The following is a 243,793-nucleotide window of genomic DNA, read 5'->3' as shown; positions in this document are numbered from 1 at the left end:
AATGAGAAACTCCGAGCGGGACCTTTAACTTTAAGTTTGGTGCCGGTTTGCATTAAATTTATACAGACATTTTCTTGATTGCTCATAACTGCATTCTTAACGATGCTCCAAAAGTTACCCAGCCACGGGCCCGAGTGCCCCCCCCCCGGCAATTAAATCAGCAACATCCCAGACAAAAACAGCTGGGAGTGCAGAGGAAGTCGATTACATGGTAATAGCATTCAGACTCTTAAGTTCAGGCTGTAAAACTCCTTTTAGCGTCTCTGAGCCTAAACTCTCCCATGGGTCATTTGAAGCTCCAAAACCGGTCCTCTCCTCTCACTTAAAACAGACTCTGCGTGTTAAAGATTCTCAGCTTGGTCACGAAATTGAAGTAGAAGAAGGCCAGGGAGAGCAGCAGGTTCTTCAGCAGGTATAAGAGTGGCGTCACAAAGCCAAATATGGCGACCAAACCGATGCGGATAAAGAGGAAAGGGATGTCCTGCAGTGCAATCCCCAGTGTGGCCAGCAGGGTGCTCCCAGGCATGACAACAACCCTGAGTATCGACAGGTAGCTGGATATGTAGATGGGGAACACCCAACGTGAATAGAAGACGACGGGGTGCATCGCAGCCCGTACCATCTCCACTGTGTCCAGCCAGAACAGGAAGCCATCCACGAAGACTTCGGCCCGGGAATCGCTTGCAGACAGGAAGCGGAGAGGCCCCGAGACTACGTACTGCGGGGGGTAGTAGACTGGCAAGATGGGCAACTGGGCCACCGGGGCTGAGCTATACTGTCTGCCCTGGTTCCCAGACAGAGAGAGGCCAGGAATGGTGCCATTAGGATCGGACCTGAAGTTCAAGCCTGTGCTGTGTACCAGCCGAGATCCGGGAGTCTGTCTGCCGTTGGCCATGTTCTGCTCGCGACTGCCATCCACCTGACCTAGCATGACAACCCCTGGGGCCACAGCAGGCTGGGGGGACCGGGGTGACAGGGGGCCCACACCAGTCAGCAGAGAGGAAGGAATGTCGGCGTCCCTCTGTGGAGGATGAACTGCCGGAGAAAAAGGAGGGAAAAGAGACACCGGTATCTACAGGCCAGCACAGAAAGTGCACTTGAAGATTCAGCACTGCCTTTGTCGGAGTTACAGAACCCAGTCTGCGTGCATCTTGGTATTCTTGAAGCACATTGATGGTCCCCAAGAATCCTGGGAAACCCAAATGGATGTATTCTCCTTACAAGTAAACTGGCATCTTGATCAACAGCAAAGTCAGCTGAATATTACACACTGAAACATTTTACAAATGCCAGACTCCAAGCCGGAGGAGATGTGTTTGAGGATAAATGGTGGCTCATTTGGTTAACGGGCTTCATGTGAACTTTACACTTGATACTAAACCACCAGCCTTGATGAGAAGTGTCTGAAGTTGACCCAAAATGCTAGCGATTTTTGAAACCACTCTTGACATTTGCTTTGGATTTCTTGTGTTTGTATCCAGCTGTGCAAACATTTTTTTTTCCAAAAAAGAATTTTGAACACACACTTTTTTCTGCTAAAAAAGACTATCAAAGATAACAATGAAATGAGCATGATGGTGTTAAAAGACAGTAGAATAAATAACATTAAAATAAGGTTACAATTGTTTAAGGTGAACAATTCACATATACTGTCACAACATTTAATGTTTGTTTGAGATCATTGAAGTAACCTTTCAGTGAAAGGCATCGTTATGGAGACCATTAAAGAAGAGAAAGACACAGAGCAAAGGACAGAGAAGGGGATGAATGGAGAGAGAAAGAGAGTGCCCTCTTACCCTGGCCCGTGAGACGGCACTGGCGAATCCGCTCTGTGATGTCAATGCAAATGAGGGAGAGCAGGACCAATGAGACGGGGAGCTCTGTGAAGGCGTCATGGCGTAAGCCACTGCTGATCTGTACCTGTGAGAGCATCGGGGTTGGAGGAGAGTAAAGGAAAATGACTTTGATTACCCAGTGAAGGGGGGGGGAGGTCATTGAGGTTGAAGCAACAGGTGCATCCTAAACGAGTCAACGGGCAGACGCTGAACGAGGCAAGGGGCAGACGCCGAACGAGGCAAGGGGCAGACGCCGAACGAGGCAAGGGGCAGACGCCGAACGAGGCAAGGGGCAGACGCTGAACGAGGCAAGGGGCAGACGCTGAACGAGGCAAGGGGCAGACGCCGAACGAGGCAAGGGGCAGACGCCGAACGAGGCAAGGGGCAGACGCCGAACGAGGCAAGGGGCAGACGCCGAACGAGTCAACGGGCAGACGCCGAACGAGTCAACGGGCAGACGCCGAACGAGGCAAGGGGCAGACGCCGAACGAGGCAAGGGGCAGACGCCGAACGAGGCAAGGGGCAGACGCCGAACGAGGCAAGGGGCAGACGCCGAACGAGGCAAGGGGCAGACGCCGAACGAGGCAACGGGCAGACGCCGAACGAGGCAAGGGGCAGACGCCGAACGAGGCAACGGGCAGACGCCGAACGAGGCAACGGGCAGACGCCGAACGAGGCAAGGGGCAGACGCCGAACGAGGCAAGGGGCAGACGCCGAACGAGGCAAGGGGCAGACGCCGAACGAGGCAACGGGTAGACACTGAACGAGGCAAGGGGCAGACGCTGAACGAGGCAAGGGGCAGACGCCGAACGAGGCAAGGGGCAGACGCTGAACGAGGCAACGGGTAGACACTGAACGAGGCAAGGGGCAGACGCCGAACGAGGCAACGGGCAGACGCCGAACGAGGCAAGGGGCAGACGCCGAACGAGGCAAGGGGCAGACGCCGAACGAGGCAAGGGGCAGACGCCGAACGAGTCAATGGGCAGACGCCGAACGAGGCAAGGGGCAGACGCCGAACGAGGGTAACGGGTAACACATGGGGACTGTAAACCAGGTCAGCCCTGACTGATCAGGTCTAGCCGTGAAGAGATGTTTGGGCCAGTATTGATGCTGGATGCATTTTTCATAGTATTGTAGTTGAGGTCACTACATACTATCACTTTATTACTATGTTCATAAACTAGCCTGTTACCTGAAATGTGTGAATAACTTAATGGTATACAAGGGTGGGCTTATGGTTTCTGGGGCCGTGATCAAAATGATATATATATATATATATTCACTATAACCCAGAATAAGTGGTTATGGAAGATGGATGGATGGATGGATGGATGGATGGATGGATGGATGGATGGATGGATGGATGGATGAACCTCTTCTGCGTTGCAGTTAAGCACACCTAAAATTTTCCCCATTTTCAGTTTTTTGATTGACAGGACTTCACAACATTGAGAGACAGGATCCTCGTCAGCTTGAATGTTGCCCCGTGGGGGGCGTGCGCAGTGTAATTCAAAAGAAGACTGGAAATTCCTTCCAACAAACATGCACAAAATAGCTGAAAGACAAAAATCCAACCTATGTAGCAAAAAGAAGCAGCTGCTTGTATTTGTTTAGTCAGCCCCCAGCTGGTTTCCTCAGAGGAAAGCGCCCCCCCCCCCCCCCCGGGTGGGGGTCATCAGCGGTGGCCCCTTGTCATCCTCTTAGGGGGAGATAAAAGGCCATCTGTCTCAAGCTTTCTAACATATGAAACTTGTCAGTCTCGGGACAACAAAGGGGGGCGACAACAGGCTGGCTTGTGAATCACATTGTCCTTGGAATGCTGCTCTAGACTGGTGCGGGGGGGGCAGGAGGCATACCGGGGCTCACATGATCGGCATTGTCCTCTCTACCCTGTGCTTAGCCATTTCCTGAGCTACGCTCAGCAAATTTTTGTGTCTGAAGAGTTCCAGCACTAAAAGTGCCAGATTATCCATGACCCCTTAAGCGCCAATACAGAGTCTCCCCACACTGGCCAACAGCAAAGGTCCAAAGGTGGGCAACCCCTTGAGAGCCAATGGTGAGTGACCCCTTGAGGACCAATGGTGAGTGACCCCTTGAAAGCCAACATGTACTGTACTATAAGAGATCAAGTGACTGTCCTGTCCAGTAAAAAAAAACAATATGATAATGCAACCGAATAATGAAGATTTGGGTTGGGGCTTTAATTCCAAGCTCCTGGCGCTGTGCATGCATATTCTCTTTGTACAATTCTGACTTTCATTTGATAATCTGACTCCCTCCCTCGGCCCAAAAACATGAGGCTGGGTGAATCTGCCTCTTGGTGCTTTTCTTAGGGTCAGAAGGTCCCTGAAGGGATTAGAGGTTAGGGGCCTTGCTCAAGGGCCAAAGAAACCACTCTGCCGACCCTTGGATTTGAATTTTTCCATCACAGGGGCATCATCGTAACCAACTGAACCACACAGATCTCTTTCTAGCAATGCAACATAGTATTGGAAAAGAGGCTAGGAAAGATGAATGGAGGGATGATTAGGAGAATATTCAAACTGCACAGACAGAGTGGGGTAGGGGGCCACATGTACAGACAGAATGTACAGTAAAATAAACGGTGAGGGGCGACAATGAGGCGCACTGTATCCCGATGTAACATGAGATAATAGTAAGGCGTTAACACAAATTAACCAAGGCTTCATTCGAGAAGGTAAAGAAGGCCACTGGTGAGAGTGTGGAGCCAGGATGGCAGTCACGGACAACAGCTTTTAGACAGGAGAAGACAGACGCAAAGAGGCCCAATCTGCTACCTCGGCGCTCGCGATGAGGAAGGCAAAGCATGGGAGCGTGGACAAGACCACGTAGGCCAGGGCCACCGGTCTCCTGAAAGACAAGAGTCAAGGGTCAGCACATATGGCGGACGGCAATGGGGCACCCCAACTAACGCAAGGGCGGCAGAAAAAAAGACAAAAACATTAAACAAAAACTCTGTGGTCTGGCTTTGAATTGTGCTTCTACAATTGGAAATTAAAACTCATACCTAAAAGTTCTACTAGCATGAAAAAGCGAAGCAAAGAGAATTGGTGGCATAGAAATGAAACCAGACGATTGCCTATTCAAAATATATCTCTTCACACATCTCCTCCATCCTATTACCATCTACACCCACAGTTTTCTTTGCCTGTGAAGAGACCGTGAGGTCTGACTATCGTAATTATGGTTAAGTGGCGCTCTCTCGTTATTTATTAAAGCCAACCCAGCGCTAATCTAGTCTGACATCTCCCAAGGTTATGATGATACATGTCAAGGCATGTTAAGGTTGTCACCATCCAAAATGACATCACTTGAAGCTGAATCTCATTTCTTGGCTTTTCCTGTTGAGAGTCCTGAAGTGACTGAAGTTGCCGTCTTGCCTTCTCGGCCTTTCAAAAACAATGCCAATCTCCCTACATGCCCTTTCTGCCACTCCTGCCATCACACGACACACAGCTTTTCATTGAATCTTATCACACCTTGTATTTTTTTCCAGTTGAGTTTGAGTAAGGAACATGTAAAACTCCCAAAACACCTTGATATTAGCCTGTTAGTGCTAAGGACATCCACCCACACAACTGAGCTAAAATAAAACGTCAGCACCCCCTAAAGCCAAAAATCATAACTGTCATGTTATGCACTGCCTTCCAAAGCAGCTTAAACTGTCAAGTGGGTCCTTGCCGGGAGTTTCCACAGAGCACAGGTTGACAGAACCGACTCCCCCCAGAACACACCTCCACTTTCAACCTAGACTATTTCATTCAGCTCTGCATGGGACCACTGGAAATTTCTGCTCAAAGAGCTCAGCAGAACCGGCACATTTAACAGCCTCTCTCTGACTACAGGTTATTGTGTGGCCAAAGGCATTTTTCCTTTGAGTACATATAAAATGTACTACACCCGCATACACAGCTGGATATTTACAGCAGAAATGTAGCTTGACTACCACTGTAAAAACTACACGACTTATCTGTAAGTTCCTCCAGCATATAAGCTGGAAACACTTTGGCTGAGAGACTGATCACATAACATTCTGAGGTGACAATAGCATATATTTTTGTATGGAACGCACAACTAAACTTGTCTTAAGTGAAAGAAATGCATGTTTGAAATCATAATCTTAGGTTGTGCTACAGCATGTTAAGCTTCTCGGTCAATAGTGTCTCACGTTAATCTATTTTGGTCAGCAATGAGTGTCACATACCCCGGAAAGACCCACGTACCGTAACCTTTGGAACATCACAGAGCTCACTCACCACTTCTTCCTGCCAATCAAGAACCTCCTCTTCTTGAAGACCAGGTACTTCATGGGCACCCAGACCAGCAGCGCCACGGTGGTAACGTAAGCCACGGAGACAGCCACGATGAGCCAGTAGGGGGTGCTAGCATCCCCTGAGAGCATGGCACTGCTGCGGACGTGCCACACGACGGCCGCAAACTTCTGCATCACCACCAAGAGCGGCACGACCAGTGCGTTGAACTGCAGCACCTCACACAGGGCCAATTTGACCACCTTCCTGGAGCCCATCCTTCCATCCAAACCCCCCAGTGCAGGAGGAAAACCCAGGGGGGTGGGGAGAAGTTAAAAATGAGGTGTTGTGGTGCTGTTACTCTACGCCAATCCCTGTCCCCTCATAGAATGGCGCCCAAATCATTGTTTCTACCTTCCAGCACTTTCCACACACTGGACTCAGGCCCAGAGGCTGCATGCTCGGCCGCTTATGTGGCAGCAAGCATTGTGTCCATGCTGGTGTGTCTGGCAACGGACGTAGCTATGCCGTCATACTGCGAGGTGTGGCAAGATCCCAATTCAACGGTCACTAAATGCAAATGTCAATATAATTGAGAAAACAGGGTCAGCTAATGCCTGGATCAATTGGGGTTAAGGGCCGTGCTCAGGGGCCCAATGCTGGAATCACTTTGCCGACCCTGGGATTTAAACCAGCAACCCCCTGACCACAGGACCAGCATCCAAACACCTCCCTATTTATCAACATTAAATCCCTCTACTTGCATATTTGCATATTCTTGCAGAAAGCCTGATGAGCGATCCTTGCCAAGCAGACAGAATTAACATGATTGAGGTTTCAGGTTAGGGTTTCCAGACTAGTGATACTTCCACGCAGGCAGACTAAGCAAGGGGCAGATATAAATGTCACCCTACATCAAAACAAAACATGCATTATTTTATTTTCTAAGCATAGAAGTGACAAGGTGTGAAATACAACTAATCCCTGATGGCCACCCCAATCAAGATTTTCTGCTGGTGCCAAAGACAAAAAGGGGGAAAAAAAGGAAGAAATGGGAGAACCTTAAGACCACAGACTCAGAATGACTGGACAGCAACACACCCACGTCTTTAAGATGACCAATGAACACGTTTCCCACATACAACCACAACATAAAATATACAATATGAAATATATGTATATAACTTTACCAAGAAGATGGAACACTGTCTCTCGCAGCTTGTTTGGCTTGACTATCAAAAGTAGGTTCACCAGATAATCAGGGACGACACTGAGCTTGGGTAGGATCTGCAAACTACCATTTCAGTTAAAATGACCGTCATTTCTCTTAAGCACCGAGTTTTTGCCGTGCGCTGAATGGTCAGTCTGCTATAATCATGCATGTTTAATGAATGTTAATGTGAAACAGTTGGATGAATCTGTCAATCAAGGAAACAAACCAGTCAAGGCACAGGAACCACCAAACTTTTTAGCCAAGCGCAGGAGCTTTTCAGTTTTGGTAGTCTGCAAAACCGGAAGTAGCTCAAAGTCTCCTCCCTGACATGGATTATCTGGTCACCCTAATCAACAAGACATCCTTAAAACTCTATTTCTGGTTTTGCTGTAATCTCATTTTGGTTGTGATCTTCGAAGTGAGAATATTATGCAGCAACAGCACAAAACTAGCACAGAGTATTAGAAGAAAGAAGAATTCAAGAAACATTTCATAATTTTTCATTTTTAATCTTGGGAGGAAAAACACAGGCGTTTGAAGTCTTAATGCATTCATAACCCGATAACAACAGCTCCGTATTCACAGGGATGGACTCATTCGAGGTCTATAGCAGAAAGTTGTTGGTGCTTCTCCTTAAATTTGCTCGCTCGTCTACAATATTACGACACAGGTAATGCTAAAGATGGCACACGGCTGCCTCGTGGACCATTACTAAACACTGCCATCCAGTGGCAGTACGGGGCACGTGCATTTACGTATAACACAGTGACAGCTCCCACCCCCCCCCCAAAAAAAAATAAACAAAACAAAAACATCACTCCATAAAGCTGAGGAGTACATGGGGCGGGGGGGATACTGGACATTAATATACATAAATACAGTATGTCAATGACAGCCTGGACCAGTTCTACAGGCATCTGGCACCATCCACAGCCCCCCCACCCAAAAGCTTCCAGTACACACAGACAGCTATACACAGTCCAGCTGATGTCCTCATTAAAATGAATTATTTACATTGTATCTCATACATTTAAACATTCCATCCTACCACCCTATCCAGAATTAGCTGCATTGGGGAATTTCTTATTCTAAAGGGAGCAGGAGCCATTCTCCATTCTGAACACGAGATCTTCACCATTGTTTAACCACTGCGCCCCCATTGGATAATAAATCAGACGATATTCGGTTCGGCACTAATGCTCCTCAGGCCACTGAAGACATAAATAGATGAGATTCCTAGGAAGAAAGTCTGCTTGGGATAGCAGACCACACACCACACTATTGAGAATATCACTCCAAATCAAAACAAACAAACCAACCAACATTCACTATCATTTTTGTTAAAAAAAAAAAAGAAGAAAAATGAACAGAAAGGCAAAGAGCACAAGCCTCATTTAATCCTCATTACCATCAGGTGCACAGTGGCAAACAATCAGCAGATCATTAGGAGAGCAGCCCGAAGGCCACAGGACTTCCCAAGACCAGGTCTGACATCTCCCATGGATTTTACATTTTTACTCTTTGTCAATGAAGAAAAAGCATAAATAAAATATTAGTGTGGTGGGGGGGGGAGACATAACTGTAACCGAATTCGACAGGTCGCTAAAAGTTCAAAGCATGCCAAATACGCAAAAACAATATTTTAAAAATGTTAATTTAACATCACTGGTCCTAATGCTGGACTCTTCACAGTTTGGTCGAAAAAATAAACAGTTAGGAACAAAAAAAAAACGAATTAATTAATGCGCACCTTATTCCTTACAGTCCATTAAATGCTTCAGGCAAACCATAGCTACAAAAGCATATCTACTGAAATGTATGTTTCCTGCTGCTTTTAACTAGAGGAACACAGTGCAAGATCATCAGCCTTCTAATCAACATGTTACTTCAGTCTGTAGACAGATCTTCATACAAAATAAAAAAAAAAAAAAAAAAAAAAAAACAAAATCAACAAAACAAAATCTGGACTCTTCCGGACAGCATAGATGACAAAACGAACCGAAAGCAGCACGGCACAATGTGGACACTGCTTTCCTGCGTTCCCCCGCGATATATTTCAACTAGCAGCCACAACCTGACACGCTTCAAAAGAAAAAAGTTACACATGCAGAAAGTCCGTAACAAGACCGGCTTTGCACGGGCTGTTTAGTGCAATCATTTGTTTCCCAATCCGCAGCGATTCTGCGGATAAGACGAAGCTTGATCAGATGATCAGCTAGCAGTGAAGGATCCCCATTACCAGAAAGGCTGCACGCTGCACCTCATACAACGCACCGTGAAAACTGTACATTTTCAATGACTGCATCCCAAACTACACAGACACAGCCAAGTCACCCCAGACGAGTCCCACTCGTCCAAACCCCTGTACCGCTAGTTGGCAGCATTCCCCATGATAACGATTCATCATTCCTCAACCAGAAACAGCGTCAGTCACTTAAGTCAATGTTTTCCACAGTGAGACTTTGAATAATTAAATATTAAAAGCCGAAAGCTCCTCTGGTCGTTGGGAGAGTATGGGTAATAGCTTAACGAGGAACAAACTACAATCACTGCCAGTCTCTGAAACAGTAATAACATAATACTGTGATGGATGCATGCGGACAGCTATTTGAGTAACACCTCAAATATTAATGACCATCAACTGTTACCCACGAGGTGTCCCCCATTCTTTAGTTTGATGTGTTGCAGTCCAGATCAGCTGTGGTTACCCGATTCTGGCTACAGTCGATAAGTGGATAATGAAGTTTAGTTCACGCTCGAGAGATGAGAGATTAAAGAGCTGTCCAGAAATGCAAACTGGAGACGTGATGCTGAATTTCACAGTATGTCTATCTCCAGGACATAGGCTGAGACAAGGGAGTATCACTCTCGTCGTTCCCATAAAGGACAAACGGACACCAACTCATAGGTGCTCAACAAATCCTGGTCCCTTGTTGCTCAAACTTCAAAGTGCTAATGAACCAGCACAGTCGGAATTCATTAATGGCCCATGCAATAGTGTTTATCACGTTCTTCCCACAAGCAGACAGGAAGTGATGTATTGGTTCACCAAAGAATACAGTTACAAGTCCGAGAAATCTGACTACGGGCATTATGGGGGACTCTAGTCGTTTCTTCACATTAGAATATTTCCCATAATGTTGTGCATTAAAAGAATTTCATAACAGTAAAAAGAATCAAATATAAATTAAAATACACTACAAAAACAAGACAGCTATTTCTCATACAAAGTCACCGTTATGTAAAATCAACAGAACACTGTTTAAAGCCATTAATGCCATACCTGGTTTGGTACCTGGGTCAGGCCAATCAAAGACCAAAACCAGAAGTAGACCCCCAATGCTCTCACATGTACGGCATGTGCATACAGCTTTATTTTTATCTGTACTACGTTGCTGCCTTGATGTCAAGTCTTTAGTAAAATCTCCTAAGATCTTGTGACAGTTACGATATGACACCCTAGTGTTATTAGATTTCTTTGACTAATTAGTGTTCCTTACTAGGAGTGGGGGGAGGGGAAACAAGAACAGAAACAAATCCTTTATGCCTTTTCCAGTTTGAACCAGTCGGGCAGCACTCGATTCCAGTTGTACAGTACCAAAATCTACAGACAGCACTGCCCTGACCCCCCCTCCCCACTCTGAACACCCTTAAGATCTCAGCTCCTTCAACATTCAAACGCAGAGAAGCCGGAGATCCAGTCCGGGGAGGGAGACATTGAGGGGCCCTACAGCAAGGCCTTCTGGGTATACACTTGCTGTTGGCCATCGGCAGACTGTGGGACACCCTGGGGCACTGCCGCTGCCCCGTTCAGGGAGGCCTCGTATGGTTGTAGGTCACTGGGGGCCATCCCAGCAGGGCAGTGGCTGTAGGCAGCGGACGCAGCCATGTAACCACTGGCTGGAGTGGAATTCATCATGATGCTGTAAAGGGGAGAGACCAGGAGGTCATGATGATTCGTCATCTTGTAAAAAGGGCATGTAACCAAAGCACCCTCAGATGAACGCGCACGGACGACACCATTCACCTGGAAGCCGGCTGGCCAGCAGGGGGCAGAGAGGGTAGCTGCTCTGGAGGCAAGGAGTACCCCGGTGCCCCCCCCACTGCGTACGTGCTGCTCTGGGGCTGAACTGGATATACCTGAGAAAGAAGAATGGGGGAAGATATCGAATCATAAGCCTGGGAGACCGGTGGCACAGCAGTTAACCAGATTAACCAAGCCACAGTGGGCGAACAAATAACATCACAATGGCTGACTAGTGCTGCCACAAGACTCGAAGGTCAAGCACCATGAGAGGCAGCATGTCTGAGCCAGACTTCACAGTGGCTCGATTTGTTAGAGTCTCCCAGGAGTCAGGATGCCACGTCGATGATCTCGGTTAAAGGGACAAAGGGTTCACAAGATAAGGAAGCCTTTGAGAAGCCAATATTCGAACCCCTCTGTCCCTTAGTTTCCTACGTGATCACACATTAGTTACACAGACATCAAACTATGTACGTAAACTGTTGTGTCCAGCCCCCCCCCCCACCCTTTTGCATTGTTCTGTGTTTTTACACCTTAAATACTGTGAAAACCCTTCTCTTGTCACTTGCTGTTTGTATGCTACCCCGTGGTTCTGGAGGATCCAATTTCGTGCCACCGTAACCAAGTACATTAACGGCACGACTATACAGCCCACTTGACTTGGTAGGGAGTTTATGGCCACTAGTTTAAGAAATATTTACCCTGCACTAGAGTAAATCAGTGTAAATACCTGGCACCCACCTGTGGAGACCCTGTGGGTACATAGTACTGTTGGGCCTGTGGCTTTCCATACATGCTGTATACAGGGTCTTCATTCATCAGCTTGGCATACAATGAGAGAGCCTCCATCACCTTCACGTTGAGATCTGACAACTCGGAGTGCTTCCTGGGGGGAGAGGTCACAGATTCATCTTACCAAAGACCTCCACAAGCAGAAAAAAAATCCTTTATCAAATGTGCACCAAACCATCTCTTCCCTATATTTAAGAACGTGCAAACTACTTTAAAAAAAAAAAAGGTTCAATTTTCCAGAATTTCTTACCTGTCGATATCTTCCAGCTTCAGGTCAATGAGAGGGCCCATCTGGTTACACGCAGCTTGAGGAAAACATTCATGGATGAATGACACAGTAAAGGAGGAGTTTTGTTAAACCAGACTGGCAAGCAAAAGGTCAAGCCCCTAAGATGAAAACTAGGGAACGGAAGGGCATCCCCAGGCTAACGGATAACAAATAAACAAAGCATGTGCCTGTCTGTTAATGGTAAGCTCTTGGGAGGACCTCCTAGCTGGTAGGACTTACCTTCCAGGTGCAGAAGATCTGGAGGATCAGGTTGGTTATCTGAGGGGTCAGCACTCTGGATCATCTGTAACAACTGATCCATTTTTTCCTGCAAGAGACACCCGCAAGAAAGTACATTAGACCAAATTGTTGACGTTTGCCAAGGTTCCCAAGGGGTCTCTAAATCGTCACCCAAAGAACCCAATGTGTGTGTGTATGTGTGTGTATGTACACCAGGAGCTGGACAATGTAACTGGGGTGTAGGCTTAATTTAAAGAACATGGTGGATGTGAACAGGAATGCATTTGCACTGATGCACCTTGTAACAGAGCCACTGAGAATTTAATTAGGCTGTAGGAACAAAACTGGGAAAATCCAACTAAATCTCCAATAAGGAGGTTCTGGGATACAGATATTAGTACATGTGCAGTTGATTCAAATAATGCCATATTATTCCTCAAATATATTGAGAATGAAAGATGTGTCGTCACCCATACAAGCACTGCTCAGGTTTGCAATGGTATGAAACCAAAAAGCTGATTTTGTGGTCATATTACAGAGACATCCTGAAACGGCCTGGACAACATTACTGGTACCATTAAGAAGTAATGGAGAAAAAAAACGTATTGTGGAGATTTTCAAGTAGACCTTCTCTCCCTTAATTAGTATCACATTTTCAGTTATATAATCACTCATTCAGCTAGTTTAAATGTTTAATGGCATTGTGTGTATCACAGAAAAAAAGATTAAAGTGCTGCCTGAGGAGTTGAGAACTGAGGTAACAGCCAAGCATGATTAAAACAAAGACTATAAAACAAAGTTTAAGGCTTATGGCAGTGTAGCCAACCGCACTGGCCACTTGACCTAAGGATGTTGAAGGGTGGAGAAAGAGCCAAGACATTCCTCTAAACAAATCCATGGTGGGCTTCAAGCTCAGGGTACAAACGTTTCAAGTTGCACCATCAGGAGAAATCTGAATGAAAACGGGCTTCATGGCAAGAGACCAAGGACGACCCCTCTTCTCAAACTGAGAAAGTTAATTTGGAGTTTGCCAATTTGCACGGGAACAAGCCACAGTCCTTCTGGGAGAATGTCCTTTGGACTGACAAAACGTAACTGGAGCTTTGTGGTAGATCACAGCAACTGTATGCTCACAGGAAAAAGCAGAGACGTACAAGGAGAACATCACCATAGCCATCACCATAGAAACATGGAGAGTTTTGGGGATGTTTTGCTGCCTTTCGAACAGAATGTCTTGAACCAGTGAATGGCAGAATGGGATTAGAGGAATATCAAGTCATTTTGGAAGGTAATGTACTGCCCAGTGTCAAGAAGTCTGTGTCTCCGTTACAGGTCACGAGTCCTCCAGCAGGATGACACCTGAGGAAGCACCCAAGTATGGAGGGCAGGCAACAATTAGACAGTCTTGAAGAGGTCTGCCATGAATCCTGATCCGAATCTATTTAAACATCTGTGGAAAGAGCTGAAATGGGCAGTTTGCAATAAGCACCCATCAGACCTGTGAGAAGTGGAGCAGCTCACTTAGAGAGTGGGCCAAACTACCCACCAAGAAGTGCAGAAATCTCACTGAGGGCTACAGAAAGCACTTGAGAGCAGAAATTGTTTCCAAAAGGTGTGCTGCGAATTAAAAGTTATGGGTACCAATATTTATGTCCAGGTCATTTTTATTTTTAACTTGATTTTTTTGTGTCGTAAATCAAATATTAGGACTTTGTTCTAATAAATGAGAAAATGACTAATAAAGAATGTATTTCAGTTTCAACTTTGTTCGGTGGCATTAGTTTTGTCAGGAAGGAAGTGAGGTACCAATATATATCGGCCACATGAGTACATCATGTAAGGTCTTCAAGGTACACAGGTATCAAATCAAACCAGGGGTTGAAAATAGGCATCTCCGAGGAGGATGAAAATGACAATCTAAATTGAATCTAGCACATTAATTGGTAGTGTAGACAAAAACTACAGTATATGATGATTCATGTTCATAAGCTACCATCTTCATTTAAAGATTACTACCAGGCAAAATTATTTTTTTGTCCATCTCTCACCTCGTCGATATATACTGACTCAGGCTCAGGTTCGATGGTCTCCACCTGGACCTCATCACTGAACTGCACAGTCTTCTTGTCTGTTTTTACTATATGGCGAAAGGAAGGTGCAGAACATTACTGGCAGCCAATCAAAAAACAAGATTTGTATGAGGGCTTGAGCTGATACTCACTCATCTCAGGCTCGGCGGTGAGGTCTGCCGTTACAAAGTTTGAGGGGAATAGACCCACCCCTTGGTATGTTTCCCCCTTCCACCAGTTGGGGTCACTGTGATAAGATGATGGGAAAAACAGCATTCTTCCATTCAAGAAAATACAGAACAGTGTAAGATACCTCCATTCTGTCTGTTGCCTCATTTCCACCAACATGGAACCGATGCTGGGCTGGTTCTCACTTGGTGCCTTTTGAGAAATTGCCCGGGTTTCCAACGGTTTACAAAGAATGGAATAGAAATGTTACATAGACAGAAGTGAAAGTAAAGGTTAGTCAGTGTTTTGTTTATTTTTGATCTGTTTTGCATTTTAAAAGTTTTTTTATAAGCTGCCAAACCAAAAAAAAAAAAAATGTTTTCAGAATATGACTGGCTGCACCCTGACAAAAATGCCTGTATCTACTTTTGTGTCCGTAAAGGCTCCCCGATGTGTTAGTGAACCAAGAGTGGTATGGAAAGTGAAGAAAGCCCCTCCCCCAAAAAAAAATATCATTAAAAAAAAAAGTTGATGCCCAAAATGTGAAGATATATCATCAAATATATATGCTAAAGGCCAGGAATTTGGATCCACCCTCCAATGAAAAATTATTTTTTTTCCAAAAACTTTTATTACAAGTAAATATTTGAAATACTTAAACCAAAAGTAACAGACTGGCTTTCAGTATTTTGCTTGTAGTAACAAATTTAACCACAAATGCTGAAGCTATAAATAATAAATGTTCATCTGAGGTGGCTTTTCTGGTTAGTCATACAAGCAATACTTTGCAATTTCTGCCTCCATTACATTTTTTTTAGAGTATCAGAAACGTAGGAAGTGATGATTAGTTCTTTTATATCGTCTAACTTGTGGAAATCCAACTCCATGTGGATGTACAAGGCATGGATCTCGGGGGGATAAAAAATGCTCGGTATAATTTACATAATATCCATTAATGGAAACGTACCCTATTTACAATTTTGCTTTGTTGACTTATTGAATCCTTGAATGGGTTTAATGGAAACACAGCTAATCGATCACTGAGCTTCTGAAAGGATGTGCAAGGGTTTCTACCTGTCATCCAGGACGGTGATAATCTCCCCGGATTTGAACGTCAACTCGTTGTCTTCTGCAGCCTCAAAATCATAGATGGCCCTCACTTTGCGGCCCTCGACCTTGTGGTTGGTCACCAGGCTGGTGGTGCTGGGGTACAGGCCCGTGATGGGGGTCTGAGGCTGCCGTTGTTCCTTCAGGGACAACTCAATGGCTGAGGCGAAGGATGGGAGGAGTGACAGTAGTATTGTGGTTTGGGAATGGGGTAAGCGGAGCCAAGACTCTCTCGTCTCTCTACATCCCAGCAACCAAAGTATTATTTAGGAATGAATTCTTCTAACTTAACGTGTGGGCCAGGGTATTTCTTTGGACTTCAAAAATAGAGACCTTGTATTTACCTTTGGCCAAATCTTCCTCCTCCTTTTTGTTGACAGTGGTAGTGGGGTCTTTAGCTACTAAAGCCGGACTCGCTTTGGCTTGCTCTGCTGCCTGAAAGAAGAAAGTCAAGAAGTTCAAGTGTTTGACACAAGCCAAACAGGAGGTCCACAAACAAGCACAATGTGCCCTGTACTGAAAACACCTGAAGCCCCCAAACCTGTGAGCCGGCTGTGGGGAAGGATACCCCTTGGTCCTTTAGGTTCTTAATCATGGCAGAGATCAGGCTGAGCTGCGGGTCGTTCCGGAACTCCTCCGCCCACTCCACCATAAGGGCTTTCAGTTTCTCGCATACCTTTGGATGACCCTTGGGACAGCGAGAGGGTGCTCATGTCAGTGATGTAAGCAGCTCCTCTCAAAAACAGACGTGCTCGAAAAGCTTCTGGGAAATTATTTCCAGTACTGGATAAGTGGTTGGAAAATACATGTATTAAACCCAGCCACGCTCCCCAAACACACACGCGCAATAAAACCATACCTTATTCAAAACATTGCTGACTTCACTTGCAAAGTCTCGGGAACAAACTTCTAGGTGGAAGATTTTACCGCAGTTTGATACACATGCCCCAAGGAGCTACAGAAGACAAGGACAAAATGTTGAGTCATTTAAAAAGACAAAAGAATATATTCATAATTTATATTTTCGCCTAGGACACTACCAGTCATTTGTTGCTTGTCCAGGAATTTCTGACCTGTCCTTAACTTGATCCTCTTATTTCAAGCTGAGTAAGAGTTCTACCCTAATCAGGATCTTCAACTCACCGTCAGCGCCTGCATGGCAACGTGGGGGTCTTTGTGGTTCAATCTCCTGATAACTGCCCGAAGGCACTCTTTCGGCCTAGGAACACACAGAAGGAACAAGCAATAAACTGCATGTTAAACCCTCTTAACCAATGACTGTTGCATGTCAAAAGCCAGCAGAGGGGTCAGGGATATCTGGGTTATTTCAGATCACTTCCCTCCCCGTACCCCACATGGAACAAGTCAAAGTTTCTCTGCTTTATTTTATTTTTCTGCGAGCATCGCAAAGGGTGGTGTGGTAGGATAACATCAGTGTAAAACCATCAAAGAACCTTACCGACCCACAAGGGACTAGACAGTTCTCATCTTGAAGCCTGAGAAAGTCACTTCCCCCCCCGCAACAGAACAGAAGTGCTGACACACGAGAGACCACAGAGGCCGATTAGCATCATGATCGCCCTTAATGGAATGACTGCAGTCTCGGAGCACCAGAACCCATCAGCGCCGGAAATGCTGCCATTATTGCTCTGGCGAGTCACCTGACCTGGTCATAGATTGCTGCCATACAAGATCCATAAGGCTGAATTATGAATAATGAGCCAACTTCAGGCCAACATTAACATTCACGTTGAAATTCAATGTTAATGTTCGTAAAACAGCCATCTTTGGGGCTGTAGCTCCTGCTAATCACTATCCCAAGGGCTTCCTTTGAAGCCAGGCTGGTCATACTTATTTCCAACTAAACCTGTCCCATGTTTACGTCTGTCAACCAAGCACGAGTAGGTAAGTGTGGCCTCACATACATATCTAGGGTTGAGGGTTTGATACCTGCTTCCAGCTCTCAGTGCAGAGTTTACATGTTCTCCTTTTGTTTACACAAGTTGTTTCCTGTCAAAAACATTTGATCTGGTGGAGTTGGTGTCTTCAATTTGCCTATGGAACTGAACTGTTAGTGCTGTCACTCTAGCTTCACAATCCCTTGTGGAATTGGAGTGCTGACATTTCAGGGACTCCCCATGCCTGCATTCCCACTTGCCTCTCGTTCCTATTTATGCTGCTATAGCCATATCGGCCGGATCTTGCACTTCGCACTTCATATTGCACTCACCTAACTGTTAGCACGGCCTATAGTCTCCTCTACTTTGACTAATTGTACATTTTATTTCCCCTACTCCTCCTGGGGGGTGCTGCCTGGAGACCTCAATCTACCAAGATGTCCAGCACACCCTGCTACATGTGACTTCGCCACTACCAATGACGTCCCTGCATCCAGCTTGTCGTTATGCCTGTGCCATCTTCCATGTATGACCCGCTGTCTTACCTCTGGTTGCCTGGCGATTGGAGGGAGAGCCGGCACCCTGCTCCCTGGTTGTGTCTCAAATCTTATGATTTGGGCAGTGTGACTCGGCACTTAACCATCTCTCCTATTTGACTCTCCCTGCCGGCCCCTGGAGGTTGGGCTCCCCCTTTGAGTCTGGTCCCTCCCAAGGTTTCTTCCTTCTTGGGAGTTTTCCCTTGCCACTGTCGCCTATGGCTTACTCACTGGGGGCTTTAGGTGGGGATGCTGTACAGCGCTTTGAGACGATATAATGTTGTGATAATGCGCTATACAAAAATAAATTTGTTGCTGTTTGTATGTTGAGCTCAACTGGAAAAGTGGTCCTAGAAGACAGATGAATGGATTGTAATCCATTGTGCATATCCCAGCAAGCATGAGACACAAAACAGAGGAACACCATGGATGAGCCAGATTAGTTCATCACCAGTATGTTTACAATCAAGGGTAAATTACCCCAGCACTTATTACAACAAAATCACAATGAGATATCTGGAGATTTTACAGTACCGTGCCGTCCTAATACATTATACAAAATACTTTATTTCTTGCCATTCCATACTGATCTCACTGGATCTGTTCTTCAAACCAGATCACAGTTAAAGCTAGGATCTCTTCATTTGTTGAGCATCCATTATTATTACTTTTTTTCCTATTTTATTTATTGTTGTTTTCTCGAGTTCATAACTTTTTCTCAAGACGGCAACTGTATTTTGTTCAGAGGCAGGCTATTTGCATAACCAAGTCCACAAAGAAATCATTTCAAGTCCCACCCCAAAGTATCAAAGTACCTAAAAAGTACCCCAGCTGGTTTGGTACTTTAAGTACTGGAACTTTTGGTACTGATCCTCAACTAGAAGTCAGCGGAAAAGGGAAAGTACCAAAAGTCCCACATCAGAAATACCGTACGGACTTGATGCGATGCAAAAGTGCCCAAAATTGCGAAGCTTGCAATGTTTTTTTTTTTCTACAACCAAGAAAAATGTACCGTACTGCATGTAGTTACTTTCATTACTGTACAATTATTATTGTCATGTACTCTAAGTTTCTGTTTTACCTTCTTATTCAACTTAAAAACAAACTTAGGGAATGGAACTTGCTCGTAACCTAGGGACTACCTAATAAAAAATCCTATTCTGCCATTAAAGTTTGGTTTCTTATGACGGAGTAAAATTGGTTTAGTGATACTTAAACCCTTCATGCTATAAATGCCCCGTGCTATAATGTCCAGACAGCATGAAAGAAAATCACTGATCTCAACACAGCTATCGTGATTCCTGCAATTGCATGTGCATTCCATCCATCCATGTTCTGTAACTGCTTGTCCTATTCAGGATCGTAGGGGATCCAGAGCCTCTCCCAGAGGTTATAGGTGCAAGGCAGGGAACAACCCAGGATGGGGCCCCAACCATCACAGGGCACACTCACACACCAGTCACACACACACACACGTGCATAACATGTGACATCCATATTAATATCATAGATAGCCCAGTCATAGTTTGAACCCTGCAGACTATCGCGGTTCTTGCGTTGTGACAACTGCATGTGCATGAAATGCCACGTCCATAACAACACTGCACATTGTGCAAGCCTACTAGCTGGTACAGTAGCACAGTGGGCAATGTTGTTGCTGCACAACGCCGCTTTGAATGTGTGGAGTTTGCATGTTCACCTTGTGCGTGTGACTTTTCGATGGATCTTCCTTTTTTTTTTCTACTGTCCAAAAACATGCAAGTTAAGTGAAATGGAGTGCCTGAATTAACTGAGACTGGGTGAGCGCCCTGCAATGGCTGGAGTGCAATGTATATAATACATTAAATATACAATTTATGCGTTGAATCGGCCGATTACAGTTGCTAGATAACTCGACTATTGATATTAAATTGATAGTGACACCCTTAGTATGATGTCATACATGGTGATTCCCAGAAAGTCAGAAACCGCTTGGAACTTCCACACACCTTATTCAGCTTATTAGCAGCTTACCAGATTTAATAAGTGTGTCTGAGCACGGAAGTCTGTTCTACAAATTCTGTTGTAGACTGGTCTTCCAGGACCAGAAGTGGGGAACTCTGCACTACAGTGTCTGGAGCAGTGGTCTCTATTTTTACAGTGAGAGCTACTTTTACAAAGAAAATAACCTGGAGAGCTACGCTCAGCCATTGCCAAACATCCCACCTCAGGCATATTGATTTCAGGGAGGCAGATGAGGGCCAATTAGCGGCAAATTTTGGGAAACGCTGGAACACCACTGCTTTTATAAAATACTGTCAAAATACTGTATACCACGGTACAATGTCTGGAAGGTAATAAAAATTAAATGCCTACTGTTGGCCGGGGTTGTAGTGGCAAAACTTCTTTCTGGCTAATTTTGAATAACGGAACTACAGATTTCCAGGACATTGACAGCAGCTCCCTGATACCCACAAATTATATGCGGGAATCAATTTTGACTCCTGAAACTTCCAGGAGGGGTGAGATGTCTGCATTGTTTTTCAGTATCTAATACAGCTCAAGGAAAAATAAAATAATGCAAGTTAAAGACCTGATGATGGGGACTGAAGTGTGTTAATGATGTGGCATCGTGAAGGGGATGATCTGATTGCCGCAATCTAATAGGAATGCCTGAAAGTTCGATTGGTCTAGAGTTTACAGACAACGGTGAGATAAACCAGAAAACATCCAGGCGGTGGTATTTTTGTGGTCGAACGAGAAAAGTTAATCAGAGATGTCAGGGGTGAATGCCCAGACTTGTTAAAGCTAACCAGAAGGCCACAAATGCAAAAGCAGCCAAGTACAACAGCATGTGCAGAAGTTGCTAACCTTGTGAAGTGGTTTGGAAAGCAAAAGAAGGTCTCACCTGCTACTAGCTGGGTGTACCCAATAAAGTGGCCACTTACACATGAATGGGGTTTTAAAATAAAAAGGTAAAATTATTAAAATACCATATTAATAAAACACAACAACAAAGCTGACAGATGTCAGAATGTTTGCAATCACTGGAGGATACAGGAAGATTTTTTTTTTTACCTGGATTCAAGAGGCCTCAACTCTTAGCCGCCAACTAAAATTAAGCCTCCTTAACAGTATGACATTTAACATGCATTAAACTCATTGCAGCGTTCTTACGCTCATTATGGTAACAGCTACAGATCTGCAGAGCAAGCGCAGTCAGACAGCAATAAACTATAATTAACACGTTCAGCTTAAAATGAATCTGAAGGCATCTAGTTTTTGTGACTGAGAGAAGAAATTATGTACTAAAAAAATAAAACTAGCCCAGACAGACAACCATCAGGCAGAGAGTGTGAATTGATCACTCCCAGGGCAGAACCTTAACGGGGTGTAACCGGATCAGGAGTAGGCGGCTTGCTCTATATTTGGGGGGGGGCCTGTCTGTGTCCTTGCTTTACACTACTTCTCGCATGCAGCCTCAGGGGGCGGTGCTAATTTTAGAAGGTGCCTCGGTGCAGTTTCCCCAACCCATCCCACCACGTGGGACCCAGCTTCTGGGCCTCCCACCCGGCCATGACCACCGCTATGGTGACTTGCTGCCAAGTCAGGTGACCGCCTCAGCCAGTCATATTCCCAGGGGATTCTCACGTTTTTATTTTTTTGACGGCTCGGCTAGGAAAAAGTGTTAGAGCAATTACTACCTACGAGGTCACTGACATGAGGTGTTGGCTACCCCATCACAACACAACGACAGAACCTCCCAGAGCACTCCGAACCAAACAAAAACACAGACCCAAAATCAGCACATCTGTTTTAATAGTTTAAACCTGGAAAAACGTTTAGTTTGAAACATTATACTTCTCAGCTGCGTTGGCAAATCGCCTTTTCTGGAGTATGTTCAACAGGCATATTTCAACTTTTGTCGAGGGTAGTGAGTGAATCTTCCATACTAGAAGAGAAAGGCAGGAATATTTTACAAAATTACTTCCCTCCACAGCTGCCTGAACCACAAAAACCTGATGTCAATGCCTTTTGATTTGTGATATCAAGACCATGCATCATACAAGAAAGGCACATATTTAATTAGATAATAATGTGAGAGACAACTGAAAAAGCAGGGTCAGTCCCTAGAGCAACTTGGGGTTAAGGGCCGTGCTCAAGGACCCAGCGGTGACATCACACTGTTGACTATGGGATTTGAACCAGTAACCTTCTGACCACAAGCATAGAGGCCTAACCCACTGAGCCACACACCATCAACTCCAGACAGTCGAGACAGGCTTTCCGTCAGACTTACGGTTTAAAAAGAAAGATCAGCTTGTTTTCATCGCTTTTTCATGCCCCAGAAAACCCAGAGAAAAGACATTTCAGGGGACTTCACAACCCGGCTTGTGACCTGTCAATCACAGACCACCAGCACTATACCTCACATAGCAGTGCGAGTACCTTTTATTTACAATCCAAACCTCATCTGATAAAACAAACCGGTTTTGGATACCACTCCACACCGTATTACTGCATGACCTTGGCAGCTGCACAGGGCACCTGTGATGCGCCCCACCTAATTTCCCCCCCCCCACCCCAAATGCCCTGTGTGTTGTAGGCGGTCATTGTGGCGTTTGTCTACCATAGATAGAACAACGCACTGCATTTTACGTAGCTGGTTATAATATCTCTATGAACTTTTCCTGTCTTTGCCACAGTTCATATCCCATACAGACAAAAGTATTGTGACATCTGGCCCTTACACCGACAGGTGACATGCCATTCTATATCCATAGGCATCAATACGGAGTTGGGTCCCGCCCCTTTGCAGCTATAACAATTGCCACTCTTCTGGGCAGGGTATCCACAAGATTTTGGAGCGTGTCTGAGGATTTGTTGCCCATCCATTCAGAAGAGCATTTGTGAGGAGAGGCACTGATGTTTACAAGCCAGGCCTTCACGTCAATCTCCCGTCTAGTTCAATGCAAAGGTGTTTCATGGGGTTGAGGTCAGGGCTTTGTGAGTCAGCCAAGGTCTTCCACACCAAACTCATCCAACCATGTCTCTATAGACCTTGATTTGAGCACCAGGGCACAGTCATGCTGGAAACAAACTAGTGCCACAAACTTGGAAGCATAGAATTGTCCAAAATGCTATGCTTGGTATACTGAAACATTAAGAGCTCCCTATACTGGAACTAAGGGGCCTAGCTGATTTGCCAAACCCAAACTCATCTATCAGACTGCCAGACAGGGAAATGCGATTGGCCACTCCACGGAACATGTTTCCACTGATGGCGTGCTTTACACCACTCCATCCGATGTATGGCATTGCGCTTGCGTGCAGCTACTCGACCATGGAAGCCGATTACATGAAAGTCCCTGCGCAGTTTTTGTGGTGAGCTTAATGGCAGAGGAAGTTTGGAACTCTGCAGTTCTTGCGTCAACAGAGTGCTGGCGACTTTTGCACGCCCTGTGCCCTAGCGCATGGCGACCCTGCTCTGTTACTTTGCATGGCATGCCACTTTGTTTCCTTACACTTTGCAACAGATGCATTTACACAAAAGTTCCGGAAGTCGGTCCCGGTTTACAAGTTCCTGGGCTGTCTCAACCTGGAACTTTTGTAGCTGCTAGCCACTTTCATGTGTTGCTTTCACACCGCACAACAGGAACTGGAACAATCAGGATAAATAAGCATGGGAGACACAAGATTTTGTAGGTTAAACTTCACACAATTTCATACAAAACTACACCAACCATGCCAAAACCAATGGATAAATGAATGGATGGATGGATTAATGGATGACCCACAACATATTCATGAAAAAAATCGAGCAGAACTCCGGCGGTGTAAATACGACAAAAGTCATGGGTTCAGGATAAAGGTTCTGGCTCCAAAAGAAAAAAGTTCCAACAGTGTGCAAGAGCCTGTTAATACCACTTACAGTTAACTGTGAAATACCTAGCAGGGACGAAATTTCACCAACTGATTTATTGCAAAGGTGGCATCCTGTGACAAGACCACGCTCGAATTCCTCAGAACAACCCATTCATGTTTGAAAACCTGACTGCATGTCTAGGTGCTGGATTTTATACTCCTGTACAATGGGTCTGAAGGCAACAACATCATTCAGTGATTAAGAGGCATTTCCCAATACCTTGGTCCATATCACATTTCTATCTGTATTAAATAATGCTTCCTTCATTACGACCTGTTCATACAGGACAGGAGCCACATCCAGAGAGCTGGAAACCTGCAGCCCAACACAATCCTGGGATCGACGACGGCCGGGGGGGGGGGGGGGGCTTCAGGCTACCCAGGAAGGCATCCCCACCTCCCCTACTGGGGCACCTCCACTCAGCCCAAGAAACACTGCAGTAGCCAGCAGGACCCAAGTCAGACTTACCCAGTGCGCGATTGTCCCACCTTATCACAGATGTCGAGAATGAGGCCCCAGTCCTCTGCTGTGTTCATCTCACTGGTGGCCTTTTCTGCAGAGGAGAGACACGGGGAGGCCATACAGTTCAAAAAGCACCATCACAGCACCATTATGCACCAGATTAAGGGGTAGCTGCTCGTCGGCCATTAGGCTCAAATTTCACCCGGTTAAACAGAAGCCTGGTTACTTTGTTTATTCGTATTAAAGCTCATAATTGAAGGATGCGCCTCCGGTCTTGATGGCAACCGCGGCGACGGGAGGGAGGGATGTGGGGGTTTTATGGGCGGGAGAAAGGAATGAAAACAAGAGATAGCAAAAGCACAGACAGGTGGATTTGTGCATGTGGTAAGGCCAGCGTTATACCCTTTAATGCTAGGAAAAGGACACAAGTGAATTTTGGGAGCAGGATTATCACACCCCCACCCAATCTTACACCGTCACTGCATATTTTTAAATGGAAAAAAAAAACAAATATAAGAGGAATTACTCACACAACTACTACTACTAATAGTAATAATCATCATTGTAACAGAGCTGCACTGAAAGACTTACAATCATACCTATTTCTGTAGCTGGTTACTTATCTTGCTAAACTATATGACAGGGTCCCCCTGGGACTCGAACCAGTGTCCACATCACTGCTACCCGCCAAACTTTCTGTGGGTGAATCAGTTACACTTTCACTAATGCCGATAAAATGTACCAATAATCCAGGCCTGATATCGCCTGCTCTGTTTGGGACTGAAAATATACAGGGGCCCAAACATTAAACCGCTTTTAAATAAGTATAGCTTTTTAAGTAAAATGCATAAAGTATATCTTGGGCTCTTAGGAGTGACATGCAGTTCCCACCCAGAAGTACCAATACAACAGACAAGCACATGCATAGCAGCACAAAAACAAGTTCATCCCAGAGAAATCTTCCCAATGTGTAAACAGAACAGCATCATGAATAACCCAGATTACGATGAGCTCTCGGCACTGCATCTACAGTCTCAAGCAGCCCATTACAGAGCCGCGACGTGCAAGATAGGGAGATAGTACGGTCAGTTTGGGGTGGGGTGGGATGAAGCGCCGACCCCCCCCCCCATCCTTCTCCGTCTGCCCACCTGACTCTCAACAGCTCTCCAGCCCCCCTAATCTGACACACCCATCTATACTCCCCCATGCTGCGTAGTTCCACATTCATATGCCTAAATAGCTATTTTTTGGTTTAATTACCTCTTCTTTAAAAATCCAATCCTGTCCCTAAACAAACTCCTTAACCATTTTCCTCTTCCTCTCAACCCCATGTACACGGGGTCTAGTGACGGGGCCCAGCCAGAGAAAGGCTTATGAGGAGGAGTCCATGTGTCCTGAACCATTTTGCCCCCTGCTGTCCTGCTGGATGCTTGTCCAAACTACAGACAGCATACAGCTTCAGTAGGGATAGATGAAGGTGACACCAACTCAGGTGCAGGGAGATGGTTTGAAACCTGCCGTTTCCAGCAACCACACAATGACAACATTATGGAAAATTTAGGGGGGGGGGGGGCGCACTTGTGTTTAAACCAACATCAATGCCACCATTTGTCGGTATTATACACAAGGCAAGCAGTCAGCAGGCAAAGTTTAAATCTCATTAAAGGGTACAACTGTTGTAGCTTTACACAACCAATTTAATAATGTTTAACCACAGCCGGGTCCCAGACACTATGGGTTGCATATACATCCTCCGCATCTTTAGCATAACTTACTGAAACCGTGTCATATAAACCCCACATTCACCACACAGAACTAGTCCAGTGAGTGCAAAACTCAGGGCAGTTCTACTTGGTTTGGGACTGAAAGTGCCACACCACCCTAATGAGAGGGGTGGTTGGTTATAGTGGAGAAATGGTAAAAGCCACCACCTACATATACCCCCCAAGCCAAAAGGTCTCTGAGAAACAAAGACTATATATAAAGACCAATAAATGCCACACACTATATTATTCTTGAAGCATTCATCTTACTTATATTTTATCTTAATTTATTAGTTAGGCAATGGAGTTGCTGTGATCGAAAATAGCAAATGATGGGGGGAGGGAGACACAAAACACACACACACACACACACACACACACACACACACAAAACGTGTATGGCGAGATGGGGGGTTGGGGGAGCAAGGTGCAGACGCCTGTTGTGTTTTAATGAGATTAACAGCATTTCTTGATTTTCTACCCAATATGCGCAGCGTCACCGTGCACCCGTGTACTCACCTACCTGGGCCGGCCGGGGGTGACGTTTCTAGCCCAGTCCAGGGTGCGTTACCGGTACAGCCCGTTAACCGGGCGGCTCATTACGTACATCCTAGCCTTATTAACGGGACAGACAAGCCATATAACAAAATATATTATCAAAACGCCCGGCTCTTGAGCTAACGACCCCGTCCATAAAGACCCTCAATTCGGACCGGGGATAAAGACCCCCGATTCAGGCCGGGACAGGCGTGAAGAAAAACAAAACAAAAGCCGGGCACCACTCACCCACATCGTGGTCAAACGGGTTGGACGTGAAGAGAGGCATCGCGGAAAGCCTCGACGGGGGCTCCCCTCTCCGTGTGAGCGAAGCTAGCGCACAAACAAACGCGAAAATCACCACATAAATGAAGGAATATTGGAAATAAGAAGCGGACAAGCGGGGCTCCTCAGACTCTCCTGCGGCGGCGGCGGCGGCGGCAAAGCATTCTGGGAAATGGGGTGTCTCTGGTTGCGCCTGGACTGCGCGGTGCGGCTGTGTGCCGCTCCCTGTGCTATGACACCCGTTCCTCTAGTGTGATTTAAAAATATGTATTTCTGTGCAATTTTGAGTAATAGAGTGTCGGTTTTCTGTGAGGTGCCTACCGGTCCCCAGGCCCCCCAGGACTGATCCAACCCAGGGTCTGCTGACAACATCACATGACCGCGCAGCAATTAAAACTCCCGGGGCAAATATTTACCTTTTTTATGCATGGCTTTTACGCAAACGTTGATGCTAGAATTGTAGGTGTCAAATTATTTGATGAATTTCTTTCCTGTGTAATTACTCCAAACACAATTTTCTTTAAGAGAAGATAAATATACGAAGGCATGGTAACTTTTGAAGGTATTTAATAATTATTGAAAAAGCTAAACAGGTGTGAAAGGCTACATAGTGTCCTTAAAATTATCAGCCAAGCAATACATTATAAATTGTATAATTCATTAACAGTGTGAGAAAAATAATTCGATAATTATATATATATATATATATATATATATATATATATATATATATATATATATATATATATTTATTTATTTTATTTTTTTTTCCTTTCAAAAAATGTAAATTATAACGGGAATGTAAGCCAGGAACTTTGCTGTTGTAGATAATGAAAGTGTTACATTTTACTAGTTTGAGTAAGCAGTTTGCTTACATCATGTTCCTGCCTTGCCAAATAAATAAATGTAAATGTAATTTAAATGTCTTTCAAAGTTAATAGCAAAGACAACATAGCATTTACATCAAATAATGATTGCATTACATTCCAGAAAAATAAATATAAAGTGCAGCTTGTTATCAAGTTCAGATCATAAAACCCCAAAGATGGGAATGGAATTTTATTTGTGGCATTACAAAGAAATTATAAAATCCTATTAGTATATTACTCTTCATGAGCCTGTGAGTTAAGCAATAAAAGCGAAAAGTTAAGCAGAAAGTCATAATAAACCCATTATATAATTCTTTTACATTTCCTTATTTGGTGCATTTGTTTGAATGCCAACTCATAGAAAGGCTAAATGATTATAACAAAACTGCTCACTACATCACTAAGTGCAAAAAAAGTGGAAGACACTCTGGGTCAGGGTTGGCATCATGGGGGGGGGGGCATTTGGGGTCCATCAACACCCCACCCCCCACCCTCAAAATCAGCCAATGTGTCACGCCAAACGCCACCCACCAAGGACACTGCATTATATTTTATTTCAATTTTATTTTTTTAATGAAGCCGTTCATCCTAAGAGAAATAAGTCACAACAATAGAGTCACAGGAATGCCATAAAAGTGGTAAATCTGCGAAAGAATAAGGAAATAAATGTCGAGTGAGAAATTGGAATAAAAATAAAGACATAAGAAAATTAATTACTTTCTGTATTGCTTTTCCCCTCATCACAATATACCTAAGATGACCACTTGTCTTCATTTAGGCAAAGAATCATCAGTGTAAATACATAAAAATACTAAATAATTCAATCCAATGAACAATTAATTTTCAATTACGTAATTAATACAAATACATGCTGCATGTGTTGGCACACTCATTGTACGCTGAATATTTAAATTCGTCATGCCATGAAGGTGGCTCCTGAGTGGGCAGCATTGTCTACTGGCATCTCCACAAGGTTGTGGGGTCGAATCCTTTTCTCCTAGTGTCATTGTGGGGTTTACTACAATTTCCTCTGGCAGTACTAATATATACAGATAGGCTAACTGGCATCTGTAAATTTTCTACTGTATGTGTACATGTCCAACCTACTCCAGGTGCAGCCTATCCAGCTGTCTCCAGGCCCCCCAGCAGGACTTTCCTAGATAACTAGCTGGAATATGGATGGATACCGACTCAGGCAAAGTGGGAGTTTGGCCATTTGAACAATATATCTGATGTTATGGCAATAATGTCCTACATTGTCACAGGTTATATAGGATCATTGTCCAGTCCACAAATTCGCTTATCCTGCATTAAAGATTTTTAACGGAGCATTAGGGAACTGCTAACATGTATTAATAATTATAGTCATTAATAATTTCCTTCTGTAAACAACAAAGATTCATTTTTAAAATTCACCAAGTATAAAGCATTTAGTAAATCAACTATATAAACAGGTGGATGGATGTGTGTTTTGATTGATTTGAATGAACATACATTTTGGAACAGATTTATTGTCTTACAAAACAAAATTAAAAGTTTTATGTTTAATACTATAAATACAATTACAATATTGACGTTATTAATATTATTTTATAATAATTTGAGTTCAAGTTTCTTACCTGCCTTGGATATCTTCAAAGGACTGACATCCCAAATGTGCACATCAACCTTGCTTATGTCTAAAGGGCTGAATGCTTATTTTGTTCAAGATATTTTTCATCTATGCTTTAATTAGTTAGTGGCATCTGCTTTACGTAACTGGATATATAACTTTCACAGCAAATTCTCCGTAGAACTTGAATCTCCAACCTCAGGGAAAGTCCTGCAGAAACACTGGAAAAATAAAATAAATATTAAGCTCTTTTTATTTTTCCACATATTTTCCATATAAACGCCATCAACTCAAATTCTTCAAAAGAAAAACTTTTTTATCCAACATTTACCTTATCGCGTAGCTAGGGGGCAGTAAAGCACATCCATTCATGTAAACTACTCAATCCTGTATTAAAATGCTCCAAAAAGCACCGTGTACATCTTATTTAGATTTCAAATCTGTACTTACCAAACGTAACCTATCAACCCACCTTTCGAAAGCCTTAAATCATAATTATAACGAATTATGACGAATTACCAATAACTTGTGCAAAACTCCAAAAGATTGGTGACTTGCCTTTCTGCATTTATTTCATTCTTGGTGTTCACAGAACTCACATTAAAGTGCGACCATGCACCCACCGATGCACCCACCAAATGCAACATGCCGGTATGGCTTTAAAGCCCAAGGCTTCCTCCCGTACCCACTTCTCTAATAAGCTTTCTCAGCCCATTCCGATTCAGGCGCCTGGTGCCGGGCCAGTAGTCCCGCGAGAAGGGCTCCGTGGCCACATGGACGCATGACCCCGCCGACCCCAAGCTCCAGCTGTCAGCTGCGCTCCGGCACCCCTCCCTACTGTCCCCGGTACCATGGCGTCCAGCGAGGAGGACGGTTCGGTGGAAGAGAAGGAGAACAACAACAAAAAGCGCAGCAAAAGCGCCATCGCTACCGCATGGCTCACGTTTTATAACATTACCATGACGGCCGGGTATGTCAGTCGTCTTTTTTTATTAGATCACTCTCTGCGTGTTCACCATAGCTGTGCGTATCGAAAGCATGCGTTGCTGTTTATAGGACCCGTATCTCCGAAGCCGCTATCGTTCGTTTTTCCGGAGCGCCCCATGAACAAGACCGGCTTATTGATCAATAAATCCGGCGGGATCCAAAGCATCCACCTTGTCCCATTCCGGAACGGCGTGATCCACAAGAACATGCAGGGGGCTCTGCATGCACGGCCCCACCTGCGGGTTCTGCCTTTTCCAAATACGGTCGATTATAGGATCTAAGCGTCATGCCCAGCGTCTATCCGGTCAGTGATAAGTATAGACAGCGCCCTGGACACTGGAGCTTCGGGCTGAGACTGCGATCTGCTCGATTGGCAGAATTTCCCAGCTCCCTCTTAAAATACGAATCGCGCCGGACTGTCAAAGTTTTACCCCTGACAGTTTTTTTAACTAAAAACTGAACGTTGCATGTATGAATTATGAATTTCAGATATAGGTTATAGCCTAATAATTTTATTAATTGTTAAATGGCTCGGAGTTAATAACCACGACTAACAACATTTGGGCTGGATCCGTAGCCTAGGTCGTAAAATTTATATCTTAAAGTTCCAAACAATACAACACAATTACACCAGCAATGGAATATTTGAAACGTTTAAAACTTATACTTTATTTGGAATAATCGGAATAGTTTTAATATTGCTTTAATAAAATGAAATCATTATAGGAACTTCAAAAATGTAAGATAATGTAGGCAAATATCAATGTTCCCCATATGTCCGACAAATCATCGTTTTATTTTAATTTTTGCACGTACGTTAAACACACAAATAGTAGGCCCTATGTATGATCAAATGTGAATAAATATTAGGCTAAACTAAGCAACTTTTTATTTAGTTCTTTTCTTTGTACCTACCCATATTCTTGGATAAACAAATTATTAAATACAATAGTCGGGATTAGGAACGGACATTACGGTGTCAATATTTAAATCAACACGGGTATCAGGTCAGCGTGAAATAGGGTACGTGACCCACCAAAATGCTTCTCTATATGGTTTATGTTCCGTATGTATGTGAAATGCTGACCGGGATTAAAAGGGAAGTGTATATAAACAAATAAATAGCAAATGAATATGTTACTTTTAAAGCCAGCCTGTTAATTAAATTTTTTCATTTAGTCGTAGACCTACTTGGTTGCAGACGCCACGGTGCTATAATGCATAACCATTAATCTACGCTTTCAAGATTTTTAATGCAGTTATATATTTGAATGTGGTGCAATGCTTTTGCTTATTTAAAACGTTTAAAGCACTAGACTGATTCTTTTCAATCAACTACAGTTTTGAGGGTAGGATTTTCAGTCATTAAGTCGTTAAATTAAAAAACAATTGGCACGATATGCACTCAGTTATTAAACTGAGGAACTCAATAACAAATTCTAATTTCGTAATAAAAAATAATCAGTTGTGACCTGCAAACTATCTACTTGAGAAAGACGAACATCTTTCTTTAATTAGGCCTATATTGCGAGTTCAGGCTCTAGTATTGAAGGTGCTTATACTAAATCTGTGTACCCCCTTCTGCCCTTAAAAACATGTTGATAACTGCCTATGTAATGAAAGGCTTGATGTTAGAGCAGTATAGCAGGATACGCCAGGTAGGCGAAGTTATTACTGGCCGATTTGGGCGCTGCTGCGTCACGCCGATATCGCTGGGACTGCTTAAATGCGAGGATGTCGGCTGCAAGGCAAAAATGGCAGACAGCAAGAGTGCCCTTCTTTGGCTGATGAATTAAAGAAATATGCAGCAATTGGCCAAAATCTAAGGCATTACAGGCTCCAGCAGCTCACCTAAAACATACCTAACACTCATTATTCATATTTGAAAATGCAAAGTTGTATATGCATCAAAAGTAAGTTAGTTGTTTAGCACTACACATAAACACATTCAATCTTGGACAAGCTGATGTCCCAGCCCAGAATCAATGCCATTAGCTCTTAAAGCAACATCCATGAAGGGATCCCCAATTTATTCATCCCATGTGGAATAAAACCGGTACTGATTATGATTCTCTTGCTCAGGATAACAAAATGGCTGCCTGCAGTGCATCTTATACCGGCTTAAAGATAACTGCAGAGGAACAGTGCTCCTAGCTGCCTGATAATTTTCATTCGCCTCTCTGAAGACGTCGCCCAGTGCTTGTAACAGACATCCAGGGTCTGATGTTGTTGGTAGAAACATAACTGCTGTCCATTGACTGCGAACATGACACTTGGTATAGATCAGAATGCATTTGATTTCTGTCCACATCATTTGCTGTCTGACTTACGCTTGGGAGATCGATGTTTTTTCCATCGAAGGGCATCACTCCTGTTGTATCTGGGGGTGGGGTGGGGGTGAATGCAAAACACGGGGTACAGATGTGCAGGACAAACAAACATGGATGAGAGCATTCAGCAAGTTTACCCCCTGCATATCCAGTTGTATACACAGGTGGCAGCCATGTTGGTCAGACCCTTGACCTATAGACTTTGGAGGGAAATTTGGATTGGATGCATTTTTAGCCTGGAAAAGGGGTTTGGTGAGAATGAATCTTGTTTTGCATGGATTCTGGCATGATGGGTTTTTGACAGGAGTGGTTTTTTTCAGTTGAATTACATGTTAATGGGTGCTAATTTTGGAAATGTTGTTTTCCAGCTTTGGCCAGGGGTTTGTTGCTTTCCGTATTCCAGTTTTCCTCTGCATTCCGACAATGAGCTCTTCAGAATGACTGATGACTCTTCATTTTTCTGCTGCCTGCGGAAACCGGGTCGTACTTGACCCATACCCATGCTGACACGGCCCTGCTTACTGGCAGGGCCAAAAGCATGCATAACCCAAGCTGATTGTATCACCACCATCTGATTGGTCGAAGTGCGAGGCGGTACCAGTGATCTGCATCAATCTGCATGGATTACCTGTTGGAAAAAGGGCATATTCAATGTATTACTCCGTATTAGTAGTATTGCACATGGCTATGTATTGATGCAATTCCCGATAACTTTGCATTTGAAAATTTCCAACCTCCCACTTAAACAAGTATTACAGAATAGCATGGATTCATAATGCAAATTTACACAAGTGAATGTTAATTCAGCTAACATAGACATGTTAGCAGAAATTAGCACACAGTGAAAAACAAACAAAAAAATATTTGCACATAGTAAATCATGATGTACACTTTGCGGACAGTATACATGCATTTCTTTGGTTTTATGTCACTGTTGCTCTCCAAACCGGGCGACGCCTTTACCGGGCCGGCCGTTCTGCAGTGGAAAAGTTCATAACTACAAACGATGGAGGGCAAAGGGAGTTAAATTTTGTTAGTGCCTTCCCTTTAAAATGGCATGCTGGCTCATTGGATAGTTCCATGACCACAGTCCTCCAGGGTTTTGGGATGAATTTCGCCCCCAGCTGTCAGGATTGGTCCCTACCTTGTTTTGCTCTGTTTGTTGTTTGGCCAGTAAGTGTCGCTGGCCATCCTGTTCTTTTCTCCGTGTTTCCTTAGGTCTAGCTCATTTCACAGTCCCTATTGTTTTCTTCTGCTCCCCATGTAGCTGAATGGGCATCCATAGTTCCATACCCAATTCTACACTCTTGACCTTAGGCTAGACAATGGTCTTCTGAGCCGTGCATGACACATGAACGAGGGTGTTCCCTCTGTTGTGTTCCTCTGATAGGTGGCTGGTGCTGGCAGTAGCGATGGCCAGGTTTTATATCCAGAAGGGAAATCACCGAGGGCTCTATAAAAGCATATCCAGGACACTGAAGTTCTTCCAGACGTTTGCGCTGCTTGAGGTAAGAGCCTCGTTTCTGCGGTGAGACTCCCCAGGAGTTGTGACTCGGTAGAGATGTTGCATTGCTTGAGTAGAGATGGGCATGTAAGAGTGTCAACACACAGGCAGAGAAAAATGTGCAGGGAATCCACGGGCTATTCTAGAATGTGTTTCAGATGGGAGGCATAAGAGGGACCGTAGTTCATAGAGAGCGGCCAGCCTTATCATTAGCCAATGATATGCTTTGACTCTGTGAATGATAGGGGAGGGGGCACTTTAGGGTCCAATCAGCTTTCAGCTCTGGTAGGTGCCCCTGTGGCCCTACCCTTGTATACACCTCTGAGGGAATCATGGGAGCTGAAACAGGAAGTGACTGAGACTGCCTGCCACTTACTGCATTGATGGAGATGGTGCTCTGTTCACCTTCATGGTTTGGTCATTTCAGCCCCCCCTCTGGCCGGGGATTTTGGTAGGTTCCCATTTCAGACTTGATGGAAGGAGCTTTGATTCCCATCCAGACCTGCTGTGTCCCCAGGGGTGACCAGCTCTGCAATTTAAAAATCACGAGATGCTCACATTCACTACACCCTTTACTTGTTTAGCGGCTACCTCCATTAGCAAATATACAGTGGTGGAAAAAAATAATTTCCAGCCAAATTTCATGCACCTGATAAAAACTGGAGGGAAACTTACACTGGTGTACCTGTATGAGAACTTTATCTGATTGAGATGGCAGTAACCAGTTGTTTAGGTGGAGTAATAATTTTCCTAGCAAGATGGTGATACTGAGGAGATAATCACATTGAATCTCATGGAAGGCCAAGATTCTTGTGCTGCAGATCCCAGTATGAGGGCTTTGGCCAGTTATGCCGTCAGTAGGTGTGGATGGAAATTCACCGAATGAGGGGTGAATGAATGGGTGGATTCAAACTCTGTTGGTTCAGAGATGGGAGTAACTGCAGAGGGTGTCTGTCTAACCGAGGGACACTAGACAAGAATGGGAACCTTTGGTAACTTACTGATCTACCTCATATGGCTCCAGCTGTAGTGGGTGCTTGTCAATATCAAGAACACAAAGGTCGTACTTGTGTTCTTGGCAGACTTGGGACGCAAGGAATCATGGGATCCTTCTCGTTAGTAAAGATACACCCAATGCATCCTTGATATTTGGGACAAGAACGACATTTTTACTGTCCTCTGTACTTCTGTTCTTAGTATTAGAACTGTACTTCAGGCAAAGGAAGATGACATCACATGGGTACGCATATTAATAAACACGCCATATTTAGTCATTTGTCTTTGGATGCTGATATGAAAAAATGAAAAACTTGTAATTGAACAATAAACAGGATTTTAGATAGCAAAGTCATTCAGTTATTTTGAAAGAAAAATGATTAGCTTGGTATAACTTGAGCAAAGCATCTGGGCATCGCGTGGGTGATAATTTTCATGAGGCGATTTTCAATTAAAATTAACACTCGTGTGAATTTTGAGTGACTATTTTAATGCTGTATCGTCTTTTTCAGGTCATTCATTGTGCCGTTGGTATGTAACCTGAACACCGTTCACACCCACATTCCTGTTTATATTTCATGTATCTATTTAATGGTATATTATACATATTTATGTATTTGTGACCTTTTTGGCGTGTTTTGTTTCGTTAAGGGATTGTGCGTACCTCTGTGATTGTGACTGGGGTCCAAGTTTGTTCCAGAATATTCATGGTTTGGTTCATCACTAACAGCATTAAACAGGTGATTTAATAAAAGTTTTACAAACTTTTAAACACTGTAGTCACCATATTCATAATAAAACTTTCCTTTTCTAGAGTATACTTCCTATGGGGGGGGGTCGTTAATGACAAACTGATCAACTGATAAACAGTAGTTTAATGTTACAGAATATTACTTCTAAACATGATCTGCAAGATGAAATAAGTTGATCCTGGCAGTTGATCCTGTCTTGTACAAGTAGCAAAGTCAGTAATTTGCTAAACTAAAGCTGCTATACTAAATGTTTCATGCTCCGTTAATGTGACACATTTGTACTCCTGCCCAGAACTGTTAATATGTTTTTGGTAGCATTATGAAATCTGAAAAGAATATTTTTTTCCCCTAAAATTTTAAATTTAAAACATGAATAGATGGTGAGTATATGATGATTTGTCGTAGGTAATTTCCCCATTCAATCTGGAAACTGGTGATTGGATCTGCATATAAATTAGTATGCTGCGCTGGCCAATGGCAGGAGGCCTCCCCTTCATTCCTGCAGACCTGTTGGCTAATGTACACATGTGTCGTTTATTTTATTCCAACCACTTTCCCCATTTTCCCTCTATCCGCTGACTGTTATCGGAAGATCCAGAACGAAGAGAGTGTTATCCTTTTCCTGGTCGTGTGGACGGTGACAGAAATTACCAGATATTCCTTCTATACATTCAGCTTGCTCAACCACCTGCCATACTTCATCAAATGGGCCAGGTGCAGAGGAGATGTGGATGAATGGGCTCACCTGATTGGCCGTTTGTCTTACTTTTGCTGGCTGGCCAGTTGGAGTGATTGGAGAACTGAGGCTTTGATACCGAAGTGAGGGAGAGAATCCCATGTACTGTCAACAAATACTTGGTTTTTAACCAAGGGAAGCCAAAAAGGTTAAAAGGGTTAAAACAATTAGTGGTTTAGTGCACATTAATCTCACCCATGGTGGGTTTCTGAAGCCTCAATTGCTCTCATTACTATTGGTTATCCTATTTGCACGCTTTATAATTTTCTTTGCATTTGCATGGGCTGCTAAGAAAAGTACTTATGGGCTGGTTTGCAAGTTAGCATTATGTGACCAAAATGACAACGCTGAAGCTACTATACTTGCCACAATGATTGTCTGCACAAATCTCTTACTTTTCTGCATCATTTGAAATGCTACAGGCTTCTGGAAGAAGTTGTGTTTTTATTATAATGGAGGCTTTGACTTGGTTCATGCTGGATGGGGCAGAGGAGTTCATCCTGCACTCATGATACTAATTTTCAGGTGCAGAGTTTGATTTGCTCAGCACTTTTCCTGGGAGCGCAGGGACTATCCCCCTCCCCTAGCCAACACGAATTGAGTCAAAGCATGCATGCCTTAAAAAGTCACTGCAGGGCTCCCTGCAGCCCCCACATGTTTCAAAAACGAAATAAATAGCTAGTGAGTACAGTCAGAATGTCGTAGTTAGTTGTTTAGTAGAACATGCTGCTTCGGCATCTCCTTAATAAGGAACACCTTTGTTTAATGTTTAGCATAGTGACTGTTTGTGGTCGTCAGGGGGCCTCGAACCTAAATGTGTTGTTTGAGTGGTGGTAAATGACCCAGGAAAGAAAGGAAAAGCAGAAGCATTTCCTTGTGTTTACACAGATCACTCAGCTCTGACATGGATCTCCGACTGCTTTAGGACTTACTCTCATTTATTAGTTTCTGCGGTTTCAGTGGGGAATCGGGATCGCTCTGCAGACGCTACCCCTGATGACTCAGCGTGTCCCACAGGCTTTTAGCCAGAAGGAGGATGGCCTAGAGAGAATGTCCGTATGATGTTCTAGAACGGGATGAACTATGAGATCCTTTGGGATTCCCAGCAAATTGACCAGCATCCTGCAAACTTCTGAAGATTCATAAATTTAAGTTCCTCTCCAACTTCTATGACACCTCTTTAGGTTGGTTATCTGGGGTGGATGAAGAATCCTGAGGATACTGGAGGTCTGCTGGTGGCGTCCTGTCAGATGTGATGATGAGGAAGCCTGCTGGGAAGTCCAAGTCAGGGCTGGGACTAGAAGTGAATAGGAAGACATGGGGTTGTTGGTAGTGGTCAGTTATTTTACTGGATGATCAAAGTTATTACACCTCAGAGACAATAAATCTCACCATCTATGCAGGGTCCTGATTCCTGAGATTGTTCTATATAGTTTCTGCCAACTCACCAGTCTGCTCTTGACTGACCCCTACTGGAAGTGTGTGTGGGGGGTATACATGAATCAACCACCAATCTATATCAAATATTTCACCATTAAAGGGATCATGTTTATACTCTGTGGGGGAGCGGCACCAGGATTGCATCAAGGGCTTACCAGAGTTTCAGAATGTCATAAAAGCATCTACCCATGTTCAGTTCAGTGCAAGCGGTGACCTTTAACAATGACATGACTGGAGATAACACAATACTGACGTCACAGGGACACCTCTTTGTGCTGGAACCTCAGGCTGGCTTCCTGACCATTCTGTGATATTATTGGCCACTCCTGCTCCTCAGTGAGTCTATCTTCAAGTTGGGAAGATGTGGCTTGTCCCCGCGAGGGTTTCATGTTCTGTCAATCCCTTTTTTAAAGCCGGTCCATTTTTGGCATGGAATTCTCCATCCAGAATATCTTCCGCATCCACCATGAGTCTCATTCCCTAGTAAAGACTAGATTCTCCATCTCCCTAAATATAGCACGGTAACTAATCATGTGATGCTCACAAATGGTGTTTATTAATTTTATGTTTAACTTTCGCTGATGTTTGAGAATACAGATTCGCATCCATAACCTGTATGTCTAGAACAGGGGTCTCCAACTCCGGTCCTGGAGAGCTACTATCCAGTAGGTTTTCTATCCTACCTGGCTTCTGATGAGCCACACCTGTTCCTGGTATTTACCTGAGAACAGGTGTGGCTCATCAGAAACCAGGTAGGATAGAAAACCTACTGGACGGTAGCTCTCCAGGACCGGAGTTGGAGACCCCTGGTCTAGAATGCTCTAATGAGGATGGTTATGCAGCCATGCTTTTGAAAGTGTTAAAAAACCCTACCACTAACAAACATACCCCGAAATGGCAGTTATATTAAATAACCAACAGTTATTTGAGTTATCTGACCTGGCAGTTTATTGTGGTTTAATGTTTAGTGGCCCAACTGTAGAGCTTCTCCTGGGATGTTGGTTACCAGTCCAGTTCCGTAGTTCTTCTGGAACCCACTGCTGGAAATATTTCTGCCTCTGGTGGTGTGTTAAAAGAAGCCAAAAGTGGGCTGAATTTGGTACCATGGATGGCCCCAGAGCTGGGGGGCCGTTGGGCCGTTGGGAGCAAAGGCAGGTTTGCTGTGTCTGGGACTCCACTCAGTGGACCATTTTTGGGGACCCCCAGCACCCCAAGTGCAACGACTGTTTCTGGTCAACAGGGGGCATAAATGCGTGGTTTGAGTGACTAGTACTCAAAACACTGGTAGGAGATTTTAGGGCCCAAGTTCTAGGCCCCAGGAGAAGAAGCTACTGTTGGCCTTCCAGGATGGCACTGGATCCTAGCTAGTTCTGTCAGATAAATGAAATGAACACTGCATGAATGGTTTATCCATGAGCTGCCACATGGGATAATTCCAGGAATGAGCTGATCCTCCAGTCTCTCCCCATCTGTCAGGTACAACATGTTCATCGTGATGTACCCGCTGGGCGTGGCCGGAGAGCTCATGACCATTTACACGGCACTGCCATACGTGCGCAAGTCCGGGATGTTCTCTATGCGGCTGCCCAACAAATATAACGTCTCTTTTGACTACTACATCTTCCTCATCATCGTCATGCTCTCATACATCCCACGTAAGTGTTAATATTTTGTGTTAAAATGAATGAATTTGACATCAGGAAATGTGAACAGCTAGCAGTTACAAATAAAATTCTCAAAGTCTCACTTTAGTCTTAAATTGCGCGGTGTAAAGATAACGTTAGCGTTAAAATTATATAACAATAACAAAAATAACAATGGTAGTAGCAATAAAACGACAATAATGTCATGCAATATAATCTATAATCATATATATAATATATAATATGATATGCACATAATTAACATGAACCATAATAAAATTTCTAAATATATAAATGATAATAATAATAATGATAATGCATTTGAAGGTAACAGTTGTACCTTGCATCTATGGGTTAGTATTAAATACTAAATGATAAATTAAGATTATCACCATCCCCCCCCCCCTTCAGTGTTCCCCCAGCTGTATTTTCACATGCTCCGTCAAAGGAGAAAGGTACTTCACGGGGAGGTGATCGTGGAGAAGGACGACTAGAGCGGTCTGGTAAGCGCGCCCAGCTTCCTACAGCGGGAGCAGCACTGTGCGACGGAGGAGGGCAACCCACCATCACCAGTACCGCCACCAGTACCAGCAGCATCTCTGTCGCCAGCCAATCAGCAAGCGCGCTTCGATAATAAACATCTGTGCATGAAAACATACGGATTCTTTAAATTATTTTTAACGTTCCACTGAACACCGAAACATCCTGTGGCTCTTCTGTAAAGTCAAAGCAAGGGAAAAGGCAGAGATGGTAGATTTTGTGCCTCGGTCCAGCTGAAGCTAACCTTTCTCGTATTTTAAGGAGACCTGACACTAAGGTGAATATTGCTGGATTTTTCATAAACTTGCTAAACGTCCATCAACCAGTCAGAAATGGTTGTCATGGTTACAGACAGGAGTCGGAGACAAATAACTGTTAATGGGTACACGGTTTACTTACTGCCTTCTAGTGCTTTCTCTTTACTTTGCCCATTTGCTTCGCTTATTGTAATGTTTACAAATCTCAACCAAAACTAACCAAATAGTAGAGCACCCCTATTGTGAAGTCATGAGTATATGGATTTGAAACAGCAGCAGCAAATCAACCTGAATGCATACTTGTGTTCTTTGGAAGTCAGTGATGCTATTGCCCTCCTGACCCATAGGGGGTGATGTGTACTCACTAAAAGGTTGGTCAATTGCTGCCCAAAAGACACGGGAGTCTAATGGGTGTTTAGCAAACATTTACAGACATATAGAGAAGAAAATGACAAAATATTGGGAATGAATCTATCTATCTATCTAGCTATCTGTGTGAATGATCTATCTATCTATCTGTCTGTCATCCCTTTTCTATCATATCCATCTCAAAGACATTTCGTTCCAGATGCTAATTAAACTGACGCCTGTCTAAAATCTTAGATTTTTTTTTCTTTTTTGTAAATCTCTGTTCATATATTTAATGAGAACTTACTCTGTCATTGTTCTGTTTACTATACAAGCCTTCTGTTTTCCATAATTTGGTGTTCAGCTAGACAGGCTGATCTAAGGTATTCTGTAAGGTGCTAACGTGAGATCACTGCAGCTACTAGCGGGCGTGTATCTCAGGCTTGACTGGGAGTGGCAGGGCATGTTTTTGCGGTGTGCATTGAGCATGTGTCAGTGTGGCGGTCGACATCTTGATCCTGCAGTGCATCTGGTAACAGCTATGCAGAAGAAGGGCTAGAATGTTACAATAAAGTTAAACAAAATAAATAAATAAAGCCTCTCTCGTAATTCATGTAAATTCTGCTGAAAAGAAAAACTGCCAAAATAAAAATGCAGCAAAACATACATTTTTGTTTGTAGTCTCCTATGTTCATTTCACGACCCTCACAAGTAGATGTCTGAGGCTCCATTCTAGGTTCCTGAGGTCAATCAGGTTAGTCACTCGTTATCTCAGTTCTGGGACCAACGGGTTTCCAGCCCACATACGAAGACATACGAGAGATTTTTTTTTCATACTTTTCTGAGCACTGAGGTAGATTATAAAATGAGTATGATCAAGGTCTAACTCCCAGAAAAGGGATTCTGGTAACCCGAATCATCTAACTGAACATTTTTTTACACAGTAAACCAGAGGTGAAGATTTCAGGTCCAGAGAGTACAAATCCAGACCAGGATTTTGTTTCAACCGACCAGCTGTGACTGTGACTCTTTATATTCAACTGGTTGACTGAAACAAAATCTTGGTCTGGATTTGTTCTCTCTGGACCTGAAACCTCTGTCTCTGCATTAAACACGTGAAGACATTTTGCATAAGGTGCCAACTGCACACATATATAAAACTGTCAAATGGAGAAAGGCATTTCATTTTAGTTTGCATATCTGTTTCACGGTATGATGAGGACAAAAAAATTCATAACAGAAGGTCTTGGAAGTGTAAGCTTATATGTGTTTATTTGTTTAGGTAACAGCATTGTGGGTGACTGCAGCGACTTACAATTTCACAGCCATCAGCAGAAGTAAATGACGGGAAAGGAGGCCAATTATGAATGCAGCTGAGCAGGAAATAAACATTTCCCTGAGTGTAAGAGAAGGAAAGGCTTGATTTGGTCTTCCAAGTAGAGGTCAACTGTGCTTGCCTGTACACCTTTTAAAATACATCTGATAAAACTAGACTTTTCCACAATCATACACATCATTAAAAAAATCTTTGAAGTACAAAAATATTGTAGAAAATGTAAACTTACAACTTTGTTTCTTAAAATCAAACAAATGCCTTTACTGTATAGTGTCTGCGTTTCAATGAATTCATTAATATACTGTAGCTAAATACAGCAAGATGTTAATTAAAAGGCAACCCTCAGTGGCACAAAAGCTCAATACTGCTGCATCAATCAAATTCCCTAAACTGTCAAGGTTACAAAGGAAATCAATGAATCTTTTAGGGGAAAAAAGTTTATTTTATTTAGCTTCTGTATAAAAGCATATATTTTGGAAACTGGTTAAAGTGTGGACTATAATGATGGGTGGAATGTCATTTTAATAAAACGGACACACACAGTTATACACGCACGCACGCACGCACTCACGCACACAAAAAAACTACATGGTTCTTTAAATTTCATTTATAACTAAGTAATGCTATGAGTTTGATTTTGCCTCTTTGGTATCAAGGCAGGAGAATGTCTCTTGAAATAATGTTGGCAGGACCAAGAGTCTTTTGGGCAAAGGAGCCAAACGGCCAACGGTAAAGGTCCCAGTCCGCAGAATGGAGGCTTGCCAGCGACAATAACTTCGCAGTGATGTCTCCTCTCCCGGGGTCTCTTTAGCTATAGCGACCATCCAGGGCCTGTGGATCTCACGGGGAAAATGACTCGGACCTCGTGCCAGCTGACGCTGCTCGTCGGCTCCCTCTGTCCCGCCTTGACGGATGCTATGATGCTGGTGGCGTTGCTGCAGAAACACGGGGGCATTAAAAAGGACGGTTGTGACTGTAACAACAGAATATCGTGTTTGATTGGCAGGTTTGCTTGGAAATACAACTCTTACTGTGAAACTGGTGGTAAACCGACGGTGATTATTAATTCGTGGTCAAACGGAGTGAGTTAGTTGTTCCATTGGACGTATTCTAAAAGACCCTAACAAAGCAGGCAAGTACTGCGATCCTTGCGAGGTGGAAGTATAACATTTAAAGGTAAACAACAGCAGTTGTCCCTGTCGACAGTGGCGCACCGTGCTCATGGCTGTCAGTGCTCTTCTCGCAGATGTACTGGTGGGGAGTGACACAGTCGGCGTCATTCCAGAGCCCTTCGCTGATGAGCATTGCGCAGTCCTCCCCCTCCTCATGGTTATGGCTCCAATTGTCTGGCTGGCCAGGCTTCCAGTTCCTACAAGTTTCCAGCAGGTGGCACCCATTCACACACATTGAACGTGTACATAAAATACACGACACCATCAAGGACATTTGTGGGAAGAGCTGAAACTGATCTTCCGCTATGCCAAGGCACCGTGATAAAGTGCATTCTGACAGAGTCTGGTCATTAATTCATAATGAAGACCCCAAATTGGTACTGCAGAACCAGCCATCAATTTCAAGTAGCATCTTAAACTAATTTGTATGGGGTTTGTATGCAGTAAGATGATACATGATGACATTCTAATGACAGGAATTTAGCTAAAATTTGGTGTATCCCCTCATCACTCACGTGAAAGTCGGTAGCATTCCATCCAGCCACTGCCAAACATCCTCCTTCTCTCTATCAGTCAAGCCCAGCCAGAAGTAGCCCTTGCCTGCGATCTGTTTCTTCAACCATTGCTGGAGGAGAAGAGCAAAAGACAAAATGATCACAGGACTTTGTGCTGTTTTACTGGCAACACACACCCCTACAGCTGGGGCAGTACATGAATAAAAAGCCTGGATGAACGTGAGAAGCGTCAAGGGTCTGTAAGACCCACAAGCAGTCTTGATAAGACCCAATGGGTATCAATATGTTTTATGAATATAGTCATAACATAGACTTCAACCAGTTTACCTGCTCCTCCATACTGTTAATAATAACCAACGTGGCAGAAGTCTCAGCACATCTCTTGTTTGCCTCATCAAATGGAAGCGCATCATTGGATAAAAAGTAGCATTTGCCTTTGAACGGGATCCATGGTATGGCACATTCTCCTGAAAGATCAGAACATCACCATGTTTCCATCAGTTGGTTGCTTTATTGGTGGTTCTTGTTTTCATATACTTTTGTGATGCCTTTCATATATGCCAGAGACATTACCAAGAGTATGATGCCCCCCCAGACTCCTTACCTTCAGCAGTGAGGGCAACAAGCTCTCCTTGCAGGGATACAGGACCCACATTGGTGCCGGGGATTCCTGGTATTCCCGGTGGTCCTGGTAATCCCGGTGGTCCTGTCTGTCCAACTGGTCCCCGAGGACCCTGGTCACCAGGGATTCCGGGTGGCCCTCTAACACCCAATGGACCTGGTGGACCTACGGGGCCTGGCTGCCCATCCCTACCAGGCAGCCCAGGTGGACCAGGCTCACCCTTAGCCCCTGGGGGGCCTGCCCTTCCCCCTGAACCCCTGGAGCCCTTGGGACCAGGACTTCCCCGAGAGCCAGGCTGACCCTTGAAGCCTGGCACCCCTGGAAGTCCTGGTGAGCCCTTCTCACCTCTAGAACCTTGAATACCTGGGCTACCCTTATCTCCCCTCTCCCCTTTTTGGCCAGTCGGTCCCGCTGCTCCTGGGGAACCTCTGTCCCCCCGTGAGCCCCGTGGACCTGGAGGACCTGAAAGAGACACAACTCTGAATAAATACAGAGGTTACAGAAAAGGATACATTCTCAGAGTAGCTATTTAACCTGAAGGCATCATTTTAACTGCTTTCCCTTGACCATTTCACCAAAGTCAACCACACAAAATCATGAGATATCGTGCTATTTAGGAAACACCCTCCACACCCACCTTGCAGGATTGTGAAGTTTGTTATCAGTTGTGAGTGCTTGCTGTCCACCACCTTCATCTCCTCCATGACGATGGACAGGCTGGTCACCTCCTTGTCCAGCCGTGCAGCCAGCTCATCCTGCTGGGAGCGCAGGGCAGAGGTGTCGGATCGTACTTCGGATACTGTGCTATTGAGGCCCAGCAGATAGTCGGAGTGCCGTCCCACTGTCTCAGAGCAGGAGCGCAGGTCATTGAGGTTGGTGCTGATGGCGCCCAGTAGCTGGGTGGCAAAGCTGACATTGCCTGTGACACGGTCGATGCTGAGCTCAGCGGCGTCCAAGCGCACCTCAAAGCTGTCAAACTTGCTGGCTGTCACATTGATGTGCTCTCGCTGCTGCTCCACCAGCTCCCTTAGGCTCTGATCGTGGGCCTCCATCAGTGCCGAGGCATTCTGTACCTGGCCGGTAAGGGTGGTCAACTGGGCACCCATGTCTTCTAGGGACTCGTTGTTTGCCTTAGCTAGGGCCGAGTTGTTGGAAGCCAATGACTGTAGGTTCTGCACCTTCTCCTTCAGCCAGTCAGTATCTGCTCGAGTCTGCTGGGCGCTCTGCTGGAGCCCCTGAAAGTCGATCTTGATCTTCTGGATGGCTTGGCTGGCATCACCCATGGATCTCTGCAGGGCGGTGATGGCAGCCTGCTGCTGTGCCTGGGTCAGATTGAGACCACTGATGTTCACCAGCATCTGGCTGCGGTCCCTGGCCTGCGCATGCAGCTCAGTTTGCAGTCGTGCGGTGTCATCCTGCAGGCCTGAGATGTAACCACTGTAGGCAAGCAGGGTCTGGTTGACGTTGCGGATCATGTCTGAGTTGCTGTCCAGCAGCCCCTGCAGGGAGCTGTGGCTGCTCTGCATATCCTCTCCGGCATCCTGCAGCTTGTCCAGGGCTGCCTTGTTATTGACCGCCCGTGCAGCGATCTCCCGCAGCTGTTGCTGCAGTTTCTGCACGTGAAACTGGAAGGCTAGGATCTCCCCAGTGGTGTTGTCTGATTTGGTCTGATCGTCTTCGGTCAGCAGGGGAGAGCGCAAAGGGAGAACAGAGAACAATATGAGGTTTCACTACAGCAACAAAAGCAGAACAAAAAGGTTTAGACGGTTAAGTTATCCAATCCTTGTACCCTTAAGAAGATAGTCAACCTAAATTACTTCAGTAAATATTTATCTGTCGCATGATCCTGACTAGGATGAGTAGTCAGATGGTTGGAACATTTTTCTGCACAAACACCAAAAACTCTCAGTAGTCTTATATACATACATGAAATACAGAACAGGTTAGAAAAACAAGGTTATAACCTCAAATCTCATTCCCAGATTTCATCAAATTTGGCCATTTATCCTTGATGCTAATTCTCTCTTTGAAAACCTGATATCCCAATCCGAAGGGAAAACATGACAGCAAATTAAAATGTCAGCTGAACATTGTATATCTAATGAATTGGATTTACATATTCTTCTCCACAGTATAATTTAGTGCATGAGCCTAAAACATAATTATATAGTTGGAAAAAGTGAATTATATTGTTTGAGCTGAAGCAATAATGTATGTTTATTTATACAACCCCCACTTAGACTGGATGATTTATGCATTCCTTTATAACTGTGAGCGTAGTGATGTCACAGAGGTCTTGGGCCAATGGCCACTTACCAAGCTTCTGTAGGTCCTTCTCCACGGCGGTAATCTTCCCTCCATAGTTTTCCATTCCCTCGGTCACAGTGTCCACCTTCTGCACCACTGGAATATGAGGCAGTAAGTGTCAGGGTACAAATAAATACCCTGTAACACGAGTGAAGGCTAACTAGCCTGTCATTGGCTGTGGAGACAGGTCAGGTCAGTCAGGTTGGGGAGCATGTGCTGGTACAGAGTGTTGCCGCACCCACCACATAACGATATACCTAAACAGGATCACAGCTGGTGACCCCCCCCCCCAGGCAGACACACGGTCCAGTCCCACCCTCTGGAAGTAACCATCCATCTGCCGCAATCAGATGTTACGTCGGTGTCCCCACGGCCCGGTCCAGCCTCTTGGGTCCTCAGCAATGAGGATCCTGCGAGCCGGATCACCCTCAAGGAAATGTGTCACATGGCCATAGTGCCATAACTAACGCTCCCTCACAATGCAGGTAATGTGCCTCGTTCAATCATTCAAGCTCCTCTAGTAACCGCTCCTTCAACACAAAGTCAAACCAGCGGTACCCAAGGATTCTCAGAAGAGACACAGTACCGAACGAATAAATCGGACCATACACTGAGGCAACAGACAAGAGACCCAGGCAGCGCTTTAGCCTTAGCCTCGTAATACTCTTGTTGAAAGGAGTGTCATCTGACAGCATCGCGAGGAGCTGACCCACCACAGCAACAGCTACTCCCTGTGGATGGCAGCCATCAGAGAGACCAGACCAAAAGTAGGTGTCCCCACCTGCAGAGATCTGGCCACTCCCCAGTCTGCGTACCTCAGAGAGTGCTGCCACCGAAATGAGATTATGAAGCTCTCCGGACAGCAGAGGAAGATGGTCATCTTGCCGGAAAGACAAGAAGTTCCCGCTAATACCTGGATGGGTCGCCTCAAACTGGGATCCGAGTTCCACTATGCATCGGGCGAGGCCTCAGCATAACTAAAGTTCCAGTCCCCATCAGACCTGATCCTATTAGCTCTCCGACAGTTTCGACTCTTCTGGGGATGAGGCTCCTGAAGGCTTTCCCCCATGCCCTTCCTGTGGGCGGCTGCAGCAGGGCCGAAGGGTGTTGTGCCTGTTGGGACCTAGCTGCTGTTAAGTGTTTTACAGTGGCTGGAGTGTCAATCCTACCACTAACCTCCAAAATTTTTTCCTTGCGATTTGGAGGACCTCATGCAGGACCGGATGCAGTTTAAAGTCACATCCAGGCCATGGGGACATCTGAGGCGATATTGCTTAAAATGATCTTGAGTTTTGAATCGGACTCAGCAGGGCTGTCTGGCTTTGAAGATAGCTAAACAGCTTTCTAGTCTTTAGGCTCTGGTGATGGCTAAGCAGGGTCCTGGTTTTCAGACATCGGAGGAAGCAAAACAGGGTCCTTGCCTTTAGGCTCTGGGGATAGCTAAGCAGGTTACTGGTTTTCAGGCACTGGAGATAGCTAAACTGGTTCGTGGTCTTCAGGCTCTAGAGATTGCAAAGCCGGGTCCTGGTCTTCAGGCACTGAAGAAAGCAAAACAGAGTCCTGCTCTTCAGGCTCTGAAGATAGCTAAGCAGGTTATTGGTCTTCAGGCACTGGATATAGCTAAGCAGGGTCCTGGTCTTCAAGCACTGGAGATAGCTAAACTGGTTTGTGGTCTTCAGGCTCTAGAGATTGCTAAGCAGGGTCCTGGTCTTCAGGCACTGAAGAAAGCAAAACAGAGTCCTGGTCTTCAGGCTCTGAAGATAGCTAAGCAGGTTATTGGTCTTCAGGCACTGGATATAGCTAAGAGGGGTCCAGGTCTTCAGGCACTGGAGATGGCTAAGAGGGGTCCTGGTCTTCAGGCAGTGGAGATGGCTAAGCAAGTCACTAAGCAAGTTTGTGCCCAAACACTCAAGTTTTCTAGAATGGGGGTTATATATACGGGTAAACATACACAGGGTGGGGGGCCAGGGCACAGAGGAAGTTGAGGCAGGAAGTGGAGTAGGCCTGGGGTGAAATTGGGGGTTGAGAGTCTTCTGTAAACAGAGATGAAAGGGACGGCAGCACGAGGCAGACACTATGTCCAAGGAGGCCTTCGACCCCCGCCCACAGGGGACGGAGGTATTCATTTCCTTTGGAATGTGCGTGGGGGCTGCGGGGGTCCGCCAGCCAGCTGTTTTAGGTGTGTGCGGGGTGGGGGGAGCAGCATCCCCACTGCCATCTGCAGTGATGGCTGACGAGGTACCACACATTGCTCTCCCAGACCAACTCTACTGGCGCTAAGAAGAGGGAGCAATGATACATCCCGTCAGTTCAAAGATTGATTGCGAAGGAACTCCAAATGTGTGTTTTGATAGGAAGACACATTGTTTTCATTGTTTGCACTCCTCTGATCTCATCTGTTTACAAACTCTGTCTGGCCTGTTCTTCATGCGTGTATTATTTTCAGTAGCTTAAATTTATAGCTTTTGGCGGGCTTACGCTGCTTGTAGACCACACGATTATATTAAGTCTATAAAACAACATTAAAAAAACAATCAAAGTCTTACCAATATGATAAGCAATATTTACTCCCTACTTTCAAGGGAGGGTTAATGGTTTCCTGATTAGAGAAAAATAAAAACATGCAAAGTTATTGCAACTTCCCAAAAGCAGCATAATTTTGCACAGACAAACCTGTTTTGTCGCCCCCCACTTATATCAACAATGAGTCATTCCAGAAGCACTCAGTAGGTTTACATGCACAATAAGAAAATCTAATTATTTTGTTAGTCAGACTAAAACCGTACTTTTCAAGTACATGTAACCATGCTAGTCTGACTGAAATTGTACTAACTCAAAAGGTGGACTAAAACACCTAGATAATACAACTGGGAGTCGATTTACTCCTGCATGTATACGTTCAGTTGAACTCAAACTGGTCTAGGCGCTCTGAGCATGTTTCACAATCCCCCTGACTCCTCCCGACCCCCGGCTGGGTTTAGACCCGGAAGTAACGGAAGAAGCATGCAGCATATCAGAGAACATACAGCTCTGTAAAGGTGTCCAATTCACTGCTCAACTAAAGGGCGCTTTTTCATACCAGGTACCGTATTTTTTGGACTTAATGTGTCACTTCATCCATCCACGAATCCACTATTACTAATGTTGTTGTTTTTTAATGTCTCTGGTGTGATGGATCAACCGGAAAAAGCCCAATACTAACAAGCTGAAAGGAGCCACATCGCCACTGGTGGAGTCAGACATATTTCATTAAATCAATCAATACATTGATTCCCCTCCCATACATGATTTCTGTGACAAGTACAGTAATCTGATTAAATGGCGTAGTCAAGCTATAACCGTAGCTCAACTTAGCTGTGCATGTACTGACTGAGTGGACCAGTCCAATCACTGTTAAATTACGGGCAAACGTGTAATTGCATGGAGCGCCCATGAGAGTAGATGTGGGTTTCAAACAAGGTCCATCTTCGGTTCTGTCTGTAACACTCCAGAAGATCCATTGAAACCAAAAATTCCTGCAAAAGACTCATTTGACATAGTTTACATGTATTTAAAGCTCATATAATCTTCACTCATTACCTATGTAAAAGGCCTAAAGACAGACAGAATCGCCCATCATGGGTCTCTCCTGAAGCTTCATCCAATTATCGCTGTCCCTCAAATTCTGGATAATGCTCATTTGCTGTTTGGCCAATGAATACATTCTTCTTAGGGACAGTCTGAGATTAGTAGCATCGACCATGCCGTGAAGGAGGATGTGTCCCAATTCTGCTGCTTTAAAGGATTCGGGCTCAGGCTCTGGCAGGAAAAACTGAGGTGGGTGGGCTACTGGGTTCCAAGCCATTGCTTAAGTCAGTAGGAGTCCTGGGGCGGGGGGGGGGGGGCTGGCAGAGCTTGACTCTGGCCACGTGCCTCACCAGATGGCCTGGGATCCTGATGAGATGGAGCCAGAGCTCTTGGTCTTATATAGACTTCCAAGCTATGGGGTTCGTTTACAACAAAAGGTCAAAAAGCAAATGGCCGTTAAGATGCAAGTTTGAGCAAAACGGTCTCAGGAATTACAGCCGTACAGATTACGGGAACGGACTGGCTGGGTGTATGAGCGCCTCTATGGACAATAAGAGCACTGTGAGACTTAACCCACATCAAAAACTCAGTGATGGAGCCTAAATATACATTATCCACCTACATTAAAGGGGAAAAGCTTGACAGTAAAATTAATAAAGGAAAAAGAATGAATTATACTGTAACATCAATGAAAAAATTAGTACCACAAGCTCGTTAAGTGTAGAAAAATGACACTAGTGTCCCCTACACACATCACACAGAGAACATTCTGGAATGTGAGTCTCCAGGGCACATTCTTTAGTACTTTAGTTTGGTTGAGGGGGGGGGACGCTCATAATACAGGGGTAGGGGGTCACTTCCTGAACTTTCATTTCCACCAGGCCCCCTCTCATTCCTGTCAGGCAAGGAAAATAAAAAAACCTGAGAACATCTGCAGAACGTCCAGAAGTATTTTTAGCTCCAGTTTCTTGAAATGAAGCGAACTGGCATGAAAGCCCGTACTGTAAAATTTGGATTTGATGAACACATCATTCTATGTAGGTCACACGTATGGCTACGCAACATGCAAACTCTAGCATGCATAAATACCTGGCCCTAGGACCCACACATGCTCTGCTGCCAGCCTTACCCATTTGCAAACCCCCATGGGGCCCTATGCCCCCCAGCAACTGGCCTCAAGCGGCACTCACGCTGTTTATTTTCACTTTGGGCCGTGTTTATGTTCTAGAACCTGACAGAGAATCCCCAGTAAACAGCTAGAGCAAAGTCGGTGGGGGGAGGGACTAATATGGACTGATCCCTGATTGGTGACAGCTTGAGGTCAAGGGGTCAGCGGCATGACGACCAACCTCGAATACTTCTGCTAAACATCCAGGACCAGTTGGTGGAAACTCCCTAGGAAGGCTTTGCCTCCCTGCCCAGCCTCCAGGTGACTCTTCAACAGCAATGTTTCGCTTCAGTGAAAAATCACATTTAACATAAATCCATCCAAAGAGGTTGGTGGAACTAAAGACCAGCGTTGGAAGGTTCTGATCTTCAGGTCTTCAAAAAGCAAACTAGATGTTCTTTTCCAATCAAAGAACATTAAGTGTGTGATCATCTATTCACAGATCCTCTCAGACAAGAACACCTTCACTGAACCAATAACATAAACCACCAACGGAACCATGACTGAATTTTTGACAGAATCATTCAGTGAACAATTCTGCTTATCAGGGTCTTGCAAAATTCAGAATTTCATGAAACGGAATTTGAATTGAATAGGCCACACGCCTCAGGATGTGAATTGGAATTTGAAATGGAATGACAAGAAGAATTAAATTAATTTCAATTCAAAGAAAGTCAAGGTAATGTCAACAGCCACACCACCTGAAGCTCAGCTTGTATTTGTATGAGTGGGTAAAGTCTACTTTATATTTGCATGACTGCAATAGAAAAATTGTGTCTAACTTTTAGTCTGCTCTATCAACAAACATTTTGTCTATATTGGGCCTCTACCGTGGACAATTATTTATTGTTTGCAAATTTAGCTGTTAAGGTGTATGAGCATTTTTGGGAAATATGCCGTAACTATTTTGTGAATGTCCATCGGCCGTCAGACGGACAGGGTGATGAAGCTACTTGTATAACTGTAACCCCGCACATCTGTGGCACGTGTAAAATATATAATCTTGTGTTCTTTGCTTGCTTATATTTTAATATCAAAAAGCAAATGAGAGTATATTTGGCAAAAAGAATTGCATTTCATGCAGTCGCTCCTATTTAATTTCCTATGTGTACAACAATAAGTTTTGTCTTTCAGTTCAAGCATAGCCCTACAACAAAAAACTAAACGTCACGGCAAATCTAAATATGCTTTATTCCAGTACATATATTGTTTAATATTCAATATTATTACATTTGATCAGCAAAAAAAAAAATTAAAGTCGTATCATTTAGATTACAATGGTCTTGCCTGAAACTTTTTCCTGCTACACTGAAGATTCTCTGAGAAAGCTGGTAGAGCAAGGTACTTACAGACAAGTTGAGCGAGCTCTTTCCTGACCGGCTCAGCAGGCTAAAGGGTATTGTGACATTGTGGTACATTATGTGAACCCTTGGCGCAAGGTGAGGGACTGATTTGACTTTCCGTGTACAGAAAGCGTTTGGGACGTTTCCTTGGTTGGGCACTGCAGTCGTTAAAGCTGGTCAGTTTTAGGGGGAGACTTTCAATATTTCCTATAAAAGGATCCTTTATGGCGTTAAGCTCTTCACTAATACATCATCTAGTTTGAATCTTGGGTCAAGAGTAGAAAGCCTCTGGAAGCATTACATGTCTTCAAATTTTGCAAGATGCTTTTCAGTGGAGTTTTGGAGAATGGATTCCGGTATGTTGTTGCCAGTCGTCTGTTTTTTTTTTTTTGCTGCATGCCTTAAACCTCGAACACAAGGAGATACCAAGCTGGAGGTACCACTTCTTCTGCCTGACACCTGTCTGTTGCCTCCTCTGAGAGCTCCAGTACCACACATAGTTCTTGTATGTGTTCTGAGCCTGAGTCTGTATGATTTTATATTCAACGGATGGCTCTGAACAGGGCACTGGAGCTGCGCAAGGACAGTAGTGGGAATGTTAAGTACCGACATCAGCATCTTTAACTGGCTATTCCAAGAGGGTGGCGTTACCATGTTGCAGTCTGTGATCTCCTAGAACCGAAGTAGTCACTAGCCAGTGTAGACTTATGGGGAGAACGATACAGGCTTTTGAATTTTGCCGAGAGTGAATCTGCTTTCAGATTGTTTGGCTCCATTTTGTAAGGCAGGGCATTCTGGGAAATGCAGTGCTCATCTGTCATGGTATACAAATTTGATTAATTTTTTCTATGGAATAAATGTGCTTCAATAATTTATTCTATAAGTGGCACTTTATATCATAACATTTTATATGCTTTGTATCTTAACATTTATATGCTATATAATTTGTATATTTCCGTACGAATCACATTAATATGTGATTCATACTGAAATATTAAACTGAATTGTTGAACACTGCGTCTATACTATGTATATTAGAGCTGTATATCGTCAGGCATTGAGCAACGCAAACCACATCATGATACAATACAGTAACACACAAATTGGTTTGCGAAACAAAAAATATAAAAACGCGTATGTAATAATCATCTCTATTATTTGTACATTTTCAGAATTACCAACTGTTAAAATAACAGAATGCAGAATGTCTTTTTTCTACAATGTTTTAATTCAGAAATGTAAATTTACTTATCAACAGTTTACAGTTGCATTCGCACACTGCTAATGTCCTTATCATGATTAACATTCTTTAGATTTAGTCTTTAGATTTAGTCTGTTTAGTCAAGTTTGTGGTTCTTCCACTACATTTAAACCCCGCAATGCAGGTTTTACAAATAATATGGGACTCACCTTTTGTGTAATCCCCAAAATTTTTCCACAGATTGGACATAGCAGGGGAATTTTGGAAAGATTTTTCCTAGACTTTGTGATTTACAGACAACAACTGTGCACCAGAAGTGTATTATGCACATAATGGTCTAGTCCCGAAACAGTAGTTGTTTAGAATAATACTATTACTCTTCATTTTTAAGATTTGGTGACTGAAGTTCAAATAATGACGTGTTCCATATCGTTACATGTGTTTCACAGTAGAAATGCTTGTCACAATTCAAATTCAATGCAAATTCACTAACTGAACTGAAATTTCAGGGCCGTTCTCAATTCAATCCTGGATGGTGTACAACATCAGCAGAAACAGCACAGGACGACTCGAACACATCTGTGCAGGGGTTTGACGTGCCGTTGCCTGGGCAGCAAATTACTCCCTGGCCATAAAATCTGCATGAGTGGATCCTGCTGGAGCTACACTGGGTTCACAACTCATCTGGTCCGCATTAGGACTGCATGAAAACCATCAACAGTGTGACAAACAGGCTTCAGAGCTTCCAACAACCTGGGCAGCGTCGCCGAAATATTTACGAACTGCAATATCAAACACATACCGGCGAGAGTCGAGGCACGGAAAAATGCAAACAAATAACGAAAGAATCAAGACGGGGGGGGAAGCATGGGGATATCAACTTAACTGCCTCAAGAGCATATGGGAACCATTTAAAACAATATTACTAGAATGTTCTGTCCCCTCCAGACAGTCACAGGCCGAGTCTATGAGCTGGAAACAATCAGAACACATGGTTCAGTCCAAACGAGTCCAATTCAGCTCACAAGACTTTTGGAGTGGGTGGGGGCTATTTTTGGAAACCTGAGGATGGACGAAAGAGATTATGGTGAATCCGGTTAAGAAGGATAACCATGGAGTCGGGTGGGGGGGGAGGGCATGATACTAGTCGTTTAAAATAATTATATTGAGGGGTTGAGCTGCTGGGGGGGTAGCAAAAATCAGACTCGTGTTTTTGGAGGGAGGGGGCATGTCGGAAGTTTTTGTTTTTCATGTGTGGGAAACGAGCCACGTGATTGGTTAGAATTTCCAAGAATATTTGTTCTGACTTTAATTGGTTCAGGCTCTATTTGTGAGGCAATCATGTGATCCCATAGGGCCAATGTTAAATCCACAAAGGGAAACATTAGAGCTGACTGCCAACCCAGAGCCTACTCTACAAACAATGGTACATACTCATGGAGTAGTTAGGACCACTTCAACTTTAGGTGTCCAAAAAATGCCAGCTTTACATGAACACAAACACGGAGTATTTCTGTCTACTATCTGTTCAGCAGACATTAAAAAGAACAATGGTACAAATTTCTGAATCCAAATGTGTGTCACCAAGTAAGAAAGTCTTCTTAATGCAAAATAAACACGACTATTTAAATCTTGCGAGACTGATTTTTATTTTTATCATAACTTTTCTGAGTAGGGTAAAGGTCTATAACTGCACGAGCTGAGGCCAGCAGTTGTGAGACTGGTTTAAGCATAACTTCTAAGAAACCAGTCACACATAATCAGGGACAAAATTAAACAATCATGAATCATCTGCCTGGTCGGAGCAGGGAGGGAAGCAGATTCTATAAAAAAAGAACACTGAAAATCACACATAATGAACATGGCTTTAAAATGATACATCCTGATAACCATTTTTGATAAAGCACAGGAATGCAGAGGTAATGGACAGCAGGCCAGCAGCATTAATGTGATTGTGCTCATGTGGGTGATTTATAGGAGTCTGCAGAGTTTCATCCCGAAAACAGGCTTGTCCTTGGAGCTGGGCTCTGGCACTGTAACTTTCCGTCGCCTTTGGCAAATGGCTTCTACTTTTCAGTTCTTGTATTAACATCAGGTGAGTAAGGAATGCTCTCCTGGTACAGTCCAGCGGGACTTGATGATGGGTGAAATCTCACAACCCGCGGTCAGTCACTAACTGGTTTAACCAATTCATCTTTGTATCTTTTGTGTTAACCAGCCACTTTAACCACCTGTGACTCGGCTTGACTCGCTGCCGGTTTGACCGTATAACAGACACAAAGTTATACACACCTTCTGGTACTAACACGCCCTTGTCAAAAAACTTTCGACTTACATTAAAGCAAGTTATGCAAAAAATATCTGAGATACATGGAGTTTACTAACGCAAAGCACAAACGCAAAAAGGCAAGAAAAAGCTGTAAGTAAATTTATACTTTACCTTTTCATTTATTTAATACTTATTCTTTAGTACATACTACTAGTATATTTCTATGTTTTTTGCTATAAGAATGGTATAGGAAGCTCTATCCGCCTCTGAAAATTTTGCCTTATGTTAAAGTTTGTGGAATGGATTGCTTACGTCAGTTGAGAACTGCCTGTATGTAGATTTCAACAAATAATTTCACATAAGTGATTTAGGTCATTTTGTTGTTTTAGTCGGGTTTATCGCAAAAGGAGAACATCCATTATTTTCAGACTGATGTCACAAGCGGTTAAATGAGGACCATCATATTTCCAGTAACCGAATATTTATGTTGAATTATGCATCGGTTGCTTATGTTGGACATTTCTGCTGCCAGTGATCCGTTACTGCGGCCCGTTACTGTTTTCAGAGTCAGTCGTGGTGTATTTAAACCGGCGATATTTGTAAGAAGAAAATAATATCACATTTCTACCAGACATACTTAATGCACCATGTTCATATGCTGCTCCCAGGGAAATATATAGGGGCGGAACCACATGCGCACTGACCCCAGCTGAAATCTGATTGGCTGCTGGAGTTCCCTCTCCCTTGCCATTCACTGGTTCCAAATATATCACTGGCTAATGATGAGGTCGGCCTCTCTGTATGAATTTTATGATCCCTCTTATGCCCCCCGCACCTAAAATCACGGCATGGTTGCCTAATGGGCACAAACATGTAGCAGACATCATGAACATACATGGCATCTCAGTTTTCATGGCCGGGGCAGGAGGACGTGTACCTCACCTTTGTATCCGAGGATGGCCACAGCGATGGTCAGAAGGGCACACAGGACATAGAGCAGAACAATGGCCGTCTTCAGTGCCCACTCATTTCGGCATTTCGTGCACTGGGTCCCCTCCTGGATCCCTGCAATGTGAAACGTGGAGGAGTCGGCATGGCGTGTCCAAAACCTCACAGCAGAAATAATGCGATCACCTTTAAGGTCAAAGGTCACCCCACCTTTAAGGTCAAAGGTCGATGCCACACTACAGTGTTACAACAAGCTTTCACATGTTGTATTTATGATTAAATTTTGGATACTTAAAGAAGCTTATTCAGTTGCTGAAATGAAGCTCTATTTGCCATTTATACAACAGGTACATTAGAAATGGTTCCTAACATAGAGGTGGGAGTAAAGCTTGCGGTCTGAGCACAGGGCCAGCCACTGAAGTGTTTTTCAGGAGTTATGGGCATTGCTCAAGTGCCTAAAGGAGATCTGGTTACTCTGCCGAGCACAGGCTTTGAACCAGCAACCTTCCAATCTGCCAACCTGAGACCTAACCTGCCAAGCCTTACATCACCACCACAACGCAATTGACCAACCGACTCAAAGGTACAACTGAAGCTTCCATCCAGGTATTTAAACTGCAAATATTTTGATCACAGGTTGACCTTCAAACAACCTTACAATGGACCCCATGCACTGCTATGCTTGAGACCGACATAGGAAGCCATTCAAACAGGAGGTTATGACCAAGAAACGATGATCGTTCCTCCCGCGGTCATAAACAAACAAACGAAAAAAACAGGCAACTCAGATCTCTCTCGTTTCTTGGTGAGAGCACAAATCACTAATTCCCCTCGAGACAAAAGCACGTCTTTATCGCTCTCAAACCACCCACTTAGACAGGAACTCTTAATGGGCGATTTACTGAGGCCTACCAAACATACTGCTTAAAGGTTAACCAAAAACAGAAGAAAAAGCAACAATAAAACATTAAAAAAAACATGCAGGATGGAAGGAGACAATAACCACCGAGGAAGCTGCGATTTCCAACACACAGAAGTGCTTTTACAGTGAAACTGGCTTCTCTCTGAAAAGCAATTTGGTCTGAATTATTTTAAGTCCAGCAAAGGCAAACGGGCCATGAGAACCGTGCTTTTATAGACAGCTGTGTCAAATAAGATCAAACAATTACGGGAAAACAGTTCATAAGGCCCAAAACCGCAGATTGAACCTTGGGTTGATCTGAAGGACAGCAGGTGGCATAGAGATCAGGGACGCGGCACAGAGGATTGTGGGATTGGCCTCATCCTGAAGTTTAACTCTCACAGTATACATCCAGGCACGACAATAAAGAGTGACGGGAATCACAATAAAACAAATTTTTGAGGATATAATCTGCTAAGAAGGTGAAAAGCCCAGTAATGATTTCATTGTTTTTTTTTTATGAGTTTCAGAAACTCATTCACGGACATCTTGGCAGGAAGTAGGACACCAGGCCCTATATTCCCCAGACGACAGCACTCTTCCGGAACAGTCCAGAGATGCTCAGAGCAGGGACTGAGCTTTTCCAAGAGACATTGAAACCCGGAAAGGTCTGTGACTCTCTTCTCCAGTTCTGAGCCCTAATTCACAGCAGACAGCCCAGGTGTTGGAATTAATTAGACAGCTGAGATCTTGTTTGAGCAGGAAGGTGCTGGAAACCCCTCGGACCAACGACCCCAACCCACACCTGCAACTCAGCCCCGTGTGCATAGGGTTCTGTACATGACGAAATGTGGATGGGGGCCTCATTCAGACCTGGTCCTGTTGACGCCGGCACAGTGGGGGGGGGGGGCACACACCAGAATGCAACAACAGGAATGTGTGTGTGTGTGTGGGGGGGGGGGTTTGATTAATTTATGATTCTGCAATCTCATGTGGATCTCTCATGGACTGAGCACAGTAGCACTATATGGCGCTGAGAGCCTGGCCAATGAAACATGAGCTTAGAGCTGAAGATCGCCCCCTAGAGTTAAAGCATGGTACTGAAGATCGCCCCCTAGAGTTAAAGCATGGTACTGAAGATCACCGCCTAGATTTAAAGCATGGTACTGAAGATCGCCCCCTAGATTTAAAGCATGGTACTGAAGATCACCGCCTAGATTTAAAGCATGGTACTGAAGATCACCGCCTAGATTTAAAGCATGGTACTGAAGATCGCCCCCTAGATTTAAAGCATGGTACTGAAGATCGCCCCCTAGATTTAAAGCATGGTACTGAAGATCGAGTCAAGTGCATTGATCGATGTTTTTTTTTAATTGTTTTTTATTTTTTTATTTGTAAGTTCTGCAAGTGTTTTTCAGTCAGATGGAATCTGAGAAGTAAGATGTTTGGAAAAGACGTTGCACACGTCCGGCATGTTTCAGACGTCTGGTGTCAGGGGAAGGGGGGGATGTCAGGCTCCCTGGGGTCAGTTTGAATTAAAAAAGCAATTGCACTCCCTCATCTCCGAGGCCAGAAACCCTAAAACATAACAACAGTGGCTCCAGCACCTGTGGCCAGAGAGGTTGGGCAGATTGTTATTACCTCCCATCTACAGCCACAGAACGGATTCCGATTCTCCTTCCCTAACCCCAACCCCATAAACCAGATGAACATTTACAGACCAAGTGTCTGACCCATAATCCTCAGGTGTCGGCATAGCAACGGTGGTCGAGCCACTCACAGCCTAACCGTCCAGACTCAAGCACAATACTTAACCTTAGAGTTTTACTCCATATCTGGCTGCATGCATGTCATACAGATAATGAAAAAAAAGTGGATGTGTGAGTCTGCAAATGCAATACATGCTGTGCTGTAATGAAAATCTAGCAGACACCCCCCCCCCCCACTGAGGCTCTCCCACTGACTGCAGGGTTTAAACTCTAAATGAAAACAAGAGGCGCATGACTGAACTCACCCCACCTCCAGGTCTGTTACATCAGCGCTTCGCTGTGTGTGGCTCACTGCTATGAAAGGATAGATTTATTGAACCTCCCCTGCAGGTCCGTGAAGATTTCTCCTTAGCACGATGGGCCTTTCTCAGTACCACTCAAACCAAGCATTTGCACAGGGCCCCCCAGGGTTTGAAGTAGCTTCCTGTTGCCCACAGTCACTACACCAAATATTAAACAAATGTGTTCATTACTGAGGAGACGTCGAGGCAGCATGTTCTGCTAACCGGGTAGCTAGCTACGGTCTTCCGATTCTACTCACTAGCCATTTTTTTTTTAAATCATGTGACACATTTACAAGGGGTCCCTGATGTTTGGTCCCTTGTTGACCACCAGCAGTCTCTACATTAGGGGGGAAACCCAAAGTGGCTTTCTGAGTGGGGGCCCCCAAACAAACCAACAGCTAGCGTGAAGGCCAGGACCGCTGATCCTCCTATTATTGACTAATTATTGTCAGAAAAACCCTGTTAGATTTGACCAGAATGGTATTCTTGCACGTTCCGTGCTAGATCTGCAAAGGCCGCTGGGAGGGCAGCTGGATTTTACGTGGTCTTTGAAAAATTGGACACGTCTCCTGCCTTGCACCTGAAATAAACTCCTGCACTCATGGAGATCTTTTTTTGGGATTTTTACTACACCAGGAAATAACGCCAGCTTTCCTGTAAGCGAACTACAGTGACACGGGCCAGCTATAACGGCCAGATCTACTGGGAAGAGGCCCGACATTGGTGCATGGACTGCTTCAGGCCACAATGATTAGTGTGCACTGTTCTGGGATCAGAATCAGATTACTGCTGATCGAGTACTATACAACGACGGGGCCACAGAAGCACTGGCCCCAGCTGAAAGCTGACTGGCCCTCTCCCCTGTCACTCACCGATTCAAAGCATATCATTGGCTAAAAATAAGGTTCACCCCTTCATATAAATTATGCCCCTTCTCATGTCCTCCACATTGAAAAAATCCAAGAATCTCTCCTGCCACTGGCAGAATCACACCTGCACCCATAGGTACCTTATACCCACATCTGCCTCCCTCCACAATCATCTTCCAATACCGAAGACCAGTTCCAATATTCAAGAACAGAAGTACAGAGGACAGTAAAAATCTGTGGATAATGTTCTTGCCCCGCGCCCAAATTTCAAGGATACATTGCATCCTCACCAAACGAGACCAATCCCATGATTCATTGCGCCCAAGTTCATTCTTAGGAGACAAGTTACTAAGACCGGTCTTGTCAAGACCACAAGTACAATTTTTGTGTTCTTGGTATTGAGAAACACCCCAAATCTGAGTCTTCTGTCAAATCTGAAGCATGTGTTAAGATACCACCATTATCCATCAATTTAAAAGACGTGGGTGGTCTGGCGATATAGCTAATGAGCTACGGGCTGCCAAGAGCCACCCTTTAAAAATCGAAAAATGGTCTCTCTCACTATGCTAGTTTTTCCACAGCTTTTAACTTAGGAGGACCAGAGGACATTTTTTTTCTCTCTGATGATATGTAAACAGGCTTGTTTTATGACGTGACGTGAAGCCAGGTCAGTGAAGCGAGGAACAGAAAGTCGGGAGGATTGTTTTGAGGTCCACAGCAGCTGATGAGCACATGATCCACGATCATGTTTGGTGGATTGCGAAGATGTAGGTAGATGCAGCTAAGAGAGATCAGCACTGCGCTGGTTCCAGGAGAGACAATGACTGAAGGATCAAGGTTTGCGTTCAACTTTGGTAGCTAGTTGGCTGGTTAGCAGAAAAGGCCACTTCAGCATCTCCAAAATTGGAAGCGTATTTCTTACGCTGTTAAGTACACGGTCATAGAAACCACTGCATTGGTCCCCATCAAATGACTTTCATTCACCCCCCTCCCCCCCCCCCCCCCCAAATACGTAAATCAGCTGTACCTGCCTGGCCCTATTTTTTTTTTAAGAAAAGGTCACACATTCCAGCAAGCCAAGAGCCTACAAACACGGACCTAACATCCTAATGGAGCCCATCCTGAAGCGGTGGGCCAAGGGCGTTGTGGGGTTGTAGGTGGCAGGGGAACGGTGTCAGAAAAGGCTGGATTCCAGGCCCGTCAGGGGGAGCAGGTGGCTGAGAGACCCCACATCTGCAGTCGAATGGTCCATGCATTCATGACGTGGATATTCAGATCAGCTACACCCCTGCTTATTCTCTTATTGCACTCCTGTCTGTCCTACTGTCTCCCCACGCACCAGTCCCCCTCCACAACTGTGGCACAAGTGTTTCACCGTGTTCCTCCCACACATTTGACAATAAACCTTGAAAGTAGCTTCATAAGCATATCCCAGTTTGATCCACACATTTTTATGGGTGTTAACACAGTCAATGAAGATACATGCATTATATGCACAGGGAAGATGCTGTATGAAACTCAGTCTGTTCTGTGCCCGGGACCCTGAAGAGTGGCGTGGGACACTTTCTGGAGAAAGGTCTGGGTCTGTCCATTTGGCTCCAGCTTTGGGGGGGATGGGGGCATCACCATGGACACTCGCTAATATGAACCTACTAAGTCACCCACATAAATCCCCCTCAGGGCACAGCTAGTACATGCCAGACAATCCCTGACCTACAAAATACATCTTATAGCTTCCCTAGGAATCAGCCTGTTCAGCTTCATCTGTCTGGAACCCCCAGCCGACACAAACCCACATGCTAATTTAAGACATCCTAACCCCACAGAGCTTGATACAGAACATTGGTGTGCAGCCCCTGGACACGAGTTATGGCGAAGACTTGGGTTTTGTGTACAACATGAAAATTGGCTGGATTGAGACCCCCCCCCCCCCCACCCAACAACATGAAGATGGAACCACAGACCTAGAGGACTATCAAAAAGAGCCACCCCTACTCAAACGTCGCTTTTGTAATCCCAGAGCTGTCCCACAGTGTTGGCATAGCACCAAAGACATCGCGGCCCCACCCATCTTATGACTGATTGCCCACGTTGACGAATCGCATAGCGACACCTGACACGGTTGACCGCAGTCATTCGCCAACTCCTGATAAGTCCCAGAAGGCAGGGGAATTCACTGCATTGCTATTTGCTGGCAGCATGCTTGGTTCTGTGAGTCTGTGGAACTCCCAGAATGCAATGGGGGTGCAGGTCCAGCCAACAGTCAAAGATGGGCAACGGGAAGTCCAATTCATCTAACTGAAACCGCAAAACAACCCACATCTGGGGTACTGATACTGCAGGAATATGAAATCTGCAAAACACCGACTGCTTACAATTAGAGCCGAACACAACAGAAACTCCAAAATAACAAAGACTCCATATTTCGTAACCACCCTCACAGCCATAGGCAACCTCAAACTTTCAACCTCAGACCTTATTTTCATATCCTTGCTTTCCAGATAATATCTTGAAGAAGAAAAAAAATAAACCGGACTGTGCTCTGTTTTTCCAAATGACGTCACGCCCAGAAATGATTAACGGATAAATTAACATTCGGACACCTTCATGGACAGCGGTTTACACGACTTGCAGTTAAAAGCCCGTTCACAGCTGCATCTTTGCGCAATGCATCAGAAGAGCTTTCTCAGGGGTGCAACGGAATCCATCTCCTAGTACGTGAACTTACCACCGTTTCCTGCTAGCCCGCACGCTGGAATGGGGAATGGGGCTAGCCAGCGCTGCTAAGAGTTACACCTCAGCGGGAATTTCAACCTTAATTAAAAATACTTCTTGCATAATGCGAGAGCGCCAGTGGTGCGGAAATTTCCAGAAGCATGCGAAGCATGCGCTCGGAGCGTGCAGAGGCAAACGCGATTTGGAATGCCGTTTGGCCGAACCCTTTTGCGTTTTCCTGGCCCTCATCAGAGGTGATGGAGCCAGCCGTGGTCAGCCCGGGCGTGAATCCATGTGACACGTACGTGATCAGAGCTGGCACGAGAGGCAAGCTGTCCCTGCCGGTGGGGGGGGGGGGGGGGGGGGGGGCAGCTGTTTTGTGTACATAGCAACCGATGACATCTCACCCCACCCCCCGTCAAAGGGGATGAAAATAACCTTTCCTGTAAATTACTTTTCTCCAGGGGTGATACTAGGATTGTTTTAAGGTTGGGCGGGGGGGGCGGGAGGGGGTAGAAGAAGGGTTATAATTCATACAGAGGGGTCAATCTTGTCGTCAGCCAATGATATGTTTCAAATCAATGAGTGACGGGGAACGGACCAATCAGCTTTCACCTAGGGGCAATGCCCCGGTGTCCCGACCCTGTATATGCCCCTGATGTTTACACCATGTGGAAAATGAAGGTCGGGGACAATTAGCACAAAGCACTGAGAAGTTTACCACACTTTGTGCGAGGACCTTCTCACTTGGGCAGACTCCCCGTCGCAGAACCACAGAGAAGGACATTCCGAGGGCTCCAAAGACTGACTGACGGGACAAAGTTACACAACTGGAGAAAAGAAAGTGGATGTGAATGTTCCTGAATGTGTCCCGCGGTTTCAGCACTCGGCATGCCTAGTGTTCCTCACCCCCCAGGTCTCCGCAACTCCTCCCAACAGACCTACTTAGCTGCAAAGAGACGGGCTGATATAATATAACCTGGGGGGGGGTGTAACATTTATAGACTATTTCCCAGGATTCTTATGCAACTACCGTCCTCTCCAGGGGTTAGGGAAAATTTCAACCCCCCCCCCCTCCACCACCACCAATTCCCATACAAAATATTTACTTTAAAAGCACAAGCTTTCTGACACCTCTGTGAAAATTAAATATACTAAAAAAACTGGACTGAACAGACCAGGTGACTATATACAGTATCCGTGCTCTCAGCTGTGCATGAATGTCTTCATGGCCACCCCTCCCCATTAGAAACATGGAGGCCCTTTCCAGAGCTGCTTCAAAGGTAGGCGGGTAAAACAACGAAAAATGGAAAAAGCACAGATGCAAGGAGAAGTCCCCACAAAAATCTCCAGCATTGCATTATGGGTAATTTTTGACGTCAGGTAACTACATTTCGTGTGTCTCACAAATGGGCTAAAGGTGCAGTAAAAATCAGACACCCATCGGTGATTTGCCTGTGGCGGTGAGGGTGGTTACAAAGGGTAAACATCCCATCAGCATCTTTATAGCAACATCGTTAAAAAAAATATTTCCAAAATATTTCCAAGGCAACGGGCACGAGGCAGGGAACAACCCAGGATGGGGGGGCCAGCCCATCGCAGGGCACACTCACACACCATTCACTCTCACATGCACACCTACGGGCAATTTAACAACTCCAATTAGCCTCAGCATGTCTTTGGACTGTGGGGGGGAAACCGGAGTACCTGGAGGAAACCCCACGATGACATGGGGAGAACATGCAAACTCCACACTCATGTAACCCAGGCGGAGACTCGAACCCGGGTCCCAGAGGTGTGAGGCAACAGTGCTAACCACTGCACCACCATGCTGCCCCATACAGTGCTAACCACTGCACCACCATGCCACCCCCGTATTTAAACAGATTTTGCAAATAAAAAAATGTAGAATTTATTTCTATTTAAGCTGCTGGGAGACCGATGTCAGGCTGACCTGGCTTCCTTTGGTGTTGTTCAGGCACCAGGACAGTGTCTGTTATCTTCGTACTGTAAGATAAGGATCATAGGAGATACTCCTGGCTGCTCACTGCGAGGGGCAGGAGGGTATCTTACAGTAGGAACAGCACCCATCTACAGTTCTGGCTTTGACGGCCTCCCCCAGCCCACATAACAACCTCCATAAAGACACATCGCAACCTGACACCCCCCTGCCCCCGTTTGCTCCATCGCCAAACTAAATAAATGTTCCTGAGCGTTTTTTAATGTGGGCTGATGCTAATCAAAGTGCAGTGTTCCCTCCCCCCGACCCCTATGAGAGCCTACTTATCTAGCCCCCCCACCTACATGGCGCCACCTCCAAAGGAGTCCTCCTTTCATGAGTGGAAATGGTTCCGCTTTCATAGTAGTTAAGCAAACAAGCCATCTTCTGGAAAGAATAAAACCTACGACAACAAAACTGCGGGGGAGCTAAGAACGCTTTAATACTGACGCTTTAATACCCCCCCATCGATAAACTACTAGGACAGCGGTGGTGCATGAAAACAATGGTGCAGGGATCCATTGTGGGGGTGTGTGGCTCAGCAGGTTTAGGTGCTCTGCCTGTGTTTGGAAGGTTGCTGGTTCAAATCCCTTGGTTACTTTTCATTGTTGGGCCCTGAACCCCAATCACTCCACAGACTGTCTGACCCAGCTTTCTCAAAGATACGTCTCCTAAGTTTATATAATAAACACAACAATTACAAATACTATAACATGACATGAATTTGTGTGGAGGACACAGAAAAGGCCAGGAGTGTGTTGAGGGACATGCCAACTGCAACATCCACCATCTAAACAGCCCCTTATGATTATCGCTCAGATTGGAGCTCTTGGCTCCATGGAGGATGGGCCTCCTCTCAGTGCTCCCAGGGTTTCCTTCGGACACTAGGCATTCCTCCCAAAACTGGAGAAAGAGCACATGGAGGGACATCGTTCCATAAGAATTCCAGTTGTTCACCCACACCCTATGGTACAACAGCGGCTCCCTAATTGCCAGGAGACCTGCCGCTGATGACAGACCACAACGAGGGGAAAACCAACCGCTGTCCATTTATCTCAAAAGCTGATTTTAGAGAGACTCCATGACTTGCCCCCCCCATTAATGCTAAAGCTAATGTGATAAAATAAGCACTGTTACGTCACTGGAGAAAAGAAAGTGTTTGAGAACTATGTACAAATACAAACACAACAGAATACCAAATATTCTTCTCAGATCTTGAAGGTGTATGTTGGAAAATAATTGCAAGGCACAAAATATTACATATCCAATTATTTTAGCTCCTAAAGGACTTTATAAAATAATAATAAAAAAAAACCTTTCACTTATAGCCCAAGCGTAGCTGTTTAAAGTTGTAATATTTCCCCCATTTCGCCGCCTTTGCTCATCGTGGCAGAGAGTGTATTTCGGCAACAGGATGTGTAGTTATGGAAACGCTCGTCACTCCAGAGCGGCTCATTTCGGGGGAGTAAATTTGTGACACGTATCAGCGGGGTTCTGTTCACTTGAAACATTTATAGGAAAAGCTAATACATGCTTTATGACTGATGATGTCATCGTTCTGGGGGGTGCAGGGAGCATAATCAAAAGGAGTCACGCTCCTGAAAGAATCCACCACCCCCCACCCCCCACCAACCCCCGTCATGGTGAAGGCCAGAGAAATAAAACACCGCTTAGAAGCAAAACATACAAACATGCCGCCTGACCCTCTTCAAAGCACAATAATGTGTAGCTGAGAATAAAAACAAGCGTTAGTTTGGCATCTGGACAGTCAGAGCTCCTGGGGCTGAGAACCGGGCCATTTCATCACGCCTGTGCACAATGCAGCATGCATGCTCCACACTTTTATTAATAAATAAAGCCATCTCAGTAATAAAGGGATGTGGAATGACATCCCTATATCTTTTAAATACTTATTCTGGTCAGAATCAAGGGGGTTGGGGGTTATTCCAAGCAGCACAGGGCATGAGACAGGGGTGCATCTCAGATGGGGTGCGTTTGGAAATATATGCACTTCATACTCATACATTATACATTGTTATACATCATACGTGTTCACCTTGCCATCTCTAGACTTAAGAATGAGGTCTTGCTGTCGGTTTTTGCTAATCTGGACCCCAAATCCGATGGCCCCACAACCAGCTGTGAGCCAACATGCTTTCATTTTGCAGCATGCCCCCCCCCCCCCCCCCCACATAAAGTCCCTGACTGATTACTCACCAAGTGATGTGGTCCCATTTGCCACCCCTGCGATACATGCAAGAGCCATGCATAGTCATAAAGAGAAACTGCGACATTCATCAAAAATGATAAATGTCATGAAATATCCAGTAAACCCAAATTAATAGGCCATTTGCGGCTGTAATGTAACACATTGGAAAATGACAATATTTTGGAACATGCTGGAACACGGCAGAATATGCTGAAACATAACATAGTGGAAATGAGGGAAATGCCGACTGGTTCTAGGCTGGGCGATGACAGAGATCAGCCAGACCCACCTCTGTTCAAGCCGGAATCAGTCAAAGCTGTCAAATAAACTCACGTGAGCAGCCATCTGCCTGTAATCGCTTTTTTTTTGCTCTTTCTTCAGCAGGTTGACCTGCTCCTACTTAGCCGGACAGGAATCATACCTGAGGGACCGAGCCCAGAGCCGCTACACCAGGACCAGAGCTCAGATAGCAGGGGTCGTAAACCCTTTTTTTTTTACGGCACTCAAGAAATTAACTCCCCCGTGCGTCATATGACGGTATATGCAATGAGGTCACACCTTGTAAAACGGGAACACGTCACCATCGTTTTCTAGATTGTGTCAGAGGTTACATGTTTCAGCAGTTGTCCATATGGGGACACCCAAGAAGATCATCACCAATGGGATCACCTGGTTCTGTTCCATTCTTTCTCCCATCGCTTATATCCTCATAAGGCAGCAGTGTAGCCTTGGGCCATGAGGGCTGACAGCTAACAGACCCCCATGACTCTACCCCCTGCGATGCGTTCTCCCTCTGAAGAAAAAATATGTATCTACTTAGAAGGTCTCCAGGGGGTTCTGCGTCCATGGAAACGCCTTTCATTGAACTTGAAAGACCACGGAATGCTAAGGGGCCTGGCTTGTGGCGTCCACAGAAGGCCAAAATAAGAGTCGCTACCCCGAGAATGAACATGGCATCTACACAATAGATGCTGCAGAGACTAGTAAGATTGGTGTAGGCTCTGTGTATGCTATTATAAACACTCAGCTTGTCCCAGATGCCTCTTTCTACAGGAAACAATAGGAAGCGTAAGAGGCCCTTACAACAGCTCTAGATAGGAACAGCCTATTCTTTACGCTGATGTATCGCAATTTCCGTGAAAAATCCTACAGTAAAACAGCCAGGCTTCATCACACGCCTTTCAAACAGGCTAGTCGGGTCAGAGATACTTTAACGCAAATTCTTGGCACAGGAGCCACCACTCTGTTCGTGAATCATGGTGAAAACGGCGTGAGTTTTTTTGCACAAAACACACCCGCACAGCTGCAGAGCAGCTGGACAGTAAGACGCCAAACTGTAAAAAAAAAAAAAGATAAAAAATGGCGCTTTTGACGTGAAACTTTCAGGTTCCGGCTCTTGAAATGACATCTGTTGTCATACCCTCGTCAGTAGAACACTTTGTTATACTAACAGCTCATTCGGTTAAAGGGACCTGGTTACCAACTGAATATTCAAAATAAATTTTATTTATTGATCTTATTGCCCCATGCAAATTATGTCCTGATTTGATGCTCTGTGACTGCATGCTGCAGTCATTAACCACTATGCGTGGTGTTGCACATTTATGCTAAGACTAGACCCATTTGGGAAAAGTTATGACTCTTCAACAGCCCATAATAAAGACACAACATGACAAAAATCAGGAAAAGACTTTCAGCTGTAGGGTTTGTGTCCTAAGTCTTAACGGAAGCCATGTATTGACTCGCCCTTTTCTTGCCCTGCTAAGACATTTGAAATCATTTAAATTTAATAATCTTAGTCTGACAAGAGCCCCAACTGTTCCTTAAGCACCTAAAACCCACATCTTCACCATCAGAGTACAGTATCCAAGAGGAAAGGCTTGGGGGAGAGAAAGCAGATTAGGTAACCCCATGAAGTAGCAATTCTGCCCTACTTGACACCAAAATTCTGTGGGATACGACCACCCAGCCTTTAATAGTCAGCTGTGATCAAAGTTGTTCATGTTTCCAATTACCAGACGATGATTCTTTTTTATGTGAAAGTGGTACCCATGTAGCCAGAGTCTGTCAAACGGAACATCGTGCCAAGGTAGCTTTCACGCCAGTCTTCCAATACGAATACGGACAAATTAGTGAATCTATGAGGCGAAATTTGTTTGTACATTAAGCTTTTTAATATTCTGTAACATTAAAAAGCCTCCTGCATTAAATTATAAATTCCGGCCACTCAAACGAGCAATAATGTCAAAAGTTCTGCATGGAAAAGCTAAAGAACCTGTGACTAGGAATTTATAATGTGTAAGCACATGCTAGTGAAGTTTCCAGCAATAACTGAGAAACATGCAAGGGGATATTGGGATTGTCTGGGAAGATGCCTAAAGGCCTATTATCCTCCTGTCACTTTGGATGGACCATCGTGAGAAGGGCTTGGATGATTGAGTGTCTGGTAGTGGTGGGGGACTGCAAAGTGAGTTCAGATGCAAGCCAGACCAGAAAGAGTCATGACCTCATAGATCTCACCATGATTTGGTGAATAAGAGATGGAGAAACCCTGGATAGTTAATGTAATATCAAACACCTGGAACAACCCATCTCAGAAGCTAGGGACATAGAACATAATGGGTTTGACGAGTTGGTGCGTAAGGTCAGCATGCTTCAGACCACCGTTTTAAGCTACCTAACCAAAATAATGATTCAAATCACAACCCTCCGGGAAATGGAAAATTTTGGACATCTTCAAAAAGCATAATACCGCAAGTTGAACTTTCCAGACATATATGAGAACTCCCCTCCCTCCTAGGGCAGCGGGGCTGAAATGCACCAAGTTCATTTCTTACATCCAACAAGGAGCCATGTCTATGTGAGGTCCAGATGTCTGCTCACCGCAGAGCTCAGGCGGGCCTAGCAGGCTGATATGGGCCAACAAGTTTGAACGGGGGGGGTGGGGGGGGTTGGAGACATCGATGCCTCCTGTCGACATTCAACCCAAGGACAACATCCCCAAGTTCAGTGCTACACATTCCGGCACACTGCCTATACCACAGAACACTCCACCTACACAAAAAAGCAGGTTCTAGCACCAGGGAGTACCCAAGAAAGTAGGCAACTCCAATTTCTTCTGGACAACATATCGATAAGTAAACATTCAGAATTTAAAATGAACTGAGCTGCCATAGTCTGCCGTGGAACTGAAAAACATACTTGGCATCCGGTTTGCGCTAGCTGTGACCATCTTGGAGCTAGCATTACAAGGGCCAGAATGTAATGGTGTTGGAACAAACAATCAAACTATTACCCAGAGAACATCTGCAGAGATGAACTACCTCAGATTAAAGGCTCTTGACAACCTATGCTGTTGATGGAATTCAGATAATGATTTCCAGACCTTGATCACAATTGATCATGTAATTTAAGCAAACAGTCTATCAAACGAATTAAGGGCAAGGTGTCTTTCGGTGCTGGGGAAATGGAAACAGGGGAAATCTAAATGATAGACACCAATACAAAGTGCCTTCGACTTGGCATCACATGAAAACGATTAAGGCTTTCACTGGGACTTGGATGAAATAAATGGCCCTTTTCCGCTCTTTCTTTCACAGTCCAGGAAGCGTTGGGCTGTTTTTGGCTGGCTCAGAGGTAAGCCTCTCTCAATCGTGTTTCGACTCAGAAAGATGGAGGTTTAAGTTTTTTTTTTTTTTTCCGGGAGGCAACAGAAGCCAAAACCTCTTAGTTCATCATTAACATGTGTGTGATCTTCAGGCCAGAGTCAGCTTGAAGTTGAGGCTTGTTGTGGTTACTTCACTGGATGCACTTCACACCCTTCCATTGTTATGAGATGAACATTAAGGTTTCATGGCTTCATCCCTCACCCCTGAATGCCCTTAGTATCCTCGTCTGCACAGTGACTGGGAACTCAAAAGGGCCCATCTGTTTTTGTCAGTTGTACAGGGTCCAAGAGCATGCATTGGAAAACCGAATACGATAGATCCTTCGAAACCTGTCAACTGCTTTTTTTTTTCCGAACACAAAATAGTTTAGCCTCCATCTGCACCAACTCAGCCACAGGCCATGTGAAATTCAAAGGGCCGCGGTAACACAGATGCCCCCCCCCCCCAACTCCTGCCACCCCTTCTTGCCTTAGGAAAAACAATCACCTGCTGTGGAATTCAGAGAGGAGCCTGATCAGGACCAGAACATAGTTGTCTACTGGAGCAGTCAGAAACAATATCATCTGCAAAAATGAGTATGAGCAGTACAAGGTCATGTAGGAAGACAGACCAGAAGCAATACAATACCATATACATACATGAAAAGGACCAGGACAAAGCCAAAGGAAGAGTGCAAATATGAACATCTTGGGTCGGCAGATAGCTAGAGGGAAAAAAGTAAGTCAATTCTCTGCTTGAATGTTCCCAAGCCTTATTTAAGATCAAGTTTTCTCCACTCGCATTTAGTACAGACACCCAGACTGTGATGGCTGATCCAGCCCTCAGGACCTTGATCCAACACACCTTTTTGTGGATCTGATTACCATACTGGCTTAGAGTAGAATCACTGGCTTTCGTTTCCCTCCTTCCCTGCCAGTTTTGTCCACACCTCCCTTATCCTGGCCCCAAAAAAAGCTCCTTCTCCTGCTCCCAGGTCCCATTCCCATGTCCTGCAGATTTGGGCATGACGGCATTCTACTCAGTAATGTCTTACGGTGTCCTACAATGGGGCTCCCCAACCTTTTGATATCTGTGGATCAGTCTAGGCCGGTGCCAGGGGATCGACTGGTGAATGTAAGGGGCTCATAAAAAACTGAAAACATATAGATTATTTTAGGAAATTAACCAACCCCTCCACAAGCCCCCCCAGCGAGGGCTACGACCCAGCAGAATCCAAGCTAATCTACAAGACCCAATAGAGTGCGTATAGTTTCATCAGGAGGGGAGTGTCTTCAGAATTTTCTTCTCCAACCAGGAGGCCTCAGGGTCCAGATCTCGAAGGGATGTCAAGGACACCCAGACAACTTAGAAAAAACCCTGACAAAGAATCTTTCTAAACTGATGATACATCCTGAGCATGGACAGATGCTTTGTTTTGGTGGGGCTGTTGAGAAATACCCCATGCTGGTCAACAACTACCACAACAACATGAATTAGCTTTCGGAATCCCATGTTCAGAGTGAAATAAGGAAACAGGGGTAGTGACTGATTCTGGGGATGGGCTAGGTTGTGGCTGCCAAACCCCTGATTGCACAGAACTCAAAATTAATCCCTTAGAAAAGTCTGAATGTAAACACCTCATTTACATACATTATGTTGCAACTGGTTTCCTTGTTACAGTGATTAGGCGTCGTTAAGCATTTTCTCACACACAATAAAGAGTGGAGATTTATTTCTGAAGTATGTTCAGCAAAACTGTAAATTAATATGTGTTTCCCTGTTATCCTTAATTACATAGATATTGTCTTGTTCTTTACATTTATTTGCTAAACAGGCACTTTTCTTTTGTCCCATTGAAAAAGCAGAGTCAGCCGGTGCCTGGAGCAACTACGGGTTAAGGGCCTTGTTCAAGGGCCCGACGGTGACATAATTCTGCTGACCACTGGATTTGAACCTGTGACCTTCTGATCATAGCATCGAAGCCCACTGAGCCACACACCACTCTGGGCACTTTTCCACCACACCAGGTACTGTACTTTCAGTACTTTCGGCACTTCCATAAAGTACTAAAAATATGGTACTACTTTTGTGTCGGTTTTCCACTGGCGTAAAAACTGGTACCGGTGCCAAATGACATCATCACAAAGCGCAGCGCGGTATTTATTTCGCTGTATTTAAACATGTTATTCTGATCCTTCACTTTCCTGTAGTCCTGCTTTTCCTGTAGTCCTGTTTTTTTATGTTCGAGCGGCATTGTTCGGTGTTCGATCGCGTCTGCCCCATTTCTTCCAAGCGGCTTGCTATTACAGCAAATACTTTTTAATTTCGAGTCGTGCCATCTAAATCTCGCTGGATCTGTTCATCTGACGATATGGCGATTAAAGCCTGTGTTTGTCCATCCTTCCATTTTACTTTTTTTATATTATTGTTTCTACAGCTTTTTATTTTGTTTGTCAGTGCCCGCTGTGTGTTTCAAAAGATGCTGGTTGTATTTTGTGTTTCAGCGGCAGGCTATTTGCATAACCAATCAACAGCAAATACGTTTGCCAGTCCCGCCCCAAAGTGCCGAAGTACCAAAGAAGTACCCCAGCTGGTTTGGCACTTTCGGTACTCGACCGGAAGTCAATGGAAAAGTGAAAGTACCTAAAGTACCGTACTTTGTGTAGTATAAAAGCGCCCTCTGAAACACGTTGGGGTGATCGACCGTGTGATCTAGATTACATTATGGAGTCTTCCATTTGAGTAACCATGTCATAGAGGACATTGCACATTGGCAGACCATATGTCATGTGACACACCTGGGGGAACACATTGTGCATTGGTAGATCACATGTCATGTGACTTGGAGGTTCAGGCATTATGTGGTACACGGGACTTCTTGGCTTCTTGCATTTGGTCCAGCAGCTAAGCTTTTCCCTGTCAGAGCCAGTCCTTTCAAGGCCTGCCAAGATGAAATCAAGTAATGGGTTCAGGCTCACTGCCCCGAAATCTTAATATATTTTTTTTTTAAAACTCTCCAGAAAGTTGAAAACAAAGCCTTCTATAATCTCAAGCCATATCGTACTTTTGTGTTAATAGTTCTTTGCATGTCACCCTGTCATGTCGATGAAATAACGCGTTTGGGATGAGTCCCATGACCGAGTTCCCTCATCCAGGGCAGATTGTGAAACTCATTAATCAATAACTGCAAAATAATTAAGCTATCAAGTTCTAAAGGCAGGGTCCGGCATTAAGTGCTTGATGAAACTGGCTTTGAAACTACCTTATTTAGTTTTGCTCCTAATGTACTCTTAGCAGCCCAACAAGCCCAGGCATCTCTGAAAATGGATACTGGAGCATAATTTGGGTGTGTGGTAAAAGACTGCGACACAACTCGGTAAAACCCATTCCCACACACCTGTATCATATTAAGGAATCGGTCATTTATGCCGAGAGAAAGGCTGGCCTTAATCTTCCTCAGTCAGGAACAGGAACAGGACATTCAGGACGGCGTGTGCAATGTGACAGGTGAGGGGTTTCCTCTCCAGGGCCCATTGACAGGAGCTGGATTCACTCTAACTAGACATGTCTGTATGGTTTAGCGAAGCGCTAATGCTAATAACGGCTTCCACAGTCTCTTGTGGTCTCGTTAGCTTTCCACCAAACATATCCCTTCCTCAGGAATCGTAACCTTTTCCACCAAAATAGCACTTCCTGTCCCACATCCACCTCTCGGCCTCGCTTCCTTCAATGCTGTGGTTCCTCTTTCATTCCCCACCCTTCGCCTAACCCAGCCGGGGTCACTTCTGACCCCTGTATCGCCACCCTCGTTTCATCCATCCCCTCTCCTCACTCCCAACACACGCGCGCCCTAGATCTTCACAATCTCCAATGCCAAACAGGAAACCATTGTATATCATCTTTCTGGCCACACTGGGGTCTTGTCCTTTTTATTATCCATTGCGGATACGTCTGGTCCCTGGGAAAATGAGACGCGAGGTAAGCGACGTGAAACACACAATGCGTTCCTTCATTTTTAACTGGAAGTACAGTAACGAGAGAACCTCGGCCCAGTCCTTTTTACGACAGCTTTCGGTTTGCTGTTTCAAATGAAATGTTTATAGGAGGCTTTAAACATGTAGCACAGGTCTGTTACTTCAGGCCTGTGGTGCTTGATGTTTACCACTCTGTACTCGCGTCTGATGGGAAGGATACTGATGCAAATTACTTATTAGTTATTTATTGCTATATTACAGCATTTCAGAATGATGTGCTGCTCAAGGGGGTGGAGTGCTACACTGCAGGGAAAACTGTTGAGTTTTTTTACTTTTTCCGGCAAACATATGAAGACGTGAATGTAGATGGAGGAAAAGAAAATGGAGATACAAAATGCTAAACTAAACGCTAACTGTTTCGAGTTTTTCAACTCGGTTGACAGGTTGGTCAATAGTAATAATAAAATAACATGGTACAAGCTGCCAGAAATATCAACTGCCACCCAGGCATTCTCTGTGAGGTCCTGGGCTCGAGGCTGATTGCCTTCACAAGTGGCTTGCAATGCCTACATCTGCAAATTTCCCAAGAGTCACAGGCAAAAATTTTGGCTTCCTCTTTAGTGAAATATCTTGGCAGATAGATCCTCGTTGTTTTCCCCATTTCTTTTACTTATTAATTAATCGAAACCTTGTGACAAGGAGAACTGACCGAAGTATTCAGTCATAATCGCTTTTCAATCGGGCAAGCAGCAGGACGCTGATAGGTGGAGGACCCCCACGGGGTTATCTCAGGTCGCCCGTAGACGGCACCCATGCTGGGTCTCCCGCACACCACATTCCTCGATTCCCACAGTGCCTTCAACGGAACCGGGCCGAGCTTGGAGGGATTCTGTATGGTTAACGAGCTTAACACATCAGCCCCCCCTCTCCCCCCACCACATCTGCCCAACCACAGTCAGCTCCCAGCCAGATACATCCTGCTCGAACTTCGAGGCACGTACCTTGGTCTGGGTCAGCTGTGATAGAGACTCGCCCCAGAATCTGGCCAGAAGGTACCTGGCTGGTGTGTTCATGGGGCCAGAAGCAGCCAATCAGAACAAAGGAAGACTTTTTGACAGCTTGAAGACTAGATTTCTAAAATATTCTTATTTTATTACTTATCCATGTGAGCATGGAAAACACGGAGCTCTCTGGGAAGGATGCCAGTCCGTCGGCAATTTGGAGACCCTAATTCACCTAACCTTGTGTTTTTGGATGACAGGCTGAAACTGGAGTATCTGGGGCAAACCCACACAAACACGGGGAAAAAATGCAAACTCAACACATAGGGCTGAAGGGGAAATTCGAACCCACAGCCTCAGAGGTACAAGGCCACGATGCTACTCAGTTCACCACTGACTTTATTAAACAGGTATATTTATCCAAGCGGGTCCATAACGGACTGCATGCCATAGACAGCCTGGGAATAGTGTTTAGAAAATGGGAATAAATGTACAGGGAAGATCGACAGATCCTAGCACAAAATGCAAATGGCACTGAAAAGTAACTGGTCGATGAGGAGTGTGCCTTGCATTCCCGTCCTATCAGAGCCAATAACGAAACCTTAAGCTCTGGCGAAGCAGGAGTAACAGGTAACCTAAGGCATTCTACAGCAGGATGAGGCATACAAACTGTCACAGAAAACAGTGCTCTTGGAGGGGGGGTGGCTGCTGGTTAGGGACACAGGAAAGTTCCTCACAGAGTGCAAAAGTTCCGGTTCCATGGATGCATACATTACATGGATGTATACAGGGGCAGGGACACAATCCCACACCGGAATTCTGATTGGGCATTGAAGTGCCCCCTTCCCTGTCATTCACAGATTCAAAGCATATAATTGGCTGATGATTAGGTCAGCCCTGCTGTATGAATTATGCTCCCTCTTATGCCACCCACCTGCCAGAATGGAGTAAAAATTACTCTACAACCTGATGAACGACTTTGATGGAGATGCTTTAAAAAAAGAAACTCACTCCACCATTTACCCCCTCGATCCATCTAGAGCCTCCTATCCCACCATGTTCAGTAACGACATACCCAGTACTGGGTGCTGGAGAGCCTGCAGCTCTCTCCCGGAATCACAGAAAGCCCATGTTTCCATACCTCAGGAAGAGAATCAAGGCCACCATAAAGGTGACGCCCAATCAGTCTCATCAGCCAATCAATATTAAGCATCAGGGCAATGATGCTATTCAGCCCTCCCACTCCCCTACTCTCACACCTCAAGTACTGTGTTCAGAGCACCAGAGGAAGAAAAAGGTCATTGGCACCATCTTGGAGGGAAGGAATTGAAAACGAAACACAAGCACTGGCGAGGGGGGATGGGATGAGGGTGCCCAGTCAGGATCGGGGCAGCATTAGACCTGCCCCTTCTCGCATTTCACTGACTATCACCGGGCCGCCAGTGTGCCATGCTGGCTGATCCGAGAGGGCCACTGGATCTGTCTCCGGGTTCTGCTGACACAGCTGGGCCCGAGCGCAGAACCAGGGTGGAGAAAGCATAACAGGGCCAGGAAACAGACCAGCTTACTCAGGCTTTCACGCCAATGCGAGAAGCTGGGCTTTCTCTGACCCAGATGTTGCAAGAACAACAAAAAAAAAAAAAAAGAAAACTGAAAACCTCAGTCCTTGAGAAACGTAAACCACACTGAGATGTAAGGAATATTCCATTACAGCTTTATATAAAGAAATAGATCCATAATACCTTTACTGCCACGATGGCACACAGGCGATATAAAACTAATTAAAAACATAGGCAAAGTAATCTGAGTAAACGATCTCACAGGAACGAATGGCAGTGCCTAAATATTTCAGCATCCAATCACAGCTGAGTGCTTTTCCACCCATTTTCCACATGTTGTAAGGTATTACTGTCCTGGCTGCGAGGAAGCTGTACTAGTAAAACGCAGGATATGGGGTTGATGACCTGGCCCCTATGAGTCAGAGGTGAAAGGGCAAGGGGCAGACTGGCAGTGTGAGCCTTTGCCCCCACCGAAGACCCATATCCATCCCGGGCGGCCTCATACTCCAGGGCTGCTGTACAAGCAGGAAGATGTTTCATTTTCCTTTATAAATGAGAAGCACTCTGTCAGAAAAAGACAAATATGTAAAAAAAGGGGGGGGGGGGATGCCGGTGGTGAAGGTGTGGGCTTTGCTAGCTGTCCTCTGGCAGCAAAGATGATGAGAAAACCATACAACCACCCCCACCCCCCACCAGCTTCGCACGTCAGCCTCGGAGACTATTGTGCTTATACTAAACCACTGGATTTGAAATGCCTCACCCCCCCCTACACACACACATTCCTGGAGTGTGCCCCCCCCCCCCCCAACCCACCACGTGTGCTAGGGATCACAGCTGGTTTCTCTTCAGGATGTGATGCAGGAGGTTGTTTTCTGTAGCACAGTCATGGTATCATGGGACATTTGTCACCGTTTTGTTTTTGCCTATATTTGGATTGCAGGCCAAGCTTAAAAGTGTGAGGTGACGTCTAGTTCAACCAGAACCGAACAGAGACACCTTCTCCTGGTGTGAGTCCACCCCGAGGGCCTCTGGACCAACAGAATACTGGTTGTTGATCGGGGCAGAGAAGCGGTCACAGTGAGGTCAGACAGCAGCGCGGTTCAGATTCATTGATAATGAGGTCGACAGCCCTCTTGCTTCAGCTAGCTAGGGATAGCACTGCACGATATTGGGGGGGAAATCATATCGCGATATTTATTATTTCCGCAATATATATTGCGATATTAGGATTTTTAAAAATCTAATTAGTTCGATAGCTCTATTGGTATAATTAATCATTCTAGAAAGATTGGGCTGATTTTGCCCAAATATTATGGAAATGATGTTAATAAGTACTAAACAGAGCATGAGCATTAAACTAAGGAAGCTTATCACACATGGTAGGTAACATGAGTGACAAAATAGCGATGGGTTAAATGGTTAGCGCTGGGATCAAGAATGTTTGTGATTGGTGGTTCGGTCTGTGGTCGACACGTTTGTTAGCTGCGTTTGCAAAGCTGCGTGTCGGCTCCGTATCCAGATTGTTTAAGAATAAGAACAGTGTGAGATTTGTTAGTGTAGCGAAAACACCAAAAGCGTTGTCCACACCGCTTAATTTAACTTGCATTACTTGACATCACACGTCCTGCGATGTGACTATTGCACGTGCGTACATCGCGATGACGATGCCGAAACGATATATCGTGCAGCCCTAGCCAGATATCAGATCTTTCTTTAGGTTGTCTTCTCTAACTTTTTACCCGACTTTCACCTTCCTTCACAGTAACACAACACCTTGCCCTCCATCCTTCCGGGTTAAGTTAAGCAGGGCAGACTAAATGATGTAGCTGCAATTATAGCACCCCAGGTCTACTAATCAGGCTTGGGGCCATTTCAGAATGGATTTATGAATTCCAATCCAAATCAGGAAATGGAACTGGAGTTGGGATTGGAAAAAGAAACTATGGCGAACAGAATTGGAATTGATTTCGAATTTCAGGGAGATTTCAATTCCACTCCAGTTCCATTTCCTGATTTGGACTCGAATTGATGAATGTATTCCGGAATGGACCCAACCTTGCTCTTCATCCAGCATATCACACCCCCCACCTCAAATATAGAAAACGCTACTGTTCCCACACATTTAATCACGACCCCCACTGCAGAGTGAGACAGAATTCATAAGTTATGGACACACAAAGGGTTTAAGACCTCACTGATGGTAACGGTGAAGTGGGCTGTACTAAGATTGGTGGGGGTCTGTGTTTTTAGCAGAGGGGGGACGACAGTTTCTGCATTCTAGCAGGACTTAGATCTAACTACAGAAACACCACGGACAGCAGACATTGGAAAAGACTGAGCTCAAGCTTACCGTCAGCTGACTGTGTTAACCTCCGAGCCCCCACACTCAATTCACCGTGGTATGTTCGGGGCCTTTGGGGTTACAGGGTAAACAAATTGAACTGTTTTAAAGAAAAAAGATCAACAGAAATTAAATCTGGCATAGCGGGTGGTCTCGGCTTGTGCCTCAGCAGTTGAGTTTGACTTCAACTTTTTCCCTAAATTAACATTTTGTGTCCTGCTAACTGATTGGCTAATGAGATGTCTGTGATAATAAACCCATCAGAAAAGAACGCATCTGTTGTCTGGATGTCAGGGAGCATCCCCGACTACTCCAGCAGTCTGTAATTAGCGTTGGTTGCCTGTACTGTTGGAAAATATGTTTCAGGCTGTCTGTCTCTGAGAGCTTGGTTTATCCAGATGACTAAAGTAACATGGGCCGGCTTCTATCATGTGAAATATATGTTTAAAAACATTTCTAAGCAGTTTACAAGAAGCTCGATTTACAAACATAGCAGGCTGCTGACTTTGGTTTCTGTTTAGGACGTTATTGTATAATTGATAATAGACGACTCACGCAAAGCTGTGTCAACGCGGATGTGAGGGTCAAATTGGTGACGGCTTAAGATACAGAAAAACTTCCTATTCTATTCATAGAAACGACATATTTTACTCAACACTCCTTCAAGAACATCCATGCTGTCATCATCCTTGAGTGATGCCTGCTTGCCCATAATCTCAGACTCTGACATAACTTGTCCCTTCATACAGGTCTGGAGAAGAACATATTTAACTAAAACCACACACCGCTTTCAGCCGTTCTGGACGGCTGCCCTTCCCAGTTAGTCCGTCATCAGTGGAAGGGAGTGGTAGAATTCAATGTTTTCTCCCGTAGGAGAAAAAGAAACGCAGAACCTCAGCCACTTGGCCAAGGCTTCACCCCTCATCCTCGATTCGCGTCAAAAGAATCAAAGAGCGGGGGCTGCCTCGACTCTGTGGATGTCTCGTGGCTTGAGATCCAGTCGCGGCTCAAAACAATAAACAGGATGCAGCTCCATTCCTACCCCTCGATGAACCAGATTAGGTTTTAGCACATTTGGGGGACTAAACAGTTTTAGATCAATCAGTCTTCAATACAAACTGCAAACAACAAAACCTGCTGCTGTTCTACAAATCCTTCCCGTCTCCTGGCTCCTCAATAACACCCTCACCAGACCCCATGCTTGATGGCTAATCGCAGAACTTTTTAGAGACCACCAGAGGGGGTTCTGCACATAATGTTCCACAACAACACTGGTATAATGGACCTCCCCTTTCCCAATGGGCCACCCTTGCCTTGGATCGCGTGCCACCAATCTCAAGCATTCCAAAGCCAGAGACGCCACACCATACAAAGACGAAAGACCAACAAACGATAACGGGAGCAGAACCAAGGGGGGGGGGGGGGGTGTCTCTGACAGCCCAAAAGAGCAGCTCTCAGACAGGCTGACTACAAATTCAGCTTGTTTACCTTTCCCTAGAACATCAACCGTCTCTCACCTGTAGTTGTGGATCCTGTATTGCGAATTCACCCTCAACCCCTACTTCTAGGAGCACACGGTAATGTTCAGAAGATACTGCCTGACCATCACCTCTTCAAATCCCATAATGACAGTACTGGGAAAACCCCCCCCCCTGCTATTTGCTGTTTGTATGATGCGCCATGGTACCAGGGAATGTTATCTCATGCCACTTTACCTGCATATGGACAGTAAGACCATAAAGCCCACATGACTTGACTTGAATGGACCAGGACTCCCTTTACTGGGCATGGGATGTCCTACAGGGTACACTTATCTTGTAATCTGTCACCCAGGTCTCAAACCTGCAGCAAAATGACTGTACAGCCATCAGTAGTGGATGGTGGTGGTACGACAGTGGGGATTGGGTGCTACTCACCAAACCTCTTGTATCCGAAGGACTGCACCTCCTCGTCATCAGTGAAGTCGTCTGTGGGCACAAGCCGAAGAGAGATTATTACTCTTTGTAGAAAATAGGACATTAATCATTCAGATGTGCATGTCCCAAAAGATTCCATTAACAACTTACACAGTTGGACCTATTCAGATGCATGGTTCCAACTAGATAAGTTGCTAAGGTAGTTAGCAACTATGGCTTTTGAAAACACACCTTTGGATAGCTGGGGTGATATCACTACATTTGCTGAAGGAAGTTAAGTTTGATTGTTGCCACGTAATGATTTTGAAAAACAAAGCTTCCAAGAAGTGACCCAAAAACTAAGATAAAAGAAATAGTCATCCACTGACTTACGTCCTGTTGAGTAATGTCCAATCATATTTACATCCAGGGTCCCATAAAAGCCTTCCTGTTATTTACCGAGATGTCTGAAGAAGAATTAGTGAATGTTAGTGCACGTATTTTACGAGGCATGTGGCAAGAGCCAAAACAAACCGCGTGTGTTGCCAGATATGTAATGGTGAGCAGTATGTATCTAACTTATATCACGGTGAGTATATACAGTGGCAAGAAAAATTATGTGAACCTTTCGGAATTTCGTGGTTTTCTGCATTAATTTCTCATAAAATGTGATCTGATCTTCATCTAAGTCAAAGGTATTAGCAAATATAAGTCGAGCATAATGATAATACAAAAAATTCTGATCTTTCAGAACAACCATAAAAAACTGATACTGCTACTGGGAAAAATAAGCGAAACCTTGGAATTAATGACCCCTCCAACCAGGCACTTCCTGTAGCTGTGGATCAGACCTGCACATCGTTCAGGAGGAATTTTGGCCCATTCTTCCTGGCAGAACTGCTTTAGCTCTGTCATATTCTTTGGTCGTCTACCTGTGTACGGCTCTCTTCAACTCATTCCACAGCATCTCTGTTGGGTTGAGGTCTGGGCTCTGACTTGGCCACTCCAAAAGGCACATTTAGTTTTCCGAAGCCGTTCTGTTGTGGACTTCATCCGGCGTTTTAGGTCATTATCTTGTCGCATCACCCAACTTCTTCAGAGTTCCAGCTGACGTATAGACATTCTCACATTATGCTGCCCCACAATGATTGCAAGCTGGCCAGGCCCCGATGCAGCAAAGCAGGCCCAAATCATGATGTTTCCTCCACCATACTTTACGGTTGGGATGATGTTCTCATGGTGATATGCAGTGCCCATTTTACACCAGATGTAGTGCTGCGTGTTCATTCCAAATAGTTCCGTCTTAGTTTCATCAGTCCACCAAATATTTTGCCAATACTGCTATGGAATATCAGTGTGCTCTTTCGCAAACAAGCGCGCAGCAATGTTCTTATTAGTAAGTAGTGACTTCCTTTATGGTGTCCTGCCATAAACACCCTTCTTGTTCAATGTTTTACGTACTATAGACTCATGAACAAAGATGTTAGCCAGTTCCAATAACGCCTTCAAATCTTTGGCTGTCACTCTGGGTTGTTTCTTTACCTCATTAATGAGTCTTCACTGTGCTCTTGGGGTCATTTTGACTGGGTGCCCACTTCTTGGTAGAATAGCCACAGTCCCAAAGTCTCTCCGTTTGCAGTTCGTTTGCCTAACTGTAGACTGGTGAATTTCTAAAGTCTTTGAAATCACTTTGTAACCCTTTCCAGTTTCATGTAATTCAACAATTCTTGATCGTAGATCCTCCGAAAGCTCTTTTTCATGAGGCATGGCTCACGTAAGCACATTCTTCTTCTGCGGAGCAAACTCAAAAAGTCTGAGTGATTTTTATCAATCAAAGTAGCTCTAGTTCACACATACAAACTTACCGAGACTCCAGGTTCGCTCACACCTGACTCCAGTTCGCTTTTTTGAGGTCATTAACACAAGGTTCACTTACTTTTCCCAGCAGCACTATGAGTTTTTATGGTTGTTCTCGATAAAGACATGAAAGATCTGATTTTTTGTGTTATTATACCCGCATTATATTTATCGATACCCTTGACTTAGATGAAGATCAGATCACATTTTATGGCAAATTAATACAGTAAACCATGAAATTCGAAATGGTTCACATACTTTTTCTTGCCACTGTACATAAGAACATAAGAAATTTACAAACGAGAGGAGGCCATTCGGCCCATCAAGCTCGTTTGGGGAGAATTTGACTAATAGCTCAGAATTGTTAAAATCTTATCCAGCTCTGATTTAAAGGAATCCAGGGTTTTAGCTTGTGCTACACTAACAGGAAGACTATTCCATACTCTAACTACACGCTGTGTAAAGAAGTGCTTCCTCAAATTCGTTTTAAAATGCTCTCCCGTTATGGCCACCAGTTCTAGTATTTAAACTAATATTCTTCAGGATATTGACAGCAACTATAAAATAGGTACTTTTTATTTTCATGTGCATTTTTTCTATTTACTGTAACTAAGAAAAAAAACACAAAGTACTACATCAAATCTTATGTTATGTCTTATATTGTACAGTATATTTGACATCTCCACTTATAGAGCGCGAGATATGTCCACGCAGAACGTAACTCGGATCTAAGCCTGTATACCAAAGGGAGCAAAATCATCAAATTAAAGCTTTCAATCAAATAATACTATTATAAAAGTAGACTAAAACCAACTAAATTACAAATGACAATTTAATAATTGGTTCTAGCTTGTTTTGGTACACATAACGACAAATGATGGTAAAATCTAGATGATGGTGACCTTTTGAATGATAGTTTGTGGTCTGGCATCAGACCAGACGATAGCGAGACCTTCAGCCATAGATATATGTAGGTCAGGGTTGTGTAATGCTCTGCTGATGGACCTGAATGTGCATGTAAACACAAAGTGCACATTCACTGCACTTAACGCTCAAAATATCCCCCAGCTCTCTCTCTGGACCCCTTTCCAGAAAAGCCCGCCGGGTCATTGAAAGGCGGTCACATGACCCACCGGCACTCCAAAGGCGGCTCTTTTATGTGGTCCTGGGGGCTCATGGGAAAGGACGAGCATTGACTTCAGATGGCGAAGGCATCGGCATCGGCCACGACCGGGCTAAACAAATCAATGGTGTCTACCACTTTCCCAGGGTGGATGGGGCAGCCTTCGCCACCAGAGCAGAAGAGGACACGAGGGAGACGAGCCAGAAGAACGAAAAAAAGTGGAAACGCTGGTATGGGAAAGACGGCTCTGGGAACTTAAAGACGCAAAAGGACAGGGAAAGTAACTGAAAAGAAAACAACCTTTTGTGAGTTTATTTTTTTCCCCCAAGACCATTATACCAGCACAACAATGGAAGGGAAAACAAGATGCAATATCTGGGGGTTGTTTTTATTATTGGGGATTGTTTTCATTATTTTTGGCTGTCCAGCATCTATGTTTCAAACCCTTGAGAGACTCTAGTGCGGAAATGGCCTGTCCTTTGCTGGAACCTTCCAGAATCGAAGGCACTGCAGACACCCAACAGATCACCCAGCTTTATAACTGAGGATGTTCACAGTGGCAGATATCACTGCCCTCCTGCCCCCCAATAAAGTAACAAACACATACCCGGCAAGCACAGGGAGGTTTCTGCTACAGAAAAATCCATTCCTGAATAAAACCTTCTCAGCAGAGCATGTAGGACCTCTAGCTGAAGTTACGGCACCTGTTTCGAAGTGGTGTTTCCATCACAGTGTCCCCTAATGCAACGCTGTCATCTTCAGAAGGTTCCCTCGCACCATCTTCCTGTGTCCTCAGTTCCATGTTTTTATTGGTCACAGTGTCATTCCTTAGGTTAATTTTCTGCGGTACCTGATCACTCTCCGGCATCATCCACCCTGCAGAGACGCAGGCAGACTGCAGGCCAACATTTGCATCCCCGCCGAGAAACATCTGCTTCCACGATGGCCTTCTCGCCTCTCCAGACTGGCACTGCAAGTGTGCTGGAGCATTCATGCAACACTGGCAGTGTCGCACTGAAACTGCATGACACCACTGCTCTTTGGGATTCATTCTGGCACCATAAAACTTTTAAGAATGTCTGATTCGATCGACCATTCTGGCACAACCTGAGAGCATAAAGAAAAAATATCTCACCAGAGACTGTAAATTATTGCCAGATATAACTCCCTCCCCATCACTCAAAGGCAGATTTTTTTTTTGCTGCTAAGTCAAAAAAGGGGGGATTATGTAAGCATGAACCCCCATCTGAAACTGATTTCCAAAGCCAACTCCATGACCAATAGCGGGGAGACCGAGATGGCTGCAAGACCATTATTTTCACTCGAGGCAACAAAAAAACAAATAACTACAGCCACGATGATCTCACTTAGTTTGCAAACCAAAAATAAAATCAGTAAATCAATGGCAACTTGAGCAAAGCTTCAGGCAGAGAAACTTTAACAAGCCAGGCTCTGTGAGTTAGACTCCTTGCACGTGATCAGGATGTTGCTGGTTCAGATCCAGTGGTTGGCAGAGTGATGTCACTGTTGGGTCCCTGAGCAAGGTCCTTAACCCCAATTACTCCACAGGCTAGTTGCCCCTGCTTTCTCAATTGCACGTTGCTTTCGGTAAAGGCATCTGCTAAATAAATACATGTAAATGCATTTCTGTGGGGAAGACCGGCAAACATCAGGGTCAATTTCACCTTGAGATCAAGAGCACATAAAGTCAATACGCTGGGCAGGATATAAACTGCATTTTAGAAGTTTGTTTATCTTGCAGTTCATTCCGTCATTGTGTACATTTTAGAAAGTAGTAACTTGTGAGTGAATAGTTTGCCACAGATCTCCACAACATTCCCTCTTTGAAAAACAAACTTAAATTGTCTCCCTGGCATAGAGACATCATTATTAAACTTCTTCAAAAATAAAAATTGCTTTACTTTATTACCCTTTAGCTAAAAGATGAGTAGATATTGTTCACATCACAGGAGTGGCTCTGTGGTAGCCCTTTTAAACATGTGAATTTGGATAAAATTGAGATATAAAACATAAAACTCTATGGATAACGATTTGTGCATGTAACCAAAATAGTATTGATCCAGATTCTCAAAATTTCATCTGTTGGTTTGGTACACAAATATTGGGTCACCTTGGGGCTCAGTGGGCAATACTGTTGCCTGACACCTCCAGGGTTGGGGTGTGAGTCCCATCTCTGATGGAGGGGGGGCTATTAACACCACAGCGTTGAAGAATAGACATTCCCATGCTATCTTCAAAGAGCACCTTCAGATCTTCACTCTTCCGTCCACACTTCAGGAAGCGGACAACCAGAAACAGACAATAGCTTAAGTAGCAACTTTATCTTATCTCAACAAAAAGCCGGTGTCCCTTCCAACTGACTATAGGTGTGTCGATTATCTGTAGTCTACATGACTGACTGCACACCTCAAAGCAATTCCTTGTGCAAATAAAAGGATTTGGATTGTGATGGCAGTCTAGAATAGAGGGGGCACACCATCACACACACAAAATTAAATTCCACAATTGTGTGTGTGTGTTGTGGGCGGGGGGGGGGGGGGGGGGGTAATTCTCCCTGTAATTTTCAAGTGTTCCCTGACTACTCCGGCTTCATCCCAAAGCAGACAGGCTGTATGTTTGTTGTACCCCAGAATCATGACCTATACTGCTTGGGATAAACTCCAGCCCTCCCACCTCCTATGCAGCTACTCAGATAAGCAGTTCGAATACAGGCAGGTCATTATTTGGATTATATTCAAAAGTAGTAATTTAAACAGCAAACTCTATCTTCCTATACGCCATTATTAAGTGCATGGGAAAAATAAATATCTCTTATGTGGAAAAACACGTTATAGAAACACAATCCCCTCCCCCCCAACCCCAATGCACAGCAAGACAGAACCAGGGGATACTTCACAGTGCAAAACAAACATTTATTATATTTCAGAAGCATAAATTCCCAGATGTACTCATCTCCTGTGGCCTTGGGCCAATCGAACCTAACAGGAGAGCTTTCAGACTACAGACGTCAGTTACGCTTAAATCAATTCTGCGCTAAAGGTGCTTTTTTTTGCCTCCACCTGAACACCTGTGCAATGCCTACATCATTTTTAATTTTTCCTTTAAACCAGCAGACCCCGATACATCCCCCTGGGGTTCAACCTCCCCTACAAGGCCTTAAAAAGCTTTGTTGGGGTGGGCGGGCATCTTCTAATCTAAGATTCTAACCTGCAAGAAGTGCCTGAAAAAAGACAGCATAGGCCTCTGTGAGGAATGGTTCGTAAACCCTAATTACACAGCTCTGGGGAGATGGCAGACCGACAGGGATAGCATCACTGATAATGGCTTGCAGATGTGTCACGGGAGGTGTGTTTGTAGAGAGCGGGGGCAGGATTGTGGTGCAAGTGAGCCACGACGGTCACCTGATCCTTCATTAACCTACCTTAATATACCCCCCGAGTTCAATTCAAATAATCACCGCAGACCTCACGGGGGACGACGAGAACCGCTTAGGATCAAGCGCCGCTGGGGGGTAACTAAACGTACAGTAAAGTCGAATGAGCCAAGACGTTTTAGCGAATAAAATAAGAGAGAAAGAAAAACACCCGCAACCCACGCGAGATAGAATAACAAAGACGAACGAAGACGTAAATACTTCTTTTTTAGTATGGCAGATATATAAATAAAGCAGTAACTGCAAGAAAAAGTGGCTACATCTGAACTGAATTAGCGTGCATTTATCATTATAACTGAGCCTGTTTTAATGCTGGGCTGAGAAAAAAGCTTACGCCAGCAAATAATATGCCTTAGTTACAGCAGTAAAATTCCCAAAACTTTGAACGGAGATATTAGCCTAAATAACTCATAAATAGCTGTATTTAATGATAAACAGCCGTTGCGGCGCAATCGTGATAAAGGACTGCAAAAAAAAAGTACAACTTTTGGCATTTTCCCTATAACGCTGATTGGGTGCTTACTGTCCGTTTCTATTTATCGACATGATCAAAAAAAAAACGTGGAGACGTAACAAGCATCGGGCTACTTAAAAGCAAGACTAGATGGTGACCATAGTGCAATGGTCACAGTGAAACGGTTCACGAGCTGATCATTCTTCTTATCCCACAAAAAAAGCGAATCATCGGGTTACCTGGCTCAAGCCTGCAATACAGCCATCATATTGGTCAGTATTACCAAAACAAACTGGGGGTCCGCTGCGTGCTGGGCAGAGCGGACCTTCCCACCAGGGAGAGCTTCGGCGCAGGTACGGAACAGCAGGGTGCTCTGGAGACTTTGGCACGCAGCTGCATAAGTATACTACCACGGATGGATTAAACACCATTTACAGGTGTGGGATTACTTTGAGAAATAATCCCCAGTTCCAAGCACATTGCAAGCGGTATGGTGATGCATAATAAAGAAAACGCATAGCACTTTTTCTAAATACATATAGGGGACAGCGGATGGGAATATCAATGATCTGCTATATCTAATGATCAAAAATAAGCCGTACTTGTACCCTATATATACACATATAAAAATAAGTAATGCTTTTAAAAATAACGGAAATATGATCAAATCTCTGTTTGTGTTATTACAACCAGAATCGTACTGGACCCACGTACGCAGCTTCGGAGATATGTCCAAAAGTTTAACACGGCAGTTTCACTTCCACCGGATAGTAATAGCATCCAGATGCATTTCTACGCAAACAAAAATCGACTAACTGGGATCTGCAAATGCATTTTATCTTCTTCATAAAGGTGATTTCCTTGCATATTCCCTTTAATGGGCTTTCGGTGGGACGTACCTTTCATCGTGTTTGGTGAAGTTTCTCACAGCTGCTAAAGACCCGATTTGATGCCGATTCGTTTACCATTTGCCCAGAAAACCCTTCTGGAGCAAATGGATGATGAAGGTGCACAGATCAAACAGGTCAGAAGAACTTCAGTCGTCCAAGTTCTGGAGAGAGAGATGTAGCGCCTTGTCAGATCTTCATCTGCAGCATCCTCTTAAAGAAATCCCATAGTTTCGAAACTTCTACAGCAATGAACTTGCAGAATTCCCGAAAATGTGGATAACCATATCCCGGTTTGTCCTGCTCCAACAAGCCAATGGAAAAAAGAAACGTGTTGATGTTTCTCCTTGCCTGCAAAAAACCACAAAAAAGTCAAAGGAGAAAGGAAGTCCCGAGTCTGGAGGTTTTTCTGCTGAACCACGTGTTTTCTACATCTGTCCGATTCTCCTCTCCGTTGCTTCTTAAAGGGGGGGAAAAGGTGAGGAATCCAAAGAGCGCAAACCCCGGGACGCCAAGGAAAAGAGAGGCCGGAGATGAGATTAGATTACTGGCTTTGGACCCCTCCTACTTTGGGCATAAAAATCTGGGATTCATCAAAAACTTCATTTACGGGTTGTTGGGGAATTAGTGATCCGCACTCATTAAAATGAAAAATGAAACTGAAAAAAATCTTAAATAAAACACACGAGACACAATAGATTAGTTTGTAATAAAAAAAAGTAAAAACATCGTCGCTCTAAGTGTCCTTGACATTTTCAAACGACAATTTTATTTCTCATATTAAGCATTACCCCATGTTTACTTGTTAAAATTAACTAGTAAAACTAAACGATTCCTCTTCCTATTAAATACAAGCGCACTTCGAGATTCTTATTCTTCATACTTAAAATCCTTATTCATCATTACCCATGTGCAAAACTGTGTTTTTTATTCAGTTTTCAAAGTTTAGAAAAATGCTGCTCCTTCCAAATAAAGGGTCTATTGGATATTCTAACCTTTAACTTGATTTCGAAAGTCAATTTTAAAATACCCTGATGTGCGAGAGTACCGGCCTGATTATTCCCTGCTGCGCAGCCGTAGCTTCCGGAACAGGCTATGCTCTAGGCCCCACAAGCCAGCGGGGCCCATCAGCCATCCTCACACAACTGCAGGTGGCCGGACCCTAAGTAAATAACAATTAACTTATGCGCGTCCCTCGTAGCTATCCTCGGGCGCGAAACTGCGAGGAAGCACAGAAATTGATGGCTGTCATTGTAATGTGTTTTGAATACACCCATCGAAACATTAAACCGAATAAGAACGCGATTTTTAAAATCCGTCTTAATAGCAAAAATTTAGATTTTAACAGATTTTTTTTAGCTACTTAAAGTGTGATATGGGGTCAGAACCCTTAATGGACAAAAGAGAAGAATCGTAGAAATAAACAGGCCCAGTGTATATTTCTTTGTATAAATTAGATTATAGCGCATGCATTCCATAGCACCTTCGTTTATTATCTCTTTGTGGGTGTATAAGTTCTACGGCATGTGTGAGGCTGTTTTCAGAGTCTCCGGGTCCAGTCCCACCCACCGAGCGCCCCCTCTCTCTGTTGTCCATTGTAACTGAATCCGCAGCATCAGTATTAAAGAGCCAGCGAGGACGATGGGGCCGGAGCTGCAGCAAACAGCTGGACGTGCGGCAATCACCTGCACGGAGCGGCCCCTGGTTCTCATTAATAGGTTAAGGCCCCATTTGCCGGGTCAGAGCTTTCAGCGGAGGCTGTGTATTAAGGCGGCCAGTGTTACAAATTAGAAACTCAAGGCGGATTTTCCAACCAAAAAGGAAAAAAAAACCAAAAGGTTAAAAAACAACATTAGCAATTTATGTGGCTGGTGTAATATAAAACAAATGCAGGTCCTCTCTCAGTTCAGTCCCACAGTTACTCTGGTTGTCTTAACTACGTTGTGGGACTGCCACTTTTTATGCCCATCGTAAAGGAATGCTGGCCGCTCACTAGGATTTCTGGAAGACACTGGAAAACTGCACCTTGCACCTCACATCAGGCATGAACTGCCAGGCATGGAAATGTGCCAAGACAGAGCAGCGGGTCAGGTTCCCAGTTGTCTATTTTACTAACTTTGTTATCTAACCACAAAGCCTTACATATCTAATTTGTTGGGACACAATGTATCTTGAGTCGGATTCCAGTAAGTACACGTTCAATCAACTACCAAGTGCATTTACAGCATGATGGGGGAAGGCAGATCTTTAACGCCTTAACTGTCATCCAGCACCCAGATAGCAACCAAAAGGAGACCATTTGGACAAGCAAGACTGGGTGTTTCATTAATGTCAGGCCAGAGAAGTGGGCTGGCAGTCTGGCCTGACAAGGCAATGATTCTATTGCAAATGGAGGTAGATCTGTCTACGTTATCCCCTTCGTATCCTGGGAATTTTCACTGAATGGGCCAACTGAGGTCAAGGTCTGACTCACGATAATCTTTGGACTGCCATCTTGGGATCTTGCCACGGGGATGGCTTAATTAACGCAACACGGATGGCCGGTTAAGTCATAAAGCTTCCAAATGACTCCCAAGAGGATCAACAGGTACCTCCCTTCGGATTCTGCCAGTACCGCTGGGAGCCGCAGGTAATCATTATTCCGAAGGGAAGCTGGGTGCAAGCAATGAACATTTGGCCAGTTTTGACTGAAGTTCTGCTCATCGGATTAGTGTCTGTCATAATGCTAATAGGATCTCAGCTGACTGCCCACATGTATAAATAGGAAGTTAAGCATTGTCTTCACTGTATATCAGCAGTGAAGGCTCACGTTTGAACATCTCCTGGTAAAACAAAGAATATTCCTCATCTTGTGTAGACAGACAGATAGATAGATAGATAGAGATAGATAGATAGATAGATAGATAGATAGATTTTTTTAAACCTAAACTAAATCATGTAGCATTGTTGTCAATTGATTTCTTCAGTTTTCTGCTTTTAAATGCAACTTAGATTTATGTTCAGATTTCAGTGTAAAGTCAGAAACTGGTGAAAAATTCCTTATGAAATTCTGTTCTCTGATTTCATGTAATATGTTAATTAGAACACAGAAAAGGTTAAAAGCGACCATGGTCAAACCTAAATTAACATGGCTGTCTATCCTTCAAATCACTTAAACTAAAATTACTTCACTAAAAGTAGATGGAGGACCAACGGAGATCAAAACATCTTTAGTTTCTGCTCTGGATCGCTGACCAGCAAGGAGCTCACGAGGGATACTGTTTGGTTTGGGCACCAAAAAAACAAACATCAGACAGACAGATTGTCTATTGAGGAGTTTTGAGCAATGCTAAAGGGCTGGAAGAGAGAGCATGAAGAGGTGAGAACTGAGAGAGGTTCTCATACTCTGTGTGGGTGGTGTGCAGGTCAGTCGTTTCGGATGCTAGGTCTTGGTTGTGCCCTTAAGTATGCATACTCAAAAAAATAAAAGTATGCTACTTTGAATAAAAAAAAATGTAATATAAATGTATCAGACCCGTAGCATAAGATTCACCTGTGTGCTGGAAGATCCCCTGGAGGATCAGGCTCTGAGTTGGGTTAAGGCAGGTGGGTCTGAGGTGCCTTGGCTCCTCGGCCCACTTTCGGACGTAAGCTAGCCACTGGAATAGCCTGGAATGGACAGGGCGATTTCCAAATTCGGCTCCATGCTTGAATTGAAAACATTCTGTTTCTTTTATTTCTTTGGGGGGGAGGGGGGGATTTTAATACACGTGAGGGGAAAATAAACAAAGCTTATTTGATTAGCGGTGATTTTTAGTTGTAGCGATTTGTAGAGCCTACGGTATTATTTTTATGATACCCGTTAGTCTCCAGCACTTTCAGTCTAGCTCTGGAACACAAAAGTAAGTCTACTTTCAGGGGCCCAAATCCCCGTAGCCTAAAAGTCCAGTATTTCACCCCCCCCCCCCCCCCCCCCCCGTTTGACCACAGAAATACATCCGTATGAATAAGAATTACAAGTTCAGCTCATGCTTTCTGACTGTATACACTGCTGATAAAGATAAGACGTGGTTTGGGAAATATATCAAGCATTTCCTCTCCTAGTTTAACTCCATATAGGCCAACATAGAAATTGCTTTAAAGCAATTTTTTGTTAAACTTTGACCCATTGCTGCAAACAAGCAGCCTCTTAGCGTTAGCAAGTGTACAATAAAACTAAACTAGCAGACTTTAGTTATTTGCGTGTGCTATTTTTATCTTGAATTTAACGAGGGTGGACTTTGTGTGAGTAAACAAGAACGTCTTTAAAAGTTCGGCACGAAGGTGGCGGTATTCGCGCGGAAGACGAAAACACAGGCGAGTTCCAGTGTTTCCATTTTTCCCTGCATTCACTTCCAATGTAAACTGGAACAGAAACGTCTCCTGGTGAAGGCGGTGTAATGTTTTTGGAAAGTGGCCCTTCACTGTTCGCTGTGCTTGTAACACGGTCTCATTTGGACACATGAGACACGTTTCTGTCTTTTAGGTACAACTCCGCTATGCTTTTAATTGCACGGGTCGATGGCGCGCCCCCTAGTGGTGAGCACTCAGAATGCCGACGTCTTTGATCGTTAAAACAAGTTCAAATCTTCTTAGCGCTGGCTGTTCTTACCGGGACAGCACGTAAAGCTAAACTGCTTAACGACATTAGTTACACCCACAGTAAACTGCTCTTACAGACTATATCATGGCCATTTTGGACATGTGGAAGAAACCCAGCGTTAAGAATTTACAATCAAAAACAAAAAATACATCTATAAAAATAACGTGCATGCTGAAACAGTTAATCCACGCACGATATTAATAGCTATATAATTAATAGTTATATTGATTTATACTACTATATTAGCATAACTAAAAATTATCTACACATGCTAAAACCACCAGTTGTAGATCTGTAAAGGTGCCTTTAAGTTGTATTTGACAATATATGTTATATATCATCAACAACATGAATACTATACAGGGCTGGACTTGGATTAAAAATCGGCCTGGGGTGCCATAAAGGAGGGGAATTTAAAGCGGGCCTGAAATATATGGAACATAATTGGATTGGTCTGGGTTGGGGGCCCAGTACTATATGCTTTCATGTGGCTTGAACTCGCTAGCGGCGCTCCTGTCCGCATGCTAAAGTTTGACAGGAAAGTGCCTGATATGCTGCATGGCCAGTCCAGCCTTGCTATCATATAACATACAAACAACTCGCAATAGAAATCTAGTATTTCAATTTCTATGTATTTTCTGTCTGCATTGTCGACTGCCTTGTCCATCCATCCACTTTCTGTTCCCGCTTGTTCTATTCAGGGTCACAGGGGTCAGAGCCTATCCCAGAAGCTAAACATTGCCTTTAATTAAAAACCTAATTATCACACTGATGTCAAGATATACTCTAATTATTATGAAGAGTTGGAATTATTAGGTAGATATTTAAGGTATATGACAACTACAGTGGGGTCACCATGTCTACAGAAAGACCTTGAGACTGGATCCAGGAGAAAGTGGAACAGAAAATGGTACCAAAAGGGGATAGTTTTCATGTGCTCCTGTGGATCCTTTCAGATCTTTTCAGATCTTTCCGTGTCTGAGGTCCGGCCACAATGAGGGTCCTGTTGCTCTTCGCTGCTTGCATCTTCTCTCTGGCCCCCCCACTTGATGTGAGGGCCACGGGGCTTCCTGGTGACGCTCTCAGAAGTGAGTTTGGCTTGCTAATGTAACACAGACCACCGCTTTTAAGAACCGACCCCTTCCCCAGACATGCGGACACACTCACACCTCAGGCCTGCATACCCCCTGGTACAGCAGCCTCCATGAAAACAACCCACGGATTTCCCCCCCATATCAGCACCTCAGTCAAACCTCAAAAGCCCGTTTTGATTAATCCAGACCCAAAACCAACATGAATATTATTCTTTCATTTCTGAAAGAGTGTCAGAATTCCACCACCTCCTACTCATGTTAGACCTGTCCGGAGGCCGGTGTGTGATGTTTGAACACCAAAGAGGGAGTTCAGGAATAACTGTGAAAGGGACCTTATTGCGCACTTCATGGGCGCCAACCGATCCCGCTTCAGGGCTGTCGCAGATCGGCGAGAAATACGTGGGCGAGGAGATGAAGAGGGCACTGTTCGGTGTGAAGAACATGAAGGAGGTCATGGAGAACAACTACGATAAACACAGGCATCTCATGAAGTCCCTGAGGCATAGCATTGATAAGAAGAAGGTTGGAACTTCAATCTGTAGTATCTCACACAAAATGCACCTCGCACACTCATTAATGAAGCTTCGCAAGCCAATTGGCTCCTCCATGCTAATGCTGTTTCCCTCGCAGAATGACATCACTTCCTGTCGATAGCTGAGGTCGTAGGATCAAGGTTTGAGATGCTCCCAACCTTTGCATTCCCACTCCTGAATGTCTCTCCCACCGTAACCAGGAGGTGGATCAGCTTGCCAAGGAGGCGGAGCAGAAGCTGAGGGAGGCAGAGCAGCAGTGTCAGAAGTCCTCGAAGACCTCCTGGGAGAAGTGCCAGCCTTGCCTGGAGGACACTTGCAAGACCTTCTACACATCCACCTGCCGTCGGGGATTCTCCTCCTTCTCATTCAAGGTACAAATCAGGAATTATCCCACAGCTACACGTAGATCCATGAGGAATCTACATATGTTTATATAAGTATCCGTTGATGTTAAAGACACGTTGATCTGGTCATCACAATAAAGCCCACTTGACTCGACTTGATTTGACCAACCCTAATTTCAGGTCGAGGAGTTCTTCCGCAGGATGTCCTCCCAGTTTCTGTCCTTTGACAGCCAAGATGAGCTAGGTCAGCAGAGCTCAGAGAGCCCAGACGGGGACCTACAGTGGGTGGAGGACTCTTTCACAAGCCTGCAAAACAAGGTCTATGACCTCTACGACAAGGCTGCCATACTGGTCTCCAGCATGAGCAAGGAGCTTGATACTGCCTTCCAGACCACCTTTGCTGCCAACTCCACTTCCAGACTCCTCTCTCCAGACCAGGCCGTCCTAGAACCTGGGTTCTTCCATGGCATCAGGCTGGATGACGTGCTGGAATCCATCTTCGACTTCAGCAGGAGTGTCATCGAGGAGTTCAGCTCCGTGATCACCGACATCTTTGACCAGACGCCACGAGACTCTGAGAGGGACTCGGAGCAGCAGACAGGTGCCGTCGATGTGTTGCTATAGAAACTAGCGCCAATAAAAACAAACCCGACATTTTCAAGGCCACGTGTAACAACATGCTAATACACTAACAACGTACCCACCAGGAACAGAGATGCTCCCAAGCCGGGCTCCTTCTCAGAGTAGACAGCTCTGCAGGGATCTGCGCAGACAGAGCTCCGAATGCTGGCAGCTGCAGGACCACTGTGAGTCCTGCCAGGGGGCACTGTCTCATGGTATGTGCATGAAATGATGGTGAAATAAAGTTTGCAACAATAGACAATAGATTATTCCCTGCATTAGCATATCAACAACTAAATATTTTCTATTCTTCAGTAACCTATACAAAATTCTACATTGTATATAAATATATCTGGATATATATTATACAGTACCAGCCAAAAGTTTGGAAACTCCAGACCGCCGACAAAGGATCGTGATTGTGTTGCATCACATGACCTGGCCACCTGACCTAAATGCATTAGAAATGGTTTTGGTGGAGTTTGACCAGAGTGAAGGAAAAGTGATCAATGAGAGCTCCATGTGTGGGATCTTCTTCAGGACAACTGGCAAAGCATCCAAGGAGGCCACCTCATGAATCTGGCATAGAGGGGAAAGTAGGGTAAGCTAGTCCTTGGAGCAATTGGAGTTAAGGACCTTGCTCAGGGGCCCAGTGGCGGGACCAAGGGATTTGAACTGGCAACCTTCTGGTTCCAAAATCACAGAGCTGCCCCATCCCCTCCAACAAATTATATATTTTTTCTTTAATACCTTTTTGGTCAGTGCATAATCCATACATGTTATTTTATAGTTCTGATGTCTTTAGAATTATTCTAAAATGTACATACTGTATAAACCTTTCTATGGGTAGGTGTTTCCAAACTTTTAACTGATACTGCAAATGCATGCACTCGCATCAGCTTTGTCTCATTTCATACCCAGTATAGGCTACTTAAACAGCACAAATTTTGCATAAATTCTACAATATCTGGCTTTTCATGGCAAACATGGCCAGGTATAAAACTACTTATTAATAACTGCACAGGTGTAAAGAAAGTAGCTGCTAGGTTAGACGTACTAGCGGGTGGTTAGTGTTTTGGAAAAGCTCTTGGTCTTTGTTCTTTAATTTTTAAGATAATGGCGACTCAAAAGATTCTGAATTTCTTAAAAATAAGACGTGCGGTAAATTTGCATTATGGATGAAAGCGATAGTAGCACAACACTGCCATCTACTGGTCCACCACAGAGTGCCCGAGCGTGAGGCAACTGTCCGCGGAACTGAACGAGATATCCCGGCTGCTCAGCGAGTCCCGGCAGCAGTACGAGGAGGTGCTGCAGGTGGTGCAGCGGCACGCGGACGACACCCTCACCTGGCTCACCCACATGGCTGCCAGGTTCGGCTGGGTGGCCGAGCTAGTCAACGGAACCAACGCCGACCAGGACATTTTCACCATTGCCGCTGTACGGATCCTTCTGATGCAATCAATCAGTCCGCCATTTAAATGTCTATTTCATATATAAGCCTATAGCTCTTAATAACCCTTACCGCTGCCATTCACCCTATTTGTAGTGGCTCTCAGCTACGTAAACACGGGTTCTCAATTCACGCAGTACTCCGGAAAATGAGGTTAAACACGATTTGCCTTTGGAGACTTGGCACGCAGGCAAAACAAACTTCCTTTCAACTGCGAGCAGAAACACATAACAGGACACCTGAAAAAACAGCGGCGACCCATGGAGGGGAGAGACATGGGAAAGCCGAAAATCTCGGGGGCCTGTCAGCGCCCCTGAGAGGCTGTGGAACATTGTTTTGGAAATTTCTCATTTAAAACTGCTAGATTTCCTGACTGGCAGGACTCAAGTTAACATGGAACTTTGAACCAAATAGGCATCGTGGGTAGTGTAGTGTAGCAATGCTCTCATTCATTGTGATCAATTAGTGCAGATTTACTGGCGTTTCACTTGTTACAGTAACAACAGAAAGGATGCAGAAATGAGGCTCTGCAGAACAAATGGTTTCCATCCTCAGGGGAAATAAAGTGGGCCAACAAGAACCCCCCCACCCCCACCCTGATCAAGATCAGCAGCTAGATGATCATTGGAATAAATATATTTTAGTTCATTTACATGCTTAAGATGATAATGGTGAAGATGTTTGTGCTCAAGGAGATAGAGTAGGGCTGTACTGGGATTAAAAATTGGCCAGTACACCACACATACATACCTACAATAAAATTCACCAGTGCGGGGGAGCAGAGGTGTCCCCCATATCAAATTTTGGTGGCCTACCCCACCTAGAAAACGCCCAATGTGTCAGATGGTCAGTCCAGCCCTGACTTAGAATGACTTGTTTAATCCCTCAGGTGGTACCACACAACGAGGATGTAGGCAATGGCACAGCCTTGGACACCACGGTGGAGCTGAACATCCTGAGCTCACCCAAGCTCACCCTCCACGTCCCAGCAGAGCTACAGGTTGAAGAGCCTGCCTTCATTCAGTACGTGGCCAAGGTGGCCCTGGATCGATACAAGACGGTGAGGTGAGCCTCATATCCGTGAGCCAGGCAAGAGCTCCCTCTGCTGGCCACAGGTTCATCAGACAATGGAGACGGTTTGGGACAGTCTATTAGAACGTCTAATTTAGCTTGGTCCTTGTCCTAGTTAGTCCAGGAAAGAGGAAAGAGACCCCAAGCCCTTAACCGTATGTGCTAGGTGGATCATTTTTTAATTAGTATAGTACCCGTTTCGCCACTGCTTTACCTATTTATTGCTTACTTATTGTCCAGTTGTTCAGGTGTCGCAATGCCTTGTCTTTTATTGCACTGCTGTCTGCCCTATCGACCATGCAGCTGTCCCTTACCCGGGAACTGTGGCTTATTTATTTCAGTGTTTCTGACCACATGCAACAGAAAAAGGGTTTAAAAAATAATAATAAAGATTAATGACCTTTTATTGAACACTATGCGTTCTAAAAAATCTGGTAAATCAAGTTTGTCAAATTGGGAAAAAGCAAACAAGACTCCCGTATGTCTAGAGCACAGGTGAAAAATCCAGATTATCATGGAAGATACTTAGTGTATATGCTTTGGCTCTCTTTGCAGCAACTCTCTGGCCTGAGAAGACGAACGAAGAACGATGCTTTTAGTTTCACCGTCACCCCATGTAGCACTAAGATGATTTAAAAACCTATTTTAGCAAGTGAAAATGTACCTTATGTGCATGATCATCTCGAAGTGACGAACAGGCAAGAAACTGGGATTCGTCGGAAAATTACAGTTGCAATAATTTCTACTAATATGTTATCATATATAATTAAAAGTAAGACATTGTGTATGATAACAAGGCGCAATACAAACCCGATAGTGGAGCGTAGGGTTTATTATCTGGTTTTCAGTGGATTTCTGGAAACGTGACATGAAACGTTTATGGATGTTACATGAACTGTGTGAAATAAAGTGTTTTGTCACATGTTAACACGCAGAAAGACTCGACGTAGTTTATTTCCGAGCAGGCTCAGCTGCCCTAGGATTGGCTTACGGCCGGGCGCCTTTTTCGCCATTCCCCATTGGTGCAATGCATGTCAGAAAACCCGCGATTTTCGCCCAACATCAACCTGCCGACAATCTGCAAGCATAGGGAAGGAGACTTAGGCCTTGGATTTTATTCCCCGAAGCGTTAAAATGCCAGCCACATCGGAGGTGCACAGCACCATGCATGGCGAGCCTGACTGCCTGGCTCACCACAGCGAGCCTGACTGCCCGCCACAGACAGAATCATCTCAGATCTTCCGTGACGAGCGCGGCTACATGGACCAGGTTAGATACATAATGCAACACGGGACCCGGAGAGGGGACCGAACCGGGACCGGGGTCATCTCCTTGTTCGGGTCCCAGGCCAGGTACAGCCTTAGGGGTAAGTGGCTTGCTTTCTTGAAAACCGTATATAATTTCTGCGACAGCAGAGTTGCCAACTCGCGCTCACGCAAGAAATCTTACGACAAATCTATATTATTCCACTGTAAACTTAAAATTAGCTACATCAAAAGCATTGGGGTAGTTTGCAAACCCTACGGACTATTTACAAGGTAATAAAACGGTTGCATACAAGTAAACTCGTCTCGAACTGCAAATCCCACACCACTCAGCTGAGTAAAGGCAACTCTGCACAAAGGCCATGACGTGTCTAACGCAGCACTGACATGTTCATATTCAACAAATAGATATTCAAAAATGCAATCTCATCCAATAAGAATTTTAACAATTAAGGCGCTAGGTTTTTATCATTTTAAAGTAATTCATCCGCGTGGTTACACCCTTACTCCTTGTTTGTTTTCCCGCGACATATAATGTCAGAGATGGAGTGTGTTTCCGATGGGAAGTGACGTTTTTCGTGACGTTTTTAATTTTAGGGGCGCACAGCATCCCCTGGTGTGGCGGAGGGCGTTTGCAGGACGGCAATTACACGCCCCCGAGCGCGCGCACACACACACACACACACACACACACACACACACACACACACACACACACACAGCCCTAACCTCTCCCATAAGTAACCAAACAAAATACAAGAATTTTGGCATTTTTAGTTCTAATTGTAGTCATAATGGGGGAATGTGGAGAAAAGGTAAAAAGTCACAATTTTTTTAAATCACATTTTGGAGACATTAGGTCCATATTCCCGCCATTCCCTGCTGCAGGTGATCATTGGGATATGTATTCTATAACAAAGTCATAGCTGACAAGGAGAAACTGCTCTAAAATTTTCACCAGGACACCTAATACGCCTAAATATTTATTAAACATATCTGACATATTATTTCTCATTTCAGACCAGTTTCCCCTTCTGACGACGAAGAAAGTCTTCTGGAAAGCGATTGTGGAGGAGCTGTTGTGGTTTATTAAAGTAAGAAAAACATTGGCAAAAAAGCTCCCTAGATGAGCCCTTTGCAGAGCAACAAATGTTACTTAGCTTTAAAAAAAAAACACATCAGATTCTGTGTGTGTGTGAGAGAGAGAGAGAGATTTGGTTACAGAATTGGATTCTGCACATACACATCTTTGTCCGACTATGCCCCCCCCCCCTCCTGAAGTTGGCTGTAATCTCTATCTTTGGGACCTTATATATGAATAAATATATATCAAATCTGCTATATAAAGATTTATCATTATTAATAAAAATATAACGGGAAATTAATTTCTTACATTTTGACTCTGTTTTCCATGGGAATCCGTCAGACGTTTGTCACACTCTGGTGACCATATTTATCCAAAGCAACTTCATATTTTGCCATATTTTATACAGTCTGGACATTTTGCCGGAGTAATTCCGGTTAACTTGGCTCATGGGTCCAACAGCCGGAGCACCTTGTGACCGGCTGTGTGTCGCTGGCTTGCAGGGCTCCACTGACGCCAAGGAGCTGTCGGCAAAGGGCGTGAAGATCTGGGATGCCAACGGCTCCCGGGAGTTCCTGGACAGCTGCGGCTTCACCTTCCGGGAGGAGGGCGATCTGGGGCCCGTGTACGGCTTCCAGTGGAGGCATTTCGGGGCCGAATACAAGGACCTGCACACAGGTGCCTGCGCCTGGACCCGCTTGAGTTCGCTTGCCAATAAATGCTCTTCATACCCATAGAGTTGGAAACATCTTTTGGTGTCGGGCTTCTGATGTTGTACATTCTGGGATTTGAACCAGTGACCTTCCTAATCTACTGGACAACACACCACCCGCATTGTTGGTTGTAAGTGTCCTTCCCTGACTTGCCCTGGCAGATTACACAGGCCAAGGAGTGGACCAGCTCCAGGCTGTCATAGACACCATTAAGAAGAACCCAGAAGATCGGAGGATCATCATGTGCGCCTGGAATCCCAAAGGTACCTGCTTCTTTCAATGCACTGGATGGGCGATTCGTCCTCTTGAAGGTCGTCAGCCTCCTGCATGAGAACCTTCAGAAGCACCTGAGAGGGAACTGGGATAGTGGGACCCTCTGATTGGCTCACAGCTAACAATGTGGTTTCATCCCCCTATCAGACCTGCCCCTGATGGCCCTGCCCCCCTGCCACGCCCTCTGCCAGTTCTATGTGTGCGAAGGGGAGCTGTCCTGCCAGCTGTACCAGCGATCTGGAGACATGGGGCTGGGCGTACCCTTCAACATCGCCAGCTACTCCCTGCTCACCTACATGATCGCCCACATCACAGGGCTCAAGGTGGGTGTGGCCTCGATACGTGGCCATCGGGAACCTCCCATACCCACTAATTCATTGGTTCTCAAATTGTTTACAATGTGTACCACCATAATGACTAAAGTTTAAATGCAGGGATACCTCCGCAAACCACTAGAGGGAGCTCATGTAGCACCAATAGTACGCACACCATAGTTTGAGAACCACTGCGCTAATCTACTCCAGATTGGGTAACTTCATAAACTAAGTAAAATTGCAGGAGGGCATCGGGCCTACAGGAGTGAAGGGTTCCCATGATAATACACGTTTGACTGGTGCAGATGTGGCTTGACTGTTTGTGACTAGCGTTCTACCCATTCTGAGTTCAGAAGATGTTTGGTTGGCCTGATCCAAACCCTCCCTGGGGGGTGAGAGGGCTGTGACACTCCCTGACAAAGGGTGCAACGTACGGCTACAAGAATGATTCCTGGTCTTAGAGGAATGTCTTGAGGAGAGGTTAGCAGAGCTGAATCTGTTTAGCCTCGAGCAAAGGAGACTAAGAGGGGACATGATCCAGGTGTATAAGATTCTAACAGGTCAGGATGCTGTTCAGCCAAATGGCTATTTCAATATTAAATACTAGAACTCGTGGCCATAGGTGGAAATTAGCGGGAGAACATTTTAAAATGAATTTGAGGAAGCACTTCTTTACACAGCGTGTAGTTAGAGTATGGAATAGTCTTCCTGCTAGTGTAGCACAAGCTAAAACCCTGGGTTCCTTTAAATCAGAGCTAGATAAGATTTTAACAACTCTGAGCTATTAGTTAAGTTCTCCCCAAACGAGCTTGATGGGCCGAATGGCCTCCTCTTGTATGTAAATTTCTTATGTTGTTATGATCTGCCTCCTCCCCCCCCCCCGCCCCAGCCCGGCGACTTTGTTCACACCCTGGGAGACGCCCACATCTACATCAATCACGTCAAGCCTCTGAAGGAGCAGGTGAGCAGCTGCTGGGGTTTTTCACTGAGCTCTAGTGCCGAAAGTCCAGAGACCAGTGGCCTGTACTACGAAGTGGAATTACTGGCTTATCAGGGAAAATGTCACATTTAAGGTAGTCTGGGCAAAATGTAAGTGAACGAATATGAAGTGCATTTACACTGTGGTACCTTAAATCTGACAAGTTACCCCCATAAGCCAGTAACCCAGCTTCGTAGTACAGGCCACTGGAGGAATCAGGAAGCAGAGGCTAGGCGGGCCCTTTATTAGATACCCCTGCCGGGTCGGACCCAGTTTTATCTCCAGAACCTTTTCAGTGGTTCAGTGTAGCCATTCTGCTCACCACTGCTGTACTGAGCTGTTATTATTGCACTTGTGACCTTCCTGTTAGCTTTAACAAGTCTGGCCACTGGCCTCAGACCTCTCACATTAACAAGGTGTTTTCGCCCACAGAACTGCCACAGTCCGGGTGTTTAATGTTTACTGCACCATCCTCAGTAAACTCTACACTCTGTAGTGTGTTAAAAACCCAGGACGTTGGCCGTTTCTGAGATGGTGCCAAGCATTGTGGTTCCAACAACAATGGCACTATATTTATAACCAATTAGCTCACGCGTCTTATCCATTCAGATGCTCAGCCAAAGAGTAAGTGAACCACTTGACCCTGTTTGCTTGCTGTATGTATTCATCCACGTGATTGGCTGTTTGGAGGATCAGGCCGTTTGCCTTAACCAGCTGGGATTAGCTAATCAGCTGGCTCCTGAGTGTATTCCAAGGCCACAAGCTAGATTTTATTTTTAAGAATAGAAAAGGTGACACTTTCATCCCCTCACATCAGTGTGTCTTACCCCAATCCTTGGGGTCCCCCAGCCATTCCACACTTTTTGCTCCCTTCCTGCATACCCGACCCAAACGGTTAAGAACAAAGCAAACGATACAGAACTCCGAGTGGCTGGGAGGAGGATCATGACGACACACTGATTTAGATGGTGTGCTGATGTTAAACTCTGCTAGACAGCTTACATTCAGATTATAGCTCTGCGCTCGGGGACACCCCCCGCACTGCTTTTCCGTGGGGGTGTCCCTGATTGACATGCTTTCTGCCCCCTCCAGCTCCAGCGGGAGCCCCGCCCCCTGCCCAAGCTGAAGATCCTGAGGCAGGTGGAGCGCATCGACGACTTCCGCCCCGAGGATTTCGAGATCTGCGGCTACAACCCCCACCCCGCCATTAAAATGCAGATGGCGGTCTGAGCTTCCACATCACCTGCTCCCTGATTTCTACTTTAAACATCCAATCCTCTTTTTCTACGTTATTGTTTTTCCTCCTAAAAACGGTAAATGTTTATGTGTATAGGTCCGAGTTAAGAATTCACATCTAGACAATTGTCAATTTGATCTTTATTATATTGAATAAAAGGTTCGGTTTTCATCAAGATTTTGTATGTTTAATAAAAGGCAGAAAGTGCTCAGTTAAAAATCAGTTCATGTTCTAAAAACCACATGATAGAAAAGATTTTATACAAAGATCAGTTTGAATTCAAACCTTTAACAAGCTGTGGAGTGGTCCCTTCTAAGGATTAAACCATTTGTGCGTGGGTGGGGGAGTACTTATTGATGTCTAAGGCCTTGCCACACCTCCCCTTGGGGGTAATGGTACTTCTTCACTGACTCCTCCTTCATTTCTGTGGAGTATCCTGGATCCTGGTGTTAATGAACAACACATACAACACATTCTACAGTTTCAGAAGTAAGGTGTTAAAGACCTCAATCGGCAGACTGGTAATTTGTGCAATTATTGGTTGATTTAGTGTAGTGCTGCTCTTTCACCCCACTAGGGGGTGTGCATCCAGCCTCTAATGAGTGGTGTTGGCCGTTTTTCTCCTGCAGTTTGACGGCAGGTGGTGAGACCAGGGGTGGGCAATCTTACAAGCAAAGGGCCAGTGTATATGCAGGTTTTTGGGATAAGCTTTAGGTCAGATGTTCAAACCCAGGTGTGAGGACTCATTAGCCAATCAGTCCACTAATTAATAATCTAATTAGGGGATTGCAGCAAAAACCTGCACACACACCTGCCCATTCTGGATAAGATTGCCCACCCCTGGGTTAGACTAACTCGGGTCTCAGTCACTCAGTGGGTAAATCTGTCTGTGCTCTGTGATGAACTGGTATCTATCCACAGTGTCCCCTGCCTCATGCCCTGGGATCGGATTGGATCCAGCAGCTCAGGACCCTGACCAGCATAAGTGGTTTGAAAAGGAATGGATGGACTGGTGGATTTATCTTTTCACTGTATGTGTTTCATTGCTAGATTCTGCTGTTGCTTGGTGAGAAATCCATGCAAAGAAAGTAACTGTACACTATCACCCAGAATATCTTTCCTTAGGATTCAGGCATCAGAAGTGACGGGTAAGCCCTGGCCACCCTGCTGGGTCTCACCTTCGGGGGCATGTAGCAGGCATCTCGGATCTCCACGGGGCTCTTGAAGTGCTCATGAAGGTGATCCACGTACTCACACATCCTGCAGAGAAAGCGACAGTGGGAAAGGTCAGGCTGCTCGAACGCAAGTCAGATCCCACACTGTGGGAAGCTCGTTTACATCACAGGTCTGAATGGTGCTGCTTTTGAATCAGGTACAACAGAATGTTGCATTGGAACATGCATGCATGAGACTTCAAACCTGATCTGAGGAACTGACCAATCAGATATTGTTCACAACCGTCAACCAATCAAAACGAAGGGTTTCCACTCACTGTGCTAGATGGTTTGACACACCTGTTGTGGAGGCTGGCCGACACTGATATGTAGTCGAAGAGGATCAGGTGCTGCACGAGCTCGCAAAGTCCCACCCCTCCGGCATGGGGGCACACGGGTACTGCAGGGACAACATTCCGACAGCGTTTCTTTAACATTTTCATGCAAACTAATGCTGACATATCCAAAGGCACACAACGCTAACAGCTCAACTACCATGTCCAAGTATACAATCCCAGGACTTGAACCAACAATCTTCTGGTTTGAAAATCATTACACCATCATACAGCTCAGAATTTTGGCGTTTCCAGGAAATGGTAACAGGTGTTAGTTACCTTTAGCAAGTAATTCCCATCTGGAACCACAGGCAATGTATGAAAAAGCAAGATTTTTTGCTTAGCTGGACAACTTGTCGAATTTAAGGTACCTCAGTTTAAATGGCCATTATCTTTGTTCACTTAGAATTAGTCCGAACTACCTTAAATCCAACAACAAACCGACTAATCATGAAATCCAATTCAATCCCGGTTAATTGTTAGCAATTGATAACACATTACGTGCGGTGCTTTGCGTATAAAACTCCGTGGCAGCATGTCCACAGATAAGCTGGACGGTATAGTGTGTGCGACCGATTTAATGAGCCACAAATGAGTAGTGATTAAACAGTATAAAACTACAACTTTCCCTTCTGTTGATAAAGGGCGCAGCCATCTTGGATTCTGAACTCGGGGTCCTCTGTGCTGCTCCGAGATATTTCTCACATTTCCGAGAAACGAGAGCGCGCACGTCGTCACTTCTGGCTTCAAAACTCGGAATCCGAGTTCCGAGGGCAAATGGAACGCACCATAACATCCATAATGCATAGTACTATCCAGTACCACATTAATAATAACGAAAACAGCGCCCTCTACTAGGTCATCTGAGGATGTTCACCCTGGAACTTGCAGGCCATTAGCAGCACAGCCAGGTTCTCGTTGACGCTGCCAAGCCGGCAGCTGTCGATCTGGACGAATTGCAGGGCCGAGGCCTGGAGCAGCTGTTTGAACATCACACGGTTGTGGCACTGGGGGGGCAGAGGTCAGGGATCACAGGAGCTACCATTTACTGTATATACAGCAGTTAGGAGGCCTCACAATCCAGGCAAAAACAGCTGGTATAACCTCAACAGGTCACATGACTCACCTGCTCCCCAGTGGCCACTCCGATGCCCAGAGGAGCCAGGGCCTGCAATACCGACAAGGCTGCAGGTCAGCGTTAAGCCAGAAGGGGGCGCTGTAAGCCCAATGGACAGTGACTGGAAAGAGCTCACTGCTTTAATGAGGACCTTATGGGGCTGAACTGGTGTCAGGCACGTAGAGTGCTGGCCAGGAATGATGGGATGGATATTGCACAACAGATTTTTTATTTTAAGTACTTGTATTCACATAGATATTTTCCATTTTAAAACCTTTTACAAAAGGTTTTTTTACAAAAAAATTTACAGCACACTAAACAGAGAGACTCCATGCTTATTTACGAAAGCGTTTCATTTGATCAGCGAGACATCTGTCGTTGGTTTATCTTGGAGGAAGTTACCCCCCCTCCCAAAGGGGAAGCTGTCACACCTCTGCTCTCCATCAATCCATCACCATTATTTTTTTCCCCTTGAGTTTCTCCTGTCATCTCGGGAATGCGAGGTCAGCAATCCCTCATCAGAAATCCAGAGTAAGCCAGTACCAGTTATACATCATCTTCTCTACCTCTTTCTTCCTCAGTAATCATTGCCTACATCTCTTCTCTCATATTCTTCTCCCCTCTGTCATCTTTCTACCTGCTTTCTTTTCTTCTCCCTACCTATATCCTTCTTTCCTTCCTGACCCATCTCTCTCTCTCTCACTCTTCTCTCACTCTCATCCCTCTTCCCTTCTCTTCTCCCACTCCATCCCTCTCTCCTTTCTTCTCTTGCTCTTCTTTCCCACTCCTCTCACTCTCATCATTTTCTAGGTCATTTATCCTCTCGTCTTCCCAGACCCACCTTGGAGATGGTGGCATGCCCCAGGATGTCATCGGGGGACGTCGGTTCCTCGATCCACAGGGGCTTGAATTCCGCAAGCCTCGTCACCCAGTCGATGGCTTCCCCCACATCCCACCTCTGGTTGGCATCGATCATCTGGAAAAGCCGGAAGGCACCTCAAATCTATCAACCAAGAGTGCTGATATTACAGGCAGATGGCCAATCAAAGCAGAGGGGCGATGATGGTATGTCACTTCCTGGATCTAGCCCTCAACAAAATCATGATGGAGATGCATACCAAGGTGTTGTCAGGGCCGATCGTCTCTCTGATCAACCGACAACGACGAATGTCATCTTGAAGATCCGCCCCAACTTTGACCTTGAACCTGTACCAAGAGCAGGGCACCTACTCAAGATTCCTTTATTTGTCATGAACACAGATATACAAGTACAGCATGTAGTGAAAAGTACACAGAACAGCTTGCAGAACTTCCTGTGTTTGCAACTCTAACCACCGTAGTAGCTTCCTAAGAAGCAATTATCTCATTCTCAAAAAAAAAAAAATGGATCACAGATGTGGAAAGACCAGTAAATGGATTCTCAGGGAAGATTAGAAAGTGATATTCATAATTAATATCACCGAAAGTGCAATTTGCATTCATTCACTTGGCAGACTTTCAGACACTGGGTGACTTATGGGGACCATAGGCATATAAACGCAAAGGAAAGAGTGTTATTTTCTACAGTGTCGAATGGCCAAGAATAATTGCGTCTGCAATGCACATCATTAAGAAAGGGGACACGCTGTTGCAGAGCCTCCAATCTACATGGTCCCCGAGAGGACAGTCAACAAAACACACAGCAGCGCTGCTACAGCGCTGGATGTCACGGGGAAAAGGCTGGTAGTTCAGGGTCATTTTACTCTGAAACATCAATTAATGGAAACTAGCATCTATCTCAAGAGAACCTGGAGTGCAAATTTCAGCAGCTCAAAAACATATTGTAGAGTAGTACTTGTATATTATTTCCAACTTTTTTTACATAATGAAATCAAATTGGCAAGTACTGACAATGACCTGACATTCTTTCCCCAAAAAGAGGTGAGATTCTGTATTTTAAGAATGGAGCTTTAAAACTGCTCCCTTTAAAATGTAAAAAGGCTGAAGATGACTGCATCAACAATATTAACAAAATGAGCAAATGGTCTTTAATACACGAATAATGGCTTAAGAAGCTTTTAAATCTTCTGGAATACAGCAGGAAATAACCATGAAATATTCAGTGATCATCATAAAATAATTGCTATAACCCACTAAGTCCTCCATAAGATTAAACTCTGTACTAATCCTCCTACTGCGGGACAGACACCATAGCCACCTGAGTCGGGTTTGGACTAATGTCTAAGGTTCTCTCACCTGGTCCACTTGCAGTTCAGGGCCTTGGTGCAGAGCTACAGGAGCAGAGAAATGGACAAAGGTCACCTTCACTGGCGTAGTGAAAATGAAAGTGGCGTAGTGAGGTGAAAGGTCACAGATCCAGGAGACAGCAGAACCACTTATCTAGAGCAGAAAGCCACAAATCCAGGGGCCATCAGCATACCTGGATCCTACAACTCCTTCATACAATTAACATACTGAAGGCTTAATTAATTTACAGAAATAATTAGTTCAGATAATATGTCAGCCAGACTAGGACCTTGGACTGGGAGTCTAGAGCCCTGATCAGGCACAATCACTGCAGACAGGCGGTTTTGGTTCTGTACTGCCGGACCTGTTGGTGTGCATCTTGGCAATGACTAGGGTGCCTTTAGGGCGGCGCCATAGAGACCTGTTTGAGCTGCGGGTCCGTGTAGCCGATCCAGGCGCAGGATGTGGTGTATGCAGGGTAGCCCTCACCCAGCATCTGTTCCTCTGTAGTTCAGTGAGAGACGAAACTAGGTGAAATTCAACCTCATTGTGGGGTCATGTACATGATGGGGAGGGGCTTAAATACTGACAGATGATTGGCCACTGGAGTGACATTATACAGAGAAGCAGCTCATAATATAAATCCAAACTCCCAATGCATGCTGGGTTACATTTATACCCGTTTGGATAGCTTGAGTGGTAGTAATTAATTACAGTATTCACCCATCCATCTTACAACCGCTTAGCACAGAGGCACCACGGCTCACTCAGGTAATTGTTTTTCGATTTATTGATTTATGAGGATTACCAATTAAAATGAGACATTATTATTATGACGCCTGCCGCCAAGGGTATGATCAGAGTGCACCGTGAAGCTGTGATTTAGAAGCTTAACTTAAATCACTCTGCACAACATGGAGCGGCTGGCAGATCACCCCCACATTACAGAGCAGATGGACCGATCCATATTGCCTGTAAGCCAGTAAGGCAAAGGGTCAAAGACTGTGGAGAGAGAGAGCCCAGATGAGGATACAGTCAGGGCTGGACACGGGGCTGGTGCAGTGAATAATGTGAACAGTCTTATGGAGGCCCGTTAGCACTGCTTTCAAATCTGTGGACCGCTTACGCACCTCTCTCCTGTCTCCCCTCTTGGGCTTTCAAAAGGATGTCTGGGGGGAAAAAAAGTTCTGACAAAATAAGTGATGTACAAGTGTCCCTGGCTGTCCGAGGCATGATTAGGGAAACCGGCTCGAATTTCACATCAAATGGAAGATTAAATTAAAAATACATAGAGCGGAGAAGCACAACCCTACTGAGAACTCTTTGGAATTCTCTTCATAGCCAATCACAGACACCTTTAAACTAAAACAGACCAATCACATTCAAGTACATCCTCAATCCCACACACCTTACTATACTTGTGAATGGGAAGCTATCTTGACTTCAGAAGCTGTATTTCCAAAAACACTGATTGGTCAGGGCATGATTATTAGCTACAGTTTCTCTAAAGTAACAAGAATGTATACACAAACCCTCAGGGTTGTCTTGAAAGATAAATATAATTACCATTATTAAGTCAAACGCCAGCCCCAGATTAGCGATCTGACATGGTATTGGTCCTGCGACTATCTTCTGGTGACACAGGACCGAGAAGATTATGTCTCAGAAAGACATGAAAGAGGGGTAATGGGTTATTACAAAATATCAATAACGATCAGAAACCCACCCAAGGCCTCCTCTTCTGTGAGGGCATCAGTGATGTATCTGAAGTCGATGCAAGATACCAGTTGTTTGGGGTCCTGGTGGAGACATGATGATCACTGCCAAGGTATCTGCTGCATGAAGCTCTCTACCAGGTTCATATTCCTGTGGGGCGGCTGGTCCTGCTTTAGTCCAGCATCTAGGCTGAATCTAGAATCGAGGCTGATGAACTTACCGTCTCAAATGACAAACCCACACTGACTAAGTCTAAGGGCTTGTTGGGCTCGAACATAAAAAAAACAAAAAAACTACATGCTTTTAAGAATACTTCTCAGGGAGTTTTCATTATAATCGGGGCTTAAGATGTTACTCTTTACTGCAGGTTTTCCACAAATTATATCAGCAGGAGTTAATTGATGTACTGCTGCTACAATGTAACATCTTTTTAGTCAACTATTTATTTGTGAATTGTGGCCTTGAGGTTTTGTTTTTATTGTCTTTTTAATGGGATTTTAATGTCTTCTATTTTTGATATATGCCTATGCCCATGTAAAGCACTGTGAATTGCCCTGTGTTTAATTGTGCTATATAAATAAAACTTGCCTTGCCAGTGTGAAATGCTTGGCAAGCAGAAATGGCTTGACTCAAACTTTAGGCTGAAACTTAGACTAAGTAGGGTCATAAAGACAGAAGACAAATATATATATGCTCTTTGAAAATACTAGTAAATGCCCCCTAACTCCGACCAACTCACCAGGTCTACAAGGAGCTTCCAAAGTGGCTGAAAACAAGAAAGAAAATACTTGAAAAATACACAAATACCGAGTAGCAAAGAACTAATCAGAGAAGACAGAGCAACACTACATAGATAAGCAGAATTCCAGGAGCCTGTAATATAGATATAAATGTACTAGACAGGTTCTACCTGCCAGCTATAGTTAACAGAGTGCTATGTGGTTGTCCTTGGCAGCTTTTTATTGCTAGCTAGCACACTCCAGAGACATTTCAGGATTGGGGCTAAGCTCTGCAGGATCTGAATGTGAGCTGGAGGCTCAACTATCTCTGAATCTTTGGTGGTTTTGTCTTTGAAGTGAGAAATGTAATCATTTTAACATTATTCCTCAGCCGAGTGACTGCCCAATTCTAATTACAGGTGAAATGCTTATAAACTTCTTATTAATATTCCGGACTCACCTTCCCCTCTGCCTTAGCCCAGAGGTCCCAGATGGCATTGAGGACAGCAGCTGTAGCTAGGTGAATTACCCCCTTCTCAGGTCCAATCTGCCCCCCCAGGGCCAACACAAGACAGTAAACTTAATCTCCAACTCAGGTACCCAGAGACACACAACGACCAGAATTCCCGTCATACCATAACCGCTCAAAGACTACAATACTTTTCACAGCTACCAAATTACCATTTTACCCAGGACAACCTTCCAAGAGTAAATTCATCAGGAAAGATTACAGTCAATCAACAAATGTCACCAATCCTAAAGAAGGACCTTGGACAGACAACTGGAACTTGTCCAAACTTTTCACTCTCTGATGTTATGAAGAGATATTTATGTTGAGGGTTAAAAGCATATCCTGGAAGAACTCATATTACTCCATTTTACTCACATTCTTGTCAAGGCCCAACTTCCAAATTCAGTTTTTATACATAATTATCAGAGGTGGGTTGTCTGTCTTCTCTTCAGGGCCCAGTGACTGTTTAAGGCCAAAAGGTGCCCCCCAAATAAATGAGTGGTGGCATTTACCACACTTGAGATAATCATTTTCCATCCATCCATTTCCCAAAACGCTTATTCTTCTAAGTCGCGGGGGGGGGGGGGGGGTCCGGAGCCTATCCCAGAAGAAACCCCCCGACGACATGGGGAGAACATGCAAACTCCACACACATGGAACACAGGCAGAGACGTGAACCTGGGTCCCAGAGGTGTGATACCGCCCCAGGCCGATTTTAAATGGTATAACAGTATAGCTGCATTTCCCATAATCCTCTGCTGCTGTGGCAAATTGGTGAAAAGAGTGCCATTCTGCCTATCAGTGACATCCGGAGGGGACAGAGTGCACCGTTTATTGCTAGATATGTCACTCACCCATCGCATCTGCCCGTCGCTGGTGAGCAGCCTGTAAAAGCTGCGGAAATCGCCCACGATGTCGTCCAGCGCCTTCCCGACCACGAGCGCTGAAAGCGCTTCCACGGCACACACCACTGCATGGGGCACAGACATCGCACAGCAACAATCAGCACACCCCACAAATGCAGAGGCGGTGCCAGAAATGTAACAAGATACTGGTGGCTACTTATCCGAGGCCTGACTTAGTAGACAAGCATGGGTTCGATTTTTCTGGGGCACTAGAACCCCCCCCCCCCCCATGTAGTGACTGTTTCTGGCCAACAGGGGCCGCACGCATGTGTGGTTTGAGTGGTTACATACACCATTACAGGTAGCTTATTTCAAGCAGCACAGGTCACAAGGCAGGAGTACGCCGGTCCATCGCAGTGTACAAACATGTACACATTATGACCAAGTACTATGACTTGGTTTACATAATTTATTTTAGGTCTAATTAATATGTAGCAGTTTATACACGCTAAATATTTAATAGTGTAATCGAGGAAACCACATTCTTCTCTATAATCTCAAATGTTTATAATGTCTAGTGACTCTAGTCTTTATGCACAGAAGGCGAATAACCACCAGATGGCACCAGGACGCATATAGTATACATTATACATAATTTTGGAAGACGAAACAAATCTCAGGTAAACGGCTTTTTAAAATACAAACCTCACCTATTTCCGTGCCTTTTCCTAGCGTAAATGTCAGGCCATAGCCCCTGGATCCCCGGTCCGTCTCGATAACTACATAAGCAACCGAATAATCCGGATCGTTGTGCTGCGGGGAATCACATGATAAGGGCGTTTAATCCACACTGCAGATTCCAGCTAAAACACAGCGACTGCAATATGATGATCCACTGCAAAAAACGATATAACTCACATAGCATACAGTCAGCTAATCGTGCACTTACATTTAATAATAATAATAATAATAAATGCACCTACCATCGCATCCGAGCCGTGCTGCTCCAGCGAAGTGGGGAACCTAACATCACTGACAGTCACCTTTATGATGGCTTCCTTCATGGTGTCGTTTGGGATCCACGGTCTAACTTCACTATTCTTAACTATCGCTGTGTTTTCTTTTCCCCGGTGCAGATCGGGTCAGCGTTCACGTGCGTGTCACGTGAGGTAACACGTGGTCGCAGCGCGTGCGGCGCTATATACTGCACGGTGCTGGTCTAAAATCCGTCCGTCTGACCCTCAAAAAGAGGTTCAAATTCAGTTTCACATTGCAGTACTATGGTTTAAACCTTATCTTTTTAACCAAATGTAGACATTTCAGGTTCACAAAGTACAAAGCTAGACCGAGATTTTATTTCAACCAACCAGTCGAGCACAGAAAGTCACATTCAGAGTGCTCAGCTGGTTGGTTCAAAAATCTCGGTCTGGATTTGTACTTTCTGACCCTGAGCTTTTCACCTCTACTTTTTATCTAAGTACTTAAGGACACTACGGAAAAAAACCCTAAAACCTTTCGTGAGCAAGAACGGAGACAGGCAGACAGGTAAAAGCATGAAATGTTTTATTTTTCCACTGTACATATGTCAGGTTAGTAACCGAACTTTTTTCTTTCACGATTTACACGTCACCGGTAATTAAAATCAGTTTTTGTGCCCTCTTCGTTTAAAACTTCTCTTTAAAAAAAGAAAATAAAAGTTTTCACAACTCTGTACAAAGCCCTTGTAAATCCTTACCATGGCTAAAGGAGGGGATAGGGCGGCATGATCCGAACACACAGCGTATGGAAAAGGTTTCGGCAGAGGAGGAAACCTCACTTCTTTGTGCACGTGCACAGTGACGAAGTAGACTCTGAAATGCACAGGTGACATTCAAGGCTAGAGTACGCTTCGCAAGCTGATGGTGTCACAGTGTCACAGTACTCTCTCAAAGATGGTCCCGGCGGCTCCACAATACGATCGCATAAGTGAAAACATCAGAAAAATAAAGTATTTCAATCTTGTAGTGTTCATGTGGGCTTTCCTGGCAGCCAACTCCAGTCGAAAACGAGCGGTGAGGCCATCCGTCGATAAAAGCGTCTCTGAATTTCTTCAGGTGCACCTGTTATCTTTAATAACATAGACAGACTTGTAAACTAATTGCCCTCCTTAAAAACATTAACAATTGTTTCTGCAAATAAAGCTCTTTTCCTGGCAATGAAATAGGATGCGGGAGAAACACCGGCAAATTAAAAAAAAAAAAAAAAAACAATGATCAATGAAAATAATTAGACAGTACTTTGGCTAGCTGTGCGAGTTAGGCCGGGCCCTTACTCCCTTTGACTAAAGGCTTGCAGTACAGAAATTTCCGCCCCTGTGATTTAGTAAGAGTAAAAACGGATCTCCTGAGGCGAGAGAAGCAAGGCCAAAAGAGTCCCCGGCTCGCCTAGAGCGCCGCGGACGCTGAACGGGTACACTGCCCCCTAGCGTCGAAAAACAGCCTCATATCCACCCCCGACATTCAAACTGAGGAATCACATCACCTCAAATCGACAGCCACGTAAAAATGATATTTGCCCTGAATGTTATGCTTTTGCAGTGAAATAGAAATGCTCCCATGGACCTGTTTAAAGAAATGGTGAGGAGATTTACAAGGGGGTGGGAATTGCAAGAACGCTTCAAGTTAATTCATTCACACACAAGAAAATTAAAATTAGTTAGCCTACGAAGCTCCGCTATGGAAGTTTTCTACACATCTATAAGGGATAAAAAATCTCTCTTCCAGCTGTGCTGGCTGTTTCTCTCATTCATATCCATTCACGACGATAAAGATGTCAGATGATCAAACAACCCCGGTTCATCGTTCCAGACACCCTCGCAGACTCGATCGGTTTCACAGTACGATGCGACGTTCGCGATTTTACAGAACTGGACAATCACACTAAATACTTGGTCACCTTAAAAAAAAAAGTACAGTTGATTCAAAAACACAAAAATAAACAGGGGGGGGGCAGGGAGATGGGATTGTCCATAAAATGACCAGTGGTACCTGAAATAAGTGTCTGATGTGTCCAGGATTAGTGTTGTAAATGAAAACAAAGTGATTGAAAAATTACATTGAAACGGGACGGGGGCTGGGAGAGTGCGAAATGAAAACAATGAAATGAGTGGTTTTTACAGCCCCAGCAGGCTTCTAGCTGGCCTCCCAGCGGACCACGTCTCCCAGAATGCACCACTCCCACGCCTCTACAGGTTGTCCCCGGGCTGGTACTGCGGCTCCGTGGCGGTGAAGTAGTCCTCCAGAAACGACTGGATGTACTCAAAGGTGGGCCGCTCATCTGGGTCCTTCTTCCAGGTTTGCTTCATCATCTCGTGGAGCGACTCGGGGCACCCCTGGGGGCAGGGCATGCGGTAGCCCCTCTCCACCTGCTCCAGCACCTCACGGTTCACCATGCCTGTCGGGGGAGAGAGGGGGCACGGCTCACCATCGGCCCAGAGACACCCCCACCCCCTGGGTCCTGCCCTAAGGCAGTGAAGCCACACTGTGTCGTTCGATGTCTTTGTTTACTCAAACATTTGAAAATGTCATTTCCTCTCTTCAAGGCTTTTCATTAAATACTGCAAGTAATACATTAAAGTGAGGTAAAGGTTTTAAGAGAAATGATCAACAGCAAAGGTTTTGCGTGTTACTTTGGTCGAACTATTCAAAGCACTGGAATTAGGGGTCCAAGCGGAGCCGTCGGCGGGAGCCGTTCTGATCATTCTTCTGCGACTTACCCAGACATGTCACAAGCCTGGGCCATTTGAGGCCGAAGTCCTGACTGATTTGTATAATTCATGTTTTAACGGCAATGCTCTCAGTTTGAGAATCGCATACATCACGGAAGTCCCAGCTCAGGGCCGATTTTCCGAAAACCTTTGTGTAGACAAAGAATTCAATATAACTGTCAGAGAGATTAGGTGTCTCGGCTAAGCCCCCGGTGTCTCAACATCCCAGCGATGCTCCTGGATTTGCCAACAATAACATGAAAACCGTGTTTGTTAAGTCTTAGGAATTGTGCTATAGTATCAAAAGAGATTCCAGAGCAACCTCACAAGTTTGAAAGGAGCCGCAGAGGTCAAAGGGCACCCTGGTTAACCCGAAACGAGTCCGGTTTCAGCCAGACTCACATGGAATTTCCTACAGAAAGGTCCTTGAGCATTGATGTTAAGTACAGCTCAGTATTCGCTACAGTCTAAGAGCCGCCCTTCACAATGGAAACACCACACAGCCTTACAGATTCCTGCAGATATGTGTGACAACTTATGTGTGTTTGATGGTCTTTTAAAGGAGACATATAAAAATCTCCAAATGATGCCCGCTGTGATCAGGGATGTGGGAAGTTACGCAGCAGCTTTTCATTACGACCAAGCTGCAAAGTAGTTACTAGCTGGTAATGTACTAATGAGTCACACAAGGAATGAAAAAAGCTGTTCGCTGTACTACATCTATTCTACGAAAATTTATATCAGTCTGGGGGAAGGGGCCAATTTGCTGCTCAGTTTACTCACAAAAACAATGCATAAGCATTTTGCTGAACACGGTAATAAATTCATCTGCGCGGTGGGAGATTCGTGCACGATGTGTTCAATTTTGTGAGTTATTTCTGTTCCAGTCTGCTGGGACTGTATAATGAACTGATGTTCAACACCGCAGTGAAGGACTGTGAAACAGAAGATGAGGTGAATCGATCGGATGCGTGTTCTTCACAAACCTTAGTATTGTCAATGTAGATATTACCACATACAGGCTATTCCTTTAAACTTTTTTTTTTAATTGTAATTCCTGTTGAAATAAAGACTAGATTTATTTGTCCCAGCTTCATTTAAATTTACAGCCTATTTCTTTGTTGGTTTTGATTAAATTCCATTGATTTTGAAACTCCTTTCAAAAGTAAGGGTGGGGGGTGCAACGTGAACCTCGATACTTAATTTGGATTCATTCATCTCCCTCCCAATAAAAACCTTTGAATTTGAAATATCAAAAACTCTCTCCGACACCTGACTATACTCGTGTTAAACATGTAAAACTTTCAGTTTTTGTTTAAATAGCTTTAATGAATGCATTTCACACTTTGCTTTTACTGTGGGGCTCTCAAAACAAATCGCAAATTAAAAAACCAGGCAAAGCCCCACCCCCCACCCTATGGTGCACAGTGGGGCCTCCAGGTGTCACTGACAGGCTGCTCCAGCCTGAGGAGATAAAGAACCCAGCTTTGTGCAAAGCCTGACTAGCGTGTGCAGACAGCAGGCAGAAACCATACAAGGGAGAGTGGCTTGCGATTGGTCAGATCGGGCTCATCTCTGCACTTCGGTGTCACACCTGTATTGAGGCAGGATGGACCCGCGACATCTTTCCTGCCAGGATCCCATCTATGGAGTCTACAGTCTGTTAGCTACATGTCATCTCCTCCCCATTCTGCCTGGTCCCTGCTGGTCCTACAGGGTCTGTCAGCTGCAGTCTCTACCCTCATCTGCAAGCCCAACCACTAACACTATCTAACTGCTAGGTTGAAAAGGGCTAATCAATGAAGCGATCAGTGAAGGAATGAAGAGCTTCTGACTAAAATGGACAGGGCTACATGGCACTATCAATCACCGACCGGTTACACCCACCTCCAACAGGGCAAGAACATGTGGTGATTGACCAGTGCCCCAACCCCCACCACAGAGCTCCAGTCTTCATTACATCGCTCACTTTCCCTGCACAGCTCGGGTTTATTTTCCGCTGAACTCGGCGTCTTTACTGCTCAGTACGGCCTGTCAATGCTTCCCCCGAACATGTCCAAGCGGGCTGGGAACACCCGCCAGCCGGGCCTCTCCAAGGTTAAACCGCCTGGCAGGCAGTTCCTGCGTGGCAGTCAGTGTGTACCAAGTGGATATCCCTTTAATTTCCTCCTCTGGCTGCGTCCTGAGATCCCGAGAGCCGCCCGAAGCGTGGAGTTTCACTCCCAAGGACGTCGCCTACTGCACCTTCCCAGACAAACAGAGAGGCCCTGAGCATAAGAGAGCCGATAGCGTGAACTTCACACAGAGCCGGAGCCTAGAGAACACTGTGCAAACACACACACGTTCCCATAACTCGACAAATAGGCCGTGGGTTCAAATTCCACAAAGCACCCTTCCCTCTACTGTAAGTCCCTTCAGATATAAGCGTCAGATAAATGAATTCATGTAAATATACCAACATCTCCAGCTCACACCCTGATATAGCCAGATGTCTCACTGAGCAATTCAGGTCACTTACTTACCACCGCCCCCGCCACCCCCATGGACTTTGACTTGTCCGGGACCCTAACCAACCTGCCACCCAGACAGCGTGGGCCCGCCCTTTCACAGCGGGTTATCAGCTCACGTGATCCGCATTTGATGCTCTCGGCCTTCACGCTTGCCTAACCACGCCGATCCACTCCAGAAGCCGCACCCCTCTCCCACTGGCACGTGGATTATTTTCACAGACATTCCGGTCTGAATTCGCACCCTTTACATCTGAATCATGAACCCCCCGCAGGATTTTTCCGGTAAACATTCAACTCTGAGTGGGATTGCCAAGGTGGTTAGATCCTCCTTTCCATTAATCTGCATTTTATTCTCAATATTAAGCTGCAAGCACCAGGAATTGTACATTTAAAATTAAAGCACGAGAATAACACCAGTGACGTCTGTCATCTTTTGTTAATCCCTTGCTAAACATTTAAAATACCCTGTCCCCAGAAAAGGGAATTTCCGCTTGTGTGGGAGGGGGAGGGTTTGGGGGCAGGGCTGTGGGGGGGGGGGGGGAGAGTTTGAAACACAATGCAAATTACAGACAGCGCACACACGGACCACCTCTCAGGGACAAAGCCACCATCTGGCCTAGTTCTAGGATTAGCGCTGACAATTGACTGAATCTCTCTCTCTGAAATAATGCAGCAATGGCCTGCTGGCATTTCAGGAAGCAGAGTGAATAATTCCTTTGTGTTTCAAGCCAGTGTTTCTCAGCCCAGTCCTCGAGGACCTGCAGAAAGTCCATATTTTTGCTCCCTCTCAGCCAATCAACACCAAATACCTGGTAGAAAGTGGGTTTGGGAGCACGGCGCCCACAGACTGCGTTGAGAAACACCGTTTCCATTTCCTATAAGTGCACAACAGCTTTCTGTATTTACAGGAAATCTAAACCTTCAGCAAAACTAAATCAGCCTTTTGGTTAAACTGACCTTTCTTCACTCTCATGAGACCTCTGCGGCATTTCCAGAACACGCAGTTTTTCGATGACATCTTATCGGGTATATTTTTATGGGAATATTTCAGGTAACCCATATAATGTGCATTACAGTTACCCATGTGTATACATTACAGTACGGAGAACAGGCGACACACACAGATGGCTAAGAGACTGTACTCATTCCACCAAAACAGCTGCATGATTCAACCGCATTCATATGCTAATTAAACAGAGCATCTTACAACTACCAGCCTGGGAAGCTGACTAACAACACTGTAAATGGATAGCCAAACACAAACACCCTAATTATCTAAACAAGTGCTCCTACAAATTACAGAAAGGCAGCAGGAAGAGGGAAGATGCAGCGGCGAGTTACTACGGCTCCTGATAGGTCACCCAGCAGGGACAAAAGGGGGTCGCTCTGCAGATGACAGGGGGGCATGGAGGTCCTTCAAAGCGGACAGCAAAGAGAACCAGCCAGGCTCGATATACGGACCTTCACAGTCAGCAGAATGTCACATGTTTAACGGTGACATCTTCACCCTTTGGCCAGAACTACAGACGCATTCAATGAAAAATTATGTGAAAATCAAAATAGTAAAGTGTAACCGCATCCTCCCCTTGCTCCGTGAAGGATGAAGGTGATCAGGCGCTGTCGTATTTACGTGCGTGCGTGTTTCATCTGCCAAACAGCTCTGTGCTCTCAACATTTTCCTTGACGTACTTCACCGGATCTACCCTAATAAGGCAGACAACCGGTTAACTCTCTAGTAATCAGCAAATATAATTACACTAAATTTAGACGGAGTGCATAATTCAGGAGATAAGCAGTTGGCCTAGAGATGGTTATCGAGCTCAAGCTGTCTAGACCAGCACCAGGAAGACTCTGGGCCCCGAAAACATCCCAAACATCTCTGAGCGGAAATCCCACGAAGGGGACAGGTGCGGCCTGTGAAAGCTCCCACGCCTGGTCCGCACAGCTGTCGAAACCACGCCAAATGACAAGTCTCATTACGGACAGCGCCGGTGGCAAAGGAGACTCGGTAATGGTTGTAATGAAGGCCATTAAATCTGCCCCAAGTGCATACAAGTCTGCAAGTGACACCACCCATTTTGGCGCCTAGATTGGACTGACATTCGTAGGACCGGGGATTGAGGCCCCAAAAGAGCGCCCCCCAGTGCTCACCTGGATAAGGCACTCTGCCCTTGGTCACCAGCTCTGTCAGCAGGATGCCGAAGGACCAGACGTCCGACTTGATGGTGAAGCGGCCATACAGCGCCGCCTCGGGCGCTGTCCACTTGATGGGAAACTTTGCCCCTGTCAGAGAGAAGCAGGGAAACTGCCAGTTAGCGATGAGCACATCATGCCTCTCAGCACCACCAGGTGTCGCCAGCGAGCCTGGGATCCCAAACCACGGGTGAGGGTGAGTTCAAGCGGCAAAACCGCTTCCTAAGGCAGCAGATCCTCTAAGGACTTTTCTTTTTTTAAAAGATTATTTACAGATTAAAAAGCATTAAATTACAGCTGTTTGGTGGATACCGGCTTTCACCGCACAGATCCCATTGGATGCCTGGAGTATCACGGAAGATTACTCCACATGAAATCACAGAGAATGAGATTGTTTATCACAGACAGAAAAATGTAATAAGCCCCATACTGAGCTGCTTATATAATCACTACCAGTTTTCCTAGACAAAACGTACAATGATAGGATGCAAAAAAAAAAAATCTGTCTACGGCGAAGCGAGATAAGACAACCTCACACATCACTCCCGGGGAGTTTTCCCCTCCACTTGTATTTTGAAACGATGCCGCCCCACCCCCCCTCCAGTGGTGTAAAAGCTCGGCGGCTGGGCCACCTTGTCTGGCTGTGTATTCGTTATCTTCGATGAGCCTGGCCAGGCCAAAGTCAGCGATCTTGCACACCAGGTTATCCCCGACAAGGATATTGGCAGCCCGTAGGTCGCGGTGGATGTAGTTCATCCTTTCGATGAACGCCATCCCGTCCGCGATCTGGAAAAGAAGAGGGGGGGGGGTTAAGTTGTGGGGCTTGCCAAGACATTTCACACCTGCTCAGTGATGGATCACACACACACCCACCCCCCCCCCCCCCACCCAGAAAAAGGGGCATTTAGGACATGAGCTTCTCACATGATGAATGGGCTCCTTTGTACTGGGATAAAAGAGGGCAGCACACGGAACTGATCTGGAGGTAAATTCAGGAGGAGCCCCCTTGCCCTCTTAGAATGTGACACCCCCTTCTGACACCCTGAGACTGAAATGGGATTCCCTGATGCCTTTGGGGAGGGAAGGGGGTGTGTGAGATCCTTAAATCTCTATACAGGCTACATGTTCCCCATCATAAGCAGCAAGATCCACAACTTGGGCGAGAGACGGCCAGTGGGAACGCGGCGCTATCCGCTCACCTGGGCTGCCATGTCCACGAGCTGGGGGAGCTTCAGGAAGCGGCCATCTCCCTCCTTCAAGAAGTCTAGCAGGCTCCCTGAAAGTCGCACAAGGTGTGAGGCGCGTTTCAGAAGGCAGGAGCCCATTTCCTGCACCGATACCATCTATCGTCGGTTGTTACTTTTTATAGTTTATTGTTATCAATAATTAGTACCCTGTAAACGCTACTTTCAGTAATAGAAAATGTTTCAATGATCTTCATATTGGTTTAAAACTATAAAATGAAGCCTGTTAAAATGTGTCAGCTTAGCCGTCCCTAACCCTAACCCTAACCCTAACCCCACAGTCATGCCAGGATTTGCAGCCACTGTCCAATGAACTCATGTTTTTGTCTTTTGTCTCAACCACTCAGATATCATGCTTGGCTAATCAATACTCCATTGTTATTTAGCAAAGCAGTTGGTGGAGAAATGTAACGAATACATAGAATAACTGAGGTTGCCCTAAGGAGACCTTTGGAAACCAAAGCAGAGTTTACGCATCAATCTAACCCACCTATCTACCGGTATCCATAGAGACACAGTGTCAATCCCCCTTCCGGGCCAAAAAGCTCAAAAAACACATTAAAAGGCATTCCCAGCGACATCCCAAAAGTGCCACGCTTTAATTAAATTTTTGCTAATTAAAAAGGGGGAAAAAGAGCAGAAAAATTACTTGACTCAGGCGAAGGGACGCATTCAATGACAGTGAAACTCAGGAACGGATCAGGAAGGGTTTTCCCGCAGCCAGCGTTTCTGAGTGCTGATCCTATGCTTTAACACACGCTGACGGTTTCATTTCATTTATGCAGCTAAAGCCACTCCTTCCAGAACATTCCAACGGTGTGTGAGAATAACTGAATTATGGGAGGCACATCCCGAAAAACAGAGAAAGCCTGCCCTTGGGTGGCTCAGGGCAACCTCAAACGGTAAGGTAGTGGCCAGACAGATGCACATTCCCCAGTATACAAAAGTAATCCTTCTTAAACTGATGGGTTCATACATTGTGTGACCTGCATCCAAGTGTCCGAACTTCTTCAAAGAGGAGCTCTAGCTTATGAAAATGAACGTAACATATGATGGGGTAGAGCTTTCAGTGAAAGGATGAGGGGTCTGTCAGGGTGGGCGGAGCCCACACTGATTGGATGGGGCCTACAATGATAGGGAGGGGCTAGCACGGATAAAGTAGAGCCTTTGAGGGGCAGGGCTGGTACTGGGGCTCAACGAGGTGGGCGGGGCTTGCCTTTGGCCATGTATTCAGTGACTATGTAGATGGGCTCCTCAGACACCACAGCATAGAGGGGCACCAGCTTGTCATGCCGCAGCTTCTTCATGATCTGGGCCTCCTGTAGGAAGGCCTCGGGCGACATGGTGCCTGGTTTCAGTGTCTTGATAGCCACCTTGGTGGTGCCGTTCCAGGTGCCTGTAGGGAGCACACAAGGGCCAGCCGCAGTCAGCATTCAGCTCCAGCTGATGCCGAAAAGGTCTGGGAGTGCGGACTCCTACGTCAGCAAGCAAAGATGCCGCAACTTGATAAAACGCCTGGCGGGAAAATAGCCCAGTTCGTTCGACGTGGTCCACCACCAGTCACCATTCCCCAGGACAAAACCACCACCCGGAGATCTGTGTGATGACAAGCAAGTTGGGACCTGTCTGCATGCGTCAGCGGGGAGTGACAGACAGCGGGCGTGCAGGGACTCGTAAGCGGACTCCTTACCCATCCGGACCTCCCCGTAAGGGGACTCCTTACCCATCCGGACCTCCCCGTAAGGGGACTCCTTACCCATCCGGACCTCCCCGTAAGGGGACTCCTTACCCATCCGGACCTCCCCGTAAGGGGACTCCTTACCCATCCGGACCTCCCCGTAAGGGGACTCCTTACCCATCCGGACCTCTCCGTAAGGGGACTCCTTACCCATCCGGACCTCTCCGTAAGGGGACTCCTTACCCATCCAGACCTCTCCGTAAGGGGACTCCTTACCCATCCAGACCTCTCCGTAAGGGGACTCCTTACCCATCCAGACCTCCCCGTAAGGGGACTCCTTACCCATCCAGACCTCCCCGTAAGGGGACTCCTTACCCATCCAGACCTCTCCGTAAGGGGACTCCTTACCCATCCGGACCTCTCCGTAAGGGGACTCCTTACCCATCCGGACCTCTCCGTAAGGGGACTCCTTACCCATCCAGACCTCTCCGTAAGGGGACTCCTTACCCATCCAGACCTCTCCGTAAGGGGACTCCTTACCCATCCAGACCTCTCCGTAAGGGGACTCCTTACCCATCCAGACCTCCCCGTAAGGGGACTCCTTACCCATCCAGACCTCCCCGTAAGGGGACTCCTTACCCATCCAGACCTCTCCGTAAGGGGACTCCTTACCCATCCAGACCTCCCCGTAAGGGGACTCCTTACCCATCCAGACCTCCCCGTAAGGGGACTCCTTACCCATCCAGACCTCTCCGAAGCAGCCCTGGCCCAGCTTCACTTCCAGCCGCAGCGACTCGCGCGGGATCTCCCAGGCGTCCTTGGCAAGGCCCTGCGTCTGCGGCTTCACCGTGGGGCACACGGCCGTCAGCCGGTAGCACAGCCCGTCGGCGTGCTCTGGGGAGGGGGGGCAGGGGTTAGCTCGCCGATGGGGAGGCTTCTGTCGATTAACCAAGGAAGCCGGGTCATTAGCTTCCGGCTCGGCATGGAATTGGGAGTTTTGTGCGTATCACAGGACATTTTTGCCTCTGCTCAACGAATCGATTCACGACTGACTCAGCACAACCCAACACCGTCAACTCTATTAATCAGGCACCATACAGGCTGACATGTGCTTTTGGGTCATACCTCTAGGAATACATTCACAGCTGTTCTGCAAGCTGCTTTGGGGAGGGGGGGCTTTTGGAGTAAAATGTGAAATGAAATGTAAAGTTAAGGGGGGGGGTGTCCTAGGCCCAGACATCTCGCAGCTGATTAGTCATGTGGTGTGTGATATCCAATGAGAGACGCCAACTCTCTCCTGCGTCCCTCGAAAGCACAGCAGCTATAAAGGGATGGGGGGGGTATCGCGGTGTCTGACAGGGACAGAGAGAATCAACAGGCAAATAAATGTGCTCAGGAGGCTGCTGATCAACTTGCATCCCATAAACAGAGGGGACAGGAGAGTTCCAGGCCCAGAGACAAGCCACAGACCATCCCTCCCCGGACTCAGCGACCCATCAGGGCGCACAGTGAAAGCATCCCACCCCTGGGGGCACGGCGGGGCTCCTCTTTGTGTTCAGATCAGGGGAGACAGGCCCTTTCAGGACGGCTCGGGGCCAAGAGCCACTTCACATCCGAATTAAGTTGGGTTGGGGGCTCAGGATGAAAAACAAACCTTATAGCGCGTGGGAATAAACCAAAAGGAGACGGTGGGGGGGGGGGGGGTGGTAGATAATTTAAAGGCATACCTGTGTAGTGTTTGACAAGCTTCTGCAGGGTCTCGAACTGTGCTCTGGTGGTGATGTAGTAGCCGCCGTTGTCGAGTTTACGGATCTTGTAGTGTTTCACGTTGTCGCCCTTGGCGTCGTCCCAGTCCCGGATGGAAAGAGAGTAGGCGCCTGCAGGGGGGCCGGGGGATTGGACAGCTCTGAGGAACAGGTGCAATTGCTGGGGGGATGGGGGGGGAGGGGTGCACTGACAGTAGACATGCACTCATCCCCCCCCCCAAGGAGTGGATTTGGGGCATTTTAAGTCTGTCTTTCATGTTTGGGGGGGGGGGTGATAAGGGGGGGCAATAATCACCTCTGGGAAGGAGGGGGGATCTTGAGTGAATGAAAGCAGCAAAAAGCTATCTCTGTGGGGGTCATGGGTTCGCACCTGTCCCCCCCCCCCCCCCAAACCTGTGAGCACATGTAAGTGAACAGCAACCCGCTATGGTACAAAAGCAGCAGAGACATGACTGAATCGGGGTTCCCTCAGGGGAGTCGCCCCTCCCCCCAGCGGCCTCACCTTTAGTGGTCTCGCTCTCCCGGACCAGAAAGGTGCCCCGGTGGTTACCCGGGTGCAGGAGCAGCCTCTCTGCATCCTTCCGGCCCATCTTGCCGAAATACCATCTGTGAACAGACAGGGGCATTAGCGTCTCCTCCCCTGGCCATCACAAAGCCTAAAATGGAAAAGTGCAAGTAAACAGAATCCCAGGCAGATGACGGGAGCTCGCGGAGCCTGGCCGTTCCTTTACAGGGAAATCAGAGGCTTCTCTGTCTCCTGGGTGCTGGCAAACGGCGCCACACAGAAGCAGGCAGACGGGATTTGAGCTACAAGACGGGGCGCCGTTTCAGTAGGGAAAATAAGGAGCAGATCGCTCCCGTTCGATGGCTTAAGGTCAGCGATAAACGGGAGTCGAGAACATTTATTACTATTATTCAGCAGAAGCTTTTAACAAAAGCAGCATATAATTTGAGAAAGCTGGGTTAGAAAGGTCTCTGGAGCAACTGGGGGCTAAGCGCCATGCTCAGGGAACCAAAGGTGACACTCTGCTGAGCATGGGATTTGAACTAGCAACCTTCCTATTACAGACAGAGTCCTAACCTGGTGAGCCACACACTGCACCCCAAAATAAGGGACTTTCTCAAGAGCCCAACAATGAGCCGATCACTCGTCCAGCTAGGACTTGAACCAGCAACCTTCGCAACCCACTGAGCAACACCCCACCAGCAAATAAAGGAATAAAAGTAAAGGAAATTTAGGGTGTGTCGGGATCCTCTGCAGGACAGTCAGGTACGACAAATCTGGGTAACAGATGGAGCAGGGAGGTCTGCTTATCGCATGAATACCCAGTGTGCACAACTGTAGGGGAGGGGGAACAAATCCTCACATGTTGGGAAGGGGGGGCTGCAGCAGGATCTGGCTTGATTACAACACTGGGGCAATCAGACTCCAAATGTTGCCTTTAATCCCACAAAGGCTGAAATAAAAGCCTCGATAGTAACTGGATTTCGCTCGTACTGCCGGAATCAAGATGGACTTTCGGCCCAGTTCATGATTCAACATGATTCCGCCTACACGAGGGTTTCTGACCACTAGAGGGCACCAGACGAAAAACGCCTTACTCTTCAGCCTGGATAGAGTCAGCAGGGGCCACATAGTTACTGGGAATGTATCCCTTCTTCCCGGTGTTGATGGATCGCGCTTCCCACCAGTCTCCTTCCCTGGGGGGGAGAAATTGCCTTAGTGGAATACAAGCTGGATACGTCACAATATGAGGGTCTTCCTCTGGTGACCAAACCTCCATCTCTGCAGGTACAAGGCAAGATTTACAGCCAGATCTGAGCCTGCAGTTGCTGACCTCATTCCTTCCTCCCACGGCACTCAGACCCCAGACAACCCCCACCACCCTCCACCCGGCTGGGGACCCCAAGGCCACTTACGTGTTATTAATGACCTGGAAGCGATCCCCCTTCTTGAACGAGAGGTCGTCAGAGGTCCGGGCTTCATAGTCGTACAGGGCCACAAAAAACGTGACCCCTCCTAAAATTGGAAAACAGGGTCTCATTACAAGCCGAGGAGGACAGGGTTAGGGATAGGGTTACGTAAACCAGACCCAATGTGTGTTTTTAACAGTTCAAACCACTTTACTTGGGCCACAACCTCGTGAAGCCAGAACATCAACATGGCCATGTGAAGATGCACTACAGCGAGATGACAGGAGAGGGGTCAGGCAAGTGGACACCCCTCTCCCCCGGCCTCCCAGACCCGCCAAGGAAAGGTTTTCGTGGAAAGGCCTGGGGGTGCCGATTTCAGGATGCAGACACTCTGGAGACACGGCACAGGTGCCTCCGTCCTGGTCGAACCATCACTGAGGTTCTGTCCTGGACCAACAGCGGGTAAATCCAGAGGATCCCAGAATTCCAGCATCACGGACGATGATCAAGTACCAGAGAAACATATCAGGCTGGGAGGGGGGCAGCTACGAGCCAATAACACGACAGGGCGTTTGTCAACACATACACACACAAACCGCTCTTCCTGTACTGTGGACCCTTTGCTCACCATGGCAAATTCATGACAGTACATTTGAGAGTCACTGCTCTCGCGAGCACCTTTAAAAAAGAGGTTTTGCTTTAAATTACCTCCATGGCTGCAAATGGGGTCAGGTAACAGTCTGGCAGGGCGTCACAGAGAGCACACTGGGCCCCAGTGCCTGCCGAGAGGATTACAATCTGAAGTGAGCTCGCTATAGAGATCCAAAAGCCCACAAAAAGGCAGGTTTTTTCAGGATTTTCCTCAATGTCCTGATGCGTGAAGCTCCTCTGAACAGATCTAGCGAAGCCCAGCAACCCCCCCCAACTGACTGAACCAGCTCATCTGGCCCACAAACCCAGTAAAACTGGTCTGTGTCCATGAAGTAAGAGAATCCCCTGGTTCGGACGGCCAATTTGGGCTCGACGGTAAAATACTACGCGCCACAGCACCGGCGAATCCGAGTAAGTCGCGTGGGACTTCACGAGGGTGTCAACAGGTGACACAGGACCGGTGACGCAGGGCGACAGCTGCATGACTCCGGGGGCGTCTCGTGCCCCCCTAGGCGCCTAATTCCACCCGTCTGCAGGAGTCAGACATCTGGGGCCTCTGGCCAACCCTCCCCCTGTCAGGAGACAACAATCCGCCAACCCGAAACCTTAGACCCTATGCACATGCCCAAACGTACCCCTCCCCCACAAGAAAAATAATAAATCACAAAGATCGGGGAATTGTTCTATATGCGCTTTGACAGTAAGTGCCTCTCTGCTCAAACAATTACGCGAAATTTTACTTTTTATAGAGCTTAAGCTCACAAGTTAAGCTCTTGATGGCTCTCTGAAGGCATCGTGTTCAACCGCCAGGGTTGTCTAATCGCTGGGGCACGACAGACGGGGGGGGGGGGGGGGACATTCCTATTTCAGCAAACATGCAGGCAGACATCAGATTTCAGTGGAAGAGCATTGGATTTCAGAATGCAAAGATGTAGGAAGATCTGGGGAGATCGACGTGTGACAGCCCCCCTTCCCACAAACACACGGCCCGTGCGTTGGGCTTAGAGACACGGACGCCTCTGATGTAACCAGTTACCACAGAAGGCCACGCCAGAGGTCTGGCACGAGGGGGCGATGTGTCACACTTCAAAACAGAAATTCAATTAACCGTCTAATCCAAACTGCACTCGTGAGCCTCTAGCCATGGAAGAAATTGGCTTTGTTCCGCTGGTGGGGGGGGGGGGGGGGGTGACTGGTCGACGGATTCCTCCTACGCCCGCAGAATCCAAGCTCTTCAGCCTTGGAAAATGAATAGAAGCTGCTTATGGGCAGGACACGCTCTTCATTAGGAATAATGATGAGTCCTGGGGGGGAACTGGCTGAATTAAGTGCCGCCCCTCCCTTCCCCAAAGGAAACAGGGAACAGAAAAGCCACACAGGAGGCAGAAAAACTGTCAGTGCAGGTCAGGGATAGTTCCTTGAATACACACATCAATCCATCCAACTGCTTACACCAGCCACATGATTTGAAGCGTTTGAATACTATATGACTATCTAGAGAAGCATATATTTTAGATGCATTGACAAAACAAACCTAAGCCATTATGAAAGGCTCTTTTGCAGATCTGTTCCACAAAGATGCATCCATTTAAAAGGTCCGACCAGAAGACTAAAATCTAAGACCTGTGACAAAGCACTTGAAGACCAAGCCTATAACAGCAAATAGTGGGGGTGGGGGGTACCCTGACATTGAGGTGCGTACGTGGACCTGCATTTCACTACACGTTGTACTTTATATACCTATGTACGTAACAATTAAAGAATATTGAATCATTCCGCCCAAGCACTGAATCACTTAGCTGATCTACAATGGAGATTAAGTGTTTCTTAAGAACCCATGATGCATGGGAAGACGCTCTACATGCAATAATGATTTGTCAGGAGCACTAACATGATGCTCACCTTAAGCTTGAAAGTTGTGTAACCAGGTTACCAGGGCGACCGACACCTCACCTGAGACAGAGCCCGGGAACGTGTTGACCACTGCACTGGAGAAGGACGACGACGCGCCCCCAAAGGGAGCCATGACTGACAAGCCGCCAAAGGGTGTCACCGAGTGGCTGTTGTAGCCTCCGGCAGGGGCTGGGTCCAGCTGTGTGGGTTCCGGCCCATAATGGACCACATGTGCACTGACCGAGTCCGTCGTGTTCTCAGACCGGTACTTCATCGAGGTCCCCTTGTCCTCTTTGCTCTTGATGCAACCCATCTTCACGTCTATGGAGGGAGAGAAAACACATTACAGTACAGGGCAATCGTACCAACTGTCAGCTGACTGGTGTTCAGCTGGAAAGAACATCGAGGACTCTCTCCAAATAACCATCTCACACAGTCACAAAACACACAGAGCCACCCCACTGAAGCACATATGTCTAAACATTGTTAAATACTGAACACAGTCACGCAAATCTGCTATACAAATCTAAGCCAGTTTCCAGGTTGCCTTGGAGGAGGAAGAACTTCCCCTGTGAATTCTGTCCCAATATTTCGAGCGATAAAACATCAAGTTGACAGCCTACAGGCAATGGACATTAGGGTAAACGGAGGTGCCGTCTGTTGGCCAAGTCAATCAGCTGAGTGAAAGGTCTTGGCGTACAGATGTTAGAGTGATCTCTTTGGAGTGGGCACTCCGGGGGCGAGCTGTAGGGCGACCCCCACAGCACCCATTCTGCCAGCTTGTGATCGGAAAAGCTTCCATCACCCCACGCTTTGGGTAGGATGCCCAAGATCAGGCAGCCTACCACCATCAAGCAGCCGATATCTCCACATACCAGTCTAACGGCCCAAACTGCCCAAGTTCGGCTCGCGATTAAATTTGTTCAAAGGACAACACTTGAAAAAGACCAGCTCAACCAATCTGTGTTATGGCCGAAATTCAGGACTAATAAACCAAAGAGTCTTGGTCGTCATCCTTGGTTCCTGGCAAGGAAAGCCCCGGGGGCTGAGGGCAGCCACATGCAAGCCTCTGCTTTAAGTGGAGATGGCAAGAGGGTGGTTGGCTTGACGTCATTAAGGCGACTTAAGCATAGGTGAAGGAGGCAAATGAGCTGGTGCTGTTATGGGGGGGGGGGGTGACATTACCCCAGCTTACGAGATCAAAACTACAAAAGGCTAAAAGTTCCAGTAAGTCTTATCTGGACCTACTGAATGTCAACGTAATTTTGCACACTACAAAGGGGCTAATCAAAATGGATGAGAAAAGCCGAGGGCCATCAAGCATTCAGCCGAACAGCCGAGGAGTCGGAGACAGCCGGCGAGGGGGGGCTGTGCTTCTCATACCTGTCACGAAAACACTTGCGCATTCTCAAGTCTAACCGTCCCCCAAATTACCTTGAATTCCCCACCCCACACTCAAAAGAGCGTCTCTCTTTGTAGCTTGTCTGACATTCCAAAGAGTCACACACACGACAAACAGAAAGTAGTCAGAGAAACAGCCGCAGGGAAACCCCAAGTCACAACCGCAAACCAGTTGCTTAATAGTGCAAACATTGGGCTGTCAGTCCAGTTCAGTTGCGCAATGCACAAGACCAAATATGTCAAAGTGAAAGTAAGGATTCGAGAGATTGTACTAAAATACTCTGAGATGGCACAGTGTTTGGTCTAATGAAATATTATTGGTAAAGTATGAGGTCTATTTTCACACCACACACCAAGTGGAGAATCACATGAGGTCTGACCTCACTTTCCGAATCTGACCTTCAGACAGGCGGGTTCAACACAAAGTGAAACAGACATCTAGCTAATTCCCAAATCGGGTTAATCGCCAAGTCAGCTAATCCATTAGTTACCGTGGCGATAGCTGTTTTCACAGTGATGCTGATTTATTTATTTATTGCTTTGCCTTAGCAGGAAGCACGCATGGAGAGCCTTGTCTGGCCTCACAGCAGGCCTGCTCCAAAAACTGGCGTCAACTGCAGGTTTTACCACGGTCCCAGTTTGTGGGATACCAGGGGCAGACACGGTAAAGGCAGACAGGCTTCAAGGGGTCTCCAACTGCAATAAGCTCGGGGCGATGCTCGGCGCCGCCCAATCCTGAGCAAAATGCACGGACTTTGGGCCTCATGCAGATGTAATCCTCTTCATGGAGGATAAATGGCGGTAATGAGGCAGGAGGCCGAGTTCATTCAGCAGTGCTTGTCACTCTGCTGGGAGGCCAGGGGGGGACGGGCCTGGTTTCCGCTGGCCCCCCGAATGCGGTCTCAAGGCCATCAGGCTCGCACATGTGCCAGCGGTTCCAGCAGGGAGCCTGTGAAAGCAGCTGTTCAGTGGACCATCTGGGTGAGCCAGTGCGGAGCTTCAGGTCATGATTATAGTACAGTTAACACACTGACTAGCGAGAAAAGGTGGACTAGAGTCACTCTAAAGCTGGGAGAGTTGAAATAAGCAAGCAGACGTTCAGATTCATCGTACTAGGGGAGACCAAAGTCCACGCCCTCCTGGCAGCGGCCCCATCCTGCTCAGTGGAGACCGGCAACCCAACCGCGGCTCACCTTTTCACCACTGGCTGTAAAGCAGGCCGATTCCAATGTCCAAGTGTGCGATTCCAATCAGAGCCTATCTTTTGGCCCCCCAGGCACCCTGCACTGCAGTAGAGTGGGCGTTTGGAATACAGCCGAAATTGTCTTTTGTTTTCACTGTCACGCCCCCCTCCCCCCCCCCACCAGTTTTGGCACAGTGACATGCATAACTGGCACCTGATCATCTTTCCCACTGCACAGTTTACCGTGCTCCTACATCCCCAACCAATGACAGTTTATTCACCGTGGCTGAGACCCTCCCCCATCCCATTCTTCAACCTCGGACCGAAGCTCCTTCCTGTTCAGATTACCCAAAAGGCCTGCTTCCTTATGCGAACCCTGATCCACGGAGACAAAGCTCACGCCAGGGCGCACCGCCCCCTAGCTCCGTGCGGAAGTTGTCAGATATCACCGGAATCTCGCTCCCCGGTGTCCGGAGTGAAACTGGGGACTAAGCCGAGAGAGAGAGAGAGAGATGGGGGGGGGGGGGGGTGAAGACATTGAGTGCAGTGCCAGTGGCAGGAAAAGGAAACTGCACTGCTCCAAACCTAAATAAGCAGAGAGAGATGCACCTATGTACGAAGCGCAGACTCTGCAAGCAGAAACACCCCACATTGGCCAAGCCCAGTCACCGTGCTTAAAGAGTAAAGTGACCACAGCCACGGGTCTGCCCTTACGAGCCGGCAGATGGGGCGCCGGAGGGCGGTCATCCTCTTGCCAGGGGCACAGGGGTCACCGTAATCAAATTCGCCATGTGGCGGGTGAGGCTTGGCCACACTGATTATACCCCACTGACAGAATAACGGCCGTGACTTCAGGTGGAAAAGCCCCCGAAGGGGTACTGCTGATATACACCTGAGTTTGATGATTCGTCTGAAATGGCCATTAATTTGGGGAAGGGTGGTGTTCAGACAATAGAGTGAACGGCAAGGATATCACCATGACGATCACCAAGACGATCACCATGGGACTCCCTGACTCAGAGGGCTTCCCCGCCCAAAACTGGGTCAAGCTTCTGGCTGCAGTATCCTCAGCCTAACCCAGACAGGAAGCTACCAGCCAAAGTGGAACAGAAACGAAGGGACCCAAATGGTGCCCTCCTATGACGAGCGCCAGACACACACCGCGATGACGCTCCAAGGTCGGACTTGTGACCTTAAACCTTGAGGCTTTTGTTCCTACACGCCCACGTGGAAAACCATGAGCAAATGAAGTAATGTGATACGGCAAGGAAAGGCAGGATAACAAAAAAAAATTTTTTTTTAAATCAATGAAAGGAAAAACAAACAGGGCTTCTAAACTCGTGCTAAACGTGTCAGTTCACGAAGCACAGCTTCAGTAATACTATACTTTTGATAAGTAAAGGAGCAGTGAAGTAAAGACAGAACTGGTGCAGTTCATGCAGGAACTTCTGAAAGATCCCTTATCTCCACTTAGAGCGGAGAAAATGGAAAGGTGAGAGAGCTAGAAACACAACGTGGGAGCGGCTTGTAAGGCCCCAGGTGAGGAGGAGGAGCGGGGGGAGGGGAGACTCCACCTGACCGTAATACAAACACTCAAAGACGTCAGACGAGCTCCCAGTTCCCCGAGAGAGCGCTGCCGCAGACGGCGGAGCACGCCGTTTTCCATACGCCAGGAACGCCGGGAGTCTGAATCCCAAAAGGCTTTGCCCACCACTGTATTTATTTGGCAGGCAATTTTGCGCCAAAGCAGTGCACTAGCCGTCAAAGTAGAGTCAGGCAGTCCCTGGATCAACTGCAGTAAAGACTCAGCATCAACTTCATCCCACAAGTCGGCCAACGTTAAATCCGCATGGATAACCTTCAGAATAATCCCAATCGCCACTGCGATTTATTAACCACTATCACTTTAACCTCCCCCACCTCCATCTATCGCTACTGTAAATTTTATGTATGTGGTGTGTTATTGTTCACTATTCTATTATCATTATTTATTGTTCTTCAATGTTATACGTTTAAGTCTGCAGGGAAGCACATGAGCAAGTGTTTCACCGCGTGCCGAAATGTGAAGTTTTTGAATCCTTGAATCCTTAAGGGCCTTGCTGAGGAGTCCAAAGGTGAAGTCACTCTGCCGAAACTGGGACGCGATCCGGTGACCTTTCGATCGTAACCCACTGAGCCAAACACCGCCACCCCTCGCTTTACGTAGAACAAGACCAGCTCTGCCCAATTGCTGACTATGAGTCCTTCATTTTAACCTTAAATAAAACAGGCAGCGGGTAAAGGATTATGCAGCTACAGATGTATACAAGCTATGCCTAAAAGACACCTATAAGCCAAGCCGGAGGGACACTCAGAGGAGAAAAACAGACACAAGTATCCTGAAGTCAGAGACATCCGGAAAGCTGAGAGATCGGAACATGAGCTTGTTCTGGAGCTTTCCATCACTGCATGTTATTGTAAGGAAAAGTGATGCAGTGATATGGAGATGCTAATAACCAATATATTTATGTCTAATATTACCAATAACCGGCTAAGCTTCAAGCTCCAGAAACTCGGTACTGTAACTTGATGTCTGTGATGTTACTTAAGATCCAGTGAGTGTGTGTAGCAGCAACATCACAAAATGCAGGCAGTGAGGCGTCGGCAAAGTGGCACCGACTTGGGAGACTATAGCAATGTACTAAGAGCTGATCCCTCGTCCTCCACTAGGGGAAATGGCTGACTGCCTGATGGAATCATCTCCATTGTTTTAGCAGTTATGTCTGTAGTTCGGGTTCCACTAACCTGGAATATTGACTAAAGTCTAAATATCGGTCATGACTGACACACCAGACCAATGCCAATATCTCGATGTTTAGCGGACATCGGCGGAAACCAATATGTTGATCGATATATCGTGCATCTAAGAAGAATAACGAAGACGGAGGCGATGTCCTTGCGCATCAGAAGCAGCCTCTCTCTCTCCCCTACTGTCCTCTGGAGGAAGAGAGGACTTCATGAATAACGGCTAGTGAACAAACATGTAAAACATGTTTGTAAAACAGACTAAAGGCGGCACCACCTACACTGCAGAAATCCTGCTGGTTCCCTTGCAGGGTGGGTCAACTAACAAAAGATCTGGGAAAGCACTGGACTGGGGATACAAAAGCTTTTTAAGAGGCCCACTCTATTATCGGCTTCGAGCAGGAAACGGATACTACTGCCGGTGTTCAGTTAAAGGCGGACTTCACGGGGCGAGCAGTCACAGAGGTGACACATGGAAGTGACACGCAGTGACACCAGCCTCTTGGTACAGTGGAGAAGACCTGGAATGCTGGACTATGGAGCAGCCAGGATTGGGAAAAGACAGGACCGCAGAGCCAATGATGAGTGGGAAAGAAGGTGGAGGGGAGGGTATCCATCCTGGGCCTGAATGAGCAAATTGAAGGGGGACACATCGAATTACTGTAAAAGAAAATGTTGCCTTAGAAGCAAATTGGCACACAGGATGGTAACCAGTATAGATAAGCAAACAGAACACACCAGGGAGGACCGTGCATGGACTGAAGGGGGACCAAAATCCAACCGAAACCTCAAAGTCTGTAGTCAACTGCTCAACCCAATGATCCATGTACCACACTTTAACCTGTGTACATGCGTGGCTCACGTGAAAATGAGAGTGACATCACTGCTGGGGCCAGATAAAGCACATCTGGGCTGCGGCACTTACGGACTGTACCAACTCAAGACTGGAGCGGACCATTTCCTCTTTCGCAGCGGGTGTTTGCACAGGTTGACCTATTCAGACTGATGTGCATTTATGGAGACAATCCAGGCGTGAAGAGGAAGCCTAGCATTTAAAAGAAGGTTAGTGGGGAAGGGGGGGCAAATGGGGGGATTCCCACATCTTATTTATCCCAAGAGGGGGTGGGCGAGGAGATGGAACTCCACCAAGGAATAAAAGGGGCTTTTTCGAGTTTTGCTTCCAGGCAGATCAGCGTTACACAGCGAGGACGTGTCATCTGCAACCTGCAGACCTTTACTGCCTCGCGGCAGGAGAGCGCAAAAAAAGAATGAATTCAGACCAGTGGGGGTGAGGAGGAACCATTTTACATTTAAAACCTGCATATACACTTATGAAGCTGTCAGGAATGTTGACAGCGCTACATAGATCATATATAAGAAATCTGACACATGCTGTGGATGTTAACCATACCAGCAGCAAAAGCAGGAACCATGCGGAGCACAAACCCCAACACAGGCCTCACAAACCAGGTCATAAAAACCAGTAACCTCATAGTATTTAGTGCTTAAAAAGCAGATTGATAAATATATATATATTTATCAATATATATAAAAAATAGAAACCCCAGAGTGGAATTCCCCTTTCACATGTCACACGGAACACATGTCACTTCAACACGTAACAGCCCTCGTTTTCATTTGAAACCGAATGCAGCTACATTAGCTCCATCCGTGCACTACACCTGTGCCAAATAAAGTCCCCTTTTGGCCGGATGCCCATGGAACAGAGCCGAGTGCCGGCCTGTACACCTCGACCCCGCCCCCACTGGGCGAGAGCAGCGACCTTTGTCCCCTGCTGGGAACAGCGGCCGAAGAGCAGCGAGGGCTCCTCCCAGCCGGAGCGAGGCTTGAAATGATTCGGCTCAAAACACGCTACCCTGTTGTTGGGTTCTCATGCAAACCTTCCCCATACCATATACCGCAATTAAGATGCTTACAAGTGTAAAAAGGACGGCCGTAAGTGGAAAGGCTGACTCCCACCGTGAGGACACAGCCAATGGCCTCCTCCAGAGAGGCATTAATCGGCTACCCATTCCTTCACATCCGGTGTGTCTCAGAGAGCGAGGACTGCATCTAAACTACATGTAATTAAAGCTTTCCACGCTTAATCAATACGTTTATTCTTCTGCCTACTCTGGGCATCTAATGACAGGGTGCGGAGTGAAACGCCCGTCATCTTGTCGTCTCGTTTTGTCATTAGACGCGCTCAACGGGCATCCCCTTCTACTAGAAAGCTGTCCCAGTAAATATTTACTGTTCGGAATGCAAAGTTAAACAGATAGGCACGTTATTTTTTGCTTTAAGTATTAATTATGCAAGACTAAAAGAAAAATACAAATAGAATTTGCCATTTAAACTCTGCCCATTTGGCTGTAGGGTATTAACCTTATTTCTATTAGATATACTCAGGGGTTGAAGACATTGCAGAAGTTGAATGTCTTGCAAGCGCAATCTCGCATTCATAAATTTGCGTTGTGGTGACAGAGTTGCGACGAGGATCACAGCCAGCGGGATGGGAATACGTTCCTGTTGATCCTGACACTTGAAGTGGGGGGAAGAGGGAAGCATGATCTCACCAGACTGCTCAGCCAGTGGAACAGATCGCGTCGGCAGGCGAGCAGAGGAGCAGTCGGATTGTGTCGACAAATACTCCTTCACAAGGTCTTTTGATTTGCCCTTTCAATTCCTCAATGCAATGCCGCTGTAGACCAGCAGGAGGCATGAATAAGTAAATGGGCAGGGGGGCTTCTATTAAGAATGTTCAGGTTAAATTTCCCAATCCCAGGGGAAGTGGTAGGGTAAATGCATGCAAGTAAACATTAAAACTGACTGGAGAGACTAATACAGAATAGAAAATGTAACTTTCAGGTTCAGCTGCCTTTCGATAAATCTTGTCCTTCCCCATGAACTAATAATCACACCACCTAGACTTCCAGACAGTTTTCGAAACTGATCTGTTCATCCAAACACAAAGCAGCCAATCCAGGACCGATCCCTGCATCGACAGAGTGGTAATGGGAGAAAAACAGAGCTTCAGCGGGGTTTCCTTTTCATCCAAGCATGGGGGACCTGCAATGAGTGTCACCTCAGAAGTGGCGTGCTCACCCTGGGTAGCATTCTTATGACGGTAAGACAACCAGCACTGGCAGCAGGCTTCAGAGGAGAAACCCCCCCCCCCCCGCCCCCCTGACACACAAATGAGCCCTGAGGGCCACCAGGGGGAAGAGAGGATGCTGACCAGCCTGGCGCTCTCCCCCTCCGCAGGCACCTACCACCGGGACTTACCCCCTCCAGCCTTTCAGAAAGTCATCCGGCAGCAGACAAAGGCAAAGGCTGCCCTTGAAACCAGAGAGCTGAGGACCGGGGTGAAGGACACTAGCCCTTCAGCATCTCGACAATACCTCCGCTGCGGGTCTGTCACAGATGCACCGGGGAACGAGAGTCTATCAGATTCTGATTTTTTTGTTTAGCTGAAGACAGACAACCTTGAAACATTCCGCCTTACTTTCAAATAGGTTCAGCATCTCATGAGCAAACTTCCATTTACCAACAACTCCTACCTCTTTCTGCAAATGAGAGCCCTTTCATCTACCAAGAGCTACTACCCACTTGAGGGTTTGAATTATGCATGCTAAATGCTTTCATGCATAAAGCGAGACCTCCCATTAAGGACCAAGGGTTTCGCTTCTGGTCAGGCCCCTTTCTCTAGGGTCATGACCTGGTGACCCGGCACCGCCCTGCCTTGAGTGCCCACAGCTCTATTCTTAGGAACTCGACAGCCAGCTCACTAAGCACTCTTCAAGTCAGGGGGTCACCATGCCAATCACACCGATCGGCCACATGTCGGTACAAGTCATGACCGACAATGCTATACCGACCTGTTTGACAGCTTACTGCACAGTCAACTCCCACCCCCGATCTGCTCGCTTAAGTGCACCAGCTCTCAACTTACTGTGGGGGGCACTGAACATCATAAGGGGGCACCAAAAACCTCCAGGCTGTCAGATGACGACTTGAAATGGCTGGCATTTAGCATCTCTCCACAAACACCAGGTACACATCACACTTCCCTCTGGGACCCAAACTGCAGTTAATTTGGACCTGGGCGCAGATCCACCCTGCCCCCCTACACAAGCATTTTCAACAAGGCGGGCACTTGAGAAGCTCAGTGAAAGTAGGTGGACATAACAGCCCCAAGTAGGTAAACGGGTAGAGCAGAGAGGCAGGAGGAGAGATGACATCTGTGTCATGCTTCTCGTGAGCTCCAGGTACGTATACAAAGCCATCAGACACGTCTCCTTTACTGCCCCCCTCCCCCCCGAGACCTCGACCAACTCAACATCACATCTCTTCCTGCTGGCTTCATAGGATATAGTGCAGTGGAAATGAAACCACAGCGAATCCTGGCTCATTTGCACAATGACATTTCAAAGCTACGTCTTTGCTTGAACCTCCTTTTGCAACCCCCAGTCACGGGGAAACGCAGTGAGCTCTCAGTAGAGGATGATGTTTTTCCTGGATGTCTGCTGCCAGAAAGAAAGCCACACACTCAAGGCGACCCGGGGCGGGGTCAACGCTAATCGGGCTGATGGTCACCACAGTAGGATTAAGATCACCCTCCCCCCCGGTGCTTAGCTTAGCAATGGCCGCTAATAACAAACATTCACAAACAATACTGGACAGGCTGAGACCAGTCACAGCAAGTACCCTGCCCAAAGGAGTCAGCACTTCCTTCCAAGGACTGGAATCTGCAGCCCTCACCAGACAGCCTGCATCTCATCATCTCTGTGCACCATTACAGAGTGCCCTCTGGTCAGATTGCATTTTTTTTGTTTATTTATAGCAAAAACATAATGATCATATCAGAAAATAACACTATTTACAGGTATTTCTACTCCACCCATTTTCCACCCAATTATTCCACAGTCAAATAAGCTTTTAGAGACCACGCAAAGCAAGCTGGCTCACCCAGCCGTTACTGGAAAAGTTTATGGCATGAAACTCATAGTTCATCACCTGATCCTGTTCCTCCTGAAGACGCGCCCCCACCCACACAAAGCTGATGTTGGCACTGCATGGGATCACACCCCGAACAAGTTGTGGGACATCTCTATTCCGCCCCCAGCCTGTCTGCCTAAGTACTCCAAATCAGGCCAACAGTAATACTTCAGGACATGCTGGGAGGGAGGCCAGCCCACCAATTGCTGTTGTCCAGAGGGTGGAGCTATACACCATCCCAGTGCCACAGGGTGATGCTAAGTTCCACATCTGCACTTAACCTAGATCAGCGGTTCTCGATCCTGTTGCCGCTGACCCCCCTCCCACCGCCAGAACGTTTTCATTCCAACCCTACCTTATTCAGGCTTATATGGTCCTTAATAGGCTCATGATGAACGTGGAAGGTTGAAAACAGCGGGGGTTGCAAATAAAACGTTCTGTTGAGGGGGCAACAACGGAACAGAGAACCACTGACCTACGTCAATGTTTCACAGCTGGTGGGTTGCAGAGCGTGTGGTATTTGAGCACCAACACAACCCCAACTCCCCACTTGTCGGCAATTTTTTCCGATAAATAAATTTACCTCGCAATATTAAAAATTTAGGTCAAGACTTAATGACCAAGTGCAAAAAAATGGGTCTTGAGGCTAAACCAACTGAGAACCCCTGACCGAGATCTCATTTTAGGGTCACCCTGCAGCTGCACTCACACCAACCAAAATCTTCAAGGCAAAATGCTACAAATTAATAAAACCTCAAAGTGTGGATTAAGCAACTACAACATACTGGAATCACAACACACTGTGTCATTTCTAAGAAATTACAACAAGTGGCTAAACCTGTATGAAATCAACACCCGGATGAGTCACCTTCCGATCTCCGCTGCACCCAACGTGAAGGTATTCCTGCTACTGACGAAAATTTGCCTGCTGAACACGCTCATTCAAAGGACTGTGCAAATTGCACCGTTTTACAGTTGGACGATTTACGGAAGCTTGGCTTGGGGCTATGAAGGATGTCCCTCTAGAGATTTCAGATGTCAATCTCTGAGGTCCAGAACAGCAATGCCCAAAGACACATTGCCCGAAACGTGCTAGCTAAAGCTGCGGAGTCAAACAAACCAAACTATACGGGCTTCCCGCTCCAATGCGTGGACGTAATTACAGCCAGCTTCCCGACAGATGGTCCCAGAAGTATCAGACATCAAAGGCACATTTATCTGTTTTCCTTAAAGGGCACATCGATAGAGATCACTTCCCATTTCCTACCCACATGTCTAACAGCTATAAACACCCCCCCCTCACACCACTTACATACAGACACTCATGAGGTGAGGTGTTCCACAGTCACATGACACAATACTTTGACACTGTGTCTTCCTGGGGTTGCAGGACGGCCCAAGAAGTGCTGTGTGGCTCAGCAGGTCATGAAGGTTGCTGGTTCATATCTCAGTCGGCTGAGTGATGTCACCGTTGGTCCCCTGTGCAAGGCCCTAACCCCCCCAGTTGCTTCAGGGATTGTCTGACCCCTTTTTCTTTTAAAAGAAATAAAGGTTGCATTGGATAAAAGCATCTGCTAAATAAATAAAACGTAAATATAGCAGCAGCCAGAGCAGACAAGTCTCTCAACTAAAGTGATGGGTATGTTCAATGTGAATCTCAGATCGCTTTTTAGCATTGATGTTTAAGCAAGGTGCGCTACCTTAGTTTGGAACACCATGTACCAGCTGCCGGAGCAGTGCATTGCTCTTGTAATGCGGAGTGAACATTTTGCAATCCTGGAAATGAGTTTCTCCTCACTAACTTATGACCATACACTGAGACATTACTAAGGTTGTAGACATTTCTTACCTTAATTGATGCAACATCTGGAAAGTACAGTGATAAGAATTTTAGAGGTATGACACACTTATTGAAGGCAAGTTTTTATTGGCTTAATTTATAGTCCTTGAATATTAACTCAAGACTAGCACTGATCATGCGGTTCCTCCTTGAAATCCCATCGTGACAATAGTAAAAACGTGCAAATTAAACACGGACTTCTCGGTTACTCTTAGGAGTTTAGGAGTAACAAAATCCAGGACACACGGGTGGTCCACAGTGACCGGAAAACCGCGATAACCGGCGTCCAGTGCCCAGTTTTTGTGTACACAGAACCGACAGCGCCGGCGATAGCCCTATCAACCCACGGGAACACTCAGGCTGTTTTCGGGACGGAGATCAGGATCCGGCAACAACTGTGAGATACCAGACTGGCGCACACAGCTGAAGCGGATGGGGGTTCTCTCTCTCTCCCACACACACACACACACACACACACACACACACACACACACACACACACACACACACACACACACACACACACAACGCCAAATGGAGAGATCGAGACGCCGAAAATTCAGAGGCAATCTCGGCAGATTTCGTTTATGCTAAATGGGCAATGCGCAGTCCTCCATCCGCTTCTGCCTTTAGCTGTGCCTTGGGAAAGCAGATTGCACGGTCTGCGTGGGCTATCCCGAAGATGGAAGAGGAGGGGGTGGGGGGAGGCGTCCTGAAACACCGAGTTTGAGCTCCGGGAACAAATGTAACAGCTGTTCCGCGACAATGTGTCATGGACAAAACACACGCCGGACAGTCCATTGTAGTCAGAGGGAATACAGGCGCTATACACGATCCGCATTAACACGAGTCAGGCTCATAAACTATATTAACAAACTGACAACACGCGGTACGCATTAACTCACATTTAAATAAATGATGGGGACACATACTGATTATATGCTGAATGGAGCGCTTTTGGCCGGAAGCTCGCGCCGGACCGCCGCGACTTTAAACTGGTAGGAAGCGGCGCGCGCCCAGCCAGCCGGAGCCAGAAGCTGAGCCGCGCGCAGGCCCGCGCGAAGCCAGCGCCGCCGCAGCAAGCGCCGCGCGGATCCCCGGAAACTTACCCGCTGGAGCGCCTGCGATGCCCCCTGTCCCGCTCCGTCACATACGCCTTTCCTCCGCCCCCCGACCCCAGTCCGCACGGAGCGGCACTTTCGGCGGGCCGAGCAGTGAATTTGTGCGGGCGCAGCTGCTATTCCGAAGTTGAAATCACGGTCTTTGCCATCTCCGGTCTTACATCCAGCGCGCCAGGCAGCGGGCTGCTTGTCCGGGCTCCAGCAGTCAAGCACCCCCAGCAAAGAAATGTAAAAAAAACACTAAAAAGCGTGAAAATGGTGAGTAAAAAGGGGGGACGGGAGGGTGAACAAAATAGTAATGTCGGTAATTTGGGTTGGGGGGGGACCAGCGAAATGCTGGCGAGTCGGGAATGGTGTCGAGCACAACAAAAGGCGAAGAGACTCCCAGTTCCTGTACGCTCCCCCTCCCTAAAGTTAACCCAGAAGCCGTCCAGCAAACATGGCCGCCCGCCTTCCAGGGAGTGGGAAAAGCCCTGCTTGTCAGTCCGTCCGTCAGTGAGTCCGTCCGCCGCAGCACCAGCTGAGCTCTCTGGGGTAACGGCTACTCCCGAAGGCGGTCGCAGGGGGGCTGGCGAGCGACGGCCGGAAACGCGCCGGGAGAAATCACTGGTGCTTAACGCGCCGATCGATTATGCGCGATTCCCACGGCTTGGAATAGCAAGGTTTCTGGCGCCCCCTTATGGCGCTATTTGGGAGACGCGCGTCCGATCAATCGGGACAAGATTGCGGCTCACTTCGACCCCCGAACAGGTGGTCCTTAACCAGACATCTAAAATGTTAGTTTTTCATAGATCTCTTAAAGGGAATATAATGAAAATAATTAAATCCTCCGTAATTGCAAAAAACAGCTTTTGAGAATACACACTCCTAATTAATATTTATCCAAAGAAACTATATGAAACTAGCACGAAACTATTTATGTTGGTCAAAGGTCAAAGATTGGTTCCGTAATGGTCAGGGGCGCTATAAGGGTAGTTTGGACGATTCCAAGGGCCTCTATCCTGAATAATTTGGAACATAATTGGATTTGTTTCGTTTGAGGGTCCAATATGATATACCTTCATGAGGTCCAAAATCTCTAGCAGCGCCCTTAGCAATAGCTGTTTCCAAAAAAAAATATATTAATACAATTTAAAAACTAGTTTAAAAACTTTTTCTTTGTACCTTTTATAAGTTGTCTTTGAATTGATGTAATCTATGGGGTACTTATTTTCATGTTCAAAATGCATTCTGTCCCACAAAAAGGATTATTTAATGACAAAATCAAGTAATTCCTTGCTGCATTCTGTCCACAAAAGCATTTCATGGACGGAAGAAGGAAAATCCCCTTTCTGATTGGTTAGGGCATCTGGAGAAGAAAAGGTGAGCGCTGCCATCAGTCCTGTGTGATGGCAGCAGTAAAGCATCCTAAAAACATTCATGTGTGGGGTTGCTTCTCTGCCAAGGGATTGGGCTCACTCACAATGTTGCCTAAGAACACAGCCATGAATAAAGAATGGTAGCAAAACATCCTCCGAGAGCAAATTCTCCCAACCATCTAAGAACAGTTTGGTGATGAACAATTTTCCAGCATGAGGGAGCACCGTGCCATAAGGCAAAAGTGATAACTAAGTCGGTTGGGGGACAAAGCATCGACATTTTGGGTCCATGGCCAGGAAACTCCCCAGACCTTAATCCCATTAATATTTGGCCCAGAAGTTGATTGACAGCAGCCAGGGCGAATTGCATATAAGTCTGTAAAAGAAGGGCAAACTCTGCAAAGTTGACTCTTTGCATAAACTTAATTGTCAATAAAAGCCTTTGACACTTATGATGTGCTAGAGATTAGACTTCAGTATATGTGCTGGCCCCCCACCCTGAGTTGTTCCCCGCCTGTTGCCCGTAGCTTCCGGGATAGGCTATGGACCCCAACCCCCCCCCCCCCCCCCCCCCCCCCCCCCCCCGGCGACACAGAAGGATACGCAGGTTGGAAAATGGATGGATATAGGATGGATGGATATACCGTAGAAACACGTGACAAAAAGATCTGTAAACACCGAAGCAGCAAACTTTGTGAAAGGGGAAATGGCTTGGTAACATAGCCTACAACTGGAGAGAATCAGCACCAAGATCTTTCATTGGTTTGGCTTAAAAAATATTTAAAAATGGAATGAAAAAATAGTTACACTTATGAGTACATAAAACAGTAAAAGTTTGTGCCCAGAAGTTGTATTTTTATTATATTTAAATGCAATGTAATGACACGCGTTTGCAAAATCAAAGCTGGTGCTCCACCTTCTGGTCATTGCAAGGTACTACCCCCTCCCCCAACGGGCGCGATCCTACTACCTACCTCTCCTATCTCTGTATAAGATGAAATGCATTTTGTGGTGCCTTTCGTGACTCAGCAAAAGACGAAATTGGGAAGGGGGGTGTGTACCTAGTTGGTAAATTTTCACAATCAGTCTGCTAGCTGACAGCCCATCCTATACTGCAAAATTAGGAGATGAGGATTTTGAAGTCGCTTGATAAAACGCCTCTATGCATGTAATGTCTCAGAACTACTGTCCACTTAGTAGTGGACAGTGTGGCTTAATGGTTAGGGAAATACACACGTGATTAAAAGATTGCTGCTTTGAATCCCTGACCAGCAAGACACTACTGAGGTACCCTGAGCAAGGTGCCGCCCCCAAGCACTGAGTAGGTGCCTGCCGATTCACGAGTACAATCCTTATTTTACAGCTATGAATCGAAAATTATGAGCATGCGTTGTTCAAGTTGTGATAACGAATCACAGTTTATATATTTTCAGCTTCAGTAGTACGTTGACAAATCACTAGTTACGTGATCATAGTTACCAATGGCCATTTGGTTTTGACAAAAAAAAAATCTGTCATTTCGGATTTGCAATTCATTTTCTCCGTACGATTACTTTAGATATAAACCTTAATTCTTCCGCTTTTAGCCCAGCCCCCTCAACTGGCGTAAATTTCCTCACATAACTATAATGGTTCATAAATGTAGTGCCGATGTTAATACGTAAACTGAAATTCGTAATAACGACCATATCATAATCTCATAAACTGGGACTCCTAAATGTAAAATTTGGATTCTGCTCGTGAAATTTAAGCTGTATAGGCACAGGTACACATTCGCAAATCTGAATATGACTACGATTACGACATAATCGTTACATTTAAGTACAATTAGTTTTCATATAAATATCCATCCATCCATCCATTTTCCAAACCGTTTATCCTATTGGGTCGCGGGGGGTCCGGAGCCTATCCCGGAAGCAATGGGCACGAGGCAGGGAACAACACAGGATGGGGGGCCAGCCCATCGCAGGACACACTCATACAACATTCACTCACACATGCACACCTACGGGCAATTTAGTAACTCCAATTAGCCTCAGCGTGTCTTTGGACTGTGGGGGGAAAGCGGAGTACCCGGAGGAAACCCTACGACGGCACGGGGAGAACATGCAAATTCCACACACATGTGACTCAGCCGGAGGGAGCATTGCCATATAACCTGAAAATGAGCTCAAAGCTCCCCCTAGCGGATACAGATCTAGAAGACGAATAGTCAGTGCGACGACCAAATGTCGCCCGCTAACGTAAATACAGGACAAAAACAACACAAAACAGCAATATTGGATACCGGGCTTTCTGTACACATGTTTTAAATATAATCAGCATAATGAACAGCATATTGGGCATCAGTTATTGCACAAAAAGACATTATTGCAGCTTTTGTTGAGTTTTGTAGGTAAAGTGCAAGTGCCAAAAATATTGTACTGGAATTACTGGAAACCATACAGTGAGATAGTGTACTACAATGGCATTGGCTAGGCAGAGATTTTAACACGAATGTGCAATAAGACTTCTGATGGCTTGTGGTATGAAGCTGTTACACGGTGATGTGGAACCAGCATGCTTCAATACTGTCTACCAGACTGCAAGGGAGAAAGAAGCCCATGTACTGGGTGGAATTCGTCTTCCATGATTTCACCCTGGGAGTAATACATACATAAATACATACATTCATACGTACACTATATGGACAAAGCTATTGGCACAACAAAATCAAATGTATTCACTAAACCATCTTCTCTGTGGCAGATTTCCAACACTAGTTCCTTTCTCTTGTGATAAGGATGAATTTCTGTTCACCTTACGGACAAAAGTATTCGGACAAACCTCTTAATCATTGAATTCAGGTGTTTCATCCAGATCTATTCCTACATGTGTATAGAATCGAGCATCTAGTCATGCAGTCAGGTTTACCAACATTTGTGAAAGAATGGGTCGTTCTGAAGAGCTCAGTGAATTCAAGTGTGATTCTGTCATAGTATACCACCTTGTAATAAGTCAGTTTGTGGAATTTGTTTCCTGCTAGATATTCCACGGTCAACTGTAAGTGATATTATTGCAAAGCGTTTAGCAAGAACAAACCTCAGCCACAGAGTGGCAGCCCATGGAGTTACAGTGCAGGGTCGCCGTGCACTGAGGCACATAGAGAGTATAAGTCGGCAAAGCTCTGTTGACTCAATAACTGCAGAGTTCCAAACATCCTCTGGCATTGACCCCAGCATGAAAACTGTTTGCTGGCAGCTTTACGGAATAGGCTTCCATGGTTGAGGAGCTGCACGCAAGCCTCACATCACCAAGCACAATGCCAAGCGTTGGATGGAGCGGTATAAAGCACACCACCACTGGACTCTGAAGTGGTGGAAACGTGTTCTGTGGAGTGACAAATCATGCTTCTCTGTCTGGCAGTCTGATGGACGAGTCTGGGTTTGGCAGATACTAGGAGCATGTGACCTCCCTGGCTGCATGTGCCAACCATAAAGTTTGGTGAAGGAGGGATAATGGTATGGGCTTGTTTTTCAGGAGTTCAGCTAGGCCCCTTAGTTCCAGTGAAGGGAACCCTTAATGCTTTGGCGTACCAAGACATTTTGAACAATCCTATGTTTCCAACTGTGTGGGAACAGTTCGGGGAAGGCCCTTTCCTGTTCCAGTATCACCCAGTGCACAAGATAAGGTCCATAAAGACATGGTTGGGTGAGTTTGGTGTTGGAAGACCTGGAGTGGTCCACACAGAGCCCTGACCTTAACCCCAGTACCTTTGGGATGAACTAGAATGTAGATTGCGAGCCAGGTCTTCACGTCCAACATCAGTGCCAGACTTCAGAAAGGCTTTTCTGGATTAATGGGCAAAAATTGCCACAGAGACACTCTTGTGGAAAGTCTTCAGGGAAACATGGCAGCTGTTATAGCTGCAAAGGGGGGAGGGGGGGGGACGAACTCCATATTGATGCCAATGGATTTAGAATGGGATTTCATTTAAGTTCCTATAAGCATAATGGCCTGGTTTCCCAGTACTTTTGTCCATATAGTACACATATACAGTGCCAGTAAAAAGCTTGGACACGCCTACCCATAGAAGGGTTTATTTGCACTATTTGTACATCGTAGAATAATTATAAAGACATGGAAACTATAAAAGCATATGGAATTGTGTATTGACCAAAAAGTATTAAACAAAAAGAAGTATATAAATTGTTGAGGGTGGGGGTAACTCTATGGGTTGGGACTCAGATGGTCAGCCGGTACAAGTCCTATAGTTGTCAAAGTGATCCCACCACGGAGCCCTTGAGCAAGGCCCCTAATCCCAATTACTTCATGAACTGGCTGATCCTACTGTCTCCTATACATCAGTTTCATGGGGTGGCCTCTTGCGATGCTTTTCCAACTCTCCTGTAGGAGGTCCCACGTATTTAATGACCACTGACTGGCTGTGTTTCTTTCAGTGTCAGATGACACTAAATGGTCTAAACCAGTGCTTCTCAAACTCAGTCCTCAGGCCCCACTGCCCTGCTTGTTTTCCAGCTATCCCAGTGGAGCTGAGAACCACTAGTCAAAACCATTTCCTCTGTGTTTAGGTCAAGTGACTGGGTCATGTGATGTGACAGTATCAGTCTTTATGTACACACACAGCTCTGGAAAACAATTAAGAAACCACCATATATTTTAAAAAGTCTGCATTCTTTAATCCTGGTTCTGGGGGCAGAAGGCTACACTGTGAGCCAGGCTGCTTCCAAGCTCAAAGTTTCTTGGCAGTACACAAAAAACAATGTGAAGAAGGAGACGCCAACAATCACCAAAAACCAGCCAGGTAGAGGGCAGAAGCAACTTTCTAATTCCAGAGGGAAACATTAAGTGCACTGCTAGGGCAGTTAGGACCGCTAGACCCATAAATATAACAATAAAATATCTCTGTGTAATATTATAACAGGTTATGGGATGGGATGTCAGTTCATCATCATAGGTGTCCCAGAAACATGCAGTAATTCAGAGACCAATTCACCTGGAGCCACACTGCTAACCAATGAGCTGCCCTTTGATGTATGCAATACATGAACACGTGGCATGCTATTAAATTGTCAATCAATATGAAAAGGTCTCCATCTGCTGGCCGCTGATGGTTATGACAACAAAGGTTCTGTGTTCATAGAACATCCTGTGCGTACTGGACATCTCCGTGATTTCTGCAATTTCTTCTGCAATAATGGATCAATACACCGAGCAAAAAAGAAAAAAAAACGACAACACAGAAAATTATATTCAGTGGATGTTATGGTTTCCTTTTATTTAAATATGCAACTTTGTGGTTGACATAAGCCTGCAAAAAACAAGATAGGATTATAATAATAATAATTGCTACTTTATTGATCCCTGTGTAGAAGTTCTCCTTTTGCCTTCCCTAACTTGCTCTTTGTAGGTGACAGCAAGCAGGCTGCAAAGGGCAGCGACCAATTGCAGCTCCCAGGGAGCTGGGGGTTGCTCGAGTATCCGCAGATGTGGCCGGGCTTGGACCGGCAACTTTCCAATCACAGACACAGAGACTTAGCCCACTGAGCCACATGCTGAAATAAGGTTAGTAAGGTATGAACTTTATTACTGCATTTTTAATATCTCTGATGGGAAGGGGCAGGGGTGTTCCTAAAGTATTACATAACATGCATAATGTGGTTATTTAAAACGTATGGGTACTTGTGATATATTCACAGTTTTATGTTGTCCACAGTCCATTGTTCCTTCAGGAAGTTTCCATATTCCATACTGAATTATTCTGCATGTATCCACAGCAGCTAAATCCAGTCTAACACAGGGCACTGGCATGCACACCAAGTGTAATTTAGCATCGGAACTGCAAGTGTCTCAGAAGCGCCCACAGGGATGAAATTTGAGCCAGTAACCCTGGAGAGTAATTATTGTTTAACTTCGGTTACTTCTTGTCCTGAAGCTCAGGGCATGGGATAGGCCTACCATGGACAGGTTGGTGGTCCATTCTGAATGCTGAAATTCTAATATTATGAGGCACTGAACCTTTCCGAAAGTTTCTGGACTGTGGGGGAAAACCCTGAAGAAACATAAAGAGAGAGAGAGGCCTGCAGCCTCCTGCATGTGACCGAATTGCAGCCGTGATACACTGAAGTACAACTGCACTCCTTCCCTTATGTAATCGATTAATTAATGCAAACTTTGGGCTCCATTTTGACTGTGTAACGCAAAGTGTAGAGTTTCTCTTCTCAGGCCGCTCCGACCTCAGGCCCCTTCCGGTTAACGCATGCACAGAACAATTTGCCATTCTCCATGCTTCTCCATGATCTACTGCGGATTGCTATTGCAATGGCGCATTTGCCCGACAAACAAGTTCCGACTATTTTCTGTGCGAGGTGAGAAGGCGTGAGCACGTCCCCTTACTGTTTCCCCACTTTTCAAATGAAACCAATCGAGGTAAAGCAGGCGTGGGACGAAGTAGCAGAGAGCGTCCTCGTTTTCCGGCGTCAACAGATCATCTATGTAGTACCGTAAACGGTACGGTATAATGATGTCATAAGACGGGGAAACCAGAAACTCGCTGCTGAAAGAGCACAGCAGCTGAAAATGGGGACTTAATTATGCGCGTGTGTGTTATTTTAATTTTGAGTCTGCAGTTAGCAAAATATAAGTAAAAGTGCGATAAAAACGTAACCTAACCTAAAACGTTAAAATAAAAGGCAATATGACATCTATCTTTTTACATCTCACAATTTAGATTCCTTACCAGGCTACAGATGATTCAGCTTTGCTGCCAGCTGATCCCTCCTTGCTCGCGCTGCTATACTCCTTACCTGGCATCGGCTCATGCAGTTCAGCATCACGCCTAATAAAATCCTGAAATGTGTCCTCATTTATGTCCAACAGACATCCATCACACATGGCATTGTTACGCAACATACAACATACACCCGCTCGTTTCTAAAACGCCCCGCTAAATACCGTTTATGTATTATGTTTTATGTATTATGTATGTGCCACTGACTTCAGACATGGTTTTTGCTGGTCAGCCTTTCGCCTTCCACGCCTCATTTAAAAAACAATATTCTTACGAGTGGAAAGCGGGCGCAAACTCATTCACTAATTTAACGCATTTTAACTATTTATTTTCTGAAATGTATACCTTTTTGGATTTTTTATATTTTAATGCAATGCCTATTTTTGGACACTTGGATACATTTTTGGGTGAAAAGAGGTCGTTTGATGCCAAATGCTGTGACTTTTTAAACCTTTCTGCATTTACAAGTACAAGTACAGTGGACATGGCAGAGCTTACATGTGAACGACTTTGAGATATAATGTCAAACATATACAAAAAGAAAAGATGCCTAACTGGATACATACTTTCTTTAGTGCTAGTGTGCCAGATGTTTGCCAAATTTGCTTCACAATAAGCCTTTAATTTAGGCACGTGTCAGGCGAATTATGGTAAAAAAACACTCAAGGGGGTAGAGGTTAATAAACCCAATATTCATATATAGCGATTAGGCTGATCTTATATATAAGACCGGTGGAGTCTGGGCGGGTGGGACAGTAGAAGATCTTTCTGAGTAATGTGTTCAAAACGTTATTATGCCTATATTCCATCCATCCATTTTCCAAACCGCTTATCCTACTGGGTCGCGGGGGGTCCGGAGCCTATCCTTGCTTCCTATCCCGGAAGCAATGGGCACGAGGCAGGGAACAACCCTGGATGGGAGTTGGATGGGGGCAGGGCACACTCACATACCATTCACTCATGCATGCACTCCTATGGGAAATTTAGCAACTCCAATTAGCCTCAGCATGTTTTTGGACTGTGGGGGGAAACCGGAGTACCTGGAGGAAACCCCACGACGACATGGGGAGAACATGCAAACTCCACACACATGTGACCCAGGCGGAGACTCGAACCCGGGTCCCAGAGGTGTGAGGTAACAGTGCTAACCACTGCACCACCATGCCTATATTATCATTATTATTTTATTATGTTACTGAAGGAATTCTTCCAGCTGTCATCAAATCGTCAAAACCCCAGTCTATTTTGGGTAATAGGCGGTTCAAATTTATGTTGAAAATGACATATCATTCTGAATTGCAGCAAAGTCAAGTTAGATGCATAAACTTCATATTTTCTGTATCTGTGTTACAACAATAGTGAGTAACACTGCTACTTACAGCCTAAAAATAACTTTACGAAACCGAAGACCTAAAATCCATACGGGTAGTACAGTAAAGTATCTCGCGCACAAACGATTACAAATACAAGAGAACACGGCGGCAAGTCTCTTCCAGCCTGTCCTAACAAACGCATAATTCAATGACTCCTCACTCTTTTAGCCGGGAATATATCATAAATAGATCTCTGTGGTACTTTGGGCTAAGCGGCTCCTTTAACGGTGCTCTTTGGGAGTTTTTGAAGGGCTATCAGTATGGATTTTGCATGGCCAAGGTAATGCCTTTATTATTTTTTATTTCTCACGATGACCCCTGCGCATAGCGTGTTCCAGTCAGGTCAATAAAGTATCGACAATGTTCACAAAATTCAGATTCAGTGTCATTTCTGCAGAACTAATGGATTCAATGGAAGTACACTGAAGCACAACTCCATCAGTATGTACATGCGAAGGGTAGTAATACACTATAACATAGAAACCCTGGGGTGGGTTTCCCAAAACCATAGTCGCTAACTTACGTAGTACAATGCATCGTTAATGCTAACTTCCGTCGTGGTTTGGGAAACGCACCCCCTGATTAATACAAATAAGAACCATAAGCACATACAGTCCCGGCTGTGCAAGGGCGAAGAAAGTTACCCCGTCCACAAATCAAAACATTGTCAATATTGCTTAAGACACATTACAATTAAACTGTTGTAATTTAACTCCTAAAGTACTATACAATACTTGATCATACAGGGACATAAGTCAATTTATTATACACGGGATTACATACGGGCATTAAGAGCAAGCCTAGTCACTACGAACTCTTCTCCATTCATGAAGAAACTGCACTGCGATTTCCAAATAGTAGCGTACTATTGCGCAATGCTGCTCCCAGCCTTAGACAGCCAGTTATACCTCGCCGATTTCACAGACATGGCACAAGGGGAGCGGTGATTGTTTTTTTCATTGAAACGGGCCGCCGGGCACCTTGAAACCTGGGAAATCACCCCTGGTCTTGCATCAGGAATGGACTAGCCTTCTGACCTACCGGGCATTTTCCCCGTGGCTCGATGTGTATGTGGGCCGGTGGACCGCAAAGTCCAGGACCGATCTGTAATCTCAGTCCAGCCCTGACTCGCAATCGTTTGTCCGGCACACGCTCTGAAAAGCAATCGTTAAGAATTTCGGTTCATACATTTTGCGGAGAAAATAAGCATACGGCGATGTGTTATATTAACGTTATCGTGCAACATGTTTTGTTTAACATTACTAAAAATGTAATATATAATAAACGAACAACAGGTTATTACTGTGCATTAAACTGTGAGGGAACCGTGGGGGCCGGAGGTCCTTCGCATTTCTCGTATTATGGATTGGTTCAGACTGCCGATGTGTATCTTATATGAGAGAGAGAGAGAGACAGAGAGAGAGACAGAGACGGACTGGCAAAAAATAGACAAACGTGTTTTATGGCAGGGAATTGGTTCTGCCAACACAATTAAACATTTATTCAGTCTCTCAGTCTATACAAAGCCCATGTTATTGTAATTTTGTCTTAAAAGGGACTATTTTGCTTGGGAAAAACGGACGCCAGCGCGCAACAAGGATACGAATGTACAGTACAGGGACCGAAGGACGGTTTAAACTATCCAGTACATAATACAGACCCGGAATATAGAGAAACAACACATTTTAAATGATTTATTCTGTGCCGGTGAAGTGTTTTTCGAATGGTTCCTGGCTAATAATTTCGAAACTTTACATATCGATGAAAACTTAAAGGCGATGCATCTGTGTGAATAACGTCACTCTGGAATTCTATATTACGTTATATCACTATCTATATTATCCCGCTTCTATATTAAAAACGCCCTTCTGCAATTAGACAGTTTATGTTCTGCCATTTCCCCCCCAACGCCGACAATTAAAGGTGGAACAAACGAGCGTACCAACAAGCCCGAGCCGAGAGTCTGATATTGTTGACAATTGGTATCCTGGTAGTAAATACTGATTTAAGAATAGATTTTAGTGCAAATGTAGAGAGTATTTCCACGGTTAAACTTTACTACACCTCCAATAAAAGAGTAATTAAACGATAGGATATATTGTGTCATACGGTTATCTTGTCATCTGGTGAATAAGGCAATTTATGACAAAGTAAACTTCATAAGGGCTGCACTATCAGTCTGGTTAATATTTATCCGTAATAGCTTTATGCCTATAAACATAATTAAAGAAAGTCAATTAACTGTGTTCCTGCCAAAAGCCTCTGACGAATTCGTTGCATGGATACATTACGTTATTCTTATCCTATCCCATTAAAACAAAGATAGCATGTTGTATTAAATAACATGCATAAATATACAAATCTGCGGGTTGATGTTATTAAATTAATTAAACAAATGATTAAAACCTATTTTCATTCCGATAAGCAATGTTTTAATCATACGTAGGATAAGTGAAGCGCAAAGCCCATCGTAGCCCTGTCTCGTGATAATTACGCGACAACTGAAAGAATATACCACTATACAATTCTATACAAAAGTTATTGAAATTCAAGATACTTAATTAAAAAAGAGTTATGAATTTAATTACAAGCCAATTACGATTATTTTACGACAATGAAACTGAAAATCATGAAAGTCATTTTTTATTTTATTTGTCCATGAAAATAATGTTTCTGTTTCTTTAGGTGAAATCAGTATAGCTCCGAAATCGGTTACACATTAAATGTTACTTGTAAACTTTTGGACTTTGAAGAACAAACGAGTCAAAAAATAAGCGGAATTCATTCTTAAACGAGTGTACAAAAATACTTCTTACCGAACAACCACTTGATGGCAGTCTTTACTTGGCACATTTTAAAAAGTAAAGTTTATATGAAGGTGGATTCCGACGTCATTTTTAGGATCAACCCGGTCCCAGCGCGCACGAGCTGCGACGATCGTCACAAGACGTCAGAGGGAGCGAAAGGATAAGGTGGTGTGAATCAGCGAAGGTGCAAATTAAACAATATGCAGACAGCAAAGCGAAGCGAAACGTATGGACCGCTGAAATGCGAATGCGGCGCAATCGGAAAACTACTTAAGAGAACTGCCGGTTAACAATGAAAATATACATAAAATTAAATTCAGTTTTACAATTTGATCAAGTACAGGGTACTTAAGAAATAACTGGAAATGCACCCATAATTTACGAGTTTGTGCAAAATTGATATAGGCCCTACTGTAAATAATGGCGAATATTCATTTCATATACGTTTTGAACATACCATACAGTAATCTAAGCAGTGAATCCCGATGCTTATAATTACATTATAGAGAATATTTGATTTCTATAATTGCTACTCAGTATCATGTCAGCATATTTGTAAGTGATAGCGGGTATAAGGTAAAAGGTACTTTTTCATGCTGTGAAAAAGCCATTGGCGTGGCTTTTTGTACCACACAACACGAAACTTAAACCATGCATGTCTGACTTCATACCTATACTCGCAGTGTAAGCGCCCCTGGTTGTTGGATATGTGATTTTAACACTATTAAGATGTACAGCTCCTGTTAATTCTCACCCCCTGCAAAATGCAACACAAAGAAACCGTCCCGCTGGTCTCACATGATCGCAGGCATGTAATGTCTCTGCATAGCAACAAAATTAAATGCAACAGTAATGAATATTATTAAAATATCGAATCATTTATAGCTCCTAAAACAGATATTGAAATTTAATTACTTAAGATACATTAAAGCCCCCTCACGCAAAATGACCTCAGATGACCGAAATATTGTATATGACACATTGCCAGACAATAACATACATCCTTTGTCTGAAAATTACGTTTTCATACTACACATCCTTGGGAGGCTTATGACTCTGAGTTGTTCATCGATGAAGAAGGAAAAGTACTATTATATTCCGGGAGGAAGGGTTGATGACGTCTGTAGCATCCTTAATGTGACTTATGAAAAAGGCAAAGCCGCCGGATTCATGAATAAAAATCCGAGGGAATTAGACCGCAGAACAAAAAGTTTCGGCGAAAGATAATATGTAGACAAATGCTTACATTCCTTTTCAGGGAGCCGTGTTTGTACAGAAATCCGATATCTGCATACTATATATAAAAGTGTGGAGGGCTGGACACGCTAACGGGCACATAAAGAAAGGACAGGGGCGCTTTAGTGAAGAAGTGGCGTGAGAAAGATTTTATCTCATTCCCACCGTCTCAGCCGCGCCCGGATCGCATCCACTTCTACTCTCTACTCCGCAATAGGTATGTGGCGATCTTCGGTATTTCAAACAGGCAAAAAATCTACAGGCATGCAACAAAAAATGGAAATATTTAGCGAAGAAACTTGGAAAGATTTGGGGATGCACAAAAGCAAGTGAAACAAATGCGGGATTCACCTTTTTCTACATTACGCCTGCCTCTCGTTTTGATTTAAGCGTGTTACCCAAAGGATATTATTATAGTTGCATGCAAAAAGTTCATTTAAGGGGTAACATTTAACGTTTTTGCACTGTGCATTTTCCCTCCGAATTCGAAAAAGAAATGATTCGAGCAGATACTGTAATTTGGTTAACACTTTTGTTCGTTGTATATTTTAGTTTTTTATGTGGGTTGAACGATGTATAGTTCGTGCTGTATGAGAATTTTAACTTTCTTATTTCTTTCGCAGAATGGCAATGTCTAGTAAAGCGACTGTAGCGTTACTCATCTACGGAATCTTTATGCACGGCAGCGTCTTCTGCTCACCTATCGGGCATAGTTACCCTAATATTAGGTACGTAACGGCGGATTCATTCATTGTTTACGGTCGAAATGGTGTTTCTGGTTGCTGATGTGGCCACCTTACAGGATATAGAATGCTATTTTTAGGCAGGTGCTGAGTTACTTTAGACGTGGAAAAATAGCAACAAAGACAAACAAGACGTGATATATTGGAAAGAAATTTTCAAAGCGAATATTTTTGAACGCGCGTCCATTAATTATAAGAAGAATAGAATACGATACGCTATGTGATAAAAAAAAGCATGAAGCATTTCGTATTGCATAGACAGTTTTAGAAGCATTCCGTTGTTTAGAATGAATTTGTCTAATAATAATTCTATGTAGGCTAAATGATATAGGAACATAATCCTGTTTATTCCAAGAACAATTTGAATTATAAGATACTTTACATGGTTAACTGGCAGCTGGGATGTAATTAATAGTGCATGGCACTAAAAATAAAGGAGGTACTTTATAAGAAAAGTAGACGATTCGTGGGAATTTGTGCACGCGAAAATGAGACGCGAAGAATGTCTCCACTGACTGTTGAACAAAACGCATGGTCGCCCTTAAGGCTGTCGCTTCACAAGGATGAACTTGTGCACTATTCTGAATAATATTTTCGATTATACAATTTTATCAAGCTAAATTCGTTTAATCTCGAAATTCCTAAGCACCTTGCTTCAGTTATCGGGGCATATTTTAATACAATAAAGGGAGAAAAATCGAAAGTTTCAATAATTCAAGACGATATGTCTTTATGTCTCGTGAACGCTAGTCCCCGGTCCATATGTCTGCTACAATCAGGCTGCAATCTTTATGCATATTTTCCCTCGATACATTTAATTATTTGAAGTGCAAATTATATCGGAAAACATGTGTTTTTCGTTCAGTGCTCTCTATATGTATGGGAAAAGCCAAATCAGTTAGAGTTTATTATTAATCTTGTATTTTACCCTGGGGACGTCTGAATCCGATAGATGATATTTTGTCCGTTCTTTTAATACTAATTCATTTAATATGTAGTACAGACCGCCGTGATCATGACAATGCACTTGCCACCACAATTATAAAGTTAGTGCAAAATTCACTATACCGTGTGTATTATTATTATTATTATTACTACTATTATTATTATTATTATATTTTTTGTTACAGACTTGAAAATGAGGTTTATGACGAGGACGGGAATTCGTTACCCGACATGGCTTTTGACGGTGATCAAATTACTATACGAAGCCTTCCATCCGTCACTGACGACGTATTTACTTTATACTACCCACCGGAGAAGAGGTGATTTGCTATCTTACACATTCTCTCTATTCACTCCGGACATTTCATTAGTGGGGAATATTTGTTTTCTGTTAAACGTTTTATTTCTGTTACTTGTTTTGTATATGTTTTCTTTTTGTCTCGTTAGCTAAATGTGCTGTCCAGATTGAGTTTTATTTGTTAGCGCCAGGAATACCAAAAAAGGCAGCAGCTAGAGCCATCCTTTTGCCAATTAAGTAATCGATTAATTAGGATAGAACAAGAAGGTAAAGTTTATTAATTCATTTCACTGATAACAGATAGATTCCCTTGGCCTCAGATACCCCCTATACAAAATAAATTAGTGGATCAACCTAGTAAACGAACATGGCCAATAGTGCTGGCCAGTACATGGCAGATTGATTTGAAGGTGTTGCCTCTCCGCTGGGTGACTGACGGTCTATGTGTTTGGCGTTTATTGTCCCAGAACGGAGAGGCATGCAGATGGAATATTTAATAAAGCCTACAGGAAGGTCTTGGGTCAGTTATCAGCAAGGAAATATCTGCATTCACTGATGGCAAAGCGTGTAGGGTAAGGATTTTTCTTTTAAGCGTTTTCCTTGGTCAAACTGTACGGTCCCGAATAATCGTTTATGTTGAGTATGTGATTATTATTTTATTATTTTTTTAATTTTATTCCCCTTTTCCTATTGTTCACGAGCCAAATAAGTTTCCCTTTTGTGTGTATGTATGTGTGTGTGTGTTATGTTGGGGCGGCTCCCGCGTCCATTATACGCTAAGAATGAATATTTCATCACTCTGAATGTATTTTATATTATATATACATATATTTAATAGAAAAAAGCTGCGCTCTGTGTGAGATTGAGCTATGACCGTTATGCTTAAGAAGCGCGTAAAAATGTCGCTGTCGACATTGTGCCTTTAAGAAACATTGGTCTGCATCCACGTGGCTGAATACATTTAATTTTTTGGTATGAATAATGTATATTCGCACTGTCTCTGGGGGTCAAAGACAGACATGTGGTAAATACCGAGTGTCTCGTAGGCATCGAAAAAAATAATTTGGCAAGGACTGTATGAAAAGCGCAACGCATAAGAATATATATTTTTATTGAAGTGGAACGGAAATGTTTCTTTTTAAGTCGGGGGTTCTTCAGGTTAATATACATTTAGTCCCTAGGGAAGGGACAAATATCATGAAATTTAGACAACATCCTGGTTTTCCGTTTTGCAGTGGAGCGAGCAATTTGGAAGACGATTCGGAGCCTTTGTCCAAAAGGCATTCGGATGGCATCTTCACAGACAGCTACAGCCGCTACCGAAAACAAATGGCTGTCAAGAAATATTTGGCAGCGGTCCTGGGGAAAAGGTATAGACAGAGATTTAGAAACAAAGGACGCCGGCTATCCTATTTGTAGCGTTGATAATCCAAACTGTCTCCTGTGTACAGCCTTGAGATCAAGTCATTTTGAGATAACTGAACAATCAGTGGATCGCCCATGTGTTCTTTAAACATGTATTTATGTATGAAGTAAAGCCATTAAAATGAATATTTTGATAATAATATTGTTTTTCTTTTGTACAAAAAAGCACTTGAGACCACACAGATCTACTTTGTGGGCCAGTCTATTAGTTTACCTATAGCTATATATATATATATTTATTAAGTCCTATAATAAACAGAGGGAAAAAAGTGCACATCTACATGCACCTGAAACGTGTCTTTTGAATATATAACTATATACATATATACATAAAATAAATAGTTGAAAAAGACAATCAATGCATTGAATGTTACATTTATTTTTATAACTGAAATTAAGAGCATAGTGTTTTTATTTACAACAGCCCTGAAGACTTTAATTTTCACCATATTCTACAAGACATAGACTTTGATGCCCTCCCGGATGGGGATGAGTTTGAGGCTATTTTGGGAGACTGGCTGAAACAGTTTTCTCCCGAATTTCCGGTGAGTTCCGAGGCTTTTCCCGAGGCCTGTTCACGGGGGCTCCTGCCCCCCCTCCCTTTCTCCTCACCTGAACTATCCCCTCCTTTTTTCCACTCCAAGTATACAGTCCGATTTCCCCCTTTCCTGGTCTGTGTTTCTGTTTTTCTAACAAAATACATCGACATACAAGCATACATATCATATATCTATGTATATGTATGTATGTATCTGCATAGTCAGATTTTCTGACCACTTTCCTCTTTTGAAATCATGGACAGTGTTGATATACGCTCCGTAAAGTTACATCAAAATATCAGTGACATGCATCCATTATCCAGGGGGCGACTGGCATTAGAAACCTAAGGGAAAAAATAATTCATTTATCTTTTGTAAGCTCTGTCATAACACATGTTCCAAAGAGGGAAACCCGCAGAACCTACTAGAACAAATTAAAAGCTTCGGCTTCCTGCATTAATGCTCACTCTTATGAGGGTGGGACTCAACCCTAAAACCATTTCTCACAAAGTGACATGTGTTTCTCTCTAAGTGCTGGTCATGTGTTTAAGAAGCTTCAGAAAAACAAGAAAAAAAAAAAAAAACCCTTGAAAATATGTTTTGTTGTTTTATTTTTGTGTCGTTCCTCATGAAAAAAGTACCATGGTGGGTCAGCGTGTCCCAAAATATAGACGGACAGTCATAACACAGGAACGATGCTGTTTTTTCTCAAAAGAGAACAAACGACAGTCAAAGAGACACGTGGTACTTTTTCTGTGAGCCGTTTTAAGTTCTCACAAACAGTTTTACAACTGGATTCTTCTGGTCTGTCTGCTGTTCATAACTTTATTGTCATGTAAAACACTGTAACGATAGAACAGATAATTAAAGTAATTGTGATAGCTTGTGATTACCTGCACCCTATATCACTCGTAAGATTTTTTCTTTTCCTCTCACTGATTTTGCTGATGTTATTTCCACTTCATTTGCTGTGCTAAATGTATGACTTTTTATTTTGTCGATTGTGCTGCCTGTCTGCCTCCGTAACGGAGTGTTAAACATGAATCAGAATCCCTCCTCTCCCATGAGGGTTGATAGCTCAGGATAACGCTGAACAGGACCTCAGTGTCAGTGTTTTTCAGGATCAGACTTGGGATTCAAGAGTCCAATTATTTGGAAATTTGAAAGAATCCATTCTGTACATGGGACTCTGTGTCTACCGATAAGTTGTAAAATTGTAAAATTGTACTCTGTCTAAATTCTACACCTTGAAGTTAGGAAATGACACCAGATATCCTAATTTTTTCACACTATTTGTTTTTTTTTTCATTCAGATGAAAAGTGAATTAGGGAAGTCTTGAAAGCCACACCCAATACAGCTGAGATTGTGTCTTCGATGGCATATTATAATCCATTTCATGCGAGTGTCCTTCTTTGTAAATTCCCAAAAAATGGTCAGAGAGAAATGGCCGTGGTTTTTGTGTGTGAATTGTGAAAAGGTTTATGAATAGAGCTCATTGAGAGAGAGAGAGAGAGAGAGAGAGAGAGAGAGCAAGAGAGAGAGTGAATGAAAGAGAGAGAGAAGTATATAGCAGAATATGCTGATATAGCAAGGGATGGACTGAGTTGACTCAGTGAGAGGGTAAACCCAGACAGGGGCTACCACGCCCCTTTGCCACACTTCCCTATTGTGTAGACCCCCCCCCCCCCTACTCCCAACTCCCCCAGTTCAGGTTCAACGAGCCTCAATAGCTAAACAAATCCACTTGACCTGTCCTCTTAATCCAATATTTGGACATTTGGAGGGAGAGACAAGGGCTCATCTTTAGCTACGACGGCAACAGAGCTGAGGTGGGAGCAGTAAAAATGTAAATCGGGCCCAGAGCAGGGACCCCTGGAAACCAGGCACCCTCCACCCCTCTCCACTCCCCACCTCCCAGCTATTACCCCCCTGAAAGGAAGGAAATACCACCCACCCCCCCACCCGGTAAAGGACGTGGGGATCTTCAAACCCATCCACCTGGTTGAGCCTTATGAGCAAAAAACAATAACGAAAAAAAAAAAACATAAGCAAAAGATTCGATCTGTGCCTGAGTCGTTTATACATGAAATCAATCTCTGTTTAATTTTGCATCCCCTCCAGGCTTTGTGACGCAGGAGGCTGCGGCTTTGGTGCCTTTCCTCAACTATAAACTCGCCACCGGTCACAGATGGCTCTTTAGTAGCCCTTCAATGCTGCGAAAATCTTCGGCTTACTTTCCTGCCCCCCCCCCCATTTCTTGTCTTGTACCCTGCCGATCGCTACTTGGATTCCATAGTTGCGGGATTAGGTGTAGAGAGCGGCTTTTTTCCCCATTTGTTTCTATCATTCTTTGAGTATACTATCTTTCTATTCGTCCATTCTGCACCTGTTTATGACATGTAGATTAGACCTTATGAGTTACCTGCAAGCGTCCTGCATCCCCACCGTTTGAACGCCTGATGTGTATCGTTTTTTTGAAAGCTCCGAAAGCCTTACAACGTGAAGATTAAACTTAAAAAAAAAAACATATATACATATATATATATATATATTGTGTGGAAAGTTAATCCTAGCCAGTAATCTCGTTATAATTACATACGGACACCCCACTGGGGGTAACGTTGATAAATGTCTAAAAAAAAAAAAAAGGTGTTGTAAGATTTGTATGAATAAATTTTTGTAAACAACAGAATTCCGTCTAATCTTTGACGCGTGCTGCTGTTGTCGGTTCCGCTGAAGGGATCACGTCGTGTGACGCTGAACTTTGATTCTCTGCTTCTACTTGCTGTAAGTGATCCATAAGGCAGGAGCAAGGATTGGCTCAAATTTTCCATCCATAGAAGCTTCTTGGCATTTCGGTGATCCTGTTTTGTTTCCTGAATGACGCCGGAGATCACTGGCAGTCCAAATTACACTAACAACACTGCTTTACTATGTATCCTTGCTCTCACACAGTTCATAAACAAACTATTGAAGTGACAATGAACTCTTCTTTCCGCTTGCACAGCAAATATCCGAAAAAAAAAACAATAAAATTGTTAGCTGGCTTTCAAAATCAATCATTTGGGGGTGTTTAAGAGTATTAGCCATCGAGCGGCGTTAATACTTTTCGATGCATTGCCAAAGCATTACATCACTTCAAGCTGCAAACTTTTGAGTATTACACACGGGTATAGTCATGCTTAGAGGCACATGAAAGTGAAACTAGTGTGGGGATTTGATCTTAATTACTCTCCGCCCAACTTGTAACTAAAATGAAACCCAATTACGATCGATCGCAATCCCATGAACCTCTGAACGTGTTTATTGCCGAGACATCTCTGGCCATCAGGCGGGTCAGCGCCCCACAGTGTGTCCTGCCGTGGTTTGGACCATCGAGAAGCCTCATTTCATTGAGTTGTCAAGCCTTCACATTTGCATTTATGTGTTGTGAGGTCAGAGTGCTTGTGTAGTGGGCTGTCCATTTACCTGTCCAAGAATCCTCTGGGAAAGCGATTTACTGGCTCCCTAGCAAACTCACACGTGTGATCAAGATGACTTTTCTGAAGAGCACTCTGTTATTATGAGAAGATAATAATTCACAAATAAATATATGGTGTATCTTGACATAGTAGTGATTTCTTTCATTCCTGTGTTTTGATCTTTTTTTCCCCCTTGTTCTCAAATTTTTTTATGTGCTTGGACAGTTAGGGCTGCGGTGATTTGATGTCTCTCCTGGGAAACAGATTGAGAGTCTATCAGGAAACGAGTGAACATATTCGCTCGTTAAGGACGATCTGCCACTATATTCCACATATAGAGTCAGGATGATGGGAAAACACCCGGAGGGATTCCACACAACCGCGGCACGAACTTCACACACAGACAGAGCGGGGGCCGTGTTCCAACCTACATGTCTGGAGGTGTGAGGTGATGATGCCACCCGCTGGGACTGCGTGTCACCCCTTGTCACTGTACCAGCAGTTTCCAGCAGTTCGAAACCCCTCCTATAAAAAGCAGCTACGCTTTCCCAAAATACTCACACCTGGCCCAGTGTTTACAGTGAAAATCCAAAGCTTGTAATTACCTATTCAATTATTTATGCGGTGTTGTGACAATGCTGGAAATGCCAGCTGTATATTTGAGCAATATTATAAAAGTGGACTTTGCCGTTCTTGACGGCACTGTGGATGTGTCTGGTCTCAACACTATACCAAGACCCTCCTGATTCTGTGAGAAACCCCAGATCCCTAATCATTACATATGGCAGACCTAAGATCTCTAACCTCCATACATGGGTGTCCCAAGATCTCTAACCTCCATACATGGGTGTCCCAAGATCTCTAACCTCCATATGTGGGTGTCCCAAGATCTCTAACCTCCATATGTGGGACTCCCAAGATCTCTAACCTCCATACCTGGGAGTCCCCTGATATCTAACCTCCATACGTGGGAGTCCCCAGATCTCTAACGTTCATATGTGGGAGACCCCAGATCTCTAACCTCCATACGTGGGTGTCCCAAGATCTCTAACCTCCATACCTGGGAGTCCCCTGATATCTAACCTCCATACGTGGGAGTCCCCAGATCTCTAACGTTCATATGTGGGAGACCCCAGATCTCTAACCTCCATACGTGGGTGTCCCAAGATCTCTAACCTCCATATCTGGGAGTACCCAGATCTCTAACCTCCATATCTGGGAGTACCCAGATCTCTAACCTGCATATGTGGGAGACCCCAGATCTCTAACCTCCATATGTTTGAGACCCAAGATTTCTAACCTCCATCCTTGGGAGACTTCAGTTCTCTAATCTCCATATGTGGATGACCCCAGATCTATAACCTCAATAACAGTATATGAATGCTAGAGATCTGGGTATCTCGCTTGTACGGAGGTTACAAATAAGGAATCTCCCACATACACTTTCAGAAAAAAGGACCAAAATTGTGTACCGTTGCTTGTCACTGGGGCTGTACCCTTGTAATTGTACCATTTAAGGTACAGAAATGGATTCCGAGAAACATCCCAAAGGTACAATCAGCATTAATGTACAATCAATGGTACAGAAATGTTTCATAGAGTATCTATACCTTAAATGGTACAATTGCCTACAGTTATGGTTGCAATTGGCAGACCCATGAGTGTATAGCCACAGTGGCAAGCAAAGGCACAAATTTGTATCCATCCATCTTCACAGAATTGGGGTGGGCTTCAATCCCCTGATCCAGGAGATATGAGGCAACGGTGCTGCCCACTGTGCCTCTGTGCTTCCAAAGAGTACGACTTAAATTTAGCCTGACTAATACAGTGCAAATGTACTGAACGCCCCTAATGACTCAAAGGACCTATGATTAATTAGAAAAGAGGTTTAACTGGTACTGAATGCACTGCATTAGAGGTGTGAACGTCTGTGGGCACCAGCTACAAGAGTCAGCTCTTGACTGCAGGCTTATATTGTGTTGCAGGCCTTGAGATTTGAATGCTCCTGTGCAGGACCACAGGGATCAGGCCAAGATGAGTGTTTTTCCTCATGCATAAGGCCCCGCCAGGTGGTTAACGGTCAACGGTCAGAGGATTAGACTGAGCAGCGAACCACTTGTTAGATGTTCCTCTCAAGTGAAACCAGAGCTTCATGGGGAAGCTGAAGTGAGTCTGCTGCCATGTTCAATCACGGAGACGCCCGATTCCTAGCAGTGAAGGCTAATGCGGGATACCCTGGTCTACAGGGAGAGGCAGCTTGTCACATCCTGACAGCCTGACAGCTTCCCCCTCCCTGCCACCCCCGCTCCCCCCAATAGAGAAGTCGCTCCCCATCGGTCATCTGCCAGCCACGAACTCACGGAGGGTTCCGCAGTATCCGACGGCAGCCGTTTCTAAGGAGATTGGTGTGTGTTGGTGTGTGATTGATGGCCCAGCCCACCTCTAAATAAAACTGGCAGGAAGGCGAACAACGTGCAGTTCCCTCAGTCCGGGCCTGTCTACTGAGCTCTCTCTAAGATGACATGTATGGCCTCTGAGGTGGTTTGGCCTGTGATGGGCACCACCCATGATTTTTAGCAGCTTAATTTGACCCTTAACCACCTGCTACAGGACAAACATCATACACAAGGTATCCAAAGTGTAATCTCATGACCTCCTGTTATTTCACTGCCTCTGCTGCTTCTATACCAGGATCATCTCTTACATTGCTCATCCACCTCTTCTAGAACCTTTGGGAAGTTCCTACAGATCTTGATATTAATACTAGGACTGGTTATGAGAAGACGATGAGCCTGAGATCAAAAAAAACAGGCTGTGTTTAACAGCATACAAAGGGGATTTGTAACTCCGTCAGCGTTTCTAGTGTGTTCTATCGGGTTTGAAAGGGGGTCGGTTCCCTGCATGGTGTCTTGCAGCCTCTGTCGTTGGCAGAGATCGAGCAGAAGCTATAGCTAACGAGGCCCATTTTCAAGTAGGCGGGAGAGAAAAGAGACCCAACGGCGTTAGTCTGTGTTTAGTAATGCTGTTGCATTCTGGGTGGCTTAGATGGCTCTTCTATTAGTGTTTGCCTGCTTATGTGTAAAACTAGTTACTCTGCTATATCTCAAAAAATTCTGTGGGCCCCATCTGATCCGGCTGCATCTTCAGAGTTACAGAAACGGAATTGGGAGAATGACAAGAGTTAAGTATTTTTATCAATTAAAATGGCTCCTGTGGTGGTTTGTGTAATGCTGGTCACAGAGAGCACTGGAGTTCACCCATCTACTGTCGAGAGACGTTTTTCATGATATGAGGAGGTCACAGATTGCTTCGTTTACATAAACTGCGTTTAGCTATTTCGTCACAGAGTGTGGTAAAGGGAACATTTCCTATTCTGTCATCCATGCCAAAGGCACGACATGTCACTCACGGACCCAATGGTGGCCAGTGTCTCCCCAAACACCATCTGGGAACAAAAGGTCCACTTCCCTTTCATGTCCAGGAATCACTGAGATTTAACACCAGCAAAGTTAGCTGAAGAGGTCGGGGGAATATGGGGAAGCCTTTTGACTGAAAACTGACACACTCTAAACAACAGCAGGAAGATATCTGTATGTTTTTGCTTGCTGACATTGATGGTTCATTTGTGTTTACTGGCTAGTATGTTCGCTGTTTGCCATTGAACTAACAACTGAAAATTAACTGGGCTAATCAACAGGCAGTGCTGGGTTACCCTACAAAACCCAGTTATGTTGAGTGGGACAACAGCATTTGATTGGTAAGAAGTATAGAAACAACAGCTGTCACTCAAACGCGTTTCTATGAATATTCATGACTGGTGGGCGGTCTTGGAAAATTATTGCTTAGCCTTTCCAGAGCAATAATAAGAAAGGCAAACAGAATAGCTAAAAAACAAAAAAAATTAATTAAGCCTTTGGTTACCTGTTGATATTACCAACATGTAACTATGAGGGCAATTTAATAATAGGCTGTGCTCATTAATGGTTAGTGTTGAGGCTAACTTGCACGCTAGTTTATTTGTTCGTATGCTCTGCTAATGCTCTCTAACAGGTAGTGCCAAGGCTAACTTGCACGCTAGTTTTTCTGTTTGTGTGCTCTGCTAATGCTCACTAGCATTTAGCTCTGAAGCTAACTTGCACGCTAGTTTATTTGTTCGTATGCTCTGCTAATGCTCTCTAACAGGTAGTGCCAAGGCTAACTTGCATGTAAGTTAGTTAAATGTTGGTGTGCTCTGCTAATGCTTGCTAAGGGTTAGCATTGAGGCTCATTTGCACCCACATGTGTTTGTGTGTGCCTAATCTGAGTCACCGCTGTGTTTAATGCAGTGTGTCCCCACTGAACCGCTTCCAGCAGCTAGCATTTAGTGGTCGCCTCCTTGTCTCGCCTCCCTCGTGTTTCAATAATCAGCTGCTGTGGACCCTAGTCCCCGCTGTAACGAGCCAGCGATGCCCCCGTGGAGATCACAGCGGCAGAGCACAGCCCAACAGGGGATGGCGTGGTTCAAAGGTGGTGAGCGCCGCTGCGGTGGCCTTCGGCGTGAGATGAACCTTTGAGTGCATGTCGGCCAGGATTACAGATAATGAACTCAAACCGCAGCCCCCTCTGCGGTACAGCGGAAGGTCCGGGGAGTGTAACCTTTCTAGGGTGTCACGCATCCCCCCCCCCCAGAGCGCCCTGACCTTAGCAACCCCCACTTGGGGACAGATGTTTCACAGGTAGTCAACACAATCACCGTCCATTCTGGCAAGCTGCATTATTACTTGTGTTCTGTGCTGCCGCTCATGGAGCAGGACTGACTGAGGTTTAGGTGAAGATCGCACCCCCACCTCTCCTGGGATGCATAATCTCAAGGGGTTGGTTGACGGGAATTCCAGAGGAATTCCAAGTACGTTTTTCCCTGCTCGGGTTTACAGACGCTCCATCGAGGAGCCACCTCTGAAGTTCAACACCAGGGGGTATGGATGAGGAAACCATCTGATGAAGTGTTGGCTTTGAAAGACTTGCGGGGGTCCCCCTGTGCCCCCCCCCCCCCCTCCCAATCCTCCGCCTCCACATGACCTCAGGGGTGTTTGTGTCACACTGGGAAGCAGGCACCCCACTCGCTGGCTGACAGCTGAGCACCCATGCTGATGATCAGTGACTCTGATCCCATCCCCTCAGCCTCGGCCATATCCTCCCTTTACTCAGGTAACTTAATATCAGGGGCCGTTGCCTGGTAACCATCCCCCAGCCCCCATGGAGGGCTGGGGCTGCGGTGGCCTTCTTGGGGCTCTGGCCATATTTCACCATAACGGCTCTCCCTGCAGCCGCCACTGCTGGCTGTAACCACTGGAGATGGAGACAGGAGACACCAGTAAAAGATGTAGCTGGGGAGGGAGGGGGTCACACTTCTCTCATTCCTCCTTTATCCCATCCCTTCATCTTCTTCCCCTCCTCTTCAATCCTCTCTTCTTCCTTCCCTTCCTTCCATCCTCTCATTCCTCCTCTTCCATTTACAGTCCCTCATTCTCTTTCCCTCCAAACATATTCTTACTCCTTTCTTACCTTCTATTCCCCCCCATGTCCTCATTCCCCCCCCCCCAGTAATTACTAAACGTGCTTCTGATGTAGGCAGGTCTCCAACAGACTTGGTGCCCCCCCCCCACCCTGGCAGAGAAGCAGCATTTCTCCCTGAGCAGCTCCCCTAATCTGCCCGTCAGGCAGCAATGCGGATATTTTCCCCACACTGCCAATAGGGCGGCGCCACTCAGCCCAGACCCACAGCAGGACAGCCACCCTCAGCCACCAATCTCTGCATGCCTGTCACTCACTGCGCCATTACCATCCCTTCTTCAGCACTGGTGACGTTTACTCATCACAACAGTGACAGCCGGCGATTCCGAGGTCCCTTCAAGGATTTGTGACGTTAGCCGAAATATTACTGGACAATGTAGGAAAATACTCAGAAAGAGTACTTTACCCAAAACAGGTGCCCCCTTCAGATACAAATAAAAAAAATAATCCTTAATGACTTGCGACCAGTCTTAAAACTCTTTATGTAATAAAGCTTACAAAACAAGCCAAGTCAGTTTCAGCAGGGTCTTTAAAATCATCATCCTGTGATCACCTTGTGGGGGGGGGGGTGGTGTTAGGGTTCAATCAGATCCTACTATGTGTCTATGACATTATTTTAATTATATGCACATCAACCAATTATAATTACCCAAGCATGAGTTCAGAATGTTTGTTTTGTGCTAAGTATAAAGATGGACCCCTCCCCCGAAAAGCGTTATGCAAAGATGCTTCATTCCCTTCTCTGGGGAAGCCCCCATGAGGCTTCTGGGGGACGCCCCCTCAGCATGTTTCCTGTCAGCCGTGAATTCTGGGCACTGGTGTTTGTTTGTTACAATGAAGGGGGTGGGGGATATTTGTTTGAGTGCGGCCAGCCCCGGGAGAGTAATTGTGTGCTGGATAGCAGATTGTATTGTCGAATTTAAGCCCCCTGGGTGCTGGTTAGGGGCGTGTGCGAATGCAGCTTGCATTCAGATGGGGGCAAAGCCCATTTTCCAAATCTCACACGTGGACAGGGTGGGGCTACAGCAGGGCCTACAGCAGGATGGTTGATAGAGATTTAATAGTTAGGCTCCATTGAATGGGGGGCACGGTTTGCTCAGTGGGTAGCACTGATTCTTCTGGGGTTCAGAGACTCGGAGTTTGCCTAATTGGTGCCTCTCGATTACCCATAATGCATGACTGCATGTGGGAATGCGCCCTCTGGCACCAAATCCGGGGTGTTCCACTGCCTGGGATAGGCTCCAGACCCCTCGGTGACCCTGACCCGGATAAGCGCTTAAAAGATGGTTGGATGGCTACATTGCAAAGGACTTCTGGGGTTAGATTATTCAGGTAGTGCTCCGTCATCCTCCGCTCTGGTGCCCGTGGAGAATCCAGACCCACCAACATAAGGTGCCAACAGCACAATGGATGCCAACAGAGGAGACTGACACTTAAGACAAATATTCTAAGACGGCTGCTTATTTCATATAAAAATGCCCCCTGAGCAAAGGTATCAGATGCCCCTCCCACCCTGAGCACATCACCAGACGGTTCACCTCTCTGGAGGACTGACAGGATGACAGACTGAGCTCCGTGACTCGGCCCAATTAGGAAGACACGGCTTTGGGGCGTCACCGGGGTGGGGGGTCAAGCTAGCCAACAGGCTTCTTGAATTGTGTACTCATTACCTGGCTGTCATGTGACCCCTGGAAGCCCCCCACACATAATTATCGATGTCTGGGAGGAGGAAGACCTACGAGGAGCCGATGGGCGCTCTGACTGCCAATCCGGTCAAGGCCAAGTGCTTTGTTAGACCTTTAGTTCTGATAAGCATCTATTTTTAAGAAGCTCTTCCCATACAGTCCCCTTGAAGTGCTACACCAAAAAGAAAACTTAAAACAGAAATCACCAAACAAAACACACACTCATCTACCAAACTTTCAACATGATCAGTCATCGACTATGATGGAACTTTCCAGAAGGAGAACTCAATCCGTATTGATAAGCTTTGATAATCACAGTTTATGCATAAGTGTTTTTAATTCTGTGGGAGAAACATTGTTTATTGATTTAACTAGCGGTGCATCCAAATATCTACTGAATTTACAGTTTATTTAGCAGATGCTCTTACCCAAAGCGACATATAACTACAAGGATAAGGGCCTTGCTGAAGGGCCCAATGGTGACATCACTCTGCTGATTATGGGATTTGAACCAGCAACCTTCAGATCACAGACATCCACTGAACCAAACATCACCTTGGAAGAATTTTTGGTTTGTCTTGTCACTTGAGATGCTGCAATATCAAAAATGTTCCACGACAGTCTTACCTTTCAAGCTGAAACTAATTTAATAACATAACATTAGATTTCCATTAAAATGACCTCATAATTACTTGCATAATCATCTACATTCATCCTTCAGCAAAGCCAAATGCCACCCCTCGCCAGAAAACCAAAATCACATTATTTGGAGTAACAAAACCAATATTTATCATAATAAACAATTTGTAAGTACAAATAATTTTTTTTCCTATTTTGTGAACAGAACAAAGAAGATGTTTTGGACACAAACTTCAAAATCACAGGACAACAAATTATCCATTAAATAGATGGGTAAAACATCCAGGAAAAAAATATTAAATCTACAATTCCTTGCCTCAACTCACCAGCTTTGCAAAAGTACAACTTCTAAATAGATACATAAAAGTGGTGCATTTTATGCTGTGAAAATATTTGGCTGGCTGTAAATTGCATGGAAATGTTTACCCTCCACATAATAAACTAATAGTCAGAAATAACTTCAATAATAAAAAAAAAAATTAATGACTGGTGGGTCCTAAGATATGATGATTGTGAACGATTTGGAGAGCACACCAGATATACAAATATGAGAATTCATGCAAAGTTTAAAAATCGAAAACATTAAATATTTCCCCAAAGGTTGGAGTTAGAGATAAATTAAATTTTACATTTGTTAAAGAATGGGTTATTCTAAAGAGCTTGTTGATATATAACAATTAGCTTAGCATGCACACCGGTATATGTTGGTATATAACATTTAGCATGCAGACTGGAATATGCTGGTAATCTGTTCCTGGAACTGTGACAGAGTCACATTACCATCCAACCATCCACTATATCGCTCTCTTCTCTGGTGGAAAAAGATGACCAGTCGGAGATTTAATGGTGTGGGTCTGTGTGTTTTCTCTCTATTCTCTCTATAAATCTCTGTAACGTTTATATATTTCATATGTCCATCACTGACAGCCCCCCCCCCCCACCCCAGACATTTGCCACCTCGGCAAGGACGAGTCTCCCAGCTCCTTTCATCACCTTGCCGTAACGACGACGATGCTGTCACATTCCGAAACCTGGCTTTGACACCCTATGACGGTCGTCTCAAAGCGCCGGTTTACTAAGCATAGGGGTCGGTGCCCAGCTGAATGCAGAGCCGTGCTCCGCCCCTTCTTAACGTGCTTGTTGTATCCTGCGAATCGGCCTCTAATATTGGATTTTGACATTTCTACACATCCCTTCCTTTGACTGCGCAGAGGGATCAAAGCGGGTCTGGACTCAGTGGACATTTCTCTAACAGCATTCCCAAATCGCATCTCCCCAGTTATTGTTTCTGAAATTATATTTCTAAAAAACATGATTTGCTGCCTTTTGGCTGATCCTGACACCCCAGTCCCTGTACTGGACCTCAGCAAACCTAAGGACTGAGGACTCCCACGAGGCCTTGATCTCGAGACCCCCCAGGGGTTGCCTGCTGAGACTGAGGTCACCACTGTTAATGATATCCCCAGCATGTCCCTAACCAATGCTGACCATGTGCGTGTTTTCATCCTAAGGGGATTAATATCCCGGAGGGGGCGGGGCTATGAGTTGTCCCACATCCCTGGTCAACCCCCTGGCTCATTTCCGGACCACGGTCCATCCACCAGGGGTGATTCTAGGATTACTTTAAAAATGAGGCTACGATACATACAGAGGGGCCAGCCAGATCGTCAGCCAATGAAATGTTTTGAATTAGTGAGTGACGGGGGAGGGGGGCAATCAGCTTTCAACTGGTGCCAATTAGAGGCCTCGCCCCTGCATACCCCTTGTTATGATGGAACACGCTCTAGCTAAACTCATAAATATTTCAGGATCTGGTGTGGCGTGATGCATAATTCAATTGTTTATTCAGAGAGAAACAGACAAACAGGGTATATTTCCAGAACGTGGTATTCTAATTTGTTTGAAATCCCTGGGTATTTAATGCTTTTATTCTATTTTTTCCCAGCAGAGTGATTCAGTACAAATGGGGGAACCCCAAACTAAAAACAACCTTTCCCAGGAAGCTGGGAAAGCATATGATTAGTCTCCGGGTCACTGCACCTGTTCGTAATTATCTGCCCCTCCCATTTTGATTAATTTGCTTGAATTAAAAACAACAGCAACAAAAATAATTTACAGTGTTCCCTAGCTTGTTTGCCAAGCATGGAATCTTGCCCCCCCCCCCACTTTGTAATCTAGCTCTGCAGCTTAAATGAGCTTTTCATTGATTGATTTTTCACATAGCACAATGAGGCAGGCTGTGATGCCACTGCTGTGGTGTGTAGAAAACCGGGCTGTGTGTGTTCTCAGTGAACATGTCCTGTGTATAACAGGGGCGATTCTAATATTTTTCAAGATGGTGGGCATAAGAAGAACCATAATTCACATAGAGGGGCTAATTTTATCATTAGCCAATCATACGTCTTAAATTGGCGAGTATCAGGGAAGCGGGCTTTCCAGGGGCCAATCAGCTTTCATTTGGGGGCCAGCAACCCTCTGGCCCCACCCTATTTACGGCCCTTGTATTTATATATCCATAATATATCACAATATATCTTGAAAGTCGAAAAATCTGACTAATTAAAACTAAGGACTAAAAGCAATCTGTCTTTTTTTATGAGGGTTTGAAGATGTTTCCAGAATAGAGGAGCACAGGATCTGCAGATCAGTGTAGGACTTGTTATATTCAGGCTATAGTGCTGGCCTGATGCAGCAGAAAGGAAGATCTGCTCCCTGATGGTAAGTGTGAAATCAAGCTCAATTATAGTTATAATAACAAGGAATTACGGTAATAAATAAGAAAATGCAATACATATTAGATAGATAGATAGATAGATAGATAGATAGATAGATAGATAGATGTCAGGGTCAGCACCCGTCTGATCTTGCCCTTCGTGTCTCTTCCTCATTTAGCCAGCAGGTGTCGCTGGCCATCCTGTCTTGTCATTTCTTGTCTGATGATCCTTGTGTGTTTCCCTTGCTCCCTGGATTAACAGGCTGAGCGTGTGTCACAGAGGCTGTAAGCCAGCAGTTGTAGGTTTGAGGCCAGACTCACCTATTTTGTTTGCTTATTGATTTACCCTTAGTTTAATACTGTTTATCCCTGTGTTTAATCTGTCTTGTTTATGGTTCTCTGCCCCTGCCTTGATTATGCTGTTTTACTTGTTTCTTGATTTTTCTCCTAGTGCATTTGCCATTGTTTCCTTAGTTTCTGGTCTTGTAAGTTCCTTAGTTCTGTGTTCATTAGTGTAAGTTTCTTCAGCGGTGTCTTGTTGCCCTGTGCCCTTGTTGATTGATTGTTTGCTTCAAACCTGCCTTTTATTAGTCCTCATTATCATTGTATTTAAGTGCCTTTGTTCATTTCCCCAGTCAGTCATCGTGTTAGTTCGTGTCAGAATGTGTATGGTCAGTTACTGTGTGTTTGATACTCTGTTCCCTTGGCCGCTTCTGCTCCCTGTGTTGCTCTGCTCCCCTGTGTTGTCCTACAGTGTCTTGTAGTTAGTTCTTGTTTTCCTTGTTTGCTTTTGACCCCTTGTGGCCCTTTATTTCGTGCCTTCCCCAGTGTTCAGTTCCCTAATAAACCCCTATTGTCTTGTGAGCCACCAGTGGATCTTCACCTTCTTTTCTTGACTGTACCATGCCCCGTGTCCATGATAGATAGATAGATAGATAGATAGATAGATAGATAGATAGATAATTCAATTTGAAAAACTTTATAACACATCCAATTGTGCAATCACAAATTAAATAATGCAGTTATGGGATGAAAGGGAAGTCGCCCACCCAGAGTCAACGAGATAAAAGTGCATACAAGGTACCTAATGTACCTATGGCAAGTATTACTGCCTCGTAATACTAGTGTTACACAGCACAGAGAATGAAGATGAGGCTTATAATAATAGCATACATAATGATTATGATTACACTTTTATTGATCGTACATTTTATTAATATACTAATGTCTATATATATATATATATATATATATATATATATATATATATATATATATATATATATATAGCTAATTATACATTTACTTCATATGTTATTGTTCTAATATAATGGTTACATACTTTTTGCACAGTGTCATTTATTAGTACCTGACGAAAGGCTGGAATGGCTGGAGATTCAAAGCCAAGTACGGAGATCCCGGGGGTTGCTGACAGCTCGACATTAACGACCCGTAAATATTTAACCGCTAGAAGTAGTATAATTGTATGCCATGTATAAGGCTAACGATTAATAATTTAGAGCCTATATACATAAATTAGGCACATTATATTTAGAAATACAGCACTAATAATAATAATAATTCTTCGCAAAAATAGCTAAGAATTATTATGAGAGAGTGTGGCAGCTGCCGTAAATAGCGAATAATTTCATTATGACTGTTAATAAGCTCGTATGTTCATATTTCTGGCTTGGTGCTTTTAATCACAATCAGGACGCTTTCACGGTCTCCCCGCGTGCGTGTCTCGCGGCGTCCTTGCGCTCTATCTTTATAGGTATTTTTGTGTGATGAACAGTTCAGCGGGAGGGAATATATAAAAAAATGCTGTAGAGTCTCTGTTGTCGCATTTGTCTGTTGAAATCCGTCGCCCTCTTCATTCAGAAGTTATTTCTGGAAGGGGAGGACCGCGTACACCCAGTCCTTTTTTAAAGTAATGCGAAAACAACCCCCGCCCCCGCCCCCGATTTATATCTTCCTCACTTTTTCCCTTAATGTAAAACGTGATCTTCTCAGCCAACCAATCAAATTGGAGAACGACCACGTCTGGACTTGTGGGCTGCGGAAATCATTCCTGAGCTGATTAGCCCGGTCCCATTTACGTGATCAATAACAATGACTGGGCACGATGTTATCTTGGAGATTAAGTGAATGCTGATGCTTCTAACTCCGTGTAGCGATTAGGAAGCACCAACTGGAAGAGGCAGAGTGCTATCAGTATCTATTTATAGCCTATATCAGTGACTATATTTAGTCTCCACAGATAGCAGGAATTCTACCTGCTAGCCTGGAAAAACTTGGAGATAGGCCTTTGATTAGTGCTGCCTTAAACCAGACCTACAGTGCATCTGTTTGCCTCCCAGTCTGCAGGGGATTCTATGCTAGACACTCCACTGAAACAAACCCCACCTCCTAGAAAAAGACTCCCCCTTACACACCCCCAGGCCCACCAGCATGGTTCTGACTGCTCCAAATTTTTTCGATAATGAATGAAGGGGCGCGTGAGTTAATCCAAAAAGGCGTCACGCGCTCACGTGAAGCCAATTTGCACCTCTCCGACGCGGAGAAATCACGCTCGCTATTTTCACCTCTCCTTAAATAAAACCTCCTTGTTACAGAAAGGAAAAAGGGGGAGGGGTCAAGCATTTACATCTCATTCCCCCCTTCCGGAAGGAGGGCCCGATCAGCAGTCCCTCCCCCCCCCCACTTCTCCCGGCGCCCCCATGTGGAGCGAAAAGTCAAGTCATCCAATTACCCAAATGGATAAATATCCCTATTAATAATGAAATGGGCCACGGGGTCCTATTAATGAAGCTAGCAGATACACTACCATTTTTTAGCTTTAATATCTGGTCTGCTGAAAGAGAATTTATGGCCCCCCTTTGGCTCGGGGGACTGGGGGGTGGGGGTGTGCTGGTTGGCATGTGTCACTTGGGTATAGAGGGGATGAGGGAGTGCCACGTGGCACAGGGCAAAAGAGAGGCTCCGCCCTGGCGGCAGGTTGAGGTACGAGTGGCGGGCAGGAATCTAATTAGCCACCGGTGTGAAATGCAGCAGCTTGCCTCCAGGCAGGTGGCCGGGCAGCCCCGGGGTCCTCTTGAACTTGCATTGTCTCTCCATCTGTTACACCCCTCCCACTGTCTGCAGGACAGTGGTGACAGCAGCAAAGCTACGAGGGGTACTTGCATGGTGGGCACTCAGTACGGCCAAGCAAACACTTTCCCTGAGTGAAAATTAAAAATGCTTGTTTTATTTGAGGAAACATCCAGATCAGGCTTGAACGCGGTAAATCTGTTAAATGGTAACAGCCGGGCGCGATGTTGACGTACTGCACTTTGTCTCTCCTCCCCATTTGGTCGGGCGTGAGACAGATCCGTCTGACGGGAACGCGACAGCATCCGCCTGGCCAGCCTGCTGTGCTGGCTCACCAGCGCAACAGCTGGTGAGGACTTACATCCGGCACAGACTGGGGATTGGATGGTGGATTTACCATCTTTCCCTGTTACAGGTTAAAGGAAAGCGAAGGGACTGGGAACCATTGCTCCCAGTTGTGGGAAATACCCAGCCGGTAATGCCAAGCATTGCTAGAATGTTCTGCGTGTGGTTCCCCTTGACAATATCCACAGTTTCAAAACGACACTCTCCCAGTTTAAATGATTCCTGCAAGACTCACATGAAGACCATCGTTAAACTACCATGGTTAAACTACCACCTTCAGATTTTCCATGCATGGATGATATTCTGTCCACATACATGTACACAAACATGCACACAAAAACCGTGGTTAGCATAATATCTTCATGTATGCACTGGTCTGTCTCACAATGGACTCATGTGCTGTGTACCTAGATTTATCTAGCTTGGCTGTACTGTTGGTTTTGGAGAAAGAGATCTCTGCTTTAATTCAAAGTGACGTACATCTTTGAGAGATGATAGGGTGAGACAATCTCTGGATCAATCAGTGTTAAGAGCTATGATGAAGGACCCTACAATGACATCACTCTGCTGACCCTGGGATTTGAACTGGTGACTGCATGATTGCAGGCATAGTATGCTAACCTGCTGAGCCTTCCGAAGGGGCATAGCCCTTGGTACATTTTGCTGATCATGGGCCTTTTCCATGAATCCTCTTGCGATCGAGTTGAAAAGACCATGATCCACTGATTGACGGATTGGACAGATTTATAGACTTATGCTCCATATTTCAGTTTTTATGAGTGAGTGGTGGTATCTGAGGTGGCCACATATTTACTGCGGGGTTGGGGGAGGTATGGCCTTGCCTAGCCACCCCTTAGGTATGCCCCTTCCCATCTAACAAAAAACAACGTTCGGAACCTCATTCTGAACGCATTAGGATACCCAGGAAAAGTATGCAGGGTTATTCCGGTTTGAATGACTAGAAGCACAATTCCAAAGAAAAGAGCCAAAACACACTCTGGAATAGTCCGGAATAGTCTGCACAGGAGCATGAGGTGTACCGGAGGGTATTGTTAGTGTTCCAGCACTGGGATCACTGGGTCAGTGGAACTCCTGTCAGCGCCGATGCCAGGAACGACCCAGTGTGATATCCAGTAGGGCCGGGGGGGGGGGGGAGACCAACGCCAAATGAACCCAGAGAAGAACAAAGGTACGGAACAAAGCGTTAGGGCTTGCTGGCGACATCTCAGGGGGGGCAGAGGAGGTGAAGAGATCACGGTCCTAGAAGGACCAGGAGTTATTTCCAGACCCATCTGGTCCGCTAGGTCCTAATTATCATCATGTCTCTGGGGCAGCATAGTTTTCAGTGTGATTCGGACAGGTTATTCCGAAGCCTGGATGTGGAGCCTGCTGCCCTGTGCTGCATATCCAGCTAATGTCAGTGTGTTTGACTACATCCTAAGGGTCCAGGCCAATGAGGGGGAACCATGCAGAGAGGTTCTGGTGTATTTCTAGCTCAAGCAGAGATGGGATGGGGGTGGTGTTGGTGGCCAAGCCGCCCGGGGGTGCTGTCCCTCTTTTCGGTCTCCATCCTTGCTGTGTAGAACACCCCCCTCCCCACGCCTACCCCACTAGCTCCCTGAAAGAGAGTTATTTAGCATTTAACGAACACAAGGTTGAAACACAGCCGGGTGACTGTGCGTGTCACACAGCGGGGAGCAGATAACAGAGTGATAGAGGATGCGAGTTTCTTACAAAAAGCTTGCCGGTTCAAGCAATAGGTGGCAAAATATAGCTGTAACCTTGAAGAAGAAATAAAAACCAGTGATGTTCTGGGAAGCACAACGAAATGGACTTTGCAAAATAAGTTTCCTAAGTAGCTTCTAAACAAGATATAACACCTAACTTTTCCCCCGACATATAAAAACATGCATGCTTTTGTTGTTATATTTTTATACGATCTTATATTGCTTTATTTTAGTTGAATCTTCATTAAATTAGAGCACTTCTTTTCCATAGAGACAAGGTATGTATGTTTTATCTGTATAGGTATATAAGATCTGCTGTATATATGTCTAGCAATATAAACTGGTAATATGGATGCAAAAACTGTAAATGAAATCGCCCACATGTGCATAGTGACTGGTTGGATGATAATAACTTAAATGAAAGTTATCGACATAATGTGGGAGGTGGGAACCAGGCCCAGGAGATTCCAGTTGGTGGTGGTGGGGGAAGGGGGGGGTTGAATTATCAAAGTCGCCTTTTTTGAGTGTAAAAGATGCATTTTTCTCTCCATCCCACATGGCCCACAAGATCGTCAGCTTTGCTCTGTGCAGTGAGATTCTCTCCGGATGTCCAATACCCCGGCTATAATGTCCAGGGAGAGTTTTTCAGGAACACCCACCAGTGAATACACCGACTTCAGCCAACAGAGAGCCGGCCAAGGTTGAAGGGACAGTCCCTGCCATATCGAAGCTATGCCTTGGAGAGGACACGTCGATCGATTCCCTGTGCCTCCGTCAGAACCCGAGTCATCCACAGCAATATGGGACAGATTCGACACGCCACTGTGATTCATTGAGTTTTCTGTCTGTCACTTGAAGTCATCGGGGCATCAAGTGAGGAACATTCTTAGTAAACAGCATTTACAGCAGTTTCTCAAACTGGTCATCGGGGACCTGCAGGCAGTGCACGTTTATGCTCCCTCCCCGCTCCTGAACTACTTTGGGGGGGTTGGGGTCCCCAAGGACTGGGTTGAGAAACACTAACTGAAGCACTGGCTATGGCGTCAGTGCTTTTGGTTTGGCCTCCGTGAAGCACCGACAGTTGTCATTTTTTTAGATATAATAATAGTCTGACATCAGCATTGACACCCTGACGTTTGCTGATTAAGGCGATGTGGGTTGCTGATGATTGCCCGGGCCCTAGGCTATAACCTATGATAGCCTATGTATTAATCTGCCCCTGTGTGTAACTATTATGTCATAATTCTGACATCATCATTATAATGTCAAGTATGATGTCATTTTGGGCATTATTTCAGGGCTTTTTTTTTCAAGGAGACACATCTTATTAGGGGTGCACCCGGCTCCAGATAGGGTTTAAGGCCTCTAACTCACCCCTCCCACGATGTTGACCATCGAGGGGGTTGAGTGAACGGTCCGGTCATTAATGCCGGCAGTTAGAAGACCGACAACCTGTGAGGCTCTGAATTAAATGAACCATGAACAGCCTTACAGATTGATACGCGGTCAGAGTCATTCTGGAAAAGTCTCCAAACGGATCTCATAGTTCTCACAACGTGCAGATGCATCAGAAGGAACGGAAATGAATGCAATGGTTAACCAGCTTGTGGACCTTGAAGAAATTGTATTGTTTTACAGTTTCTCAGATCCACCCCCGGCCGGAACAGCGAGGATGAAGTGCTTTTAGTGCCTTTGTAAGTGCTTTCTCTCAGACAAGGGACCAGTGTAGGCCGTTCTCTACACTTTAGTACTTTATCTAATCCTGAAATATGCTCTTTTTTGCAGTGTCAACAGCCCCTTCTGCCAAAGCAACCAGCAACGAGGATGAAATAGTGTGACTCGTTAGAATGTTTTTGTGAGCTCGTCTCGGTCACCATGACGACCGTATCCTCACGCCTAATATGACATAATCATATCAGATGACATTCTTTTCCTTGTCCCCAAGGAGACTTGCCTTTGTTTGGCCATCCATGACCAGATGCGACCCCCCCCCCCCCACCCCAACACAAGTTCCCCCAAAATAATAGGGAGGGGGATGAGGGAGCAGCTGGTGGCATGAAGTGATCCGGGATGTGTTCTGCTGGTTCCGTCATTAATGAGCTCTGGGTGTTGCTGGTTAATCCCATGCCCTGGGAGGCTGCTGACAGATGGGGACTGGTTCCCAGCATGCTAACTAGGACTGCTGAGGGGTGCCGAGGGCCTCTCCCACCAGCGAGTCTGGAAGGGAGAACAATAAAGAGGACCTGAAGGGATGCAGGCAGGCCTGTGTGTCTAGATCAAAGATGAGCATGAATGAGCTCTGAGTTTCACCACCTGGTTGGTTGATTTGTGTTCCTGGAAGTAGTTTTGATAACTATAGGTGATATTTGTGTCCGGGTATTGGATTACCCAAGCCTCTTGCTGAGCCAATGACTGGAGCCAGATTAAAAGAGTGTGATTGTCTGAAAAAGCGATTTATTTCCGATCTGTAAACATCTCCAGAGTTTTCCGGGCACATTTCTTGTATAAATAGGGACTTATGAGACTTTGACGTTGGTCCGATTTGGTTTTCTACCATGTCCAGACTTAGAGGTGCATGGCTCAGTTTCAGCAAGGTCGATAACAATAGCTAAAAACGACCCTCCACCCCCCCTGAGTGGAAACTTGCCTTTATGCTAGCTCAGACCTGAAAGTGGAATGTCTGTGGTTTCATGTTTGTCTTGTCATGAAGTGTCAGCGTCCGAAAAATGAACGGCACCGCATTTTTATACCACTGGTGTGGTGAGCATCTGCTGCTCGCCTCCGAGAACTTTCCGGAAACACTGAGCCGGCTGTTTTTTTGGGGTCCCTCTGTTCTGGGGGGGTGTTATTCTGATGTTGTATTCGCAATTTAGCAGCTGTATGTCATTACGGCATGTCAGTGCTGAGGCAGGTGAGCTGAGACTAGCCGACTCAGGAACAGAGCCGTTGGGCTTACTTTTATTATCCAGCCAGCTGTCAGGTGAGTGGGAACACTGGGAGCAGGAACACTGGGAGTGGGAACACTGGGAGCAGGAACACTGGGAGTGGGAACACTGGGAGCAGAATTGCCATGCGGAGAGCAGCCATGACACCCATGCCCGACCCACGTCGGTACCCCCGCCCTCCCCCAAAGCCTGGTGCCACAGCTGCTGTTTGTCAGTGTACTGCCAGTGTCTAATCTCGGGTTAATCCGGCATTTACCACATCCTGTCATAAAGGCTGACCCTCTGGGCGCGCAGGTCTAACCCAGTGTTTCTCAAACCAGTTCTCAGGAACACCCAGACGGTCCATGATTTTGCTTCTTCCCAACTCCCAGGCAATTGGGAGAGAGCAACAACGAGGACTGTCTGGGCGTCCCTGAGGACCGCTTTGAGAAACACTGGTCTGACTGGTTCAGTGTTTCTGTGCCTTCAGTTAATTACTCTTCATTTCAACTGTCCATCCACAAGACCATCATCTAGTACAGACTATCAGGGCGATATTAATTTTGCTGGTTTGTTTCCAGCAATGAATAGCGTCTTTATATAAATAAACCAGGCCAAGGACAACTGCACAGAATGGGCAGATTCTACAGAACACTATCAACTGGGTCTGTCATTATGCTTATTAACAGATATACCGCTACCGTTTGTGTAGAATCTTCCACGGGAACAAATTTCTCAGAAAGGTAATCGTTAATCAACGTTTACCTTTGCGTAGCATCTAAATAATATTACGGGATGGATTTTAAAGGTGCTGGCTATAAGGCCTCTGTGGGTCTGTAGACTTGGCCAAATATCCTGAATGCAAACATGCAAACATGCAAGTGTCACCCAATCAGGAAACTGCTACCCCCCCCCCCCCCCCCGACGATTTGCTTGGATGTCCCCTGCAGGATGCCTGGAGGTCTCTGCAGCTGGGGTCCTGTGCCTATAGCTGTATTTGTGAGTAGTAATTAGAGAAGGCTGCTTAGTAATCTCTGGGGCATTGTAAATGGGTGTGGGAGGCAGTGTGTGTGTGGGGGGGTCATTTCTGTTCCTTCAGGACAAAATGAAATAGAGGTGGCCCACTGCTGTCTGCAGACTGGAATAGCAAGGACAGTAATGAGACATGATCATTAGGCTGGTGCAGGAGTGTTTACAGGGGTCCTTACTGAAAGCTGATTGGCCCCTGGAGTTCCCCTTCCCCTGTCACTCACCGCTTCGAAAGATATCATTTTCTAATGATCAGGGTGGCTCCTTCTATGCCCCACACCTTAAAAAAAACATAGAATCACCCCAAGACTGGTGCTTATAAGCTGCCCGTTGATCCAAGCATTCACTTGACCGACAGGAAGCTCCGTTCTACCATTTATCTTCCACGGGAAGCAGAGTTTCTTGCATCACCATGTCCTTCCCATCCGGGGAGGGAGGACCTGGAATGCAGCACCAGCTGAGTGTGCCCTCTGAGAATCACATTCACCACCTGACCTCTCCACAAAGGCGCTATTCCTGCAGACGTGGTGGAGTGCGTCCCATAGCAGGAAGTGAGCCACACACAACATAAAAGTGAACAGAAAACGAAATGAAAGCGCAAGATTGCGGTGATGTTTGAGAAAAAGAAAATCCGAAAGAGCCCAACATTCCTGCTGTACAAACCTTACAAACACTGACAGGATGTTTAGAAATTGTCGAAATACCTCTGTGCGCCACATGACAAATGTTCAATAAAATTCCAGCACCGCTGAAGTACTTTGCTGCATTGCAGCTTGTCAACATACTTGGTGGAAGTCATAGTTGAAATTAAAATGCTTTTATTTATTTGTTTTCTAAAGGCATCATGAAATATCGTACGCTCCTCCTCGACCAGCCAATAGGGCTCCATTGCTGCAAAAAGTCAACGCTTTCTCTATTATTGCATGACACAGTCAACCGGCATTCACTCATTAGCATCAACACCATCCAATGACCACGTGCGAATAGAATGCATGAGTTTGTTTATACACTATGCTCTTTAAATTAGTCATTTGATTTGAGGAAAATATAAAACTCTGCCAATGATAAATCTGGCAACAGTGGCCTGTCATTACCTGCGCGTCCAGTCCTCGTGTGCGCCACGCTCCCTGATCATCCACGTGTACTTTCCCGATTGTGCCCGGCTGTTTTCTGTAAGTCTGTGTATTTAGTCTGCGTCTGAGTCCGTATTGCCGAGACTTGTCATTAACGTTAGTTCGTCGCCGTCTGCCCTGTCTTCCCCGGTCTTCCCAAATACAACCCCATATCCGGCACCCTTGTCTGCCAGCCTCATCCTTACCCGCTGCCTGCCAGCCTTGTCCTTACCCGCTGTCTGCCAGCCTCTTCCTTATCCGCTGCCTGCCAGCCTCGTCCTTACCCACTGCCTGCCAGCCTCGTCCTTACCCGCTGCCTGCCAGCCTCGTCCTTACCCGCTGTCTGCCAGCCTCGTCCTTACCCGCTGCCTGCCAGCCTCGTCCTTACCCGTTGTCTGCCAGCCTCGTCCTTACCCGCTGCCTGCCAGCCTCGTCCTTACCCGCTGCCTGCCAGCCTCGTCCTTACCCGCTGTCTGCCAGCCTCGTCCTTACCCGCTGTCTGCCAGCCTCGTCCTTACCCGCTGCCTGCCAGCCTCGCCCTTACCCACTGCCTGCCAGCCTCGCCCTTACCCGCTGCCTGCCTGCCCATCTACCCAGCGATCCTGACACGGCCCTACATTGCATACACTATATAAAAAGTATAATATTGTTGTGCTTGCTAACCCTTTGCATCTGTGGTAAGAAGCTCAGTATAGACAAAAGCTGGTCCAAATACAGATATATTGACAGCAAAGACATGCCAGGGTGTGACCTTAACGTTCACCATCAGCTGCTTCGGTGCTATAACCTGGATTATCCCCTGCATGGTGAGCTTATCAGTCTTATTTATTAATCTTTGATTTGTTATGTCTAGTTTGTTATTTTTTTTCCCAACAAGTGTTTCTTATTTGAATATTTGTTTTAGCATCCAAGTCATTGCAGCCTTGTCTTAAATGTGCCATTGGTATTGCCTTTTAAATTGAAGGCCTAGCAAATCTTATGTAAGGAATGCAAAAATGACCACAGACTCTTTTCCCCCCAATGCATGTTATTTTAGAGCTTTAAACTTCCATCAGATGAATTGCACTTAAGTACTGAGAATGCATATTAGCATCAGAAGACATTTAGAGAATGGATGAATATTAAATCAATAACAGATACAAATGCTAGATTTTAGCATCTGCAAAAACAGCTTCCCCAAGTCAGTGATGACATTTAATCAATGTTGCTTAGAGGGTAGGTTAACTTTAACACGGAGACCTAGTGAACTGATGTGTTAACAATTTCCGAACACTCAGCCACTATGTAGTTCCAGGTGGGACCCCCTTTGGGTCCAGAACCACATCCAGAGTTGGCAATTTGTGCATATAGGGAAGCACCACTGCACACCAGTGTTGTACTGAGCTATTATTTTTGCATTTGTGACCTTCTGGACACTGAAGTGTGTGAAAATCCCAGGAGGGTGGCCGTTCCAGAGATGCTGGAATTGTCGTAGCGAGACAAGCCTCAGAACACAAGCTCTGGTGCTTTAGAATGGATTTAGCAAACATTCTGATTTAATGTGACTAAATAGAATGCAGAACCCGGATGTTCAAAGCACCCAAAAAGTCAAATATCTGTCAGACAGAAGAGTCTGCTAATTCAAAGGGTTCCGGAACATTTTTTAATGCTATTTGCAGACAAACCAGTTTAAAGATTAGAAAGAACAGGGTAAAGAAGAGAAAAGACCAGAGACAGGAATGGGAGAGCAGATGGAATAAGCAGAGTGTGATTTTTAATGAATAATTGTGCTTCAGTAGCAGATAAGCATTGGTTGTAAATTCCACACCTTTAGGTCAAATAAAAACTTGGGCACTTTTTTCCCTCAAAACAGCTGGGTGATTATTCATTCAGGTGTATTTAAATGAGCATTTTCGTGTTGTGGTCTGGTTGACTGCTGACACGGAGATCTAGGCAACAGAATTTCACTGGGACTTGCAAGTGTCTCTCTTCCTAGTCAGATAGTGAGTTTTTCATCACAGGTGTGAATAAAAATGCTTGGCACTCTTGGACTCCCCAGCCGAACATGTCAGATTTGTTTGTTCGTTTGGCTGTGTTGACACAATCCGGTACTGACTGTTTTTTTTTCATACTTGAATGATGGAAAAAAGTATGCATCCTTATTTTTAAGAATAAGCACATTTTACTTTACAACAGCTAAATTGCACGTTTGGGTGATTTATCATATTGAGGACTGGTTTTGCTGTCTGTGAAGTATGAGCGACAAAACAAAGCTATCCAAATTTTAAAATAACTCTCCATTGTTTGCGAATCATTAATCAAGCAGCACTCAGGAACACGACTCGATCTGCGAACGTGTCTCGACCAGATGGTGTCTTTGCTTCGCGTGCTGCCGCGCAGCTCAGGCGAGGTGTCATCTTCCGACTCCCAGCCACACCTGAAAAACAGCGCCCCCTGCAGTCACCCGGAGGAGGAGTCACAAGAAGAAAAAAACAAACGATGGGACAGTAATGGAGCTTTTGTTTTTTTTTTCGTGTCATCAGTTTGGTGTAGTGGCGTGTGTCTTGAGTGTATGTCTGTGTGTGTGGGGGGAGGTGGGGGGGCGGGGGGATTATGGATTGTTCCAGAAGCCGCAATCCTGAAACCGTCGGGGACCCTGCTGATGTCACCGGGTTCTTTTCAGAGAGATTTATCTTATGCCTTATTGGTGCAACTCAGACTGAGAGCTCCATGCTTTGTGTCTGGCACACACACTGAGCCAGGGGGGAATGTGGGGGGTCAGAAAGCCACTGACTAAACTCAACAGGGGAATGGCGAGTTCACTGACACTTCAGGGTCAGATCACTGGCTGGCCCAGATCTTGCAAGCAGATTCTGGAAAGGGTCACATGCCATTTATTACTGGTGCGTTATACTTTGATACGAAAGAAAACACTATGGATTTAACAGAGACCAGAAATCTACGAAGAGGGGGATGGAATGAAGAGGAGAGAGATGAATGCATTCATAAGAATGGGAGTATTTGTTAATAGACTTAATGAGATCCACCGACGGGATGTCCATCAGCTAAGCAGAAGGTAGCCCTGCCCCTTCCTGTTACTCATTTTGTTTGCCCTCCTCCCTGACCGGGCAGTCGTTAGTGAAGTGAGGCGGGATTCCCCTTCTGCCCCCCCCCCCCCCACCCTCCCTGGGGTCCCGGCGACTGAAAAGTCAGCAGATGGTCGCCACGCGCCGTCACTAGGCAACCGTTAATCAAACACGTTGGCGCGATGCTCGGCATGTGGCCGGCAAGGGGTGAATTAAAAAGGAGGAGTGCAATTAGTTATTTTTTTTTATATTGTTTGTGAGTTCTAGTCCTGGGGGGTAATTGAGGCATTGTTGGGGGCCCAGTGTCCTTCTGGGGTCTCTCAAGCAAGCTGGCTACCTTTCATTTACAGGTGACAATCCATTTCATGGTGAATGTATTCCTACCTCCTACAGAGAAGTTTGTTTGCCTCCTACAGACCATCTCTCCTCTATTTTGAAATAAGGGTGTCGTCATTTTTTTGGAGGCCCGCAATAGCACTGGGGGCTGTGTGGGAGGGGTGGAAGCTGGAACATCTCGAAACCGGGTGTTGAAATAGAAGATCGAATGGGTTTGGGGGGGGGGGGGGGAGCTGGAGTTTCCTGGACATCTGTGGGGGATGTGTGCATCGCAGAAGGCAAAATCCACCGAGAGGAAGTTGAGGTGTGATATGCAGCTTTGGTTAATTCAGTTCAATTCAATTTATTTTTGTATAGTGCTTTTCACAACAGAGTCCTCCCAAGCCGCTTCACACGGATGTGTTGCGGAATGAAGGTTACAAGGTACTATGGTGACCTCACACCTCGGCCCTGACTGTGTGGCATCCGCGTGTCTTGGGTTTCTCTAAATTCCACGTGCGTATACTCCATGCGCCCCGTGCCGTGTGCTGCCCCACCCCCTTGTAGCCCTGTGAAAGATGGATGGATGAAGGATACAACGGAAATGAGAACTGCATCGTGGGAAGTGGTGAGACAGAGATCTTGGAGAACATCTCCGGTTAATCTGACAGCAGACCTGAGATTCAGTGTAAAAATAAGTCGGGCTCTAGTCGTCTCTCATGTGTGGTTCGTCGATGGTGGAATGAGCAACCCACCCATATCCCATCATCAACTTTGAAGAAGCACCCGAAGACCCACCTGTTGAGGGATCACTTCAACTAGCTCATCCAATCATTGACCTGCTCCTTCATCTACCATCCCTCAGCTCATCTTTTCTGTAACCCTGTTGCTCTTGTATATTTGCAGTTGCCATTGACTTAAATAACTTCCTTGCCATGTTTGTGTAACATATTGCATAGCTCTTGCTCTTGCTAACTTACTCTTGTTTCTGGGCATTCATTGGAAGCTTAACCTAGCTGCACTTGTTGGGTCCTAGACAGTTGCATGCCAAACATGTTCCATTGCTTTTACCTAGCTTAAAAATCGCACCTGCTAAATAAATAAATATGATGCAAATATAATAGTTGAGGGGCGGCATGGTGGTGCAGTGGTCAGCACTGTTGCCTCACACCTCTGGGACCCAGGTTCGAGTCTCCGCCTGGGTCACATGTGTGTGGAGTTTGCATGTTCTCCCAATGTCGTCGTGGGGTTTCCTCCGGGTACTCCGGTTTCCCCCCACAGTCCAAAAACATGCTGAGGCCAACTGGAGTTGCTAAATTGCCCATAGGTGTGCATGTGTGAGTGACTGGTGTGTGAGTGTGCCCTGTGATGGGCTGGCCCCCCATCCTGGGTTGTTCCCTGCCTCGTGCCCATTGCTTCCGGGATAGGCTCCGGGCCCCCTGCGACCCAGATGGATGGGTGGATGAATATAATAGTTGTATGCTTTCCAAATGCTTCTGGATGTTTTGCAATCATACAGCCTAAGGTAATGCAATGTGTTGGTGCCCTGACTGGCTTATCAATCAGTGCCATCAATCATTTTTGACACTATCAGTGGCAGTGAGGAGAGATTGGATAGCTCATGATCTTCAGTGCTTGCATGATATGACTTAAAGGGTGCTGGTTGATTGAATGCGAAATATTTTGGGTTGACATTTAACTAAATTTAAGTGTGTTAAAGTCTACTATGTCAATAAGACATGTATGCAGAATTTCCAAAAATGCTGCTGTATTTTTGGTTAGGGACGTGTTAAAGCTAGCACAGGGATTGTCAGCATTGATTTGTGATTAATACTATTAATAAGTATCCACTGGGGGAGCAGGGTGGGTCACCCAATCATAATCTTGGCCTACCCCTAGGCTGGGCTAATGCCAACCAATCACAGAATTTTTTTTTTATTATTGTAAATAGGAAGGAAGGAAGCAAGCCAGTTTATTTTTTAGGTTGACTTTTTGAACAATCCTTCAGCACGTCCAGGGAACACCCACGGCCCCCTCTACATCACAGAGCTGGACTTCGGCCCTCTAAACAACATCATGGCAGAAATTCGACTTCTTGGCACATCTTCTGAAATCACCCTGAATTATGGTTGCCAGACTCAAAGATCATAGTCAATGATAGGAATCACATGCAAGGATGGGTCTCCTGTTTCCGGGGGCCCACTTAAAAAGTTACTTCAAATGGTTGCCTCAAGTGTAGTGACTGTTTCTGGCCAACAGGGCCCCCCCAAACCAAAGGGGCCCCATGCAAATGCCTGGTTTGAGTGATAGTAAACGCTGCCAGTAATTGCATGTCTATAGCCATTGAGAGACTTAATTCTCTCTCTTGTTTAAGTCATTTAATTGTTTTGTAAAAAGAGAAAGCCTTGCAGAGTTAAATGATGTGTTAAATAAATAATGAATACATATATCCATCCATCTTCCATACCAGCTTGTCCTATTCAGGGTCACAAGGGCCAGAGTCCATCCCTGCAGCTATGGGCACAAGGCAGAGAATGACCCAGGATGGGGCACCAACCCATCACAGGGTTAATTTAAATGACTTGATATTTATATTGCAGCATAAATGTCAAATAATTTACCTGTAGGATCAATACAATTGATCTTGTCTTGTCTTGTCTTATCTAGAGTGAAACCAGCATCTGCAAATGTGATCCCAGTTTGACTCCTCAACTGCTCTGGGGGAAGTGATCAGCATTCGCAATGACGCATCCACCATTTCCCCGGGCTGGTGAAGTTATGCTCACAGGGTGCTGCTCGTTGAGTATGGAAGGTTCGCCCTGCCCACAGTTTCAATGAGGCGCGTTCATTCAAACGCTGTTGTGGAAACGCTCAATCATCAAGGAGTGCCAGTGATAACAGAGAGAAATAAAAGACTGGATTTCACACAAACCTTTTTCCCTCCCCCCATAGATAACACTAACAGCCATTTCCAGTAAAAAGAGCTTCCCACCGACCTCTATCACAGGGCAGCCTTACCTGCAGTTATTAAGAAAAATTGTATGAGTTTATTGCATTTCCTGCCTCAGTGTTTCCTGGGGCAGACCAATACGTGTCTGGCTGTTTGTATTTTCCCCTCCCAGCGGCCGATTTCCCATCATTTCTGTCGGATCTGTTTACGCCGATGCAGCAGGAATAAGCCATTGATGTCTTAGCATGAATGGGGTAAGGTGTGGATCAGGTGGGGCTCCTTAACTAGAGCAGCTACAGCCAAACCTGTTGGCTTGGTTGGTTGAATCACAAACTGTCTGACCCTACTTTCTCAATTATACATCACTTTGGATAAAAATGTCTGCTAAATGAAGGAACGTTCTCTTATACAGATGCTCCCCCGGTTACGATTCCCTGTTATGATATTTTGACTATACGATAGGCTTTGTGTTAATGATTTTGCCCACCTGTAGGCTAATGTGAGTGTTCTAAGCATGTTTAAGGTAGGCTAGGTTAGGCTATGATGTTTGTTAGGTTCGGCGTACTGTATTAAATTGCATTTTCAGTTTACAATATTTTCGCCTTATGTTAGGTTTATCGGAATTTATACAACTGATAGTTCCAACCAAGAAACCTGATTGGACAAGAGACTTTCCATGAGTGTGGTTATCAGAATATAACCACACTCTGACATTTCACGTCAGCTGTATCACTCCGCCTTACAGGTGTATCATTACCATTACATATACCTCATTTCCACCAACACGAAGCTGTTGGTTCAGGCTGGTTCGTGCTCGGTGCTTTCAGAGTTACAAAAATGAATGTAGGCGGAAGTGAGAGTAAAATAAATGTTCATATATATTTCATTTTATTGGATTTATTTTGATCTGTTTTGGATTTAAAATTTTTTATAAGCTACCAAACCGAAAACAATGTTCTCAAAGTATGACTCGTTGCGCTCTGCCTGCATTGCCTGTATCCACTTTTGTCTCCTTAAACCGCGTGTGTGTGTGACTTTATTCTTGCTCGCTGTTTTCCCACCGTCCTTTTAAGGATCGCACAATAAAAGAGTCTGCTAATAACTGGACTTTGCTTTCTGCCTCCTGATCTCTTTGCCGCTTAAGCGACACAATATTTTATTAGATCTGCAGCATGGTTTTAATTTACAATGCAAAAATATTCCGCTAAAAAGCTGGCTAGTTGTTTCATTGCTGGCACCAGTGATATTAGACAAAATTATGGACTTATGGCGATGGACTAAATTTTCCGGTTGTATGGAAGCTTTGGATACGATTGCTCGTCCCACTTTCGCTGACATCATGAGAACTATTTATTTTTTTTTTTGCGAAGGCCTGTAAATTTTTATGAAATATGCTTCGAAGTCGTGCGGTTGTATTCCAATATGTCACGGCTGTGATTGTCTTCGGCACTCGGCCTACAGCCTCATGCCTCCAACCAAATCAGTGCCAAAGACAATCACAACCATGATATATTGGAGTACAACTGCATTCCTACTTGTATGTTATTGGTTAAGTAACCCCAAAGTAACCTAGGGAGAGGCAGTATTTATTTGAGTCATGAATGTTCCTTCTTGGGCCTCGTGCCCATTGCTTCCGGGATAGGCTCCGGACCCCCCGCGACCCAATAGGATAAGCGGTTTGTAAAATGGATGGATGGATGAATGTTCCTTCTTGGTAGGCCTCCGTCTGAATAGGCGCAGCTTCTTAACCAATCCAGTTCTCGCTTTTCCTGAGTTACATACCTGCGTAACCGTCCCTGCCCTGCCCCATAGTGCTCTCTTGTCAGTACCCTGAAGTAGGGGAGGGGCGTAAGGACAGTTCAACAGCAGGATCCGCTCAGCAGGCGTACAATGTCACTGCCCATGACCGGGCTTGTGAAAGGAGATGAATGGATCAGGGGATCGTGGGAAATTTGGGAAAATGACGCAAGTGTGACAAAAGATGGCAAGAGGAAATGTTGTTAATTAGCAGTATAAATATAGGTCACTCTTCCCTGTTAATTAGCAGAATACATTAACGGCAAAGATAATAGTCTACGCAACACAATGACAATTTATGGTGCAGTGACTTTATTTTCTGAGTCATACTTTATCACTACATCAGAATGAAATAAAGTGGAAACAGTACAAATAATAAATATGATAACGATGTTAATAAAGTTGTTGTTTTTAATATGATTAATAAGATTGATCTGGTTTCTTATGATTATGACTAGGTGCCATCTAGGTGCATTTAAAGAACATTTCTCTGGAATTTAAAAATGTCTGTCATTAAATTGATGTTGACTCCTGGAGCCTAGATAGACTCTACTTCTCCAGAATATTCTGTTTTCAGTGTGTGATTTCAGAGTTGAGGATTTTTTCCATGTAATACAAGCAGTTCTGGTGCAGTCATTACCCAAATGCACTTCACTCAAATCACCGTGCTCCTCCTGATTCAGTCCAGAGGAGGCAGGTATAGACCCGCCCCCCCCAAAAAAAGTTTTAATCACTTCCTAACCCAGCATCCCACCTGCTCTGCCCTGTGCTTCAATCCACTTTTTTATACCTTGCAATTTATTCCGAAAACAAGATTAGCCTCAAACAATTCGACCTGAAGGTGAGCTGAGTTGGTCTCGGATGCATCGGCCATGTTCACCAGCGCACAAACAATGAGATTTAGCTGTTGGCCGCCTGTTGGCCCCAAACAGTCACTACACTAAATATTAAGTAACGTGTTTTTGAAGGAGCGTGTTCTGCTAATCAGCAAGTTAACTACGATCTTCTGACTCTACAGTATTCACTGGCTATTTATTTAGTTTTTAAAACATCCAAGGGAGGCCTGGAAGGTGTTTTGAGTGAGGCCCCAAGAGAGGCCCCTGGGACAGACCTATTAAATGTGCCTTCACCACAAAATTACTTGGGAAAGGGGCTGGGGACAGAATTTCATGTAGATTAAAAACAGTTCAAGTTAATAACAGCATGACATACAGGCAATGCTAATTAGCAGCAAGCAGTTTTCAAACTCGATGAACAAAAGAGCCAGATAAAAATAGAGAACAGCAAATGAAAACTCCCACAATAGTTATGAGTTAACAGGCTCCGAGAAGTCAGATTGCTGGCCAACACATCCCCCCCCCCCATGTTATGCCAGCAATGCATGAACAAGTTCTTGAAGAGGGGGTCTTCAGTTGCCCTGCTTTAGGAAAGCTGACATAGAGGATTAAGCCCCAATATATGCAAGAGGAAAAAAAGTTAACTGGAAACTCCAGTAAGTCCAGAAATAAGAATCACTTACTCTGTATGCATTGTTTAACTCTGTCTTGCAATGTTCATAACAGAAAAATCTAAATTTCGAATGAAGCCTTATTTGACATTTGATACAGTATCGGAAAGCGTTTTCAAAATTCCCATCATGCTCTGTTTTTTAAGACGCATACATACACTGAGGTGAGAGTGAAACTGAAGCTTGGGATCTTAGCGTGGGGTCAGCCAATTATCTGGCTGTCCAGGAGCAGTTTTTAGAGGTTAAGGGCCTTGCTCAAGGCACAAAAGAGATGTGATTATTCTTCCAAGGGTGAAATTCAAACTGGTAACCTTCTGATCACAAGCAGACTGCATTGACCTGTTGATAAAAGGATATCTTGAATTACTTCTGAAGTGTCTTCTTAGAGGATTTAAACACAATGCCTAAAAACAAACCATTGGAAAGGAACCCCATTTCCCATCGATAATTCTGAACAAAGTGCTATCTGATATCTTACTGTATATATAAATAGTTACAGATAGTCCTGCTACAATGTGTGATATCACACTATGAATCTGTATAACGAGATTCATATATTAGTACCACTACCCATGTCCAATACAATGTGGAATCGCATTTGTACTTGCACAATTTTCAGTCTGAAAGAAAAGCATTATGCAAACTACAATGCGATACAGTTTTAGCAAGACACACTATTTGCATTGAAAAACACATATCCAAGTGAATAATCGTGTCCGACTTGTAAACAAATCGTTCTTTCGAACTGGTTCTTTTCAGTGAATCATGTGAACCACAATCTAAAAGAATCAAACTTTTCGTACATCCATGCATTGCAGGGGTTAAAATCTCAGATTATAAAAATCTGAAAATATTTGGCAAGTTATCATATTCACTTAAATTTGCCTTTTGTAGACCATAGCCACATTGCCTTCGGTGCCCCTAGCTCTGCATGCCATAATGCATTGTGTTTGAGCTGTGCGCGCGTGTGCCCGCACGTTGGATGTGGCTTCTCTATTCCTGACTCTTGGTAATCGACAAGTTAGCGAGTTCAGCGAGTTTGGCTAAATTTACTGGGCAAATCTCATGAGACTAATAAAACCCATATGAGATTTATGATAATTTTTCCATGTATTATTACTATTTGCATATAATGCATATAATTCCACTATTGACAACTGCTGCTACTGTTTTTATTATTTTATTTATTTTGTTTGGCATAATTTTAGTTTTGCAGTCAGTTCTCTAACTGTATTTTTCCCACTGGATATAAGTGTTTTAGTATGTGATTTCAGCAAATGCGAGGTTTTTCAGGAACGTGTTAGTCGTGTTGTAGCAGGACTAACTGTGTATCTTTAAGGTTTGTATAAGACTGTATAGGAAAAACCTGTAAAGCAGTGGAAATCAACCCTCACTGAGGACTTTGCTTATCCCTTCTGGTTGAATAACCACTTGCTACAGGGTATTTGGCTTCACCAGTCTACTTAAACTTACACTGCTCTTTGTTTCCAGGGGCAAGTTTGTTGTTTCTGGGGCACAACTCTGGATTAGCGACCATTTGCGGGGACAACAGGGCCCCCAAACTTCAGGGGCCTCACACATTACTGCTTGTTATATCCTATGTTGCTATGCAATTCTGTTTAGTTGAAAGTTTCCAGTGGTAACAGCCTATAAACTAGTCAAATATCGAGCTGTATTTAAAATGGAGGACAGGAGTATCCAGTATTTCTGTGGAAATGGTGAACCTTAAAGGGGTAGTGCCCAAACTGGAGAACCTTCCTAAATAACCGCAGAAACATCCTGGCTCATTACATTTGTTTGCGCGCTTCAACTGATGTGCTTTTACACCGACGATTCAAAATAAAATACCGAGGCTGATGTACTTATACTTGAAAGAGGGAAGAGGACGAATGAGGCGGAGAAGAAAAGGCAGAAAGAAAGGCCGCCGTGCTGAATAATATGAGCTAAGGCCACCTGAAGGTAGGAGTGAGAGTTTTTTTCAAACTCTTGAAAGATATGAAGTGAAACCAGAGAATTGATCAAAATCCATGCTAAATCTCCCTGTATTCATGTCCAGGAATGGTTGCCCTCTGTGATACATTCTCACGAGCGTCACTTGGCAAGGGGAATGAACTTTACTTATCATGAACATTCAATAACTGAATAAGTTCACAGAAGCAATGGATGTGTCATGCTGCCAAAGGTGTGCTCAGAAGAGAATAAGCTACTAAACATCTCATCCATCCATCCATCCATCTATCCATCCATCCCTCAACCCACTTATCAAGGACAAGGTCACAGTGAGCCTGGAGCACATCCCAGAAAACTTCTACAGTAGTGTTGATGAATCCAGTCACCGTATGGCCCCAGATAGTCCACATTTTTGCCGCATCCCAGCTCCGAACATACTTGTACCAGGTATTCACTGTTCTTGATTGGCTGGGAGCTGGAAGGAAGCAAGGATGTGGACTATCTAGGCGTTCCCAAGGACTGAGTGCAAGTAACATTGTTCTACACCAACAGAGGTTATGGAGTGGAGACTCTTGACAGACTGAATTCAGTTTTGATGAGAGCAACAGTTAGCTAAGGTGGTATGGGAGTCACAATGATGCCACCTGTGTGGCTCAAGAGGGAGTTGCTTCAGGCACATCCCTGAGGGTGAAGGCCGCCAGGCAGGCTTAAGATATGCCTGAGGGATTATATCCTCCAAAGGAGTCTGAGCTCTTGCAAAGATACATCTACTCAAATCTGCTTGACTTGCTGACACCACGTCCTTGACCAGGAGAAGCCTTTTCATAATAGTTGGATGGATGGACGGATAAAAGCAGGATCCAGGGTGTAGGTGTTTATACTTCAGGAACAACAAGAAGGGGCCTGGAGACAACAGCAGCTATATCTGAGATGTTCACCGATGTGCCCCTGTCTGAGTCATGTAACAGGGAAATCTGCAAAGGAAAAGGCAAACTCAATGTCAAAATGTGTCCGAAGTTCCAGGAAATCATTACGAAGCACACTGGGAAAACCTGACGTATCGTGCACAACCGTTGACCACTTCAAAAGGATAATACTGCTTTAGAGAGAGTTCAGGGATGGACTGTTGGAAAGGAGCTGGCTGGGAGACCTAAATCCCTTCAGTCTGACTGCAGGATGGCTCTAGGGGCTCATGATCCAAGTGCACAGCATCTGGTCGATGCTCGTGACTGTTAGCACTTTTAGCGCTGATTCCAGAACACAAGGCCACATTAAAAAGCTGCCTTGGGACCAGCTTAAGATCAGAGCAAGGGAAGCAGTTCCTTACACAAGAGATAATAGGCGATCCGAAGCTTGTAACTGGGCAAACCCTGCCAATAATTACTATTCCATGAAAAGTCACCACAAGGTTAGCAATGAAAGATACTGTTATCCTGAGAAAGGAATAGCTTGTTATCTTCTGAAGAATGACAGGTTTAATGAGTCATGGATCAAGAAGGCTTTATCCTTAGTTCTACAAAAAAGCTGGCGGAGATCTGTGGGTTGACTGCAGCCAACGTTATTCATTTCAGACCAAAATAATGCCATGTTTCCTCGTCAAACTTATTATTGTGCCTAGAGCTTTGCGCAGGTAATCAGCTAACATTGTGTGATGTTCTGCAGACATTTAATGACTGGGGTGAAAAGTTAATTGTTTTGGCCTAAGAAGAACATACTTCTTACAGTATGATGTGTACTCAACATACTTTTACTTCATTTACAATTAATATCCTAATCTATAAACCAATAAACAAACCGTGGCATATTTTACTATTTGTCTTCGGTTCTTTTGGAGTTGATGGAGAGTTTTTTTATCGGCAAAAGTGATGGGGACCCCCCACCCCCAGGAGATGGGCGGATGACGCTAAAGTATAGAGATAATATAAGATCTTTGTGTTATGAAGTATGGGTGAAGACAGGTGAACAACAGAATGTCCACCGCGGAGTTGTAACAATACTGCCATCATGAATTAACTGAGAGGAATATGAAGGATGATAGGAAACCGCAATAACTCGTACTGCTCAGGTATTCAAATTAATGATTACGTAGAAACAATTTAGTATTGATACAGGCATGACACCTGCTAACCTTTAACATGCTCTCTGGCCACACCCACCCAGAATACAGCCAGTCATGCGACGCCCCCTCATCTGAATATGAAACACTCAAGTTGCCAATCTCCTAACTACCCTAAAGATATAAAGGGGAATATATAAGAGTATTTAAGGACTTGCGTTAGGTATGACCTTTCTGTGGTAGGGAGCCAGATCTTTGCTACTTCTTGTGTTTCTGATTCGACTTCTGGTTCCCGGACTCCTGTTTTCTCCAGATCATGATTCGAATTTGTTTCAGATTTTTTTATTTTGACCCTGATTCTTACATTTTTGGCGCTCGTTTGTCCTCCTTGTGAGTTCTCCTTGTGTCCGGCATTAAACCTTCCGTCTCTGTGCTTCAATCTCGGAATTCAATCAGTAGATGTGAATCACAGGTCTCTCAGTCCCAGTCTGTCGTCACTAAACATCGAGGCTAAGAGCACACCGTGTTTCCTGCTCCGAGACGCTAACTGCAGATTCCCTTCCAAATCACCCACTAATAAGTCCATGAAATACTAACTGCCTGCACCTTACAAATCCCCTGCTTGTAAGAGGTCCCTCATGCTAATTAGCGAAACAAGCAACATCAGTAAATTAGCACGATGGCATGAAAGTCGCTATTATCTGCTTATTTATTCCCGATAAACTGAGCAGCGTTTTGGAAATACTTCCCTGGGGAAACGTATGACACCAAGAGGTTTTCATGTTCCTGTCAACAGCTTCAAAATGTGCTGCTATACCATAACATGTAGAAAACCAGGCTGTGTGCTCTCAATGAAAATGCCATGACGGCAGAATGATCAGTCATCGTTAGACAAAAATAATCAATATTACCAGAATGGACTCACTATAACCAACATCTCTGCAGTGTAAGTAAGATGTCCTCATTATTTCCAGACTATCTATATAACCAGAATGTCCATATTATATCTAAAGTATCTAGAGAGTCTATAATTATAACCAGAAGATGCTGTCTATAGCTAAAATGTTCTGATGTTGTGTATGGAGGTTTGAAGATGTTTCCAGAACAGAGGAGGACAGGATCTGCAGGTCATTGTATGACCTTTGTTATATTCAGGGTTTAGTGCCGGCCTTATATAGGAGAATGGTGGATTCGTTCCCGGATGGTAAGAGTGAAGTTGTGAAGGTTAATTATTACAAAATGTCAATAGGTTTTTCAGTACACAAAATTACTGACACGACAGATCAAACTACAATGACAAATGTCACAGCTTGTCTCGAGGTTATTTTTTTGGATTCCGTAAATAAAAATATTGCCGGAAATATTTGGTTGTGCCATGGCCTTGAGGGGTACAATATTAAGACGCCATCAATATTAAAATACTCTAAACAGATTAGCTACAATATGATAGCTTGTTAAAGGCTCTGAATAGGTATATTTATTCCAAACAACGGGAAGGGAACATATTGAGCTGACTATTTAGAGGTAATAACATGGTAATTTATGACTGGAATAAAGCTTTTACTGGTGTCTGTTGTCTTCATTAGCATTTCGGAGGCTGGCAAATGAAGTGAACGTGAATGTGAGAATGGAGAATCGTTACAAGAGGAGTTCACTAGCCCACCCACCACAAACCCTCCCCCCCCCATCAAATTCATCACATTCCCCTGCCTGCAGAGGGGGCAGAGGTGAAGTGCGCGGGGTTAGCATGTTGAACACGGCGCCACAGATGCATGGGCGTGACCGACAGCCACTAATCCGTCACGGATCAGCGCAGTCACATCCACGCCTCTGAAACAAGCCTGTCTGTGTCATTCAGAAGATCCCAATTTATCCTGCACACAGGGATGTATACAGGGGTGGGGCCACAAGGGCACTGGCTCCAGCTGAACGCTGATTGGCCCCCTGAGTCCCCCCTCTTCGTCACTCACCAATACGCAACATATCATTGGTTAATGATATGGTTGGTCCCTCCTTCTTATGCTGCCACCTTAGAAAAAAATCCTACAATCACTCCTGTCTGCGCATTGACAGAAGCTGCCCCCCTCCCTGATGTCAGATTTTGGAACGAAACTAAGGTGCAGATGAATGCATCTGGAAATCTCACTGAACCTCTAACCTGATATCAAAACCAAAATCTGTTAAATATATTCTGGAGTGGAGTGGCAGTTCCTAGCTACCAAGTATCCATCCATCCATCCATCCATCCATCCATCCATCCATCCATCCATCCATCCATCCATCCGTCCGTCCATCCATATTTTTGCTTATTCAGTACAAGGTCATGATGAGCCTTTCCTTTTTAGAGCAGGGCACTAGGTAGGGGACACCCTGAAAGAGATTCCATTCCATCGTTGCCTATTAATTAATCTGCTGTCAATCACCTTTATCACCTTCAAAGTCTTTACGTACCAAATGAGGCGAATCCCGTTCTATCGCCTGTTTGCGTAAGCGATTGATCGGGTCCCCGTTTTGTTTCTTCTTCAAATCCCGACTGCCTTCTCCGCAGGGAGCCGCTCCGAGGATCGTTTTCCCTTCATCCCCTCGCCCACTATCATGGCACGCGGGGGTGGTTAGAGAGGTGTGGATGCAACGAGCTTTGGCTCAATGAAGGCGAGACTTTAAAGGGGAGAGAACGAGCAATTATAAAGAACCCCGGGTCAAACTCAGTCTCCAGGCTCAGAACCCTTCGCCCAGTCATGTGCTCTTTGGCTTGTCATGGCATCGTTGTTATGGATAATGCTCTTCTTCGGGACCTAGAGTTGTGAGCTTCCTGGGATAGGCTCCAGGCTCATCGGGACCCTCTACTAGAAAAACCAGTATGTGCGGCTCAGTAGGTTATGATACTGCATTTGTGAACAGATTATTGTTGGTTCAAATCCCAGAATAACTTTGTTGTGTGGTCCCTGAGCAAGGCCCTTAACCCCCAATTGCTCCAGGAACTGTCTGACCCTTTAGGTTCAAACTCAATATTTTTCTCTTCTTTGAATAATTTTTTTTTAAGGGTAGGGTTGCAAGGAGGCCGGTGTTAATGCCCCTACAGATCGCCAGTTCATCTCCTTTTCCATGGGAATCACTTGGCATGCCATTGCTTCTTCAAAGCATAACAATTATGCAAATGAGACCTCCCTCTGTATTTATGACTGAAATCGAATAACGTGGGAGGCAGAAGCCACCAGGGACCGACGTGTAAATAATCTTTTCTAGGGGGCAGCAGGGCACATGAGAATGGAAGCCATTAAACAGGCAAGGGAGTAGGACCACCCCCGCTGGGAGACTCTGAGTGCGCATCCGCGGCAGTGTCCGGACCACCCCCGCTGGGAGACTCTGAGTGCGCATCCGCGGCAGTGTCCGGACCACCCCCGCTGGGAGACTCTGAGTGCGCATCCGCGGCAGTGTCCGGACCACCCCCGCTGGGAGACTCTGAGTGCGCATCCGCGGCAGTGTCCGGACCACCCCCGCTGGGAGACTCTGAGTGCGCATCCGCGGCAGTGTCCGGACCACCCCCGCTGGGAGACTCTGAGTGCGCATCCGCGGCAGTGTCCGGACCACCCCCGCTGGGAGACTCTGAGTGCGCATCCGCGGCAGTGTCCGGACCACCCCCGCTGGGAGACTCTGAGTGCGCATCCGCGGCAGTGTCCGGACCACCCCCACTGGGAGACTCTGAGTGCGCATCCGCGGCAGTGTCCGGACCACCCCCGCTGGGAGACTCTGAGTGCGCATCCGCGGCAGTGTCCGGACCACCCCCACTGGGAGACTCTGAGTGCGCATCCGCGGCAGTGTCCGGACCACCCCCGCTGGGAGACTCTGAGTGCGCATCCGCGGCAGTGTCCGGACCACCCCCGCTGGGAGACTCTGAGTGCGCATCCGCGGCAGTGTCCGGACCACCCCCGCTGGGAGACTCTGAGTGCGCATCCGCGGCAGTGTCCGGACCACCCCCACTGGGAGACTCTGAGTGCGCATCCGCGGCAGTGTCCGGACCACCCCCGCTGGGAGACTCTGAGTGCGCATCCGCGGCAGTGTCCGGACCACCCCCGCTGGGAGACTCTGAGTGCGCATCCGCGGCAGTGTCCGGACCACCCCCGCTGGGAGACTCTGAGTGCGCATCCGCGGCAGTGTCCGGACCACCCCCGCTGGGAGACTCTGAGTGCGCATCCGCGGCAGTGTCCGGACCACCCCCGCTGGGAGACTCTGAGTGCGCATCCGCGGCAGTGTCCGGACCACCCCCGCTGGGAGACTCTGAGTGCGCATCCGCGGCAGTGTCCGGACCACCCCCGCTGGGAGACTCTGAGTGCGCATCCGCGGCAGTGTCCGGACCACCCCCGCTGGGAGACTCTGAGTGCGCATCCGCGGCAGTGTCCGGACCACCCCCGCTGGGAGACTCTGAGTGCGCATCCGCGGCAGTGTCCGGACCACCCCCGCTGGGAGACTCTGAGTGCGCATCCGCGGCAGTGTCCGGACCACCCCCGCTGGGAGACTCTGAGTGCGCATCCGCGGCAGTGTCCGGACCACCCCCGCTGGGAGACTCTGAGTGCGCATCCGCGGCAGTGTCCGGACCACCTCCGCTGGGAGACTCTGAGTGCGTGTACGGTGGCAGCTGTTCCACGTGATCTGGTCGCCCGCTACCTACTTCCTTGTGGTGCTTTTCTGACATCTTTACCCGACTAACTGGTATCAATGCAATTTATTAGTACACTGGGCCACAAATTTCCAAAAGCGTTGGATGCCATGCGGGTAACAAGGAAATGGAAATGGTGGTGTTGGGTGTAGGATCTTTCTGTGTGGAGTTCCGTTTGGCACAGTCCCCCCCCCCCCCCGTGACCCCAGTTGGGATTAAGCGGTTACGGTGAAGGATGGATGCAGAGGGAAACTCATTAATATTTGTAAGGGAAGCACTTCACTGGGCAATCAGGTAGCACTTCCTTTATGAATATTAACAAGCCATCTCCTGCCAATATACAAGCCAATCAGATAATATCATTAATATCAGAAATTTTCTACCAGGCCCGATTTCTGACACGTGGCAGTATTTTTGTATCCTGAGATTTATGGAAAACTGTGTTTCTTCTGCATTTGAGGCTGTTCACGGATGGGAGGTCATTTTTGATGAGTGTAAAACTGCGTCACCCATGCCTAAATTCACTGGTTAGGGTTACTTTTCAGAAGGTTAGTTCAAAGAAACATCTGGATTTACTGTTATTGATTCTGCGGAGAAAAAGAGAGCACCAATACAAGGACAAGGAGTCTGTAAGTGCAGAGAGTGACTTAGTATTGCTTCCCATGTATGTGTGACCCTGTGGAATTAATCTGGAAGTAAAAACCTACTGCAAAGCACATTCTGTCAAGTTAACATGCATAAATAATATCCATATTCATAATGGTCATTACGTCCACGACCCTGACCGGGATTAATGGCTATTAGACGGATGTGTGACATCATTATGTAATATTATTCAAAAATGATGCTCATTTCTAGCTAACGATTGAGTACCACAAATATTCCATGACTCTGGATAAGGATCTTATGAATAAGAAAATGGGAAAAAAAGAGAATGAGAGTAAGAGAAGGTGGGAGAGTGACAGGCCAGTGAGTCACCGCGGGATCCCACTGTTTGAGCTGTCAGTTTAGCGTGACGTCTCCGTTACACGCCAGTCTGGATGTGCCAGTGGCAGCAGTACTGCTAAGGTTGTGCCCACGGGTCAGGCGCTGGGACAAGACTGTCCCCTTGGGCGCCCAGAGGATTGGTGGTCCTCCTTCAAATTTAGCACCAGTTATGTGTGGAAATACTAAGACTTGGGAACAGGCAAACTTTCAGCCAGGATTGGTTCAAGCAGGTCATGTGACTCAGATCTTAATAAGCATTGGATGCCCTGTGCCATGTTCGCAGAACAATTACACCCCCTATTTGCATGTTAGAAATGAGTCCGGCGACTACAATTTGGCTAGTCAGATAACATCATGCAAATGACATGCAAATCTATTCATCAGTTGTCTGTCAGACGGTTGCCTTTTGTGGTGTCAAAGGTGGGGGTGGTGGTGGATATTGTGTCCAGGAGCTATTTGTGCTTAACCAATCAGTCACGCCTGACAGTATGATGAAATTCTGCTTCATTCAACATGTATGAGCCATCCAAGGAGCTCATACTTTATGCAGTCAAGTCCCTGGGGACCAATAGGACGTGTAGATTTTTTTCCTGCCATTCGTCATAGGCGGAGTCTAACTCAGTGCTGTGGGATCTGTCCAATCAGGATAGGCAGTGAGAGAATAGCAGTTTCCTCAGACTAGGATCCAAATTTAAGGGACACGATGGCCACCAGCTCCGAGGTATAGGAGTTACTCACAGCCATATGTTCTACAATGATTCACTGAAATCTGCTTCCTTCCCCTCCTGCCACGCCCTCTCCTGACCGTCGCACCACAGAATCCGCTCAGCTGGCTTCAGATCCCCCACAATACCGTCACTTTCTCGTTCCGCTTTCACAGCCGGCCTCCTCCCCCCCTCCCCTGAGTAGTGTTGAGTGACTAAAGCATCCTGGACAAACTGCAAACAAATCGATAGAGGGCTGAAAAACACTTAAGGCGGATAAAAAACAACAAGCCGATGCCCTGCACCAGCAAAGTTCCATGACATAGAGGATAGTTCAGCATTAAAATTAGTCTGACAGTAAGTGACCATCATCGCACTCATCACCGGAGGACAGGAGCAGGTCATAAAAGCACTGGCTGAAAGCTGATTGGTCCTCTTCCCCGTCAATCACCTATTCAAATCACCCACATCTCATTGGCTAATGACAAGGCTGGTCCCTGTATGAATTTTGGCTCCTCTTATTTTCCCGACTTTTAAAAAAGAGAGTGCTCCTAGAATCACTCCTGGCCATGGATTCCTTTGAGAGTAGCCCGCCTCCCAAACCTCAGAGCCTAGAACCCGCCAGATGGCAGGAACCGCGGCTGGATCCTGCAGCAGGCATGCGGGGTAATGCCGGAGTCTGTAGCGGGCTGAGCGTGACTTGCGTCGCTCCTACTGCCCCATCAGACGGTGATCCAGCACGACGCCAGTCATCAGTCAATTGCTGCCTTCCCTGCGCTAATGAGGGGGCCCCCCTACATGGTCATAACAAGCCGAATATTGGCACTGTCATTAGCCTAGCGACGGCCATAATTATGCAAGTAAGAAACCTACAGATAAGTGTTTATGTATCTGTGGACCATCGCACGCAGAATAGGCAAAACGTCAACAGACGTCGGACGGAGGGCAGCACGGGAGAATCACAACGGGTTGGCAGAGAACTTGTAGAGGAGCGGAAGAGGTGGGCGGCAGAGTGGAGGATCGAAGAAACTGGCTATGCAGGAGAGGTCCAGCAGGGTGTGGAGACATGGCGGGGCTGACGGACGAGATGCTCAGCAGAGGGCGGTTGGGTTCGACTGGAGAGGGTGCCTCTGCGACGACGTGAGGTGATTCATGACAAATCCAAAAAGCAGAATGTGTTCTCCTCCATTTCCGTACTTTTCTTTTGTGTAGGATTGGTTGCGTAGTTTAGCGAGAAAATAACAAGTGCCATTTCATATGGAAATGAAGGTTGTTTTGACTTGACGGCAGTGACTCATTCAGATTGATATCCAAACGCTTTCCCCCATAAAAGTAAACTGAATAGTTTTGGCTCAACAAATATGACGCCGATGACCATAAAACTCTTTGAATATCCACTCCTACATCTCCCAGTCGCAGAAGTTCACCAAGTTTTCCAACCACGTTTAATGGCTCTTATCGCTTCTGACGAAAAGCGTGATCCCAATTTACCTGTATTCAGTGTTCTTGAGTGATCTGCTAATGGTGCTTAGAGACTGTTAATGGCAGACATGAGTCTAAATGGTGCCTTTGTGCATAAATACAACATGCATGGTAAAAGTTCCCCTGCTCGTAACTTATTTACTTGCCTCGCCTGTGATTTCATCCAAAGCATCCACAGAAGTAGCCCCCCACCACACGTACGAATGTTGTCCATAAGTGATCGGTATCAATGCTAGGGAGCATCTGGAAATGATCATGGGGACAGTCAACTAGCCACTGAGCTCTTGGTCACTAATGAACTTGGCCAGTAATGACTACAAGGCCTTAAAACGGGCTAATCTTTAGCTAGTCAAAATTATGAGGAAAAACGTTGTTTTTTTCAAAACATGATAAAAAAATATATATCAGTATATAAAACAAATTATTCTATATATATAAAAACAGACTGCACAATTACAAGTGACCCGATATCCCAGGAAAATCCGTAAGGGAACAGCAGCCCTTTTACAAAGACGATGATGTGGTGGAATCCTCATTTGCCTAAAAGACCGCCGATTTAAGCCAGGCTGTGCTTTCAGACGTGTGAAACTGCTGAGCCCAAAGGTATGTTATTTCCAAAAGCAGGTGCATTAATATAAGAAGGTTCAGATTTGATCACAGCATAGGTCGGTGTGCTGTTCTGACTGAATAAGGGTGCAATTTAACAGTATTTTGTTTTAATGTTACAATGTGCAGCACAAGAAAAGAGGTGTTTGATTCGGAGATCATTATTTCACTCATACTTCTCACTTCGGAGGCGTGAATCTGCCCACAAAGTTGCAGAAAAACTGTACTTCTTGTCCCAGAGAGTTAATTAATATGTGCAGCATTCTGGAACAGCCCCCCTCCCCGCAATGCACACTCCTCCTGTCAGTGGAAATGAGATTATAACAATGTCACGTCAACAATTTGTTTTAGATCGGCAGATCGGGAGGTCACTATTTTTTCTCTTAAACCTTATCGAAAAGCCTCCAGATCCATGATGTTGGGCTAACGCAATAAACGCAGAGACAAAAACAGCTACACAAACATTGCGGGGATGTTAGCGGATCAGCTGGAAAGGATGGATAGAGAGAACAGGTTAAAATAAGAACCACTACCCTGTGCTAACGGGAACTTCCTGGGGCTACCGCTACACCAATGGGCAATCAGCAGACCCAAAATAGTCCTCTCTAAAGGAACGGCTATGGACTGACGTATCGATTTAGTGACATAATAAGACAGGAATGGATGCAAATTGCTTTGTAATTACATCAGGAAAATTCACTATGTAAATACAATTAGATCTGATTTAAAAAGGCACAGAGCATGTAAAAGGAGAAACATCAGAGCGACCAGCGTGTTTTCTAGTCAGAGTCAAATGGGCTTTATTATCATCCATCCATATAGAGGTATACAGTGGCATGAAATAACATTCCTCCAGGACCACAATGCAATACACAGGTAGCAAGTGACTAAGGGAGGACTTTTTTCCATGCCTTGTAGGTTTCCACACGGTATTGTGATCACTGCGTTCCCCATGGTCAAGGTTTAGATGCCTTTGAAAGTCTTTGCTCCTCTTAGAGAACAAAAAGGTCTGCGCATTTTCAGTGACGATATCTTTCAGTTGAGGATACTAGGTTAGCGCTTCTCATTTCAAGCTGGCTGCTATGACAAGAGACACGGAGCAGAAACACTGAAGATCTTTGAGAGAGAGAGAGAGAGAGTCCAGATGGGAAATCAAAGTTAACTTTCAAACTGTGGATCCAATAAAGGATTGTATAAATAATGTAACACCTTGTCTGATTCGCTGGTTATAAAATACAACTGTCATGTGACTTCAGAGAAGATTTTATGAATGCTTGGAACACTGAGTTATTAAAGGTGTACAGGGTAATTTGAAGACATGCTAGTACAAGGGTGGAAACAGGGCCAAATTATTTCCTGAGATACAGGGCCAAAAAAAAAAAACACATGCTATGGTTTTTGTCCTTTGAAGGTGCTGGGATTGTGCTAACAGACCTCTTGTATTTTCCTTTGTGTACAGCTGTGAAATATTCAACATGCATGGTGCTTTCTGTCTAGTTTATTCAAGAAGAACACGATTGCTGAAGGAGACGTGGTGGGTACCACCGTGGCCCCAAGGATTGGGGCGTTTATTCCTGCTAGCTCACCGCGTGTAGAGTTGGCATGCGGCAGCGGTATTTACCGCCACTCAAACAACGCGTATGCATGGGGCCCTTGAGGTTTGGGAGTCCCCTATTGGCCACAAGCAGTCACTACACAAAATATTACATAAGCACAATCCTTATTTAGAAGATGCTGAAGCAATGTGTTCCACTAGCTATTAGCTATCTGTGATCTTCTAACTCTACTTATTAACTAGCTTTAATTTCATACACACCCGTGAAGTGATCACAAAGGTGCCACAAAAATAAAGGAAATCAATGATAGGAAGTCTCTAACAGGAAATTTGTCTCATTGGACCAATTTCTTCGGCACAAACAATGCAGAGCCTGGTGAGAATACAGCGAACTCTACGAAGACGGAGGGCTTTTTGATTATGGCCACAGTAGCAACAAACTCACCCCTATTTGCATGTTCTTCCCATGTCTGTGTGGGATTCCCTCTGGCAACTTTGGTTTCCATTCATGGTCAAAAGGCCTGTGGTTTAGGTGGATGGTCATATTGTGTGAGCTTCAGACTCAGGGGAACTCTGCACTGTATGAGTGCTTATGGGAAATGCTTGGGCAGAACAATAGCTCCATAGCAAATCTATAGCTGAAGGCCACCCACTGTCAAATTTGCATTTTTTCATGTAGGGTCTGACTCATAAATGTCAGGATTGAGAAGCCAGGTGTTTGGGAGCTGAGAAATGTACATCACTTTGGATTAGAAACATCTGCCAGGCTAATCATTAAAACATGATTATTCGAAGGAGCTGTGCGGAGAATAAGCTGGACAGCAGGTCCTTCGGGATGCAGAAGGGTGAATGCTCGATGATCTGAATGTGTGCATAATTTATATATTGGTTAAGTTATGTGCACATATCTTTTGTATTATTAACTGGCAACCCATCCAGGGTGTCCCCTATCTTGTGCCCAATGCATTCTGGGATAGACTTCAGGCTCACTTTGACCCTGTACCAGAAGATGGACAGATGTTGTATAATTTAATTGTTCAACAGAGAGTAGACGATTCTTTAGGACTTAGGATTTTTAAAAAAAATAGTATTAAAATCTTAAATGGATTCCCAAATAAAGAATATAAAGCTCAAGGCTCTTCTTGTAGTGATTCTAGGTTAGTGATAGATCAGCTGATTTTGCACATACCCCAAAGCTTTTTGTACCTTAAATGTTTGTACCAAAAGCCATTTCCTCCGGGATCACGTTTCCTGATTCTGATGTGGTTGTGTCACCTTTATTCTTACATCTACATATTTATTATTTGCACTCTTGCACTCTCAGTTCTATTTCTACCTCAATTTTACTTTTATTCCATTTGTTTCTTTTGTACTTCTGTCTTGTATGTTTAATTGTATAATTATGCACCACCTGCACCGAAACAAATTCCTTGTTCTTTATGTACTTGACAAATAACAGTATTTTGAGTCTGATTCCGATCAGTATTCTGTTTATTGTCACATCAAATCATAAATATCAGCAGAAACAGGTAAACAGAGGCAATTTTTATCCTGAAACAGCTTGGGAATTAATATAAAAAGGGCGAAATCCGCTCCCCCCCCACTCCAGTCAGTGGAGTGACCCGTGGATGGCCAGACAGGATGGAGTAACACCTTGTCATCCATCACTTCGGCTCAGGGTCCCCAACTCGCAGAAACTGGCTGCCTGCTCTCCCACAGTTCGACTGAAATGTCACAGTTCCCCCCCCACCCTCCTAGACAAGTGTGGCATATTTCAGCGTGATGAAGACTCCATGGGTCTCACACTGCCCACCCTTCCCCTAGTCACCTGGTGTTTTGTGACAAATCAGTCTCCATCCCTGTCTGACAGGGCAGCACGGTCCACCCATGTGATCCCGGAAGGGCGGGCCGTGTGTGACATGCACCCTTGGTATTTTTCAGATGCGGTCCATTTGCTGGCCACTCCTCAGTTCTCCTGATTGGAAACTAGAGTGGGCGGAGCTAAATGGGGTTGGTGCCTCTTACACATAGTGACAGAAGGCAGCTTAAATAGAGACGGTCACGCAGCGACGTCACCAAGCTGGGATGATGTTTTCATGAAAGCGATGAGTGACGTTTAGAGGCCAGGACAAATCAGGGGACGTACCCGTTCATCCAGCCATCCCTGATCAGGAGCATGGCTATGGGAGGGCACCGCTGCTGTGTCATAAACTGCCCACCAGGGACCGCCCCTCCCCCAATACCTCTGACACAAATTGAACACCGATGCCCACCCAACACATTCAAATGCCCACCCCAGGATAACATCCTGGTAACGTCACTATCCCCAATTACTGGGAACACAAAACTCACTCCAGCTCGCCTCCCAGTTTTATTGTCATGTGCACAGAGCACAATGTACTCAAAACAATGAACCTCTTCTTTGCAGACCAAAATGGGAAGATGGAAGGTTCCCAAGAGTACAGTTCAATAAAAACAATCATTAGAACTTGAGAAGTTTACAAATGAGAGGAGTCTATTCGGCACATCAAGCAAGCTTGGTAAGATTAAAACTTACTTTGATTTACTTTGATTTGATTTAACTTTGATTTAAAAGAACCCAAGGTTTTAGCTTGCAATACACTAACAGGAAGACTGTTCCATAGTCTAACTACAGGCTGTGTAAAGAAGTGGTTTCTCAAATCCAATTTAAAATGTTCTCCCCCTAATTTCAACCTATTTGGTTTAACAGCATCCAGATCTGTTAGAGTCTTATGTACCTGGATCCCCCCTTAGTCTCCTTGCCTTGAGGCTGAACAGATTCAGCTTTGCTAAGTTCTCCTCCTAAGATGTTCATCTAAGACATCTTGTAACCCTACACTGAACCCTTTCTAAGGCAGCAATGTCTTTTTTAAGGTAAGGTGACCAAACCTGCACACAATATTTTAAGTGGGGTCTTTACTTAAACTCCACACACCTCGAGATGTAACCCATCCCTATTGGCCTTTTGAATTGCTTCCTCACAGTGGTGAAAGTGGGACATGGAAGCATTAACATACACCCCAAGGGCTTCCCTTATTTCAGTGGAACCCAAAAAATATTTGTATTTATATTTCTGCTCCCTGCATGGATTACCATACATGTGTCTACTTTGAATTTTATCTACTAGATATCAGCCCAGTCACTAATGAAATCAAGAACCCGCTGAGCCTCTGAGCTATTAGTTCAATGTCTGCTACACCACACACCTTGGTGTCATCTGAAATTTTACCCAATTTGCTATATATATTGATGCCCATATTATTCATGTAAATTAGAAAAAATAGTGGTCCTAAAATTGAACCCTGGGGTACCCCATGAATGCAGGCCCACTGTGACATTGTGCCTCTAATAACTACCTGCTGCTTCCTTTCTGTTAACCGGTTTTCAATTCAGGCTACTACAGTTCCTAAAATCCCTGCTGCTATAAGCCTTCTGGAAATCTAAGAAGATCACATCGTAGCCCTTTTTGTGATCAATTTCACTTGAAGCTTCCTCAAAGAACTCAAGTAGAGTTGTTAAACAGGATCTACCTTCCGTAAATCAATGTTAGCTATCCCTCAGAATGTTATTTAAATCCAGGTAATCTACCATTTTTTGCTTGGGTTATAGTTTCCATTACTTTTACAGTTATGCATGTTAAACTTATAGTTTGATGAATTACTTCAATCTCCTTATTTTAATATGGGCGTTATATTAGCATGCTTCAGGTACCACACCAGCCGATAAGGATTTTTGAAACAGTAAAGTTAATGGTTGGCAAATAATATTCCTCATATCTTTTAAAACTATAGGTAAGATGTTATCAGGGCCCTGCAATTTATATATTTTGAGCTTAGCTTATAGAGTACCAGTCAAAAGATTGGATACGCCAAACCTCCTAGAATGGAGAGTGATAATGCTGCATCACATGACCTGACCACCTGACCTGAACATAGTATCATAGTACAAATAAACCTCTCTATGGGTAGGTGTAACCAAACGTTTGATTGTACTGTATACTAAAAATACAGTAAATAAGTACAATAAGACAAACAAAGAGTAGCATACTGACAGTGAACAGCGATATTGAGCGTCGTAATGACAGTACAGGTAAAGTGACTGCAGTTGTTGAGATTCAGGACGGCAAAAGTGTCAGTGCAAAAACAACAAGGAAACTAACATCATTAATGCTGCGATCCATGACTGTCAAGCAGTCTTGCGACCTTAGGAGCTATTGCTGCCCTCCCCAGGTCCCAGCTTTCTGTTTTTTTGTTTAACTTGCACCTCAAATAAAGTTCCACTTCCATCCTCTTTGAGTCGCAGGGCTTGTTTTCCGGGAGCCTCTGTGTACCTCTAACTAGCTGTCAGTACCCGGGTCATCGTGCTCATGGGAACATTATCAGTACATCAGTTAAGCAGCACCCTTAACAGATGCTTTTTAATCAGTCCCACTGAGCACTGGACACATACACTATGTGCCCACTTCACCTGGTACACCTATGTAGCACCGGGTTGCATTCCCTTTGTTCTCCAGAACCAAATAAAGGGTTGAACAGATCTGTGTTGCAAGAAACCTTTCTACATACCATTACTGTTGTTTTTCGCATTTTTGTGACCTTCATTGTAGTTTTAATGAATCCTGCCATCCTCCTCTGACCTCTCTCATTACCATGGTGTTTTCACCTACAGAAATGACCCTGACTGGATTCTCCGTCAACTCTGGACAATATAGTCTGTTTCTGTGGTGCTAGAAGCACCACATCTGGCACTGGCAATCCCGACACGTTCAAAATTGCTTACATCAGGCATCTTAGCCATTCTAAAACTAACCAGTCAGCAAATGAATCTCCTGACCCTGTCTGTGTGCTATATGTATTCAACCACGTGATTGGCTGTTTGGAGGAGCAGACCATTTGCCTTAACCAGCAGGGGTACCTGATAAAATCCCCCCTGAGTGCATATTATTATACATCTCCTGCTAAATCGTCCATCTGGTGATACATAATCATGATAAGAATAATGATAAATTAGATGTCACCCTATAGCTCTATTAAATTAAATAAAAAATAACCTGCAGCTCCAACTGAAATAGGTGGGTATAATGTAGGATTGATTTCCGAAGGAGCTTTATAGATCTCAATATTTACACAATACACACACTCTGTTGATTTAATTTCCTGTTCCTGATTTCCAGGAATGCATAATTTCCTTCCCTTAGCAAAAAGGCAATATAAACCTTAATTGTTTCTACTTAATACACAAGAATTGCTTATCATCTATCATTGGAGTACCGCTCAGTGTTTCTGCTTATGCATTGAACCCATGCCAGATGAAGCCTCATTACACACAGGGTAATTAAACTGGAAAAGTCATTAAAAGTCCTGCCAATGCGGAGGAGGAAAGGCATACAAGTGTTATTTATGTTTGGAAGACATTAGTGTGTCTTGGGTGGTGTGCTGACTCCATGAGGACCATTGTGCCCCCAGGGTAGTGGGTTCAATGCCCCCAGCTGCTGGGGATTCGTGTGGGTTTCTTCCAGGTACACCCATCGCCTTCTCACAGTCTAACGTCGCACAGTGCAGTGGACTAGGGTCACTTGTGGTGTGGATGGGCTATTGTAAAGCCACATTATGTACAGGAGCTATTTGTGATTTAGTTGCATTTCAAGATTCAAAATGTTTTTATTGCCTAAGTAAAACAGGTGCATTGGAATGCTTAGTCACACAGACTGAAAACTGTGCAAAATAATACAAGACAGTGCAAAGCAATACATAACTGTGCAAAGCAAAGGAAGTCAGTGCAAATCAATACGATTCAGTGCAAATCAAGACAGACTATACAAGATGGTGCAAAACAATACAAGATTCTGCAGAACAATACAGGCAGTGCAAAACAATACAGACAACACAAAACAATACATACAGTGCAAAACAATACAAGAAAGTGCAAAAGAACACACAATGCAAAACAATATGGACAGAGCGAAACAATGCCGATGCCTCAAAGCAATATGGAAAGTGCAAAACAATACAAGACAGTGTAAAACAAAAGAGACTGTGCAAAACAATACAAGACAGTGTAAAACAAAAGAGACTGTGCAAAACAATACAAGACAGTGTAAAACAAAAGAGACTGTGCAAAACAAAAATACAGAGTACAAAACAATATAGTGCAAAAAAACATTACAAAACTATACGACTGGATGATACGTGGACAGCGGCTGATAAAACACAGTAACAGATCTATAAAATGTGTGTGCCATGAATATGCTTTGCCTGGCGACAGAGTACATTGCACAGGGTAAACAGATGAACAGCTGGCTTATGTTCACTTCCCTTTTCCAGCTATGGACCCCGGCACGTGTGTCAGGCACCATGCGCTCTGAACTGAGTGAGTTCCCGCTGTTCAGAACATGTCGTTCACCCTCCGTCTTCCTCCTCTAATCCCTCCTTTTCCAAGAAGCAACATCTGCCAGGCCGGGAGGCCAGGGGATGGAATACCTTGCAGTCCTGACATCAGTTTGGTGATTTAAGCAGTGCTGCCCTCTGTTGGCCGGGACACAGCTGAAGCCATACAAGTGTAATCAAGACTAATTCACACTTCCTGTTGGCAAAAGTAGGTATGTTTCGCTGTATCGCACAGATACTTCCACTCCTATCTCCTGTCTCTTTCAGTATAAATCCCCCAACCTGACCCAACCCCCAACTACAGTTTGGGTTCTGCAAAAGAAAAACTTTGGCTGGAATAGATGCCAATTATTTCTCGTGTTATTAAATCCGCTGGGGGAATGAATTGCACGCGGCTCGTTGAAATTCCATTACGATCAACATTCGGGTGGTAATCATGAGATATGACTGAATGGGAGCCCCCCCCCATGCCCCGAAACGAGCCTGGGATCACTCAGTGACATCCTCATACATAACAAGGTTATCCAAACTCGGTGCCATTCAAAAGGACAGCGGATCCATTCAGCAAACCTTATTGTGAAATTTGAGAGGAATTGCTTGGATTGATAGATCCGGGACTCCAGAGCAATTTAACGGTTACAGTTCACATCCTTCCCAAATACCTGAACCTCAAGCCCTCTCTTTCTGTTTTTTTATCTGCAAAGATATGGTTTTGTTGTCTATGCAGCTGAAACACCCTAGTGCTATATGTCACAACCTTACAGCAATACATGCATGCATCCACAAAGAAAGGAAGAAAGAGAGAAAGAAAAAAAGAAAGAAAAAAGAGAGAAAAAGAAATGTAATATGGTGGAAAAAGTGTGCAGCATTTTATAGCTCCTTAATGTACCATTTCAGGTCAAGGACAGCATTCCAGGCAAAGGACAGACTCTCCTGTAGTTAGACTCCTCCTGCAAAGCTGTTTAAGCCCTTCCTCTTTTAGTCATGTGTTTATCTGCTGCCCCGCCCACCAGACCATGCCCCTTTCTCTATTACGCGAAGGACCAGTATCAGGATATGGGGGGGCCCATTATCATCATTATCATCAGGAGGTATGAGCTCTTCTTCCCTGCAGTTTCACATCATCGTGACCCGGGGGGAGGGGGGGGGGGGGGAAGGTACTGTTTCTTTCTAAATCTTTTTCTTTGCACCTCTGCAGGTGACAGATGGGTAAGGCTAACCAAAATCCCACTCCGTAACACCCTGGATACTTTGATAACTGTTTTCCCCCCCCCACCGGAGGCCTCATCTCTCACTCGATTTGCCGATGGGGACCTGCATAGTTAGCATGGGATGCTGCGGCCAAACAGGTCATCGGGGGGTCAGGCGCAGCAGAAGGTGAGCAGGAGTGGCAGGGGGATCGAGGCGGAGAAGTCCTGGGGGGGTGGTGCATCATCCAACAAAGCTGTAACTGGCCGAAGCAAAAACCTGTTGTAAAGAGGCAATGATGCAGTGTGATCCTGCTTCCAGGAAGATTAATTTACACCCTCTGACCCCCAGGTACATTAATTTATTTATCTGTCTGGGGCCCTTTACCTCAACCCATCACTGTGCTGACTACCCGTTCATCACATTTAACTCCGTCCTTACTGCCATGTGCTCCAGTCCTTTTCTGTCATCAATCTTCAAAGTTCTGATGTGACGTTAATATAACTTTAACACGACGCCACATAGCTAACATGGCCATCCACTGGCGTCCATGAATCTGTGTGCCATTCGAAGCTCTGTCTGTCACTGTCATCGAGATTCGCCCGAGTCACTTCATATATCAAAACTGGCATGACAGAGCAGCTCTCCTCTATCTGTCCACAGCCCGGTACATAAAGCTATGGACTTCTTAACTGTAAACCAAGCAACAACTTACAGCCTCTGGTACAGGAGACACTCATGGGATTCCAATTTCCACCTTTACACCACCTGAGCCAAGAATTTTTGGTTCCAGAACCACTGCAGCGAGTGAGGGACCAATTATAATTGATCCTTTTCTCTTCATCTCAGCCAGCAACTCTGGATTCTTCCACACTAGTGATGTCACACATCACTCAGGATAGTATGCGTCTGTTCCCCTCGAATGCTTGGTTTTCCATCAGTAGATCCTATGTTGTCTTGGTGTTTCTTTTTAGTCTGCTCTTCCATGTGGCTAATATCTGTTAGCTTTAGCCGTTATGTGATAAGCATCAGCAGCATCAAAGTCCCTAGGTAGGAGCTGGTTTATATACACGAGGCATTTGCTATGACAAAAGTCTGGTTTGGTTCTCCCACATTTTGCTGTTTCATGTAGTCATGTCTTGGCTAACATGTGCTAGACTGTTAGCTGCCCAGGTTTATATTCCAGGCGTTTGCTAGCAGAAGAGTCCTGCTGGGACAACCTGCCGTTCTGGGATTACATTGCACTCACGGTGGAACTGTACCTGGTCCTGTCTTTGCTGGCTGGTGACTCCACAATATGGCTCCAACATGACTTCCTGGAATGACCTCCCCATGAGGTCACCAGGGGGGATTTCTATCTTTTTGCTAGAAATTTCTCAGCAAAACCCCAGTAGGATTGGCAGCAGGATTGTGTCCAGGAGGCCCGTTTGACACTATCCTTAGTATCTCCAGGACGTTGCTGAGCAGGTGCTTTCATCCAGAGACTTAAATAGCTAGGCTGCTCTTCCCATTCATGCAGGCAATTTACCGAACCAATTATAGTTAAGCACATTGCTCAGGGGTACAACAGGGCCCTCTTGGAACTTCATCAAGCCTGTCCAACCTGCTACTACACAACCCATTACTGCATGCCCGATCCTTTTAAAGCAACATTATGACACCCTGAATGCACAAATTAGTATTCTTTTGAAATTATCATTTTAAATCATATTAAAATTCAGTTCTTAGGGGTTCTATCTCACTAATTCCCATTGGCCCAGACTGGGAACCATAGGCAGTTCCAGACCGTATGTAGGGGAGCTTCATAAAACCTATTTTTTTGTCTCAGCCCCCCTAAAAAAATTATAATTCTAAATCCATTTAGCAATTTCATCCCATATTTCCTCGGGGCTGAACCCCCCCCCTAAGAGTAAAATTGTAGAATCTCCCCTGTAGAGATTTGTGTTTCTTTGAGTACATTTTTCCACCACTCCACCTGAAAGATAAACACAGAACATCTTCTTGCTTCTCTGTTCTGCTAACTGCTGTCTTTGGAGGCCTCGATGTGGATCAGCATCGTCAGATGAGTGGACGTCTCTGTGGACCCTCCCGGAGAGAAACGGCAGTTCCCTCAGAGGTTTGAGATGATGGCATCGTCAGATAAAGCTGCAAGCTTTTTCTTTAACTTTTTAATATTTATTCCATATAGGTATGTTTTTAGCCATATTTTCTGGTTCAGCCATTTCTTCTATTTAATATTTTTTTCCACAACCATGTACCTCTGCATTTCTTAGTTATATGTTTGCTGTGATGTTTTGTGAGGGTCTTTGTTTTATTTTATACTGTCTATTCGTATTACCTGTTACCTGTTACTGACTGGATGATGCGTAAAAGAATTCCTGTGTTCTGATGTACAAAAGGCAAATAAAGAATTTTGAATCTTGTAGGTTAAGGGCACTTTAACGTATGTTATCACTAGGAGGATCGCCATTGAGCTCGGGGATATGCAGATGTGAGAGTTTTATGGGATATTCTTTGAAAACATGCAACAATCACAATTTACATTTTAATATTCTACAGTGTAACAATTCCAGTTATCATTTCCTGGGGGAAATAAAAGCCCTTTCCTTCATTTTCATCATGAAGGTCAACAAACTGAGCTGAAGCTAGTGTTTTTTCTACCTGTAGTCTGACCAGCACTGACCACAGGTTGGAAGGTGGAGGGATGCATGTTTCCCTTTTTGAAATGTTGTACCATTGGCTGCAAGTAACTGTTACAGTTGATGCATGTCACAGCATCGGGCAATTAGTATGAAATATTAAAATATTGCCAAAATCCTACCACAGGGCAGAAATATGCAGTGAAGGTGATTTATAGATTTATAAATATTATCCTAGAATTTTGATTGAAGCACCAACCACAAAACAGAAGAGAGGATCAAACGGCCGAAATCTCTCAGAGAAGTTAAATATCAAGAAGCCTTTCTCAAATTTTGCAGTTGGGAAAAGGAGGATAAATGGAAAAGGAGGTGTATAATGAGATTTATGTGTTGGTGTTGTCGTAAACATCCGAAAGGAGGTAACTATGGAAACGCATAGTCCTGGTCTAAACCGAAAGCGGTTTAATGTTTAAAGTTCACTGGGTCACCACGAGAAACACACAGGGAACACGTTTCTCAGTCACAGGTGGTTTGCAGGCAATCGCTTACTTTTCTATCAGGAGATCCTCTTGCATGCTAACAGCTGTTGCTCTTGATGTTTCTTTTTACTCTGTTTTCCTACGTAGCTATGGCTAGGCTAATATCTGTTAGCTTTAGCCATTGTGTGGCCACTTGTAGCATCGAAGTCTCCGCATAGGGGCTGGTTTATATTATATTATATTATATTAACACCTGGTAGCACAAGAATCCTTTCGGCACCATCCATAATTTACTCTACTTTTCCATGTAGCTTTAGCTAGGCTAATATGTCAGCCTGTTAGTTTTAACCATCGTGTGGGCTGGTTCATATATCAGACACCTGGTAGCAGACGAATCCTGCCTAGAACACTCGTCGCTCTGGGACTACATCTTACTACTGTCTAAACCCCAACTTATAGCTCAGTTTCCATAATTGGTTCAATCTCCGACTGTGAGGTGAACTTAGGTGAGTGAAACAGGTTCAAAAATACTCTTAGATCCTCTTGCTGGCTTAACCCCACTCATGTCTGGATAAGCTGGATCTTAATACCCTTCCCCATAGTCTCAAAGTTACCCCAGTGTTCTCTAGCTGGTTCCCCCTTTGTTTTCATCCATTTACCCCCCATTAGCCCAAATAAAGGTGTCATTCCTACCCCCTATCCACAGGTCGCATGACATCCTTACTAAGGTACTGTAGAACCTCACAGCTTCTTGACAGATAATTCCGGGTAATCACTCACAAACAAACATAAGAGATGTTTTAGACTTTTTCCGGTAACCTTTCATAAATCCAGAAGTCCTTAATATCTGATTATTATCCAGTTCATCGACAAATCTGGATGTGTGTCAAATAAGAACAAATCATTTTATCACATTGCTTGACACTTTGTAAAGTACAGCTGAGTGGAAAACTCTGTTACCCAGTGGATAAGTCCCACTGCAGCAGTGACATGAATGCCTAACCTGAACATACAGTAATATGTGGATCTTTGCTGACTCTAAAGGTTCTGAACTCAGTTACAATTATAATAATCATATTTGTCAAGATGCTGTTGGAACTGAGTAAGAAGAACTTAAGATTTATGTAAACAGGCAGTGTAAGGTGCTATTATTTACATCTGTCATTTATTATTAATGCTTATTAATTCATTAAATTGTGATCAGAATGTCACCGGTTTGAGCCCAGCCTCAGCAGAATAGTCATGTCTGTTGGGCCTTGAGCAAGGCCCTTAACTCCCAGCTCTATGGGCACCACTGCAGGTGGCTGCCCTTTGCTGCCAAGCTTACTGTCACCTAGAATGTGTCTGTGTGTCATGGAGAGCAAGATGGGGCAGGAGAAAACAGAGTTTTCCCACAGGGATCAATAAAGTGTTATAATTTCATCTTATCATTATTAATATAGCAGCAGCATTATTTAGATAGATAGATAGATAGATAGATAGATAGATAGATAGATAGATAGATAGATAGATAGATAGATAGATAGATAGATAGATAGATAGATAGATAGAACTTCACTAATCCTTAAGGAAGCTGCAATGTATTTGTTTCTTGGGTTTACAACAAGGGTGAGCAAACATGCTTCACTTACAATTCAAATACTTTTAGGAATATATTACTGATGTTATACAACAAACGATATGATTTTATTATACAATATTTTAGAGGAACGACGTTTCTCAGTCCTATGTGTAGAAACTCGTACAGGAATCTAAATGATACCATATCAAGCTAAGACTAATTAACACTCTCCAAGTCCTCCAGCAGGGCACCTGAGTAACACTCATTTATATACCCATCTGATGCCCTTAAACTAAAATCACCATGGTACTGATTACCCGTTCAGTACATTTAACTCCGTCCTCACTGCTATGGGCCTAGTACTGCTTTACCAGACTTTCCATCAGTGAAAAAAACAGAAATTTATACAAGCGTAGAGATATAAAACGCTTGCTAACATTTTTTTTTTTGGGGGGGGGTGGGGGGTCTACCTGAGTGTGTTGTAATGCCTCCATGGGTGCTGAGACTCGCACATGCGACACTGTACGCTTAAAGAGAACAAACGCTGTGAATAATCTGGAATTTACCAGCATAACTCAGCCGTTCCGGAATCGTCTCATTCATTTTAAATGAAGTGTGCCGTAATTGCAGTTTAGGCTCTGAAACAGCAGGGATAATGAGTATTTAAGAACAGAAATGCGATGGAAATCAGCACAGATGAAAACAGCGAACAGTTTGCCTTTCATTTATTTTTTCCAGATTGAGAGTATCTGAGTGGGCAGCGCTGTTACTCCGCATCGCCGGGGCTGGGCGGCTGAATGCCGCCTCCACTCTGTACGTCTGGGCTTTGCATGTTCTCCCCTAGTTGTATAGGTTTCCTCACTTACTCCTCTGACATGCAGTTAAGCTAACTGGTGTCTCTAAGTTACTAATAGTACGCATGGGTATGTGCCCTGCAATGGACTGGCACCCCATCCAGGGAATCCTCCTCCTGCGTTCTCTCCTGTCTGGGATAAGGTTGAGCTCTTCTCCCATTTTTGGAGATGGAGGGTAAAATTGATTGCATGGTTCTTTTTTAAGTTCCATCCATCCACATACTCATTCATCCATCCATCCATCCATTTGGGTGGGGCTGGATCCTCCATTTTACCTTCAAGAAATGTGAAATACACTCTAATTTACAAGTATTTATTTAGTAGACCCTTTATCCAAAGTGACATACAATTGAGAAAGCCAGGTTAATCAGTCCCTGGAGCAAGTGGGGGTTAAGAGTCTTGCTCAAGCACCCAACAGTGAACTCACAGCTTTCTAATCCAAGGCACCGTGTGCTATGCTGCTGAACCACACACCAGCCAGAAACAATGGGGGAAAACATGCAGACATGCCCCTCTCCAGGGATATGAAGAGAAGTTCATAGGCTCATCAGCCGGATGTTACGTAAATTTTAGCTAGATACAGCAGAGGTCAGTTCATGGTGTAACAATGATGGAGAACAAGACAAATACAACCAAGGAAAGGAAGAGGGAAGAGAAAAGGGAAGAGAATGGAGAGGGGAAAGGATGACATATGACGATGTTTGACTATTCTTGCTGGAAGCTAGGTTTTTATCCCATCCATCCATCCATTGTCCAAACCGCTTATCCTACTGGGTCGCAGGGGGTCCGGAGCCTATCCCAGAAGCAATGGGCACGAGGCAGGGAACAACCCAGGATGGGGGGCCAGCCCATCGCAGGGCACACTCACACACCATTCACTCATGCATGCACTCCTACGGCAATTTAGCAACTCCAATTAGCCTCAGCATGTTTTTGGACTGTGGGGGGAAACCGGAGTACCCGGAGGAAACCCCACGACGACATGGGGAGAACATGCAAACTCCACACACATGTGACCCAGGCAGAGACTCGAACTCGGGTCCCAGAGGTGTGAGACAACAATGCTAACCACTGCAACAACATGCCGCCCCCTAGGTTTTTATCATAGATTTTAATGTCAATGCTCAGAAATGAAAACGCATTGAAATGCCCCAATAAAGAAGGCGGCGTACCAAAGCAGTCTTGTGCGAAATTCTTGGATCCCTCAAAATTGCCGGCAGCTCCGCCAGAGCGTGAGACCCCACCTCCTGCATGCTTGGCAGTGGGAACCTCACCTGCAGAGCTCAGGCGCTCACCGACTCAGTGCCTTACATAGACGCAGCATTTCAGATATTCTCTAATTAGTCCTTAAGACTGACTTGCACCCCCGTTAATAGACACGTGCCATTTAAAGCAGATACTGTACTATAATAGTTTAGAGCAGGTTTCAGTGAAACTTCTAACTAGTTTTATATGTAGAGAGAATATATGTGTCATGGACTATAAAACAGTTTATTGTAAATGAGTGTATGAGGTCTAATATGCAAATGACAGTTTTGCATAGCTAATAGCCATATTCAAGCAACCTGCTAGATTCTTCATGTTAATTGTGATTAATTTAATTACAGTATATTTTTACAGTGTCAGATTTTGGAGGAAGTCTTGATATTGAGTTCTTAAGGGAAGCATTTAAACGAGGTTTCCCCACTAAGATACACAGTCAGATAATGTAATTCTAAGTCACCTTGACTGTAAGTGTCGAATCAATTTTGTGGTTTGACTGATCAATGTGTGATTCATTTCATTATACTCTCATCTTGCCTTCAGAGATGGGATGACATGCCTCTGTGGTTGTACCACCGAGAAGAACTCTTCATTTTACCTACATCGGAGTATCGAACTACACGTACCAAATGAGAGACTCGCCCAGATAAACATCAGGAATATGAGCACTGTGAACTAGCACCACTGCCAGAGGACCACGGCGACAGGCTGAAATCTCCCAGACGTTACATCATATGATGTGATAAACAACCAATTAAAAATTAACTCAAAGCACTAATTGGCCAGTTAGATTTCATTAATCTCACTGAGGGGTAAGAAGGTCAAACACCTGCAGTATAAATTTAAATCATTACGTTAATAAATACATGCATAAAAGTCAACTTTAGAACCATTTCCTGGTCTGGATACAAATCAAAGGTAGTTCAAGGCACTTCCTTTAAGTAAATTCTCCTTTTTGTCGTTACCGCAGTGTGATTTATTCCTTATTATTTTATGCCTTTCTGGGAGCTTAAAATGGGCTTTTTACACTGCAGGAGATGTCTGTCACGGAGTCAGCGACTTGCTGAGTGCACTTCATAGTCAAATGTGAGGGAACACCAGGGCCCAATCAACCCTGAAGAATCTCACATCTGGAGAATAATGCTCATTTATTTCATTCTTATACTTCTGTCTTGTTACTTCATTCCATAAATTTCTGAATTAAGAACTGCACAGCTGTCGGACTCTGGCGTGTTTGTCATGCAAATGCAAGGCCGTCACAGTGGAATGTTCCAAAGGGGTAAATTATGGAGGAATCCCACTAAAGCATTGAGCTGGCGCCACACAACCAGAACCCTGGGGCCTGCTGAGTGTACTCAGTGCCTTTATCAAGGGCATACTGTAGGTGGCTGCGTATGTCATGTAATAGGATGACAATTGTTCCCACAGATCCAGCCCAGTATGGTTGCTGAACTGTGCCATTATTTCATTCATCCAACAAGCCCTGCCTCAGAGAGAGGATCTTCTCTTTGGTGGTTTATAAAGTTAGTTTGCTACTGGGTTTGTCAGAACCTGCCCTTTGTAGAGCACCATGACGCATGCATCACACCCAAATGTTGTTCCTTTCAGAGATTATGTATTTACTAGTTGGATTTTGTGCCGGCGTTCCCCTACACAACTCTTCCACCAAAGCTTTATTGAGCCGAAGCTTCCTTTGAAAAAGAGGACCCTCACTTCCTGTTTTACATGAATAATATGTGCTCATGGCAACGTACCGGTTCCCCCGTGACTGAGAAATGAACGTGCCCTGTGAATGAAGATGGAGAAAGGGGCTGTCCTTTTGCTTTTCCAGACTCTTCCATTTTGCTTTTTTTTTTGGGAGGGGGCACTCGTCAGTATGAGAAAGTAGTTTTAGGTTCTAGTTAGACTCACAGAGAAAATTGTGATTGTTTTTTGGAAATATGTGGTATACTACCACATCCAGACGACTAGCAATACGATCATAGTACCTTGATTATTATCACTCATTACTGGATGTACATTAACTAGTACGAAAGAGCATCAAAAATACCACACACATGCCATAGCCATAGCCAGTGATTATTTTTGGTTACAGCAGTCTCACATCTGATCAATAAGGTATCGAAAAACAAATCCAGAGAAAAGTGATGGGTGGACATTATGGGATGGATTTAACAGTAGGCGGACAGTTTTTGCCCTTCAATAAAACAGATGACAGCAATAATTGATTCAGCTCTCGTGGGGGCAGTAAATTCAGCCCAGTTACCCTGGGTCTTTACTCGTGTCTGGACTTAATCAAGTCCATCTTTGTTTCTGTTTCAATATAACATTTTAAAATCTCGGCTACCACTGAGCCGATAATGTCTGTGCGATTTGGAAATCTATTCTAAATATCGAATCCTGAACTATCCGAAATGTGTCACTCTTACATGTCTTTGATAGGAAAAAATACAAACTATAAATATTAGCTATGGGGGTTTTTCTCTGGAAAAAAAAATCAAGTTATTGCAAAGAATGACAGGACTGGAGGATAATGTGTGTGATCATCATTCAGTTATTAAAAATGCACATCCATGAAATTCATTTGAACATACTGTCAGTCACTGTAAAATCATCAAAGAGGATGTGTATTTCACATGACAAGCCCTTTCTCTTCAGGGAAACTGTTTAAGCTGACTTCTTGTATTGTTAATTTGATCAGGACTGCCTGTTCTTCGGCTATGGCATACAGTAGGTATGTTTTGGTTTCAATTCAAGGTGCATTATGGGACTTTGCTTAATCTAGTATCAGGTAATCTACTCTAATCATCTTCTGTGTCTCTATGACATATACTGAATAGACCAGGAGCAATTCTAGGATTCTTTAAGGTAGGCAGCATAAGAGGGGTCATAATTCATGCAGAGGGGACATGATTTAGCCAATGATATGAAACGTTTTGAATGAGTAATTGGCAGAGACACTCCTGTGGCCAATCAGCTTTCAGCCGGGGTCAGTGTTACTATGGCTCCACCCTTGAATATGCCCCTGACCTAGAGCACAGCTGTGCATAACTATGTTCTATATAGGAACCTCTATATACGAGAAATATTCCCATATACTGCCCTCTTCTTTTCTGGTCATTTCCGGGAACTTTGACCGAAGCTTTGCCAAGGGGACGCTCTGTTCCATTCTCACATGACATTTTGAAGCGCTGAGTAATCACACTTAGACAGTCACCATGGCAGACCCGTGACTGTGCCCAGTTAGCCTGGAATTCTCCTGCTAGTCATTGGCATTGTCCCCCATTAGCATAATAATTCCTCAAATAAGAAGGTGCCTGCAATCAACTTTTTTCATCATGCTGATGTCAGACTGTATAGGTCTTTATTCAGGATAAAGGGGACTGACTGGAGGCTTTCCATGTCCTTGGAGGCAAATTTATTTCCCTGGTAAGCAATAACTAGTTTCCATGGAAACTAGGCAACACTTTGCCATTGTGTGAAATTAAACTTCACCGGCAACTATTGATCTGTGAATTCTTTTTTCCAGTATGTATTCTAGCGGGTACATGGGCAAATATTTCTTTTGCATAAAACAAGGTCTTATTCCCATTCATGATCTCAACAAATAGGATATCTATCCATCCATCCATTTTCTGTAACCACTTATCATATTCAAGGTCACCAGGGTTTCAGACCCCATTCTGGAGGCTGCAGGCACAAGACAGAGAACATCCCAGGATGGGGCACCAGCCCGTCGCAGGGCACAATCACACACCAACAACAACAACAACAACAAATTTATTTTTATATAGCGCATTATCACAACACTACATTGTCTCAAAGCGCTTTACAGCATCCTCACCCAAAGCCCCCAGTGAGTAAGCCATAGGCGACAGTGGCAAGGAAAAACTCCCTAGAAGGAAGAAACCTTGGGAGGGACCAGACTCAAAGGGGGAGCCCATCCTCCAGGGGCCGGCAGGGAGAGTCAAATAGAGAGATGGTTAAGTGCCAGAGATGGGGAAGCGCCAAGTCACATTGTCCCAATCATAAGATTTGGGAAATAACTGGAGAGCAAGGAAGATGACAAGCCAATGCCGATGCCGAGTCTTCTTCCAATCGGCAGGCAACCAGAGGTAAGGCAGCGGGTCATACATGGAAGATCAGAACGGCGAGCTGGATGCACACCAGTCACTCACACATGCACACCGACAGGCAATTTGGCAACTCTCATTAGCCTCAGCATGTCTTTGGACTGTGGCAGGACACCAGAGTACCTGGAGGAAACTCCATGAGGACACGGAAAAAACATGCAAAGGCCACACGCAGAACCCTGGGCCCAGGGGTGTGAGGCGACAGCGCTAACCACTCCACTGCCCTACAAATAAGATCAAGAATGAATAACAATAATAATTATAGATAAATGCATCTGTAAGTAAACATGCAAGATTCCTGAGCTCTTTCAGTGAAATATAGGTCAATGTAAAAATAAACAATGTTATTAGCGATGCGATGGGCTGGCCCCCCATCCTGGGTTGTTCCCTGCCTTGTGCCCATTGCTTCCGGGATAGGCTCCGGACCCCCCCGTGACCCAGTAGGATAAGCAGTTTGGAAAATGGATGGATGGATGTTGTTAGCGATACAAGTTATATTAAAAATAGCCAAAGACATACTTATAGAGTTAATTAAAATATTAAGCTCACATCAGGCTTCGGGTCTTGCATTATTCTGGCCCATTCTCCCATTATTTTGGTTACCAAGGCTAGAAGATTAGATCTTTTCTCTACTTACACACCTAGTAGAAGATATAGTAAGGTAAAATGGTGAACTTGCTAATAGAGATTAAGACATTATTAGCAAGGAATGCTTAGGAAAAGGTGCCATCATATTGGGCCATGTGCAGTTGAAAGCATGTACTCCTCAACGTCTCCTCAAGACGTGGGGCCAAACAGAGGAACTGCTTTGAAACAGCTCACTGCTGAGTCAGTCTGTGGTGTGAACAGACGCTTCCATCAAGTACAGCCTGTGAAGAACTTCACAGACAGGCATAATGTGGTCAAGTTGCAACAGATAAGTCCATTTTTGTGTCCGGAACTGCACTTTTCTGAAGAAAGTGGTGGAAAGAACAAGGTTGGCGTAGATCATCCTTCAATCTTTACTCAGAAAATGGACAGGAACATGCAAAGAGCACACTGAGGGACGCCTGCAGGCATGAGTGTCTTCTTCCCTTGAGGAAAACACCACTGATATGGTATTTGGTGGCATGATCGAGATCCACTTGAATCCTGTAGATGTCACTGTAAATGATAGTAAATACAAAAACAAGCCATGTGACCACATCTATCCAGTAGTGAAGCCTTTCTCTCCTGGTGGGACCGATAACCTTCAAGGATGATAGTGCCCCCACTCCCCACCCCCACCTCTGCAAGGTGTGAGAGTGCAGCTGTTTTATGAACAAGTAAATGCTATAAACAGTATGTTACGGCTGACCCACTCCCTAGATGTCAAGCCACTGAAGCACAGTAGGAGTAAAACTTTAGTGGAAGTCATTGCCGTAACTTTTATAGTCTGAAAAATAGATAAAAAATTTCATTTTAGGTTAAATCAAATCATAGGCATATTCTGGGAGAAGAGTCAGATGACTGGGGTGCTTTACTGATCTTTCTCTTCAATTCTTTGTCTACATCATAAGGTACATGGGAGTGACAGCCTTTATAATTACTCAGTCACAGTAAATCCATCCAGACCCTGTTGTACCCTCCCTGAGTTCCCTTCACAGTTCACCGCTTCCTGGAGCGTACGTCATAATAAAATCCCCGCCTCCTGTAAACCCATAGAAGGAAACCCCTGACCCCTGTGAAGCCAAATAAGGAGAATTCCAGCCCTTGTAAATATGAAGAAGGAAAACCCCACTCCCTGTATATCCATAGAAGGAAACCCTGCCTCTTGTGAAGCCAAATAAGGAGAATTCCAGCCCTTGTAAATATGAAGGAAAACCCCACCCACTGTATATCCATAGAAGGAAACCCCTGCCCCATTGTGAAGCCAAATAAGGAGAAGTCAAGCCCTTGTAAATATGAAGAAGGAAAACCCCACCCCCTGTATATCCATAGAAGGAAACCCCTGCCTCTTGTGAAGCCAAATAAGGAAAATTCCAGCCTTTGTAAGTATGAAGAAGGAAAACCCCACCCCCTGTATATCCATAGAAGGAAACCCCTGCCTCTTGTGAAGCCAAATAAGGAGAATTCCAGCCTTTGTAAGTAAGAAGAAGGAAAACCCCACCATTGTAAAACCAGAGAAGGAAACCCCTGCAACGTGAAGCCAAACACGGAGAATTTGTAAATATGAAGAAAGAAAACCTCAGCCCCTATAAACCCATAAAAGGAACACCCCGCCTCCGCAATTAACCTCTCCCCCCTACACCCCACTCCTGCTTTTCTGGTCACCCCTATAAAACCCTCTGACTGCCCCGGGAGTCCCATTGTCCTGTGGATCTGGCCATGTGTCACTTTCACATTTCTTGAGGACTACAGCCAGATAAAGAAATCATTAGTCATTATTGCACAAGTACCTGTCCTTCATTAGGCCACAAGCCAGCCATAAAGGTTTAAGCTGCTGTCCTTAAGGGGCAGGCAGACGGGACAACTGCACAGTTATTTAATGACTCATTGGCGGGGCCCGGCGGACCCTGCGCAATAAGGAGAGCAGATGGGACCCGTACGGGCCCGTAAAATCCCTCCCGCCTCTGTTTTCCGGTAATTAAGGCGTCGGAGGGAAACGACGGGCCGGCGGCCAGCGCTCTGGGCACACTGCACGGGCTTTCTGATGACGCGTGTGGAGAACGGCGCCCATCGTGTCCTTGGCCACCTCACCGTCGGACGGTTTCCCGCCCGTGGGATGCTGGTCTTCCTCGCCCGCTTATAATCGTGAGCCACGTTTATCGTCATGCCTGGACCAAGTCTGGTCCATAGTGCTACTCATCAGTAAACACAGTGAGGACCAGACTCACCTTCTGCTTCTGACACTGGAAAGAACATTACTTTGCTATGCCATTTAAAATAAATAAACAGACATGAAATGGTGCTTTATCTACCATTCGTACTTGTATGACAACAGATACATTGGATTGTGTTCATTTTTGCATGTCTCATCATACTCTCCAGTTGAAAGCCATAAACACACATGAGAGTGAAGCTTGGGGTCTGAGTGCAGGGTTAAGGGTTAGCCATTTATCCAGTGCCCCTAGAACATTTTTTTTGGGGGGGGTGGTTAAGGGCCTTGATCAAGGGTCAAATAGTACGTGACTATTCTACTGAATATGGGATTTGAACAAGCAACATTCCAGTCGACGGCAGAGAGGTCACGTCCACTGCATCACACCCTATCCACACAGTCATATAACTTCTTTATTGCTTGTCCCCTCTGTTTTCAAATAAAATGAAACTTAATTTCCAATTTACACATATGGGTACCACTTTACAAAAGGCTCCCTTTTGCCACCTGTAAATGGTAGTAACTCATTAATAAAAAGATACCGGTGTTATAAGTTGTTTAAAACGGTCTTTTAATAATTTACAATGTTACAACCTAATTCATAATCAGATTATAAACCATTCATAAACCCTTAATATGGGTAGCTTTATTGTAAAGTTGCTCCCTTATGTGTATATTTTTTATTCAATTTATTGTTTTTGTGTTTTTGCCTTGATTTAATGTTTTATTATATACCTCATGCCACCATCTGCACCAAAATAAATTCCTTCTACTTTTTCTACGTCGTGAGTAAAAGATTCCAATTCTGATCTAAGCTGCTCCCGCCAGGTTACCCGGGAGCGTGATAGACAGTCTTTTATTTAGATAAATACAGGAATCGTGCTTTTCACTACTGCACATGAATGATCCACTTCCTCCAGGAAAACCCTGAAGGACTTTTCCCTCAATACAATGCTTTGATTGGAAGACCAAGCCTAAACTTCTGAGGAGGCGGCTGGCCTTCTTGCTAACCCGCAGCAGGCAGTTGTGGCTCCATAATGGGAACGAAAGTCTGGGTTTTTCAAACATTTCCGCGCAATGTGTGTGGGGACTAATTACACCCGCTGCGAGCTACCTTACCATTCGCACGTTGTCAGACAGGCATGGCAACGTGCGCACAATCAACATCGTTAATTAAAGCAAATGTCACCGTGCTTGCATCCAGAACATGCCTTTGCATGAAGAAAAAACAAATATTTGATTTTCTTTATGAACAGATCGAAAAAAACCCACAAAGTACCCATCAAGTTAACAAGAACTTTTCATTATTCATACATTTAATTTTTAATAGAACAATTTTGTGTATACACACACACACACACACACGCACACACACACACACACGCACACGCACACACACACTCACATCACTCTCATTAATAAGATGGCACATTTTCTTTCTAGAAGCCCAATATCTCTCCTTGATTGATCTCAACAAATATAATCGCTAATTAATTGTCAGGTTACTGGAGCATAAACTAGAGATACCAGTCCATTTCTGTAAGTGCTATTGTTTGGTCCCAAAATGGATTGTTGTGAATTTGCTTTTAAGTAAACTTTGGTTTTGAAAGTTAACGTCAGACTTGTTCCCGCTGACTTTGCAGACCTCAGCTGGCGCCCCCTGTTGGCCCTATGATGTTCCTACTCGCTGGGCTGCTTCCTAAAATTGGGCTCTAATGTTCATTATGGGTGTTGAACCCATAATTTTACTACAGACGTGGCCAAAAGTTTGGAGAATGACACAAATATTAATTTTCACAAAGTCTGCTGCCTCAGTTTTTATGACGGCAATTTGCATAAACTCCAGAATGTTAAGACGAGTGATCAGATGAATTGCAATTAATTGCAAAGTCTCCCATTGCCATGAAAATGACCTTAATCTCAAAAAACTAATTTCCACTGCATTTCAGCTCTCACTCTGTCATGCTGATTGAGTTAGAATAGCAGACTGGATGCTTTAAAAGGAGGGTGGGGCTTGAAATTGCAGTTCATCCTCTGTTAAACATAGTTACCTGCGAGGAAACACATGCAGTTTGCTTTGCACAAAAAGGGCTTCACGGACAAAGATATTGCTGCTAGTAAGATTGCACCTAAAACAACCATCTATCGTATCATCAAGAACTTCAAGGAGAGAGGTTCAATTGTTGTAAAGAAGACTTCAGGGCAAGTGCCAGGATCGTCTCCTAAAGTTGATTCTGCTGGGGGATCAGGGCTCCACCAGTGCAGAGCTTGCTCAGGGATGGCAGCAGGCAGGTGTGAGTGCATCTGCAGGCTGGATTGCCTGGTGTCAAGAAGGGCAGCAGAGAAGCCACGTCCCTCCAAGAAAAACATCAGGGACAGACTGATATTCTGCAAAAGGTACAGGGATTGGACTGCTGAGGACTGGGGTAAAGTCATTTTCTCTGATGAATCCCCTGGGGCATCCGGAAAAATGATTGGCCAGAGAAGAAAAGGTGAGCGCTACCATCAGTCCTGTGTGATGGCAACCATTCATGTGTTGGGTTGCTTCTCAGCCAAGGGAGTGGAATTTTGCCTAAGAACACATCCATGAATAAAAATGGTAGCAAAACATCCTCCGAAAGCAACTTCTTCTAACCATTCAACAACGGTATGGTGACGAACAATGGCTTTTCCAGCATGACGAAGGGCGGACCGATGCATCGCGGGAGCAGAGAGAGACAGTGAAGACCTGCTTGCCGGGGAAAACACGCTGTTTAATAACAGTCCTTAACCCTCGTATTGTTATTGTTGTTAATGTTTGCATTTCCCTATTATCGCGCATGTGCTTGTCCGTGTCTTGTGTGTACCCGGTCCAATCCTCGCGTGTATTTAGCGTGTGTAACTCTCCCACCATGTGTGCATCTTGCAGTTCCGCGTCTGACAACCTTGTGTTTCCCATCTGTGTATTTGGGTTCGGTGCTCGTTAGGTGCCCGTTATGGCTCTTCTATTTACAACTGAATATGGGACATGTTGGGACATGCTGGGACATGCTCCCCACTGGTGCTACACTATTATAAAAAAGGAATCTGGTCAAGGAGTCTGTTCGTCAACGAAATTTTGTGCGCAAACCAATGCGTTTTTTTCAGGAGGTTTTCGGTCGTGAACCAAATCGTTTGTAAGCCGCAGCGTTTGTGAACCACAGGCACCACTGTACTTTTGTCATTCTCAAAACTTTTGACCACAGCTGTTCATAGTTATGTGCATGGGTGACAAAGGTACTCTGTTTCCCCCTCAACAGTCCTAAAATTGCCCGTAGGAGTGCATGTGTGAGTGAATGGTGTGTGAGTGTGGGCTGATGACTTGGCGGTGCATCCTGGGTTGTTCCCTGCCTTGCACCCATAGCCTCTTGCATAGGTACTGGACCCTCTGTGATCTTGAACTGGACAAATTGTTACAGAAAACGGATGGATGGATGAAGCTACACGCCTGGTACTACCAACCCTGGGCCACAAATGCTATGTAAGGAGTCAAATCTCTTTACAGAGCATCTGCAGCAAAGCTGTCGCCACACACCTGATCTAGATCCAGGTAAGTTTGCACAACAGATGTATCTGGGGTAGAATGTCTTTTTATAAAGTAGGTGGTTCTAATGATGCATGGAGTGTAACATTATGGTTGTTGATTAGACTGAATACAGGGAGACAGGATGCATCTTGCGTACATAGTCACATGTCATGTGAACTGGTTTGTTGTTGCCAAATGTTAATATATTCTTTTTACTTGAAATTTGTTTATTTTGTGACACCGAAGGTATCACAGTTAGGGTTACCTTTAAAATGACAGGAAGTTCTGTGCGATGTCAGAAGCATCGAAACAATGACTCAACGAACTCAAGAAGTCGACTAATGAGTTGACATTAACCGTGCCCTGGAAAAGGGGAACCAAAACAGACTTGATAGGAAGAAAAATAACAATGTCTAGACAGGAGAACTTTATTTTAGAACATTTTTCCCTCTTGAAAATCCAGAGGCAAAGGCCCATGGTCTAAACCATATGGTATTCTTGGTTGTGTCGTTTTGACATTTTGTATTGTTTGAACTGGTTTTGTTCGAACTGGTTTTGTTCGAACGCAGGGACTCCAGGGCTTGAAATTGTTAAGCGATTAGCTGCCAGCTAGAACACACAGATCGACTGCTGTTACAGAAGCAAATTTTCAAAATAACATTCAGATGATTCTAGAGGATTCTAACCCTAAAACCTGCCCTGTCCTGCCTGGGATAAGGCTGCAGAATCACTGTGACACACTGTTTGATAAGCAGCTTGAAGATGGATGAATTATTCTGTTTGATCTTATTTATGTTGAGTTACTTGAGAAATAAAACTCACTATCAAGCAAATCTGATCGGAAAGCCATGTATCCGCTTGTAAGACCACCATTAAGCTATCATCCTCACCTTTTCCCATTTCCAAAGTAAACACCCAAGTAAATACACTCTGCTAATTAGGCACATGTTATAATTAGACACATGCTATTCAGGTTAAGTGTCACATTAATCCAAAGGACTGTGAAAAAGTCTTAGGTAGTCAAAGAAAATGTTTAAAGTTGTTTATCCGAGTCGGAAGTGTTTGCTCTGAAAAATATCAATGGAACAATATAATATTAGGATATTTGCAGATGATCAGTAACACAATAATAATTACAAGAATTGCTCCTGTTCTCCAAAAAGTCACTGATATCTTTTGGGGTGGCTACATGATCATCGCTTCAGTTCCCAAACCTCTCCTCAGGGGCACCTCAGCCATTCCATGCATTTGCTAAGATTCTCCATCAGCTTCATAAATGAATTAACCTGAGTTAAATAACTCGATGAGGTACTGACTGACCAAACATGGTGGGATAGTGGTCAAGTCAAAAATGACATGGATGTATTGGATGGCTAGCGCAAACATAGGGATTTCATATAATCACATCAGTTTTGCGCCAATGGGAAGAGCATTTAAACAGTACGCTTTCTTGCCTAAGACTGTTACAAAGTACTACTTGCTGTATATACTTTCCAGTTCATAGCCAGACATTAGTGCCCTTCATTTGCATGGGACAGCTTTGATCCCTGGGTAATATTCTGGTGGTAATAAACACAGGCGTGTTTGTAGTATGGAGTGCATGCTGGGAAAGTCAATATAAGATGAACTCTTTGTGTTATTGTTTGTCCTTCATTCTCACAGAGGTCATTAACAGGATAATAAACCTATTTACCCATGAATTAATGTTGCATTACAGAGAGATGGAAAAACTGCTTTATTATTGCTTTAAACTTCATATGTATCTCGGATTAGTTTTTAAAAATCAGGAACACTCTCCTACCGAGCAGAAACTTTGAAACTGGTGTAGAAATGCAGCAATCAACTGCAGTGACAAGGCATTTACCGCGTTGCCTGTGGAGAGAGCGAGCTTGACGTCGTGTGAGTCTTGCAGCGTGTACAGCATGGAGTGTCCTGCCAGCTTTAGATAACTTTACATGTTAGAAATGTCCCGGTCTTGTACTGCTGGAAGGACAGGATTTACATACTGGAGAGGCATGTCTTTAAAGTTTATCAAAACTGTTAACGATGTCACCTTTACCGCCGGTAACAATGTCACATGATATCATAACTACAAGGTAGCTGTCAAGCAGGCTGTGAATAAAGCTGATTCTCTAAAATCAGAACTGAAATAAAAACCACAGTTTTGTTTCCTATCCTTACTTAATATTCATTTAGACTATTGTCACCATAACTTTTTGAGTCAGTGGCCACTGTTGCTTGACCATGTCAAGGGCTTTGTTCCAATGACAGCACAGGTGCTATATAAAAATAAACCGAATGCAATTCTCCTTTAATATTTTTCCCCTCCACAAATATGTGTTTAAGAGCTATGTATGTCATAATGGGTTCCAGGTCGAGTCTGCGAGAAAGGTCAACTTTGTACTGCTGTCATTATAAGGTGGCAGGGGAACATTCTGAATTTTATACATCGGTACCGTGTGGAAAATCACACGTCACCATACAAATTGATGTGAGTTGATTGGTGTTGTTTGTATGAGGAGTCTGGGCATGTGGATTATCAATAATTACGAATTGCAGGATGGTGTAGGGTTAGGAAATTGGATTTATGATCAAAATTACATCCTACTCTTTCATGCCTGAGTCATACACTTGGCCTTGGCCAGATGAATTACTGAAAGGCAAAACTTACAATTGCTTTGGATTAAAGTTCTAATAGTTAATAATCTAAATGATTTAGGTTTTATCAGTTCATGTGCTATCCATATTGAATAAATACAATGTTTTGTTGAAAGGAAAAAAAGGATTTATTATGATAGAATTCCTTATGCCGAAAGTAATGCCAAATATGTATTCAAATACACGCACACACACCCACACATACACAATGCACAAGTCCAAACAACCATCTATCCAAATCATTGAATTCAGGTATTCCAATCACTTCCATAGCCACACGTGCATAAAATCAAGCATCTAGGCATGCAGACTGCTTCTGCAAACACTTATGAAAGAATGGGTCACTCTCAGGAGCTCAGTGAATTCAAGCTTGGTACTGTGATAGGATGCAACCTGTGCAATAAGTCCATTGGTGAAATTTCCTTGCTACTAAATATTCTATAGTCAATTGTTAGTGGTATTATAACAAAGAGCATACAATCACAGGGCGGGGACACAGTGTGCAGAAATTGCCAACTGTCTGCAGAGTCAATAGCTACAGACCTCCAAACTTCGTGTGGCCTTCAGATTAACTCAAGAACAGTGCGTAGAGAACTTCATGGAATGGGTTGAGGTCCTTTTAAGGTCCGGTGTTCTGTGTTCTGTATAGTAGAGTTTAGTTTCTGTTTCAATGTGACAAGGCAAGTGGATATTTATTACTGGTGTTGTGAACTCTTTGGGAAAGGGGCACCTGTAGATCACAGATTGACGCCAAGTGATTCCTCACAATCAAAATGTCTCCTGGAAGCCTGGGGCAGCTCAAACGGGAATGAACATTCATGGATGGGGGAATTTATGTTGTCAGTGTCTGATTTTCTAGAAGTTTACAGCTTAGGAAAAAGAAAGGTCAGGATGGATGTCGAAAACGAACACACTGTATCAGAGGGCTCTTTGGGGCGATGACACCTCCACCGCTCAACTGCCGTTCGAATTTCCCTCTTGGGAGATCAATAAAGTTCTATTGCATCTTATCTGGGACTCCTCAGCTATCAGGTTTGGCATCTTGCTATCCGTGGTGGGGGGGGGGGGTTGCATCATGATGGGGGGAGGGGCGCGAAGTCAAGGTGCGATCCGGTTGCCTGTGACCTTCCAACCAAAAACTAAATGCCTCCCCCCCCCGGTCCTAAATCCCCTCACCCCTTCCTGCACCCGTGTCCATTACGCCTGAGATCGCCAAGAGATACAAGATGGAGAGAGAGAGAGAGAGAGAGAGAGAGAGAGACAGAGAAAAGGGGGGCATATTTTGGGGAAAATGGCGGTGTTTGAAGCGGGTCAATAAACCCCCCCCCCCCCCACACACACACACACACACACCTTATGAAGCCCAAGTGGTCCGGACTGCTTTCCACAGTGCAGGAAGAAAAAGCGTGTGGAGGAAGATGAAGTTATGTGTTGGGGGGTAGCAGGGGGGCGTTTGTGAGTTATTCAGAGTCCGGTGGATCCCCTCGTGGACAGACACCTAACACATCGATGTGCATCGATCTCCCCCCCTGCACCGAGTGGGAAAAGGTCCCCAGACTGTGGTCCGTACGAAAATTATCAGGAAGCGGCTTAGAAAAGGCTCGAAATTGCTTCTGCCTGGATCACCCTCCAGTAGGAAGCCCATGATAGCTGCCTGGTGGGGGCGCTGGGCCCGCGTGCTTTTGTTTACACAGGAAAATGTGCGTTCCTGAGCTGAGTGACGGCATTCGGATAATCGTGAGAGCTTCACACCCATGGCATGCAATTTATCGATTCGCTTGCTTCCTAAAATCGATCTCTCATAGTTATATGCTACTGCCTCTCTCATGGTGAAGGAATGTTTTATTTTTTTTTCCGTCTTCCTCAAGATCTTTCATTCTTACAGTTGTGAGTGCTATTTATTTATTCATTCCATTTGAACACAGTTATAATCCATAAAATGCTGTGGCATGAGACATTTGTCAGATAAAAATTCACAGGGTCAAGCAAAGACTAGTATGGGCATATCTTGGATTTGGCTTAATGGTTGTTAACCATTTTTATTCCTCCCAGTATTTGCTACAGACAACCTTAAACCAATTCATTAAAACATATTTTAATTATGTTCTCACTCCCACGTGCCACTAGGGGCAGCGTTGAGGCACTTTTTTTTCCCCATGTTAGCGACCTGGATAATCATAAGCAATTTTCCATGGCTTTTTCCCACACATTGGAGCAAGCACACCTGTTCAGCCTCACCCAAAGCCTCCTTTTGGGCTACCTGTTGCACTCCTCCCGGGTATGGCCTTCATTTTTGTACATCTATTTTTCTTCGCTAATTGTCCAATAGGGCAGGCGAAGCAGACTGGAGTCCTCCGTCTGTTGATGTTTGATTAAACCTGATTGGCTGGTGGCTCTCAGTCCTTGGCACTCATCTGGGGCCCAAGATAAATGAATGAAAAGGTCTGACGGACCGCATAACCCCCGTGTGGCTGTGCTCACGCCCACGTGTCCCATTCATGCCAAAATGAGATTTTAATAGAAGTAGATCCCACAGGGGGGTGGATAAATTGTTTGAGACCGCCTCTAATAACGCTGTAATACTGAAGGCCATCGACAGCCTGCCACAGATCCTTATTATGGATGTATTCCTGCCCCTAAAAAGCCCAGCCATCACTCGGAGGGCCTGATCCTCCCTCTTTTACGATTTCTTTTGTGTTGTTGGTTTTATGTGATGCAGACCTCATTTACATAGGGAGCAACTTCATGAATATCGATATGGGCGTGTTGGCCAGGTCCAGCCTAGTTCTGAGAATGGTCATTATTTTTGATTCAGTTGTAAAACAAACCATTAATTAAGATACTTGCAGACGTACACAAGTCATGTATATTAGATTGCCCTTGCTTATATAATGTTTAATTTAACGAAATTATTCTTTCTTTCGCTCATTTTCTAGGACATCCAGTTCAGTGTCATGCTGATCCTGGAACCTACCCTCCTCACAGATTATTACACAAGATTACAGGTTGTCTTCCTTTAATCCTTTTGCACCAAAGGTGTCAGACTGCAGTTCTGGAAGGCCGGAGCCCTGTGTAGCTTAGTTCTTTCCCTGTTCCACCACAAATGATTCAGCTCAAGAGCTGTGCGGTAATTAGCACAAGGAGTTTGTAGGAGTTGAGGTGTGTTAAATAAGAGGAAACTCAGAAATGTGCAGGGCTCTGGCCCTCCAGGACTTGAGTTTGACACTCCAGTTTTACACAAAAAAAAAAGAATACGACACAAGATTTTCTGGTTTTTGTTTCCTGGGTCATTGTTATTTGCATGCATGCAGTTTGTTTTTGTTAATTGTTTACTAATGTTTGTTTATTTGCTTTTAGTTACATATCCTTTCATTTTTTACCGGTTGTTTGCTTGTTTCGGCTTGCTATTTGCTTATTGCAGTTTGTTTGCTGCATATTATTTGCGTTTTGCTGTTTATTTGTTTTTTTGCTTACATTTAATTTTCTTTTCGCCATTAGCTTTTTCTTGTATTATCTTTATCTCTGTTTACTTGCTTATTTATTATTTTTATTGCTGCTTGTTTTTGCTTTTTGTTGAATCTTTGCATGTTTTACTTGCTTGTTATTTTACTTTTTGCTTATTGCTGTTTGCTTTTTCTTGCCTTCTCTTTATTTGCTATTACTTGCTTGTTATCCTCCATTTGCTTATTGCTGTTTGTTTGCTGTTACATGCTGCTGCTCGTTGTTGCTTGTCATGGCTTGTTATGTGCTTGTTATTGCTTATCATGGCCATTTATTTCACACAGACAAGGTCACTCCTGTAGGAGGCCATCTGAAAATCACATTTCCCCTGCTGCTTTGGCAGCGTGGTCATTTCTGGGCATTTGCTGTCCTCTGCCCCAATGCTCTGTTAAATTAAATTCACATTATGCACTTTCACTCCCTCTCTCCAAGACAGTTTTTTTTTTTAATGAAAGGATTTTTTTTTATTGCTTGTCAAGACATCCCGGAACTCATGGTGGGTGAAAATCTTCAAAAACAGAAAAACATTCTCTGTTCTTTGACTATAGCTTAAAATGGCCGATACGTCGTTCGAGAGTTTTCTGCTGAGTTTAACAAGTTAGCTCAAAATAAAGACAGTTTAAGTTTGCCAGGCGACAGGAGAGTAACTGAGGGCTAAGGATGCAAACCCAGGGAGTACTGTTGAACGGCCCACCTCATCTCTTGCTCGATTGAGGTTGATGCAAACAGATTCTCGTAGTGTTACTTATCTGAGGTGCGAAACTGATGTCGTCAGCCCTCATGAGGCTAAGGGCAAACTCGTAGCACCAAAAATGTAAGGTGGCAAAAACATTTATTAGGCTAAACTGCCAAAAATTTAATGACACCCAAGTAAAGCTTAAACTGAGATCTGGCATTCCAATGATCCTTGTAATGGGCTTTCATTACTATTCACTGTAAACCCGGCGACTGTCTTGGGAAACAGTATCACATACTTTGATGCTTTTCATGTACAAAAGATGAGAAATGTTTTGTGTGCTTCATAACACCGCTTAAGATGCAGCTAACGCACGTAAACTAACTTGCACTATGATCTCAGGGAAGTTTTAACATTCTGGGACCGGGCACATTTTTGCTTGTTTTTTGTGAATTTTTGATCAGTCCTTTTTTTGCTCAGATGCACCCTAAGAAAACAAAATGGCTGCCGAGCCGGCCAGCTCCCAGCTTTCCAGGTAGACTGTGGATTTGATGCTGACGTCAAGAGGATGGTGCCGGGGTTCATAAACAGCGAGCGGCCAGGGGTGGGCCGTGTCCTCATTAGACCCTGCCAGTGGGAAAGGCACAG

The 243,793-nt window shown here is 45.0% G+C and overlaps 9 protein-coding genes across 64 annotated transcripts; 4 read left to right on the top strand and 5 right to left on the bottom strand.

Annotated features, from left to right (window-relative positions):
* Positions 1-322: 322 nt before the first annotated feature.
* Positions 323-6,384, bottom strand: LOC125724061 (transmembrane protein 236-like). Its single transcript, XM_049001008.1, has 4 exons — positions 6,113-6,384; positions 4,634-4,706; positions 1,797-1,920; positions 323-1,035 (listed from the first exon to the last, which is right to left on the bottom strand). Exons 1-4 carry the CDS (start codon positions 6,382-6,384, stop codon positions 323-325), a joined length of 1,182 nt encoding a protein of 393 aa, XP_048856965.1.
* A 1,431-nt stretch (positions 6,385-7,815) lies between these two features.
* stam (signal transducing adaptor molecule (SH3 domain and ITAM motif) 1) lies at positions 7,816-31,115 on the bottom strand. Of its 4 annotated transcripts, none has more exons than XM_049000987.1 (16): positions 31,012-31,115; positions 29,862-30,075; positions 27,338-27,421; positions 24,795-24,879; positions 17,131-17,206; positions 16,847-16,942; positions 16,529-16,675; positions 16,332-16,422; positions 15,955-16,147; positions 14,865-14,959; positions 14,692-14,780; positions 12,644-12,731; positions 12,386-12,440; positions 12,085-12,229; positions 11,347-11,459; positions 7,816-11,242 (listed from the first exon to the last, which is right to left on the bottom strand). In XM_049000987.1, exons 3-16 carry the CDS (start codon positions 27,375-27,377, stop codon positions 11,047-11,049), a joined length of 1,509 nt encoding a protein of 502 aa, XP_048856944.1. In that variant the 5' UTR covers positions 27,378-27,421; positions 29,862-30,075; positions 31,012-31,115; the 3' UTR covers positions 7,816-11,046. The 4 variants fall into 4 exon arrangements, with proteins under 4 accessions (XP_048856944.1, XP_048856942.1, XP_048856943.1 ...); XM_049000985.1 differs by lacking the exon at positions 31,012-31,115 and adding an exon at positions 30,544-30,662; XM_049000986.1 differs by lacking the exon at positions 31,012-31,115 and adding an exon at positions 30,454-30,473.
* hacd1 (3-hydroxyacyl-CoA dehydratase 1) lies at positions 30,693-42,053 on the top strand. 2 transcript variants are annotated; one of them, XM_049001025.1, is made up of 7 exons: positions 30,693-30,824; positions 34,562-34,679; positions 36,184-36,202; positions 36,323-36,411; positions 37,022-37,137; positions 40,076-40,254; positions 40,654-42,053. In XM_049001025.1, exons 1-7 carry the CDS (start codon positions 30,706-30,708, stop codon positions 40,734-40,736), a joined length of 723 nt encoding a protein of 240 aa, XP_048856982.1. In that variant the 5' UTR covers positions 30,693-30,705; the 3' UTR covers positions 40,737-42,053. The 2 variants fall into 2 exon arrangements, with proteins under 2 accessions (XP_048856982.1, XP_048856981.1); XM_049001024.1 differs by having other exon boundaries at positions 37,016-37,137.
* A 580-nt stretch (positions 42,054-42,633) lies between these two features.
* Positions 42,634-91,226, bottom strand: colec12 (collectin sub-family member 12). The gene is made up of 10 exons (XM_049000888.1): positions 90,786-91,226; positions 83,020-83,070; positions 57,830-57,952; positions 47,349-47,435; positions 45,670-46,707; positions 45,015-45,494; positions 44,738-44,877; positions 44,411-44,520; positions 43,938-44,092; positions 42,634-43,658 (listed from the first exon to the last, which is right to left on the bottom strand). The coding sequence occupies exons 1-10, from the start codon at positions 90,790-90,792 to the stop codon at positions 43,639-43,641; spliced, it is 2,211 nt and encodes a 736-aa protein (XP_048856845.1). The 5' UTR covers positions 90,793-91,226; the 3' UTR covers positions 42,634-43,638.
* Positions 91,227-95,936: 4,710 nt separating this feature from the next.
* clul1 (clusterin-like 1 (retinal)) lies at positions 95,937-101,296 on the top strand. Its single transcript, XM_049000999.1, has 8 exons — positions 95,937-96,482; positions 96,862-97,010; positions 97,222-97,392; positions 97,546-97,966; positions 98,073-98,201; positions 99,212-99,426; positions 100,329-100,504; positions 101,066-101,296. The coding sequence occupies exons 1-8, from the start codon at positions 96,389-96,391 to the stop codon at positions 101,079-101,081; spliced, it is 1,371 nt and encodes a 456-aa protein (XP_048856956.1). The 5' UTR covers positions 95,937-96,388; the 3' UTR covers positions 101,082-101,296.
* A 190-nt stretch (positions 101,297-101,486) lies between these two features.
* Positions 101,487-106,550, top strand: tyms (thymidylate synthetase). The gene is made up of 7 exons (XM_049001011.1): positions 101,487-101,876; positions 102,796-102,869; positions 103,363-103,537; positions 103,734-103,835; positions 103,993-104,168; positions 105,049-105,120; positions 106,231-106,550. The coding sequence occupies exons 1-7, from the start codon at positions 101,645-101,647 to the stop codon at positions 106,366-106,368; spliced, it is 969 nt and encodes a 322-aa protein (XP_048856968.1). The 5' UTR covers positions 101,487-101,644; the 3' UTR covers positions 106,369-106,550.
* Positions 106,501-116,385, bottom strand: enosf1 (enolase superfamily member 1). Its single transcript, XM_049001002.1, has 16 exons — positions 116,042-116,385; positions 115,769-115,871; positions 115,068-115,183; positions 114,163-114,249; positions 113,723-113,749; positions 112,994-113,066; positions 112,398-112,436; positions 111,689-111,771; positions 111,277-111,311; positions 110,160-110,247; positions 109,883-110,017; positions 109,051-109,092; positions 108,802-108,931; positions 107,890-107,989; positions 107,554-107,635; positions 106,501-106,818 (listed from the first exon to the last, which is right to left on the bottom strand). Exons 1-16 carry the CDS (start codon positions 116,120-116,122, stop codon positions 106,726-106,728), a joined length of 1,314 nt encoding a protein of 437 aa, XP_048856959.1. The 5' UTR covers positions 116,123-116,385; the 3' UTR covers positions 106,501-106,725.
* A 219-nt stretch (positions 116,386-116,604) lies between these two features.
* On the bottom strand, positions 116,605-146,622 carry yes1 (YES proto-oncogene 1, Src family tyrosine kinase). 50 transcript variants are annotated; one of them, XM_049000895.1, is made up of 14 exons: positions 145,968-146,621; positions 132,713-132,973; positions 130,115-130,214; positions 129,797-129,895; positions 128,697-128,800; positions 128,156-128,305; positions 127,045-127,322; positions 126,880-126,978; positions 126,672-126,813; positions 125,967-126,146; positions 124,706-124,782; positions 124,139-124,292; positions 123,465-123,596; positions 116,605-118,490 (listed from the first exon to the last, which is right to left on the bottom strand). In XM_049000895.1, exons 2-14 carry the CDS (start codon positions 132,963-132,965, stop codon positions 118,282-118,284), a joined length of 1,977 nt encoding a protein of 658 aa, XP_048856852.1. In that variant the 5' UTR covers positions 132,966-132,973; positions 145,968-146,621; the 3' UTR covers positions 116,605-118,281. The 50 variants fall into 50 exon arrangements, with proteins under 50 accessions (XP_048856852.1, XP_048856860.1, XP_048856865.1 ...); XM_049000903.1 differs by having other exon boundaries at positions 126,913-126,978; XM_049000908.1 differs by having other exon boundaries at positions 126,672-126,780; positions 126,913-126,978.
* Positions 146,623-159,423: 12,801 nt separating this feature from the next.
* Positions 159,424-165,800, top strand: adcyap1b (adenylate cyclase activating polypeptide 1b). 3 transcript variants are annotated; one of them, XM_049001019.1, is made up of 7 exons: positions 159,437-159,760; positions 160,167-160,271; positions 161,417-161,551; positions 161,997-162,101; positions 162,765-162,899; positions 163,379-163,499; positions 165,616-165,800. In XM_049001019.1, the coding sequence occupies exons 2-7, from the start codon at positions 160,168-160,170 to the stop codon at positions 165,622-165,624; spliced, it is 609 nt and encodes a 202-aa protein (XP_048856976.1). In that variant the 5' UTR covers positions 159,437-159,760; position 160,167; the 3' UTR covers positions 165,625-165,800. The 3 variants fall into 3 exon arrangements, with proteins under 3 accessions (XP_048856975.1, XP_048856977.1, XP_048856976.1); XM_049001018.1 differs by lacking the exon at positions 165,616-165,800 and having other exon boundaries at positions 159,424-159,760; positions 163,379-164,109; XM_049001020.1 differs by lacking the exons at positions 161,997-162,101; positions 163,379-163,499; positions 165,616-165,800 and having other exon boundaries at positions 159,428-159,760; positions 162,765-163,094.
* Positions 165,801-243,793: the final 77,993 nt, after the last annotated feature.

This window comes from Brienomyrus brachyistius, unplaced genomic scaffold, assembly GCF_023856365.1.
Source record: "Brienomyrus brachyistius isolate T26 unplaced genomic scaffold, BBRACH_0.4 scaffold54, whole genome shotgun sequence".
Lineage (NCBI taxonomy): Eukaryota > Metazoa > Chordata > Actinopteri > Osteoglossiformes > Mormyridae > Brienomyrus > Brienomyrus brachyistius.
The sequence above is the reverse complement of the archived record's forward strand: the minus strand, read 5'-3'. Positions and strand labels throughout refer to the sequence as shown.

What these genes read in the sequence shown, in the direction of transcription:
- hacd1 (XM_049001024.1), top strand. Translation starts at nt 30,706, where the DNA reads ATGGCGTCCAGCGAGGAGGACGGTTCGGTGGAAGAGAAGGAGAACAAC. An exon ending in AACATTACCATGACGGCCGG is followed by an intron (nt 30,825 to 34,561) that starts GTATGTCAGTCG and finishes TTCCTCTGATAG; the next exon opens with GTGGCTGGTGCTGGCAGTAG. An exon ending in TACTTCATCAAATGGGCCAG is followed by an intron (nt 37,138 to 40,075) that starts GTGCAGAGGAGA and finishes CCCATCTGTCAG; the next exon opens with GTACAACATGTTCATCGTGA.
- adcyap1b (XM_049001018.1), top strand. Translation starts at nt 160,168, where the DNA reads ATGGCAATGTCTAGTAAAGCGACTGTAGCGTTACTCATCTACGGAATC. An exon ending in TACTACCCACCGGAGAAGAG is followed by an intron (nt 161,552 to 161,996) that starts GTGATTTGCTAT and finishes TTATTGTCCCAG; the next exon opens with AACGGAGAGGCATGCAGATG. An exon ending in CTGATGGCAAAGCGTGTAGG is followed by an intron (nt 162,102 to 162,764) that starts GTAAGGATTTTT and finishes TCCGTTTTGCAG; the next exon opens with TGGAGCGAGCAATTTGGAAG.
- yes1 (XM_049000889.1), bottom strand. Translation starts at nt 132,965, where the DNA reads ATGGGTTGCATCAAGAGCAAAGAGGACAAGGGGACCTCGATGAAGTAC. An exon ending in GTTCCCGGGCTCTGTCTCAG is followed by an intron (nt 130,215 to 132,712) that starts GTGAGGTGTCGG and finishes TTCCAATTTTAG; the next exon opens with GAGGGGTCACGTTTTTTGTG. An exon ending in GGGCAGAGTGCCTTATCCAG is followed by an intron (nt 118,491 to 123,464) that starts GTGAGCACTGGG and finishes CTCCCCCGACAG; the next exon opens with GCATGGTGAACCGTGAGGTG.
- colec12 (XM_049000888.1), bottom strand. An exon ending in AAACTTCACAATCCTGCAAG is followed by an intron (nt 45,495 to 45,669) that starts GTGGGTGTGGAG and finishes TGTCTCTTTCAG; the next exon opens with GTCCTCCAGGTCCACGGGGC. An exon ending in CACTGACAGCCATGAGCACG is followed by an intron (nt 43,659 to 43,937) that starts GTGCGCCACTGT and finishes GTGTTTCTGCAG; the next exon opens with CAACGCCACCAGCATCATAG.
- tyms (XM_049001011.1), top strand. Translation starts at nt 101,645, where the DNA reads ATGCCAGCCACATCGGAGGTGCACAGCACCATGCATGGCGAGCCTGAC. An exon ending in AGCTGTTGTGGTTTATTAAA is followed by an intron (nt 102,870 to 103,362) that starts GTAAGAAAAACA and finishes GCTGGCTTGCAG; the next exon opens with GGCTCCACTGACGCCAAGGA. An exon ending in TCAAGCCTCTGAAGGAGCAG is followed by an intron (nt 105,121 to 106,230) that starts GTGAGCAGCTGC and finishes TGCCCCCTCCAG; the next exon opens with CTCCAGCGGGAGCCCCGCCC.
- LOC125724061 (XM_049001008.1), bottom strand. Translation starts at nt 6,384, where the DNA reads ATGGGCTCCAGGAAGGTGGTCAAATTGGCCCTGTGTGAGGTGCTGCAG. An exon ending in TTGATTGGCAGGAAGAAGTG is followed by an intron (nt 4,707 to 6,112) that starts GTGAGTGAGCTC and finishes CTTGTCTTTCAG; the next exon opens with GAGACCGGTGGCCCTGGCCT. An exon ending in TCCTCATCGCGAGCGCCGAG is followed by an intron (nt 1,921 to 4,633) that starts GTAGCAGATTGG and finishes ATGCTCTCACAG; the next exon opens with GTACAGATCAGCAGTGGCTT.
- stam (XM_049000987.1), bottom strand. Translation starts at nt 27,377, where the DNA reads ATGCCTCTCTTCACGTCCAACCCGTTTGACCACGATGTGG. An exon ending in ATCACCGTCCTGGATGACAG is followed by an intron (nt 14,960 to 15,954) that starts GTAGAAACCCTT and finishes ATCTTATCACAG; the next exon opens with TGACCCCAACTGGTGGAAGG. An exon ending in GCTGGCCAGCCGGCTTCCAG is followed by an intron (nt 11,243 to 11,346) that starts GTGAATGGTGTC and finishes TCCCCTTTACAG; the next exon opens with CATCATGATGAATTCCACTC.
- enosf1 (XM_049001002.1), bottom strand. Translation starts at nt 116,122, where the DNA reads ATGAAGGAAGCCATCATAAAGGTGACTGTCAGTGATGTTAGGTTCCCC. An exon ending in GCGACGGGCAGATGCGATGG is followed by an intron (nt 114,250 to 115,067) that starts GTGAGTGACATA and finishes CTGGGGGGGCAG; the next exon opens with ATTGGACCTGAGAAGGGGGT. An exon ending in CCTGCTACATGCCCCCGAAG is followed by an intron (nt 106,819 to 107,553) that starts GTGAGACCCAGC and finishes CATTAACACCAG; the next exon opens with GATCCAGGATACTCCACAGA.
- clul1 (XM_049000999.1), top strand. Translation starts at nt 96,389, where the DNA reads ATGAGGGTCCTGTTGCTCTTCGCTGCTTGCATCTTCTCTCTGGCCCCC. An exon ending in CCAGGGGGCACTGTCTCATG is followed by an intron (nt 98,202 to 99,211) that starts GTATGTGCATGA and finishes GGTCCACCACAG; the next exon opens with AGTGCCCGAGCGTGAGGCAA. An exon ending in ACATTTTCACCATTGCCGCT is followed by an intron (nt 99,427 to 100,328) that starts GTACGGATCCTT and finishes TTAATCCCTCAG; the next exon opens with GTGGTACCACACAACGAGGA.